The 224,477-nt window shown below is 36.1% G+C and overlaps 6 protein-coding genes and 1 long non-coding RNA gene across 12 annotated transcripts; 4 read left to right on the top strand and 3 right to left on the bottom strand.

Annotated features, from left to right (window-relative positions):
* Positions 1-4,577: 4,577 nt before the first annotated feature.
* On the bottom strand, positions 4,578-5,524 carry LOC116172226. 2 transcript variants are annotated; one of them, XM_031489396.1, is made up of 2 exons: positions 5,288-5,524; positions 4,578-5,241 (listed from the first exon to the last, which is right to left on the bottom strand). In XM_031489396.1, the coding sequence occupies exons 1-2, from the start codon at positions 5,353-5,355 to the stop codon at positions 4,686-4,688; spliced, it is 624 nt and encodes a 207-aa protein (XP_031345256.1). In that variant the 5' UTR covers positions 5,356-5,524; the 3' UTR covers positions 4,578-4,685. The 2 variants fall into 2 exon arrangements, with proteins under 2 accessions (XP_031345256.1, XP_031345255.1); XM_031489395.1 differs by having other exon boundaries at positions 4,578-5,244.
* Positions 5,525-9,530: 4,006 nt separating this feature from the next.
* Positions 9,531-159,900, bottom strand: LOC116172759 (alpha-2 adrenergic receptor-like). The gene is made up of 3 exons (XM_031490022.1): positions 159,007-159,900; positions 10,214-10,283; positions 9,531-9,685 (listed from the first exon to the last, which is right to left on the bottom strand). Exons 1-3 carry the CDS (start codon positions 159,607-159,609, stop codon positions 9,531-9,533), a joined length of 828 nt encoding a protein of 275 aa, XP_031345882.1. The 5' UTR covers positions 159,610-159,900.
* Positions 66,355-67,996, top strand: LOC116170872. Its single transcript, XR_004145336.1, has 3 exons — positions 66,355-66,455; positions 66,819-66,961; positions 67,728-67,996. It is a non-coding gene; the product is annotated as an uncharacterized LOC116170872 (long non-coding RNA).
* On the top strand, positions 103,957-105,169 carry LOC116170871 (ubiquinone biosynthesis O-methyltransferase, mitochondrial-like). 2 transcript variants are annotated; one of them, XM_031487413.1, is made up of 4 exons: positions 103,957-104,064; positions 104,111-104,320; positions 104,365-104,781; positions 104,833-105,169. In XM_031487413.1, exons 1-4 carry the CDS (start codon positions 104,052-104,054, stop codon positions 104,943-104,945), a joined length of 753 nt encoding a protein of 250 aa, XP_031343273.1. In that variant the 5' UTR covers positions 103,957-104,051; the 3' UTR covers positions 104,946-105,169. The 2 variants fall into 2 exon arrangements, with proteins under 2 accessions (XP_031343273.1, XP_031343274.1); XM_031487414.1 differs by having other exon boundaries at positions 103,957-104,061.
* On the top strand, positions 105,526-110,222 carry LOC116170869 (G2/M phase-specific E3 ubiquitin-protein ligase-like). Of its 4 annotated transcripts, none has more exons than XM_031487411.1 (5): positions 105,526-106,847; positions 107,762-108,510; positions 108,559-109,381; positions 109,440-109,700; positions 109,753-110,222. In XM_031487411.1, exons 3-5 carry the CDS (start codon positions 108,901-108,903, stop codon positions 109,998-110,000), a joined length of 990 nt encoding a protein of 329 aa, XP_031343271.1. In that variant the 5' UTR covers positions 105,526-106,847; positions 107,762-108,510; positions 108,559-108,900; the 3' UTR covers positions 110,001-110,222. The 4 variants fall into 4 exon arrangements, with proteins under 4 accessions (XP_031343271.1, XP_031343272.1, XP_031343269.1 ...); XM_031487412.1 differs by having other exon boundaries at positions 108,575-109,381; XM_031487409.1 differs by having other exon boundaries at positions 107,762-109,381.
* LOC116170868 lies at positions 110,184-113,951 on the bottom strand. Its single transcript, XM_031487408.1, has 2 exons — positions 112,940-113,951; positions 110,184-110,517 (listed from the first exon to the last, which is right to left on the bottom strand). The coding sequence occupies exons 1-2, from the start codon at positions 113,759-113,761 to the stop codon at positions 110,188-110,190; spliced, it is 1,152 nt and encodes a 383-aa protein (XP_031343268.1). The 5' UTR covers positions 113,762-113,951; the 3' UTR covers positions 110,184-110,187.
* A 52,570-nt stretch (positions 159,901-212,470) lies between the features above and the next one.
* LOC116172659 (putative nuclease HARBI1) lies at positions 212,471-213,966 on the top strand. Its single transcript, XM_031489907.1, has 2 exons — positions 212,471-212,780; positions 212,842-213,966. The coding sequence occupies exons 1-2, from the start codon at positions 212,728-212,730 to the stop codon at positions 213,899-213,901; spliced, it is 1,113 nt and encodes a 370-aa protein (XP_031345767.1). The 5' UTR covers positions 212,471-212,727; the 3' UTR covers positions 213,902-213,966.
* Positions 213,967-224,477: the final 10,511 nt, after the last annotated feature.

The raw sequence follows: 224,477 nt of genomic DNA on the forward strand, positions 1-224,477 counted from the left end.
AACCCAACATCAGTAGAGTGCCACCTTTAGATCTTTTTACAGCAATCAGGAAAAATATAATGGCGGAATATAATTTCTACATAGAAAACTTAGGGAAAATCAAGGGAGTGCAGTATTTTGAGCTATGTCATTCCAGGAGGGAAGTGCCATGGTTTCAGGACCTTAACATTCCTAGAAAATTAATTACCTTTATAAATCGATGCCGCTCTGGCCATTACAATCTCAAAAAATCACTATTTAAAATAAAAATTCTGAATAGCCCTAACTGTGAGTGCGGCTACATGGAAGAGGAACTGAATCATGTCTTGTGGCAATGTCCTAGATTTGATGAACAGCGAGAACAACTTATTAAACTTCTTCGAGCACATGATAAAAAATCACCTTCCCCCTCCATATAAATTCATTTATAGGTAAACCGAACGTCTTAATAATGTCATACATCCTGAAATTCATGTTAAGTTGTGATCTCAAAATTTAATTCAAATTGTTCTAATAACCACAGCAAGCTGTATGGCCAGTTAGGCTGGATGCTTTAATAAAAAAAAAAAAACATTTTGTTACGATAGACGTACTTAACTCGACCTCTTTGCTAATATTTTAATTACAATGATCTGCTTCATTTACTCGTCGTAACGCAAGATAAATATTTATTTGTTATAATATATAATATATACATCTAAAATAAAATTGCATAATCTAACCGCGAGGATTACTTTAAATTCTCAATTCTCCTTTACTTTTCTTAGAGCTAAATAAAAAGAAACCAACTTGATTTATAAGTATGAAAATGAAATAATTAATTTCCCTTCAATACAAAAACACACATTCGCACACACAAAGTTATCGTTGCATATCTATACAGGGTGTTTTTTTTAAGATGGGCCATAGAAAGCACATACCTAGCATACATCATAACCGTAGGTGTGTGGTGTGTGACAACAGACAATGTAAAGTTTAAAATGAGTCATAGGGAAATTTACATTTCGCCAATTGTTTGTTGTTTATATCTGATTTGAATAAACTTGACTTGACAATTTCTACAGTACTGTGGTAGATGATTCGTGAGAAAGCTATGACTGAAACAATTGATGCAATGTAGGTAAATTTCCCTATGACCCATTTTAAATAACTCAACGCCTTTACATTGTCGTATGGCCCATCTTAAAAAAACACCCTGTATTTAGATCACGCATTTTTTTATGTGATGTTTGTCATATCACATTTCTTTTACTTTATACAGCTGTTATAACTTTATAACAAGCAAATATATTACTATTATCTCAAAGAGTAGGTACAAACTAATTCGATTAAACCGTCTCGATTGTTGTGACGTACGAAAACTCCCATCTACGAAAAGAATAACTAATGAAAGACTGGCGCGTTTCCGCAAAAAATTCCATTAGCTGGGAAGCGCGGTAGTACAATGAATAATTGAAAACTCCGACCGTCTAATGATGAGTAAAAATTAATCAATAAATTAAAAACACCGAGAAAGCGGAAGGCGTCTTGGATACACAGGTAAAAAGAACGGGAATTGAATCATTACTTGCACTTCGTTACTAAATTGTAATTTCCTTCGAAATGAATTGGCTCCGTAAAAATAAAAGGACACGAAGTGAGCACAAAACATCTTTAATAAGCAAAATTGTTTTTCCCAATCAATTTACTGTCGGATTTTCGTTTTGAAGGCAGCGTAAAAAGACAGTGCGAACACAAATTAATAATAAATCAATTTTGCCGCATCCACAATTCCAATTGATGACGTCGGTACGTGCTTTATTACACCTAAACTAAAGCAAGCATATAATTCAAGAGCGAGAGCAATATTAGTGCGGCAATAAAAATTAATAAAATATGTTGAGGGTTAATCGCGTTATTAAATGTGAGATGAAGTATTGCTTTACAACAAAAACAACAATAAATTGGGTAATTATTCGTTTTTCATATCGGTTCCGATCAGATATTTCTTGCTTTGTAATGTTCCTCCCCATCTGAATGATTTATACACCTTTTTCTATATTTTGGTTAGTTTTCGCTTCTCTGAGTTTGTTTAAGTTATCTATATTATCAATATTGTAGTATATCTACTGAAATGAGAAAAGATTTCATGTTACGAGATCAACAACTACGTTAAGGTAATTTTGTCACTTATGCGGTTGACACATGCCTTCTGGGAGAGGTTTTAGGGTTTTAAGTAATTGGCAGTACAGTAGGATAGTTCAGGGTGTTTTGTTATTTGGCATCTGATTGGTGCTTTCTATTTAATTTCTATTTATCATGCGGAACCGTAAGAGACAGCTTGCCCTCTTAGATTTCCCTTCTCTCTCATCTGCAGTATCCGTGCTTAGCATTGGCACGTGTAGGGAATGCAATACCGGGATTGCGGGATCCCGCAGCATTTTTGCGAGATTAATCCCGCACATAAATGGAGCGGGATCCCGCGGGATTTGCGGGACTGAGGAATTTGTCGACCAAGGGGACGACTCTGTTTACTTTGTTAATGAAAATAACAACGGCGAATTATTTTTTAAATAATTGTTAAACTTTTTTCGTTAAAAATGTACTATGATTTTTGAGGCACTTTAGAAGACTTTTTGTGCTTTACAGGTAAGGTTTTTTTGAGTTCTAAGTTAGGCCGAAGGTACTTTTTTGTTAAATATTGTGATAGGTAATTAGCGATTTATTTTAATCCAGAAGTTAACCGCACATAATTGCTTATTTGCTAATTTACTTAAAGTTTTGCGAGATCCCGCAAATTCCGGGATCCCGCGGGATTAACATCTAACAATCCCACAAATACCCGGATTGAGATTTTGCTGCGGGATTGCATTCCCTACTAGAAACCAACTTTTTCGATCAGACTTCTCAATAAAAAGTTATAGACTAGAAAAGAAACCAATTTCGAAAGAAAATTGAAAGGACTGTAACTTTTGAACTAGTAGCCCAATCTTAGAACTGTTTGAAATTATGGATTCTACAGGCCACATTCTATAAGAAACATTTTTTCCGGGTCGATCTGAGACAATTTTTTTTGAGGGCCTCAAAAAAGGGCAGTGTATAACCTTCCTTTTTTACCAAAGATCGACTGCACCAAAATTTCTCGAGAAAACACTTTTTCTTATTAATTTTGGTGCGTAGAATCCAAAACAATTCGTACTTTTTCGATCAGACTTCTCAATCAAAAGTTATAGACTAGAAAAGAAACCAATTTCGAAAGAAAATTCAAAGGGCTGTAACTTTTGAACTAGTAGCCCAATCTTGGAACTGTTTGAAATTATGGATTCTACAGGCCACATTCTATAAGGAACTCCATTATTTATTTCAACTTGATTTATGTCGAAAAAACTTGTCTCATCGGTAAACGACTAGCTTTGTGTTTAATCGAGCTCAAATTACGACCCAGATAAGAGTTCTCATGCCAAATTTCCTTTTGAAGCGTTTTAGGACGTATAAGGCGATTACCTCGATATAACACGTGATCGTCTAATGCATACGGTGATTTTCATGGGACTTGTCGCTTAATATACTATTAGCGATAAATACGTAAAATAGGCAGTAAATCTGTCACAAGAATATTCAAACAGTCTTGGACTGGGAATGTAGTGCATTTACATGCTATACAATTTACTATAGAGTGTCTAATTTCTGTATTAATCATACTTACAATGGTAGGGGTAACTCCTATTAATTTTTAAGATCGCTGAATGCCCACGCAATTTTTTTTCCGCAATAACGATATGAACAAAATGCTGAAGCTGAAGCAGTGTTACAATCAATTATGTGGACAACGTAACTGTCAGTTAATATAAAGAGAACTTTGAAAAAAGGGGATTAAGTTTAACATAATGGCCGTCATTAACAGTATGAATAAAGGAAAATTGGAGTTTTATGGTAATTAGAAATATAATGTATTCCTTTAATGACAAGCAATATTGAGATTCCTTTCATCGCTTATCTTGTCCTTTTTATTCTTTCGAAGGACCTATAAGTTAAGAATCCCTTTAGCTGGCGTTTTCGTCATTTACTGTGGTAACTTAAGTATTACACGAAGGGTTTATATTATTATGTGTTACATATTCACTTCAGGGTACGCAAAAGGAAAGTGGATTCCAGAGTTCATTTTCTGCTATTGATTCTTGATTGTTGTTGGTTCATACTCGGGTTCATACGACTCCGAAAAATTTAATCCCAATTTACAGATATATTAACAATGTTATAAGTAATTGTTTATGATGCATGAAGTCAGTAAAGTGATTATTTATCGATGGGTCTAGCGAACAAAACGAGCGATCCCAGAGGAAATTCCTGTGCTGACATGGTGCATTAATGGGGGTATTCTGTGACAAAATAACACGAGTAGATTTTTTTAATGCAATCTTGGTTATGTAGATACAGTTTACCTGCAGACAAATTACAGGAAAAGAAAGTGTTTACTTCCGCAATTCCGCTGAATTTGTGAAGATAAAGCAATAGTTTTCAGCTAAAAGAAAATATTATCTCCATTAAGGAACCGGTAGTTTTAAATACGCTAATGTTGGAACGACAAGTAGATTGGATATTTAGACGAGTGAAAGAAATAAAGTTATACGCGTTTAATGTATCAGTTATTTTTGAGAAGTATACTGCAAAGTTTTTTTACCACTTGGAGAGTTATTGAGACTTTTATTTCACCGTAATGTAACCTCTCAATATTTATTAATTGCTCCATAATCTTCACAGCTGTCGTCTACTGACGAATCTGAAAATTCATACGCGAGTAAGTAAGCCGATTTCTTCTTGTCTTTCTTTCTTCGCTCGCGACGTGAAGTACCATTACCCGCAAGATCCGCTGTTACACCCACCTCCAATGTCTCTTCGTTTTCCATGGCATTTCCACTAAACCATTTGGGTTGCCATTGCAAATCAGGAGTTTTCTTTAACGCCAGCCTTTTTCGTGTAAACAGCATTGGACCCTTTGTGTCTTCAACATCAGATTTGAATGACATTCGTAAATGGTGTGCTAATGGCAAGTTGACGCGATTTTCTACAAATAAATTCGTCGAACATTCCGGCCAGTTGATTGTTAATGCGCAATCGTCGTGAGGTGGGCGCCTTTCTATTGTCTTCTGAATTTGCTTAAGTTCTAACCAATCATTTTTAAGTTGTCTGCACACAATGTGCTGTTCCAAAGTTAGCGGAGGTTTTCGAATACTGGGGCAAGCACATGGGTGCATTGGAGAAGGACATTGCATACAAATGGTACTGCTGTAATTTTGATTTAAAAACACTGAATTTTATGTGTTAATACCTTGAGAAAGGTGATCGGTCACATGAATGTGACACACCCCAAGGAAAAATCCCGTTTGTGCCGAACATTTTCTGTTACAAGTGCGATCTTCAGTTTAACGTTTCTTGAGCTATTTGACTATTTATTTTGAGTAATTTTGGGTTCCATTTGTTGCCAGAAATGGGTTTTGCTCAGTTGTAAAACGGACACTACATTAATTTCAAAACAGTATTAATGAAATGACTTGGGCCCACTTGATATGGCTTCTATCAGTCAAGACGTATCAAGAAAGGCTGGTAAAAGCGCACTATATAGGTGGAACTGCACTGCAATGGAGCGACTCGACGCTACGAAATATTTATAGGGGTGTTCCCTATTGGGCCATTCTTTAACCCTCTAGGAAAATATCTTTTAAGTAAATTATAGCCTTATTTAATTTTTTCGTCGCCTACCTCTATTCCCTCAATCGGTGAAGCACAAAATGAAATTACTCACATCTACTAGATTTTTACAGTAAATTATTAAGAATTAAATTTGTTTTGAATCAGTTGGCTTAAGGCATGCTTACTTCTTCTTTGGACAGGTTGCGCTCTCATTTTTTTCCTGATATAAGTTAGTTAGTAATGGGCTAATGAATAAAAAATTTTAAATTTAGGAAGGAAATAGTAGTACAGAAGGTTATTTAGAATCAAACGTTTTTTTAATCAGCTTCATTTAAGGTACATCTTTTTGACGCACATTGTACACTCATTGGATTCCCTTATAGACGCGAGTGATCAAGTTTGCGTTGGTTCCATTTTCAAGCTTACACGGCAATATAAGAAAGAGGAAGTTAGAAAACAGGCAGATAGCGTTTAGTTGATCTGTAAGAATTTTAATAGCGAAATTGTTAAGCATTAAAAAGTTAGTGGAAGCGGAGCTACAGTTAATGTGTTGAGAACGCGTAAACAATCTAGTCGCGTTATATATCACGTAGAAACTGCCCATACTAAGAACGCTAACCTGGCCCTAGGGCCCTACAAGAATTTTCCACTGCGAAGGAATCTCTGCTGGAGATCTGCAAGGTATGTTGTTCAGTGATGTTCAGTGGTACTCCGTGCCATTTTTTCAACAAAGTTGTGATAGGTTCACGGGACCAAACAAATCTCGAAATTTTTGGACTGTTTTTATGTCTACTTCTAGCACTATAACAGTTAATCCGACACAAAATTGTTCTCTTATAAAACTAAAAAAATCATTTTCTTTGGCGGAATATGTTCCAGGATACGGAGCTTTGAAGTTGGGATAAAAATCCTAAAATTTATTTTTCTTCGAACGTCAATAATACATGCCATTTCTCAACTAATTCCATGACAGAAAAGTTTGACATTTTAGACGGCAGTGCATTGCAATTGGCAACGTATAAAAAAGTACTAGTTGCCATTGGCAGGGCAAAAATACTCTGAATGGAGTGACAGTAAATATCCACAGCAACTCGAATTAATATATCGGGCATGCGATTTTAACATATTGCACAATTATACATACACCTATTTTTTTGTATTAATTTATACACAGAAGACAAAAATTCTATATATTACTGTATGAAAAGGCATGCGGTCACCACTCACAGAACACCTCTCTCCAGCTAACTCGAGAGCTAACTCAAAACAAAACGACCTTTACATTTAGAACTGCCATTATTTTTCTCCGGCATCCCGTCACAAACAAAAATCTCAATGTTAACTTTTAATTAGTTCTTTGGGAAACTCAGTAACCTCGATTAATTTCCGAAAATTTCAAAGTATCTATTAATTTTCATTAACACCAATTCTTAGACATAAAAGAAAAATCTGGCACGAAAACTCTATCGGGGTCGCACAGTGGATTCAAATAAACACACAATTAATTGATGGACAATGACAAACATTTATTCCGAAACACATAAAACAAATGTAAAGAAACGTACGCACTTTTCCAACCGTCGCGAATTAGCAACAAGCCCCAGCAACCGTTTTTCTGTTAATTTCTCGTATTTAACAAAACACCCCTTTGACAAAAAATAGACCCCTACCTAAAAATCTTTCAAAAATACTGCCAAGTGAAAATACAAATTAACATGACACGATTTTCGCCTTTGAAAGCAGAGTTCGCCCTCATACAGTCCAAATTCCCTTACGTTTAGGTACAGGTATCAATCTAGCTGTCACATTTATTCCTAGAAAGCTCTAATTTTTTAAACAAATAAATTCGCTTGCTAAGGGTTATTGCGAACTTTATGTAGCTTAAAGATAAGAAAATGTAGATAAATATTTGTAATCTAGATCAATAATCTAGCTATCTTTAAAGACACGTGAAAGGTTTCTTTGCTGAGTTGGCACAACAAAGCAGTCAGTTACGTGTTGTAATTGTAACCCATAAATGTAATGCATCTCTGCAATCACTACTTTTGAGGAAGATAAACAAAGAAAAACATTATTTTCACACGCAATGCTTACCAGTATATTGGTAACATCTGCAGGATCTGATACAGGAGTTAAACGTTGGTCAAGATAAATGTCATTACTTTCAACTATCATAGCTAGAACACGCACAAAATCCAGTGGTATAATCCGTGTAAAGCTCTTAATTGAGTTTTATTATTATCTATACTTTAAACCATTACAATAATAATCTCCTTTGCGATAAATTAACAGCTTGCCTTTAGTTTTACTAAGCGCAAACTAATCTTTAAATCCTATCTTTGTTTCTGTGATGAGCATTGTTTTACAATTCCGAAAACAGTTGATAAAGTTGATAACTATTCGGCCGTGTAATGGAGGTGAAAAAAATTTACTTTGTCGTAATCCTTTTATCAATCCGTGTACAGTACGATTAAAGCAGTCGCGAATTTACTTTTTAGGCTCGGATTAAAGTTTCAAACTTTCCTTCTCCGAATTGCGACATTCCACAATTTCCTTCTATACAACCGATTTCCCTTCAAAACTGTTATAGCACTCGTAACTGTCTTACGTAATGTCGTATGAAAAAGTCGACGTACCTAACAACCGAAATGGATTTTGTCGAAATGAAGAGACGTCAAACAAAGCAGTTGTCAGTTACAATATCGTATGACGGCTGGCTTTCAACGTTCTATGAAAGAAATCACATAAAAGCCCTCGTACTTCTTCACTTAAAACTTTCGCAGGTCTTCGAGGGTATTTTTTAATGGAAACTAATAGAAAAGTGGCCATAAAACCTCTCAGTTTCCTATTATGTTCCCTAAAAGTACATGCCACGAACACCTATAACGTTAAAATATTAAAGCACTTACTCTAACACTCTTAGGGTCACCTTCTTAGTTTCCAAGTAAACCAAAGGAGCAATTTTCATGCTATTTCCGCATTTTTTATGTTGGGAAAGCTGCCGAATCTAACACATACTAAACAGTGCCCCTTAAAAGGTAATATCTACAGTTGTTGTTGCGATTAACATTTCACCTTAAAATTTAACACGATTTTTGCATTCTAACCATACATTTTAAAGATGTATAGTATCGTAATCAACCAATTTGACTAATTTTCGATTTATATTGCACCTAGTGCAACCAGACTCAAAGAAGGAATACGCATTGATGACAAAACGTCCTCTTGTGCGTCCAATAATCACACGACTTTCTTTTTATGGCTCTGTATCCCTTTGGAATTTTTGGGAATTACGCAATTCTTGTTGAAATTTGATAGCTTTTGCAAATTGTTTATTTGTATTTGTGTATTCAATTGTAAAAACGTGGAATTGCTCGTTAAAATTTAGGGACATCTTGAGTTGCTGTCGGACGAAATTTAATTAACGCACGTGTTCTTACCGCTGTTAGAAGAGATATGGTCTTTCGAACAATTTCGTGTTATTTCGGCGTAAATGGGGTCGCGTCCTGTTGAATCTGGCGTTATCAAGTCTGATTGTGGTCGGCGATTGGTTTGAAAATTCATTTGATAGTGAAAGTGGCGTTTCCGTAAATACTGGAATCCGCGACGGTAAAGAGCGTGTATTTGTGTTTACGTTAAATGTTATGTCTTATGTCCAAAAACAAGCTGTGCAAGCTTTTCCTTCTTATAGGGATTTTGTTTTAATTGTTTTATGTTTCCGAATAAATTTTTAGTATTGTTAATCCAATAATTGTGTGTTTATTCGAATCGCCGCGATGTGACAGCCTACATCTGGCCGCTGCATCTTCCAGGCGAGCATTGTACCATTGTGAAGGTTGCGTCGGGTTGCAAAAGCTGGACGTTGCAACAAAATTCCACCATTAAGGCGGCGGATACGGAAAAAGCGGCCGATGCCCAAAGGCGGCCCATGTACGATGCGAAAGGTGCTCTTTCTCCTTTCGGGTGTACACGGCGGTCGATACCGGAAAGGTGGTCGATGCGGAAAAGGCGGCCCATGGAAGATGCGGGAGGTCTCCTGTTCCTTCTCGGGTGAACACGGCGCTTGATGCGAAAAAGGCGGCCCGGGGAAAACGCGAGAAGTGCGGGGAGCACCTCGGATGTACAAGGCGGTCTACATCCTCTAGCTAGTACGTTCTCCGTTTCTAAGGCGTTGATGTTTAGATTAAGTGGTTTTATTATAGTGTTGCCACATGGAAGTGTCGCTTATTTCGTGTATATGTCGAAGTAAACCTACAATTCTGTCTTATTATACTACTTTTATTACATTAACTGTTAATATGGCCTAACCTTTTACAAAAAAATTAAGCTGTCACTTGGACTGAAACTCATTAGGTTTTTTAGTTTTGCCAACTTAAACCATTACGAATGAGGAAATATGAAGTAATATAACCGCGCATTTCGATGAAAGTAAGTTTACTAAGAATGTGACAAATTAGGACTTAATTAATGTACCTTCTAACGCTAATCTTTTTTTATCCATCTGATCTTAGCTAGGGAGCGGTGCAACGTCATGTACCCCAAATACGAAACGTTCTGTATATACTTAAATCGTGAAAAGTCTTCGACTTGGCCGTTCTGTGCAGCATCCGGGACGGGTATTTTCGCGACGAATCCTGGAAAAAAATTAGTATCGATGACTCGGCTTCCGAACCACACTTACCGGGCTACGCAATATATATTTTGTTTGTTCAGTTTTGAAAGTGTAGTTACAGGTAGTAATCATTTTATTCTTTCTTGTACTAACCATCAACCATTGAATTTCATGCTACAATTTGTTATTATTTACATTTTGCATAAAAGGCTGATGTTTGTTTATAGAAGCATTGCGTGCTCCAAGTCTGTTTTATGAGTGCGTTACTGAATAATGTTTGTTTGCTATGCTGTACACTGTACAGGTATGTCCTTGTATTGTTTCATTATGTATTTATCTATGTGTTCACATGGAAGTAAATTATCAGTGTAATGTTGCCCTGTAGGTTTGACTAACCGTTTATTCCATGGAGGAAGTGCCCCAACAGTTCCCATTCTTCACTGTAACGTGTTGCTTCCTTATCTCGCGCGTACATCAGCACTTTTATTTTAGCAATACGAGAAAGAAAAGGGACTATAATTAACTTTTCTTCGGTTTAGTATGTTTAATATGAATACTTCCGGCATTTTCACATGTACTTTTCGTGTTAAATTAATTGTGACCGATGCTGGAGTAGGGAGTTTGATGTTTTTTATGTACATGCAATTTATCATTTTACGAATGGCTTTATTTTGCCTAAATTGAACCGTAGATGTGTTTGATGTATTTTTGCACTAAATTAATTTATCTGTCTACCATTTGTATTATTTTTATTATTCCACATGAATTTTGTGTCATTAATTTGTTGAAGTAACTTTTATTGCACGATGTGTTTTGTCCTAGATTTATTTCTTGTATTTGTGTGTGTTGTGCCAGGTTTTTTGTTCAATGAAGGTCGTTTTGACATGAAAATTATATGACTCTGCTTTATATTATGTTAGTATGGGGATTTACGATAATTCAACCGGTTTAACCGGGTTGGTAGAAATCACCATAGAAACAATTGTCTCAATAATTGTAACCATAGCAAAATCTACCAACCCGGTTAAACCGGTTGAATTATCGTAAATCCCCTATAGAGTAAGGCAAAAGGCAGGGTCGGTTCCAGGACCCCTAAGATCGTTACAGCCTTCTATTCCAAAAAGAATCCTCTTCTACATTGTTTTAAAGCTTTTGAGATCTTTATTAGTCTTTAAGAGCCTAACAAATTTTATAACTCGATAGGAGATTTTAGGTTTACGCTATGTTTGTTACGGTTTTTTAGAAACTCAAGATTTCAAGCTTTCAAAAGCTTTCTTCAGTCTTCCGGAATTTGGTGATCATTAAGGACTTATAAGGCCCTTAAGTCATACAAATGTGTCAGTACTTTACGGCCTACAAAGTTTATTTACGCTGAACGCAGTTTGAATGGGATTTGTTAACGACCAAATTTGTGTTTGTTCCGGCCAAACGCTTGTGAGACGAATTGTATTTATCCCAAAAGCACTGAAGAGACTATGTTATCGATTATAAAATATACAAGACACTCGCTAAGCTAAGGTTATCTTTTGTGCTTCAGTTATTGATTACCTAATTCATCAACCTGCTAAGACCCGAAAGCTTCCAAAGGGAGATTAAGGACGCTAAAAGTAAAGAAACATCACAGAATTCGTAAGACCTTAATTCTCTATTTCTGGTTTAATGCCCTACTCCGTGTGGAAGATTAGAAAGATGTAAACACGTCGAGGTAACGAAATAAACGAAAAATGAAACAGGGATTATACGTCAGTCTGTAACAAACCCCCCATCTCCTTCAAACGAGCACGCGCTAGTCAAACGTCAATAAGTAAAAAAGGTGCTAATATTAAATCTGCAATTATGCATAATGCAAATTGGTAGAGAAGTGCATATTTGCGCAGATTGGGTAGAACGTCTTCCGTAATGTTTCTGCATCTGTAATCCACTGAATTTCGGTTCTATTTGATATCGCATTTGGGTAATGTGTAGCATGCCGTGTGCGCGTGTGTCGTTATTGTAATCACGTTTCAGTGTTTGCCAATTACCTCGTGTTTACATCAATCTACCTCAAACACAACGTTATTGGGTATATAAAAAATGACTATACTCACCTACGCTATTTCCCTGTGGATTTGAAACGATATGCTCTTACCTGGAAAAAAATGAAATTAAGAATTTATTGTCGGAACAATGTATTGTAATTGCCTAAGTTAGCATTACATTAGAATTTGCATAATTCAACTTAGTGAAAGGGACAAGTCTACAATTAGAAAGTTAGAGCTAATAGAAATTAATTCGCACAAGTTTCGATGTTCTTTATTGTGAATTAATACAAAACAATATGCGTACTCGCAAGTTTTAACAACTTCGATGGGGCCTTGTACTTAAGTGGGATATGTATATGTATATAATATGTATAAGTTCGTCGCTCAATTCAAAGGAGAGTTTAAAATAGGGGGTATGATTCGGCTGGATAATTAAATATTATTGCTAGCATACGTAAATTCTATGTCCCCCTACAGAAAGTTCGAAACAGACCAAGCGCGGATAGTCCACGCCTTGAACTGCCAATAATACCGTGTTAAATTTCATCATAAGAGTCGTGGATCCTCTGATTGCAACGATAATTGCGAACTGAAGGAGGGAGCACCGATGGCCATAGGATGAGTCGCAGTAGTTAAATCTAAATGCATGTAGATGTTAAATCGTGTGGATAAATATGAATAGGTAATGAGACCATGTTTTCCAAAACGGGATTTACTGATGAAACTTGATGGAACAATGCAGAAAGAGGCTGATAACGAGCCAGCTTGTTGAAGAGAGGAGTTCGACTGGTTAAAACTGACCATTTAATTACAAATTTTTGGAGAGTTCTGCTCAAATCTGCTGGAAATTTTCCCCTGATCGATCTCTGACAAATTCCTTTTCATTCGATTTTATAGGCCTGTTACATGCATTTTGATAAGAAAATTACCTTTAGTTAAGCACGGTAAGCTCACGCAAAGTAGAAGTGGAACGAGGTGGTTAAGGGGTTCTCTTCTACGGCTAGTCAAAAAAGCAAAAATAAATGAGTAAACCGGATGAGCGCCACTGTCTTATAGAAAATCAAACAAGTTAAAAAGTAATCGTAAACGATTTAAACGATTTACATAAAGCGCATTTCCACTTGCATTCATTTCCTATTTGTAAGATGCAACTTTTGTTAAAATTGTAAAAATCCGGCCACAAATATGAAAGATAGCGTTGCACATGGGCAATCCATTTTTGACGTGCTACTTCAATTTCAGTTTATAAGAAGAGTTGCATGCGTAAACCTAAATTTTGAAGTTAACGTTAGATTTTCCTTTGTTCCAAGTGGCTATGTATCGAATTTCATTTAAATACCTACTTTTATAATTAAAAAAGTTTGCAATTCGGTTTATAAATGGTCGAGATGCGAAAACGGCACTGTGAATTTTAAATTGATTCCACTCAACTTTTGACATTGCGTATTATATGGCTAAAGCTATGCCCATATTGAATTTCAAGCAATTCAGTTCATAACTAACGGAGGTGTAGCGATCAGACATTTCTAACCAAAGTTATCGTTCACACGGACAGATAGAGGGACAGACAGACAAACGAACAGACCAACAGGCAGACGACAGACAGCAATGCATTAAAAACGATCTCTAGGATCGTTAATAAACTGCAAAAGTGTAAAATGATGGAACATGTAAAAAACGGTTTTTTATTTTTTTTCCAATAACTTTTTTTGTAAGCGGTACAGAAAAAATTCCTTCCTTGGTGCAAGACTCGACACCATAACGAAGCAAATAGCGAAAAAAGTAGAACAATAGCTCTTAAGATAAAAAACTAGTAGCGTCTCAAAACGAGCGGCCGGACGGACGGACGGATAAAGTGGCCACAATAGCGCATTTTTTTTTATTTTTGTGGAAATGCGCTAAAAAGAGAGAAAATATTTACCGAGGGGAAACAAGGTAGACTAAAATATCCTTGTTCGGTTTTTTGATAACGCTAAAAGGGTAAAGAAAATGAACGGGTTAAATCAGCTGCAATGATAAAACACAACGCAGCAGAGAGGGAGTGATAGCGGGGCATATAAATGCGAGGTAATTATCTATACAAATTTGGTACGTCGGGTAACTCGAACACGAAAAATCGTATGATACAATGGAATAATTCAATTTAAGTTATACAGTAAGTTTTTTTAAGACCATAGGATTTTACATGTTAATCTTTCAACCCCTATTACCTTTTATTTTTGTGAAAATTACAGAGCCTAGCGCTGTTATTTTATTCAATTCTGTGGAGTAATACTCTGTATAAAGCAAAATTTTAAAATGAAAATCACTTCCTTTCCTTGTGAAAGTTTGTTGAATCGTTACAAATGTCCGATCAAAACGACAAATGACAGTCGAAATTTCAACCCACTAGAAATTTGAAATTGAAGCAAGTGGAAGAAAAAATATTTTTTTCTGAAACTACTTTAAAAACAACTTTCGTTTCTAAAAAGGGTGAAGAAAATGTGATTTTCCTCTCTAGTGTGGAAAGTAACAAACTATTGCTGCGTTAATCTTAATAATGACATTTAAAATTGGAACATACCCGTATCTAGATTGCTGTGTGTCAAACTTCATCATCCCATACGATAATTTTACAATTTTGATTGTAGTTTCAGAAAAAATTATGTGTAAAACTTGAGAAAAAAACTCTTCTTTCTTCTCTGGTTGTATAAATAACACTATTGCTAGGTTTTTCCTTACTTATCAGCTCCCACAGCTTTACTACAAAACTGGATTGCATATTCTCCTGAAGATAGAAGTTAACACCCACATGACAAAATTGTGCAACATTAGCGTTTAATAAACGTTTAATGGTGACTTGTAACGTTAGCGTATAAGTACCATTAACTTACTATTAACGTCACCGCGACTGCTAATGTCCGCCTTCAAGAACGTTTCTATGTAACGTCTAAATACCTACGTTTAGCAAACGTTACATCATAATCATCTTTATAACATCAGCATTTAACGTTAATTGAACGTTTAAAACAAACGCCAATGCGATGTAACTCTCTTATGTTGTATAAACGTGGTACAAAAATGTTTATTAAACAATACTAAATTACGTTTATATCATCCTTATACATTGACGGTCGGTATTATTAAAGTCATATTTACTATGTTGTATGCTAACAGTGTTGTTAAGGAATGTCTTAACAACACCGTTAGCTGACAACAAAGTTAAGTCTGGCTTTATAATACCGGCCGTCAATGTACAAGGATGACATAAACGTAATTTAGTATTGTCACAGATTGTGCACTTTAATAAACATTTTTGCATTTTGATGCTAAAGTGCACAATGTAAAAAAATTCAAATTCAAAATAATTCAAATAATTTTTTACCAGAAATTTAATGTATAAAAAATTATTTCATTCACATCAATCACTTCACAAAATTGTTAAAAATGTCCCACCATTATAAAGAATGCACAGTTACACACATATTTTCATATCATCGAAAACTCATTCTAACATTACTGGTGTAATGTTCATTAGTTCCTCTTCAATTGCTTTTTGAAGTTCCTCAGTGATGTGCAGACGATTTCGAAAAATATTGTATTTCAAAATCAGAACAAAAAAATCTAACGGGCTTAGATCTGGAGAACGTGGTGATCCTCTGCTAATTAATCGATCATCGTAAAACTGTTGTTCGGCATCATGGAGTATTTGTAAATGGAAAATACCTTGTAGGAAAACGTTGGATATCAGGAAATTCTTGATAGAATTGCTGGCGACAGGACTGAATGGAATACGTCCATGATGTTCCATTCTGTAGACTTGCACTTCGATAATGTTCCTTTAAGACGAACGCGTCATGTTTTGGTGAAAAAGACATTGTGAAAGATTCTAAAAAAGTAAGGTTATACATCCATAAAATAATTTAGGTCTTTTACTTACTTTTACATACTGCTAACGCCTAGGAGGAGCCCTGGTAGAACTGTTTGATTTAAAATAAAAAGATGAGCGTACAAGGTGGAAAATACAAAGAGAAATTCAACACGTAAAAATCGCCGTAAATGGATAGCTTATTCAGCTTATTTGTTGAAGTCGTTGTCGTTCATCCTTGATGAAAAAAAACCACAATCGCCAATGTCTAACCCAAAAAACTTCACAATTTTTAAGCACTTAACTCAAACTATCCTCCACTTATTTTGAATCACATCACTCAGTTCGCAGAAAACCAACATTCAACAAACATGTTAAACTGCAAATGAAGATAAACTGAATGATGAGTCACCGACCAGCTATTTTTTCGTTGCGCAATTCCCAAAGGCACATTTTTAATGTTACAAGAACGTTACTGTAACTGTGCAATTTAACAGTACCAAAATGTCGTTGTTGTAATGTTAAGCTTTTAAAAGTTGAACTAACGTAGTTATGTATGGTTCCGTCAACATACGCTAATAACATCACATTACTTAACATTATAATGACATCGCAACAAGGTTTTCCATAAAAACGTTGCCAAAGTAATATTGGTATAACGTTAGCCTTCTGATTTAACGTAATAGTGTCCCGTTCCAGCGACGCAAGTCCAAAAGGTTACAATTTTTAACATTACAAAAACGTCGTATCCACGGTTTAGAAAGAAAAGCCATTCAAGTATCGTTGGTATAACGTTGATGATTTGTTTCAAAATGCAACATTCGTTTAACGTACCAAACGTTTTTTTAACATTGCTTGTCAAGTGGGCATGGGGTTGAAAAATTAGCATGTAAAATTCTATGCCGGTCAAACTCAAAATAGCTGTTCCATGTAAAAATAAAATGTGATCCAAGTTCTGTGTATTTATCAAAGGTCGAAATATTCAGGTACAAAGCAAGAAGAATAAAAAAAAAAGAAGAAAGGAAGAAAGGAGGAGAGAGGACAAACCCCTAAAAGAATATACTTGCATGCTAATATAATGCTGTGTCATATCTTCGGCGTAATTCCTTGTAAATATAAATCTGCTAAAGCGCATTGGATGCAGTAAGCCGACCACTACACCAAAAAGAGAGAAAAAATCCAAAGAAAATATTATAATAGCCACAACAAAAAGAAAATATTATAATAGCCACAACAAATCCTTACTCTACATTTGGCTTTAAATTTTTTTCGAAATTTCCTTGTTAAGTTACAATTTTTGAAAATTCTGAGAGTAAAACAGTTTATTATTATAAGAATTCTTTAGGGTGTATTTGGCGAGTAGAATGCTAAGAATAAAGTCCGTGAGCTTTTAGTGGGAGGGAAGATCACATTATTATTCGTTCCAGAAACCGAGAAACTGTTCCATCTTTGTCGATTCACCATTAATTCTGATTTTGAAAATGAGTCTTTTCGATTTCTGTATTGAAGGTTGTGAATGGAAATCTTTTACACGTGGTAAAGGTACGCCATTTGCTAACGCTTCGTTATCTTGGTCCATTTCCTTTCCAGACATCCGATATCTAACTGTTGAGCCGACTTAATTTAATTATTGTTACCTCGTATTCGTAGTGATTGGTTTCTGCGCCCTCTCATTAACTTTGTTAACTGTGTTTGGGATTTTAAGACGAGCATCGTTCCACTGGATATTTCCTGCTGAAGAATACCAGCCCAACTCGAGGGGGTTAAAACTACCAGGGTGTCTCTTTACGAAGGTATTAATGTAATTGGGCGGAATACCTGTGTCAATCTTATCAGACCACCTTTAAGCCATTGTATTGATTGTACCGACCATCTGGGCAATTGTGCCATGAGATAAGCATCCGAAAAATTGGATTTATGAAACTACTTCTGCATATTATAAAGCGTATCATTAAATACCTCTTAGACCCAGTTGCACAATGTCAGTTTAAAGTTCAGTTTAAAGATAAATTTTATTGTAGGTTAAAGGATTTGATCGGCTAATATTTCACAAGTTGGCCAATCGTGTTTCTGAAATCTGTCAGTTAAACTAAACTGAAGTTTAAACTGACATTGTACAACCAGCCTTAAAGGTGTAAATGATGTATCGTAATTGTTAACGTAACTTGGTCAGTAATCCGTACCGATGCATGATCGACTTCTGCGGAAAACGGAAAAATCTGCGGAAACTGCTTAAGAACTACACTAAACTGAGCAATTAGCATGAAAAATAAACATATAAATCATTATTCGAAGTGTAATTTATTATCTTTTGATTTATGGGCTAGGTATACCCCTCCTTCTTTCAGATATGAATTCATAAAAAATGTAGAGTAAATTCAAGAGAAATCGAAAAATGCGTGTCAATGAAAAGGCCTTATTGATTTATTTTCGCTGACCTCATCTCATAATATCAAAACATTAAACGGCAACTATATGGCTTTAACTTTTGTCAGTTACAATCAAAAGAGTCAAAGCTTTCATTCGAAATTGAGATGAAACCTGAGCGGAGGCCACCTGTGAGACATTCAACGACGGAAAACTTGCTAAATCAGCCTTAATTTTGTATTACTTCCGAAACACAATCTTTTATAAATGCATATCGAGTCTCGTGATTTGACTCGGAACTGTTTCATTTTGAACTATACACAGCACAGCGATTGTCCGTGCGTCGGTTAACCGCTGAACGTCTACCTCTAAAAGCCATGTCATTTTTACTACATCGTTACAGTTTTACTGTTTCCTAGCAATAAATTCCTTTCACTAATCCTTTATTGCTCATAATTTATGGTATTATTAGACCTTTGTTATAGTTGCCTTTAGTTCACAACGAAACAAGCCATTACGTGAAATTCATTCTTCCTGAATTTTTAAGGCCATTCGTGCGCCACATTTTTCGTTCATGTCGCCAAATTAGTGCAAACGTATAAATGGCGGTTTTAATACTCCTAATAGTGCAAAACTAGAGAGGGAATTAAATTTACTCTATAACAAATTCATTTTGGCTTTCACGAAGTTGTGAGTCACCTATCGGCTATCGCATTACGATCGATACGTTTTCTGGGATTAAAATTGGAAATTACAAAGCATGATGTGTGTAAGTGTACTTGCTATTGAAATTAGAGTTGTTGGTTAATTACAGCCAATTATTTTATGTACCTATTCTGGATTTATCCTTCACGTCGGCTAGCCCTTTTAGGTTAAAATCTAAAAGTTTAGTATAATTCTGACTTATTAGCCAACAATTCCCTAGCGTAACGACATTTATCCTCTGCTTTCTTAGTCTATGCTTCCTGATTAAGTTTAGGTATAATCGATTCTTTGGGAAAATCATTGTAGGTATACAGCAATTTCTGTGTTCATGCGCCGCTCTTTAATATTATTTTCATGTGAAAGTAGTAAATGAAATAACCGTTGGTTATGTTTATGAATTTCCTAGTGCCAGTATCCTTATATACCTTAGACTTTAATACCTACACTTGATCCATTTCATTAGGTAATAGCATTGTATACAATGGTAATAGTACTGACAAATAGCAGTCTACACTTTTTGACACAATCCTATTGGTCTTTATTGCCATTATCTACTTTGAGATATGAGCTTGTAACGTACTGGTTTAGCGCAAGGCTGAAGAAATTAATCATAAAGCTAATAGTTTTAAAGAACTCGTATAATAATTGATAAATAAAAATAGATTGAAAATAACAATAAATAATACGGTGAATGATGAAGAAGTGTAATGATGTGAATGAGATTTGCTATTTCGTTCGATGACCGTTCAGGTGGATGGTAAGTGCATGGGACGCAATAAAAATATAGCCTGCTCAGTTTCCCGAAGGAAAAGTTATAAATTGGGGAACTTTTGCCTTAAACAGGGATATTTTTCATCAAATTTGTATATTAAGGCTCCTCTGAGTCAATTTGCATTTCAATGTTATTGCAATTGGTTAGACCACCAACAATACACATTTCTACGTATATTCGTGGAGTGCGAAGACGGTATAATTCTATCCTTTTCAGTTTTGCATATTTTCTTCATTTATTGTTAAACACAATAGACCAGGTATAATGATCAAGGACTAATTATGTAAACAAGTTTATTGAAAAGGTCAATATTTGAATGAAGCTACACAAATACCTGTTCCTTTTACTCCATTTGTCTATAATGAGATCTTCTGTAAATTACTTGATTCTAAGGTAATTAGTGGAAAAAATTCGCAATGTTTGCTAACATTTCCGTTTATTTGTTTTAATCAATTTTACTTATCAACTTTGATTTAGACATTTTTATAATTACTAGGTTATTATTTACTTATTTAAAAAAAGTTCTCGTCCAGACGATTCATTCTGCCTCTCCTCCGACAAACTGTATTCGCTCTTATCGTGTTGATCTTACTTACCAATGGATATATTTGTTCCACACGTCCCAATCGCCCTTTGTGAGTACCTCCTCCGGCAATTTGCTATAGAGATAAAAATTCTAACCGATCAAGGTAGAAATGCGGATTCCTTTTGTTGAGACCTTTCATTAGAGTATGGATAATACTAGTCCCTCTCTTCCCCGAACTCCCTATTTTGATAAGGGTAAAAAAGAGGGGGGCCTAATTGAGACTTCTGAAGTATTTTGTAAGGATACTACATAGGAATTGCGGTATTGTGCTTTCTCCTTATGTCGAGGTCATGCGTTTGTCCTGTCCTACCACATTTTTTTAATGTTTTTATGCACGTAGATAAGCAGTTTCGTGGTACAAAATGTTAAAAAAACAAAAAGGAGTCACATTTTTATCTAGATAGAATGAAAAATGTTTTAGAAATAAAAAAGTATTTCTATAAAAAAAATAAACCTTAGCTAATTATATAGTAGTTTATCTAATCCATGTCATTAGGAACGAGGTAACAATGTGCCAGGATAATGCCAGGTAGTTTCTTTTGTTTTCCCTTGCATTGCAAGTAATGAGATATCGCCTTAGGGGTTTTAAGTGCAATTTGAGTTGCCTACCTTTATGTTAACGTTGCGCTCTTTTCTGAAAATCGCGGAACTTATTTTTTAAAATATATGCCTTATCATAATAGATGGAAATAATATCTTTTATTTGTTACTCAGTTGTAAACGTTGATTAACAAGACAAAACGCAAACGGGTAAACGTCATGTTTAAACGCTACTGACTTGTAAAACTGACAGCAGACTTGTAAAACTGGCAGCAGACCTGTAAAAATTTTACAAGTTAGTAATCTAGTAATTTCATTGGCCAGAATTAATGCGAAGTCTCTGTTACATGGATCACATGATATTTTAGACATTTCTTCAAGATCAATTTAAGAACTAATTATTTACGTTTACAAATGAGTAACAAATAAAATATTGTACATTATACGCCAGGTAATAGTTTTTACTGGCTCTAGGAGATGACAGGCTCGCCTAACGGCTCGCCAGTCAACTTCTCCTATCGCCAGTAAAAACCCACTTACCTGGCTAATAATGTAAAATACTATAAGTACTTACCGCCGTAAAAAATTCTGTCGGATTTCCAAATTGGTGCTGTAGGTTTTTCTACTCCCATTACAACGGCTGTTATTTACGAAAAACGATTTTTCTATTCGTCGATTTTCCTAAAAAACTAAGACGGATATTTCAATTTTTTTTAAGTACCGCCGTTCTTTTCATCATTGCAAAGAATATCCACTATCGAGAATTTGTTAGACTTCAACTACAAAAGCAGCATTTCATAAGAAAGTTTAGCTATTTTTCCCTGTATTTTTCCAATATGGCGGATTGACTACAGAGGAGCCTTAAATAACGATCTCGTTGAGTGACACATAAATAAAGCAAATGGAACTTAAAAATCAAAGCAATAAATATACAGGGTGATTCCTATAGTACCTGCCACCGTTTGGGAGCGTATAGGGGGTGCCTAGGGGAGTATTTTGATATAGGACACTTAGGGTCGGAAATCTAAAATAAGGGCGCCAGAACCAAATTTATCTTCTGGAATTTCACGCCTGTATGTAGGCAACCCAACCGACCGACGTTTCGCGCGGAGCGATGCAGAGCGAGTTAGCGCGAGGAAGCGACATGGGAGGGAAGGAGGGAAAACGACAGTCAAAAGCAATAACGTTTACAAGTGTTCAACGTGGCCACCGTTGTTCTCAATGCACTTCCTACATCTAGCCAACTATTATTATACTATTGCCATAGTGTTTATTCACTTGATACGCGTCGTTGCAGACGGGATTTCGTGGGTTTAAACAAAATTCTGATCAAGTGTCAGCCACACATCGCCGCCTGAGATCGCTCCGTGTGCACCGCCGGCCGGTTGGGTTGCCTACCTACAGGCGCGAAATTCCAGAAGGTAAATTTGGCTCTGGCACCCTTATTTTAGATTTCCGACCCCAAGTGTCCTATATCAAAATACTCCCCTACGCACCACCTACACGCTCCCAAACGGTGGCAGGTACTATAGGAATCACCCTGTATATAAATACTAAAAAATATAAATTTGCAAATAGTGCTTTGTTTGAAAGGAATAGCCAAAATCTGGTGTGCATTTAGGAAACGGGATCTCTCGTATTAATCCAACTAGCTGTTGGAAGGCAGATGGTTTCTGCTTAACCAATATCAATCAATGATTCCTTTATTTACGCCATATACTTTCTGTTTTCTCGATTTCCCCTCTCTGTTGCTGCACTTGTACTGTGCGATCAAAAATGAGTTGCTGTCGAGTCACCTTTGGAATTTTTGTTTACATAGGAAATCGAACTTAAACTTTCAAAATCGACTCGGCAGCAACTCATTTTTGATCGCCCGTTAGATTTTTCTGTAGGCAACGTCATGTAGACGTCCAAACGTCAAAAATAATGATGGAACACCCTGTATAAGAGATTGAGTTGATTTGTTTTACTTGAATTTATATTTCCGTATTTGTTTCTCCTCTTACAAATTTTTTAGATGCGTAATTTTTTGTTTTAAACTTTATCGCTTTTGTTATTTATTAAGTAAGACACATATATGATCAAGTTTGCGTATCTTATAAAAGGACTTATTTAGTTGTTTTCCGATAAGGAGTTTTGATCAGGCGAAATTTTATTAACGCACGCGTTTTATCGAGTGAAGGGATGCAGGTGTTTCAAAGAATTGCACGTTTGACATTGGAAATGTGGGAACGCTTGGTGCGTCCTGTTGTGATTCCCGGTGTTTTTGAAAATCCGGAAGAAGGAAATTATTTTACGAGTTATTTTATGGTAGACATGGTGTTTCGTTAAACACTGAAAACAACGAGTAAACGGGAGCTGCTAGTTTCGCGATGATTAAAAAACCTGTACATTTGTTTCTCTTTCTCTTTCTAAAAAGTTTAACATTCATATAGTTAAAAGTTTCATATTTATCAAGCTAGTTCGAGTCATTGAGTTCAGTTTAATAAAGAAAGCCTGTAGCTGTCAGCGACTGTTTTTGTGTCTTTGATAAATTCGCTTCAATATCGGAAGCGACCTATCTGAATTATTAAGAAAAAAAACTGTATGTAATTTTAGGTTTTCTTGTTTTATTGGTCGAACATCTGCGTGCGGAGTAATATGCTCAAACAAGGTTTGTAAGACTTTTCTTTTAGGGATTTTGTTATAATATGTTTTTATGTGTTTCGGAATAAATTTTTGTCATTTTCAATTAATTGTTTATTCGAATTCATTGTGCCAACCGGATAGAGTTTACATGTCAGATTTTTCTTTTCGTGGCCACGGTTTATTTCAGGTGTTAATCAAAATTTGTGTAGTGAATCCTTTGGAATTTTCGAAAGTTGATCGAGGCTACTGAGTCTCCCAAATTATTAATTTGAGTCAATATAGTGTGCACTGTTAGCTGTAAATTTTGGCAAAATTTTTTTCCTGTTTCTTTATGCGCATGTACCTTCAAATTGACACCGGGGGACACGCCGCGAAGTGATTACCGTCATCATATTAGAACTGCTGCCGCCATCTTTGTGTTCTTGTGATCTAAGTACTGCTGAGTGAACAATTAAATTATGTCAATAATTTATAAGAGAAGCTTTGTCTCCTAATGGGTGTAAATCCCTATCAGATGATATTGAAATATATATTAAAAAATGTGGCAAGGTGCTATCGCACTTGGCAGTAGGATATTTTGTCCAGGAGATGATAGAGATAGAAGGAAATGATTATAAGACATGCAGAGCCCTATCTAATCCACATAAAATAAGTCCATCCGAAGTTCACCGCCCTTATAGTCCTTTTTGCAAAAATTATCCTTGAGGCATTCCGAAATTTTTATACCTTTAGATTTAATATTTTAAGAACGAACAAATTATTTAGTCGGGTCTTACACTTTGCTAGTAACTAAGAAACAGTATAATGATCTATTAAAACGTTATAGATAATATTTCCTTGTCGATAATTATTGTATAATTTGATTAGAATTTATTACCACGTATTATTAGTAACGTAAATTCATACAGGGGAACGATCTTTAGAGCGTGCTTCAGTTCGGCTGTCATATGGAATAATCCACTCTTTGTATTCTACCTAATTCTACCTTGCCTTTCAAGCTATATCACACTTATTAGACAGTAGAATGTATTCATTTATTATAACTACATATCGATCACTAAGCTGTAAGTTACGTTTACCACATTTTTGGGGTAACATTTATGCTGCTTTGTAGTAGGATTTTCCAAAGTTTGCACGCACGATGTAAACTGAGTTAGGTATGTTTACATAGTATCTGCAATTGATACAACGGAGTAAGTATGTAAGAAACCATCCTGCATTGTTGTTGGCATACCCATTACACCAACATCAACAATCCTCTACAGTATGCCAACCACAATGCAGCACTATTAGTATGGTTTCCTACATTCCGTTTTATCGATTGTAGATACTATGTAAACATACTTACCTAATTCGGGTCTAATACAGCGATGACATGCGTGCAAACGTAGGAAAATCGTTTTTGCGTCGATTATTTCCTTTTTTTCCAATACCGACCCGTTTTTATTGGATTTAATCCCTAACTTTTGTGCATTAATAGGTAATTTCAATAAATTTGGATTTCTTTTAAACTATTATAAAATGGTATACTTTAATAAAAAATAATTAGCCTAAATTTAATTGTTGAAAATCATAAATAAAAGACATACATTTAGAATCATTAACAATAATCTGAGAATTTTTTTTCAGAATGGAATGGGTCCTTTCAGAAACATGTAATCAAGATTATACAGGGTGTCCCTAAAAGGTATGTACAACGCGCTACCAGGGGTTCTTGGTATCAAAATAGGACGATTTAACCCAACTTACCTCTATCCAAAAGTGCTTCGGTAAGGCGCTATCTACCGCCAAAGATTTTTTAAAAAAATCGTTATTTTTATTTTATCGGAAAATGGTTTTGCCGATTAAAATGAAATTCGGGATGTGAATGTCTAATGTAAAAAGGGTCTTTGTGATATCATCGTTTTGATTGTAGTTGCTATGTAGGTGGTAAAATACTGACCATCCACATCTGAAGAGGTCTAAAACTTTTTAACTACTATTTTGACGGTTCTGAATTTTTAGACACTGATAGACAGTTTACTTCCAAGCATTTTTTGTCTCTTGATGAATATCGCTATCTGTGATGGTTTACGAAAAAAAAATTTAGGCATGATGAATGGCATGCACCATACATGCGATTGTTCCTAAAAAAATCAGAAGATGACTGTGAAACAGAGTGGCGTAACGTTTGTTTGTTGTTTCTTCAACTTTTAACAATTTACATTTTGCTTGAAGACTTAAAATTTCATTGTTAAAATTGTAATATGGCCTTTTAATACAGTAACGCAGAGTTAACTGATATGCTATTAGTGTTTGGATACTGTCGTGGAAATGGTCGCAAAAAAACGTAAATTGTTAAAGTTTAAGAAACAACAAACAAACGTTACGACACTCTAAGGTTTCACAGCCATCTTCTGATTTTTTGAGGAACAATCGCATGTATGGTGCATGCCATTCATCATGCCTAAATTTTTTTTTTTTCGTAAACCATCACAGATAGCGATATTCATCAAGAGACAAAAAATGCTTGCAAGTAAACTGTCTATCAGTGTCTAAAAATTCAGAACCGTCAAAATAGTAGTTAAAAAGTTTTAGACCTCTTCAGATGTGGATGGTCAGTATTTTACCACCTACATAGCAACTACAATCAAAACGATGATATCACAAAGACCCTTTTTACATTAGACATTCAGATCCCGAATTTCATTTTAATCGGCAAAACCATTTTCCGATAAAATAAAAATAACGATTTTTTTTTTAATCTTTGGCGGTAGATAGCGCCTTACCGAAGCACTTTTGGATAGAGGTAAGTTGGGTTAAATCGTCCTATTTTAATACCAAGAACCCCTGGTAGCGCGTTGTACAGACCTTTTAGGGACACCCTGTATAATGTGGTGTTCTCTTGTAATGCATCTTTAAGCATAATTTTGCTAAACGATCCAGCAACTCACACATTTCTTATTCAAAATCTGCGTAGATATCCGGGCATCTTAACTCCTCTACACAATGGGTATAACCTTTGAATTGTATTTTATAATCAAAGGGTATAACATATTATGAATCTACATTGCATTACGGGTATCTCGCCTAATGGAATGAAATGTTCAGACTTGAAAGTGAGTTTAAACTGCCTTCGCATTTAACAAGGATTTGACTTAGTGGATCGTTTTATGAGAGCGGGAACAAGTGATTGGTTTACGAGTGGCTTTCAAATCGGTCTATAAAGATCTAAAAGTCTCCCGCGAATAAAGTACAATGTACGGTGTAACGGTAGCTCTAAATTTGCGCTGAAATTGTTTTTTCGAAATTTTATTGTAAAGTTAAATATGTTGAGATTTCTAAGAGGACAGCATTTTAGCATCCGGACATCATATAGAAATTCTATGGGGTATCGAAATAGAGGACCGATTTCCCAGTTAATTATTTTGTAGGCGAATTGTGAGACTAAATAAACGAGCATTCGGTGGGGTTTTGTATCATATTCAAATATAGGGCTACTTGATTACAACTACGAATTCAACATGAAATTATTCTCTGGATCGTGAGAAGACGAGTGAACGGAATTTCAATGCAAAGGAACAATTTCTGTACAGGGTGGTTCAAATTCGTTTGCAAGAGCGCTAGAAATAATTGAAGAGAGTCGAGAACTAAGTCCTGCCCACCTCCTGTCTGGCGCAGACGTATAACAAGAAGTCTCATATGATTTAGAGAGCATGTCCCGGCGAAGAGGGCTGCTGCTGTCAGGATGATCCTCAGCCTTTCACTTTGAGTGTAGCGCCCGTGTAACATACATACAACACAACTCCCTTCCTGAACTTGTTTTTTAGCTCTTAAGTTGAGTTGCTTTGTGTAAGTATCTTAAGTTGGTTCATACTGCTCAAAAATTTATGATGCAGATGGTTCTGAACCGCGTGCGTGTGTGTGTTGCGGGCACAAAAAAGAACCCAGTTGTGGTTATGGGTACTTTGGTTTTATTGGAACTTAAAATTTAATAAGCAGAAAAAATACGAATTCTTGCGAATTTAAGAAGAAGAATTAACATCGAATAAAACGCTTTCCTTAGAGAAATTAACAGCGGTAAACCGTCAAGGACAAACTATTTAAACGCCCCAGTATATTTTTGTTACGCTGAAAACAGTTATCGGTGCTCATTTACGTAGTAGCTGACGCGATTGCAATGTGTAGCGAGAATCACTGAAATTTGCGTGTGTTAAAACAGTCATGAAAGTAAAGTAGGCAGTCAAAATTTTTCCTTTTAAATTTAAATATTAAAAAGCAAAACTTTAGTACACAAGGAAGCTTCTGAGAGTCACTTCATGTTGTTGTCAATGTCACAGTTTCATTTATTACACTAGGGCGGATTATGGAAAATGGTACGTTTCGCGGAGGGGGATTTTTGACTCCCCACTCCATATGTGATGGTAATGACCCAATCTACAATAAAAAAAATGACGGTCAAACTTTTGCAAGCACGGCAACTCCTAACTACTTTTCATATTTGCCATTCCCTTCTACTATTAATAGGGAAAAGGATTGTATACGATCACGCACCTAGATATCTCGAATAATGGGGTAATAACAGGAACCATAATGCGTATGTGTAAATTTAGCTTCCGCTCCCCCTTTTTTTTTAATCGTCAACATTATGCAGATAAAAAAGTGAGTCTTTGACTAATGCCAACCAAAATTACACAAAGCGTAAAACGGCAAAAGTGTACGAGAGCACGTACATTAATGGATTTTAACAAATTTATGAAAATCGTACATTCAGTCAATTTAACCCAATTTTGCTCATACAATGGGCTACTTTCCGCAATTAGCTTCATTTGGTTATTAAATCATATTCGAGTTGCTAAAATTATGTTACCGCCTAATATATTATGCGCGTTTTAATGCTACTTTTGAATAATGGAGGTGACACCGCGGCAAGCGTGTTGTTAAATAAGTAAGTGTGTCGTTTAAAGGGTATCTGGAGCGGCTTAATTTAATATGTCGCTTAGTCGAATTCCTTTGTTAACGAAATGACCTTTCATTTCGCATGGCGGCTTTGAATTATGGTCTATGTGAGCGGCAGTCAATCTCTGTGTCGCGAAAGCAAAGATACAGGGGAAAAGTTTAATCAGTTACATTGATAAAGAGGTTATAATTACAGGCATACGCTTAATTATTACTGAAATTCCATCCGAGAGCGAATTTGATGTATTAACGACACCAACTTGATTACCATAATACTTTTTGGCTTCGACTATCGATTTGCTAACGTGAAGTTACCAGACAGTCATACATCTTGCATATCTTCTGTACCTATGTGTGTTTGTGACTGAACTCCTAAACAGCTGGACGGATTTTGATGAAATTTTTTTGTGTTTCTGTATGTTCCCGAATGGTTTAGATCACAATTGGGTCCGATCGGATTAGAGAATTTTTTTTCTCGTTGATGTCGCACTTTTCTGTTTCGCGTACCGATCGATACAATATACGCCAAGTTACTTGCGTAGTACCGTGCCGATTTTTTTACATTTTGACATTCTGTACGCTGGGTTTCCGTTTTCATAATATCCTTCAGTATCGAAAGTACAAAGTCGCGAGGGAAAATCTAGTTTTTCGTAAAGTTAGTAATAATGATAGAGCCATAAACATGCATATGAATGGATTAATCTTGTTTAAGGGTGTTCGAACACTAATGACATGAAATCTTGCGATTGATATTACATCTACACATGTCCCTTAAATAGGTCAATGCATTTTCTAGACAGTGGCTTTGTTTCTTATGGAGCAATTTTCAATCTGTGTTCTTTTTCTTAGGTGAATCTAGTGGAAACGTACAAATCCAAATTAGGGGTGTTTAGAAACCAATTATATCAAATGCTGTGCGGGTCATTTTAAATCTACACGTCATACGAAAAAGAAAGACCCTAAGATTTAAGTGACAACATTTGTTTCTCCCTTTCGAGCTTTACGAGCTAGCCAATTAAAAGAAAAAGGTATTACGATGTACCGTTTATGTCTAGCCGGAGGTCAGTTAATTGTGTTGCTAAAGCGTTTTCAAGTTCACTTAGAAAGTCAAAATTTTTTTATTTAAAAAAAATAGATGCCAACCCCTTTTATATGCAAACCCGTTGCAATAGTAATGCCATCCTAAAACGATTATTTCTCTGTGGTTGTAACGAGTTCTTTTTTCCATCACGTAGCACTATTATTGTTTACGGTATTATTACTTGTCGAAGAACCTCTGTAGCATCTAAAACGGTCATATAGGGAGCACCACCTACTATTATACTTAAACTGGGTGGCGCTCAACTAATGGTAAGTTGTGAAACACCCTAAAGTCTAAACGAATCAACCGCTGTGGAAGATATCAATCCTTTAAATTTTACCCCTGAACTAGCTGGGCGTTTATGCACTAAGCTCGTTATGTAGTTTTTTGATCAATTTTATAAAAGTATGTGTAGATTATTTCCGGCCAAATCCGAAATTAAGTAAATTGTTATTAAGCCCAATATGGGGCAAATGGAATTTAACCGTTTGGGTCTTTCTGCAAAATACACGATACGTTTAGTATGAGAACAGTCGCAGGTAACCGCCCTCTCAGCAAAACTTATGTCTTTTTCTTTGCATGGGCTAGATAGAGATGAAAATATGGTAACATAATTTGTGTGCAACTGGCAAGCGACCAGTTTTACAGTGGGCTACCTACGGTGATTGACGTGACTGTTTTTATACTAGAAGACGTCTAAGAAGACTCGGTAAATTTCAACGCCCTTTCCGACTCTTCCAAAAAACAGTATACAACAAACATAGATACAGAGTTCACAGCCAGCCAAAATGTCACAATCCCACACGTCAGGTCTGATTAGCCTTAGAAAAATAAACCATAACCGTTTAACAAGTCAGAAACACAAAAATCGAGTACCGAGCTGTGATCAAATTCTTTACCTGAGAAGGCGTTTCTTCTTGAGACATTAAACATCGGTTGTATGGGGTCTATGGGAAACATTTACCATCTTATTCTTTGATGGGGGAGTGGGCAAATTTCGATTGGACCGAGAATCTTTGGAAGATGACAGTAGAACAGGAAAGACGATGAATGTGATGACCGATGAAAACATCGCGTTTGTTGAGCAGCTCGGTAAAAGAAATATCATAATGACTCAATTGTTGGCCGAATCATCCACGGTCATTTGAAGATGAATAAAATTAGTGCAAGGTGGATCCCCAAACAACTCTCGGCATTCAGCGCCAGCGTCGGATTGAATCTGCTCGATCCTTTTTTGAAGAAAACCTTGTAGAGTTGTTGAAGACAATGCAAATGGTTCTCTGCTGTCCTTTACTGTCCATAGGGGAATCGATGAAATGAAGAAGAAAAGGAGAAGCGCCACTAATAAATAAGATAAGGGTTTTCAGTCGATAAGACAGGTGATGGTTAGGATCTTTTGAGATTGTGAGGGCACCACCACAGTCAACGGAGCCTATTATACAACACTCCTGCACAATTTAAAGCAGAATATTCGGGATAAAAGGCATGGAAAATTGATCGCGACCGCAAACCGCAATTCGTGATTTCGGTTACGTCCCGTATAGCCCAGATATGCCCCCAAGTGACTATTGCCGTTTAGTGAAGGACGCTATTGCCTTTTTTGTGAAATTAGAAAAGGGCCTAAGGGGATGTCATTTCAGTAACGGAGAAGCAGTTGAGGCACATTCCGAAGATAGTATATTCAAAACATATTTTTTAGGTGTATTAAATTGTTATTGAAGCGATATAATTAGTGTTAGCCAGAACTGTATTGAAAAACAAATATTAGGTAGTTGTTGGCCGATGCCATTTCTTTCATTGTCAGACTGCATATTTAGCACTGCTCTTGCATGTCTTTTCGTATAGTTTTCATGACGTAGTTGGAAATTCGCAATATCTGGAGAAGCTTAATGGGCAGCTTCCTTTACACCCTTAATATGAGCATATATAATTTGGTACAATCGTAACTAAAGAACATATTTGGCGAATAAATTTATGAGTATGTCGAAATCTTCGTCCTGAGAATAACTGTTGCTATTGATAAGTGATGGGGAGTCCAGCTTGCATTGTTCCGTAAATCGTAGATAATATGGGCAAATATTTTGGCGAGGGTTGCCATATTCAAGGAACATAAAAGTGTTTATTATACTCGGAAATAAATTCAAAGGTCCGAATAATATTGTGCAAATAAATAAGGATTAGAGTCGTATACCTAAGTAATATTGGCAATCTGATTAATTTCGTTTGCTAATGGAAGAAGGGTATTCATTAATATGCATGCGTTTCTGCTTAAAAGATTGAAACGGTTTATTTCTATTTATGGGGCTGTTTTACACGCAACATTCCCCCATAGTTTATTTAATTGGAATTGTTTAATAAATTCTAGTGGTTACAGGTGACAGGTTATGTAGAGATTTAACGTATGCAGATAGCTTGATAAAACATTGTCACTAACATATAGTAAAGGAGTGCTAATTTTAGGTCATGCTTTACAGTCTACGATTAACATTTATAGTTTCGCAATGGGAACTTTGCACAACGTTTACACATGCACATATTCGCGATCGAGTTACAACCACTTATGAATAATCCACGTTTTAATTATTTTAATGTATATCACCGGCACGTCAAATGCAGAACTCGAAATTACTGCTTAAGGACATATATTAATACGAGCACCGAGTACCTCTAATCCTGAGCTTTATGTAATATTTAGTTCCCCTCTCCTAGGCTAAGGCAAAGTATATTGATTTTACAAACAACGCGAAAACTTCTGAGTTTCTGGTTGTTACTTTATCAGCGACAAAAGCTTCTCGAGATTGTTGCAAAACGAAAAGAGGTATGTAGGCATTTCTATTTTTCTGATACTCAATCTTGACTTTAATTTCCCTGAATTATCGTATTGCATTCCTAGCTGTTATTTTTGATAAATGTTTACGATAAAATTAAAAGCTCTAATTCCTAGTTTTTCCACTTCCCAATAACTTTATTCCCAGAATAAATTCCATGGATACCATTGTTGATCCAATTGTTGTCAAGGAACTTAAGCTGTTGACTGGAGACACAGATAATATTGTCATTCAACGAATTGCCACCCTGGTTACTATTGTTGTTACTGAGAATAACAATGGTAATTATAATGTTGTCACATGTAGAACGTGCGAATCAAATGATATGTCTACATTTTGAAAACCTACGTGATTTGGGATACCACAAAGCCTGTTCATCTTTAAAGGACATTTGATATGAAAGCATATTAAACCTTTAAATGAAAGCGTTGCTTTAGTGGCGTAAATGCCCGGTATAATTTTAAATTAAAACATCCCTTTATTTCAAAAGAAAATTTTAATTGTGCAGCGCCCCAACGTGAAAATAAAATTTCGTGACGGAACATCATTAATATCGTACAAATTATCCTCTTAAACTGATAGGCTTTCGACAAAACTAATATAGAAAGGGTGTTGGATAAATCTGAGGATGGGTTCCATCCGCGATATAAATGAAGTGTCTCCCGAGCGCGTCACTTGCCTGGTCTAGTCAGGATATGCTCCGGAATGTGGATATTAAAATTCCTTGGCAGTCGCGTTGCAGGAGCCGTTGCAGACTTCGAGAGCTAAATGATTTTTAGGTGGAATTGTGAGTTATTACACGATATAAGAACGCTTGTATATTTAATGTATTAGTGGAATAGGAATTATTTGGAAACGGGTGCACAAATAATCTTAGCTGAAAACTAAACATTTGGAAATCTAATTAGGAACCTTTTGTATAATGTGGATATCGATGTTTATTTTATCGATCCGGCGCTACTAGTTAAATTAAACGTACCATTTGCATTGCGCAATGTAAAAACTAATTCGTCGAACTTGATTAAATTAATGCTATAAAATAAACGAGCGTCGTTATTTTGATTGCACTTTCGGGTAGTGCAGCTTTTAAATCGTTTTAAAATAACTACACTACATTTTCTTCCTTCGAGTCGTTTTCTAGCTTAACGCATACTTAACTGTAAACTCAATTATTAACAAAAACGAACGGATTTCATTCCTGAAATAACTCTCGGGAAAGTTTCAGGTACCCTTTTCTTCCCATCGTAATTAAGAACGAATAAATTATGTGTCATTAGGGTTGCAAGTGGGTGTTACACTGCATACTAAGAAGACATCGTATAAAGGTCGATTGGTAGCAATGGACCAATGATTTCTACTCTAGCGATTTAGGAAGTATGTCTAACTTTGGTTTAAAGTACCTTTAAATCCCACAAAACTTAATATAAGCTGCTATTAAATGTAGTATTTTACATTGTTACCATGGTAAAGTGTACTCACTTATAATTCATATTAAACAATTTTCCTTCGCTTTGTGATGCTTAACATACACCTTTGCTATCCAATTCTATCTACTTAATAGTTCTACATTACTTATCTTATCAGCCCATGTCCACATTCCAAAAGCTTCCAACCTTTCCATATCTTTGCAATACAGTTCACATTTCACCACCGTGTCTTAGAACACTCCCTACAACACCTTTTTCCAATCTCTTTTTTCATCTTACGGAAATAAAATCCTCCTCTTACTATTAGATGCTTGCTTTGCCATCCCTATCCTGGTCTTAATTTCTTTTTAGCTTTTCCAACCTTGTATTAATATCTCTGTACCTAAATACTTATATCTTTCCATGTTCTTCATCCTCCCCGCGTCTACCATTACTGTTATATCCTCCTGCACTCCCAAATTCATAACGTTTGTTTTCTTCTTAGTAATCCTTAGGGCATACTCTGTTTTCCTTTCATCTGTCTTGTCTAATAATATCTCAAGTTATTGTTTGCTCTCAGTAAATACAATCATGACATCAGCAAATCGTATACTAAAAATCCTCTTCCCTCCGGTGTTCTTACCATATTTTCCCCTTTTCCAACATATTTCCACCATGTTTTCTACACATAATTTAAACAGTCGGTAATAAACAGCATCCCAGTCTATCTTCTCTTCCAACCAATTGGTCTTCTCACAGCCAACTCTGATTTTTGCTCCTATATTCTGATAATTTCTATGTACCTTTATTTTTAGGCAGAGCCACCATTTCTAAATAGAAAAGGTCCTTTGGCCACAGCCCACTTTTATATTATCCACCCTGCTGCTTTCCCATTCTTCATTTCCTTGTATGTTTGGCATTATTTCCCTTGATGGAATGCCTTCCCTTCTCTACTTCGTCTACGCTGTCAGGGTGTGTTGGTTTGTTCTTTGCTTGATATAACGGCTCCATAATATTCTTTACATCTTCCCATTACTTCACTTTCTTCTGTTAACGACTTCCCATCCTTATTTTCTATTTTTATCCCTGTCATAGTTCCACCTTTTGCTCCCTTTTTAGCGTATTTTTTTTCCTTTTTTATATACCAAATCATGTCCACCTAATCTCTCCAATTCCCTACTCCTTTTCAACCCACGCTGTTCTTGCCGTATTCGTGAGTTCAGTGTTAATTTTTCTGTGCAATATTTTCTCTTCTTCTGTCTTTAAATGCTCAGTTTTCCTCCATCCTATTTATCATTTTTTTTTATATTGAAAGTTTCTTTATTCTTGACACCTGACTGAATCCGATGCACTCTTTGCTAATTTTTATTCTTCCGCCCTTGGCTTTCCGTACCTTGCTTTTATTTCGTTCCATTTTACATCGTATTTCACCCTTGTCTTACACCAATAAATTCCAAATTAGTTCTTAGCATTTCTCTTTTTAGGATTTCTAGTTTTTTGCCTTGAAGGAGGATTCTAAAATTCCACGTCTCAAATTTTATCCTATTCCTGTCTTTCTTCTTGAATGCATACTTCGTAGGCATATTTATCCTCCCAAAAATCCAATTGAGGACATACTTCCGGTATTAACTTTAATATGCAAAGTATCCATTTTCTAATTTTATTCCTTATTTCTGCCACCGTCAACTTGAGATATCAACAGATCTATAACGTAGTGGTTTCCTGTTGCTTTCTGCATCATATTTATTTGTTCATGCGCTTTTTGGAGAGATTTCTCTCTACAAGGACAAGAGGGTGCCGTTATCCCAACAGATCTTCCGTCATAAAGACGTTGGTACTGAAAGTTGATACTTTATCACGGGAGTCATTCGGTTTCATTTACGACAGGTAGGGAAAACCACAGGCCAATTCTTTCCACCGACCTGTAAGTTTTATTGTTTGTTTATGCCATCATATTATTATTGATATTTGCTGAAAATGTAACAGTTCATGATGACAGAATAATAGTAATAATAAGCATATTCCTGTGTAAACAATGTCCGGTTAGACGTTGAGTTTTAGGTCCAGGCACTTGAAGTGAATACGGATCCTTTAATTACTAATCAAGGGCGCATTTCAATTCATTTAATTAATCTCGTGGCATTCCTTACGGTTAAACATAAAAAAATTTTGCGAATCTATCCTGTATCCAACGTGTGTGTTTACTTGTTTCGTTGATAAAGGATTAGTTCCTAAAATTATTAAGGATAGGAAAATTTGTTTTGTTAATTCCTTTGTGACAGTTCAGATTTGATTTATTGGGTTTTGATTTATTTTTATGAAAGATTAATATAATTATTCAGAGATAACGTTGCATTTTAATTGAAAAAAAAGCTGTTTGTTTTTGTAGAAAATATATTTTAGATAAAATAATTCCGCTTAAAGTTTGCGTTGCGTTTATCGAGTTGCCAAGCGTCGATAATTGGATAAGAAATGTTGATTTGTTTAAGAAAGGAAGTCCGTTTAAATATCGGAGTTGGCATTTAGAAGAAACCTCCGAGAAATCTCTTCAGCTCTTCCTTTTATGTCTAAGAGTGTGTGTATCAAACTTGGTTCCGATTGAAACGTCTAAATAGCCGAATTGAATTGCAATTCAATTGTGTGTGTGTGTTAAGTTTGCAAGTTTGCATTTTCGAATCCGTTCCCGTAGTAGGTAATAAGGTAATTTTGGAAGTACATATCTTCTGAAGGGTAATAATTTCAATAGCAAAAAAGGATTACTTAGACGTGACCCGGTAGTCAATCTAATTAATCTATTTGTAACGGTAGTAAGTATAAGTGCATGGAAGGCCAAGCATTCTTTGGTGTTATCAACAATTGGGTATGAACAATTTTGACCCGTAATATTCCGACATCCAGCTGAAATTATTAGCGTTCGCATACCGACGTGTGGTAATAAAGTATTTTTTATTATACCTGAATCACAATCTCCGTTTTAAACACTCAAATGCGTGCGAAAAAGGGCCTTTTTCGTCGACCTCTCGATAACAATATAAATTACTCCTTAGTGACGAGTACAATGATGAAGCTTATTAATCGTTAGCAACCATTAATGGTTAGCAACCAACCATTATACGTTAGCAACCATTAATCGTTAGCAACCATTAATCGTTAGCAACCACTTATACATAACAACCATTTTATTAAAGGGAAATGACAATTATATAACAATTCACTTTCGGCAACAGCTGAGAACTTCCATCCACCTAACCATTTTAATGTCGGTTTTAATATAGTGAGATCAGCAGCCAGTATGGTCGCCAAACGATCTCAGCAAAGCATATCCTGATGTATGTATGTGTAGCTCCTCGGATAAGGTATTGTTAAGGTATTCAGTTGCTTTACCTTCAACATTGAGTACGTCGACCACAGGGATGAACATTTCCATATCTTTCACTGTTAATACACGTACTTTAGTACAGTTGCAAAAGAATTAATTACATTCTAATTTCACATACCTTTTCAAGGTAAAATGTCAACATGACATTTTCGGAAATATCTCCTTTCAAATTCATTGTATTCCATCAATTGCCGAACTGATCGAAATCGTTGCAATAAGTTTCTTTTGATTTGAGTGGATATAATGTTAAAATCGCCTCCGCAACATAATCTTCCACTGCGATTACGAGGACTGACGCACAGAATACGGCCTTCTCAGAATAGAAACAGAATGTTACAAATTTGTATGGCATTTTGGCGGACCCTGGTGGGTGTACTGTGAACTAAAGCATCAAAATCAGAGCAGCGCCATCTGGTGACCAGCCATGAAGTAATTTCCCCAATTCGATCCAATTCATAAATATCGATAAAGAATACACAGTTGTTTAATTAAAGTGTATTTAGATACAATCACATTACATTATTTAACACATCAGAGAACTTAAATTACATGTTTACAAATTACATATAAAACTCAGAAGTGAGTGGAACTTACGCTTTGTAGATGTTAACACTATGCAGAAAGATCCTTACATAACGATTTGTCGTACGAAATATTTGGTTTTAATTGCTGTTTGGACTACATATTTTTGTTAAAAAATATCTTTAGAACTAAATTTTTTGTTCCAAGAGGTAATAAAACCGTTTCAGCAAATTGTCACACAAGTTTTTGACAACAAATGTTAACTTGATCCTGGTGCTTACTTGTTACTTGAGAAGCGAGGGTGGAAGTTGTTGAATTATCTAAAACGTATTTTTTATTCATTATCTAAAAGGAATTACAATATAAGTATCTTAAGTCTACACCCTGGTCTACACCCTTTTGCGCCTATACCGTTGGTAATTTATAAATTCAATACCTTGCATAAATAGGAGAGAAATAACAGCACATTTCAACCCTCTTCGCGTTTCGAGCACAAAACAATCTGTTTCAAAATATGGGAAACGATGCCTTTTTGATATTTTATCGTTACAATCCGCCACACAACACTTTTTACGGTCACATAACTTGTTCCTATCTGTTAAATCTTTCAAAAGTCAAAATTGAATGTGTAAAACCAGTAACTTCCTATTCCATCCACGGAAACAACTTTTCATATTTTTTATAATAGGCTTTACTGGATTTGGATTTTACACCTACCAACGTTTGTTTAGATTTTACAAGCGATTTAATGGACGATGTATTATCTTTTTCAACGGAAATCGTTTTATTTACAAAGATGATGATTAAAAGCAAACGTCAAGTGACATTTCCATGGAAATCGTGAAATTTCGAACACCCAGCCCACTTAATTAAACATGTATTCGAGTATAACGTCAATATGACTTCATTGTATTTCCTATTTTTAAATTATACTGCAGGTATAATAAAAAATACTGTAAGATACACGTGTATAATTGGTCTTTAAAGCACTTGCAACGTTAAAGGCACTCCGCTTTGCGTCGTGCCCATAAACTCGTTGCGTGTGCTTTAAAGACTTGATTATACACTTGTATCTTAATATACTATAAAAACACTGTTCTAGTTGCCAACATTGACCCTTGAAAGTTTCCTAGAGAAGGTCTGAGAATTTTACTTTCCTTTAGTATAATAGTAGTGATATTTACTAACTTTGCTCTTTTAGGTCAAACAATCCTAAATTCAAGTTTGGCTCAATAATATTTTTGTCAAGCTTTGTTAAAATGGGAAAAGTAGGGGTAAGTGCACAGAGGGCTTGGGAGAGAAATCCTCGCTATCATCAGAACTTCGCGCTTTTAATTACGTACCTCGCATTCTCGTGTGTTAAATGGAGCAATTAATGCATGTGATTATAGAGAGTTACAGACTCAGCTTGCAGTATGGAGGTGGAGCAGAGAAACTTCACCTAAAAAATAAGCGATTGCCACTTGTGACGGCGTATAACCCACACTCCCGTTATATTTCCTAAAATAGTCTGGAAAGGAGAATTCGTGCTTCTCATGGAAAGTGCCGAGCGGCTATTATTATACTTAATGATGCAATATTAATTTGATTTACAAATGATTTGAACGAATTTTAAGAGCACATTTCTTAGTTTTTAATGGAACAAAAGGTCGTTAAGAAAACAATTAAAGGCGATAAAAAAAACTCTATCAAGTATACATTCAAAGTTAATGAAGAATGAAGTGAAAGGTAAATAGGATAACTTGTCACAAATTGATTTGAGAATTTGTAGAAAATTTTATGCAGATAACGAATGATGTTTGTTTAACTAAATACACCGAAGAGTATTTCATCGATAAACATTACAGCGTTCGGGTAGGTTGTGTAATAAAAATCAATTTTCTGTGATAAGTGCCCACTCCAACTCGTTTTTATTTACAAATCTGCAATTGGGAATAAAGAACATACCAGTGTTTGTTTATAAAATAATTGTTAATAATTACAGGTTTCCATACAATTTTCCACGCCCATCCATTAGCTTTTTATTGCTTTACAATTTTCTTTTATAATCCTTTTTAATGCCATAGCTACAATTTAGCCCCTATACTACTAAATGCATTTTCTGTTAGGTCAGATCATGGCAAAAATATTGAAATCTCCTCAACTGAGAAACTGATTGTTACATATTGTCCTGCTGAAATGATTTCTGGAACAATACGCTTTTATAACTGACTCGTGTAAGTCGTCTTAAATATATAAAATCATGCAGAAAGTCCCAATTCCGTGGCAGTAAAAGATACAAGTTAGTAAAAATATTCAACACATAGAAAGTGGAAACTAAAACTGCAAATTTAAAATACACCCCCTTAGAAAGGTTGAGAAGGGAACAAGTCATTTAAATGCTTCAACCGGGAGTTCCAAACACACTGATGTAGCTTGACCTGATACGAGATAACGAGACCGTTAGAGATTAATAAATCAATTTAATAGTTTTTCTGATGTCTATTTTTGTGTAAGTCATAGCTAAAAGACGTTAAAAAACCATTATCTGCATCTGCTTCATGCTAATATTACCCATATATTCCTCATGCTTTGTGGGCTCCCTTATCTAGTAGCGACTATTATGACTATCGGGAACGTTCATGAATTTTGAGCGATTGAGTTACGTTATAAAAATAAGAGTTGCGTAAATTGTGTGCTTTTATATAGGGGTTTGAATATCGGCGAATGTAAACGGTTTCGAACAGACGTGGTATAACGTTTTCTGGTGGCAGTACGAAAAAGCCGGACAGATCGCAGTGTCTGGAAAAATTGAGGAGTATATGCCATTGTATGAACGATTGGAGTAGTTTTCGTCGTTTTGCGCTTGCCCCCCGTAACTTACACGCAAGGTAACTGAATACATTCAGATAAAACAGATTTTGTCGCATTAAAACTTCATCAAAGATTCGGCACCCGACAAACACTAGAGACGGAACACACTGTTTCCTGTCAATTTCTCCTTTACAAACGCAAATAAATATTTCTCGTTGTCAACGTAAACGTCGATAGTGTCCTTCTCGTACCTCTTTAAAACGTTTGATTTCGGACATATGCACTGTGAATAAAGATCAAGAAGGGGTGGTAAATGCCGATGAGAGGTGAATATTTTATCTAGAAATGAGCGTTTTTTTTTTTAATTTTTGAAATATATTAAATTAATTTTGTTGTAGACTGCCATAGTGCATCAGCTGTATTTAGAGAAATAAAAAGAGAAACAAATTTTCCTGACAATATTATCGCTAAGCTGACGATAAAGTAGACTATTCAATTCATCTAACATTTGTCACATTTCGACCAGTGAAATGTCGAGATTTCAAATTGTTGAGCCAATGGGAACGAATTATAGTGATAATTTCACGTGTGGTATTTCAGCGACAATTCAATGCGATTATTCAATGACATTTGTCAAACTTCCACCAGTGAAATGACGCGAAATTTTGTCGTATTAACCGGAACATTCTTCTTAGTTTGTTAATCAATTTCGACAACCGACTTATCACCACATCTTTTAATTTAATCACTCATAACGAATTAGCTTGGAGCACAAAAGTTCGAATAGAATCAATAGCAAAATGAAAAACAACTTCCATAATTTATTTTGACATTTATTGTTGTCATGGAAATACATTCGCGTTGGTAATTATGCTTAATTTTTCTTTTGATTCATTGAATAGTCCTCCGAATACCATTCGTAGTCGACGTATTTGTAGATTATTTTTGAGCTGCTGCTCCACTCATGCTAGTTACGCTTTTTAATACCACTCGCGCTCGTGGTATTAATCAGCGTAACTAGCATTCGTGACAGCACCTCAAAAATATTCGACAATACTTCGACTACTTATGGTATTATATATGATAATTTTTGGACGGTAGGGGTTTAGGTAATAATGTTCAATAAATGCAGTGTTCTTCAGGATACTGTATACACGCACCCGCATTTTATCAACTAGAATACAGAGAGAATGTTTCCGTGAGTTTGTGTGTTTTCTTGTTGTTACGTTTTCTAGTTCTGGGTCAATTGATATAATTCAGTGGTTCAAGATTTATGTTTAATTTTTTTATAACTGAATATTGCTAAAGGTGGTCCATCTGAGGCAATTGCCAGAGTGGTTAAACTGTAACAAAAAAAGTTCACACTGAAGTAAAAAAAAAGATGAAATGGCAGCTATCAAAGATAAAAAAATTGAACAGTTGAAAAAAGTGAAAAAAATAAAACCCTTGCAGTTAAATAGTGCTGTGCTTATTTCGCCCGGCAGGATGAAATTTTCACAAAACCTAATTAATATGGACAAAGGCGGACTCCTTTCTGCGTAAGTAACATTTGTAATTAAATTTTATCAATTGTCGTTGCTCTTGTGTTATGCGAGAAAGCTAGATGTGATTTATCGCCTTTTCAGTGTAGTTAAGACAGATGAAATTTAATTTTTCCTAGAATTTAAGTTTTGATTTATCTCTTAATGTCTGATAACAAATTGATTCAGAAAAATAATCTACCTCAATTTTTGTTGGTCTAAGAACGTGCGTTGCTAGGATAGTTTTGTTTCTCTCTCTGTTGCCAATTGTGTATGATTGGTTGTTGTAATTTTTATTATCGGAAGAAGGGATTCGCTTTAAATAAGACGTTAACAATAAAAGGGTCACTTTTAGCCACAGTCTACGCAGAACTACATTTCATTGAAATTTTTAATTCGGTTTTTGCCACGCCAAAGTTTTTTTTATGTCTTACCGGCTGGAGGATTGTCGTAAAGTTTTGGCCATCAAAAGTGCTGCAAGGAGAGGTGTTTGTCGGCGCTTCCTAGGTTTGTTTTCAACGTGACTCACTGTGAAGTTTTATGGTGAACGTTCTTGTTGTTCGCGAAGAGAAGATGCTGCGATTACGCGATGTCGTCAGGGTAGTAAAGTGTCATTTGTGTTAAGTGAAAATTAATATTTGTGAAATGTGGACGGATACCGTTTGATTGGATATTTCAATTCCTGGACAAGTAATGTAAGTAGTAAGCTTCTGGAGAAGGTAAGTTATAAAGGAGTTGGCGAAATTTAACCCTAAGGTCAAAAAAGTGGGTCACAAGCTAGACGCACTACTTCTATTGGAGCTACGTAGATACAAAAACAAAGAACAAAGAGAACGGGTTTAGTTATGAAAACTTTTAAGCGTCCATCAAAATTGAACAACGCCAGGGGAAATACATGGCTTTAAAAGTATAATGACGATTTGCTTTGAATTTACACTCAAGAACTGGAGAAGGTGTTTCATCCAAACGACAAGGTTACCGTCGCGCTAGAACCCGGATGTTTATGCACAATAAAGTGCCAAAATATGTGTGCATCACAAAATGAATCAGTAGGTCTAAATATGCTGCACAAGTTTACATATATTGTATTAACATACTAAAATAGTTATTAACATAAAAGTTGGGAACCTGAGACACTACTGACGAGGAAATATTGAAGTACCGAGTTCTTTAATTTCCGAGTCAAATAGTTTATACTGACGAGTTTTGTATTAAATTTTACCCGAAATCGTATTTTAATACAAAATTTCAATTTTTATGTAGAACTTTTGATTAATGTCAATCTGTCAGTGATGACATTACCAAAGTGACAGGTGCGGCCGTTAAAGTGGCAGGCGGCGGGAGTCTGGTCTGTCTATGTCATGGAAATTAAAATTTCCTGACATACTAGTTATTTACATAAAAATCAGGAAAATGATACATTACTGGCGAGCAAATATTGAAGTGCGAGGCCCCTTTAGGCCCGAGTACTTTAATTTCCCAGTCAGGTAATGACATTTTACTGACGAGTTTTGTATTAAATTTTACCCGAAATCGTCTTTTAATACAAAATTTTAATTTTTATATATAACTTTTGATTAATGTCAATCTGTCAGTAATAACATGAGTCATTATAGACATTTGGAAATGTCAAGAATGCGGCCGGTAAAGTGACAGGTGCGGCCAGTAAAGTGATAAGCGGCAGGAAACGTAGTCGCTCTGCCTCTGTCATGGAAACTAAAATTTCCTGACAGAAAGTCGTCATGAAAATGGAGGTTTCAGGACGATTTTGGATAAAACGAATAATTGACGATTTCTGAACCTTCCCCCAAAACATCGAAATTCTACGTGATAAATAACGTTTCACACGGGAACGAAATATCTGTTTTGGAAATTACAATCAGAGCATCTTATTGATGATTGGTGTAGCAATGCAATTACTAATCTAACATAAAGTGAATTCCGTGTACCTTCGCGCTAGTGGTGTTGATTGTTGGTACGTCAAACTTGCATTATTTCAATTTAATCCAAACAATAAATTATATTGTTGAGTTTGTGGATGTTCTTAAAGCATGCTGTAGGAGTTTGAAGGGCCATTCAGTTTGAAATACGATTAACGACAAGGAATACATTATTGGAGTGCGTCTCAAAAGCTTCGTTTGTTAATTAACGTTTCGTAATTTTGATACAGTCTAATTTTGAACAGAATGTATATAATCTGCGGATAATGTAAGCACCTTCTGATTACGCACAGTACAAATGGACCGACTTTCGTTAAAAGTTGGCACTAATTGGTCTGCTTTTGAACATTGACAAGCTGTAAAGGTTCAATGTCTCTAAGGGGTTTCACAAATATACTTACAGAATGAAGTGAAATTTATACAGAAAGTAAAGAGAAAAGCGTTTCAAAAGAGGAATTGATAACTTTGTAATAATAAGGTGCGCGTACACTTTGTAAGAGGTTTTTAATCTGGAAATTATGAAGCGGATTATATTCTGTAACAGAAAATTATTTGGCAAACATAATTTAATAAAATTGAAGGATTACCGCTCACTTTTCCAATATCACCCCCTGTATTTAATTAAATGGCTTAGTTGGTAAAGAAAGTATGTTTTGGGTTTCTGCACAAGAACAAAGCGGTGTGACAAAACTACATAATGCAAAAATAAAATCATTTTACAACTTTATCTTTTTATTACAGAGAACTTTCTTCCAGGAGCATTAAACTAAAACATTATTTATTTTCTATATTTTAACGACGCCATAATAATTTGTATTGCGAGGGCACAAAAAATTTTAGTTCCTCGCTAGAAGGATGTTAAGTTAAAAATTGAAGGGTTTTGTTTAGTGTTGCGACATTAAATGGAAAGAAATTGCGGTGAGCGTATGTAATAATTGTAATTGATTCCTTCTCTCAAGTTAACGTAAACTCTTTTTATGCTGAACCTTATTTGTAAAGCAATCCACTTTATGGGCCATTAAGGCGGGATCAATACCTGAAGTACTGCTCGCTTCAGTTTCAAATAACATTAACGTGACTGTGTGTATAAGAAACTCCTATTCTTATGGAAATTAAGCTAACTACTTAAATATTATCGAAAAATTTAGCCATACATAACGTAAGGTATAAAAAATTCGCCATAATTTAACTTGCTTGTGCAACTTTTGTAATAAAAATTCAGTTCTGCACACAAAGTAGAACCTAATGTCCATTTTGGATTCATTCCAAGTTCCATGATTTTCAATCGTTTCCAATACCGAGTTTGCAGTGTACATTAACATAATGTATTAGTGCCTTTTGAATTTACTATCATCATTAAGCGCTAAATCTAATTGTTCGCTTATAGGTCTCGTCCCATTTATTGGCTCTAAAGCCCTTAGGTAACAATGTATTCAAGTTGTTACAATTCAGCTGCGCTTTGTCTCACTATAAAAATAAAGAAGCTGTAGACGTAAAGTAATCGTAGTAGTCTTACTGATAAACATTCTAAAATACGATCAGTATCATAAAGGTAACAGCAAACTACACGTATTTTCATGTAATACGTTTTCAATACTATAATAACTTTGTCACACAAAACTGTTTCTCAAACAATCACGAAGAATTCGTTACATATTTCCACTACGACGTCAGTATAATGCTTGGTGGTACCTAGGTATCCGATAACTCGTTCCCGACATTTCAGCAATTCAAACTCCTTTACAGAAAAGTCTATGATATTATTCGAACACTTTTTAAGAAGGATTTGAATATTATAGTGATTTTTATAAATTTTCGCTAGATTTAACTTCCCTTTGTAAATTGTATGCGTAAAAGGATGTAAGCGCTTCTTTCGAAAAATTCCCCTTGTGTTTTGTTTTATTCGTTCGTCTGCCCGTCCGTCTGTGCCTCGTCTAACTCTACGAGTTCAAGGATCAGTGCCATTGAATATGAATCGGATTAAAAGCCGAGTTTCCGAATGCGAGCTAAGTGTCATAAAATCCCCCTATTGAAAGTCGTATTTGATTCCTCGTATCTTGTTATTGGATTCATATTTGACTTTATACAAGACAATAACAGTTTCACTTACAGCAAGTGCACATGTCGATGAAATTTAGACTGTACACTTTTGAATATGTGGAATGCGTGTACGATTGGTTTCTTAGAGTGGGTCCACCTCCTGTCCTATTATTATGTTTGATTTCCATTTTCTCAGTATTGTACATTTATATAGGCTGATTCAAATTCGAGGGTTACCATGGGGATCTCGAGAACTGTAAGAGATAAGTAGGTAGTTTAAATTAGCCAAAGTTGCGTATTTTGATGCTTAACAAAATGCAAACTTAAAAAATTCCGACTACGTTTGGAGCTATTCGGAAAAAAAACGAAATTCTGCAAAATCGTTTTTATTTTTTACTGAAGTTACCTATTTAAAAAAAAATTTTCAAAATAAATAACACATTATTATGGCCACTTTTTTCCTTCTACAAGATGCAAGTTTTAAATCTTAAATCCGACGTTTCGTCTCGGTTAATCATCATCAATCAACTTTGTTTTATCTTATGGAAGTAATTTTTACTTTTTGTGTCATTTGATAGAGAATTTTTTTCTGATTTCAAAAATTTGAACATCACAGTTTTTTAATATTGTTAAAATATCTTCTTTTGCCTAGAAAATTTTATCTTGGGTAGTGTACGTACGTTGCGTTTTGACGAATTAATAGCGCTATTTTTGTTTAAAAGATAATGATGTTTACATTTTTGAAGTCACAAAAAATTCTATGACAAAAAAAGTAAAAATTACCTCCATAAGAAAACACAAAGTTCATATTGGTTGACTGGAGACGAAACGTCAAAATTAAAATTTAACGGTAGGGAAAAAAGTGGTCATATAATGTATTCCTTATTTCGAAATATTTTTTTAAATAACTTCGGTAAAAAATAAAAACGATTTTGCAAAATTTAGTTTTTATCCGGTTATTTCCGAAAGTAATCGGATTTTTTTCAGTTTCAAAACTGCATTTTATTAAGCATCAAAATACCCAACATTGCCTATCTTACAATTCCGTACGATATTTGGATTATTAACATTGGAAAGTAAGTAAGAGTTTATAGAACCTGTTTTGATCGATTGCTTGCATGCGTGGTATTTCTTGCTGTCGCCACGTATTATTACAGAAATTATCAAATAAATTTTGCGATTTTGTATTTTAAGAGTTTCATGTTACTTGGACAGGTGTTTTATGGGTGGCTTAGTGACCGTTTTCCATGGCACATAGCAATATTGTTATGACGACCGAAATAATTCATACCAATATGCAATGCATCAAACAGACTTTGTGGTCCAATGGTAGAGCGTTGGGCTATCAAGTCGGAGGTCGGGTGTTCGAACCTGGACTGAGGTAAGAATTTTTCATCTGTGACAGAGATGGGAATTTCCTTAGACCAGTTACGAGCATTCGGCCGGCTACTCCGAATTAGGTTTTCCTGCAGATCTCCTAATTCGTAAGGTAAATACCGGAGTAAACTTAAGACCTCTTGCAGAGGCACCTCTAAAAAGAATTTTGTCCGAAAGTAATTGGGCGCAAGCCTGTTGTGGGCCCAGAACAAGGGAGGGATAATAAATAAATAAAACAGAAAACGACAACCATTCTCAAAAATTCGGATACTAATTCTTAAAGAGCCCATTAAGGTATTTCAGTAGTCTGAGAATAACACATACGAGGAAATTTGAGGGGACCTTGACAGAAAAATTGGGAAGTACTTTAAAAACGCTGAAGACAGCCTTGTAAATAATGTTATGGATAATTCGGGGGTGGTTTCAGGAGTATAAGATGAACTTGAATTAAAGCAAAAAAAAAAAAAGAAATAAAGAGGTGATTTGTATTTTATGAACATGACTGTAGACGCCCTGTGCTACTGTTGAGTGTGAGCAGGAAATGGTCTTGACACGATGAGTAGAATTAGGAAAATTTGAATGGGCAGTAGTCTAAGAAATAAAGAATGCAGAGGAAGAGGAAAGCTGCCAAAATTCAAATATGAGGAGGCCTGAAGTGGACTCCTAAAGAAGAAGAAAAGATAAATGAAACAAGTAAGTACAAGGACAGTGAGCGATTTTTCAAAATCTTTGCTTTCACTATTTACTTTCTTGAAACACTGCAAATTCTTCCAATTTTTTATATGTATAGAAGCTTTGAGGTTCTTTGGACCCTTCCCTTGTTTGAGTTCTTCGCTTTGTTTGGGGTTCTTCATACTGTAAGTTTAGTACTTACTACTAGTAAATAAATATGTAAATTACTTAAATTCGTATAATTGTTTAAATGTTAAGGTCCTGCAGATACTAAGGTCTCTGGTCCTTAAGATTCTTCACATTCTCATGAGTTATAACTCTTCGAATTCCTCTTCATATCCATCAGATACCTAAATTTAACAAGGCTCTTCTAATATTATATGAACTACTTGGTACTTGGACTTTTTACATATTTCAGTTCTTTTCGGTTCGTTGAATTCTTTGAATGCTTCAAATCCTAAAAAAACTTTAAATTGTTTCGATATTTGTATTCCTCCAATTCTTCAAATTGATCAAAAGTTAAGATTCGCCTGGTTCGTTTGATGCATCAAATCTTTTTTTATTAGGACTATTACAATTTTATTTAAACTCTTCAAAATTCCTATAGGAACTCCCTATGTCTACTTCTACATGAATATCAATGTATATCTCGATTTGGCTAGGCCGGACGTGCTCAGGCATGATGTCACTTTCCGATCTTTTTCGTTGACTAGTTCCTTTTTTGCTGAAAAGCGAACGGATAAGAGGGGACACTCTGGACGTTTGTAACGGTTTATTTTCTCCATTACGTCACATATTATTGTTCACCGTTTCATTGCATGTCGGAGAACTCCCGTAACATCTAAAGCGGTCAGACAGGTGGCTCCACTTTTCGATTCAATTTTTATCCACGCAAATTTGACGCGCGGGGATTGGGAATGTCTATTCTTTCTTCTTCCATTAACTTACTATTCCGCACGCTGATCAAAAGCAGCTAAGGGCGCGTTAATTCCCTTAAGGTGAATTGAATATTAAAGAGCTTTTCTGTCTGACGATTCGCCCATAGTTTTGCGATTTCGAAATTGGGTTTATGTTGAGTTAGACTGATCCCGCTATGAAGATTTGCTTTGGCAAATTAGGTGCTGTACATGTTCGCTCTTATTAGTGAGATAACGGCCATCTTGTGAACCATCCTCGATTTCACCGGGCAGATGGATGGTTGGGGACAGCAATTTAACCAGGAAGGGAATACGTTTTCTTGTGTTTTGTTGGAAACCCCGTATCAGCGACCCTGATTACATATCTGGATGCGAAGTTTTCTCGAGGAATTGTGCCGTGCAGATAATATCTGAGAATTTCTCCTTTCAAACTGAGATTGAACATAAAACAGGACTCGTGGCTTGCAGCTTAATACTATTCTACAGTTGAAGATTCTCTTCCGAATTTGAAGCTCAGGACAACCTAGGCGTTGTTTAAATACTTTTAAAATTTTGCTATTGGATATACAGGCCAAGAAATAACTTGTTTACTGATCTTAAAAATTTTTTAGGTTAGTTATGCCTCTGCCACTGGGGCTAGGGACAGGAAGCTACCTATTCGAGAAAAAAAAACCTACAACCACGAAAATATTTATGCTAAACTAATCAGATACTGGCGACGAAATAGACTACCTACCGACTAGGTCAATGTTCGACCATAACTGTCAATGAATACTCTACAAGGTTAGTCCCGAAACCAAAAAATAGTCCAAATACGCTGTGGGAGTTACCGAACAAGCCTCGTACACATATATTTCATATACCGGTGCCCACGAAGAGTATACTCAAACGCTAGTTTTCGCAGAAACACGTCGTTTGAGCGGTTGTTTCTGAATTATTTTCACTGAATTAAAGATGTAGAATCGTTGATAAGATTGGAATTGTTTTAAATTTAAACAAAGTTTCTTACACTTTTCGCCGTGCCCGTTCTCCTGTAATATTAACAAATTTTTCGGTATTAACTCGAAAATCGTCTTTCAGACAGAGCTGAATTATTTGGCCCTTGGAAGTTTGCCAAATTCCCTAGTGAGACTTGATATGAAGGAACTTGACCGTCAACGAAGGATAAACTGTTTTCCTAGTTACAATCTACATCAGGCTGAAATATAATAAAATACCTACAAGTAAGGAGAGTCTGTTAGTGTTTTAATGTCTGAGGAAAGGGCTTCGAATTTTACAGCAATCACAGCTGTTAGAGCTTTGTAGTAAAAAAAATCGGCTGTAAAGTTACGCAAATCTGCCGAATTTCATTTTATAAAAAAAGCAACGTTAAACTTTGCACTATCAACACCCGTCACTGTTCGAAGTCGAAAATCAGTTTTTATCGAATCTATTACCGGTGTGTAACTATGCGTGGCACATACTTAACGGTAACGGTGCGTGACTTTGGATCCCATATACCCCAATCTACGGTCGAATTATCTGAATGCGCCTCATTCCATCCCTCAAACTGACCCAGTTAAAATTCGCTCGGAAGTAAATCGTTGATATTTCCGTTAATAAAATTATTTTACTACGCTCTAAGTCAGTTTTTGCCGTAGAAAGGAACAATGTAGCAACCACGACTTCGCACCAATGTAGAAAGTTTAATTGAAATTTGTATGTTTAGGTTAGCCGCCGCTTTAATTATTGCATTGTAAATTAAATTATTTAATTCCCGTCCTTCGTACTAGGTACCTATACGCTTAAGATAGGTGACCTCCATTAAATTTATTAGTGGCTATTTTGTTAGGGCGCTGTGGTGAAATTGGATTATTAATTAGATGGTGCAATACCACTAATCGTCGTAGAGAAACAAAAATTACTTTCTCGAAGCACTAAAGCTGTTGTCTGTTAGATGTTAACCGTGGCAACTGATAAGGGTAACAATGACAAAACTTAATTGAATACGTTATCCCTTGATTGAAGCGATATAGTATTTCTGAAATAACCAAATTAAGATTCAAACGATCAACAGCACCTTTAGGATTTATCCCAATTTAAATCCCCCTATACATTTTAACGAAAATTGCGAATTTAAGGTACCTACGTTGTTTATTGTAGACCAGAATCTCCATTTTGTTTAGCTATGTAAGCTGGGGGATTTATACACCTACACCATATAGAATAGAGTGTTGTTTTTCACTTATCAGAACGGTGTTTTTAAAGTACTTAAACGTCACGCTGTACAAAACTACCTTCAATAAGGAAGTTCGCTAATAGCAACTGAAATTAATGGAACCCTCATTTCAATAAATGAAAACTTACCTTTCCCATAATTTTAGTTCTTTATCATTTTATTCTTTTACAGCTCACCGCCGAAAAAGTAAAACTAGATCTCCAATGCTTGTTCTCCAAGTATCCGGTCGGACTCGCAGAGGCTTATTTCCAAGTATTTAATTACATTCTTTCTTACAAAACAAACCTTTAGATTCCGCAAACAAACAGTTTTTTACCCTTACTTTTTTATTCTGTGTTAAAACAAACGGGTTTTAACTTGTAAACGTGCCATGTCCCAATTTCGTCTACTAGTTCATACTTATAAAATTGTATGCAGTCACTACACCACCGACAAGACACCTGTTTAGCTAGCTCAAAACAAATGAAAATTGATACTTAGAAGTTTATAATCTCTCCTAGTGATCATCCGGCCATCCTAATATTGACTTGAAATAAATCATGGTACGAATGGGAAAAAATGTGACATGAAAACCCTATGTGGGTCGCACAATGGATTCGAATAAGCACACAAGTAATTGATTGAGAATGACAAAAATTTATTCCAAAACACAAAGAAACAAAATTAAAACAAAATCCCTGCAAGAAAGAAAAGCTTACTTAGCTTGTCCCCACACGGACGCGGTCGAAAAATAAAATTAGTCTTCAAATTACAAATCATAGATATTCAGAGTATCAAAATTTAGCGGATTTAATTGGTTATTCAAATCAACGATATCTTTGCTGGAAATTCAAAGAACAAAGAAAGAGATTAGTAAGCACGATTTCAATAGGAGGCCCCACCTCTCTTCCTTATGTGCGTTCGTGAATATAACGATTCCAATTGGCGCAATGAAAAAATATGGTGGACTTAATTACAACACGTGACCTCAATAAGAGGAAGTACTTATTACTGCATTTAGAAAAGAGTTAAAAAAAGGGAAACGATCTAAATCGAGTGATGGAGCGGATGATGTTTACGTTCCAACCCTTTTCTACTACATTTGGTTGTTGTTCACAGTCGACCAGGAAGAAACACGAGCACACGACACAGCCGACAACGGAAGTGATACCTAATGAAGAAAAGGGAGAAAATACAAATGCAGAGGTAAGAAATATTTTATTAACTTAATTATATACGTAAATTACGTACAGTAAATAAATAGAATTAAACACGAATTCCCCTTTGATGCAACACCACAGTTTGCGAGTCGGGTCATCCCAACTGGAGAGAGGTTGACAGACGAGATTTTTCGCATTAAATCCAAAATACATGTGGGATAACTGACTGCGACCTAACAGCCACTATTTCACCCAGCATTGTTTTTTTTTCTCACGGAATTGTTCAAAAGAATCATTATAATAATGAATAGAGCCAGTTTCCTTCTTTTTGACGCACCCGTGCCAAGATTCATGAGCAACCTCGGAACAGAAACTGCACGAAAACCTGTCCGGTTCAAATCTGCTACTCAAGGTCAGTAGGTGTGCCTCGAACACGAAGTTTGGTCTGTGATCTGAACCTGAAAGCCACTGATTTCAGTTCTAGAATCCAATCCGGACAGGTCTGCGCCGGATGGCGGCCTGTAGGTGGGTATACACATTGACTTTATACACTAGCCAATGGAATACACCATAAATTCGAATAGTATGGTACTGACGATATCCGAAACCGTGGAGCTGACGACAGTATACACGAACACGAATCCTCTGGTGCTGACGATAGCCTAGATACGTATATTGCTCAGAGTTAGTTCAAAATCCTGAGACATTCAGAGATCTTTCCCCGTTCGTCTATTCCGGTACCAGACAAGGTTTAGTACGGTTACGTATTCGTAATTTAACAATCATTTTCATTTAATTATTCTCTCTGACTATTCTAATGGTTGATAATTTTGTCCAATCGCTCTATTAACAATGTTTTTATTTACCCTTAAAACGTTTATTGTCGCGTTAATCGTCTTACAATCAAATAAACTAACTCTTTACGTAGATAGTAACCGAGCAAACAAGCAGTTTACCTATACAACCTCGAAAAATTAACCAAATGTCTGTCATTATGCCAGTAATCCATTCAACATCTACAAATGTAAGTAAATATTTACAGCAAAATGTAACGAATGAGTGGTCGTTTCATTGACATAGTAAGTTATAGTAAGTATTTGTTATGATATAACAACTGTATGTAAACTTTTCTAGAAAAAGCTCTGACGACAGAAATACGGCGATCTGTCTTTAAATTGTGGTTAAAATTTTGCAAAAATAAACTTAATACCATTTGTACCAACTTACACTCTCCTAACACACTAAATGCGCATTTAGTCACTCCCTCCAAATGAGGGTACATTTAAGGCAGCCAATGGAAAGTTACACTGTGAAACAATTTTCACCTCATTAACTTACTTAGTATCTGATATAGCGAGAGCTTTTAGATTTGGATCGAAATTTTTGAATCTTTTCGCAGAAAATAGAAATTATGAGGTTGTCAGAAATTTACCGAAGTGAAATTATTGTTCCCCTGGTTTAGGTGACATTTGGAAGAACAAATTGGTTGTGAATATAAGACCAGGGTCGAGCGTTTGGTTCGGGGTATTTTTCATTTCTGTAGGGCATTGTCTTTTTAAAATAACTTGCGGTCTAGGTTTCAGATAATGTTTCAACTTCTCAATGGGTATTCTTGGATTACATTATTTGCAAATTCATCGTTAGGTCATCCTGCGACATAAAAAAAGAGTCGCCTTTCCTTGAATTGCGTGGGATTGATAAACGGTCCTAAAACCATCTGGAATTGGTAGTAAAAAGGACATTAACCACTAAATGATTAAAAATGTCCGCCCAGATTAACGATCCGCCATTTTATAGGTAGGCCAATTAACACAGAATAGTGGGAGTTAGTCGGAAGAAGACGATTATTATTATTAGCTTCTAGAATGTGCCTAAACGTCAAGGTATTCAAGAGCGGTTAAAGATTTTCGGTTTCGGGCACATTAGCTGCGACCGATTTAAAGAATTCGTTCCAGCCAATAAGAGACGTTTTCTTTTTAATTTCTTTATAGAGAACCTTTGATGGACATCTTGATGTAATGGAAAAGTATTTCAAAGAGTAATTCAATCAGAATTAACTATCAACCAAAACGAATGCCACTTCAACAAACCTCAGTGCAACAGTATAGCGCATTTGCACTATTCCTTTCCTTTTCCTTTCGACTTCCGCTTGTTGTCGAAACTCAAGCGTGTTAATTACATGAATAGGTTTTTATTTATCAAAAATATCCCACTTCCAAAAATTCGTTGATAGCAGATTTAAATTGAACTTGCTCAGTATTTTATTATAAAGAGCAGATTGTGTAGGAAAATACAATCGTTTTTATTAATTGGTAGCTGTTAATGATGAAAAGATCGCAAATTACCCATGCTGTGCGAAGATTGGATACCTACCCTCAAACGGAATCGGCTTTATACATGTCAGATATACTATCGAATTTGATTTGATCTTATCAGAACGCATTTAATCTCGAAGAAAATTGGATTCCTCCAATTTTAATTGTAATCTTGCGAACGTTCGATATCAACGATGTCTACCTTTCGGAAGGAATTGCAAGAAAAATGTTTTTGCAGTAAATATACCGACCCAGTCTCATATTTCCTTTTGTATACGATTTTTATGTTATCAAATTCAACGTCATTTCCTACTTCCTTAACATGCTCTACCAAAACTTGCGGTTTCCGCAAAATGAGAAAGTCCTGAAACTTTTATAGAACCTAATATAAAATCATTTACTTCATTCGCAAATCTACGCTGTGAGAATTGGATTTGCTGCCTACCTGTAGCAAATCGCTTGCAGATATTAACCTAAACAATTTTTTACATTTTAGTCCGGCAGGTATATAATGATGTCATTTACATACGGAAATAATAAACCGGGGATGCCACTTCCATAGACGTTTATACCTAAGTAAATTGATTATATTATCCAAAGGGTACGTTTAGTGTCATTTATATACAAACTTCTGGCACGTGGCCCAGATATTTTCGATACTAACACATTATACGATAAACATAAACATAAATAATAAGTTACGGAAGCAATCGCTAGTAAACCTATGTGCGCTGACCCGAATTGCTATGCGAAAAAGATAAATAAAGATTTACAGCAATCGTTACATTGTAATCATTGAGGATACGTGCTTTAAAGTTATGGGTGAGCTGAATGCCTCAATAATTCAAGTTTTAGCCAGAGTTTACGAACTGCCTTAGAGGATTCCTTACTGTAGCGGTTTTACTTCCTATATTCGAGGCATAGTCAACACATTCTATGGGGTTTAAACTGAAATCCGTTACGTACAAGCAGGGACTCAACAAATTTAGTGAAACATTAAACGTTCAAAAGACAGCGATATCTGAGGGTTTAATGTGAATTTAATGCCAAATTGCCTCTAATTGGTACACACCCACAGTAAATTCTGTCATAATCTGGGAGACGACGTTACTTACCCGCCCCGTTATAAAGCTCATATTGCGTTGCTTTTTACACTGTACCTATGCGGAAGAGATTTATTGTAAAAAGCTCGAGAAGAGAATATTTTTTTCTGAACTCGTTGCAAGAGTATTTATACTATTCTAAAGACTGACAGGGTATAAATCATGTTTTTGTAAAATGTCTGCTTTGTTCGGCGCCTTCTTATTTGTAGTACAGGCGGAACAAGGCTATCCTTATAAATTTGGGATTTTCGACACTCAAATTTTGCGTTCCTTTCACTCTGGTGTTTATACCGATCTAAAGAAAATAAAGTATTCTTTGAGCCTACTCTAAAAAGAGTAAAATGAGTCTTGTGACATGATCAAAAAGGGACAGATATGAGGAAAATACCGGGAGGATATCAAGTAGGTTATGAACGAAATCCACCCTAATAAAACGGAGGGTGATGTTCATGTGTTTCAAGATATACAGAACAACGTACAAGTTAGGCTAAGATGAACTAGAAATCTCGCGTAAGATCAATCTTGTGTTTACCAGGAATTAAAAAAAGTAGAACCAAGATTCAGGATGTGTTTGCACGTGTGACAGTGTGAAGGGTAATGGTGTCCCTTTAATATTTATTTAAGCAATTCTGCACGACAAGTGTGAAAAGTCAAAAACCTCTAAACCTAGACAACGCCTTACTTCGTTCATATGACGACTGATGTGGCTCATGGTGGTGTATCAGGTGAATTCCTTTGTTTTTGTTAACTACCTCAACCTCTAAAGCGTAGCGTAAAATCCATGGCAACGATTATTGAGACAATGATTGCCATAGATTTTAAGCTACGCTTATGCTAAGCTCCGCTTAAATTTGTCGGTGCAAACGGTCATAAGTCACCCACAAAACACCTGTCCAGTTAGCTCAAAACAAATAAAGTCACTCATAAAAACAATTGACATGAAACACTTAAATTCCAGGATCGCAATTTTGGAGCTCAAACTGATACAAAACTGTTCATTTAAACACAACACAAATGTATTCTATAATTACAGAAATAAAAAGTGGCGACAGTGCCAGCGATAGAAACCACGCATGCAAGCGATCGATCAAATTTGGTTCAATAAAGAACTAATTGACTTGTAATGTCAATCATCTAAGTATCCAGTCTTATACTGCGATGTTCATTAACCGATACACCCACGAACACAAACACTAATCTGACTTTCTTCAGAAACTTCAATTCTTTATTACTTTTTTTCCGAATTCGACTAATCACCTCTAAGTCGTCGCATTTAAATTTCTTATTAAAGTTTTTTTCTATTACACATTATAATCACAAGAACTGACGGTCATCCAAAAACCGAGAAGCCGGAAGCACATCTCCAACACATGGGCCCGACCTCATCATACTGCGAAAGCGTGGAGACGGCAGTGAAAAGGCCACGTGGAAAAGTCACGGTGACGCCAAAATTCACACTCTCTTGTCCCACCTTCGATATTTAATGATAACGAAATTGTTTTTCGGTCAAAGCTCAGTTATTTTCAAAGATTTCATAACGCTATCTTGTAGAGCTCAAACAATGGCAATGAGAAAGTGTTTTTTGTGTCTATTCAAATAACATATAAAAACGAAATCGGCAAATGGCAGAGGCCATTCACATGGCGAATAAATATGTGCATTGTATAATTATCACAAAACTGGAAGAAATAGCCAGTCGTAATCGTGTTACGTTAGTGTGGGTGGCAAACCATTAGGGCATTGCAGGTAACCAAAAAGCCTACTGTGTGGCACCAGCCAGCTCAAAAAAAAACTATCTGCCCTTGGTCTAAGACAATCAAAGAAACTGACCTAGGTGAGGCTGCAATACCACCTCAGCAGATTAGGGAGTTGCAGCCGGAGAGGACTCTCAGATTTTTTAAAAAACTGCCTCTTTTCGAGTAAAATCGGGTCACGCACAATAGATCCAAGGGTCAAAGTGCGTAGGAAGAAAAATAATGTGCAATCAATAAGTATTCTGGTCTTACAAAATACAAAAGATCCTTCAAAATTTTTAAGAAAACTCAACGCCTGTCTCGATCAAAAGGGAATAATGAGAGTGGGCGGCCGCATTTTTTACTCCACGTAAAGTAGGATAATTCATTTCGACTGTGGAACAAGTATTGTAAGCGCTAATCGTCAAATTTTACCATTACTCCGAAAAGCATAGAATTTAGATTTCATCCTCCGGGCTCTCTTCACTTCTCAGGACGAGCTGAAACTGGGGTAGAATAGAATCATCCCCATCATTCTCATTCATGGGGAGTTTTATACATTACTAAATGAGATAGAAGAATTCTTGCCACCAGTAATGACCAAATTGAATTTTCTTAGTCTTCACACCGGGACATCTCCTTACGTTGGAGACGATGGTGAAATGAATATTTACATACCTTGGAACAGCGCGAAAATCTCGCACAATCAATTGGACAAGGTTGTCTGTTTTAAATGACAATGAAAATACTGCAACTTTGCATTGACTTTTAAAGCGCATTGTCAAACTTTGCTTTGGAAAAGGCATCGTAGCTGTCAAAAGGGCTGTAGTTAAGTTATACCCACTACCAATTCCTGACCATTACATTTGGTTAAATAAAAATGTGTGGTGTTCATTCTTATAAAGTTCCATGGCATCGTTGGCTTTGGTAAAAGAGGCAGTTATAGTTTTCCAAACGTGACTCCTGCAGTGATCTGATTAAAAATCTGCACGAACACATTAATTATAACCGATTGTGCAGCAATCGACCTGTTTATGTTTCATGTGTGTTGTTGAAGTGTGACTCGCCCTTTGATGTTACTGCACCTTCTAATGATTAACTTGTTACTTTACTTAAACCTGCACTGGAATTTGTAGCGCCATTATATTATTTTCTTGGTTGACACCACTATGAACAGAGCTTTATCTCCCATTTCGCACTATAACTGCGTCCAACATGTAACCAAACAAACTCTTCTTTATACTTAAAGTTTTCAAGGGATTGAGGGTCATTTACATAAATATGAATTTAGAAAACGTTCCCACTGAGTCCAGGGCGCAGTTAAAAGAAATTGAAAATTTGACTTTCATCTTAGTTGAGCCAGACAACGAGAAAAATCTTTTGAAAAACTCCTCGCCGAATTTTCTAACAAACAGTTATTGTGTAAATCTGATCCAATCTGCACGTTGTGTATATTTCGAACTTCTTTTGACGAAATAATCAAATAAATGTATGCGCCCTTATTTGGTTTCGTGTAGTTGCGAATTCGTATATTCCCCATTTGATTTTCAACTGCGATACGATTCGTGCGTATTTATCTTTACATTTAATTCTCACTACGTGTGGCGTTTTGCCCTACCGATTAAACGTGATGGAATTATTTCACAAAAAGCCAACAAAATTTCCTCTTTTTGATGCAGATGAAGGCTTTCATCATAAATGTTTGGGTATAGCTTTACTTTAAAGCCACAAGGGTCAGTAGCAGTACAATCACTCTATTAACTTAAATGTGAACCCTAGGCATTTTATATTTAAATATACTGTAAAGGATTCCCGTTAGTGTGTTATATAACGTTATTTCTAATATGATCCAGCATCCATTGTGGGCTACCCGGTATAGCTGACGCTTTCTTCTACTCACAAGGGTAATCATTTTTTCACAAATAGCAAATTACTTACCAAAACTTGTACTGTTGATGCATCAGTCAAGCAACCTGTGCGACACTCCAAAAAAAAGCACGGAACGCAAGAAAGAAAAATTGTGTCATCCGCATGAAGAGGTGGAAGTAGTAAACTATAAGGAAAAAACTAAAAGACTTTTACTACTACACGATCGACCATCGCAGTAAAAGGGGTTGGTAATAAAACATCGTAAAGAAAGATGAAGACAAACATAAAATTTACTTAACATTAAATGATTTCCTTAACCGAAACGGTTACAAAAGTAAGCGAGAGAGAATATAATTCGAAGTAAATCTTTTATTATTTCGATTGTAAGAGGTAGGTACGTTACATAAGACGATTGCTGTTTAAAATTAACCACCTATTACACTTCCAAACGAGAAAAAGTTCAGCACACGTTATTTATGGTTTACACGAAAACACGATTTCAGTGATTGCTTATTCTATAGGGAATATGAAGAGAAAACGCGGTCATGCACAATCTCTATTATATGGGATACGTGAACTAACCCCCTAACCAGTTCTCAGTGATTAGTTTTAACTTGAATCCTAAATTAGGGTTCCGTTTTATTTGGCAGAGGAAAAGTCACCAGAATCTGGAACATGGAATTTCTTGGACTACAGTTGAGATATCCTACGCGTAATTTCTATCTTTGACCCTGGCTGTACCTATTATACCAGCTGGCATGGCACGTTCACGAGATCCATGGTAGATTCATTTTCAGACTACTCTTATACCGCAGGATCTTTAAAGTTTGTCGTAGTTTTAATACTCGGTCTCAAGGTACTTGCTCCAAAAAAAACGTTGAAGAATCCTCCAGCATGAAAAAATGATCTTAAGAATACACACCCTTGAAATATCTCCTACGTACCTGATTTTAAAGCTTACTTAATTCCTCTGACAGAATACTGTACTTTATTCAATGTATTTAGTAATCTAAGACTTGTTTTTAAGTAAATGGAGAGTGGAGTCTTTTGTATGCAATAGGTGTGTTCCATGAATAGGAAGAACGAAGGAATCCCCTTCCAAAGCCACATACAACGGTGGACCCCCAAAGAGTGCGGAATGCTGTTATGGAGGTGAGAGGAATGAACTTAAGGGTGGCAACCTTAACGATTGGAAAAACGGTATCAAACGGCATTGTCTTCAGCTTTGGAGAAAACTCTGATAATATGTGGCGACTTGCGCAATGTTTATGAGTGTCTTAATCGCCATTAAATGCGAGTTTCGTAGACTATTTTTTCTACGACTATGATGAGCCATAAAGAGGTGATTCCACGATGGCTCCAAAAGCCAAAATTTGAGATTTTTATTACGTGCAGATGGTGAAGTCGAAGGCGTCGGAGGGTCACTGTCAAACTTAATGACGTCGATTGAAATCTTTCGAATACTTGGGAGAAAACACAAATTCGCTATACCCGGCAGCTGTCAAAACTAATAAATTTTAGATCTGTCATTAGTATGGCAACTTTTTATTTCATAAACTATGCGTCGTTACCGCGTGATGCTGCAATTCTATTGGATTAGTGACCATGCGCATCCCCCGAAATCGATAATCAATATCAATGACCTTGGTGTATGCCCATCGCTAACCATTCAGTAAAAAGAAAGCTGCTTCCCCTTAAATTCAGGGAAAAACTACCATCTAACGTTCAGTAACATTCAGTTCAGGAAGGAATCCATGTCTATGACCTTCAGTGATATTCACTTGGAGCATGATCAGTAATTGGAATGACTCTTGAGAAGGACCTTTAACTTGGCGCATGCGCAGATCTTTAGGTTGGAATGGTCTAGGATCGGTGTTGCTTATCTACTCAGATGAATATGATTTTGCCATAAACCATAAAAATGCTTTATTATTTTGTTATTTACTCCCTTCTAATTACGTCCAATTACTTTTTTAAATTCAAATTGTGTCCCTCTATACACCCAAACGAAAGGTTAAATACTGGATTTATGTAGACAATCACAATTAATTTCCATAAGAGCGCATGGAGGAGTTTTGTGTCAACTAATTCAAATGAAGAGCGACATCAAGGATTTAAGATCCGTTCGTCTAATATTTAATGGATATCAAACCGATTGCCGATGTCTTATAATTTATTTGCAAAAAGTTGACAGTATAAAAAATAAAACCGTTTGCATCCCTTATGTCGTGTTCCTTATCTCTACTTCGAACAAAATGAATGGGTCAATGAAAGTTAATATTGTAACGAGAGCATTTTTGGCGTTATTTTTTTTGCGATTTTTGCTTTGAATTATGCGGAAGAAAAATTTCCAAGTTTAAAAATGGTCAAGGTCTCAGGAACATTCAACCAAATAAATATTACTTATGTTAAGCTCAAGTTTTTATTTTGTCGATTGTAATACGGCGAGCTTTTACTGAAGATTTTATTTTGTAAATTTTTCAGGGTTATTTAGATGAATATCGAAAAATGACGAGTAAAAGTGACACAAATAAGTTACCACAAGGGCATTAACAATTACAAAACACTATAGACAAGAGTAAAAGTTAGATTGTTTCCCATTATTTACGGCAATTTTGTTAGTTAGTGGGTATAAAAAAGGAACAGTGGCGGCGGTGATACAAAACATTTTCATGCAAGTTTAAGATATTTTGAGATTTTGCAAAGCTATTGAAGACAAGATGCCTAGCAAGATGCCGATATCAGAAACCAGCCCTACTCAAGAAGGAATGCATCGAATTACCAGCATGATCGAGATACTAATCCAAGTTCAAGAGACCGCTAGAAGAGAACATCGAGGTCAGAACAAAATGGAGAAGAGGCAGAAGGACGTACAGGAAAGCAACATAAAGTGGAAGGCGCTTCACAAGCAGGCCAAGACAAAATGGAGAGAAAAATTGAAGAAATCCAGGAGACTCGAGGATTTAGAACTATGAATAGAGAAAAACAGGCAAGAAACTTAGTATCAAACTAGAATGCTGTCACCAGATCTGAGGCAAGAGATAAAAGATGATGAGAAAAGATTTGAAGAGCGAGTCCAAATGGATTTGGGAATAAAACTTCCAGAAGCCAATGTTAAAATACCAGCCGTAGAAATAGAATGTAACCGACGAAAAGAAGAAGTTCATAATTGTGGAAGCGAAACTAAACAGAAGCAAAGTTGATGAAATAAAGGAAGGTGTTAAGAGAAATGAAAAGATACTGGACCAACATGACAACGATATTGGAGAAGTAATAACCCAGTGGGAGGAAACCAACCATGGAAACCCCATATCTATTATCTACAAGGCTGGCCATTTGCTGGACCAAAAACCCAAAAAATTCGATGGCTAACATTTAGGACATTCATCACATCAGTTTTGTGGAAATCCTGGAGGAGGGGAGTAAAAGAGGTCAAAAGGGCATTTTAAAAATTTTTATGATACAGTTTTCTGGTTGCAATTTCCCGTTTAATAAAAAACAAAAGAAATTATATCTTATTATATCTTTGTGTAATGAATTTTCCAATGCTATCTTAAATTACATACTGTACTTGAGACTGTAGAAATAAAAACCACTTTCTAATTGACGAACAAAAATTGTTTGCATCCCCCACTTCGATTACATAAACAATCTAAAGTAAAATGAAATAATAATCCTAATGGGAGGACAAGTACTGTAAAACTTTTTAAACGGAGGCCAACTTCCCTCCTGTTCGAACCTATACAAGGTCATTCTTGACGAGGGTCAGTTAGAAAGATATGGAAAACCTTAGAAAATGAAGATAAACTGATAAGTTCTTTAAGGGTTTTGGTACATGATGAATTGAACTAAAATATTTTCAAGATGGCGCCACTTCCGGAAATACCGGAAGTAGCCATCAACTTTGTTATTTTAAATAGAGACCCCCTATTTTTTCTACATTTTCGGATTCTACGTCAAATTTGGAGTACAACGATACCCCATAGTTGACCCTTTGCTCCAAGGGCTTCGTCGATATTCAAGTTTTTATGTCAAAAATTGAATTTGCAGGGGTAATTTTAAAAATTTATTATTCGAAAACGGTGAGAGATATTGCAACACAGTTTTCACTGATTTATTAAAGAAAGATCAAATTTTCTTATGGTAATGTTTAAACATTATCATAATAAAAACAAAAGAATTACATCAAGCGAATTAATTTTTTTATTAATTTGCTACAAGAAGTAACTAAAACATGGAATATCTCGGAAACCGTTTGAAGCAGCTTATGACATTTTGTATCAAATTAAAGGTCTAGGAAAAAGGAAAACAAGGGTGAAGAACAAAATGGGGGTTGCCATTTGAAAAAATGGAGTTATGGATATTTAAATATTTAAAAGTTGAGAGCTTTGAAAAAGTGGCGTAGTCTCACTTTCTTAGAGTGTTACGCATACCATAAGAAAATTCGATCTTTCTTTAATAAATCAGTGAAAACTGTGTTGCAATATCTCTCACCGTTTTCGAATAATAAATTTTACCCCTGCAAATTCAATTTTTCACATAAAAACTTGAATATCGGCGAAGCGCTTGGAGCAAAGGGTCAACTATGGGGTATCGTTGTACTCCAAATTTGACGTAGAATCCGAAAATGTAGAAAAAATAGGGGGTCCCTATTTAAAATAACAAAGTTGATGGCTACTTCCTGTATTTCCGGAAGTGGCGCCATCTTGAAAATATTTTAGTTCAATTCATCATGTGCCAAAACCTTAAAGGACTTATCAGTTTAGTTTCATTTTCAAAGGTTTTCTAACTGACGCTCGTCAAGAATGACCCTGTATAGGCCGGTAGTTGCGGGTGTTATTGCAAAACCCAAACAAAAGGAAAATGTTTGCCAGAATGTATAATCAACCGAAAATAAATTTACATTTTAACGCTAAATCCGTTCGGTTAATAGCTCTTCGTAACTTTGTATGATTCGACTATCGTTCTGCAAGGAATAGTTACAGTCGTGTTTTTTAGAAATATATTGCAGTTTCAATTTTATTCATTGGACATAAAGGGAGGAAACAAATTTCGCGCGTAAAATATATGTGCAAACCATATACAGCGAGATTAAAGTAAAACTGTTATAAATAGTTCCGCCGAGAGTGATTACAAATAAATGTGCATGTTTGAAAAAAGTTCATCCTCATTCCTCACACACGTGCACGCTAGGATTTAGTAATGTAATTTGCATTTTATATGAGGGCATTAAATATTATATATTCCACATCGATTACATGCTTGGTCACGTCCTTCGGGTTTCAAGTTTTGGGGAAATTTGATCCGTGTTCTTAAATACTCAGAAGTCAATTATAACAAAGCTTAAACGTTATTAGTTCTAATTTTAAACTGAATATTAAATTTATGAGCCCCAAGTCGTTTTCGTTATTTAAAAAGTTTTGTTTAACTTTTAATGCCTTCCATCCTTAAAATTACGTTCTGTAGCATTCAATTATTTGCACGTTTTACTAATTGATTTCTACTACTAATGTGCCGACGGAAACTGTAATTCGCTAACTATTGTTAAAATTCTGAAAGTTTCTTTTGATATCAGTTTAATTAAAGTGGAATTTAATTAAGGTTAAAGCTTTACTCTGAAATTTTATTCCTTTTATAATTATGCTTTTATGAAATACTTTCGGTAGACTACGAGTTAAACATTGTCCATCTGTTGCAAAATGAGGGTTTGTACGGGTGTTGTTTTATGGCACCACTTTTTTTTTAGTAACCGACCCTGTGGAGCTTCTCGATACATATATAAAACGAATTCCGTGTGCAGACAATGCATATTTATGTATTGGGATTACATGCCGTGCAGTGGGCGAAATTAGCACGTAAAATTCGCACCGTTTTGTTTATTTTGCATCTTTCGTTATTCCTGCGACTGTCGTGGAGGTAATTACCCGCTCAGCTTTCTTTAAGCCTTGAAAGGGATGTTGTGTTTATTTGTTGTATCATAAAAATCAATTGCATCGTTACTTCCGCGATAAAATAGCATGCAAAGGTTGGGTAACTGAACTCTTGGGAAATTTTCTGTTTTGCTGTATACAGACATAAAAATCACGAGAGAGTTAACGTGTTTACATCTACAACTTGGATTTGCGCGTATTCACTGTACCAAAAATAGTAGAAAATGAGTATAATTCTCCTGAAACAAATTGTGTTGAAATTGCGTATCATATTTTTTAGGACAATGAGAAAATCACAATAGATGTGCCTACTATAGAGTTTAGTTTCTCCTTTGCTGTTTCAATAATGACACCAAATCCCGCACACACTGTTGATTTTAAGAATAATCAAGTAACAAACTTTTCTGTACTATTATAGTATCACGATTCACGTTATATCGGCTGTGCATACTACAATATTATTTAGATATTATTAGCTATCAGTTACAATTCCGAAAATTTAGAATCCCCAAAAGGGAGCCCGCAGGGGAGGGCACGAAGGTGCGTTTCTCAAATATCAAGCATTTAAATATGGAAACTTCCCAAAATCTCAACACCTTGATTTTGAATTGTAGGATCTAGCAACAATGCTTCATTTGATATTGGATGCACATTTGAATTTTCAAATTCACTCATGAATCCATCAATCGCAACGTCAGATTTTCTTGTTATATCAAACTCGAATCACAATTTAAATTTTATGTCAAAAAGCATGTAATGCTAAACCACAAAAAATCTACTTACTTCAAATGTTGGTTTTCTTAAATTTTAAAGTAAATTACCTTGTAAGGTCCCTGACTCCCCTCTAACTTTTATTCACTCGGCGCAACAACCAGTCTTCAGTCTTCATTGCAATCTTTTGGTGCGCTCGGTGTAGACGTAAATATTTTCGATAGAGATTTGAGAACAATGGGAAAAGTTTCAATAAAAATATTAAAAGGAGTAAAAATGATTTATTAGAGCGCTCAAGTAAGTAAAATTGCTATATTATTTATTGTTCTCTTAGGTAACTACCAGAAAAAGTGTCGTATTTTACAGTATCGATTTGCCACAGGATTCATCATTTTCTATTATTTAGTACTTTCAAATGAAGTCTAATACATAGAATATGCAATTATGCATGTTACTTTTTTAGTACAGTTAGCATATGAATGCTGTATTAAAATTTATTCGTTCCGATGCCAAGATTTTGAGCGGATTTCTTTTTTACATGAAATAATAGTCGGCCATCGCGACTTATCAATCGGAATTTTTTGGAACTATTATTGTGTGAATATTTACGCTAGGGGTTCAAGGTTGGCCTATTATCTTATATTTTCGGCTTTATTGCAGGCGCGCCCGACAGCTAGCTTCTCAGATGAGGAATCGATGACGGACTCGGACTCAATTTGGTGGCACCCACTTCTGCAGTTTAGGGTGAATCGCTAATGAGGGCGCGCAAAATATGCTAAGCAACCAATCATCAGCTAATAAAGGTACCTGAGGGTCACTCTGAGGTAGCTGCTCTTTTTTCTGATAAAGAATTTCGTAATACCACTATTCTTATCCTTGCATTTTTAACCTCCCAACGCATCAGCCACCGGAAATTAATCCAGTCATGTGTGGGCGCAAATGCATTGAAACAGGATAATTTTGTAGGCAAATTACAATTCTAGTTAGCGGCATTATAAGCGGAGTATCGATTCCGCTTGATGAGCAAATAACCAAACGGTTCGCAGCTGAAGAGACACGGAAAGAATTGGAAAAGAAGTCTGATCCAGCAAAAGATATTCTCGAATGTCTTCCACGCCCTATCCTTAGATCGGTGTCATAGAATTCTTTTTTGGACAGCGAGGGAAAGAAAATTTTAGATGATTGTCCGATAATTTGGAAAGTATTTTCCGGATCAGTTAAAAAGTTCAAAGGTGGCAGAACGTTTAGGGTTCACCATTAAAAAGAAGGATAAAGTTCCACAATACCTCGAAATTGGTTAAAACCAATCAACCCAAAGTCGGTCCTTCAGGTTTATCAACATATTTAAACTTTTGGCGCTCCCAGCACCGGACTCGTGTGAAAAAGGAGGATGGGAGGCTTTCCATCGTTAAATCTTGTATGAAGATGCTCACAAAAGATCATTGCTAAAAAAAACCAAGCAATAGTAATGGTTCCTTGCTGGAATACCCAGCCATGGTACTCTATCTTTCATGAACTTTTTGTCACAGTTTTTACACCGAATCAAAGTTTAGTTTCTTCTCATTTCAGATCTTCTCATCCGCTTTGGAGAGGCCTTTCCCTGGAGGTTGGAATTTTATCAGGGAGGCTTTTCACAGACGAGGGGACCCAGCAATAGGACTTCAGGCTATAAGGTATTCAATCGGTACATCTACTTTAAAACAGTATACTACCTACTTAAGAACACAATGGGATTTTTGCGACAGAAGGAATATCACCGTTTCCAATATTCATTAAATCTAGTTTTGGTCTTTTTAGGCAGAAAATTTCTTATTCGACGATTAAATAAAACCTTTTAAAAACAGACAAATTCAACTAGATATTTCTTACGTGTAACACCTTATCTCAACTGAAAAGACAAAAAGAAAAACAAACATTGAAATACAAATTCAAGTAAAATGAACCAACTTTGTGGTTATTCGTAGCTATAACCACCAGGTTTATGCTTAAACATTAAAATTATACCACACCCAGGGTGGTCCAGCATTATTGATGGTGCTGACACCAAAATAAGTAGTTTACGCAACAATATTTATACTGTAAATTTAGTTCGGAATACGTCCAAGAATTGAGTGTCATGTTATTTCGGTGACCAGGAGGACATCAACTTCGGTATATGCGCACCAATTTAATTCAAAAACAGTCTCGATGCTATAGAGGTTTTGATACCAATCTGAACAGGATATGAGACAGAATATGCTGAAAACGAAGTTAGGAGAAGCAACATACTATGGGTATGTTCTTTCCTGTAAAAAAAGTTAAAATCGTAGATTGCTAATTGGAAACAATTATAACAGTAGCTATGATAAGACTTCAGTTTGTACTTTCCTTTATATTAATTTAATTTGAATTTTTTCCTAGATTTTTTGTTCCTTTGTTCGTGATATCGTGATAGTTGAGAGTACGAGATAACTTTGCAACGGCTTATGGGATTTCAAAGCTAAGTTTCAAACGTCCACCACCAAAAAGCCACGATTAACGCCTTTCTCTACTACTATGCGATCAAAAATGAGTTGCTGTCGAGTTACCTTTGGAATTTTTGTTTGCATGGGAAATTGTATTTAACTTGAACTCCAAAGGCGACTCGACAGCAATCCATTTTTGATCACCCGTTATTTAAAACAATTTCCCATTCTTAGTTCCGTTCCTCTTTCTCTAGCAAAATACCGCCTGTTCGAAAGAATTAACGTTTGCTTACTCGGCGATAAAACGTGAAACGTGAAATCAAATAACTAACGCAGCTATAAAGAGACTACTTATCTGGGGTGATCTAGAGGGTGATACACTTTTATAAATTTATGCGAACAATTGAATGTCTTAGTTATTTTAGGTGCTGAAGCCAAATAAACTGCACAACAATATGTTATAATTTCGTTGAAAATAGTCCATACTTTCGTAACTAGTTTATGTGTAACAATATGTATCTGAAACCGTCAAGAAAATCTAAATTTCAGGGCTATTTTGACATTAGAAAGTTGATCTTTACCTGACTAGTACTGTAATATTTTTGCCTGACACCCATTACAGTCCTAGTACATGCAAAATAACAATTAGATCGTTCATTGAATAAGTTATTCAATCAACGATTGGATAATTATAATGCAGACTATGTGGATATTTTTAAATATGAATATACCTACACAAAGGATAATGGTTTTTTAATTACTAACAATTAATGATATATGTGTGGAAGTAATTATTCCTTTCGTTTTGCGCCAGTCATTAAAAGGTTTGTACGCCTTTTCGTGCCTCTTTCTTGACTTTGTGGGGAGCGAATATTGCACTACGGCGGCCGCAGCTTCGGCTACATTATAACAACGTCACGCGTAGGTACTCTTCGTCACTGATACCTGCTTTTGTACCTAGTTATAAAGACTGTATAGTTGAAAAGTACAAAGCATAAACTGCATTAAAAATGACACTGATTGTTTTTATTATTTTAAAATCTCTAAGGAAACAATTAAATAAACTGATTTTAGCATGCGTGATTTGATTAGATATCAAAATTTCACACATATGAATAATTTAATTTGGAAAAGTTATGTACATGTAGCGGTTTCAAGTAAAATTTTATACATAATATGTCATGAAAGTGAGTCCACCTGACTTATAGGCATTAAAGAGATACTCGGACGCTGCGCGTCCTCGTACTTTTCAATAAACCTGACTTACTATGTAAATAACAATTACTAGTGACGAATAACTTGTGTATTACAAAATATAGTCAAAGTATCGGCATATACAGACTCCAGGAGAATTACATGCCCGCCAGTAATCTACTCCAAGTCCTAGCAAAAAAAAACTATTTACCATTCTAATACTATTTTTTTCTTGTAGTATCACATCACATTGTGAAATCATGACTGATACGTATACCTACCTGCACACAATAGAACTGCTTATGCAATCTTATTGGTCACAATCTAGTAACTTACAACCTACTTTCCGTCCCTAGTTGCATCGTTATGATATCCGGTGCATGGAAAGAAAATTGCTTTCCTCCTAAAAATGCTTTCCAATCAGCTTTCGAATTCTATCAATTTTAGAATAAAATTACAAGGCTACAGATATTGAATGTACCAGCTGCAGTGTGGCGAAACTTAGAAGTTTAACATTTAAGATGCTCCCGCGATATACACTGTAACGACATTAAATTTCCAGCAGTATAATTTTTTAGCTTATGTCTCGTTAACTGTTGTAATTTAAAATTCAATCAAGAGTCACTATAGATTACAAGAGATGGTTGTTTATGGCGATCAATCCCCATAATTTCTAATGTAAAGCTCACTCTTTGTGTTGATAAATATTAAATTCAAATTAAAAGGGTAATAGAAGCAAGTTTTAAAATAAACCATCTCGCAGTTAAACACTTTTCGCTCCTCTAAAACGCGCATTTTCCATTAAACGTTAATCTATAATTAAAAGGCTTTTTGGTATCTGGTACATCATCTAAATGCACGTGGTATATATCGCAATAAATAGTTATTGACAGGATGTGTATTAATAACGTTCTGTTTTACATAAATCATAGCCAATGCCTATTGACTAAACTGGAACATCCTGCGGCAATAATAAATAGTTGTCAATAAATTTACGTCAAGGATTTAGCAAAATGCTGAAAAATTCATTACACTTATGAACGTTTGTGAACTTGCGAAGTGTACTACTCATTTTCTTTCTGTTACGATTGCTCTTTGAGGTGGACCACCTGGTATTTTTGTTTTACTTTTTGTAAAACTTCAGGTCGTTTTTTAGTGATGCACTTCCATTCAAAATCGCCAAACTTACGTTGGTTTTCGTTTTTTTGTTTACATGGAAAATCGTACTTAAGTTGAACTTCCAAAGGCGACTAGGCAGCTCATTTTTAATCGGGGATTTCACGAGATTAAATTGATATGGGACATATGACTCAATTAGGGGCGAACCCTGGTAGTAATGCGTGTTACTATATTCTACACCATGGTGTCTTCAAATCTGGAGCAGAACACCCAAACATTCATCTAGTTTTCGATGCCCCCCGTCACTGAATGCAACCCAAAATAAGGTAAGTACGAGGATTGTTCAATTGAAACCAATCTTTGGTCAGGTTAGCCTTGGAAACCGCCCTACTGACGTTTTGCAATACCAGTTGTGTTTGTAAACGTCAATTCCTATCATGGATGCAATGGAAAATTGTCCGCCACCAAAGAAGTATAAGGTTTGACTTTCTGCAGACAAGTTCACTGGTTTTCGATCCTAAAGGGCCCTTGTTTCCCCGAGATTGTAGAAGCTGTGTCAAACATGATGGTCAATGCCATCCAGGGCCCAGGGGTTACATGGCGTTATGCGGACCCCGAGCTACGAGCATTAAATTAATAAAAACTGTTAGAGGGCTCCTTAATTCATCGTTTTCAAAAAAAAAATGCGGAAGAAGCCCTAAATTTTCCACAATCTTAATAAAAAGATCAGTTACTTTCATCGAAATGTGAGGTTATGATACTTCATACCATGATTATTTTTATGTTGGTAAGAGTTTACGTATATTTCCTCAGTGCTTTATTTCAATTTCGTGAAGTTATGTTAAGCTACGGATTGTTAATACAGTTTGCTAGTGAAAAGTCGGCGAAATTTTTAGGATAATAATAAGGGTTCCGTTTCTCATAAGTTTCCATTTCTGAAGGAATAACGGTTTCGGTCCGGTCCGGTTTGAAGACATCAAAAATCCTTTGATTTCGCCCCAGGGTCTCCTACCCTCTGTAACGAATGCTTACAAATAAAAGGGTGGTTCGGTAGTTCTTCTGGTAATCTCTTCGTCTTGTTTTATTGCAGTACCTCTGGAACTTACCTTTTCGATACGTTTGCGTCCAGCTAGCCTGGGTAAAACATGGTATAAAATAAGGGAAGAATGCAGTTCATTCCGCTTTCACTACCTATCTCATTAATTTTCAAGTTGCAATCAAAATTTAGAACCATATACTGATCTAAAAATTTATACCCTAAAATGTTTTGGCCTGTATTTTACCAAACTCTTTGACTCTTCCTTGTAGAATACAAATAATTTCAATAAGGATATAACAATTTAAGTATATTATTATTATTAAATATTAAAACAATCCAACTAACCCTAACCTAAACCCTAAACCTAATTAAAGTAAAGATACAACTACTGATCAAAAATAATTTAACCTAATAAACAGATTATCTATTCTTAAATTTTAAAATATTCAAATTTAAACCTAATAAATCAATCAAAATGTACCTCTTTAATTACTGAAATTGAAGCAAGTCCCTGCTTGTCAGGCCGATGGAAATTTTCAACGCTTCGTATCTAATATCTCCAGATCTGCTTCCGGGAAGATTCTGCGTAGCGATTTAGGATCCCGGGATATCTGCACTCGATCTTGACTGGACAGATACTTTGTAGAAATCCTCCAAAAATTTAATACTTTTCGATGAAAAATGGCTGATTAAGACAAGCGCATGCTGGTTAACGAAAAAGCGCTGGCGGGTGGAAACAAAACGCCACCTTTTTTCAGAGATTCCCAAAAGGGGATGCTGAATATTTTTGTCAAAGTAGTTGATAGAATTCTTCTTACGCAAGTTTTGTTAATTCTCACCAAAAGGCAAGTTTTTCACTTCTTTACGTAAATGCGCCTTTTTAATTTACATATCTCTTGCTATTAAAGACCAACAGTTATTAAAATTTACAAATTAGTATGGCTAATTTTTGTTGAAGTTACACGGATAAATTCCATTTCTTTCCATACTTAAATTTTTAATAACCCGCGAATGGACAAGTGGGTTCCTAGTACAATCATTTCATCCTTTTCGGGAGCTTTTTCTGAGACCTCACAGGGAATCCGACAGCCTCCACTAATTGCCTGAATATCACACCACTACAAGGCATTCTACGACAAACCAATGCAAAACATTTCCCCGAGAACCGACAATGCCACGCCGTCCCGAAGCACTCCACGCAGAGCTCCATGTTTACGTAAACCTCCAGGCTAAGTATGATGGTATTTCTGATGAGACAAAGACATTGAGACCTTGGTTGTTGATTTTTTACCTATTTGTCAATTATGTGACTGAATTTAGTAAAGTCTGGAAAATGACGCATTATTTGCGAGGAAATATTGAAGTACGAGGCCACTTTGGGGCCGAATACTTTAATTTTCGAGTCAAGTAGTACCATTTTAATAATGAGTTTTGTATTAAATTCTAAATCGTATTTTAATATAAATTTTCAATTTTCATATAGAACTTTTGATTAATATCAATCTGTCAGTGATGACAGGAGTCAGACATTACCAATGTGCCGGGTGCGGCCGGAAAAGTGATAGGTCGGTAGGAAAAGTAGTCTGGAAAAGTTTTACTGCCTCTGTCATGGAAACTAAAATTTCCTGACATAAAGTAGGGATGAAAATGAAGGTTTCATACCGATTTTGGACAAAATAAATGGATTTAAAACCAAAGTTCAGAATTGAAAAGTCTGTAAGTAATTATGTCATAAACTATTATTATTATTAGTAAAAGATAGCAGAAAGAAAATCGTTGACATACGCGCTTTCCACGTTAGTGGAGACACATCAAACCAAATTCATCAAGTTAAATAAGACATTATATTCTATGGACTAGGATCACACGTTGCGTCTATTGGTTTACATCGCCTTCAGTTTTGCGAGAACTTGAAGGTTACTTCAAAGAAATTGATTAGACGTGCGTAAGACGCCCTTTGTGGAAAATGTGGAACACAAACTAATTTAAGTTATCTGTTCGGTATTGTAACCCATTCGAGCGTTCAGAACGTAAACAACTAATATCGAAGAAAATCCTGGAGGCATTTTGATTTTGTTTTTCTCATTTAGAATACGATTAATTACAAACGTTGGTTCTTTCGAGAGATGAAAATAAAGTCAATACCGTTTGCGTCACCTTGCAAGCATTTTCATCTCGTAAAATATGGACCTCCTTCCTTTAAAAGTAACATCTATAAATTGTAAGCAAGTTAATTCTGGATAAAATTGGTATTTATTTATTCTATTACCTTTTATACTCGAGAGGCGCTAAAACTTTTAAAACGTGATATATTGAACTCAGGAATGTGTGGTAAAAAATGTATTGTATAGTGACCTGACCATTAAAATATATAGTTACTAGAAACTAAAAATGAAAAGATAAGGTTGCGCTCATTCTCATTTAAAATAAAATTTAATGACCATGAATTTTAATTTCTAAACTTCTAGCATTATTATCGCACAAAATTTAATCTTGTGCACTCTTAACAAAAATTATGTTGTGCATTCCTTCTGCAAATTCGGAATATCATTACTTTACCTTCATAACGAAATTGCTCTCCTCGGCGCTAATGAGGCATGAGGGAACGTTCACTTTTATTAAAAAGTACCTACTTGCCAATGGAAAAACTAAAGAGACGGTGTCGTGCGATAGAGTCATTTCTGGACGTGGCGTGATATGATCAGAAGTGGCTATTTTCATTAACGAGAACTGTAATTTTGTAGTAAACGTCCATCACATTCTGAAATGAATTAATAAAGCAGTCTACGTACTTTTATTGATGGAATTGAGAATATACCTAGGTAATAGACGAGAAGCACCCAACGAAATTCTTGAAATGACACCCCTAAATAATAACGTAAACATATATTTGTGCAACATCTTGCCATAGGATCTGCTTTCGAATAGTACCTTGTCAAGCACATAGTGAATGCCCATTATTCGTCAGTCCGGGCTTTGAAGTACGTAATTAATTTTGCAACATCAAATTTATACAGCACCAAACAGTAAAAGCGGTAATGTATTTCTGTTCTCGACAATTTACAATTTTGTTTTGTAATTGAAAATGAAGTTTTATTACACAGGTAGTCGTGTATGGAACAACTAATGGGTCATTTCAATTTGCCTCCAAATGCCAAGTCAGTGATCTAGTGTGTGATTTATTTGCACAAATTTGTTGAAAATTAAAGGAAGTTTCCAACTAAAATTTCCTTTGTACTTTGTGCTTCAAACTTCCGCCTTTAGTTGCAGACTTCCTAGTTTTCAGGTTTCGAGCTTCGTGATATAGAGTTGAGGTTAATACTTCATCTTTGCGACTTGGCAAGAAATTTAATTTAACTGCATGTGCACAGATCATTCTGATTGCGACGAAACTGGGCCTTCAAATAAACAAAAAAGCCAAATACAATTGACAAAATTAGCGTATAGAAACGTACACGCTCTTTTCGCGTCGCGAGACGAACAGACCCGTCTCTTCCTTATTTTTCCTATTTAAAAGAACGTCATTCAAACTCCTACTTCCTCTAATCTCACATGCAACACCAATAAGGAGCGCTTGAGGTGTCCCCTCTTACATAACAAAATTACGCACAAAAGAAATCGTGCACCTGTATCCTTTGTTATCCCGTGCGACTTGAAATCAATTAACTTTCGCGATAATATGCGTTTCGGAAATCGACCATATGTTTCTTACATTCTAACACTCAAATTCACGTTTTACATTTTAAATAAACTTATTTACCCAAAATCGTCCTGAGGCAGAGCAGACCACGTTTACTGTCGCTTTCCCGATCGCACCTGTCACATTGCTAAGTGTCTATAATGACTCATGTCGTCGCTGACATATTGACAAAAGTTCAATACAAAACTCGTCAGTCAAATGACACTAATACTTAACTGGGAAATTAAAGTACCCAAACAGTTGTTGGGCATGGAGATGATGAATATCAGGACTTGTTAAATACCATGTCAGTATTTCACCCCAGCAAGTTACAAAAATTTTTTGGTTTGTTGGGCGTTGAACTGTATTTGCATTTTTGTTTTGTTTTGGTGTTCGGTAGTTAGCCGCATTTGAGTGTATTGTTGCAAGAAAAAAGTCTTGCCAGTTGTAAAGTTCGTGTAGAATAAAGTTAGAATTTATTTAAAGAGTATTCCATTGTTTTTACATGAATTGTTAAGTTTAAACGGGAGCGTTTGTTTGCGTTTACGAAAAACATAGTCGGAGTGTTTACCGCAAAATTAATCCTAGGTTTCCTAGTACCCGTTAAAGGGAGTGTTCCCACCCTCAAAGAGCCAATATTACCTACATCTGTAATTACAACAAACCCAGTATCGTCTAGATATAGGTTCCTGTGTGTACTCTTTATATAGTTAAGTTGAAGAATATTGATGAAACGTCTTTGGATATACGAATTCTGGAAATGAAGCCCGCAAACTCGGTCTGTTATTAAAAAATATTTGATCCGGTTCCTTCTATCGCCCCATTTTTAACTTATATACTTAATATATGTAGTGGATTGAGGGACGAAACTTTTTAGCAGTGTGATTCGTAACCTTTCATTTACAAGTCGTAAAATTTACGAAGAGTAACGTTTTCGAGTTGGTAACCAGTTTTTCAAATAAGAAACAGTATTACATAAGCTGAGTGTCACACTCATTGTGATAAACAAAGATTTAGTAGAAATAATTAGTATGTTTACCAGCAACAAAGACTAGTTAATGATTTGAGTAAAATTAGTATCAACACAGCGGAACATTGGTTCGAGTATTACTCGTATTAGTATTACTTTCGCGAAATTGAAGCCGGTTTACTCAAATTCACAATACGTATTCACTAGTTTTTCATTAATCACTCTCAGTTGTTGTACCATTGAAGCGGTTTGTTTCCATTTTTTTTTAAAGGGGGCAGCATTTTCTATGGAGTGATCAACTTGTAACCTGAAAGGGATCTCATATACGTCAATTAATTATTGTAGGATATTTTAAAATTTCTTGATTTATATAAAGTGGCGACCGGTTGTTCGAATGTGCATAATAATCTTGTTTGAAGTAATTTTAATATTCCTAAAGGAATCGGCTCGTGATAAATATTTGCACTACAAAACGGCCTCTTGTGATCCTTGTCTTCTCAGGTTTCAGGACAAGGTATAATTGCAAAATAATGCTTAATTCCTAAAATTCTAAGATTTTGGTGTAACACCTAAACCTTTTTCTATGACACGACTTCAACTTTAGATTCAATTCGCTGTGACTTTCAGCCTTAGCTTAACCTTGAAGTTCGCGATACAAGCGCTTCACGTTCCAGTTATACTTTCAGGTTTAGAAATTCCCCACTACATATACCTAAATATATATATACATACGAAGATGCAAACATTTTTCAAAGCTGGGAACCACGCGACTTTTTAGAAGGAGAAAGCCGTCCGCCTCATCTCCTGAGCACCAACAGTCACCTTGGTTTGAATTGTCGTCGTTATTTAATGAAGGTAGTAAGTTTGCAATTGTTTATAATTTATTTGTTTTTGAAATTAACATTTTTAATCTAACCTGAATGCTGCATGGCGTGTATAGAAATTGCCGTTAATTTTTATAGTTTGAACTCGTTATTATGTTTGGTGTAAATGTTTGCTCAATTTATTTATTTATTTATTTATTTAACGGAAATACCATTTTTACAAAGAAATACAAAACATAATAACTATAGCAAAATGTAATAACAAGACGAAGTGTGACTATAAATCAAAATTACTGATAAACTTAACAAAAAATATTTCAAATAAAAATCAAGTGCATTATATTGAAAAAAGGAATGGTAAATTTCATTGTTTCTAAAAACCCTTAAGTAAACACCTACGTAAAAAAGAATACAAACCCAAATTATACTGTTAACCGTTGTGTAACATCAGCTTCCTTCGGAATTCGATAAACGTAGTACCAAAAAAGTTAATATTAGTACATAGTTGGTTATGTTTTAATTGCAATATCTTGCCCCGAAGTTTAATTTATATATTTTGTCGTTCGTCTAAATTTGTGGAAATTCTCGAAATGATTGATGTTTGTATGGACTTGTATGTGACAAAGTATGAAATAGCTACCCTTTACGAGCTACAGCAGAATACATCCCGCACTGAAGCCTCAAGCGTGCTACAGTGGGACGCTGACAACCTGAACGCTTGACCCTTAAAGACGCTTAAAACGTGGACCTTGGCATTCCATCAAATCTAGGAGAACCTAATTTTTAAGTCTGAACTGAAAACGTAATTTTGCAATTATGTTTAGGGTGTGTGATTTAACTTTATCATCATTTCATCAATCATTAAATGCAACAAATTAATTATCTTGCTGATATTACTTATTCAAGATTATTAAAATAAATGATCAAAACGCGACGACCACAAGACCTAAAGGGGATCTGACTTTCTATCATGTGCCACTCGTTAATTTAAAATTTAATCGTGGTTCGGTTAGCTTTTGGAGGCAATAGTCATTCCGGTAGCCATTAACAACATTGCTGTGTTACTGTAGTGCGAGGCAGGGGGTTAAGTAAAGGTTTAAGCTTTAAGTTTCACACATCTCGTTTAATATTATGCTTCTAATTTTCTTGAGTTACCTTTCAAGTTTTAGGGCCTTACAATTCTAGTCTCCAGGTTTCGATTTTTGGTATAATCTACTGTTTCAAACCTAATTCTAGGCTTCATACTGTACCTGTGAAAAGCTCTTCACTGTGTAGGCATCAGAATTAATTTGGACGTGCTTTCAATCCTCGACCTACTGGTTATATCTACTCACTAATTTATTTAGCTGTTTCAGCTAGTCCATCAGGTTACCAATAGGTTCAGGAAAATATTGTTGATTATTACTACGACCACTGACAAATTACGAAGAGTCTTAAGCAAGACTCTCTCGAGCTTCGTGGATTTTTTTACCTTACAATTTTTAATAAATTTAAACTAGTGATGAGCCTTTGAAACTTCATTGAGAATGGACTGTGTAAAACTTGGATGATAAATAAAAAAGTTTAATTAATTTATGATAAGGCGGTCTTGGTACAAGCAAATGCACAGCTGCCACGACTAAAGGCTTACTTATTTTGCAAGTTGCAAGTCTCAATTAGGTAATAAAATAATTATTTTCTATCAACAATGATTCGCACCAAACTGTTTGACATTTTTTATGGAAACTTATTAGACTCATCAAATGCTACCAAGAAGTTTAAGTTATAGATATAGAAAAACATCGATGTTTTATTTAAAGTAACACAGCAACTCATCACATACTATTATATGTTCACCACTTTACGTCTTAAGCAAAATATCGTTGTTAGACTTAAAGATAACGAACATTTGAAGATACTTATCTAAGAACTTACGCTACTAATACACAAATGTGCTCATCTTACTGCAAGTAACCGCCTGTCGCAAACAGTAAATCCTCTCACGTGAAAAGAAAAGGACATATGAATAGCTTGCCCTTAACTATGATAGACATGTTAAGTCGCAATGATCTAAAAAAAGAGTATGAAATTGCATTGATAGGTGAATAAAGTTACGAGGGTCGTTTCCATTCCTTAAAACTAGAGTCGGATATTGGGAACGGGAGGCAAACTGCGGTAAGTTTCTGGACATAACTGCAAAGAGAGAAAATCAAGAGAAACTTTCCTTTATGGAAGAGTATACGAAATTACGAACGATTCACTTAGTACGTTTCGTGTTTTGATTGTGACAATTACTGGATGCAGAGCATTCGACAAATTGGATAGTGTTCAATCCTGTGAATACTCTTAAACGAATTGACAAATGTTTGAAAAGGGTGGGCTGCTTCGTTTTAAAATAGTTTTATAGCGAGGGTTTTAGAGTAGAAGCAAAGTTATTCGCAATTAAAAGTTACAACTCCGATTCGCGGATCTCTACGGTCTAAGCTTTGCTTAAGTAGTGTTTTTTTCTATTATCTCCTTAATATCTGTGACATTATTTTTTCTCAATTTGTGCATTAACGAAGATATGGAATGTTTAATCTTGGATTACAGTTTAATGCCTATGTACCAACCATCAAAAGCGCGTCGAAAGATTTGTGTTGAAGAAGCACCAAAACAAACATCTTTACATTTTTCCCATATAGACGGGAGGTGCAATTTTTTAGGGGAAACGGAGCATTTTGGATCCTTCGTCTATTTCGACAAAAATGTTTGTGATTGCATCCGATCCTAGCTAATTTTTTGACATGCTTTAACTGTTATATTCTCTGCGCAACTTGTAAACGAAAAAACAACTGTATATGTTTACGATTATACTTTTAGAGCAGCCACAAATAGAAGACGTATATATTATAAAGTAACGAATTTTCGACATCAAGGCGCCACCAAGTCGATGGAGGATTAGTTACCGACGATAAAGAATGAAAGCGGACGTGACTCATTCTTTGCATGAAATATGATACGCTGATTCGAGACGTGATAAATAACAATGAACTATTTTAAATCAATCTTATTAAAGACCGCTATAAGTTCTCGAATAATTAACTGTTTCACATGACAGAAACGATTATTAATTTAAAAGGTCTGTATTAGTTTGAATAGAAGTATTTCACGAGTTTTGTGCTTTTATTCCAATCGAACCGTGACGTACGACGGGTAGTTTTACGATTATGCCTGAACATTTGGCGACCGTGATAGGACAGGCTTTTTTCTCCTGGAATAATCGTTTTAGAGTATAACGAGGGCGTTGAAAATAGTGATTACCGGACATACTTGAGCGCACGTTTTTTTTAATTTGTTGTTTGCGGTAAAAGCGTGTACAGGTTGTTCAGGTGTGCATTGATAATCATGGATCAACGCAAAAGGCATCGTAAAGTATTCCGTACCACCTGCGAAAGAACTAGAAGACTTTTATTGGGGCCGGGAGGAAAGGCACGTTTAGTTTTTGTAACGCTGAGGAATTTGAAACAAAAATTTGATGATTTAAGGAGAGTTAACAGCGAGATGTACCAGTCCCTATTGGAAAGTGATGGAAGTGAAGCAGAATTGTTGGCAGAGATGGATGGTAGCGGAGTTTACATTAGGAAATTCATCGACTTGACCGCACAAGCTGAAGATGTGCGCGGGACGAACTAGGTACCCTCTGTTGCCTCGGAAACTAATGTAGGCGCCATATCAAGTGAGCGTAAAGTTAAAATACCTATTCTAGAGCTTAAGAAGTGTGACGGGAGTATTAGAAATTGGTTGCCCTTCTGGTCCCAGTTTCAAAAGGCCAACAATGATCCGGATGTAGATTTAAATGACAAAGTGGAATATCTGGTACAAAGTACTTTGGTGGATAGTAGGGCAAGGCAATTAGTAGATAGTTTTCCTGCCACTGAGGACAATTATGGTAAAATGGTAGAATGTTGTAGGTACGTCTTGTCCTGATAATAACAAATAAGTACAACAAAAGAAGAACTGTCTAATTTGATGCAGCCGTTCTGAAGTTATGCGCGTACATGCATTTCGGCGATATACAGTGCTATTCATTTAGAATCATCCTATTACAAATATGCAGTGATATTCGTTTAAAACTAGACATAGGGACAGACTAAAATCCTTCTAAAAGACGCCTAATTTTATGCAATAGAAATAACATGCGCACGCATTTTGCTGTAATTCTAGATTTTAATAAAAACGACAGTAAATAGTATGATATTAGGTTATGGATGAAGACATATTAAATTCGCCCATTTCCCTTAAGTTTCTTATGGGATTCTCTTCCACAAAAGTTAAAACATTCGGTTTCATTCTTCAGAAGAGTTTTTGTAATTTAAAGCTAGACATAGGAAATCCCTATGTCTACTTTTAGATGAATATCACTGTATATTTATAATAGGATGTAATTAAGAAATTCGTGGATGAATTTAAACCAATGATTTAGTAACAAAACGAAAGTTCTAGCCTAAAAGCATTTATACAATGCATCTGCAGTTCATGTGCTGACATCCTATCAAAGAAGGTCTCTAGAATGGACATCTACAAACCAACTTTGTTAGCCGTGTTTTGTTCTCTTTAGTTTTTGCATATTCCATTCTGATTTGATGAAACAGCAGTTCGCTATTGCTGAAATTAGGGGGACAATTTTTGAATATTCATTAATTTATCTCCACGGACCGCTCTGCATAGGTTATTCTTCCTCAACCGAATTTGTCGTGTTAGCCGCAATACATTGGACTGAAAGTAAGTTTAGTTTCTGATGAATATTTATTAAACGGGGGGCGTTTTGTCTAGGGGTGGAAGTATTTAATTTCCTTGAGCACGTAATAAACAAGGTGTTGTCTACTTGTCAGCCAGACTATATAGAATAGTTATGTTTAGTAACTCTGAATATACACAAGGGGCTTTTATCTTGAAACGCAGCAGAGCATTCTGTTCCGCATATGTGGACAGGAACAAGAATGAAAATCGTCGCTAGTCGCGAATGTTTAGGTTAATATATGCGAGGACACGGTCAGCGAATCCACTCGGGATACGATTCGTCCATGAAAAAACAAAGGGGTTCCGCTCTGGTTGGCATAATCGTATTACTCGGAGACTGTTCTATTAACCCGAAGGAGTGTCTTTGCCACCATAACGCGAGAGTTTATACAAATGACTTCTTTAATTCGCGCACTTTACGCGAAAAAAATTCACCCGGATGTACACCGTAAGCGAGCTTCTCTCAAAGTTCTGCGCGGAATATTAAATTCTGAATAAATAAATAAAAGCAACGCTCAGGGACCTATTCTTGTAAATTAAACCATATCCTCAACTCGCGTGTTAACTATCCAAATATTCTCGACGTTTTTGTACGGTTTGGCTTAAATGGGAGCATACTACCTACTTCACTGGTGCTAAAAATGGCTCTTAAAACTAAAGGTGGAGTTAATTTTTGGAAACGTGAATAATAAATTATTCACTGAAGTTGGTGTAACGGAGTTTAGCAGTTCATTGCGAAATTCAATACATTTACGCCCGCAATAAAGTGTCTTGGCTTCTTGTTGGGGGTGGCATGTAAACAGAAAATTACTAATTTTCCATGAAATTATTTGCATAGTTATAATAAAGTTACATTTTGTATACTGATGGTGAATAAGCTCTTTTTTAATGACATAAATATCGATTTGTATGACTTAAGTTGCTATTACATTTAATTGTTAGTTCCAGAAATCCTGCATTCCGTTTGAAAGGAATTGGATTACAGATGCACTAACATGATTCGAAATGAACGGGATAAAAAGGGGCGCAACGAAATTACAAATTAAGTACAAATTGCGCATTAATTATTCATTGAATATTGAAACACCAATTTACGGCGAGTTTCAGGAAATATAAAACAATAAAATTTAATTAATTAAAACCGCCAAGAATACCGAAACGCACAGGTTTAGGCGCATATTTTCGTTTTATACAAACCCGGAAGGTAATTACAAAACCTTATTGTTTGGCAAACGGTAACGTTGAGCGATTATTATAAGCACCGCATCCAGATTACAATCTCGCGATTCGTATAATAGACAAAGAAGTTTTAGTAAGAAATTAGGGATTAGTTGAGTTCCGCCAACCACATTCTTAAGACAAATGTTTTTCATCAGTGTGTCTGCCTTGCTTGAGCTTTTAATGAGAAAGGCATGCTGCGTAAATGAAATTTTGTAAATTAATTCAAGAACATCGCGCCACTGATTTATAAGATTTATAATTTACTAAGCGTACCGTAAACTTAATCGAATAATTATTAATTCAAAACCATTACTCAGTTTAACCTTTTCTTGAATATACTCGAAACGCGTAATAATTTGCATTCTCACTTACTAAATTGATTACAATCTTTGTGCGAAATCGCCGGAGCTTTTACGTCTCAATAAAACGATTGAAAAAAAAGGTGGCGACAATCTAATAGCGTTAAATGTGCACAACGTGTTTTAATAGTTAATGAGATTTCGTCGATTTAAATTAACTAAGTTGCCAGGAGTTTAAATTAGAAAGCGTCATGCCGGTATGATAAGATTGTGTCAAAATTTTAGATGCAAAGTTGTTCGGGATATTGATTGGTCATCCAAATAACCGTCAATCAACTTGTAAAACGGGGTTACCGATTTTTCGAATGCTTCGAGCTAATTACTAAACTTTTAATCAATGTTTCTGTTAATTGAAATTAAAATTTAATTTTGCGGGTAGTGTCAATCGCACTCCGTTTTTTCGTGTTTGTTTTTTAATTAATGATTCATCACAGTTGCACTTTTTATTTATAATCGGTTCCTGGAGGAAATTAAATTTCCCCCAGAAACCGCAGGTAAAACGCAAAGGAAAACTTCTTGAACAATGCACTTGTTGTGTCCATGTGTATATTATAAAACAATAAATTAAACAACTATAGCAAACCAGTTCCTGAATATATACAAGACTTGGGGGTAACAAATAGTAATAGGATACTAATAAATTATAAGGGCGTCACGCCGTTTGTTCACTATAGGAACAACAAAACTGTACAAGATAATTCCAACTGGTACAATTCAGGTAACCGGAAGACACTGACGTAACGCCGACATAACATAAGATATTTATTATTTAATAACAGCTGATGCCGGTACGTAAATAAATATAACAATAATATACTGGCTCAAGATAATACCATTATTGACTTTGTTCGTAAGATGCTTCTTATTCATCCGTCGGCAGCAACTTTTCATATTATTTGTTATAGACTTTACTGAATTTTGTAGGTAGCACTTTCCTTCTGCTTCTACCACTGAACCACTGGTCTATTTAATTTTATTTCTATTATTTTTAAATTATATTGCAGGTATAATAAAATATACTATAACAAACCACTTGCTTTTTCTCTAGCTGAAACGGTTGAAAATGGACAGTGTTAGTCCCTTCTATGGGAATTTTTTTCGGGGAATCTGAATCTGTAATCAGAATTTCTATAACACGCTAGATATAGAAGCTACAGGCTACTTGATTATTTCTTATAAACGCCATATTAGAACTACTTGTGTGTCTAGGTAAATAGGTAAAAATGAATTATATTGTTATAAAAGTTTAGAGATTCGTGAAAACAAACACTTCCTAATAAATAATAGTGAAAGAGGTCATTTAGACCAATCAAAGCTCGTAAACTTTCACTTTCACTTGTAGTTAGTATAAATAGGGCCCTATTTGTATTTTATTGTTCAGTTGTTCGCTGATAATGACAGCCTTAGCTATCAAAACGCGTTCGAGGTTTTAATATATTATTGTGGTTTATTGGTGTTCTTATTTAACTTTTGCGAGTTTATCGTTCCCAGTTTCATGCTCCAATGAAACTGTTTTACCGCAAATCTTAACAATTCAAATTACTCGGGGGCAGGGCTTGCGAGTGGGTGCGCATGCCTTGCATTTCTTCGAGCGAAAAAGAGAACGTGGCGAAGTTTTAGCTGAGGCGGCAGAACGTAGATAGCTTTTGGTGGTATCTGTTTGATTAGCAAATTTAGGTACTTACATGTTTTATTTATCTTTTCCTTTGTAGGAGTAGTTTTTATTTGTTAAATAGAAGTATGTGTTTTTTTCCTGTACGTAGAGGTGAATGCCCTTTCAATTACGTTCATAGAAATTGCGGGTTGTTTTGGGGTGTCTTATAAATTTTTTGCATGAAACCTTTCTACGGCGTGAGCAGCTTTCATTTAAGATTAATATACTGGGTGTTGATCCAATTAAGGGTATCTTGAAGATTTTGTAGGTAGTTACCTAGATTTGTCTAGGTGTAGGTAGATTGTATAAATTTTTCCTCAGGTGTGGTAGTGTACTTGCAGAGAGTTGACTTTAAAAATTTAATTACGATGTTTGTTATCAGCTTGTGCGATGAGTAGGGGTGTTGGTTCTTTTATGTGGACGGCGTAAAATATTTATTGAATTTGTTCTTGAATTCCCAATATGCCTATAATTGGCACTTGATGATGTATTTGTTAAAAAATGGCATAATTGGTTTACGAGGCAAAATAAAGAGGTAAACCTCAGACTTCCTTAGTATGGTTTCCCCTGCAACGAATTCAGAACTGATTCTGATTTGGTAGTACCCGATACAGTGAGTTTCGTGCATGATTTTTCTCAGACCTGGCCACTCTGTTGTTAATTAGCGCTATTTAGTTACACTTCCAGATGCAGCAAGAGATAACTCTATATCGTATCATTATAAGTAAGAATCATAAAATTTGGTACGTGGACTGCTTAAATAAAGCCTAAAATACTCATTTATTTCGGGGGATCTTAAGATTTATTTTTGAAAAAACAATATAAAACAAGCGCTAGTATCAATTAACACCACATAGGGAGGATTATTTACATTAATTAAATTAATTAATTAAAATTAATGAGATTCGTGCCATAGCAACCTAGGCGACTGGTGTAGGTTCATTAAAAAAATTCGTAATTCTTTCGCATTTTGAGCGACGGAAGTATTCAACCGTGTAAATCGCAGTTATATATTTAAAATTCGAGTCTTGTTTTAAAAGAACGAGCATCGGGGAAAGACTAATTTTTCGGATAATATTAGGTCCCGTATTTCTGCCTCTCTGATTTGTAATAGCCAATAGGTAACTTCTTTTCTGAGCCTGAACTCAAAACGCGAGTATGTGTACCTTCAGTACAATAAAATAATGAACTAAGGCAGGGGAATCTTTTAATTGCAACGTGTCTATTTTGAATCCAGAAAATAAAAATCATTCTTTTCGAAAGGATAAAAAGACATTAATTCCCAAAACTATGTTTTGAAGTTAATTTTCAGGAATAAGAATGGAGAAATTTTCAGTAAGTATGTAACCATAAAAAAATGTTTTGGACTAGCTGTAGGTCACTTAATTAATTATTGTTTCTAAAGAACTTTCGATTATATTGCCAGTCACCTAGTATCAATTAACTATTAACGCTAAACAACGAAACTAATACTTTGTTTCTATTGACTGTTAAAGGTATAACGGTCATTAGTTTGCCGCAAGAATGTTAACAGAAGATATTTGCATTAAAGAGAATTTATAAAATGAGCTTAACGTATTTGTATAATAGGGAAACGTGTTAAAAAGTGAAATTACATGGGTATACTTATAAATAATTACGTTTTAATTACTTTCTTTTCTTACAAAGTGAGGGTAGGTAAGTAGCAGAGGAGGTGATTTTTATGAATTTTACCAATCAAAAATTCATTTATTATTAAACAATTATCTTTTTCTTACGAATAAGCCTAAATCGATTCACTTTCACTGTGGTAAGTTTAGAATAATTCTGAATGGAATCAATTTTATGGACGAAAGTCTAAAAGGTGTCCACAAGGACTCATTTTTATGGGAGAAGATGCTCTACCAGGACTCCCATATGAGCGACAAGGAAGTTGATTACTCCATTATCAGATTATTGGGAAATAAATCCTAGGGAATAAAAAAATGAGTTCTAAAGCTGACACTAACTACTGACATAGTCAATAATACGCCACCTCATGCTTTGTACTCACAGGAATCTTGTGATCATAAATGAAACCATGAAATCACCGCAGATACTTGATTACCTACCTATTATTCTAAATCATAATGAAACTGATGATAAACGATGTGACATTACGTTTATTTTGATAAATATACGGCGGTCATTAGTGAGATACTTGAACGAAATGATTGAGAAGGGCGTTGAAAGTACGACATAAAAAATTTACTAAAGTGAATTTCTGAACTTCTGCAATCCAAAAAAGAAAAGAATATCGTCGATCTACCCAATCGATTGAAACTTATTGCTTTCTAGGCCTGACCTAGTTGTTTATAGAAAACATACGACCGCGACGACGAGAAGAGAGCACGCTACAGAGAGCCCGAAAGGTCTCATAGCAAATCTGAAAAACAAGAAATTCAATTCAGTATCACTGGACGTATTATTCTGTAACCTGTTGTTGGCAGCTATAATACACTCCCGTTTGTGGAACAAGTCAAGCAGGAGTAATTGAAATGGAAATTGGCATTGTTTAAGTTCTTGTTTTTAGTTTTTGGATAGGAAATGTAATTTAGAATTGTTTGAACACCATCCTGGATGCCACAAGGTCACTAGGGAAATTTCGGCTTTCAGTGCTTGTAGAATCGTATTTGTAATATCAGCAAGTCGCAAGCAGGGCTGATCTCCCATTCGCATTTTATTAAAGAGAGAATGTCGACATTGCCTGGCTATATAGTATCAATTAACTTCGGCTAAATATATTATCAGCGTTATTATCTGCCACGCCAATTTACTATTACATTCCAACAAAGCAACAGATTCTAAACTGTGTCGGGTTCGACAATTTGGGGAGTCCTTTCCATGCTTGCGCGTGCATTTACTTGTATTAGAATTCGGAGAAAAGGCATAGTTAGGGATGGTGGCGCCATGATGTTTCCTAACAGCACGCCCTTATATTACCATATCCCCTAAGGATTCCTTTGATAAACACCAAACTTTCACAACGTTTCAAAGTTAGAAGAAAAAACCTGAAGTATCTGTAACAGTTTTATAAAAGTTTACTTTATGTTGAGAGATAAAACCTTAACAAATGTATCTTTGTGTTATATCAACCGAAGTTTGTCTTCTTACAACGCAATCGATTAAAAGAAAAAAAAAACGAATACTATATATGAAATGGATATAGAAACGATAAAGTTCTCTGCTGTGTGCAAAATGCCTTAAAACTACACAATCAACGACTTGCGTACAATTAAACCTTTAAACCTTTTGTTCCCAATTTGCCTGGATTACCAAACATCACTTAAAAGTTACGAAACAAAGAGCATCGACGACCCGTACCCATACAACATAATATCCGAATTATACCGCTGTCAAAAACAAGCTACTTAATCTTAATTCTCAAATTGAGCTACTTTCATGAGATTCGTCATATGTAAATTCTCCAGAGTTTTACTGCCGGCAATCAATATTTTATGTATAAGCTTAAAATGTATACGTTTTCTTTTCGACGCCAAGTGTTCACCATCGACTTTTAAGTGCATGAAAGTGTACTGTTTTTTTTATTATTATTGTTATTTTATTGACTACTTGACTTCTAGTAGGCTGATTGATTTGCCAATTTTAGATTGAAGGAGTTAATCAAGCAACTTATGAGTGTAAGTTTCACTCTTTTGAATGAGGTGAGGGTTTGTATTCTGATAATGTATGAAATACAAGGCTCAACGTTGAGTGTTAACCCGTAGTGCTCCTACTGAAGGGTTCTAGATGACTCAGCATGACCACAGGTATTTTAGTATACTGGTATAGTGGGTGGGGGATCTGTACGTCCAGTTATTCTCTATTTGCACAGGTTGATTGTTGAGTAGGCAAGGCAGATATACTAAACAATTTTGGAGAGCTACCTCAAGGTAAGAAAACAAATCAGTCGTTTTCATTTCTTCCATGCATCATGACAACACCATTGCCGATGTGATACAACCTTTGTAGAAAAATAGAAACGAACTACTGAACGTAATTGAAATTGAATTTTTGATGCACCCTGTATAAGTAAATATTTAAAAATAATTATGTTAAATTCTTTAAGTTGGCTAACTTGGCTAACTCCCAAATCCCAACAAGACAAATACCTTTCAATCATCGACGTATACATAGAAGTGGACTGTGCGACGCGCTTGCCAATGCTGAGCGCGAATACTGCAGGTGAGCGCGAGAGACAAGAGCTCTCTCTATCGCGCTTCTGTTGGTCGCGTACAATCGATATCTGCTGTGACAGTGCGACCAACACAATCGTGATGGTAAGAGCGCTTTCCTCTTAGTTTTCTCCTTTCGCTCACGCGCAGTCCATGTCGAAGGTTCCAATTAACAAATAACAAACATCGTGCACAAGCAAGTTTCTATGAAACTCTCAAATTTGATTTATTAATACTTCAAATTTACGTACAGTGCTATTCATTGAGAAGTAGACAGGGATTTCCTATGTCTACGTTTAAATGACAAAAATCCTTGTGAAAGACGCCTGATTTTATGCAACCGAAATAATATGCGGACGCATTTTGTATTGTCATTCTAGATTTTATTAAAAATGACAGTAAATTCTATGGTTTTAGGTTATGATGAAGAGTTATTAAATTCGGTCGTTAATTCCCGCAAGTTGCTTGGGATTATTTTCCACCAACATTAAAACATTCAGTTCCATATCCTCCGTTAAAATTGAGGGGTGTTTACGGTGGATCGCATTTCAATAACCACTAATTTTAAAATGATTTTTAATAATATTATCAATGTAGACTCTGCTCTTGATCAATTTTGTTTAATTTTTTGTGAAAACGTTCCTTTTAAATCTTAGTATAATATAGCAGCAGTCAATTTTTAGAAAAGAGAAAAGTTAAAAATTTTTTGAAATAAATCGTAAAATAAGACAAAAGTGAGGGCAATACTAAACATTTTTTTGGAATTGTGAGAAATTTAGATCTCAATTTACTAAAGTATTTTTTTTGTATACTTCAAAACACCACTGACCACAAAATTAATGTCGCAAGATTAAAAAAATACTTCAAAAACTGCAGAATTATAGGTCTCATTGTATAATTGGTGGTTACATGTCTGCATCTATACGCAATTTTTTATTTCACGGAGGAGAGTTTGTACAATATGCTCTTCTACCTATTGATCTACTGGAAGAAGACAAAAATAAATTATCAAGACTACAGGAGAATTCATTCCTGAAAGTCATCCATCCATCTATCTAAACTATGGGCCTTTGATGAAAAAAGTGCATTTTGGTTTTTAATATATAGGTAGTATGCGATGGTGGCGACAGCAAGACGAATTTGGGGAAGCGTAGGCGAAGATCCAAGAGTGTGTGCGAGTGCGTTGGTTCCCTTTTAAAGAGCAGCGGGAACAGAAATAGATAGGAATGAGGGTTCGCGGTAGGTGGAAAATAGACGCGTGTCGTAAATTTTGTGGCGGTTCCATTTTCAAGCTCGCACGGCATATGAGCATGGAAAAGGAAAGAGACGCGCAACAGTCGCCATAGCTTGCAGGTCGTCCTCTAAGATTGAGATTACGAAAATTATACCGCGAATTTAGTGAAAAAAGACAAAATTGCGGTGTAAGTTCGTGAAGAGGAATTAACATTTATCATCGCGGAGGTATAGTATCTGTTTGTGTTAGTAGAGCTTTGGGAAAGAATGGCATCCCGCTAATTCTTCGAATAGCATCTGGTTTCGTATCGGGAAATATTTAACCAAAAAACTTCAATTGCGGTAAATTAAACCCTTTGGTTACTGTAAGAACAAAGAAAATTGAGACTGTTTGGGTTAAAGGATTGATATAGACAGTTGCAGTATTAGTTAGAATAAAATATCCGTATAAACAAAATCGCGGTACTTTCTCCGAAACAACGCATATATTTATAAACCTAGATCGGCATCGCAAGTACGAACGAGTCTATTGATATCATTGAGCTATACTACACTGGAACGCGCACTGGCGGACTCCTGTCATAGCAACGTAGCGCGCGAGGGTCGTATCTGTCCTTGACCTAGTGGAATGCTGAGATTGCTGGACGCGCGGGTTTTAAACTGCTTAATCTGGGACGAACTACATATCCATTTGTCAACAGATGTTGGGTTTTTTTTCCCCCGTAAATATAGAAGCTACACATACTAACGCACGCTAGCCTTATCCTAGGAGAATTTTCCACTACAAAGGGAATCTTTGGAGATCGACGGCAGTTCTTGTATGAAGAGGTGTATGTGACTTTTGCATTTTGTTGTAAAATATTTAACAAAAAAAAAATGCGCTATTGTTTGCGTTTTATCCGTCAGAGCCCAGTGTGAGTGACTACAGTCATTGATTATATACTACGAACTATAATCAATGCTACAGTTCATACATATGTAGCTTGTGGCATAACTACATTTATAAGTGTAAACTCGGTTTTTCAGACAAACGTAATCCAATATCTGAAACGCATTAACATGAAAATAAATAACAGAACCAAAAAAGAATCTTAACCGCCAGAAGGTGTTTTATTTCATACGATTTTAGTTGGACATAAATAATTAACAAAGTTAAAACACGTGTTCCATGCCTGTTGCAGCCCAAAACCACTCCATTTTTAATTTTCACTTTGTTTATCTTCATTGCGTGTAAAGGAAGTGGAAACGATATCAAATATAAAACAAAGATTGAGTATGATAGAGATACCCTAATGTTTCACAGATATAACCTAATAATTTATGAACTCAAACAAAGCCCTCATTTTGGTCGATATTTTATGAATAAATTTGAGCAAGGGTGATTTGCACGCGAACATTTCGTTGTGTATGTTCTTTATTCACACCTAAATTAATGAGTTTCGTTATTTGCTTGAGAAGCTTTAGTCACAGTATTGCCATAGGAGAGTGCTTTATGTTACAACTTCGGTATTTGAAATGTAACCAATTTCATATTATTTCTTTCGTTTTATTTTTCTCCAATGCTTCGGTGACTTCTTATTTGCCCATTTTATCCACGACTCCTATCTACCTCCTTTAGCTAATCCGCTTAAAGTCGGAGCTGAACTGCTTTATTATGACCCACCGGCAGAAAAGTGCAGTGTGGGGGAACCACAAATGTATACCATTTCTAAATTGTAATACACCGGTACTCATCGATGTTTAATTTCCAAATACATTTGAGTTTTCCTTTTCAAAGTAGGAGAGTGTAACGGTAGCTCTAAATTTGCCATTAAATTTTTTTCCAAATTTCGTTATGGACTTCTAAGCGTAGAGCATTGCGTATCAGGTTGTCGAAATTTCGGGGGTTGTTTTTCGATGGGTGTTACGTGTAGTGGAATTTTCATAATAACATTTTTAACCCGTGTTGAAAAAGAAGCTTGTCCAGCCTGCGTATTTCTGTTCAAGAGAGCATTGTTTTTATGGGATCCGGATGCCGAGGCGACACAATAGCGAGAATTTAGCTTATATTCAGTCGTTCTATTAGATGTATGGCTTAGTTATTACATGTGATATTGGAAAGGGAGTCCTTTGGTAGTAGATTTGGGGGAGATTTTGGGATTCAGGTAATCGAGGTGTAGTCTGAAAACTTCTAGTTTTTAATTAATTTGCGTTTAAACTTTAAGCGAAGATAAATGGAACTGTGAGAGAACTTTGGAGGAGGATAAAACCCTAAAAAAATATGTATCAAGAAAAATGTTGAGTCAAAATTTGTACATGCCTCACACTAATTACTTGCGAACACAAATCCGCAAAGCGCATTCAGTGGAGCACAGCCACAAACACATTAGAAAAAAAGAAACCACTTCAAAAAATATGGTGATAGCCAAAACCATTAAGCCCTTATTCAGGTAGACAGTATGTCAAGTAAAAAGTAATGGTGTAAGATAAATAATTTGCATGTAATCAAGATGAAGGCAAAATCTTCACTGAAGGGTACAGTACAGCGAACGCGTATGCAAAAAAAGAAAATAAGATCACGACCTCTAGCGGTGAAAGTAAAAAAGTTTCAAAATCCACTCGTGGGTGTTGCCGCATAACACAATGTAATAGCCCTACTATTACCGTCTCACGTCTCTGATTGATAAAAAATAAATCTACATAAATAAACCGATTATATTGAAAAAAATAAAATAAATCCAAATTCCACTGCACTCACAATTGATTTCCTTTTTTATATTAAATCTTAATTACTCAATTACTTACATCTATCCTGAATCTGAATAATATTTAAATTTACTTAATATAACACTTAATTAAATACCTACAGCGATGAATATTCTTCTAACTTCTAACTTATATTTATCCTATCTATATAAAACCATTCGGCAAAAACAATTATAAAATGACAAAATAAAAATTTTATATGAATAAATTTCTAGGTAAATAACTTTTCATAAAAATAACTTACAATTTAGACAGTAGTATTCTTCCCCTTTTTAGATGGTGGGTATTGTAGTGGAGCATGATTTAGATTATTCTCAATCTTCGCCTATTAAATCCAATCGCGTAATCCCAATTGAACAACAATTTCTTAGCGCGCTTTTCGTACTTTAGGTATAATTTCTGAACGGAAGTCTTTCAATCGCACGTTAAACTAAACTGCAGTTACTCAATGATTAATATTTTCCGAACAATTCACTATTCCAGAACGACCAACTTGTTCTTGGTTAAAAAATACGATTTTTTAATTAATACGCGCAACAAATTTTATTTGGTTTGGGCCTTTTTACTTAAATGGCCCGTTTCCGCGATGACACTCGCCCGTGCGAATATCTACGAAAAAACTTTATAAGTGGTGGCCGCGTTTTCCGCGGCGGTACCACGCTCCGCGTGAATATCTACGCAAAAAGCTCCCAAATTTCTGATCATTTTGGTTTTTATATCGCGAGTAAACCAACGCCCGTAATTAACGCTCCCATCAAGTTTCCGGAAATAAACAAACTCATAATTTTTTAGCCTCGCTGTTTTATTACATATTTTTCTTAGAATCTATTGCGTCTTTTAACCGGTGACCTTTTTTAAATCACGTACTAATCGTTAACTCGCCCAAAATAGGAAGTCCAAAACCAATAACTCATCTTATATTTCACGATATTTGAAACTTAATTACATCGAAAGAAGAAAAGAAAAAAAAAATGTTTGTTAATTTTAATGAACATTACAACTTCACAGAAATCTGAATCATCGATACGCATTTCTACCCGAATATAATTTTGAAATCCACAAAACCTGCAAAATTTAACAAGCTTCCGTTACAACAACTGTAAATGATGAGTAACGGGAAAATGTAGGCCATAGAAGCTATCAATTAGCGAAAACACGAAGTCTCTCGGTGGCCCAGAGGCCGAAATGTGGATGAAACACACAGACAGACGACAAAAAGTGCCCAAAGAGTCTGACCTACTAGAGCATCTCCAGTAGTTCTCACTAAAGATTAACCGGGCACCCTCTAGAGAATCTACGAGCTTTTTTGCAGAAGCTGTTCAAAGCTCTTCAGAAAGGTTGCAGAGGTCAGGTTTTCTCTGGAAGGTTGTCATATGTAATTTTCAAAGATTGTCAAAGATTTTTTACAAACTCTTCGAGTATATTAACAAGTATCATTTTCAAAGTTTTATTGAAATTTTTTAATGGCACGCGAAACTGTTTTTTGGTCCTTAAAAATTATCAAAAAAAAGTTTACGAGTTAGTAGTTTTAAGAATATTTAAGGATCAAAAAACAATTTAGGGTGCCATTAAAAAACTATTGCGAAATTTTACATAAAAGCCTTACCAATTCAAATTTATGAAACAAACACCTTATTACATCGACAAGCAAGTAATACAATACAACTAATCTACATCCAAAATAAAGGATACATTTACTAGAATCATTCTTACTTGCCGGGAAAACCAAGCCAGAAGAGGGAGCTAGTAGCGTAGCTTGCGTTTTTCTCTTTTAATAAAATGCTTAAAAGCGGAAACAATAACATGCTAGGTATTGCTCATTCGGATGTAAAACCGACACGAGCCACAAGCCCTCAAGGGTTCACGCACGTCGGGTTGCATTTTCAAAAATGATGACTTGATGAAGTTTTGAGCAATCTGCATACATTTTTAACAGTGATAGTTGTTGCATATTATTAGTCAAAGCATAGTTCTTATTTAAGCAAGTCATGAAAGGTTGTCGCACTTGCATCAAAAAAGATAATTTATTTGTAAAGGGACACACATTTGTTATAAATTTAGCAGGAACTAAAATAATTCAAAAACCATTAGTATGTGATGACATCATATTTAGAGAAAATGTAACGTAGATCTAAAAAAAATTAAGACAGTTTACTGTTTAGAGTATTACAATTAAGCTGACCAAGTGGCAATATATTAATTGAAATAGGACCATCTAATATAACCCTTATGTGCAAACTTTTAAATATCTGCTGGCCTTAAGGCTCCTCTGTAGTCAATCCGCCATATTGGAAAAATAGCTAAACTTTCTTATGAAATGCTGCTTTTGTAGTTGAAGTCTAACAAATTCTCGATAGTGGATATTCTTTGCAATGATGAAAAGAACGGAGGTACTTAAAAAAAGTTGAAATATCGGTCTTAGTTTTTTAGGAAGATCGTTGAATAGAAAATTCGTTTTTCGTAAATAACAGCCGTTGTAATGGGAGTAGAAAAACCTACAGCACCAATTTGGAAATCCGACAGTATTTTTTACGGCGGTACTTAAAGATATTATTTCCATCTATTATGATAAGGCATATATTTTAAAAAATAAGTTTCGCGATTTTCAGAAAAGAGCGCAACGTTAACATAAAGGTAGGCAACTCAAATTGCACTTAAAACCCCTAAGGCGATATCTCATTACTTGCAAGGGAAAACAAAAGAAACTACCTGGCATTATCCTGGCACATTGTTACCTCGTTCCTAATGACATGGATTAGATAAGCTACTATATAATTAGCTAATGTTTATTTTTATTTTTATAGAAATACTTTTTTATTTCTAAAACATTTTTCATTCTATCTAGATTCTTCAAGAAATTTGTTAAGGAAGATATCAAATAGTAGCCCCATTTTTTAGCTCAACCCAAGCGGAATACGACCACTTATGTGTTTTAGATACATAGTGAGACGATTATACCAATAATTTGGTGGCTTCTTGTGGCAATTCAGGTGTGGTGTAAAAATGTGACTCCTTTTTGTTTTTTTAACATTTTGTACCATGAAACTGCTTATCTACGTGCATAAAAACATTTAAAAAAAATGTGGTAGGGCAGGACAAACGCATGACCTCGACATAAGGAGAAAGCACAATACCACAATTCCACAAAATACATCAGAAGTTTCAATTAGCATCAATTCAAAAGTAAAGTTTGTGAAGTTAGCAAGACACCACCAAAATGAATATCCGTATCAAAACAAGCGGCATAATTCGTTGGTTTTCCCGGTTATTAGTGGCAGATATAAAAAATTCTCGCACTTTTAACAAATTTCGGACTATTTACTTTTTCCGTTTGAGTACCTACCTATGCCTTTTGATAGAGTCTCGCAATTTTAATTAAGGATTTAAAAAACCGAATTATGATACCGCACAAACGATGCCAATATCGATACTTACAGACCAAAAGGTGTAAATTCGATTGCTTGATGTCCATGTGATATCTCATGCTTTTTGGTGCCGAATATGGTTCTACCCATAAAAATGGAAGATAGGTTGCAATGACAATATGTATAGACACGTGTTATTGTGTTAGTTACATTACAACCAGCAGTTTTGTCTGTTCGTAAAAAACCTTCATGGGCCGTGCATAAATAAAACGAATACGCTAACTGTACAATTATTTTTTGAAAAGATAAGAACTTTTTTTTTAATAAGTAAATAATAACCTATTAATTATAAAAATGTCTAAATCAAAGTTGATCAGTAAAATTGATTAAAACAAATAACAGGAAATAATAATAAGGTGTAATTAACTAATAATCTATTGGGAAATGTTAGCAAACATTGCGAATTTTCTCCACTAATTACCTTAGAATCAAGTAATTTACAGAAGATCTCATTATAGACAAATGGAGTAAAAGGAACAGGTATTTGTGTAGCTTTATTCAAATATTGACTACACCTTTTCAATAAACTTGTTTACATAATTAGTCCTTGATCATTATACCTGGTCTATTGTGTTTAGGTAACAATAAATGAAGAAAATATGCAAAACTGAAAAAGATAGAAATATACCGTTTTCGCACTCCACGAATATACGTAGAAATGTGTATTGTTGGTGGTCTAACCAATTGCAATAACATTGAAATGCAAACTGACTACAGAGGAGCCTTAAATTTCACATAAAATAATGAACCTAGGTCGTCATTGGACACTCTGTACAGACATTATTCTAAGAGAGAGTTTCTTTCGGGATCTAATTTTCCTTGGGGCGGGGTTCTTGGGAGGCGAACATTCAGACAGGGAGACATTCTCCTTGAGGGCGTAAATTATTGGTATTCGTGCGGAATTTCACAATATTTGAGACAAATTTTTAATCGCGAGATTCCTTCGTTGCATTTCAATGTTGTAACGCCTTATAATTAAATGTCCATTTTAAATCATTTTCAGGTGGAGATTACTTCCCCTTAACTGTTCAAATTCCTGAGCTGGATTAAATCAGTGCCTTTCAAGGGTTGGGATAAATACGTATGTATTTGATTTCTTACTTCCACTATAGCAATGTTGAGCATTTATTATTTTCTCTTATACAAGCAACTGCAACAACAAAGCTTCAGCTGGAACACACCGAAAGCGCTCCAAATAAATCAGCAAAAATGTACATTTAACTGTGGAACAAGTAAAAAGGGGACATAGTATTTTGGACACGGAAACCATATCAATCTATGACTCCTTTTTTCGAAATCACATTTTATGAAAACGACGCCGTATGAAATATTATGAGCGACATATTCAGGTAATGATCGTCGCAGTAAAACACTTTATAACGTTAGGGCGTGTTCCTCCCTTCGAACGACCACTTTATACGATATCCTAGCGAATTTTAGTAGTTCATCAAGTCCAGGCTTAATTTTAGCATTAATTAACATTCACATTTTAATACCTACATGAATAATACCATTGTCATAAGACATCTGCATTAATATTTTAGAAATAGGGTTATTAGATTGAAATGACTTCCTCTTTGTAAAGCAATAAAAATAAAGTGTATTGCTCGTGTCCTTTTTTTCCGCCGTATAATAAATCACCGACAGCATTAAGTAAAAAAATTGGTCGTTGTTGTTGTTTTTGTGGATAGATTTTGATGTTGTCAAAAAAGATTAACAATGCTGTATCCTATGTGCCGTCGAGCCATCGATTCGGTTTGATCATTTATCATGGGTTCTCACGTTTCAAATATATGGCGAAAACGTGAGAATTGGCCCCTATGCTATAGCATCGATGCCGAGATGCAATAAATTAACCCTTCGAATATCATTAAAGTGTTCCAAGATTAGAGCCGATCGGTAAACGTTACAACTCGCTAATCACAATTGCCGGCAAACGCTTTTATACCGCCGTAGTATTTTTCCCATTGCTATATTACCCTCGGGAAGAACAAGAGGCCAACCGCTTGAACAATTTTTTTTTCTTTCTTTTAGTATAGTAGTAAAAATCGTTCACATTCTAATTTAAAGCAAAACTGTTGTCTATTAATTTTAGTTAAGGGTGGCTTTGAATTAATTTTTTTATGCAACCATTTGCAATATGATTGTTTACATGTTAAGCTTGCTAAAAAATGTATTTGAATAGGTAGGCGACCTTATGTAGGATCTTGTACTATAAGTGTAAAGAAACTCTCGACGTTTCCCAAATGATGTTGTTTGGTGATTTATTTCAAATGCTTGTCCGTACAGATGGCCGATCACTTCAAACTTTCTTGTATGCAGCGTTTATGTTCGGGAAACTGTAAATTTCCTTGACTGAAATAATTAACTTATCTAAAATGGTGTCCGTTTACCACTACTCGTTGGTTTTTACAGAAAAGCATCTTGTGTTATTGCAAAATTTTACTTCTCTGATGCTTCTTACATTTTTTTGGAAGTTCACGCTTTCACGCTTTCTAAAACAATAAAATTCGCCTTTATTGTTGTTGAAAACGTAATCGCAATCGGCAAATTAGACAACTGTGGGTAATTAAATATATCCGCTTTCAACCGTCAATTCAATAGCCAAGACCGAATCGGAGATGTACGCACTGAATAAACACAGGGTTGACAATTACGTCTGAATAGCATTGAATGTATTTCCGCAGCCACAATGCGCAACTTAACACCACCGGAATCTGTAAACTTACAATTTCGTAACTAATCAGGTTAAGAAAAACCCCTTCGATACATTCATCATAAATTGTTCGGTTTAAGGTATTCAAATCTATTTGATACATTCCGTCGTGAAAGTGCGAGGTAAACATTCTCCCAATTCAAGAGATCCACAACAATTTCTATTATTCCAGCTAAAGTAGAGAACGCTACAACATTATTGTTTGTTTGAAACCGCAAAATTTCAACCTCCTGTCTAATATCAATATCGGTCTGATTTAACAAAATTTTAGTAATAGCTCGGTGACCGCTTTTAGTAAAAGGTTTTTATTACAAATTTCACTAACTAGGATAGTTCTGTTACTTGTAGAAAAAGTGACTAATGGTCTAGCGGGAAACCAGAAGTACTTTATAAAAATTGAAATGAGTAGTAAAAATAGGTAATACATTTAAATTACAGATTACTTTATCCTTCAAGGAAATGATTAATAGCTTTTAAGTGTGCCGTTTTAAAACTCAAACCGATAATTCTTAGTTTTTAGCCGGTTCTTTTGTCACGAACACCTTATTTGCAAACGTAACTTACCCTGAATCAGACCGTAAATGTAAGGTGGTACAATTTTAACCTAGAAGGAAGGTGGGAGAAAAAAGCTCTTGGTTCACCACAAACGAAATTAAACGTCTTAATAACACAAATTGTGAAAAATCACCCCGCATTAAACTCAATCCAACATACTTAACTTTTGTGCAACTAAAGCTAGAATTTAAAATGTAGGCTGCGGGAATAACGTGTTTCGGCGATGTCATCCGTTAAAACTGGAGAGGACACAAATTAAAACAAATTCGTGAATAGGGCTTCGAAACCCAAAGTTGATATCTTACAAATCTTAGGACTTTTACATTTATTAGCTATGTAGTTCATTCATCATCAACAATCTAGACCTTATCTTTGGTTTCTGTATGTCGTACTGTAATTTGGTGCTTTACCGCCATTTACTCCATGTGCAACATCTGTAATCACGTAGCATACTATGTAACGACTTATTTTTCACGGTACTTTTACTTGTCGGAGAACCCCTGTATCATCCAAAGCGTTTTATAGGGGGCGTCCCTTGCTGGTTTATTATATTCGCGCTTTCGATGAGGTGAATTGCAATCGTTTTAGTTAGACGCTTACCTATTTTTGGCGATTCATTCCGTTTGGTGTAACATCGACGCATGGTTGAATTCGAATGACAATTATCTCGTTTATGAGGCTCTTTTTACGCAATTTCCCACGTGGTGAGTAGACTGCCATTTCGATTATCGGCGTTATCTTTTGAGCATTCTGCCAGTTGACGGTTGGACCGCCGTCACCGAGCTCTTTGCTGTAATCGTCTTATTTTCGGATTAACCCTTTCCTTAATTAACTAGAGGTTTGTAGGAGGTTGTGATATACCTACAAAATGTTACATGTGGCTTTTTGAAGAGCGACTTTTTATGTTACGATTCCATCTAAGGTCGAGTTTCAAATCAAGTTACGAACAGCAATCAAACTTATAGCAACCATTCAAAACGTATCGACCTTGACACCTGGAATTAGGTCACGCCTAAAAACCATAATAGTTCAACGAATTATGTATTTGCTCTTGCCTCACAAATCAATGTAATGGTAAGTACCCTGTCGTAACGTTTATCGGTACTTGATCCACTTTGCTCTTGTTAATTTTTTATGCACGTATTCGATATTGAATCGTAGAATACAAGTAGTGATCATATTAGGCATTAATTACTTAATCACTGAGCTTCTCCTTTCTCTTTTCGTCACTGTAGATGATGTTTGCATCGTCTTCGGCTTCACATTTACCCCCAGGTAAGATTGGTTTCTTTCTTATGATAGTACCAGTGTGTTCCCAATCGAAACAATTATTGGACGTTGTCATATTGTGGTGGGAGATGCTTATGTATTCTGCACAGTAATTTTTATGCGATCATTTTTGAATTGAGGGGTTTTGTACCAAATTTTAATCAATAAGTTTTGATATCCGGCATTATTTTTGTATTAGTGGGGAAATAGTGGCCAATAACGATTCAATTTTGAAGTGATTTTACTTGCCATTAAAAAGAAATATACCAGTATTGGTTTGGTTAAGTTTGATAGTTACTTTTCTTGCATTTCCTAGTTTTTATTCAAGGAGAGTTAAGTTTTAAACTGGGTGGCGCTCAACCAATGGTAAGTTATAAAGAAAGATTATTTGCTCAAAACGAATCAACCGCCGTGTAGATCGCAAGGGTTTAAATTTTACAGCCCTGAGCTGGCTGGTCGTTTATGCGGCGGGCTTGAGTTAAAGAAACGCTAGCCTAACCCACTGTCATAACTAAAACAGTATCATTGACCTTTATTACAGTCACCCAATATAAAGTATCCTCTATCTATAGTTTTTTCACCCTTTCTTTTTAGAATCGATTTGGAGTACTTCAGTAATTAGATAATTGTTGCCTGATAAGCCTTTTTGCTAGTAAAAACATTAAAGAAGATCAAATCTAAAAAAATACAATTTGAAATTCAAGAAAGGCCTTCTAAGAGCGTGTGATCTCCTATCGCTTGAAAATGAAGAGATTTGTATTGCCTAAGAATTTGGGGCGACCTTGAGCATGGCGACAAATAGGCGAATATTATATTGGTATAAAGTCTGAAGGTTGAATTTTTCTTTGTAGCAGATGCCGGAAATGTACGAAGAGAAATAAAAATTCAAAGTTTCAATTTTGATTTGTTTAAGCTAGCTGAACAGGTGCTTTGTGGGTAGTGTAGTTGACCGCACACTATTGCACACAGCAATGTCTGCAGAACTCTTCATGTAATTTAATTGCAATTTTCCTTCCAGAAATGGTTCTTGGAAGCCCCGGAAATCGCATAGTCCTCCCCAAAAGTGATTTTGTAAGTTTTCCGAAGAAATTGAGGGAAGTTCACTAGATATTTGTCAGTAATCTTTCTAGTGATTACTTTTCGAAATCTTCGCAGAGTCACGAAGATCACGAATTGTTGTAGAAACGTTATCGGGTCTTAGAAATCCCGTATACCTTAGAAACTTTGAAAACGTTTTTTTGGAAATATGTGTAGGTATAATAGGTACAAATTACGCAGTTTTCCGCATAATTTAATTAGAAATTTAATTAGAAACAGGGAAACTTTGCATATGTGTATGTCAACTACTAGGAGCCCGTAACAAAATATCGAAAATCAACATTTGTGCATGCTGTGATTTTAATTTTTTTGGCAAATTTCATTAACCGTTGGATATACGAAAGATTGTTTCAAAAGTTCAAGAATGTTTTAAAAACGTAAATTAATAATATCAAAACTTAGCGACTCTCCTCGAATAGTAAGAAATTCACCTGGCAGTCATCTTAGAAATGTTCTTGAAAACATCTTATTCTCATTAGAACACTCTTTGCGTCATAGCAAATTTCTTTTGAAGGTTTGTTGCAAAACTCTTAGAAGATTACCAGGAACGATCTTCTCGTGTTTAGCAATCTTTTAGTAGAAACTTTTTGTGTAAACATTTTTAGAGGTCTAAATCTTCTTATAAACCATCTCTAAAATCGCCCTAGGAATTTTAAAAAGCCTTTTTGAAAAGTAGTTGCTGTTCTCACATTTTCGTAGGAAAAGTCATTATAGATTATAGATAGATAGATGTCAATCGTGGGGATCTCGGAAACCATAGAAGATGCTCCAATAAGAGAAAAGTTGCACCATTCAAGAGTAATTAAAATGCTGTATAGAAAACCCAAAAATTCCCATTACTTATTTTTTCTGATGTTATTTGAACAGATACAACAAAATAAAAAACATTTCCCAATTCCACTATTTGAGCTCTACAAGACAGCGTTGAGAGATTTTTCAAACAACGTTTTATTTCGAAGAAATCATCAGTAACTTTATTTTTTTATATGGCCCGATACAAAAGTATATACTGTATTAAGCATCCTTTTTTATTACGGTGGCACACAAAAAATACAAAAGTTGGAAGCTGTTGGTTTCAACAGGATTGTGCAGCCGAAAATGGAAATTTATGCACCACTCTTAAGCGTTTGGAATTGCTCCAGATAGCGAAATATCAAAAACGATTACCTACAAAAAATAATGAGCGGTCAACTTTGCCATTTGAACCTAGACACAACAAAACATTTCAATCTTTAATGCACTGGGTACCAGATATGCAAATTCTTATCTACAATAATTATGATATATGTCACAACCCGGCATAATCTTAGTATTACGCGTACTTTGTACATCAATTGATTAATGTACGAGCTGTAGTAAATCTTATACTTTTATAACGAGAAGTTTGCCTAGGAGATGGGGGAATGTGGTAAATCGAAGAGTTTAATCAAATAATAACTAATCTCCATTTCAAGGTAAATCTCCAACAGTCATCCCCCAGCAGATGCAATGTTTCACGAAACGAAGCGCGACGTGGTGGGATAAAAACTCCGCGACCGGTGTTCTCCATAAATATGGCGAGGTTATGTTTGATCAGATGAAGAAAGTTCTCCAGGAGAAATGGTTCATTTCCGACGCAAGTGTAGCTCTCAAGAATTTCAAGTTGCTGGATGCAGGATGCGGAGGTAGCGTACTGGCAAAGACCTATACACTCAGTGAACAATTTCAGGTGGAATTCTATCAGAGCAATTTGCCAGAACGGGTTGTACTGTTGTTGGTATTGACGTTAACGAGTCTCTGATTAACGTCGCCAAGCAGCATCAAGCTCTCGATTCGTCGCTGGTAAACTTGTCGTACAGTTGGGAGACGATCGAGGATCACGCTGCAAGAAACCCTGGCAAATACGACGTTGTCGTGTTGAACTTCGTACTCTCACATGCAAGGCATCGTGAAACATTGGTCAGGAGTTGCATTCAAGCACTTAGGCCTGGAGGAATCTTTTTCGTCACTGCCGCCAATAAAACAATCGCTGGATGGTTACGAATCGTGCTGCTTGAACAGATAATACATGGAATTTTGCCCAAAAATTCGCACAGTTGGAAGTTGCTGTATTCGCTTAGCAAACTCAGAAGAGTCCTGGCGCAGAGTAAGCAATTGTTAGGGAAGTTTGTGGGGTACCTACAGCCATTATTTACAGATGCGTGTGTAGTAAAGGAGTATAGGGGACTAATGTTCTGTCGAGACACCTCATTGCTTAAATGGGTCGATGACACAGCAGGGTTTTACTTTGTTTATGCAATTAAAGAATGAATTCCACCGAGATATAGACCAATTAGCTTATACTCCTCCTGATACGATTTATTAAAAAATTACCATTCCAATAAATTAATTACGCTTTAAATAGTGTGTGGCAGTACATTACTTTATTTATTATTTTGTAGATTTTGCTTATGGACAAGTGCAGTCGAAAACGAGACGCATACTGTTAACAGTTTCTTTATTTTCTCAAGTAAATATAAATTATTATTGGTTGATTTCCACCGTATTTTTGATTGGGGACCACTGCTATTGCAATTGATTCAGTTAACGAGCTCCGATTGGTGCATCATTTTTATACTCCATTTCTTCATATTTTACATCTAAATTAATAACATTTATACCTAATTTCACTAACGATCATTAAAAATATTAGAATGGGAAACATCGTACCTCATAATCAAAGTTGTATATTTTTAATCATTGATTATCAGTACAACCAATGTGATTAATCGAAGTAGTAGCATTCATCGTGGTTTTTGGGTTAAGTACTTGTTTTCTAAATAACCCTCGGAGAGTTTCAGATCTCGTTTTGGGTTTCAAATACTAGTTTTCTTTTGTTCAATTAATTCCGTTTGCAACTAGTGGGTAATTCCTCTCCCAGGGATTGTACCAACGCTAATTATTTTTAAATGTTGAAAGTAATTAATGAGTATTTAACTTCTGATGCATAATGGAATTAATTTTGGTGGTGTAATGTGAGTGTGCCTTCTCCTTCAGGAATTGCAACAGTCGATCGTGAATCTGAATACAAGTATTTTGGCCCCTCAAGCCATCGTGATTTCAAGAACCGAGTGGATTTTTATAGTGAATTGGTGAATGCGTCGGAACAGAGCTCTCCTTTTGTGCTGAATATTATTTTATTAAACCTTGCCTTTACTTCACCCTTTCCGGTTCCAGATAATTGTCACCAAGGAGCTGACATCTGTCTTTGATCAAGGCGTTATACATACTCGGTAGTTCTATGTGCCTCTCCATAGTACTTGGGGTGGGCTCCCCTATAAGCCCAATGTAGTGCAGGTGACAGTTGACCATCCAGTGCACCGTGAAGACCCAGATGGTCTTCCCAATCTAGCCTTTATTTAGTTTAGAAGCCTAAAAGACTCAAATTTCCCGAGAAGGGGACGCTGAACTCTTTGACCCCAGTTTCTCGATATCACTGAGACTGGAATTGACCTTTTCACCCAGTTTAAATCTTGGTCTTGTTTTTTTTGTAGGGCAGACTAAGGACCCGACGAAAAAACACGCTCTTCGAGTCAACTCCTTGCTCTCTATTCCACAGTGTACTTGAACCCAGATCAAGCTTCCCTATTAAACCCACGTAGTCTTATCTCTTCGTTCTTCACATGTACTCAAGGAACGTAGCCGATCGGAGCAATTCGGATGACAGCGTCCTCAGCACCGCCTGCAGGTGTCCATCTATTTTAGAAATATGAAGACGATAATTGTGAAATTTTGTTCCATGTTAATTTTCGCCGTCGGTCAGATCTTGGTCGATGACCATAATATACCATACCCGTTCCCCTCCCGTTAGGAACTCTTATGTATACCAAACGTCCCATTACAACACAGTCCTGACAGTAAAGCACTTCTTTATAGACTGCCCAAAATTACGAAAGCGTAGAGCTGCCATGCCAATATTGGAAAATATTTTCAGGAAAACTTACACTTTTTCTGTAAATTTACAATTTTTCTGTCAATTTCTACCTTAATAGCCTTGCGAGTAGTTACAGCCAGCCAAACTGTGTTCTACGCCGGTTCAGTTGCACTTGCAGACGACTAGTTCACAGAAGTCTTCATTGTGTTGTGCATCTTTTCGACATGGATGAATTTGTGGACTTTCTGCGTGGTAGGGGAATTCCCGATTTAACCGTTCAACAATTCTTAGACGAAAATGTAAGTTCTATCGCTTTCACTTCTAATACTATTAGACAATAAATTATTGTTACATATTCATAAAAAAGGACCACAATTCGTGAGCCACATAGATACGTGCATTTAGCAATGGCGCACCCAAAGCTAGTACCAAAGAGTATATACCTAATTTTCGTGCGTTGTATTCTTTTTTTAGTGCACTTTCACTTTAAAAAAAATAAAAAGTGCACTTTTGCGCTCTGGAGGTTTGTCTGTCTGTATGTCTGTCTGTCTGTCTGTCTATCTGAGTTACAAAGGCTCCGGAACTACACCACTACAGACATAGTATTGTTGCCATTCGATCAGAAATGAAAAATTATTTGTTGTTTAATTGTATTCTCGTGAAGGCATGAAATTCCATAAGGGCTATTAAAATCGAAAAAACAAATTTGAAAGTGCACTCTTCGCCTCTTGCCCACACTATTTTTTTTTCTTTGTCAGCCCGTATTTATAATGAACTTTGCATTGGAATTAAACGCAGCGTTTGCAAGTGTATGAAAGGTTCACTGGTGAGTAAAAGCGTTTCAAAAGCTATGCAAAACGAATTATTAATTACAAATGTTGTAAATGTATGATCTCCAGTTTCATTGCGCTGGACGCCGACATTAGATATCTCGAATCAGCAAATTGTTGTTCATTACTAGATACGTGTTTAATTGACAAATTAGCGTCTGATCAAGCAGTAAATATACATTATCCCTCAAAATTATTCCGTGGCCGGGGGGGGGGGGGGGGGCAGTTCTTGTTGTCATTCTGGGTTTTTTGTCGAGCGGCTATTCTTGATGAAAAATGGTCCAACGTAGCTTATCCACAAGCTGAAATTTTAAACGTCGAGTTGTGAACACCTTTATTTAAGCAACAGGATTCTTTTATTATGTAGTTTTATTTATCCGTAGATTGATCCGCCGACCATTATGGTTATGTCTGATGATACTTTGAAGATATTGTTACCAAAATTAGGCGATAGGGTTGCCATTAAAGCATACTGCAAAAAAGAGTTGGCACCCAAAAAGCAGAGCTTAATTGATCGACTAAAATTGAAAATGTCAACGCCGGCGGGCAATATCACCGCACACAAAGGAAATTCCCATAAAAAAGTAAAAACAACGAGACTGATTGAAGTGGGTTGGGTTTGTTCAATGGACTGAGAAACCTACACCCAGGTACGTAAGCTGCAAGGTGGTGGCACCCGGCAAATTGAAATTGAAAAGTCTGCAACGGTAGAAACTGTACGTCAACGTGCCTTGGAGCTTTTTTTCCCTGTTGGCAAATCCACCAAAGGGTATCTAACAGATTTTGAAACAAAAATGGTGGATTTTTCGCTGCAACAATTAGATGATCAACTAACTATCGAGGAGTATTTTTCTCGCACCGCTTTGACAAAGTTAAGGTTTTATTTGGCTTCTAAATTTATCAAAAAGGCATCTCCTCCGGCTAAACGGACTAGGATACGCAGGACTGCTTTATCAATTACCGGAAATGGAATTTTGTCAGATGATGAGAATTCATCAGATCAGATTAATGATGTATCTAGATCGCTTCCGAATGAGGTAGATGCCGAATTCATCTGCAATCGGACAATAAATGAAGACTTTACACCGTTTCTGGGCTTAGGGACAAATGATGACTATGCCGTGGATCTAATGTATTTTTCACATTATTTTGTTATTATTGTATCTTCTCATTTTTTCAGTGCCCCGCAACCACAGTTAGGAGCAAAGAGGATAACAGTACGGACCTAAGCGTAAACAGTAATGACTGGAATAATTATCCTTACTGGCATCAATCATATGAAGTTGTAACGCAAACAGTAACATCCGAACAACAAATTCCTAAAGAAGATCTAACTTTATTAGTAAACTCAATCCTTGACTGTTGTGAGACTCAGCCGTTACCAAACATCACCAATACACACATTTGTGAACCTCAAACGATTTCTTCACTTTTGAAGCACTTACAAAAAAACATCAACACGCAGAAAACATCACAGTTCAACATATACAGAGAAGATGTGTTTGGATGTTGCGTCCGAGCAATGAGAAGAACCGGATTTGATCCATTTAGTAAAATTTCAGTCAAGTTTAGTGATGCTGAGGGTACAAGCGAAGGTGCAGTTGATGAAGGAGGTCCTTGCAGAGAAATGTTCAGATTATCTCTGAACTGGCTGAAAGACAGCGGTATGTTCTGTGGTGCCCATAAGAAAAATTTGAATCTTTGTGGGAATGCTTTGCACAAAAACATGTATTTCGAAGCGGGTCGATTAATTGCTTTATCCCTGATTCATGGAGGGCCGGGCCTCATTTTTTTTTCTGAGACACTATTCTCGCTATTATGCGACCAAATTGCAGTCCCAACACTTGATGATATCGATCGAGATGTAAGAGAAACGACTATGCAATTTCAAAATGCCAACGAGTTAGAAGAACTACGAACAATAATAGGAAATAGCGATGTTTTTTCTCTGTCGGGATTCCCAATTATTGGTCAAGCAGAAGAGCAAGAAAAAATTGTCCAAGGTATACAATATGTATATTTAATACTAGAGATAATACCAATAATAATAATTACTTTTAGGGACGCTACGATTTTTTGCTGTGGACAGAATAAGAGAACCACTGCGGCAATTAATTGCAGGGTTGAATACATGCGGTCTATATGACAAGCTTGTGCAATATCCCAGTATATTCAAAGACATATTTTGTTCTGAAATCACACTATCTTCAAAAGTAATTGAAGAACTATTCCTGATTGTCTATACCGAACCTGGAACTAACACCCGTAGTAAAGAAAATCGTGTGATTTCTTATTTTAGGGATTATGTATTGGATTTGGAATGTATGTGGTATAACAAAATGTATTATTTTTTCTTTAATATGTAGGTTTTTAGGCGACCCGACAAATATTGTCACTCTTCCCGATCTTTTAGTCTTTGCAACAGGGTCTGATTGCCTTCCGCCTTTAGGATTTCCTTTAAGGCCAGAGATCATGTTTTTGCATGAAAAGAATTCGCGATTTCCGATAGCAAATACTTGCAGTCTTCAATTAAAACTGCCAGTGGTACATACCAGTTATGAGGACTTCAAAACCGATATGGATTTTGCCATGGGTAATGCTAAAGAATTCGGGTTCGCGTAATAAGTACTTGTTTTATTTTACGTTAATCTTATTGAATTTGGATAATATAATATTTGTTTTGTTAAAGTTTATGTATAAAGAGTACTCTATTTTGTTATACAGTTACCGTTAAACTACCAATATTCGTAACTTTTATGTAACTATTTAATATCAAATACAACTTTTTATGCACATTTTCATTTTCATTTTATACTAGAATAACATTGAAAAACTTCTGTCTCAAATTTTTGTATAATTCTATAGCTGCTTCTACGTTGTTGGTCTTGACCCATCCTTCCTCCTCCATAATTATCGCAGCTAACTGGTACACGTCATAATCTGAAGTGTTTCTAGGCTTGGGTATTGTTTCCAACCAAAGATCTCTCATCTCTGTGCTTACAGGATGTAAGTAGTCGATGGACATGAAATCTTGAGGTCTATTATACATCATGAATGGTCGTCCATAAGGTGCAATGCTATTTCTAGAACGCGTTATTCTAAGTGTATTCCATTCCAGGGCAACCAAATCAAGTTCCTCCTAGACAGAAAAGTATGAGATTTATTGTGGTTTGTGGTGTGGTTGGTTCTCTCTGTGGTTTCCTCGATCTGATCTTTGACAGTCGCTGATTAGCATTACAAAATCATTAGATCTATCAGCTTTGTCACATGTAAAGTGGAAACCACAAAGTGAATGAATTATAGCAATTGGCGAAAGTGTTTTAAAATATTTCATAAAAACTATTCTTTATACAAATTTTGACCCCACTTTTCGAGTAATAATAAAAAGTCTCTTAGTTGTATTTACGTATTTGAAGCCCAATTGAGTATTTTTGTCTAAGGGCAACTATACAGGGTGTTTTTTTGGGAGCTTTAGTTAAAAGTTTCTGGGAAAGTAAAATAGGTAGGTTTTTGAAAATTTGTACTTAGGAGTTACTCTGAAGGCTGAATCGATGTAAAATATTTTCAAAATGGCCGCACTTCCGGAAACACCGGAAGTAGATAGTAACTTCGTTATTTTAAATGGCAACCCCTATTTTTTATTGCATTTTTCGATTCTATGTGAAATTTCAGTTCTTTTGATTCCCATATGTCGATATCTGCCATTTATGGTTTTTAAGTTATTTTGACTTTAAGAAAAAAAATGGCGGATGCAGATGGTACTTTGATAATTGATTACTTGAAAACGGTTGTAGTCATGGCAACCTATTTTTATCAGTGCATAGAGAATGAATAGGGCTTTCTTTTAGTGCACTTAAAAAAAAGTTAAGTTGCGTACTACCGCCCCTATGAATATCCAAATTTATGAAACTTCAAAGACTAAAAACTCAGTTTTTTTTAATGGAATGACCATGTTCTTACTATTCCATGAGATAGAGAATCGAAATTGGCATATTTTGACAATACATGTTCCTATAGCTATCTTTAACAGTTTCTGACTTATTCCCATTTTATTGAATTGACACTATTTTTTTCGGATTTTCTTTTTAGTAGTCGGCTATGATTTTATAACAATCGAATTTTAAACAAATCTAGTGACACTAATCCATCACCCACTGTTATAGGTTAACATAAGTTTTTCAAAAATCGAAAAATGACTCGCAGTGGTTTCACCTATTTTGGAATTTAATTGTTATTTATGGTGAAATGGGCAGAATCGCGGCGCGTGCTTTCCTTACATTCATTTGAAAACTGGAACGAAATTGTATGAATTTTGGAAATTTTGTACCCCTAATGCACTACAAACCGTTGAAGCACAAGTGATACAAAGCTCTACAACAGAATATTTAAGAAAATGAATTGAATTGCAAATGCAAGATTAACATATTAAATTCAATGCAAAATATAAAAAACTTCGTTGAAACATTTTTGGTATGGAATTGTTGCTAGAACAGATATCACATTACCTCTCTTAATTTCCAGACTTGTTTAAGAAATTCAGTTGAACGACTCTGTTTAGATTTTTCAAAAATTTTCCGTCCTATATCCTTAATAAATGAAAAAATTAATGAATTATTTAGACTAGAACTAGAATCAATGGTATTAAAGAATCCATTCCTTGATTTGTTTAAAATTCGATTGTTATAAAATCATGGCCAACTACTAAAAAGAAAATGCGAAAAAAATGGCATCAATTCCGAGATCAATTCAATGGAATGGGAATAAATCAGAAACTGTTAAAGATAGCTATAGGAACATGTATAGTCAAAATATGCCAATTTCGATTCTCTATCTCATGCAATATTAAGAACATGGTCATTCCATTTAAAAAAACTGAGTTTATAGACTTTGAAGTTTCTTAAATTTGGATCTCCATAGGTGCGGTTGTATGCAACTTAACTTTGTTTTAAGTGCACTAAAAGAAAGCCCTATTCATTCTCTATTCACTGATAAAATTAGGTTGCCATGACTACAACCGTTTTCAAGTAATCAATTATCAAGGTACCATCTGCATCCGCCATTTTTTTTCTTAAAGTCAAAATAACTTAAAAACCATAAATGGCAGATATCGACATATGGGTATCAAAAGAACTGAAATTTCACGTAGAATCCAAAAATGCAATAAAAAATAGGGGTTGCCATTTAAAATAACGAAGTTACTATCTACTTCCGGTGTTTCCGGAAGTGCGGCAATTTTGAAAATATTTTACATCGATTCAGCCTTCAGAGTAACTCCTAAGTACAAATTTTCAAAAACCTACCTATTTTACTTTCCCAGAAACTTTTAACTAAAGCTCCCAAAAAAACACCCTGTATTGAATGCTATGTAAAATATTTCACAGAAATTATTCTTATACCTACACTGACCACACTGCACGCACTTAATGGTGCCAAGTCCTTTTGGATACTAGCAAACATTGATTCTCAGATCGGATTAAGCGAAACCCTCGACAGAACCTGATGTTATTACTACTATTACTTATTGAATAATTATTGTTTATCCGAACAAAAACAGTTATTACCTTTATAATGTCCAAGAAGCAAAATTGTATGAGTGATTTATCCAATAAACTTCCTGAAAATGAGCCCTCATCTTTCAAAGTATGAAAAACATTCATCCAAAATTGGGAGTGATGTTTCCGTAAGGTTGACCACCACGCTTCTATGCGTTGATTTGCATGACTAGTTCCATATAAAAATCCCGGAAGGTGTGATAGCGCATCCGGTCCATCCAGTTTTAGATTGGTCTGTATTCGTTCAATGATGACATTTTCAGTACCCAAATCGGCGCGCAAAGTCTGCGGACATCCACTTCTAGTTGTAACTGCTTGCATAAAATGATAAGCAATTACCGAGGGGTCGTTGGTATTTGGGCCAACTTCCAACCAAATAATATAACGAGAAAATCCGTCTATGCAGCCTGTTATACAAATTCCAAATGGTTTCAATTTGTCATAACAATCGGTATGCCAGAGAAAATTTGGCCCTTTATTGTAGTATTGTCTCCTTCGTAGCCGACGACGCTGACGTAGTGTAACTCCATCGGGATCCAAAGTGCGTAGCAGTTCTCTGACTGTATTTTGAGTTACAACAAATCCGTGCTGAAGGCACTTAAGGTGCATCCACCGGTAGCCGTGCAGCTGGCCGTGTGTCGATATTTGTGTTTCCAGAAATTCTACTAGAATATTAATGTCCGTGTAAATCTTTTTTCTAAATAAACGAAGTCGTCTTAGATGCCTTCGCAAATGACGTAAACTTAGAATGTAACCGTCTTCTAGAAGACATGCCAAGATTTCTTTGTGACTTAATCCTATTTGAAAGTAAGTTTTAATATAGTCGTCCATAATATTTGATGAATATCTGTACTTTGTCGGCACAATTTCAACCTTACCGGTCGTCTCTCACTACCGAATATCGAATACCTATACTTCCACTAATTCATCCATGCGGAAAAGATGCACAACACAATGAAGACTTCTGTGAACTAGTCGTCTGCAAGTGTAACTGACTCGGCGTAGAACACAGTTTGACTGACTGTAACTACTCGCAAAGCTATGAATGTAGACATTGACAGAAAAATTGTAAATTTACAGAAAAAGTGTAAATTTACAGAAAAAGTGTAAATTTACAGAAAAAGTGTAAATTTACAGAAAAATTGTAAATTGACAGAAAAAGTGTAAGTTTTCCTGAAAATATTTTCCAATATTGGCATGGCAGCTCTACGCTTTCGTACAATGGCCTATGGTTGTCGAGGCACTCAAACCAAATAAAAAAAATAGCATGGTTAGGTGCTGTCGTTTTCATAGACACAGCATTCTCATATGTTCTGCACGTCATTTTATATCATACTCCGCGGGTTTTAGAGGAGCTCAGAAGCAAAGTGTTTTGAAGAGAGCCATATGAAATGTACCGTCACTTGCAATTTACTTCATTAGTTTTTTATCTTTTTATTCAAAAGTTATTAAAAATGTATATAGGAAAGGGGCTTTTTGACCATCCAGTAGCTTTAATCAAAGGACCTACCTACAGTGCTGCTGTTTATGAAATATAAAGAATTCTCCACAATTTTCTTCAATCTCTGACGTTGAGAATTGCTAGACAAGTTAATCTCAATAATAATTGCTGGCAATCTTTAAGACCCTTTAGTATTTCCTAGACATCAAAGCCGATTTTGTGACGGGACTACATAAACAGCTACGTCCCTACGTAAGTCACTAGTCGAGATAAATTAAACTAATAAAGTAAAAAACTTCGAAGACCTCTAAGCTAAAGAACGTAATCCAATTTTTGTAAAGCTCTCGTACGTTCCAAAGCACACGATATGTTTGCATTTGTATTCCAGGAGCGCCGGCGATTTCTCATTTAAAATATTTTTATTACTATTTGGGATATACCGAAGAATTTATAATCAGGGGAATTGAAAGACGTAAACTTTCAACCATTAAAAACATCTGAGCCTACCAATAGGAGGACTGTTTCACTCTCGAATGCGTTTTTTAAGCAAGTATGGCACTTGAAACAATTGAAATTGGGTCGAATTTTAATTACTTAAAAGTACCTTAACGTTCGCGAGCGACAAGAGATTTTTCGTGTCCATATTTCTAAGGAAAACGAAAACTTCGCCTTTGTAAGACGAACGAACAACCCCTTCGCGTAATTTTAAAATTAGTTTCGAGAAAGCGGTTCGTTATTCCATTATCGCGTCTCCCTCGCCTCCGAGGGAGGAGATACATTTAATTCCTCATTTGACGAATTAATAATTCAGTAAAAGACAACATTGCGAAGTACGGAAAGATTGGAATATTTTAGTACTTGAGGGTTTCGTTTCAGGTAAGTATATATACCTACGATGTATATCAAAAGAAACCGTTTATATTGAAGTGAGCCGCTTTCAAATGTGCCTTTCCCGACCTACTTTGAATTTCCAAACCACTAACTGATATTGTCAAGCGAGTCTACTTGCTAATATACCGTTTGTGGAAGCGATTCTGTTTTAAATTGCATATTACGTTCGTGTGATGTTACAACGCACTTTAAGCACCTGTGACCGTTAGCCACAACCCACTATTTTGAAAAACTGTGTTTCCGGCTCAACTGCAGAACACCCTCAGTTTCATAATAAGCGCTACTGAAGCCAAATAGGTCAGGTTGTTTTAACAATTGCAACATCGTTTATGGGTGTGTTATCGCCGCAAAAGTAAAACAAAAAAACCATCAAACCACAATAATGCATTAAAATATCGAACGCGTTTCAATGACACGGCTATTATCATTAGCGAAGAACTAAAACGTGTTGCAAGAACGAAACAGTTGACTGCATGCTCATGTGACAATTACGGTGGGTTAATAGAATCATTATCATTAGTTCACTATCATTAGATCATGAAGAAATAGCCAATAAAGACAAAGGTTTATTGTACGTCGTTAATCAACGAAACCATACCTTGTTTTTATTGGATATTTCTTAATGATCTAATGATAGTGAACTAATGATTGTATAAACGCATCATTATATATTCATTAGGTACATGAAACAACCCGACGAGGTTTCCATGGAATGCGGCTATTTATTTTAGTAGGTACCCCAAAATACAACAAAATTTGCACGGAATTAACGGAATGGATTTAGTTCCAGCAGAAATTCGTGAAGCAACCAAAAAGGCTAGTATGCGCTCGCTGTCTTTGAAATCCAAGAGTGCATACGAGAAGGAACTGCTGCCTTTTGAAAGTGTGAATGACGTCACGGAGGAAGTTTCGATGCGCGATCCACATTGAAGATCCACAAGATTTTACAAAATATGGATAGAAACAGGATGGAGAGGTTTTTAAAAGACGCTCCAGAGAAAGAATGTTTGATGGCGAAAGTATGCTATGCTAATTTTTGATTAATCTGAAAATTGGTGATCTTTTTCAACCTAATTAATTCGAAAGTCAGTGATTTTTATAAAGAAACTTCAAGCGATATTTCAATGGCAGTCATGTAATTTCGAATAAACATGTATTCGAGTATAATGTCGATACGGTTTTATTTTATTTCTTTTATTTGTAAATTACACTGCAGGTATAATAAATTTTTATAAGAAACGGGTTTATAGTTGATCTTTAAAGCACTTGCAACGTATAAACTCGTTGCGTGTGCTTTAAAGACTTGATTATACACTTGTTTCTTATAATATACTATTATTATCTCCAATACACATTAAGGCGCCCAAAGTTCAATGGTATTAGCGTGTTATGAACTGAGATTTTTTCGGTGCTAAACTGCTAACAATCTAACAAAATATTTCCATAGTGCCAACGAGTTCGAATAAATCTTTCAGCAACAACAAAACATCTTTATTTGTTGTGATTTTTAATATTACATTCAAGGTTTATTATTTAATTTTTTTTATTGTGGTTTAAAGATGGAGGTGGTCATATTATTTTGTAACGAGATCTTCCCATATATAACGTGAGGTTAGTTCGGCGCTGTAAAACTCAAACCCCGCCGCATAAACGGCCAGCTAGCTCAGATTCTTAATTAAAAGAAGGGCTCGAGATGAGAATCTTCCACAGCGGTAAAGAAGGGCTCGAGATGAGAATCTTCCACAGCGGTTTGTTCGTTTGGGCATATAACATAAGTTTTTGATCTTTGGTAGTCACTAGAAATGATTAGTTGAGCGCCACCCAATTTTGCACAAATTCTGACCTCTCCTGTATAGAAATTGGGAAAACACAAGAGAGCCAAATAATAAATTCACTACGAGCAATTCTGATTTATTAATCCTGACAAAACGGTGCAGGATCGGCAAATAAAATGTATCTTCAATACGACAATAACAAATACTTTAAATGACAAAAATAATCCCCAAATAAATTCCTGAACACTTCCCTAATAATTACGTTACCAGCCCCCTACAACAATGATCGAGCAAAAATGTAGTTAAGATTTCAATGGATTCAAAGATTGAATTAAGTTAACCCGAATAACAACTCATATAGGCAACACTGGGTACAAGTAAATTAAAAATCTTACCTTGAATAACACATACGCTGTCTTCTCCGAAAAAGAGCTCTCCTTCGAAGTTCCAGTTCTGTAACACAAAAACAAACCCCAAGCTACAACGCTCGGAACGATTATATGAGCCGGAAGGGCCAAAAAAATAGCTTACTCGTAGCCGGCTCGTTTACCCATACGTTAAATACAGGTGCGTTGCTCTTGAAGAGAGTCACGACCTCAAACACTTGATGCGAACAAAATACAAAGCTCCGATCATAAATCGTCGGAAGGTTACACTAGATTAACGGTATTGAAGCAAATAAAAAAAGGTTGTGTAAAAGATCGTATCTTCCGAAAATTCCACCATCAGCTGGTCGCTCCCGGTATCGTTTAGGTGTTAGCGCTTATCTACTCGGTGGTACGCCGGATAGCTGCCGGCAATCAACAGGTGTTCGTACTCCGGAATATTCGCAAGATGCAAATTCATTTACATACAAGAATTCATCTACTACATGGATTGACCGGTACAAGAATTCGTCTACTACATGGACCCCCTAAAAGTAATGAAGATGTAACACTCCCTTAACGAGATTTTTAATAACATACCTGAAATCGTCAGGAGGGTAATGAAAAATACTTAAATCAATGAAATATGGAAATTATCCAAGAGGTTGTGAATATGTAGGTAGGGCGATGAACTTCCACCAGATATAGCCTCACAACGGAGAAAACGGCTTCTGAGTTACTCTACTCGACAACGCCAATAAACAGGTAAAATTGCCAGAGATTTTACGTGAATGATGGCAAATATTACCCACTGGTTTTAGAAGAATTCACAATGCCACGCTCTACAAGTACAACCTCGTTGGCTTTAAAACGGAAATGAAGTGAAAAAATTACGCGATTCTGCGCGAGGAAAGAAGCACGCGTACAAGTGACGCCATCTCACCTATATCCTGCCTAACGTAGCAAGCGGTAATTTTGAAATTTGAATATAAATAAACTAAACTGTTACACCCCCCCTCTCCTTCGACAGGAGGGAAACTACAAGTTTTCCGACGATCGAAAAACCCAGCACACACACTCGAAAAGGAAGCAAACAAATTGAAAACCCGAAAACCCACCCCAGTGTAAAAAAAACTCCCCCCCAAAGAATTTCACCTTCAAAGAATTTTCCCAGGTTCTCCAGCAGCGGAAAAGGTATGCAAAATCGGGTATTGACATGCCCTCGCGTAAAGATGGAATCTCGCGCCGTCGGGTATCATGACAATAGCAACCCCTTTCCCACAACCCAATCCAACTACTAGTCACCCCCAAGAAAACCAAATCCAGTGCCCACCCAGAAGAAAGAAACCCTACAGTTTCAAGTGATGCAGCACCAAAATCCCCAAAATAAAGAAACCCCCCTCCCTGACTAAAAACGACACAAAAGCCCAAATTTTGACCCCCTTGCCGAAAAAGTGTAGAAGGAAACCCCCAAAAAGAAGGTACCTTTCCAACCCAACTCCACCATGCACTAGCGCAATGAAATGAAGAAGGTGCTATGGATAGAAGACAGTAAGAGAGAAAGAAGAAATCACATTTGCGGAGAAAAAAAACTCATTCATGCCGATTCCAGGGGTCCCATGGTCACCGAGGCTCGCACAGGGAAGGCGCACCCACCCCCTTCCTCTTGTGTGTCAACTACCCATCCATTCAAACATTCATTCATTCTATGGAACGGAAATGGAAGAAAGAAGAGTAGAAAAAGATAGAATATAGGAAAGCGAAAAGAAAAGGGCAACCTCTCCCAAATTTCCCCTGAGGAAATTAGAAGAAGAAAAGTGTTTGAGGTGCAGATAGAAAAAGAAAGAAGGAGGATAATGGATCGGGACGAATCCCCTAGCAGGTGTTGTTGCTACGATCCGAGAGTCCATCCCCTGTGCCCAACCAAACCACCCAAAGAGTAAGAAGAAGAAGAAATATGGAACATATAACATATAAATACATATATCAAAGTCAAATCCAAGAATAAGAATACGTCAAAATTAGTGGTTCAAAATCGTCAACAAACAAGCAATCCGGCGACAATAAATGTCTAACCATGATCATCGGGTTCAATATAAGGTTTGAGATCCTGGACGTGCCACGTTCCAGAAGATTTACCATTAGAATCTTTCAACTCATAGGTCAAATACCCCATTTTACGGCTAACCGTAAATGGTCCTAAAAATCTGGGAGCTAACTTCGCTGAATAATCTTTAGTGGCATCAGACAAAGTCTTATTTTTACGCCAAACCAAATCTCCTATCTCATAGTTAACATGCCTACGTCGTAAGTCATAATGTTGCTTGTTGCGGTCATGACTGTCTTTAATGCGTGCAATAATTTTGTCGTACAGTCCTTGCTGTTGCGCTAACCGTTGTTCTACGTCAATCGGCTCATTGTCCGTCATGTCAGTGTCGAAGCTGTCCCCTCGAATACGAAATTCTTTCCCAAAATTAGCACGATAGGGAGTCACACCTATGGTTTCGTGCTTAGAAGTTCGAAGAGCACAAGCTATCGAAGCTAAATGAACGTCCCAATGTTTGTGATTGTTCTTAACGTAAGTGGCTATCAATTGCTTTACCACACGATTCACCCTCTCCGCAGGATCAGCCTGTGGATGATAAAAAGGAGTAAACCGAACCTTTACACGGTAGCTTTCACACAGATCTAAGAAAAGTCTACTGCGCATCTGCACGCCATTGTCACAAATAAGGAATTGTGGAGCTCCATACACAAGAAATACAGAATCTTCAATACATTTGACAAGAGTTTTGGCATTCGCCGTCCTTATGGGAAAAAGAAGTACAAATTTACTCATATAGTCACTAACAACTAATAAATGAGTTCGCCCTTGAGTGGATCGAGGTAAAGGACCAATAAAATCTAAGCTGATCATCTGCCACGGTTCATAAATTTGAGGATGTGAACCCATAAGCCCTGCAGGTCGAAGTTGTTCAGGTTTATGTTGTGCACAGGTGGTACAGCGAGAAATATAACGCTTAATATCGCACTTCATTCTCGGCCAATAATATCGGTGATGAATGCGCCAAAAGGTCTTATAAACACCAAGGTGTCCTGAAGTAACATTATTGTGGTTCTCTTGTATAAGAGATTGTCTAAAATCAGAAGGAACAACAAGTTTCCATTTTTCATAATCATGAGATTGTAAAGCGGACTTGATATATTTATACAACAACGAATCTTTCACTCGCCAATCGGGATATTTATGAGGACTTCGCTCTAATCTTTCAAACATACCAAGGTACCAAGGGTCTTTAGAAGTTTTGAAATCGTTCGGATCCACCGTAACATCTGAAGAATGTACAGCTTCGATCACAGGTACAGTACGTGACAAAAGATCGGGAACAATATTGTCCTTGCCTTTACGATGGACAAGAGTAAAGGTATACGGCTGTAAACGAAGAGCCCAGCGTGCTAAACGTCCTTGGGGGTCTTTCAAAGAATGCAACCACAAAAGAGAATGGTGGTCAGTAATGACTGTAAAAGAAACTCCCTCGAGGTAATGTCGAAGTTGCTCTACCGCCCAAATGACTGCTAAGCACTCACGTTCAGTCGTGCTGTAATTTTGTTCCGCTCGGGATAATGATCGGGATAAATAACATACCACTCGCTCCCCATCCGGAAAAGTTTGAGTCAAGACAGCTCCTAGCCCATAAGCAGAAGCATCGGTCTGAAGGACAAAAGGTTTGGTAAAATCCGGGCAATTGAGCACAGGTGCAGTTGCCAAAAGTTCTTTTAATTTGAGAAAAGATTCCTCACATTCAGACGTCCATTCAAATTTAACATTTTTCCGAAGAAGTCTGGTTAAAGGAGCAAGAACGGTTGAAAAATCAGGAATGAACCTACGGTACCAACCGCAAGTTCCTAAGAAACGTCGTATATCATTCACCGTAGTGGGTGTTGGAATATCTAAAATCGCCTTGACTTTGTCAGGATCTGGGTGTAAGCCAAAGGAATCCACAACATACCCTAAATACTTAAGTTCTGAACGGCAGAAGTGACATTTGTTTTTATTCAGAGTGAAGCCAGCAGCAATTAATTTGTCAAAAACGGTGTTCAAAATTTTTAAATGTGAGTCAAAGTCTTGTGATATAATAACCACATCGTCCAAATAAACCAAAACGTTGGGTTGCAATTCAGGTCCCAAAATGGTATCGATAATGCGCTGAAAAGTCGCAGGGGCATTAGTCAAGCCGAAGGGCATCCTTCGAAATTGGAAAAGACCACGACCAGGCACAGTAAAAGCTGTGAAAGGGCGCGAATTCTCAGCAACCTCTATTTGCCAATAAGCTGACTTAATGTCCAGGGAACTAAGATATTTAGCGTCACGTAATTGGTCTAAGATGGTATTGATATAGGGCAAAGGAAAAGCGTCGCGCTCAGTTAAAGAGTTAAGTTTCCTATAGTCCACACAAAATCTATAGGTTTTGTCTTTCTTGGGAATCAGACAGACAGGTGAAGCCCATCCGCTGTTCGATGGTTCGATGACTCTGTCCCTAAGCATCTCATCAATGGTGTCGTTAATGATTTTCTGTTTAATCGGATTTACTGGATAGTACCGCTGTTTAATAGGAATAGCGCCCTCTACCAGGCGTATCTCGTGTCTACCTACTGGGGTTAATCCTAACTTGTCTCCCATGAGCGAAAATTTCAGATCTAAGAGGGTTTGTAAAGAATGGTGTTGTTCATCAGTGAGACGAGACTGTTCCACTATGGCCACACTAGGTTGAGTTGGCGTGCAAGAAGTAAAATGCCAACAGTCATCGCTAATATTCGGAATGATACCCATCCTATCCCAAAAATCTACTCCCAGGATTAAATTAGTAACCAAATCAGGCATCACCAACAAATCTAACAGCACAGTACGATCCTTTAAGGTAATTGGCACAGTGATGTAACCAATCGAATGTGCATCGGAGCTATTTGCTACCGTACAAGAAATAACTTTCGGTACAAAATTGAAATTGAGTATTTGCAATTGAATTAAAGTATCGGAATTGATAAAAGAACGTGAAGCGCCAGAATCTAATAATCCCAAAAAAGGAATGTCTAAAATTTTAATTTGGACATAAGGTCTCAAGTCATTTCCCACATGCTGTAATAAAAAGTCAAGTTTAGGTTTGGAAGAAATTTTCAAAATTTTTGTCGCCTGTACTAAAGAAACGTCACGACGACTTAATGAGCGTTTCTCGGAGCGTTTCCCGAACAAAAAGAACAACTGCGCACCGTAACGCCTTGTGCGCCACATTTCCAGCAAAATAATTGCCTTGGTTCAGGACAATCAACACGATGATGACCTAATTTTTGGCAATTAAAGCAAGGAGAATTTGGAGTTTCCATTGCATAAATAGGTGGACGTGGTGACATTTGTCGACTACTGGTGGGACAGCTAAACCCAGGTTCGAGTAATGGTAATGATGTTCGGTTGCGTAAGGCATGGTGTCTGTCTAAATCATGTTTGATATCGTCAAAACGTCTGCATTCAATTAAAAGTTCATCTAATGTCTGAGGAACATTAGGACCTAATTTAGTCAAATAAAATGGTGATAAATTGCGTTTAATTAAACGGACTTGTTCATATTCTGGAGGTGGTAATTTTAGTCGTGAAAATAAACCCTGCATTACTGCAAAATAAATGTCTACTTTTTCATTCTGACCCTGTAAACGAGCTTTAATTTCGTCGAGCAAATCTTCCTCATAGTGTGGTGGTAGAAATGCATCTCGTAGTAATTGCACTAAGTGCTCCCATGAAGTAGCTTTATGAGAATTAATGTTGTACCAGGTGTTCGCAGTACCTTCAAATAAATCGTAGGCGGTCTCAAATAAAGTTGGATGATCTACTCCACGAGCACGAGCCATTCGCTCAACTCGGTCGATAAATGAATTCAAAGTTTCACCTCTACTATCCCCGGAAAATTTTAATCCCCATTTATGTACAGGAGTACTCGGTACGGATAATCTTGGTTGTAGTTCTGCAGTACGTCTAGTAGGTGTAGAAGAAACTACAGCAGTTGCTGAAGGCATAATTGAGTCGTTAAAATGAAAAGCTTTGTTATCGAGTGAAGCTCTTAATTGTCGAAATAAACCAACTAATTCCCCAAGTTTACTTAATTGTTCAGCAGAAGGCTGCAATAATGTGCGAGTCCTATGTAAACGTCTGTCGGCATGAGCTAGCATGGTAACAATTGACAAATATGAACCTCCCCCAAAAGCATCATCAAAATTGTCAATCTTATTCTGAAGGATCACTGTCAATTCAGTAAGAGCAGCTAAATCCTGAGCAAAGGTAAAAGGGTACTCTGGAGCAACATAACCAGGTGCTTTCTCTAACTCTAACAATTTTCTGAGAATTAAACGACTTTCGTTCATATTACTCCCCATTTGTCCCGCTCTAATCTCAATTTCATATTGGAGTTCAGTCTCTCTTAATCGGTTAATTTCCATAGCCATGATCACACAATAAATTCAAAATACAAATATAAAAAGATAACACAATATAGGTACCTGTTAAATACCAAGAAATACACAAATATCAGTAATAACCACAAATAAAAAATAAGTTGCAAGTACGAAGTTCAATTTAGAAGAGATAATTTAAAAATAAGGCCAAAAACTTAAATTTAAACAAATTATGCCCAGGCCACACGTTGAAGGGTGTCACTTTATAACGTGAGGTTAGTTCGGCGCTGTAAAACTCAAACCCCGCCGCATAAACGGCCAGCTAGCTCAGATTCTTAATTAAAAGAAGGGCTCGAGATGAGAATCTTCCACAGCGGTTTGTTCGTTTGGGCATATAACATAAGTTTTTGATCTTTGGTAGTCACTAGAAATGATTAGTTGAGCGCCACCCAATTTTGCACAAATTCTGACCTCTCCTGTATAGAAATTGGGAAAACACAAGAGAGCCAAATAATAAATTCACTACGAGCAATTCTGATTTATTAATCCTGACAAAACGGTGCAGGATCGGCAAATAAAATGTATCTTCAATACGACAATAACAAATACTTTAAATGACAAAAATAATCCCCAAATAAATTCATGAACACTTCCCTAATAATTACGTTACCAGCCCCCTACAACAATGATCGAGCAAAAATGTAGTTAAGATTTCAATGGATTCAAAGATTGAATTAAGTTAACCCGAATAACAACTCATATAGGCAACACTGGGTACAAGTAAATTAAAAATCTTACCTTGAATAACACATACGCTGTCTTCTCCGAAAAAGAGCTCTCCTTCGAAGTTCCAGTTCTGTAACACAAAAACAAACCCCAAGCTACAACGCTCGGAACGATTATATGAGCCGGAAGGGCCAAAAATAGCTTACTCGTAGCCGGCTCGTTTACCCATACGTTAAATACAGGTGCGTTGCTCTTGAAGAGAGCCACGACCTCAAACACTAGATGCGAACAAAATACAAAGCTCCAATCATAAATCGTCGGAAGGTTACACTAGATTAACGGTATTGAAGCAAATAAAAAAAAGGTTGTGTAAAAGATCGTATCTTCCGAAAATTCCACAATCAGCTGGTCGCTCCCGGTATCGTTTAGGTGTTAGCGCTTATCTACTCGGTGGTACGCCGGATAGCTGCCGGCAATCAACAGGTGTTCGTACTCCGGAATATTCGCAAGATGCAAATTCATTTACATACAAGGATTCGTACTCGGTACAAGAATTCATCTACTACATGGATTGACCGGTACAAGAATTCATCTACTACATGGACCCCCTAAAAGTAATGAAGATGTACAACTCCCTTAACGAGATTTTTAATAACATACCTGAAATCGTCAGGAGGGTAATGAAAAATACTTAAATCAATGAAATAGGGAAATTATCCAAGAGGTTGTGAATATGTAGGTAGGGCGATGAACTTCCACCAGATATAGCCTCACAACGGAGAAAACGGCTTCTGAGTTACTCTACTCGACAACGCCAATAAACAGGTAAAATTGCCAGAGATTTTACGTGAATGATGGCAAATATTACCCACTGGTTTTAGAAGAATTCACAATGCCACGCTCTACAAGTACAACCTCGTTGGCTTTAAAACGGAAATGAAGTGAAAAAATTACGCGATTCTGCGCGAGGAAAGAAGCACGCGTACAAGTGACGCCATCTCACCTATATCCTGCCTAACGTAGCAAGCGGTAATTTTGAAATTTGAATATAAATAAACTAAACTGTTACACATAATTTATGAGTTTAAAAATAGAAGGAAAATGAGGGATTTAGATCATGTGCATACGAAGGCGACGAAGGAGACTCTTGAAAATGTTTGGCAATGTGATAGAAGAAAAATTTTGGGAAGTGAAGGAGTGCTTGGATGACCAAGAGGTTTTTGAAAGATACAAGTGGTAAAAAAATTAGTGTATAAAGTAAGGTTGTTGAGGTGGTTCAGTGTGCGTTAAAAGACAATATTGCATCTCTTATGGATAAAAAGTGATTTGTTAATCAAGAAACTTATTTTTACTATTTAAATAATTGGCAATGGGGCGTAAAAGAAGCTTGTTAAAGAAACTTATTGTTCCTTGACCTTGTATGTTCAACGTAATTGTGATTTTAATTTAGAGGCTTTGACATGAACGTTTAATTTTAAAACTGAAAAGCTCCACAAATTTTATCCTTTTCTGTGAACTGTGAAATAGCTAGTAGTGTTTTTATTTTTATTCCCTTTTAAGACATTATTGCTGCACTTAGCGAACAGTAAAATGAATGTATGATGTTGAGCATTGAAACGTGATGCTGCACTTATATACGCAATAATGGATCTATATATTTCGAGTTTGGCGAAAATACGTTCGAGATCGACAGAATTTCCAGATCAGTTAGCGATACTGCCCTCATTGTAATGGAGCAGTAGTCACCAAGCACTTGTTGGCATCCTACAAGAAAAATCGGAAATATAAAGCTACCAAAAAAGCGTCACCTGAATCACATGCACGCAACGTAATTGGATAAGAGGGCCGGGAACGACCCGATCTGGCGAGGATGAAATCTCATTTACAGGACCACATTTCCAATAGGAGAACATAGTAAACAAACCATTAAAATTAGATCCGTAAATACTTTAAAATTCATGGAATTGAAAACAAATATTTATTTAAACCGAGACTACGTTAAATAATATTTATTTAGTGTTGCCCAATAACGCACTACAATAAAAAACCGTTTGCGAAGGATCGCTACAGATCCTCTGATCGCGATGGATTAAAAATATTTGACTAGCGTTAATTATATAACGATCTAATGTTAAACACAATTTTGCACGAAATGAAGTTGTAAATTTTAATAGGCGATGCACAAAGTCATGATCTTTGACCGTTAATTTGTTTGCTTAGGTTTCCTTCATAAATTTGCTATTAGCTGACGGTAACCGAGTGTAATGAAATTGATAGAACTACATTTAGCATTAATTAAATGAGGCTGTAAATAAAAAGTTTGTTGATTTAAGTTGTTTGCTTTAGTATCGGTTCGTTATTGACATTTTAACATTATTTCAAAGCATAAAATCGGAGGTTTCATCTAGATAGGTTATGTTTCTGTGCATTTACCTTTTTGGAGTTTGACGTAAAATGTTGAGCAACATCAGCGAAGATGTCTGTTAGTAGGTAAACTTGGAACAAGTCTTGCAAAACTACTTATCTCATTACATAAAGCTGCCACGTCCCAAGATTTTACGTTGAAAACAGAAATTCTGCAAATAATGAAGGTAATTACGACCCCATAGAACTTGTAATAAAATTGTGACGCTTATAGGTACGTGTAGGTTTATATAAATGCACAAGTTAGGGGTTAAACAGCACCACGTAATAATAACTCAACAAATATAGCATTGGTAGAAGTAAAGCATGTTATCAAAGCGGCATAATTTTGAATTATACGTGAACTTCTATTTAGAATTTCCTTTTGTTTATATCCCCGTGCGTATGTACTAAACTGCGTATGAAAAGCTTCAAATACATTACTCTTTTGGCTGAATCGATTTCTACCTTTGTAAGGCAGCAAACATCTGGTCCTGAGCAAGCTGTTTATGAATAAAACCTCAATTTAGTAATAAACCAACATGTAATTAGTTACTTTTCTCAAAGATCCAAGAAAGCATTTCGACTTTTGTGCAGGATTGTTTTAAGTGAAACTGCCTAATTCTGTGACGAAAAGTGAATAAAAATTGCAACGGTTATTGGATGGACAGATGTATAAAGTTGCCGGAACGATAATGGTAGTATTTGAATTAATTAAATTGTCATTTGCAATCTACCATTGATCAGAGCGAGAAGCGACAAATTGATATAATAGAAGAGAACGCATCACAATGGCCGATTTATTTTGTGTAAACCGATGCGTACGAATTAAATTTCGAATACGGAACCTTTTCGTGGACGCTTAAGTAATTGAAAAAGAAATGACGACAATAACGCTGAATTCTATTAAAAATGGTACGCGTTTGATTCGCAGTAATTAGAATTGCGAAGGCCCAATGCATACGTGGCCCCCTTCTCTCGTTCATACCTTAGTTTCCAAAAAAAATTGTGTTGCGGAACCTTCTTTTTTTATATCGTCGTTCCACAATAACCAGCTGAGTGCCTATGGCAAAATATCAAAGATAATTTGATTTTAATTACTATACAAATGTCTAAAAATCGAGATTTATGTTTTACTTTATGCTACCCTAATCATACGATTACTTCAAACGTCTTGATACTTGTAACGCACCCATACATGAAGTCTCCTCCAGTTTCCTCCAGTCAAACCTATTTCTAATTTCCCTCAAGGGAACTTACATCACGTTCTATTTACGTCTCCTTCGCACTCCATTCTGGCGCTCACACCTTTGCCTCAAGGTTCCTTCACGCCTGTTATTATTTTCACAATTCTCATAAAAGCACAAAAACAATCGCAAATGAGTAAAGGCTCACATGTGATCCTTTAACATGGTACATGCCACATGGTTGACAGTATACACAATTTATCGGGGAGAAGCTTTCGGTACCAATTTACCGTACACGACTTATCTTACTGTAACCAAACACAGTGGCGGGTCGTGAGTTCTGAAGGAGGGTGTGCACTAGCAAAATCTTGCGTACTTTTTTCTTCTTCTCTTTTTGAAGTCGGAAAAGACGTTAATAACTCAAAATTCCGGTTAGACTCGCTGAACTTCTTTTCCATTGGTTATAAAATGTAAATGTACGTGAAATGAAAATGCATTCTAATTTATTTCCCCCGTTTATTTTGGAGATCGAGTGGAGACGTGCCCTTGTGCCCTTTAGGACCGGCACCTGTTTCCAGCTTTGAAGTTTAACCGCTTTATTATGGCCACTCTATATATAGACGAATAGTTGGGCGCTTCGTTACTAGGAAACCGTAGTTTCCGAATTCACTTATTCGGAAGTGAGCTTTGTGTGTTTGCATTTTGTTCAATTGTTTGTCTTACCGCCGAAGAAGATGTTCTTGCCATGTAACGTGTGTGATTCTGAACGTGTTTGATTTATCGGGACATATGAGCGCATAAATAACGCGATACTCGCCACAAGGTCGCAATTTTTTCTCGCTCTTGAGCACTATGTGAAGAGGTGATGCTCACGGACTCTTCAAAGGTCGAGCGAGGCCTAATCCAATCATAGCGTGAAATTCCTTTCTGGCCGCTTTAAACCGATCAGGAGCTAATCTTCGTGGTTTGCTGGCCACAGGTGGGCCGGGGGTCATTACTATGTGATGTTTAGTGCTGTGTGCAGAGGCGGTAGGGCAAGTGCCCTGGGTTAATACCACCACTAAAAGTGTATCTGCCGTTTAGGGGATTTTTAGAAAGAAAACATTGTCCTTATCTGATTGTTTAGTCCGTCTGTCCCCTAGTTCCCCGTCTAACTAGAGAACCAAAAGAGACAGCAACGTCAAACTTTCGCCAATCGATTTCTACGAGTTCAAGGATCAGTGCTATTAAATATGAGCCGGATTTTAATTAGGTTTAAGCACAAACATTCCCCTACTAAAAATCGTATGCGAGTATCTTGTTTTAAATGAAGGTAATTTGCGAAGGGGCGCAATTTTAATGCTTGACCTAGGCGCTATGCCACTGCCTGTGTGATATGTTCGCAATACAGCCTTGTGGACGCGTTATTTGGGTAAATTCTCGGCGAAGTTCGTGATATTGTGTTACACCATCAATAGTCCGGATGCTGTGGATTTGGACCTCACTCACGAAGCCCTTAGCCGCAAGGTGTGTTGCTGAATCTAACAGCCGGCCACGTTCTATGTTGACGAGAAACCCAAAACGACGATGATAGGTTTTGCGACGTCATCTACAACAAATGTTCAGGTAAACACACGACGAAGTCCAAGGTTTAACGTCAGCACTATCGTCCCAAAAGTTTTTATGGCACTACTGTTTCTTCGCACGTAGACCGAATGTGTTTTTCAAAAATTTCAAATGCGTTTTTTTAGTTACAAAAAGGGGAAACTTTGACTCTATTTAGCCTACACTGTACCCGTCACCGTTACGGGGATCCCAATGGTGATCCACGAATTTGAACCACCCTATAGGTACATGCAAACACATATTGATTACCATTTTTTTCTGCTTGTAGCGTGTTTGACAAAAAAAATGGATAACCAGGTTCTTATTTTTTCTGGTTTGTCCATTAGGAAGCCCTTGGTGCAAAAACCGGGTAAGTTACAATTTTAAAAGTGATGGGAAAGTGAGCAAACTGAATAAGTTAGAACTTCTTTGCATAATCGAAATAATATTTCGGATCTAGCTTGGTATTAGTACTACAGATGACATAAAAAGAGAATATTGATTTTTTCGAAAAATAGGACCGTTGTGATTTTTTGAAAATTTGGACCTGCTTGATTCTTGCTCCAAATGTAAATAAAAATGAACAACTTATATCAAATTTTTTATTAAAAACTAAATAGTTACATGGTCTGATTACATATATTGAATTTGGAGAAACCCATAGAAAATGGAAACTGAATATCTACAGAAATGAGGAATCTGATTCAGAATATGTACTGCCATCTTCATGATGATCATCATCACCGTGGTTTTCTTCTTCAGGTGCTTCCTCGTCTGGTTCTCCAATGATTTGTCTATAATAGTACGGATCCACAGCAGGTACATACTTTTGTGCTAGGAGCTTTATGTCATTGATCTTCAGTTCTTTTATTGGTAAAGGGTATGGTTGAATCATCTTAGATGTAGGAAGCAATAAAATGGAGTGTGCTTTTTAAAGCGTGAATTTAGTGAAGAACACATTGCATTGTATAATTATATTAGTCGCCTTTCTGGTATTGAAAAATCAGGAACGTTGATATGGCAAATTTTTCTTTGTCAGTACCAACGAAGCTTGTTTTAAATGGAGGCCTCAGATGACCAGCAACATCCATGATCATATCTTATTGGTTCACATCTACAACATAAACTTTTCGATGTGTTCCGCACTAATGTCTTCCACACTTCCAGTAGGTGTACACGTGCTTTCTTCCTATTTTGTTTTTCAATCAGACCAAAAGAGAGGTCGCACGGTAGGAAACTGTGACCTGCTTCAGGATACTGATGGATCACCTTCTTTATGCTTTTGAGATTGCTATTGACCATAGTGTATAGATACTTTACCATAGTCTGATCTTTGTTTTAGGCAAAAGCATTATCGGAGAATAGGTTCAGGATTGTCACAGAATTAGACAAAAATGTTTCGAGATAATGGTGTAAAAAACTTACGATCTCATTAGTTATATTGCCATAACTGTCGCTTATAGAATACATCTCCTGATTCTGCTTCTTGCAACAGCTGGGACACTCATTAGGCTACCTAAATAGATCGCTAAATATCTTGTTTCTCTTTATCGCCCAAAACATTAAACTGCTGCAGTACTTGATTCATTTGCTGAGCTGTCATCTTCGTGAAACATTTACGACTACATGCACAATCTTCACCTATACTTCTTTTAGGTAGGTACCACTTTCTTATTTTGGGTTAAGTATTCTTCTCCTTTTGCTTTCTGTAATTTTTTACATTTCGTTACCAGGTTTCTGGACCCCGTACTCTTTTATTCCCTTTTTTTCGGGGCACAAGGACTGTCTAAACTTAGGGTTTTCACTGATTTAGATTTGTTATCTTGCCCACTGCACCACTGGTAGTCGGCCGATCATTTCTGGTTTGCACACTTTCACTTCTCGATTCGTATGGTTCAACTTCAACACTACGAAACTTTCTAAGTAAGCGACTGGTGGTAGGTTGATCATCTATGACTAGCACATACTCACTTCCCGATGACAGATAGGGTTCATTTCCCTCCGAAGTCAATTAGAATCATAATACCTAATCCACGCGTACCCTTACTCACTAACAGAAGTATATTGAACATCTGGCGGAATCTCGAAACACGTTCAGCATGGTAGTCTTCCAATAGTTATTAGATAGAATGTACAGATATTGTATTCAGCACAACGTGTATCGCTTGATGCAAATAACACTGGGTTGATATAGCAATTCTACAAAAATTAAAACCAGCAACTTTCAATGTAAAAAAGAAGGAGTGTTGGTAAGATGAAGAGTGATCAAATTCATTTTAATTTAAGATTTCGAAAGCTGAAAAATTAAAAAAAGTTCTTTCAACTAAGTCATTAAAAACGAGTGTACTTAAAGCGAACTTTGAAGGTGGTAAATATTGTATGTCCTTTATATTATTATCTCTCATTTTATTACGGGAAAAGAAGGTGGATATTTAGAAAGGAAAGTTAATGCCTAGTGCAAACTTTTGTCACGTACCTTACACGAGAGGAAACGTAAGTGCATTTACGGATTATGCCACCTAAACGCAATTTTCTCGTCCCAGATTTTTATGTGTACTGTAATATCGGGTTATGGAACTTGTTTCGATCTTTTCTGGCGTGAACCTACTCTTTGCGTAAAAAAACATTGAATAATTCTTCCCGAAATTACATTTCGTATAGGTACAAATTAACCCCAATTCTCATAGAAGCGATCCTGCACGCGATATTATTTATCAAGAACTCCGGGGATTTAATTAAATTAGAAATTAAAAATAACCTCCAAACATTACAATTTATAGGGCTTGCACACTTCGCTAACTGTAATTTGACGAGCACGCATTCTATGTCAAGCAACATAAACATTAATTTATGGTTTCAATTTGTCAAATGCCGGTCATATTTGTATGTACATGTAGATGTCATCTGTAAGAGCCTAACATTTACTTGTCTTATTGACGGGGGCGTTATTATTTGCGTGTGAATATTATGAGTGAACCAAATGAATTAGCCTTTTAGGTTATTTTATCGTCCCGTGAATAACTAAGCTATAGCTTCCGGATTCAACATAGTTTGCATGTTGGCAAATGCATATTGCATGCGATAATTTAAGACAGACATGAACTCGGCCGGGTAATGTTTTAATAAGTTTTGCAATGTCATGGCAGCGGTCCCGAGTGTATACTATAAAGATCTCTCTCAAAGGTAGGTAATCGATTTAGAGAGGCTACACCTTATATCTGTGATGAATTATTGAGTAATTCATGAAAGTATGAACCGTCAAAGTTGCTTTTTAGTTCAGTGTTAATAAAGAAAGTATTTTACAATATTGCCTTATCCTGTTGAAATTTCGTGTTCCATCGCTATTTTTGGGGCACATTCCCTTGGATTATAGCGTTACGAAGTTTACCTCAATAAATTTATCAACTTTCTCTTAGTGATGATGTTCGAGCTAATCAGCGCGATACAATATAATAAATATATACTTGAATAGAAAACTTTTACTAATTGATATTGACAGGACTGTGCTACTTTACAAAACTTGCAGTAGTTCTTAATTCTTCTTAATTAATTTTGGGGTGCGGATTGTGCATATAAGCGGTTCAACATCAATCTTTGTTGGAATATTCGTGAAACCAAAAATTGCTAAAAGTAGGTAGACCTTTTGGAAAGATCAACGATCGGTTGGAATTAGGAAGTCTCCTGGATTAACTTTGTGTTTTTATACCATAAGTGCAAAAAAATCACACAGCCGTTCCTGTGGGGGTGTCAAATTTCTAACGCGCAATCAGGAACCCACTTCCAACGTCCCGTTCACACGCAATTCGGATTTGAAATTTGTAGTTTTTATAAATAAATCTATAAAGTACGCTAACATTGAATGCTAAATCGTGTGGCAGTGGTAACGGGAAAACGAGACTGCCAGTTTCGCACCGGTTAAGAGCGTGTAAATTGGTTTGGGCAGTCAGCCCTATTGTTTTGTTCAAGATGCAGTAAGTCATTTGTATAATAAATTTGTGCAGAAGTTAAGTTAAACAAAGTTGCGTGAGAAGTTGAACGCGTGTTGTCCGATTACGAAAAAGTCGAGATGAAAAATCAATCACTTTTAGTATAGCGATCATATTAAAAGTTAAAAGTTTCTACCGTACGAACAGCCACCAAAAATTTATTCATTTTGTTCATCAAGCTAGTTTTGATTGTCCCCTAATTCTGTGGTGTAAAGCAAAGTGAAGTTTAGAAGCTATCATTATCAATCAATTATATAATTGTGTGTTAATTCTAGTCCATTGTGCGACCCGGATAGCTTCGAGTCAAGCTTTTCTTTTCATGACCAAGAATTACGTCAGGTGTTAATGAAAAATTTGTGTGGAATTTTCAGAAATTGATTTGCAACTGCCGATCCTCTCAAATCATTAATTTTAAGTCAACATTGAAATTTTTCTTTGCGACAGAAACCGGACATCTACGAGGAAAATAACTACAATTCTAAATTTAAAGGTTGTTTTGTTTTGAGCTAGCTGGGCAGGTGTTTTGTAAGTGGCGTAGTCACCGCATGCCATTGCACACCGAAATAGCTATATGAGAATAAGAAAATCGCAAAAGGCCGACAAAAGGCGCTTTCTGAAGTGGTTTCTAACAAAGGTGCAAGAAAAGCGTAAGCAGATTCCTAGGCATTTTGTGGAAAACTTCTAAGAGGCTTTGGTCACTGCTTACTATGCTGGCAGTGTAGCCACAAAAGTGGCGACAACCTAGTACTTAGATTAATCCTCACTTATATAACCACCTACTTTGAACTAATAGTGTAGAAATTAACTCCATATACAAGAACATACAAAAATTGGTTAGTTTCAACAGGGTGGTGCACCCACACACAATGTCGTATCGTACAAATTTCCTGGAAAATGGAAAATATGCCCCATATTCTCGCCCGTTTATCGCGATGTGTGTGGGTGCACCATCCTGTTGAAACCAACAGTTTCCAACTATTGTTTTTTTGTGTGCCGTATATATCATTGTATAAAAAATACTGCTCAATATAGTATGTACTTTCTTATACGGGCTATATAAAAAAATAATGATTACTTCCGAGAAACAAAGCGTTGTATTGTATAGCTCAGAAAGTGGCAATGAGAAAGTGTTATTTAATTTGTTTTTTGTATCTGTTTAAATTAAATCTAAAAAGTAAATTTCGGTTTTTCTAGCATATCTTCGGGAGTAACCGGAATTTTCTGGTTTTCTTTACAGCATGATAATAACTCTTTAATTGCGCATCTTTTCTCCAATTTGACCATCGCTTGTCTATGGTTTGGGATATCCCGATGATAGACGTCCTTTTAAAAACCGTATCCTCAAAAAGCTCGTGCTGTGTCACTAAACAACCAATTGAGTATTTTGCAGAAAGTTGCAGTTATCACTGGTAGCGGTTTAAAAACAAACTATTGATCCCTTTTTCTCAAAACATTCACTATATTCGGAAAAAATTCCAAATATGTCAACTGTAATTCGAGAAATTCAAACTGTCTCCAAATGCTATATATTCCAACTTTCCTATAGATTCTGATTCAAGAACATACCTTAAGGAGTACTGGCCATGACAGATTATTGATTATTTTGCTTTGATAATTGACAAACTCTGACATGATCAAAAGTTCTGCTATAAAATCATACTGCTCACTTAGGACCTTGAAATCGATCACTGAGCGCCTTGGACGCTGGTGCGCAGACGCCCTAAAGGTAACCATAAATCATTTCATTGTGTTTTTGTCCCGCGTCGCGTTGTTCTCTCTCTGAGAGAAAAGTGTCACTTTAGTCCCTTAAATTATTCACAACGTTGATTTAGTCCATGGAGTACTAAAACGTAATTGTATACTGTATCGCGCTAACAAGGGAAATTCCGACGACGAGACCGTAGCAAGAGTTTTTTTAACTGTTGGTTTAGGTACTTATTTTCGAATGTTCTGGAGTGAACTAATACCTTTCCTTGTGGAAAAGTAATAAACACACAAAGAATTTCTAAAAGTATGGTGTTAAGTTAAAAATCTCTCACGTTATAATTGATGAAACTTTAGACAAGCCTCTCCAAAATGTAAAATTCCCAATTTCTCTACTTTTTTTTGTACTTCAAGAGATGTAAAAGTGTAATTTGGATGAATGAATTTTGTTGGATTGTAGAACCAAAGAACATTTTAATGTCACGATACGAGCTCCTTGGTATGGCTTTAGCTTGGCATTGAGTATTATATGGTGAAAGCTACGCTCATTTTGAATTTCATGAAATTCGGTTCATAACTATCTGAGATGTCAAAAGGGCCTTTCTTATTTTTTGACCTTCATTGCCAATTCAATATAAATAAACGCAATTACTGAATGTATCCTTTATTACATCTGTAACATCTGTAACATCTGTAACATCTGTAACATCTGTAACATCTGTAACATCTGTAACATCTGTAACATCTGTAACATCTGTAACATCTGTAACGTCTGTAACATCCCTAAGAACATTTATTTTAAGTTTGATAATAAAGAAATAGACAAAGCGAGAAGAGGGGCCGACAAAATTGCACCTATACGATGTGTCGCTGAGATGTTTATACGAAATTGTCAAAAATATTACAATTAGGTCCGACAGGACTGATACTCACGCCAAAGAGGAAGATGCCATACGTGTTTGTTAGGATCATTTAAGCTTAGTTCGGTCGTATCTTGAACAAATTCCAGAGAGCTGGGACAGGACTCAATAGCCGCCTACTTACTCCAGAAATAAACTCCAGGTACTCATTTTATGGAAACTGATAGTCGGTTCGTTGGTAGCGAAACGTCATGTTGGCGGTGCTCGTAATTTACTACCCTACCACTAGACCACAGATCATGGAGTGAGAGAATAAGAACATATTAATTTATACGGAAAACTTCAGTTTACACATACGAAGAGTGGAAACCACATACAATGCCCGTGTACTGTGCACCTAAATATTTTACAAGCATTTCTCACACAACAACATTCCAAGAGGCTACAGTAATTAAAAATATAAAAATGGCAATTAAAAATTTCAAGTTAAAGCCTTCAACCTGCGGAACGATTAAAAGTATAACATGCTTTACACGCACCAAAAAATTTTAACATTAGCAGACGCGTCCATTAACAGTCCTAAACTAATTTCTACTTTTCTTTGTTACGATTAATTAATTTTGCAGGGCAGAGGGTTTTGTGTTTTCGTAAGGCCGAAATTTTTAATTCACCCGAAACTATGGCGGATGAAGTGTATTTTCTTAATTTGAATTTTATATGAAATAACCCGAAGTGGATTATGAATAAATGATGGTGTTGCTTTTTCTGCGGGACTTTTCGTTTGTTATTTGTCACCATTTAAGGGCTTTCAACGTCGTAGGTGTTGAAAATAAGGTTCTGACGCAAACGGATTATGCTGTGGCGATTTAATGAGGGAAATTACTTGTGAAAGTGAAGAATACCGTAACACAAACAAACCCTATAATGAGAAGTCGTTAATACTTTCACCAATAAAAGGTCCCTATACGAGTGGGTGTTTAAATGGGGCTATTCCTTTTATATAAGCATAACCCCCACGCTTCGTTAAAGACAAACTTGTGGACCCCTTAGCTTATAATTTGCGCTAGTTTAACAAGAGCAAATATTTTAAATACGTTTTGATTCAGTAAAATAGCGATAAAAAGTAAACATTCGTTGACAAGTGCGTGTCACAAGTACCATAAAGACACTTAACAGCGCCATAACTGGAAACCGTTTTAAAGATATATGGCAGTTCATATTTGTACGCATACATTGTACACTTTTATGGGCAAACATTCGTGAATAACACTTTTTTATGCAATATCTTTTTACTATATGCTTATTCTAAAGTCGGAAATAGCATACGATGTAATAGAATATTTAATCGGTCTAAACAATAAGTAATCGTGCCCTGCCCTGGATATTGTAGCTCTGTGGAAGTTAACAAAATTATAGAAATCATCCGGCCGTAAGGGTAAAGAAATTAAACGGTACAAACTGGTATGGCCTAGACATGTGAATCAATTTTTTTATGCAACCGGCATGTATTTTAATGCTTTGCACTACACGAAAATGTAATCGTATAAGATTACGAATTTTTGGTTTGAAATTGAAAACCAGCGCTATTAAATTGTAATGAACGGTACACACGATATCATACACTAATAATACAAAAGGATATAAGCTAAGTTTTTCAGGCAATAAAAACTTAGATTGCTGGCAGTTTTATTAAACTTTTGCAATAAACGTGTTTATTATCACACATTTATATCAATTTTAGTTATACCGAAGAGGAAATAATTTTGTACCGCCCTTTCCTGTATGTGACATTTTATGTTTATTTGCGAAAATTGAACGTGTGACATGCGGTCGGAGTAAGAGGATAAAGTGAGAGCATTTGTCGCTAAATTTTCGTGTTCATCGTTTCTGATTGCACTACTAGATGGATATTAAATGAAGACGTTTTACGGAATAATATACATATGTAGATTCTAGAAATAAGAGCCAACTATAACACCGCCACTCTATGCCAGAAAACTATCGCTGTCGGAATAAGACCGCAACATAAACGAACAAATGAAAATCTAATGGTCTAGAAAGTCATGGTCCATTTCAAAATGTCGGGCAGTACATCTTTAGTCTTATCGTACACAATTACAAAAGATGAGAGAAAGTTCTATCGCACGCGATTTTCACGGACGCGTATACTTTGTAGTTAAAGCGCGGTTGATAATAAATGTAATTGTCGGTTTCACCTGAATTATTGCAATTTGCCAACCTTGAGTTGAATGGTTTTAGAGTTCTCTTTTTTTAAATGATTTTTCTATAAAGCCAATTGGTTGGATTAGATTAGATATGTTTTGGAACGAAAGCATTTAGGTTTGGATTAAAATTTTTGAATTTGCCCCATAAATAAGTAAAGCGGAATTCTTTTTTAGTTAAAAAAATTATCCCAGTTTTAATACGTATCCCAGATGAATATTGGTTTTGGGTAACAGTTGGAACACGTGTTAGATCTTAAAGACATTCAAAAGACTGTAATACGCCTCTAGAAAACCCTTGGAATCACTTAAATATTCTTCAAAACCTTTAGAGACTGATAGGGACACATAAATGATCCTTAACTTTCGGCGTTAAAACTTTTGCCTTTGCCACTCATACACACGCGATTTTTGAAGGATCCTAAAAACCATTAAATAATAGATGCTTTAAAATCTTAAAGTACTCGCAAAAGGTTTATCCAAAGAGCGTTATTTAAACGGTTGTTAAGGCGCTTAAAGACTATAGAAATGAATAAAGTACATCAAAACTTCTAGAAGAATCTTGAGGAAGTTGGAAACATTTGCTCTTAAAACCTCAAAAATACTTCGAAGGGGAAATTTTTGCAGAATCTTGGAATCTTTATTGAAGTCCTTAGAAAGTGACCATTGAAAGCCCTTAAGGACTTTTAAAGATTCATAAACACTGCTGTGTGCAATGGTATGCGGTCAGCTACACAAAACAACTGCCCAGCTAGCTCAAATTAATCATAATTGAACACACATATTTATCTCTCCTCGTGTAGTTCCGGCATCTGCCACAAATAAAAATCCCAATATTGACTTAAATTAATGATTTGGGAGACTTATTGCTCTCAATCAACCGAAAATTCCAAAGAATTTATTACAAAAATATTGATCAACTCCTGAAATCTTGGATACGAAAAGGTAAATCTGACCTGAGAAACTCAATGCGGGTCCCACAATGCGTTCGAATAAACACACAAAGGTTATAAAGCTTGTTTGGGCAAATTACCCCGCATACAGGCGGTCGACAAATAAAATTTAAATTACTTACAGTTTTTTAACATTGGAAATAGTTATTCACGGATAGTTCGCTAAATATCAGTCTACATTTACAATGTATCCGTTATATTAACTTAACCAATATGAACCATTTTTTTCAGAATTGTCTTGATCAAAGTAGAAAAACCGGTGACGTTGAATCTCGGGTATTATACCCGTAGAAAATAAGCTTTTCAGACCACCCTAGACGTTTTTACATACGTTAAAGAAAAATGCTTAACACGTAGAGAGTGTTGTTATGTATAGCAAACATCACGTTAAGAGCTGATAGCTGAAACAGTTTATTATTATTAGGTTTTCTTAGAGAAATTTATGGAATTAAAGATTGCATAAATTGATTGAAAGCCATTACAGCCTGTATTGATCCTCAACGACGAAAAGTTTGTTTCTAAATTTATAGACAACAAAAGGCGTGTAGGGGCCAATTCAATGGGAAGTTATGATAAAGGACGCTTCCTTCAAAATAGCTGAATCTGTTTCCAAATGCATTAAAAATGCTTTTTATGAACTGGTAACACAAAGGAAACTCCCTTGTCATATTATATTCACACCTGCTGCTTTTATCCAGCATCATGTCGTAACTGACACGAGTACAACTAAGTCGTAATTTGTTACAAATCTGCGTTACGAAATGAAAATCCCATCGGACCGTTTTTAAAGCTAAACATCAGTACTCGCTTTTTCAACATAAAACAGACACGAAATTACGATCGATTTAAGACTTAAGACCATACGTTACTGATTATAACCTGCTGTTATGGTCCACTACTAGAAAAATATATATGAGAAGCTCGAAATGGATATTTCTATTTTTAAGTCAATAGCGTATCTAAGTGTTCATAAATTATTTATACATAGCCTATGCAAACGACAGTTGCAGTGAGAATGCAGGCACATGATTTCTCAACTATTATTAAATTATTTCTTGCGAGACTAAACAGTCTCCCGAAATTAAACAAAAAGAGGTGACTTTCAAAAAACTCTTCTGTTTAGTATTACAAAAGCCATAAGGATTATATCGAAACAGACAGACAAGACAACAATCCATCAAAATTTAATTAAAATGCAGACCTTCATATTCTTGTTGTTCGTTTAATAACTTTTAATAGGTGGCGGCGAGCGGCTGGAATTCGCTATTATTCTTTAGTAGTTTTGGAGAGCTAGTTTACAAAATGTGCAAGCTGCTACACTATTCTTTAGCGTCAATTGAACTTATGGGTCCATGCTTACAAGTATAAATGGAATGGAGAGATATTATCCTAAAGAGCATAACCTCGTGATTGTGCGTTGGCCTACCAGCATTTAAAGTCAAAACAATTTTTGCTCATTGACGAAAATTTACAATAAAATTAATCTCTCACGTTTTGACCTACATGGCTTTAAACACACATTCCCGGTCCACCGCCGCCAACTACAAATATGAAATAATCCAACGGGAACGTGATAAACGTTGTTCACTCGCGAGTTTGATGAAAAAAGGCTCCCTTTTGTTAACTGTAATTTATTTAAAAACGTAAGCCTTGAATTCACACTCCAATCTTAAACAGAATACAAATTCGTTTTACTCTCATTATTTCTAAATCTTAAAAGTAACGCTCCTAGATTTGGTAGAAGGCCAAAATGTAATTTGATTGGATTTTCTAAAATTACTACGATTTACATTCTGTCACTTGTAATTTTCATTTCATCCCTTCTTTAGGACTGTATAAAGGACGTGCGTCTTTATCTCGAACTGCAACATATTTTCATTTGCGAATTTAAAGTGACTGTTGTGTGAGACGCAAAAAAGGGGCCAAACGGGAGCAATAAAATTAATTCTAATGAATGCGATTGTGTTAGATATCTTGCATATATTTCCTGAAATTAATTTGTAACGGGGGTTTAAGACTGTTTTAGGGTGGATGTCTGTTCGATTAAGCAACTTGTTAGGTTTCCGATGAATTATTGTAGCAGGCTTAGTCTGGAACAAGACTTATTAACACGGAGCATGTGATTGAAGGACGCCACAATACGCTTCGTCTCCAATGCTTGGCTCAACTAGACAATTATATATGACGCGTCAAATATGTTCTGGATAGCCTGTTAGCGATGTTCTATGCATTGTCCATTCTCAACAGCAGTTATGTAAGGACATCGCTGTAGGGTGTGCGGTTTGATTGATTATTCTCGAAATTCTCATTGCACGATTCAATCAGTATCCGTCGTCAATTCTGAATGACGTGTAAATTGTAACGAATGGGCGGTTTAGGACTTGGGATACTGCATACGCTCTATTGATTTCTTCTCATTGCGCACGTAAGTGTTGCAGTGTGTATTTGCCAAACTGTTTTCACGAAATTGTCGCATTTACTTTGAGTTCGAAGCAAACTCAGTGGTATGATTGATTTACCAGTTCAGATGTAAAATTTACAAAGAATTCACTTGATATATAGACGTAATCAATCCGTACGGGCCAATTCTATTGACGTATACATACAACCGAGCTGAATATTTTTTTCCGGAACCATTGGAGGAAACTGTATTAACTAACCACCAGGAGTGAGAATGAGCACTAATAACATTTCAGATTAAACCATTTAAAATACGCTGAACTACTTTAGGTTGTCCAAAATAGATTTATTAATAAGACAGCCGTGAACTAGTATCCACACGTATCAAGCTTTAATTCCGCTTAAAAATCGATATCTCATGGGGTTTTGCGTCTATAAGTTAGTTTAAGAAAAATAGTCCTGTAGCAAAACGAACTTTATTCCGTTCTAATATTAATCAAATACAGCTACCAGTTCTGCAAGTTTAATATTTGTTTTCTTAGTTATTTGAATTATTATACAAGTTTCGACGAAGTAGTGGTTGTAGATATTAAGTTTTACCGATTGCATATATACTCATTTCGTCGTTTTGTTTTGCGGACTTGTAAGCAAAAAGTATAATTGACTTGAACACGTCATTTACCAGTGTGGTGTTGTTTTGTACTTCTTGCGTCGGTATTTGCGGGGTGATTTTCTCATTATCTTGCATCTACAAACATGGTTTTGTGAATATATACACAATAAACTAAGTTTTGGTTGTATTGTTATTCCTAACATACCGGTATTAAAGTTTAACTTTATTATTCTAATTGGTCTGTTCCACTCGATTTATATTGTGCTCAATGTACTTTTTAAATTAAATCATCCACATCCGATCCAGAGCTTTGTATGCCGGGGTCAACTCCATCAACAGTCTTTTGATAAGTTAATTGCCAAGAACCTACAGTTTCGAAAGAGTGAAAAAACGCCCGGTAGTAAAAAAACAATATAACCACCAACATAATGCGACAAGTGCTCGGAAATAATCATTTATTTCACAGTTTCATGTTTTCTGGAAAGGCAATTTACCAAATAAGACATAAACAATTTATTTCACTTTCCACAAACATTAATTCTGCAAATAAGTCACAACCTCTGAAGTGCGAGTTCCTTGTGAAGAAGTAAAGGTTAAGATCACGTTTACGATCACCCTAAATACCTTCAGCTTTAAACTTTCCAACTTCTTTTTTTCGATGTAGCCAACTGCGTTATTAGTTAATGAAAAAAGTATGTAAAAGTATTCTCCCTCGACTCACAACAACGTTCCTTACCTCGAAGTATTTAAGTTTGCTTATTAGGTTACCCTAAAACAGTGCCCCAGTAACATGAGGGACGTCGACGGGGAGTTAAGTGTGCAATTTTTGTAGGAATGTTATCAGAATGTCGCGAATAATGACATCAAAAACTATGGTGATCATTCCTCTTCTCACAATGTTTTAAATCAACGTAAGGCAACATGTTTAATTTGATCCGGTACATTTCCATTATACGAGAATGCGTTGCAATAAAATAGAAGATCCTTTGTTTATGGTCTCGATTTTCATTAACTACTATCAACAACATGAACGGCCAATAAGGTCTGTGACGTTTATATTTATGCAGTCTGTTTCAAATTAAATCGGCACTACTGTCAACTTTCTTAGTTAAGGGTTAGAAAGGCGTTTAAATTATCCAAATTGTGTATTTTTGTCTAATGAATACTAATTAAAAAAACAAAACGGCATCGCATTTAATAGAATAAGATAACCAAAATTTCACTTTTTATATGGAACACCCTGTATATTATTATACCCTACGACAGCTTATTAAATTAAATGACACTACTTGACTTGAAAATTAAAGTACTCGGCCCCAAAGGGAACTTCTTGTCAATCTTGTCATTTTCCATTTATATACACCACTGTTAAATATTCAGTGCGTAACACAGTAAGTGTACCGCCTGTCGTGTAATTTGACACTCAATCGAATGCTGCCGATAACCAATACCTAACTGTAGACGTACTATGCGAACGAATAGGCATCGTATACGAATAGGTCAAGTGACGTCACATGCTCAAACGAAATTATTTTTCCAAACGAAAATGTTTCATTTGGGAAGCATTTGAAATTTTTGAAAAATCTTTGAAAATAACCGGGATAACATTCAAAACCATTCGAAATAAGTTAATGGGTTGCTACTCTGATGGAAAAGATCCAGAACAAGATTGTATTTGTCAGCAAAAAGTATGAGTAGAACAAATACAGCGACTGTAGCAAAAAGATACAGAAGCAGAAAAAGGAGCAAGAGCTGGAGTAGCCGAAGGAAGGTGAAAATGAACAGAAGCCAGACCCGGAAACGGATACGGAAGTAGAAATGAGAGTAGAACAGGAACGCAGAAACAGGGGTATAAAATGTACATGAAAAATATCAAGATATACAGGGTGTTTATAAATATGATGTAAATACGACAGAGGATAATTCTTTGGCTTATTTTGTGACTAAAAGTTCATATATAATCATAGGTCTGCAACGCTTAGTTACCGATCCACAGGCTGTTATAATTTCAAGGTTTTTTAAAGTTTTTTCTTTATATCTCGTACAGTTTTTGAGATATTACGCTCTAATTTGAAATATAGGGACATATATAACTGGTCATGCCAATAGTAGTGAGAATCTACAGGGCGTTATTTTTTCAGGTTCCATTTTATATACCAGAACTGTCTAAATAATTTAATTTTGTGATTTGTTTAGAAAAAAAAATAAAAATTCATTTTTTGTAGGCCGCTAAATAAAGTATAATTTTTAAAATGGTCTAGTGGGCCCTGCCTTTATTTGGAAAATATCTTGTTCGTATTAGTTTTGAGCTGTATCTTGTGTTTGCGTATGTTTATAAATTAAATGTTTAAATTGTAAGGTGTACGGTAGAACTATAACACCCCGTAGATCGGTCACGAAGCGTTTGCGTACTTATGTTTATATGAACTTTTAGTAATAACATAAGCCAAAGAACTAGCCCCTTCCGTATTTACATTAAATTTAAAGAGGAAACCAACACCGAAACATAAAGTGAACCAGGAGGCGAAAAGCATGAGCACCATCAGGTCAAGGAGTAGGATAAAATACCTGCAACGTTCCGTTGTTGCGTTGAATGTACTCTTAGTTTGAGTGACTGCCTGAATGCGATTTTAGTACGTTAGAAGAGTGCAAGTTGGTACGAATGGGGTTTTTGCCGTTGTCGTTGAATGAAAGGTACCTACTTTGCAGAATATGTTGAAATAAGAAGTGGAATATCCAAAGCCATCTAGTTAAAATTGTCGAATTATATATCTATATGTATTTACGTGAATTGTGAGTTTTTGATATCTTGCAGAGGTGAATTTGTGTTCATAGGATTCCTTATTTGGTTAACCACGTTTCTTTTTAGGTTATACTATATGTACTAATTGAACTATCTTACTTTTACTTATATTGCAATCCGAAACCCATTTATTAAAGGGGTAGGTACGTAAGTTTGAATCAATTTGATTTTAGTCTGCTGTTGGTATTGTAGTTTTTTTGGATGCATCTTTTAGTGTACGTACAGAGCATTGGGGCGATCTTATTAAAGAAGTACTGTTATTCTAGATGAAATTACATCAAAAATTAGATTCGCATTTAAGACAAGAATATTACCCGTCAGTGCTTGAGGATCTACAAATTTGTATTTTTTAGTGTGGTTTGTCCATACCAGGCGCCCAACATTATATAAGCTTTGTTGAACCTCCGTGGTTATTTCACTGGAAGATACGCTTCCCTTGGCTTGACGTGGCAAATTCCATTTTCCTTCGAGAGGTTCAGTGCAGACCGCAACAGCATAACTAATAGAAAGATCAAAAGTTAAATTAGAAACAGAAACAAAACAGAAGAGGAAACGGTAATTGTGGATAGGGAGCTTCAATAGACAGTTACATTTCAAAATAGAAATCAGAAAACCCTGGTTCGAATCGGGGGTTAACATAGAAATCGCTAAGAATACACCTCTCACTTCTATTATAATATACAGTATATATTTTTTGAGTTTGTAAAAGATTTAAAAAAACTTAGGCTTAGGTTCAAAAAGGACATTTGCATGACACAATTCCATCACAGTTTATGAGTGCACCCTTTAAATCATTACTGGCAGTTAGTTCAGATTACAGACCGAATTTTCAAATCATGAATAGCATGACTGTCGTACCATTCTTTTTAAAGGGGCAGTCGCAGAAGCAAATCGGAAGATATCAGGTCAACTTTGGTTCCTCTTCATTAAAAGTTTTAAATTGTGGGCCTTGTATAAGTACCGCAAACCAGAGGTTACATAGAAATTTTTTATAATTAACGGTGTCAGTATGACCCCTGATTGCTTGTGTAAGAACAAGAAAAACTTTGTTTTTTGTTCTGAAAGAAAAGGGAAATACAAAAAGTTCTGCGCTACGTCGAACTCATGAGTCAACTGACACAATTTTCAAATTCCATTTTGGTTTACTGTCACGAAAACCTTTCAGATGCTTCCATCAGGTGTACTCTCAATTACGGCTCGAGACATTTCCCATGTAAAAGAAATTTCTTTTCCTGCTTATAATCGAGGTGAAAGAAAAATACAATTGTATAACTCCCCGAAATGCTTCTTTTGAATTTACACCCTACAGTGAGATCGTAGTATTTATTTCCTTTTCATCGTGGCGACAACTAACATTGGTAAACACTCTCAGGTACAAACTTGAATCGGCGATATGATCACGTTTATAGAATATTTCAAGCGAATAATTGCGAAAGGGGTAACACATCGATGGTTTGGCAATTTTGTTTCCACGCCCTACGCTTTACTAGTATAAGAGTACACAAAAACGTAAAATGTTCCCTTTGTTTTGTCTATAAAATTTAGTGGCGGCTTTGTTCGGCGCGTATATCTTTTTTTGCGAAAACAAGTTTAGTGGATTACGAATGAATAAATTACGTTGTTATGTCAATATAAGTATAATTTACTAATGATACCCTTTCCTTGGGGTACGAATGAGATTTTTATTCCATTCAAAATGGTTGTTGTGAAATAAATTTGAATGGTGGAACAAAAGTTGTGTCAACTGCGTAATAACGGTTATGTTTGCTTTTCTCCACTTAGTTTAGTGTTGACACAATTCTAAAAACGGGTCTTTAAATATTGAAACGCAAAGAAACAGAAAGGCGTTTCGGCGTTTCCCGAACCTAACCCGGCGGATATAATAAACTTATTAATACGTTGCGGATCGGGCGGCTATTGCTAAATTAAAGAGCGAGACGTAAAACGGAAATTCTGCATTATGTATGTACCATGGCGGAGAAAACGGCGGAAGTTGCGTTGTAAATTTCAAAGAGGGCTGCAACCGCGTGGGAGTGATTTTCAGGTGATCTGAAAACGTAGGAGTGCAATTAGTAGAACGAGGAAAAGGAAACATAGTTAAAGCTCCATGGCACGGCAACAAAATTTATGTGGTCAATAATGCAGAGATACGGATAATTCTATTATCATTAGTTTTGCTTCATGAACGCAAGTTTCCAATCTTTCTTTGAAGTTTTATTAGGATTGTAAATTAATAGGCCAATAAAATATTCAACACGACATGATACCAACAGTTATTAATTTATTTTGTAATATTTATTCAATGATTCTCAGTATTTATTAAATATACATTTGTTTATTTGCAAAGCTTTCCAATCAATCCAGATTTTATTAGTTCTGTTGGTTTTGCTATATACAAAAGATTTGTTTTCGGAATTCTGATAGCTGAAACGATGATATACCTTTACTGACGGTCCCAACAGTACGTATATAAAGCTCCTCCGTATTCTTTAGCGTACTTTATCAGCAAGACTTCCGTTGTTTCAATGAAATTTTACTTGTTCAAATGTACGTTTATTACATGGATAGAAACTGGTTCGCGCATGGATAAAACAACGCCAATAAAAACTTTTGCAGAGGCTGTTAGCAGAAACATGGCCATATCATCAAATATTGGTGTTATGTATGTTTGCCTTAACCAATCGCGCGATGCGGCGGCTTTATCGCATACAGATTTTTCTTCTATTACTTAATGTCAATAACTATAGAACCTGGCGATCTTACCCCGATTAAGAAGGTAACAAATTTGTCAATATTTCATAAACTCCCCCACACCAATTTGTACAAAGTCTCTGGACAGGCAAAAAATTTTTATATTATTATTATTACCATGCGAGAATATACCAATTGCACCATTGCGGTCAGTCAAGTGAAACTGAGCGTTCCTCTGTTACGCTTCCGAAGCTGCTATACCTACCGAAGTAATTAAATGATTTTACTAAGGCTGAAAATGTTATACAAATAGTGTATCCTAATATATTAAACAAAGTTGTGTACCTACTTTACCCACTTATATAACTCAAAAACGGCTGGACCGATTTTCGTGATATTTAATTAGTTAGTCTTCGACCCAAATGGCAGAATTACTATTAAAATATCGAAAGAAACACGAAAAAATATAAAGAAAACGATTATGATAAAAGTAAATACGACAACTAACAACAACAAACACCAAATCACATGTTTTCAATCTGACCAACCGTTAGACTGAAAACTATCAAATTAAAAAGTGATTTCGTGATTTCGATTAACAGTAAATCACGTCGTGTGTAATAATGACCAACAAACGCTTGCGGCTTGTAATCAGCAATATTTCAAATGATTTAAGGTGTAGGTATATATTGCAGTTTTGCAACAAATCTTCAACTTTTTCGGAAAAGATATAACACACAAGTCTTCAAAGGATTTAAAATGTGCACAGTGCGATTATACTATCTTCTAGTCACGTTTTCGATATTATGGTCAGGAAAGGAAGATGTCAAGATGGCATTTTTTAAATACTTACTTAGTTTTCATTAGTTATTATTTATTCATTCTTTCTTCCAGTGACTTTTGTATGAGTAAAGCTAATTAACAATTAATGTTTCATGCAATGTCTTTTTGCTATTAATTAATTGAGAGTGACTAGGTATGGGTCATCGATTTGTTGAATATATTTATAACCCAATGCTAAATTGCTTTTTAGGGGAACTTTTCAAAAGAAACTCCTCTCATACGATCTTGTCCGTCCGTCTGTCAGCCTGCTCCTCGTCTAACTCGAGAACGAAAAGAGACAGCGATGTTAAACCCTCGTCAATCGAGTTCTACAAGTTCAGCAAGGATCAGTGCTATTGAATATGAGCCGGGTTAAAATTCGTGGACTGGATCGTGAGAAAGTTTTATGATCGTCTAATTTCGCCACTTGGCTCGTGGTGCAAGGTCTAATTTTTAGCAGTTAGCGCGGAGTGTAAGATCAAACTTTGGCAGCTGACCCGGGGTTCGGGCTATATTTCTGCAGTTGACCGGGGGTGCGATATTTCGGTAGTTGACTCGGAGTCCTCTATTTCGGCAGGTGGCCCACAATCTTGGATGCCATTTTAGCCTCACCATCTTGGATTTGGGACCCGCGGCATCTGAACTTTTTTTTATTGGTAGTTGGGCTTCGAATCCACGGTACCTGAAATAGAAGGCTAGCGCGTAACGACTTGAGCTGAGAAAGCGCTAAAAAATTTTTAGTTACAGAGATTCAATAAAAAAACAGACGGCGACAATTTTGCGCGAGCTTGGTTAATGGTTCAATATTAATTGCCATTGATATAATGACTTTGGAGAGTTATGTACTTTAAACTTTACTCTTTTGTAATCTTGACCAACTTTTATTGATGTCTATAATTTGTAGTTTAGTCTTTTTGTTTATACATTTATGCAAAAGATCATTAACCTTTCAATAACTACCCTTCAAATAATGACCTTGGAAAGTTATGTAGTTTGCACTTTGACCTTTAGTCATTTTTGCAAAATAACTATGGGGTGAAATTCTGGGGCCGTCAAAATTATCTCGCTCTCCTCCTGATGAACGAGGTTACTCACAGTTCAAAGTCTAAAAGCTGGCGCCGTTCGAAATCCAAGGTTTGTTCGCCATTCAAAGTCCAAAGGTTGGTGTAAATTTCAAAGGTTGCTCGCAGTTTAAAGTGAAAAAGTTGGTAGCGATTCATAGTGCAAAAAGTTCAGGTGTGAGATCATGGTGAACTTAAGTTTTTCACCATTTCTTTCGGGATGAGCATGATAGCTGGTGAACAGTCACGGAAAAAAAATAGCGACCCTCATTCAGGTTAATTGTAACGCAGGTGAGAAAATTACCTGTACTCATAAAATTGCTTTGATTTCAAATGTGATTACTTGACGTAAGAGCAGGGCCGGCTTTAGGCGTAAGCGGTGTAACCCTCCGCTTACGCCGCAGACACGAAGGGGCGCAAAATTACTCAAATTTAATGACAGCCGATTGACGGCCGACGGCGTTTTCTATTTTTAATATCATACGTTCGCGATACAACATAAATAGAAAAAATTCCTAATATACCAAGAAATTATGTAGCGAATATTCCAGAAATCCCGATAGATATCGAGGCGCCATGAAAGATTAGTAATCAGCGATAAGGAACAAAGGCGGATGTAATGTCATCCTTCCGGGAAATATGATGTGTTTTGTTCTAGGATGTTCAAGACCATTCGGGTCACTCGAGATTACTCGAGTTGGCTATATAAGCAAATCGAATTGCATTTCAGGAAAGTTCCAGTTTCAACACCGAAGTAATAAATAGTTCTCACTGTTATAAATTGTGTTAATGTGAGTGATAAATAATATTTGGGTGTTATAAATAAATTCATTGCAACATTGTTATAAATGTATTGTTAATTAATTGTAAATAAATAAATCACGTAATTAAATTTACGTTACAATATGGTTTAAGTATGATCTCTATATTTTTAAACATAAAAAGCACCAAAAACAATGTTTTATTTACCCCCTTCACACCGGAGAAAGGGAATTTTGTGGAAAGCAGTTATCATATTTTTCAGGCATCGTCTTATTTTGGAAGGCCTTCTCATAAAGACGGGTGCGGATCCAGATGCCTAACCTGAACACAAACTCAACGGAAAGAAGTCTACCAAACGGGTCTATTTCTAATAAACAAACCTGTTTCTGATAAACAGACCTATTTTTGAGGAACACCCCTGTTTCCATTGAACAAACCTGTTTCTGATGGATAGACCTATTTCAGTTGAATTTCGTGTTCAGGTTAGGGATCTGGCTCCGCATTCAAAGAGGTTAATGACAGTTAAACTAACTGTCGAAAGTATGACCGAGACCCGGACCAACTGCCAAAATTAGGTGGTGGGCCATTCAGACTTTTGTAATTAAATGAAATAAATAAAACATTACGTAATTAAAAGCTTCAAAACGAACGTGATTGTCGTACTGCGTTTATTTAAGATTGGGTTTTGGTGTATCAACCACGTAATATCAAATTTCATGTTAAGATTCAGCTTTCTACTTTCTTGGTTCGTTATCAATACTCTCCATTCACTTTTTAGAGTTTCCTATTAGAGAGAATTTATTGTTTTTTTCTTGAGATTTTTCATAATCAGGGCGTTTCTGTCGCAGTAAGTGTTTTTTACCTTAGCAGCAGAAAACTTAGGGCACGTATTCGTGCTGTATAAAGGTTAGCAGCACAGAATTGTAATGAAAACGTAAAGAAAATATTCATTACGTACAGTGATGAAACTTCAACAAAGCCGCGTTCCCAGTTTGCAATGTTTTCTTTTTCTCAGTGCTCAGTTAACTATTTTCAGATAGAATGTGTCCTTCCCTATGGATTTGATCCGTTACCTAAATGTTATATGTTTTAAATATGAAACCGTAAGTACTTTTATGATGCAACGCTTATTTTTACACAATTAAACAGGAGTGCCAATATAAAATGAACTGAGAAAATCGATTTCCTGGTTTCCACTTGTCCCTCCTTGAGTACGTCATTACATCCTCGTATATGCAGTACTTCAACAAAACCAATATTAATATTTGCGTTTGCAGATTGATTACAAATTCTAGAGTAATTTCTACGTTACATCAGCATTGATGGAGTGCCGTTTACGGTCCTCGGATATAAAATTGTGTCTTTTAAGTATTCTTCACGTCAAAATCGAGTTGGTAATTATCTTTATAGTATAAGTATACTTAGTAGGTATACTAACTTTGATCCAATAAATTGCACGATGGAAAATCTTTTAGGATCATACTAATCAGTACCTACCTGTCCAGTTATTTTCCCTACCAGCATGGACCGAAAACTGACAGAAATGCATGTTTGTTGCCTTGCACATATAATGAGAATAAATATTTAAATGCGCATAAGAAACCCGCCGTAAATTGTGCCGCTAGTTACTCATTCTAGATGAATTACTCAGATAGCGTCGTTTTTTCCTTTGCGGGTCATTTTAGCTGATTAATGAACAGTTGTTTTCGGAGTACGCTGCGTAGGAAAAAAAACGTTTTCATGTAACCAAAGCAACTATATACTCGTTCATTAAAGAAAACCGTCTAAAAGGGAAGCGATAAATTCCTAATCCCCAAAAAGTTTCAAGAAAAAGTGACTGGGGAGTATTGATAACGTAACAAGAAAAATAGAAGTCTGAATTGGATCGCTTTAATGCAAAATAAACATGAAATTCGATATTCGGAGATTCAATTTTCGGTACACCGAAACATACTTTTGCGTAAAGGGGCACGCTTGGAGCGTTTGACATAGTGTATGCTGGTGATTAACTATTTTAATTATTTAATTAAGCCGGAAGGTTACGATTACGATCATCGATCTGAAGGCTTATTATTTCGCAACAACGTCGCAATTCTTAAACAAACATTCCCTTAGAACACATTTTCTTCCGATGATGTGCTCGACTTAATCCCATATTGCGAATGCTGAACGCGTACAAAACAACCTAAATTGCTGATATTATTTTAGTCAAACAATTAATTATGTTCAGTTTCAGATCTTAAACCCCTAGAAGCGTGAAATGGGCGTTATAATATGGAAATATCGGTACCGTAGGCCATACATGATGGCCTAAGATGGGTACCCAAAACCATACCGACGCCACATTTTGTGCAAGTTAATTCCTACCGTGACTCGTGCAGTCATATCGAACATTAAAATCGCAAACCAACGGCTGGTTACGATTTTTTAACATATTGTTAGGTCTACCACCCGTGGTGAATATTCAAGTTTGCAGCTTCGAAAGACCTGGGCTAACTATTCAGCACTTGACAAACCGTAAAATTTTGCACTTCTTTTGGTTTTTTCAATATAAATTCTAAACTATGCGGTTTGTTAAAAAATATGTTCTACGCGTTATTAAAGCAGGCTAAAATTAGACACGAAAATCACCCCATTGCAGATCAGAAGTTTATAAGATGATTTGAATCAAACTTCTTGTATAAGTATGTACCAAAGCTATTTTTCAAGGAAGAAACGAAAGAAATTGACCTAAGTAAGTGAGCAAATCCCACACATTTCTCTCTGCATGCATTAGTCCTATCTATCCCCTTGACGTCCAGCAGCTTTTAGGTTCTGTCTCCCTCGCTCCCAGATTTCCAACTGTGTAGACAACATTAGAGACACGGGCAGTTTTTTTTAAGCTCGAGAAATTCTTCAGTGATTTCGTCTCCACCAAGAAAACAAATATTAGGTAGGTCGTGAACACTGATTTCATCCAACCCCTGTAGAAATCGTTTACTCTGCAGTAGACCACGTTTCTCAGTCACTCGAATTTAAGAAGAAATTCCGCGCTTTTTCATAACTACAACGTTCTGACCGAAAATATTGGTGAGGGGAATGGGAGGGAACACCGGTCGGGGGAAAGTGATAAGGGCGCAGATTCCCTTAATTTTACATCTTCCTTTACGATTTTTCACGTAAACTGAGGAAAATCCTCGAAATCGGAGTCGAAAATTGACCAAATCATAAAATTTCATTTTTTGGGAAAAAATGTGCATTTTGAACCTACTGAGCTGGTTCTGATCTCGAATTGTGGTAATTGTAGCCCCTCTGTTGATTGATATTCTTCAAGATTGGAAAGTGCGGCAGTGAATTATGTTGTAAAATTTTCCAGTATTTCCGTTGTAGAGGAATAAACTTTAATAACTAACGGAAACGGATTAAACGAAAGAAGAATGCCTTTGAATACTGACAAACTAAAAGGGACAAGGTAAAAAATCGAATCAATAAACGAACCTCCAATATTTAATGCAACTGGGGTTACAATAAAGGGTAGATCACCCATAATCGTATTAACTTTTACTGCAAAATTATACTACTTTCAGTAATTTAACCGACGGCTACGTCTCTTTAAAACTTTTTGTTACTCTGCACTCAGTCAAATTGGACTTCTTTTCGTTTCCAACTTGAAATTAAAACAAAAACTGATCCCTTCCGCCGTCTACCACCTTAATGCCAAATAATTACACAACATCAAAATACAGCCATACATTACAATTTTGATCATTTGTCGATTTCAAGCATCGTCTACAGCCGGCAAGCAAATAAAACTTAGATTCATTGAAACAGATCCAGTTTCCAAAATTTTTGGAAACCATGCGTGTGCTCTTGTATTAACATCAACAATACCCTTAATTGGCAAACCATTTGAACACGGAAGTAGAACATCAGTTTCCTCTGTACACAACAAGCGACAATCTATAATAGTTTACATATTTGACTCCGTTAGAAAACTTGCGTTATTTAACATTGAACTGAAAAATTGAAAAACTGGACTAACTTCTCCTAACCGAGTCCGTACACGAATATTATTTATAATAGAAAAATGTTGTCTCTATAATATCAAATAGATATAAAATAATTAGATCGAATCATTCAGAAATATCGCTAATTTTTTGGTACAAACAACTGAAAAATTCACTAATCAACACTCTTGAAGCATACGATCTGTATTGAAAATACATATTAACTTATTTATAAGACATCTAAACTACTGTCTAGTCGTCCAACCTTGAAAATACTGATTTGCCTTCTACTTAGGTTCGAAGAGAGAGAAATTGGTTCATTTAAATTGAAGCCGAGCTCTCTTACTGAAAGTACGGGTTTGCGTAATCCAATGATATAAGTTGATTGGGAGAGTATTAATTGTACACCGAAGGGATCTAAGCGTATGTTTAAAAGCATAATCTCTTGAACAAAATAGTACTTCTTTACTGAGTAACTGGAACTGGCTTAGATATCCACGTTCGATTTTTTCGGTTAACAGAATTGTGAAGATTCGTACGGCTTGAAACTGAATTTATTTGAACGATAACAGTTTTTCGTTTTTTACCTGAGCTCTCTCACGGCCCACAACCGAATGCTCTTTTCTCTGGATCCGCCTTTGCTCATTTTCACTTAGAGCACTCACAACATGACGCTAATTAGTAAAAGCGACCATCTTTAGTCATAAACGAATCGGATCAGTTTAACCCGACCAATCATCTGCGCCTGAGGTCCATTTATTAAATCCACGGCTTATTAATTTTGCAAATGCATAGACTCGAAGTAAGACTATTCGTCGTAATTCTGACTTGCCTTGGCCACACATACCCCGTTAAGCTAGTCCACTCTCCACGTCTGACAGACTGCCGCCATTAACTTCTTTAAGCCATTAAACGATCATCGTGCACACGTTAACTATTGAGCCATAAAATAAAGATCCCCAATTTTTTAAAAACCTACGACTAATTAATACAATTTGGTTCGAAATTGACCATTTAATGGAAACACCCTGTATACTCCCCAATACTCAATACTTGAAAGTGCTCAGCGGACATTCAAAAAATTCAATCCCATTAAATGGCTCCCGTTACATCAGGATTGACGAACGCATTTTGCACCACTCAGTAATTTATCATGAAATATGTTTATTTCACTGGCGATGAGCATGTAGATTTTCCCACAGAAATAACATTCAAGCATAAACACTAAGTAATGCGTAAGGGTGCAGTTCAAAACAGACACAACATGCGTTTCGAGTTGTGGCCTTCTTAAACTCAATACCACGTGATATGGTTATTTTTACAAGTCCCATAACGCGATAGTCCCTTTATGGGTGTGGAAGATTTATCGGTTCAATGAGCGTCTTCCACCTTTGACCCTAGAAGTTATACAGCATACACACAACATGTAGAGAATAAATAATAAATAGTAAACTCAGGCAAGTTCTCAATTTTCTATGCTCCATATATAAGTTTACGTAATTTTCCTAATATGAAAAGACGATTATTTTTCCTTTGGGTTTTTTATAGATTTTTTTATTTTTTTTATTATATTATTTTTTTTTATTTGGACTATCGATGACATAATGTCGAAATCGATAGCTCAAAAGAAAAATACAAAAAAATTTCTTTAAACATGCACCGATTTTGATGATATTTTTACGAGCGTTCCTTTAAACGATTTCGCATCGATACTGAGAAATCTATACCTACATCAAAAATGTCACGGAGCGGCTGTGGAGCATCGTCGGCGAGGTGGGCGACCGCGGTTAAAAATTCGCCGCTTCCATACGGTTCAAGGTTTGGCGTTGCCGTCCGGCTCAGGGGGGTTCCGATAATTGGTCCAAGGTTTGACGAGGTTGAAAAATTCTTCCGGACATCTTCAGAGTATCTGCCGTAAGAAGCTACAAAATCAAAAATTTTGGAAAAAATTTGTAGCTCAAAAACGGTACCGGAAGTGCGATTAAAAGTGACACTCCGGTCTGGAAACCGCGCGCCCTGAACGCCCCTAGCCAAATTGAGGTTTTTCGCAGTTTCCAACTTTTGAAGCCTTCTACAGTCTAAACCGTTATAGATAGAGCAAAACGTAAAATTGCGCAATTGTATAGATCTCGACGAAATCTACAAATTGAGTTGAGGGGCCACGGTTGAATCTCCCCCCCCCCCCTCCGGTAGTGAGTGGGAGGGGAAAAAGGCGCGTTTTGGAATGGCACCGACGGGGGAAAAGATTGGAGGATGGTACCGTTGTACGTACCTGCGGGGGAGTTTTTACTTTCCTTTCAGTTACATTCTATATAAACTGAGTGCATACTACAGGTTAAGGATAAGAACGTGAGGCGCCCGTCGCTGATTCCATTTAGGAAATCATATAGGAACTAAATATCCCGAGTCAGGCGCTTTTAAAACTTCAGGAGTAAATTTAAGTAGTAAGGCCGTAAGGTTAAGTTAGGTAGGTACCTAAAGAATCACTAAATTTTATAGCATCGGAAAATTGATATTTGATAGAAAAGAGATAATTGGTTGCTCAAGCAATCGTGCTCTTTTGTAGTTACGAGCCATGCATAGAAATTCTGAATGCACGTATTTATCTCACAGTAGCCTGTTGTAGTAAGCAACAAGGCCCACATAAAATATGCAAGAGGAAATAATGTTACACAGTGGTTTTGGGCGCTTTAGTACTAAAGTCAGGTAGGCATAAAATAAAGATCGGTGCTTGGGGTGCAAAAATATACCATGACTTATTCTGTTCAGAGCTTTATATGTATTAAATCACTGAAGGTATAAATCAGTACAAACCAATTCGAAAAGTAAATTTTATAAATTAAATGTTTTCACTTCAAACAATATACTACTAAAACAATTGCGTGTTTCAATAAGATACAGCCTGCGAATGAGAAATGGGATAGAGAGAGCTTTCTACGCCCGAATGAACGGATTGTATGTGATTGGACGTCAGTGTCGGATATCATTTTTGGATGAGTGAACTGTGAGTGTGGCTGAAAGTTGATAGAACGTAGGTTTGCATTCCTCCGACAGTTAATTACACCAAGAGGGCGCAAAGCGGCGGCGACGGATCACTGAAAACAATAATGAAGCCAGAAATAAAATTGATCATTCGGAAGTATTCCGTCTACCTATAACTCGATAACTCCACTCAACTATTGACGCCCATTCAGTTTTATTCGCGGTAATGGAAAAATCGTTTCGTCGATGTGGTATTTACTAAAATTTCTCATTTAGGTATCGCCGAGGGGAAAGGGAAATTTGCATAGTTATTCAGCTGCAATTATTTCTGCATAAATTAGAATCAAAGGCAACCTCTATTAATTCGTTCCGCGTTGCAACCTGTAAATTATTCCATTATCTTCTCTGCGGATTATCTATATAATTATGTTTTTACGTGTGAGAAGCTCGTCAGAATATGAGAGCAAATTCCCCCTCATCGCAATTCCCGTCACGAGCTAACGGATCTTTGTTATTTGCTCAATTTTAAAACTAAAATTAGTTAACCTCTCGGCGAGCAGGTGACGCCTGTCTAAAGTCGTTACCAACATAGTAGGAAAGAAAGTTAGTGTCACCAATATCGAGAGAAAAAAAGTAATATAACAGTATATATGACAAATCAAATAAGCTTTTGCCTGCAAATCAATACGAAGACGGTGAAAGGGATCGTTGTATTTTGTACGGTGAATTGTCGTCCCTATAGCCGTATCGAATGGATATCGGGCACCATCCATCATCAGCCTGAATAGCTTGCGGGTTTGTAATATACGAGAGCGAGTGTATCACACCTGATGCTCTATCGACCGGGCTTAATTCATCAAGTCTTTCTGCATTGGTCTTCTCTTTATCTGTATCCAAAAAAAATCTTAGTGTAGGGTGTAAACCGGAACCATAATTCAACATCCACCGGAATTAGCAGACTCATCTGGAGCAATATAGTATCTTTTTACAGTCGAATTCGATACTTCGAACCACGAAGCTTTTTCCGCGAGCATTGAGTTAGCTGTGTAATTTATGGGCTCAGCTTCAGTAGCTTCGGCTCTCGACTGAGGTTAGGCTGCTGCAAATTAAAGAGGATTTTTCAACGAACCGATTGAATCTACTCGTCAACTTGATTTATAATACCCCGCCGAGGTAAGATACCGTTACTATTGAAGTGGCACCGTGATTTGGTCTCCGCTGCCATTTTTGAGATTGAATTTATGGGATTTTCTCACATGCACGTTCATCTTTAATTGCGACAAAGCATAAGATTCGCGTTTTTATTGTCGCAACTTGAGAAGTTAGTTTTATCGGAAATGCATGGGAAAAACAACTCGAAGAATTTATACTCTCGCGGTCATTGAAAATACCGAAATCAATAGCGTTTTAAAACTCACCTGGCACTTGGGGTATTGCTCGTCTGGAGGTCGTTCCACCTTCCAACCAAGTAAGGGTGGAATACAAATAAGGGCTGATACAACCCACACAATGGCGATCATCATCACAGCACGTCCTGGAGTTCGTTTTTTCAAATATTCGACGGCTTGAGTAATACTCCAATATCGGTCGAGCGAGATGAGGCATAAGTTCATTATGGATGCCGTACTCAGAAGCACGTCCATAGCCGAATGCACGTCGCACCACCAAGATCCAAAAATCCAATAACCCATTAGCTCGTTGGCTAACGAGAACGGCATAATCACAAGGCCTAAGAAAAAGTCGGCCACCGCCAACGACGCAATAAACCAATTTTGAATGTTTTTTAACGCCTTTTCCGTCGTAATCGCAATAATAACAAGCATGTTTCCTACCACTACCACAATCATAAGAACAGTGACTACAATAGACGCCACCACTATCTGCGGCAGGGTGTACCCGCTCGGATAGTGCGGTAAATTAACACTGCCATTTAGAAAACTACCGTTTCCGGTGACATTTTCCTGCAAGAGTAACTCCTCGACGGTAACGGCCGTGCGTGCTGTTATGTTGGTCAGAGCCATCGCCGCCAAAGAAGGGTGAATAATGGAAGAATCGTCGATTAGAATACGTTATTTGTGATTGGTCCCTAGTCACACTATTTACAGTACCCGTTTTAATCCGAAGCAGCCCGTATCGGCGATTAATGAGAAACGTAAAGTACCAAAGAATCAAGCTATTTTACACTAGCTAGTTTAGAATATTATTAAAGAAACGCGCCACCGCGGTGGCCACTTTGGGCAGCGGCGTCTTCGTCGTCGTCCTCGGCGGCGCTTTCCACTCGAAGCTCGCTGGGCATGTTACCGCCTCGCTCCACAACCGCACACTGTATGAACCTCTCCTACTGACGGGCATGCGTCGCGACGCTCTCTCGCGCTTCTGTTTGGCCTCCTTATAATTACAACCGTCTATTTTGAAAAATTACACAGAAGAATAGTAATCGTCGTTCTTATTTCGCCTCGTAGCTGAAACCCTCCCACCCCCAACTCGCATTTTAATTAAGAATTTCACAAGAACCTCCCCGTCATCACACCGTCGATAACGAATAAAAAATTCTCGACTTTATTGCCCGTTAGTTTTTAAAGTGGATTTAATCTACTGAAGTACCGATGTGAGCATTATAAGCGTCAAGAAGGGAGCGCTCCGTGCGGCGCTTGCGACGACCTATCCCAATGACGTCGATACGCGTCTCTGACGTCAGATTACCTCAGATCACAGTTGCAGCTTCAAAATAGGGCACTAAGTCAACGACGCACCGCTTTTTCCTAACTGTATTTTTGTTGGTGTCAAAGTGGTTACGGTATTTAATGGAAGTACTCCTAATGGGGTGTAATTACGGCGAGCACATTCATGTTATTGTATTCAAAGGACCCCAAATTTGACTGAACCGCACATGTATTCTGCGTCCACAACAAAAACGGCCGCTGTAGAATAAAACGATTATAATTAGCGAAATTGCACAAATTTGCCATACGTAAATTGTGTGTAGAATACGTATAAAGTCAGACGTAAACATAACTTATCTTTAGATCGTCTTTTATTGAACAGCTTTTAAGCTGTCAATCCTCGGATGCTTGTTGATGTGAAGGATGCGATTATAGAATATTGGAAAGGATTTGTTTTATTGGGGTTGAGCGAGCTTTTTTTCGCCGAAACATTGTACGTTGTTGCATTCGATGTACCTATACATTTATCATTATTTGTTGTATCGAATCCGAAACGTCATCTGCCACGCGAGCTGTTTACAAACGTACCACTGAGCTTCCAGATGACATAAAAGGAATGTAGACGCTATACTTTTACCTTTTCTATAGCACTACGTTCACGTCCGTACCATTAACCAAAGCATCCTTCTAGTGGTGGGTAGGTGCGTGAACGGCACCGTAGGGGAAAAAGCGTGATGATTATTCAAATGTTTGTTTCGTGGAAAGCGTGGTTTAATTGTATCGACGGGAACGAAATGAAGTCATGCATTGTATGGAATTTAATTTCACTTTTTTTAGGAATGAATGCGGTTGTGGGCGTACCAAACCCTTTATATCTTTAATCTACAACGAAACGATCTATGTATACAATTATAGCAAAATAACATATACATTTTATAACTCCCTGCTTCCAAATACGAATCGTTTCCACATTTTCACGCGATACTATTGGCTCGGCTGTGATCAAGACGCAAATTTTTAATCTCTCGGGCTGCGACGTTTCGTCCGAATTTAATTCCAAATCGGCTAATGTTGTGCAAAGTTCTAACTCCGCGGACTTCAACGCGAATAAATCTTTTTCCGATTTTTTTTTCAGAAATCATTTCCTAGCCTTATTTGCACTTTTGAACACCCGTATGTAACATTCCGTTGATATCAGAACATAATATTGGAAAAGGCCAAAATACTTAGGGAAGCAGTTAGAAAATGTTGAAGGTGTAGATCCTTTGTGGTGATCGGTGCAGGTATCCAGTTTACAAAAAAACAGAACTACATTGGGAAGTAAGTGCATCGACTAATTTGATTCTTGTCACTCCCTAATTCTCACCTTTAGACAGAGGAGCTACCCGGAAGTCAACTTTTATGTCTTTACTTAACATCCTAGGAGTTCAATCATACGTTGGTTTTCTGTTACCAGCTGGCTTCTAGGCTAATATATGAAGGGAAAGGTATCGCCACATTAGAAATTTGTGTGTAGAGTGCAAATATGTTCTCAATTAAGTGTAAATCAGGGTGTAAATATAATGTGAATCAAAAATTCTTCCTCAGTTCGCATCTGGTCGTCTATTGAGAACGAATCGGTTAGACTCTGACGATCTTTCCGCCCTTTGAGAGTACTCTTCTCCGACACTCCGTTCTGCAGATATATTTGCAATGAAAGTTTTGACCTCACTAATAGGTTGTAAGGCCCTTGTCCTTGAATTGCTTCGGAACAAAAGTGGTCAGTAACTGTTCCCGTTTGTTCACAGAGGAAATGCCAGGGTTCGCTGTTTAGTCAGAATTCCAAATGATTATACCACAGATGGATTTATTAAAAAAAACTATAAAAACAAAAGTATTTGATTTCTTAAAAATTAATTAAATAAATTAAAACGTCTTCTCTTGAACGCGACCCAACGAAGGTGGTCGCGTCTATTCTGTGGTAACTCGTAACTAACGCCGGCGTGGTAGTTGACCCTGGATTTGACATAAATTTGTGAGTACCCTCCTCCGACAATCTGTTCCTGAGATGTAATATCCGGTCACGGTAAGGGGTCAAGGAGGAGGGGGACTATGGTTGGTATAAATTAATTCCTTTCGTTCAGACCTTTCATTAGTGACCCATGAAGGATAAAACCAGCCCCCCCCCCCTCCTCTCAAACCCCCGATTTTGATCCAAGATTTGAAAAAAAAACCGTAGTTGGTAGAGAACAATTCCTTTTATTGAGACCTTTAATTAGAATACAATGAGAGATCAAATTAATTTCTGCACCCCTCCTTCCGCCACCTACTCATCTCGAAAAAAAATCTCGCGGAAAATTTAAACCGCTAACGGCATGTGTATGCAAAATCCGAAACCAACTGTTTGTCGCATGTAAAAGTTATGCACCTTCCGCTTTCAAAAACAGCATCTCAGGAAATAATTCATGGGGAGTGGAGGGGGGCTCTACAGACAGTGGAATTTGGTGAGGGGTCATTTTTTATCCCTTTACTAACCTGCGGCTGGCGAAGACTAGGGCAAAAAATTGACCAACCGGCAGACGAACGGATGGTTTCATAGCTAGCTTGGTCCTCTTCTAGCGGCTGCCGAGGTCGTGGCGTGTCTAATAGTTTAGTGAGCCGTAAACACCATTCCTGGCGCTTTTAGCGAGTCTTTTACCCACCGACTAAGTGTTTGTTTTAAAACTGTTTGATGTGGTTTCCTGAAGGTGATCCAAAGCGCTTCGGAACCTGAAGGGCGAAGCGGTTCAGTGAGTTCCGCATATATTGCTTGACCAAGGAAGCCACACAAAGATTTGGCCTAGGCGCAAAAAAAATGTTCAGCTCAAACAAGGTTGACCTCTAATCGGTACTGAGATCTTAACCTTACCTGGAAGAAGAATGGTCAAGTCGGTCTCGCTCGTTTGATGACCGATAAATTGTGAATTCTTTGGCCTATAGCCAAGGCTGGAAGAGTAACTACTTTTCTCGATATTCTGTTCAAAGTAGAGCCGTTTGGTTGGTAAGTACTTTCTGAGACTTATAAATCGCGTCGTATTAGGATCGTCGACAGAATATTCCCTTAAAAAACTGCTTTTGGATCTTTCCCGATGTCAAATGGAGATATTAGCGAAAGAGCGGCGCGGTGTGAGTTGAAGCTGCTATAATGGTTGCCTCTAAAGGATTTTGAAAGAAATTTAGGATGTCTGGCACTGATACTTCATATGATAACAAAATGTTTTCCTGCAAAGGTCCACCACTGTTTGTTGTGTGGTACTCTGATAACCGTGCTGCTACCAAGGCAAGCTCATGGCACAGGGAATGTCTTCTGTCGCTGTAAGGACAAAGAAAGGGATTAATATTTAAACCCAAACATAAAGGTTGCCCTAGTACACCTCCAAAGAAGCACTACGACAATATTTGAAACCTGGTCAGTAACAATTTTCTGCAGTGTTCGTGGAATTAGGGCAAATGGCGGAAAAGTAAAGTTTTTTTCAGTTTTAGGAGAATTCGGGGGAGAATGCATCCACCACCTCCGTTCCTGGGTCTTTAGGTAAACCAGAAAATACACCGATCACATTTTGAGTTATAACCAGACGGAAACAGATAAATTTAATATGTAAGGACCATTCGCACCTCCATATACAGTATGGGGCCTTATGGACTAAATGCATCGCTTACTAATTTGCGTTATTCTCCGATAACTCTTTGTGCCTCACCGCAAAGATGCTAAACTGACATATGGTTGAATTGAATTAAAACACAACATAATCTCCTTCACATTGTCACGTTTGTTAATAAGTTCGGCAACCATGTACTGTGTGTCCATAAGCACCATACATCTGGAGGTGCGAACGCCCTATAGTTAAATTATTTATATTTAACGTTAGATGCTGAATGCTACCCATCTTATTTACGTAAGCTAAAGCGGTGATATTGTCCGCCCTAACTAAAAGATATTATTATGTCTCTTTAGTAATCGGATGTTTCAATATATTGTGCAACTTATTCGTGCAGTAACAGAAACATCAACAGATTATGTTGCACTGTATTATAAACGTGTCGTATGGCGATAATATGCAAAGTTCATTAAGTAAGCCTGTTGTGGTTTTAATTCATTTTTAACCCGGCTTCTTCTTTTTAAAAGTAAATCGTTAAAACAGCTTTGAAAATCATGATGACCCAATGATGTCGTGATATGATGAGTCCTTGAAGTATCATTTCATTAGGATTTTTTGAAAGAAATTTGTGGCGCTTCCATTGTTCTCCAGTTTTCGTGTCTAAACAATATAAATTTTGGTAAAAAAGAAGAACCCAACTCGCGAAGCATGCCAGTCATTTTCAAATAAATATTCGCTATCAAAATCTTATTAGAAGTTCCATTAGAGGTAGGTATATCTGGCGATACGTGTTACGCTACCGTAGTTGCAACCTAGTTATTGGTCTATTGAGTTATGCGAATACACCTCATTCAATTACAAGAACTTCAAAGGTCTTCTAGAGTTTTAATTGCTGCAATCGCACCTGATAGGGCGGATGAGATTAGTCAAATTACTTGTTTGCAACATCACTTTTTTGGCGTCAGCGCAGTTACTAATTAAAATTGATCACTGTAAAAAAATGAAGAATTTTGAATTGTGAGAAGTAATCATTCCACACAGTACCTGATAAGAAAATGAAATTATTCCTAAATCCTATTGCAATTTAGAAACCCCATTATAGATTGGAGAATTTCTATTTCCCTTTTCAGGCCTCTTTGTAATGGATTACGTTACTCGTCTGATTATACCGTGTAACATTAGTGTAATATATTGCCGATCGTGTAAATCATACCTACCCTTCAGAGGCGCAGGATTTCGAGATATAATTTTTAGAAACTATAATTCAATTGTATCGCCTACATTTGCTATTTCGAAATTGTTTTAACAATTCTTTCACTTTCGAAACACAGAAATTGCTGTTAAAACACTAAATGGAAAGTTTGGTCGTACAGGTGGGAGTTAGTAAAACTTTAAAGAGGCGAAACTTTCTCTTAAAAAACACTAAAAGGTGTACACTTGTCGATAACATCTAAATCGCGCGATATTGTTTACGTTATTTTTAGGTATGTAACATAAAAGCATTGTCACCTAAAAGACCTTTAAAAGCATAAGCGCTCACCCACTCAGGACTCGTACTTTAATATTGATTAAAATAAAAAAGCAACGCAATGAACTTCAAAGTTTATAATCAGTTCTGATTAATAAAACCTAAGGGTTGGGGAACTACTCCGCTTATTAAGTTAACAAGGCTAATGAAAACCCAATTTAATGTAATTAATTATTTAAAAGTAACGAAATAAATTTTCTAGCAGTTCTATTTTTTAGGAAACTCGCAAGATTAAATCTTCTCGAACTTTTCGCGCATTATTGTTTAACTCTACCTAATTTCTCAATAATTATTTCACGTTGTTTCTACAAAGCTGACGAATCCTTAAAATATTTTCGTTTCTAAAACCAAACGTAGAAATTTGTAAGAGAGTTATACTTGTTCCCTTCATTAGTGAAGTTGATAGATCAAAATTCACGGAGCGTGCAAGCTTTCGCATAGTATAAGAAGTTTCTTCTACATAATACACTTACTTTTCGAAGTTTACTGAGATATCAAAGTCTGTTCACTTTCATCGATTCTTGAGGCATAATAAACCGTATAATGACGAATATGCGATTAGGTATGAAAACATTTAGCTAAACTGAAAGGTTCCGAACTATTTCACAAACGTTGTGTGTTAAATAAATGGATTCAGTACTGATTTTCAACAGTTCTCTTCGCACGCATAAACTGTCAACGCTTTCCCGTTAAAACACTTTTCCTTTAACTTAAGGAATTCTACCCTCGGTGAAAGATATTTGGTGTACGGAATTTACAATTTACTAAGTTTACGTTTGCATCCTCACGTTTTCGCACCTCATTTCTATCAAGGAAGTTTCTTTGCCGAAATTTACAACTTGAAGCTCATATAACTTGTAAATAATAATGCCACGTGCAAATATTCCACTACGGAAAAGTGGAAAGCATCATATGCTTTTCTTGTAATTGCCATTTCTTGCATGCATTCGTGTTGATTGAGCTTATGGTACCTACATATCTTTTAAAGGTAAAAGCATTATTTTCTCAATCGATGGAATTGAGGGACAATAAATAAATAATAATACAAATGTATACGGGGTACCTATTTACTGTACTTAAAGAAAGGTAAGTTGTAACGCGTTACAGGGATAAATTGATGCTTATTATTCTAAAAATTGTAAATGTCAATGCCAAGTTTAAATTCACTTTCTGAAGATAACTTCTGATGAAGAAAGAAGGGTTTCGTCGTCCACACCGCTTTTTGAATTTAAAGATGCTTTCTGTCTATATGATAACAATTAATTTAAGTGCAGATATCAACCAAATAAGGTCACATTTATGGAACTGCTTAATCTTGTTGGTAACGTCCTGGAACCAGCCACCAACGAAATCGTGCTATTAGTGAGGTCCCACAAGTCAGCAGAGCCATTTTAGAAAAATGAAGGACGAAATACATCAGAATTATAGGCTGATTATAGGCCCTTTTCAGGCGGCATCCTTTAAAGAAAAAAACTATGGCTCTGCTGGCTAAAGACGAAGCACCCTGCCTTGGGTGTATTGTAAAAAAAATGTATGTATGAAGATCTCGAGGATTGTTTGGTATTCAGTTGTATCGGATTTTTGAAATATAAGTTAGAGTTTAAATAAATATATTAATTGGGCGAAAGCCCGTTGAGGGCCTAGAACAAGAGAGGGACAATAAATAGACAATAAATAAATAATTTTTATTTATCCACTACATCTCCGAGAGGGGCAAAATCAAACTGATCTGGATGATAGTTTTTTTTTGTTTAAAGGATGCCGCCTGAAAATTTGTGGTAGTGTCTAAAAAAAGCCTGTAAATAGCCTATAATTTTGTGATCTGAATTTTTCGTCTTCGAAGCAAATCGCAAATGTGATCAGCTAGCTTCTTCTTTAGCCAGCAAAATCATAGTTTTTTGTTTAAAGGATGCCGCCTGAAAATTTGTTGTAGTGTCTAGAAAAAATCTATAAATAGCCTATAATTTTGTGATCTGAATTTTTCGCCTTCGAAGCAAATCTCACAAGTGGTCAGCTAGCTTCGTCTTTAGCCAGCAGAGCCATAGCTTTTTTCTTTAAAGGATGCCGCCTGAAAATTTGTTCAAGTGTCCAAAAAGGGCCTATAATCAGCCTATAATTCTGATGTATTTCGTACTTCATTTTTCTAAAATGGCTCTACTGGCTTGTGGGACCTCTATTAGTGCCCAGTTACAGCTCCTAATAAAATTTCGATTCTTGGCGACTGAAATTCTTCAGCAGTTTGTTGGTGACGATATTCTTATGGAAGTCATTTTTAGTTTTTGTATCATATGAGAGCATTTTTTTCTGATTTCAAAAATGTAAACATCAGTATTTTTAAATATTGTTATCTTTATCTTCTTGTTTGCTTACACAATATTTTAATACTTAGTGTTTTTCTCGGAAACGAAAAGTGTTGGAATCGTAATCTTTGAACGCAAAACAGCAGAAACGATCGTATGTGTTTCTTAAAAAAACAGTCATGGGTGGGGTCAAATTCCCAAGATATTAGTTTTTTTCGTTTTTCTTGGAAACATGAAATGCTGGAATCGCAATTTCCGAGCACCAAACAGCACTAACGTAGATTCATCTAATTAAAAATGTTCGTCTGTCATTTAACGGCACTAATACCGTGTGTGTTCTATATTTCGATAAATAAGTTGTTTTTTATTTTTCTCATGTAGCACCACTAACGATAAGTTTCGAGCAACTGTCGACACATTTTTGTCAAATTATTTTTTGTGGGCGAAACCACCTTCACATGGGTATGTTTGGCTACGACCTACTAAATCTCCATTCGTCCCCTGCGTTATTTATTAAAAAGGGCAGCGCGATAGAAGGTTTGTATTTACTCGTTTCATAGTTAAGTTAGCGCTCTTATGCCCGGTTTCACAAACGATGATTAACGTTAATCAAAATATTAGAATGGGAAACAAATGAGCGTATAATCAAAGGTGACTAACATTCTAATATTTATAATCATTGATTAACCTTAATCATCGTTTCTGAAACTGGTCATTAATTTCTTAATACATTGACAGCTTAGTTTAACTCTTCCAGAGGGCAATTATCTTGATGGGGTTAGTATTAACTATTAAATTAATGTGGTTGAATATCATCTATAATGTGTACGCCCTTAAAAAATTAAAAAACTTTTTTATTGGAAACGTTTGACGAAATTAAAGGATATCTACCAATACGAATATATGCTAAATAAAAAGTCAACCAACACATCATAATATAAAGAAACCGTTCGAAAGAAAAGCGCCGAAGGTATTTTTATCTTATTCTGTTCGCCTCCAATTTTCGCTCAGAAGACGATCATTCATTACTTGAGGGGAATTTTCAGAATGTAGCTTATTTCGTGTAAGATCTCGATGTTCGTTTCTTTTATCTTGTATTAACTGAAAGGCCTTCGGCAGACATAAATTGGTTTATTGGTGTGATCGGCGGTTATGTGGTTGTAAGTCGTACACCTGCTGCCCTAAATGAATTTTGGCAGTTTCGTTCATCGGCTTAGGGATAACGTGGATTAATGAGTTGCAGTGTGAGTGTTTATAAATTAAACTTGCGACTACAATAAATCCATTTCAGTTTACAAAGCAATTTTAGTATCAGTGTAAGGTCACACTAAATGCTGCAGTGATGAAGTAGATGAAAATCTCTATGCAAATTTATACATTCGCAGTTGTATCACATTTACAATTGGATTTTATCCAAACGATTTTAATACCTTAAAAGCAAATATGTAAATACACTACTTTTATTTATTCACGATTTTTATAAAGCTCTACCGATTTAAAAAGAGAATTTCGGTGATTAATGTTCGTTCAGATATACAGGGTGGCTTAATGAATCTGGAAAGAGGTTTAACAAACCACTGGGTCACACCATCTGTGATTTTGGGAGAATCAATTATCCTATCAGTGGAAATTGATGTGGTGATATTTCAATCACAATATTGTTGCCAGTTAAAAGTCATAATATCATATTTAATACGTTCTTTTTTCCTAGCGCACCCATTGTTTGTTCTCTAAAATAGAAATAAAATGTTACGGAGTACACAAAAACGCAAAATGCAAATGATATTGGATAATATTAAAATGCAGAGCGTGTTTAGATCTAGAGAAAGATATTTAGCTAAAATTGGTAGCGTACACATAGCTGGAGACAATTTAAGAATTTTCTGCATCTTTAACTAACGGTTTTTTTCTTTTCTCTTTCCTCAGTTATCCCCATTTTCTGTTTTTAATAATAGTATTACGCCCGCCTCGTGTTACACATTTTCAGTATTTCGTTACGTTAAGTAAAGCAACCCTCGTCTAGGTTCTAATTTTTTCCGAATATGTAAATCTATTTAGCATACATCTGCATTTATTAATTAAAGGTTTAATGTTTATCGTAATAAAAGGATTATGAACGATGGCGTTATCGTGCTTGAGTTATTAAGAAAGTAAATTATTGCGGTCGAGCGACCATTGTGAGATAGAGTGAGTAGGCATTTATCAAAATGTAGACCTCAATACGAGGAACCCATCGGGGGTGGAATACGTATTTGACGTGTTACGTGATACGCGCAATTAGGTATTGCTCATAACAATGGCACGATTATGTATAGGTAGCTATATTGTTCCCCTAAAACACGCAACTTATCTGAATTCGAAATTAATTCCTTGTTCAATTACGTGTTTTATTAGAAAAAATTAAGGAAAAGCGTTTGTCACCTTCCGTGTTTCATGTTTTCGGCGTAATCCCAGACCAATTACCTGGCAAAAATTGTCAATTCGATCCTGGCGTGTAAAAAATAATTATTTATGAAGACTTCCATTTCTGTTTTAAATACCTAATAATCATTGGTGCCTCCGTCATGAACCTGCGAGTAACTTTCCCGCATTTTGAATAGACTACTAGCTTTGGTAGTGGGAGAATGGCCAGCTAAATTTAAAACAGTAGTCCCGAGTGCGTTGATCACGAACTTTTTAGACGTGTGTTAGGTTGGTTTCCCAGACAGAAGAACTGAAAAGTTTAACAAATTCATTTGGGCTTAATTTGAGCGCATCTTTTGTGCGTCTGTCAGTGTCAACAGTAATATGGAATTTTTAATCTGGGATTATAACATAATGCCTATGTACGAAAATTTCCAATGAAGTTCAATTTTACATCGTGAGTATCAATATTAACGGTTGGTTTTTTTCATTTTACCCAAAATCGTCATGCTTATTTTATGTCAGGAAAGTTTAGTTTCCATGCCAGCGGCAGATCAGACTGCTTTTCCTGCCGCCTGTCACTTTACCGGCCGCACCTGTCACTTTACCGGCCGTATCTGTCACTTTTCCGGCGGCACCTGTCACTTTTCCGGCGGCACCTGTCACATTGCTAAATGCCTATAATGACTCCTGTCATCACTGATAGACTCAGCTGCGAGCACCCGGACCTATTGCAGTTATTGCAATCTATCAAGGACCCGCAACAACAGCCGCACTACAGGATACCGCCAAATACTAGAGGCAGCTCCGACAAGAAAAGGATCCGTAATCAAAGACCACATGGCTGCGTTCACCTGACAACGAGGGATGGGGCACACCGAAAATGAAGAGTCCGCACGTACCTCAAAGACAAGAACCTCAGAGCCTGAGCAATCGCACTGCACAAAAAGAGGAACGCCGCAAGTGTTCGCCTAGGCCACGCATTGCGAGGGCCCACCCGGATCAGAAGCTTGAGATCAACCACCTCCACCCTCTGGAGAAACTTGAAAAGCGATACAAACTGCCGCAGCAAGCAAGTCTGATCGTTTACACAAGCGGGCCAGATGCCACAGAAGGGCTCACTTTATAAAGAAACCACTTGAGTTCGGTAAGCCTACCTTCTCTTCGCAAGCTTCTGAGGCTGATTCGAAATCGTTCGGTCGTTAGATGATGCTAGTGGCTTTGGTCTCTAATGTCTACTGAGTAAGGATAACAACAGTGAGGATTCTATATTCGGTACGTGCGGAGTGCAGCTGAAGGGAGGACAATTTTATTTGAATTGAAAGCTGTGGCCAGAACACAAACAATAAAGGTATTTATGAACAATTGTTCTATCGCGCTGTAGTACTACCGCTTTCCGACGTGTTACCATGTGTTGTTGTTGGCTTGGTTATATATTTAAACTATCCTCGTAGAGGCTTGATTTAGTTACAATCTTCTTGAAGAGAATTTTTATACTCAAGCGCTATTTAACTTTGTGTACGTATGTAAAAACGAATTAATCATCTACTTACAATTTGCCTGGGAAATAATGAAATAAAAAGGAAAGAACTTCTAGGTTTCTACTTGGTGGTGTAATAATGCTTAGTATGGAATGTGGTCATGGTTTCTGGTCGGTAAGAAGTAAAGAAATTAATCTCTGGTTCTTAACATCGCACTTTTATTATAGGGACAATGACGAGCACAAACAGGTGGGAAAGTGAGAAGGGATTTAATTTCAAATATGGAGACTACAATAGGCGATATCTAACGGAGGAATTTTATAGCACATACTACAGGATGTTTTTAAATAACATTTCTACGTTACCGTTTTGTATTTTCTTACAGGGCCGTTACAAACACTATGCGCTATTTTCGCATATGAAGTGTATAGCATGTTTTATGTCCGTTTTATTGGTATTAAAAAGTCTATAGTAAACGAATAATATACTTCGCCTGGTAGATTCTCAACATTGATATAGGATACACGGTTTATATGAATTTACTGAATACGTTTCAACTTCCTACGAAGACTGGAGTTTGGCAACCGAATTATGCTAATTTGTGCAGTTTTACTATTAAATGTAAATGTCACCCCTAATGATTGTATGCATAGATTTCAGAGGAACGTTTCTAATAGGTCGTGAGTTTACACCTAATAATGAGCTGTGACCAACAATTAGTCCCAAAATAATTAGCTACTTCCTCATTAAAAATACCACGCCTCCGTACACACATTCACAATTATTTATTTAACCCTCAACCTAAATGAATTGTGCATTTGTCATAGAGGCACACAATTTAGATAAAAGGGCAACTAAATTACCAATTACTATTACAAATAATGCTGAAACACTGAAATAAGCACAGAAAAAGGCTCCGCAATAAATAATACATTTAACTTTCTTTTGATAGTGCATTGAAAGAATACAAGCGAAAAGTAATTAATGTTCCTTACAGTGACCAAGCAACTGGTTTTCCAGCTATTGATACGTTACAACTGAAAGAATATGTTTTGGTGTGGGTATTCTATTGGATCTCAAAAACTTAATTTTTTCCTACACGGGATTTCTGGTGGACGAATCTGTATTTATTTTTCTAGCGATCATTATGCAATTGATTCCCATATCCAAGTAGCAAGAGAGTATCATTAGCGGTTCTAAAAAACATAATTCTATGCACTTTTTCATAATTTAAAAATGTAAAACTGGCCACAGTTTCTTGTTATAAAAGCACTTTTCGCTATCAATTAGATTTTAAACTGTACATCCCTCGAGTATACTCGTACCTATATACATATTATATTATAATAAATTGTAGATCCGAAACTGTAATATTTTATGTAGCAAAGAAACAATCCGTGATTTGCACCAGATGTATTTCGCGTACATACATTCCATGGAAAACGTCGATGATGCATAGGCTTCTGCATTTTATGTATGCATTAGAATGTACGCTCAAGCATAGTTGTTTGATTACGTGAGATGTGTTTCAAGAACCGTATACTGGAGTTCATAAAGTGTAAACTAGAACGTACACGTTAGAACGATTTAAGCACCCGCAACAAAAGGTTTTCTTCAAAAGTAACCGCATTGATCTTAGTTACATAAAGTCATTTTGTGGTAAAATAAAAAACGCAAGGAGAATAAGCACATTCGAGACAATATGTCTTGCAATAGCTCTAACTCTAATCGCGTTTCGTTGTCGCGCCTCGGGATGGGACAATTCAACTCCGATTATAGTTCTTAGGAAAAATAATCTAGAAACATTTCCTTATCCCCGCTAACTGATTCTCCCGCTGTCGTCTGTCGAAATTATACACAGCCGAATTTTGCAAAATTGCTTCGTGACCGACCTACACAATACATCAGAATCAGAGAAAATGGGCCACACGTAATTTCGAACGTATATATTTTTGCCTCGTTTAATTTTCAGAAATGTGATTTATGATATATTTAGTTACAGTTTCGTTTGACTGAACAATCCAATTCCAGAAATGCTATGTGGTACATCAAACTAACGCCACATTTCTATAGCTAACTACGTTATAGTAAGCAAAGCAGGCGAACCAAATATCCAGCAGACATCGCATTGTCAGCTACATTTATTGTTTTTTTTACAGCGTACTTTTTCATAACAATGAACGTCGTCTAGCGTGTAGAAATAGAGTTAAAACTTTTATAATCAAACTCTCAAGATAACGAAAAAAAAACTTTCGGTGAAACTTTCCACCTCTTTATCTATGTATAACAAGTCCGTATTCAAAAAAATCGAGCGGTGTAAAGTTTACTAATCCATCATTCTTTTCAGTTTTAAGTATTTGGCATCTGACAATAAAGTGGATGAGGTTTCAGAAATTCTCTTAGAAATTAAATCTCTCCGTGATACCCACACCAATAAACAGGTTGTAATTCGAAAATTGGAAACATTAAATGCTGGTATGGACCTCAAAGGGTGTCCACTCTAAAAATCTTGGTGGTCTTTTTATTAATACAAAGTAAGATGATGAATGCCGTTTTACTTTATTTTGACATTCAGCTTTCAGACATCCATCAAAAATACAATGGCTCTGGATAAAAGCTTGCAGGAAGAATCGGCGGAATGAAATGATAGGTTTGTCTCAATTAGGGAAACTAAACCCGCGGCGTCAGTGAGCTCGACCTTACAGCTTACTCTATTTCACAATAAAGGGTCAAGGTAATATCTAAAAGAGCGAGATATTAAGTACCATAATATGGGTCATCAACCATAAATAACACGGTTAGACAGGTTTACTATGAATACTATGATTCAGAGATTTCTGTTCTTTATTAACGTACTCAATCGTGGATCGGGATAGAAGTAGTTTGGCTCTTGTAGCATTCGTCATGTTAATTACCGAGTAGGCTTGCTCGGGTTTACTCAGATGAAGAAAAGCGGGGGAAGATGAGCTGGGCACGACGCCCTATTGTGCAAGAGTACCTATCCATATCGGACATATTTCCTGAAACATAGAAAAGAAAATAGATTAGAGCGTCGTGCGCAGGTGCACCATCCTGTTGAAACCAACAGTTTCCAACGTACATCGTTGTATTCGCAATAAAAAATGCCGCTTAATATGTATGCACTTGTTTTACGAGCTATATAAAAAAATCAAATTGATGGTTTCTCCGAAACGAACCGTTGTATTGAAAATCTTGTAACGCCACCTTGTAGAGCTCAAAAAGTGGCAATGAGAAAGTGTTTTTTTGTATCTATTCAAATAGCAAAAAAAACCTAATCGGCTAATTTCGGTTTTTCTAGCATATCTTCGGAAGTAATCGGAACTTTCTAATTATATTTAACGCACGATCATACCTGGTTAATTGCTCATCTTTTCTCTAATTTAACCATCGCCGAATCTTCAGCATAGTTTCGGAGATCCCCATCATAAATAAATAAATAAACAAGAAAAATAATTGATGAGAAAGTCATTGTGTTTCATTCCTCGGATTTCCTAGACTACAGAAACGCCGGAGGCGGGCTTCTCAGGCTTTCCAGAGCCTCTTCAAGTCTTCAACCAAAGAATGGGAATGTAAGGATAGGTAAGGTTAGGGATGGAAACGGAAAAATCGGAATTGGGATGCTAGAATGCTAGCATTATGTGCAGTTACATATGTCTGAGGAAAAGTCGATAGCGGGATTCGAACCCACAACCTCCCGAATCGCAGTCAGTGCAACTGCGCCATCCGCATCGGTTCTGAAAACTAATTAAAATTAAAGTTCAAAATGTAATCGTAAACCATTTACAATAAGCGCATTTCCACATTAACAGTCTTAACAAAAAAATCCGTCCACAAGAAAGTAGCACTGCGCATGTACAACCTATTCTTTGACGGACAGACGGACGGACAAAGTAGCCACAATAGCGAATTTTTTTTAAAGTTTTAATTCGCTAAAAATGGGATTGCATATCATGAGCAAGACAAATTTTTTGAATAGGCATTAATTTCAAAATTTCATTTAATTATACTGACAAATTAAAAAAATTATATTCCGCATGCGTGAACCCAATTTTTTAATGGGCATTAGTTTTACTTTTTTCGAGGAGCGTACATACAAAATTCCTTTACAATTGAAAAAATTGGATTGCGCATACGCAAAACAAATTTTTTAAATAAGCATCAATTTTACTTTTAACCAGGCTTTTAACTACGAAAATGTGTATCAAATTTCAAAGCGATCGGACATTTCTAAGCAAAGTTACCGTTCACACGGCCAGATAGATGGACAGACACACAAAGGAATAGACGGACAGATTATCAGACAGACTACAGACAGGAATGCAAAATTATAACCGATCTCTAGGATCCTTAATAAAAAGCAAACGTATAAAATTATGTAACATGTAAATGGTTTTTGGTTTTTTTACAATAACTTTTTTAGCAATAAACGCAGAAAAAATTCCTTCCTTGGTGCAAACCTCTACACCATAACGAACCAAATGGCGAAAAAAGTAGAACAATAGCTCTTAAGATAAAGAACTAGTAGCGTCCAGACGAACAGACGGACGGACGGACAAGGTGGCCACAATAGCGCATTTTTTTAATTTTTTGTGGAAATGCGCTAAAAAGGTATCGATTTCCGGTCTAAGCAGAAGTGCGGCCATCTTTTGTTTATTATTGTACAAATCCAGGGGTGGTAGCATCTGACTGTATCTAGACAACATAGTTTTATCATTTTGTACCAAAAATGATAATTAACTATAGTTACCAAATTCCTACATAAGTTTAGATTTTCGTATCTTCAGGAATGTGACAGGGGTCTTCAGTTTCGCAAGGAAAGTCTTTATGAGTAAATGTTTAATATATGATTATATAGTGGTCTTATTTATATGCGTCTCCTATAGTCCATAGAGTTATAATTCTCTCCAGGAATGTTTGAGTATACATCTTCGATTTGTCAAACAATTTTAGACCAGTTCTCTATACAGGAGAACACACAGTATAAAACTTGTCTTGAAATTAATTCACAAAGCGATGGTCTAGTTATACGCAACACTCCTAGTGAAAATTTTATTTTTGTCGGCGAGTAAACTATGCGCCTCCAGATGCAATATGAGGTCTTATGGACTAAATGCCTTTCTTACTACTTAATTTGCGTCATTTGAGGGCATACTGGATTGTCATCTCATTATGCCCTCAAACGTCCTGTCAAATATATTAATATATTACATTTGTATATTGGAAATACATTATTTGGAATTATGAAAAATAAAATTTTGTATGCACCTCAGGCATTACTCGATATTTAACCCTCGGGCGACTTATAATCCCTTCGGCCGGAGGCCTTCGGACTCTGTCGCCCTTGTCATAAAAATCACCTTAATGCACTTGATACATAAATAACAATTTTAAGCTGCGGTCCATCTTTATGTTCACAGTCAATTACTACATTGGACATTGTAAAAGTGGGAGAGTTTGAGCACCAATAGCAAAATCTAAATTAACTCGTCGATAAATTAATACTTAAGTAATAATAATGGCGCCGGAAATTGCATTTAACCCGTGTTATAGATAGATAAAATCGGGTCGAAATCAGTAAAGGAAAAATGAATTGGATTCTTTCCTGTTGTAACCATTACAATCTGAGCTAGCCTGGGAAATAAAACGGATGGCAGATCCAAACCTACAACTAACCATGAAGGAAGAGAAATAGAATTTTAGAAGAAAAACTTAGTAACCCGAAGTTTTTATCAACAATTGTAATAGTGTAAATTAAACCCGGTAGGCAGTTGTCGTTCCCTACAGCTTTAGTACGGATATACTTTCTTCGAATCGCCATTAAACCTGGTACTAATGTAATAACTATAAAAATACAACCATTAAATGCACCATTTTAATTCATAACAGAAAATACAGAGTAACATGTTATTTTTGATTTACGAGCACTTACTATGTATCCTATTTTGTCCTTTTTTTTGGGAAAAATCGGAGAGTATCTGGATACATTCAAATAAAGTGAAAATCTCCAAAAATATCCAATATTGATCATGCATTACCTTGAAAAATAAGGTCGCAATAAATTTAGTTCATAAGGCGAATTGCTTTCCGCAATCTCCACTAGTTTCCAAAGATCCCAACGTAGTCACATTTGGCGTGTTTAATACGTTCACAGTACATGTTATGCTACCCTTCAATAACGGTTACAATATCTTAAGTCATAAGCTATAAGATTATGTAAATTCATTCCGTCATTTTTGTGATACACGAAATCACTTTTTGTTTGAATAACCATCAAAATCCATTTGGTTGGAATGTATGGATCAGTAATATACATAAAAATATTGGGAATCGTTTTAGAAAATAAGGGTACTGTGTATTTAGGATCGCAAGAAGGTTGCAGCAATATTTAAAAACAATTTGATAGAATTTTTCGGAAGTTGCGTGTGAGAGATAAAAGTGGAATGGAGGGCGAAAACTGATTAAATGTAAACTGTCGCTGGTTAGACCTTTTTATAAATGCGTTATTTTATTTAATATTCCGTTAATAATGCGAAACGGAATAATGTCATTAAATTAGTTTAGTGAAAGAATTCGGCTAGAGCTTTGTTGGTGCTGCAAAGTAGTATATTTTAGACTAGCAAAGCTCACAAAGCTTCAAAGTTACTTGGGAACAATGGATATTAAATTCTGAGCTAAAACATTTTGAAGCAGAATTTTATTGTTTATTTATAACGAGTTGAAGTTAAATTGCGAACTATTTAGTGAAAAGAGTCGACATAAAATGCTTTGTTAATTTTAAAGTTGCATCTATACCAGCTGAAGTGTGAAACAACGAAGGTTCTTTTGTTATCTGACCTAAAACGATAACGTCATCGGCATTGCTTTCATTTTGCCTCGCCGACTGTATCTTGTCGGAAGCTTTTGTTTTCAAATACAATTTTTAAACGTTCGAACTTTTCGGATTTATACCTACACTGTTATTCGTTATGAATTTATGTAGCCTTTCCTACGGGTCTAAACTAAAAGTCATCTCACTTTTGCAGTGTAGATGCATTATTAATCTGCAATTTTCGTTGAAAAGCCAGGCACATCAAAAGAACTGCGACTTCCATGTAGCTACGAAATCTTAGAAACCTCTCACAATATGCACAATGTGTTTCATTCTTCAGTTAAAAGTACATGGAAAAATATAATTATCCTAATAATCGTAATTCCTTATAAAACATGGCAGGAGAAGTTGTGACAGTTACACGCGTTGGATATTTCAATTTAAGACGGACGATTATTCACGTTCCAAGCATTAATCATGTTTATATGGGACCGACATTGATTTAAGCAAGGGCAAACTTTGCAGAAATTTTAAAAGTTGTCAAAAACTTACTGAACAGACCACTCTAAGGACTTGCTCTAGAATGCTAGTTTAAATCGTTCTTATTGGAAGAAGAAATTTGTTTCAAAAAAACTTTAATACCTTAGGCTTAGCTAAAAAGTAGGTGTTAGATCGATCATGCATTTTCGACTTAAAATAAGCATGTAAATACTTAGGCGCAGTGAAGTTTTTATTGCAAAGGAATACACCCCTAACCTTTGGAAGGAAGGTTAAGGAAATTAGAGAGTATATTGCTAATGTTGCCGGTACTTTAGGTACATTTGCCAAGAGAGAGAGAGAGAAAAGAAAGTCGTTTAAATCATGTTACTCGTCGTATTGGTAGATTAGAGCCCGCTAATAATGATAAAATAAGGACTAAATTAATAACGATGTCTTAGCAGGCCCGTAACCTATTGCCGATGGGTCACCTCACTATTTTCAAGGAATAGTTCAGATTCCCATAAAATTTTATAACTGAAGGGTTTAATAAAATGTTATTTTATTCCTGCTACTCGTATTACTCAAGCAATTATTTCGTCTGTAGAAAAATGTTAGCGCTTTAAGATTAAAATCGATTATTGTAATACAGCTCCGAGTAATCTTTCTCCTGTTAATAATGCTGAAATGAATACCATCCAGGATTACATCCAACTTTCTTCAATCAAACAAGATGCTCTCTCAAAAATAACTACTAAGTTTAATGAACTAGCTACCCCCAAGTTAGGCCGAACCGATTGGCTTGAACATCATATTTCGTGTGAGGCAATTTCCCTTATCTCCCACTCTGCAACAGCACCTTTATAAAGAAATGAATCAAATGATGGATTTAGGTGTCGTACCTAGGAAAAGTTTATTCGAATGTGTTACCATGCCCTTTGGGCTCGATGATTATCAATGCAAGTTTTTCCGATTGCGTATTTACCTATCTAGACGACCATATTAGTGCCACTCCCACTTCAATTGGAAGTGTTAGACAAAGTTTATCAGAAATTAAAATTTGCTGGATTAGCTTGTAAATGTGACTTTTGTAGACTCTCCCTTAAGTTACTTGGATTTGGCATGTTAGTCCCTTCCATTGGTGCCTTACTCGTAAAGGATCTTATCCCTGACGAATGGCACACAAGTATGCGTGACAAAATTAAACCCTGTAAATTATTCTGATTTCAAACTTTCCGATAGTATTCTCTATAAGCATACCGAAAAACCTTGGCTTGTTATGAGCAATTTGATGGCTGATGTGGAAGTCTTGTCTATGATCTGCGCAAATGACCGTTAACTTTCAATGTTGGTGGTCGTACTTACCTGGAAGAGGAATTATACCTTATCTAATGCCGCCGTTTATTATTCTTTAAACTAGCTCTAAATACATTCCTTGTATCGTTACTAAGCTGATTTCTAATTTAGTTTATCAGTTGCGAGATAATGACAATTATATAATTAATTAAAATAATAATTTGGGTGCGTGGCACGTCAGATCTCAAAGTCGACTTGTGTTCATATGATGAGGAGAAAGTAGTTCAGTAATTAGAAAAAAAATAATACAAAGTTTTTTACAGGAGATTGGGTTGTGTGTAAAGTCCCGTGTTTCGTTAAGTGTACTCTTGCTTTGGGCGACTGACTGAATGCGCTCTTAGTATGTTATAAGTAGTTGGTACCTTTGGGATTGAGAAACTATCACTTTTGCTTTTGTTCTTGAAATGACAAGTTTTTAATCTGAAGTGGAAGACTCCAGTCATCAAACTAAAATTGTTTAAATTATTTATTAAGCGTATTTACGTGAATAGGCCACGGTTGTACCTTGTTGAGGTTATGCCATATGTTTTACTTTAATTATCTGTCTTTCTTTTACCTATATCGTAATCCGAAACACATTTATTAATGGGATACGTTAGTCTGAATTAATTGGATTTTTGTACGTTACGATCATCGGGGTGGTTGTGTTAAAGAAGTAGGTACCGTGTTCTGGATGAAATGCCAACATTCACTTTCGAATTGAAGATTGCTACATGTCGGTTAGCTGGAACTGATCTAATACATTGTATTTAAGATCGAAGAACTGTTACGCAAATGTTTATCTCAAATACCGAGCATTGCAAACGCCCAAGTAACCTGTAATTGTACTTGTCGTTAGTCTATTTTGCCGTTGATCTTTGCGATTATCGTGACGAGTTGCTTTCCAATTGATATCCGGAATACAGAAGTAGAGGAAGTATATGTAGCTGTAAGGTTTCTTCTCATTTATCTTTGCATCTATGCATGCAAGAACAATTTTCTCATGACAATTTGAAACGTTTTTTTCGTGGCATAATTTCTTGAAAAAATAGTATGTAGCCCCGTATCTAATTTTTAGCGCATTTCCACAAATAAAAAAAATGCGCTATTGTGGCCACTTTGTCCGTCCGTCCGTCCGTCCGTCCGTCCGCTACTTATGCGACGCTACTAGTTCTTTATCTTAAGAGCTATTGTTCTACTTTTTTCGCTATTTGGTTCGTTATGGTGTCGAGTCTTGTACCAAGGAAGGAATTTTTTCTGCGTTCATTGCTAAAAAAGTTATTGTAAAAAAACCAACAAACCGTTTTTTAGATATTCCATAATTTTACACTTTTGCCGTTCATTAACCATCCTAGAGATCATTTATAATTTTGTATTGTTGTCTGTCGTCTGTCTGTTGGTCTGTCCGTCTGTTCCTGTGCCTGTCTGTCCCTCTATCTGTCCGTGTGAACGATAATTTTGTTTAGAAATGTCCGATCGCTTTTACATCTCCGTTAGTTATGAACTGAATTGCATGAAATTCAATATGGGCATAGCTTTAGCCATATAATACGCAATGCCAAAAGTTGATCGAATCGATTCAAAATTCACAGTGCCCTTTTCGCATCTCGACCATTTATAAACCGAATTGCAAACTTTTTTACTTATAAAAGTATTTGAATGAAATTTGATACATAGGCACTTGGAATAAAGGAAAATCAAACGCCAATTTCAAAATTTGGTTTTGCGCATGCGCAGTGCCAACTTTTTTATTTATGGAAGAATTTAAACGAAATTTGATACATAGGCACTTGGGATAAAGGAAAATCAAACGCCAATTTCAAAATTTGGTTTTTGCGCATGCGCAGTGCCAACTTTTTTATTTATGGAAGAATTTAAACGAAATTTGATACATAGGCACTTGGAATAAAGGAAAATCAAACGCCAGTTTCAAAATTTGGTTTTGCGCATGCGCAGTGCCAACTTTTTTATTTATGGAAGAATTTAAATGAAATTTGATACTTAGGCGCTTGGGAAAATCTAACATTAGTTTCAAAATTTAGGTTTGTGTATGCGCAGTTCCAACTTTCTTATTTAGAAAAGCATTGAAATGAAATACTTCTTATAAACTGAAATTGAAATAGCATGTCAAAAATGGATTGCTCATGTGCAACGTTATCTTTCATATTTGTGGACGGATTTTTACGATTTTAACAGAAGTTGCATCTTACAAATGGGAAATGAATGTGGAAATGCGCTTTATGTAAATCGTTTACGATTACTTTTTAACTTGTTTATTCTTGTTGGATTATTGCATTACATCCCCAACTTTGAAGTATTTTTCAATATCGTTACTCTCACTTTCTGATAAGGAAGAAATTAAATTATTGTGTTCGACATGATTTCTTAGCAATCGCGTTTCCGTGACTTTCATTTGGAATTAATTTTTTCTGGCATACCTACCCACTGATTGTCCTCGATCGTGCAAATGATATTGTAAGCAAGGCGGGTGGTAAGTTCTTCCATAAGTCTTGGGCAATTGGAAGACTCCGACAACTCTCGTTTCTCAACCTTCCCCTCGACCTAGTAAACTTCACTTACCACCGTTGTAGCTTGTAGCTTTTACTTATTTAATCTATATCGATTGCTTGTTGCGTGGTATGTGTTATTCTGGTTTTCTTTCAGCTTATTCGATGGCTTTATGTCGAATAAATTTGTACATCCGTTTTGTGATTAATCAAACCCAAATTACGACCGACATTGGAGTTCCCAAGTTACATTTTCCTATTTCGTACCCAGAATTGCATCAGGTGACAACTGAAAATTTGTTAATTTACGACGTCAAAAAGGCTGGACGTGCCTTAGAAGAATCATAATTATTTCTCTTAAAGATTTTGTTAGTACATGGACTTAATTGGGCTTGTGGGTGGTTTAGTGACCGTTTGCCATTGCTTATACTAATAAATTCATTCTTTTTTGGGTAATTGATACTTAATTAGCGGGTAAGTGATTACAGCTTAAGTTAAAATCTGTGATTCATATCCTCAACATAAATAAAGTAATGGCGCTACGAAAGTTCACTCTTTATCTTGTGTATTTCGTAACTTTATTATTGTATTCTTTACCAGACAAAGCTTTTACGTGATAAGGTCAAAAAGCTTTTTCATAGTGCTCTACACAAAGCGAGCTCATTTTTATAGCGGTCCTTAATCTCTACAGTACGTTAAAATCTAGAGAATATTAATCACAATCAAGTGCACAAGAAGCGTCAGACGTCAGTCAGAATCGTGGATGGAGATGAATTTCCGGGAGCGTGCGTGAATGATGAAAAACGAGCCATCTTGTTGGCGGCGGTGTTAATGAGAGCAAACTTGCTGGAAGAAGATGAATATGGTGAATACATCATCATCAAATAGTTCCCGCCGAGCCGCAGAGCCAAAGTACGCTTTTACTTTACTGTTTCGTGTCCATTGTTCATTATTGTTGGTAGTAAAACTCGGTTTCCATTCCGGGAAATGAGTTTACATTACCACTCGACGCGTTTGCTGCTTTTAGATACTAGAAATCATATCGAACGCTGATTGCAGGCTTTTACGGTTCTGTTTCGTTGAAATCGCATCTGTCATAATTACCACGACTCTAGGAAGTTGTTTCGCGTAAAACGGTCGGTTAGGAACGTGCATGCGAATTAATTTAAGTGCACGCGAAGACACACATCACTCAACTAGTCATTGAGACAAATTACGGTACCGCGTCGTGCGACAATGCCATACAATGTGACTCTTACATTTCCATTTTTAAGTTGAAACTACGATCGTATTGCAAATAGGACCGTAATCAACAATTTATGTCGTCGAAGATTCAGGATTAAACAAACTTTTGGTACATCGTACATCCCTGCATATTTAATCATTTGAATTTGTAATCGCATCAACCAATATTAAGGGCGACTGTTCGAAATGCATATCGAACCTACGCAAATGACATGAGGTCCAGAATATATTTGTCACGTCGCGTCGTAGAATAAAGTACGTAATCAAGTGATAAAGTTATTGGTGCAGTCTTGCAAGTTTTTTTTTTTTTATCTTTATTGCAAATTTACAATCTACTTCATTTAGAGTATTAAGTAAATGTGATATATGACTTTGACTTGGAAGGGGAAGTGTCTACTGACAATTCACCTTATAGTTCACTATCACTTAGTGTTACGGGGGTAGGTCAGCAGGCCAGGTTTTGTTTAATCTTCTGATGGGTGGTCCATCCCTGTAGAGGATTTCTATGAGGACGTTTGGATTACCTGTAATTCGTTGTTGGTACGCGGCAGAGAGTGGTGATTACGTCCGTGACATATGGAATTTGGAGGTCTTGATGGAGTATGAAGTTGCTAACGTACCATGGAGCGTTAACGATTGCTCGGAGTGTTTTGTTTTGGAACGCTTGGATTGGTTTTAAACGAGTGGGTTTGGCACAGCCCCAAAGCTGGATACCGTAAGACCAGATGGGTTTCACCATGGTTTTGTACAGCAGGAGTTTATTTCTGAGAGAATGTTTAGATTTACGTCCCATGAGCCAGTACATTTGTTTGATTTTGTGATCCAACTGCTTCCTTTTCGTTTGGATGTGTTTCTGCCACGTCAGTCGTTGGTCTAAATGGAGTCCTAAGTATTTTACTACAGTGTTTACAGGTATGGGAGAACCGTTGATTGATACGGCCGGACAGATTTCTCTGCGTTGGGTAAAAGTGACTTGAACTGATTTGGCTTGATTAATCTTGATTCGCCATTTGGAATACCATTCACTGAGCATGTCGAGTTGGGATTGCATGTTTACGGAGGAGGTAACCGGATCGTGGTCAGAGGAGAGAATAGCAACGTCATCCGCAAATGCCGCAACGGTTATGTTATGCAAGACGGGTAGGTCGGCAGTATATAATAGGTAAAGGAGCGGGCCGAGCACACTTCCCTGAGGGACCCCAGAATGTATAGGATAGTGGGGAGAAACAGAGCCATTGAGTTTAACAGAGAAGTTCCTATCAGTGAGGTAAGATTTCAGGAGAAGGTAATAGTTGCTACTAACCACATTTTTGAGCTTGTAGAGAAGACCTATGTGCCAAACTTTATCAAATGCTTGAGAGACATCCAAAAAGACCCCATTGCAGTATAGTTTTTCTTCTAAACTCTTGGATATCTGATTCACTATGCGGTGGACTTGGTGGAGTGTTGACATACTTTCTCGAAAACCAAACTGATAATCAGGCAGTAAGGTTGTTAGGTCTTGGTCTGATTGAATTCGTTTAAGTATTAGTTTCTCAATTAGCTTAGACGGGATAGGCAGCAGGCTAATAGGTCTGAATGAAGATGTTTCATGTGGAGGTTTACCGGGTTTGTGCACCATGATGATTTCAGCGTATTTCCATGCAGTAGGAAAGTAGCAGAGGCTTAGTATTCGATTGAAGATAGTCGTTAGGAGGACAAGAGCTTTGTGTGGTAGCTTTTTTAAGATTTGGCTGGTGATTAGATCGTATCCCGGGGCTTTATGATGTTTTAGTTTCGATATTTCTGTTTTAACTTCAGAAAGGTTGATTGGTTTTATTGGCAGCGACAACTGGCATGGGATGTCAATGAATGCTTCAATATCGTCATTTACGGCACCGGGAGGTGGTTCTGGTTCTTGAAATACGTGGGATAGATGGATTGCAAAAGCGTCCACCTTTTCTTGGTCAGAGCGGGCCCATTCATCGGCGCGAATTCTTATCGGGGACTTAGGTGGAGTGGGCCTTTTAAATTTTTTAGTGGCTTTCCATAAGCTATGTTCATCAGAGGATAGTTTTTGAATGTATGCCTCAAAGGTGGAGTTTTGAGTTTCTTTTAGTGCTGCAGTAAGTTGTCTAGATAACCTCCTGTAATAGTGCAAGTCTTCCAAGTGGCGTGATCTCTGCTATAGTCGTCTGGCTCTTCTTTTTTCGCTAATTAGTTGTCGGATGTGAAGCGGGATGTCTTTGGAACTGGCCTCTAGGGGTTCGACACGGGGAGTCGATTGCCACGCAGCTTTTTGCAGCAGAGTCGTGAAGTCGTACAGCTTCGTCTAGATCTACTGAGTCTTTGATTCTTATGTTAAGATTAATGTGTTGAGTAATGTATTCAGCGAATTGTGCCCAATCGGTCTGTTTTGTAGTCAGCGTTGGGTTCGTAGGTTTATTTATGATGGTGGTGCATAGGCTGAGGATAACAGGGGTGTGGTCGGATGACAGGTCGAAGTTCGATGTAGTTAAACAGTTTTGCGTTGGTATACCTCTGGTTATGTAGAAATCTAGGAGGTCTGGGAGTTTCCTTGTATCCGACGGCCAGTACGTGGGCTCTCCGCTGGAAAGGTGAGTATAGTTGTTAGCAGTTATGGCTCTGAGGTTGCGACCCTTAGTGGTAACGATCCGGGAGCCCCAGTGGGTGTGCTTTGCGTTCCAGTCTCCTCCTGAGATAAAACGATTACCAAGAGTGTGAAAGTCTTGCAAGTGAGGAACGTATATTACAGTTACTGTGTGCTTGTGCGTGAGGTCAAAATGGAATGTTGCATACAACTGTCCTCCTCGAAATTGTATATATTTTGAGATAGCCTGAACTAAATAAAACTAAACTCTAAAATTTTTTAATAATCATTTTGGTTACGTCGCCGAAAACCCCCTTCACCGTGGGTACAACCTTGCACCATGTAATGGATGGTCACCATGCCATTTTTGAATTTGTATTTTGTTAAACAAGAGTGTACCGCTTCATAGCACACATGAGCAAAAGTATGTCTGGCGATAACAAGCGATAGGTCCCGTTTCCGAAATTTTAAAAGGCGAGATTTAAATAACGAAAGAAGTGGGCATTCTCATCTGATTTTCTCGAACGGCCACGTGTTAGGTGAGGTACGCTGAGATTGAATTCTTAGGGCCGGTTTTACAATTACACCTATTCGCAGAATAAGATATTCTTGGAATAATTGCCATAGTAACAAGTATCCCATTGGTTGACGTAATGGTAACCAACGCAACCGTCGACGTTTATTCGAGGTATAGCTTATTCTCAGTATATACCTGCATTGTAGAATATTATTGGTTTATTTTGCGTAAATACAAAAGGTCTTCGTTTAACTTCAGGAGCACCCACGTATAAAAAAATGGATCCGACGTTGATATTTTTTGTGCTGCGTTGTGAGAAATATCCTCGCGTATATGTAGAAAAACATTTATAAATTCGAATTTAAGACAAATTGCAATTTACCCGCAATTTTATATGTACGAATAAACGAATTGCAGTAAATTCTGGGCCGAAAAAATACTTTAGCAGCTGATTCGTAGTAAGTCCTCTTATTTACGGGTGCTGAAATATACGAGAAGGAACATTTTCGAATCAGGGAACCGATAAAAACCGGATTTAATAAACTGACGTTTAATTTTTTCGATGAAGAGCTCCATGAAGTTTGAGTGATGTTGGGATGAATTAAAATTATACAAGGTGAGTTTTTTTTCGTTTTCACTATGTAAATTCAATGTACTACGAAGAAGTTGTTTTCAAGCAAGTGATATTGTTGGTTATTTTATGAATATTTAAGAATAGAGATAAAATTTACTACTGTCCTTTTTCAAAACTTTGCAGAACTAAAAGATATAAGGAACGCCGACATTTACTTTAAAGTAAGCCTGCCATAAGCCAGGGTTGGTGCCAAAAACGACAACATGCCACTTGGAAGGGTAAGAAATATACAAAATATAATATACAACACATTTGATTCAATCAAATGTTTTATGTATGGTAAGCACAGAAAAGTTTCAAAACGGCAGCCGCTTAAAACAGGATTATTACTCTTGTAGAGCGATGAATTTTGGAAATTTTCGCAAATAACGCATCAAAAGATGTTGAATTTTTACAAAGAAACAAGCTTTTTCCAAAACCTCTTAAGTGTCGAAAGCTGAATTTTTTTCCTAAGAGCGATACCTTTTGGAGAGTCTCCGTAGACACAGTGCTCAAAAGGTTTTTAAAAACCATAATCACCTTCAAAGCCTTTCTGTGAATTTTACTTTCTTTCCTGTCAAGGAATCTTTTTAAAATTATGCTCAAGAGCCTCTTTAGATCCGTACGTAGTAAATGTATTCGTAATTTTCTTGTAGGAGCTATATAATAAAGATCATTTGACGTCTACCTAGCAGATTCATTCACTGAAGTGGAAACCTTAGAAGGTTTTTTAGAAATTTTCTTAGATTCCTTTGGAAATCGTGGTAAAACGTTGAAAAAACGTACAAGCGACTTTATTAAACTTCTTAGTAATCCTTTGGAAGTTCACTGAACTGGTTTATTTTATTAACATGTTCTTGCAAATTTCCGATGCGCATTCGACTAATCCATTAGAACAAGGATTTCGAGGTCTAAATGTAATAAAATCAATTTCTCAGTTGTAACGTTACGTTACTTTCCAATATGGTCCCACATTTTGTACATAATATATTGGGCAAGTGATCTAAGTACTGTCCTGACTGTTTAGTTGCGCCTTGAAAGGTTAAGGCGCCGTACAGTCGTGAGATACAACGTGATTATCAAGGTTGCAGGACAATTTCTGTTTGCGCCACCATCGTTATCTAATTTTTTGCATTACGATTACAAATTCTGCCGAATAGATGGAAAAGTAGTCAACGAGGAGACTCCTGTGCCGATAGGTGGCGGAAGAGTAGAATACCCCCTAAATTTTAAGCATACAAATAAGTCTTTTGCGAATGAGTAGAAAGTTTTTGAAATTGTATGGGAAAAAGGAAAGAAGGAAATGTTTACACGTAAATCGATAACGATACAACCTACAAATCGAAATTAAAAGTTGATGTTGTTTATCCAAAGAGCGACACTCCTTAATTTGATACCTTCACAATGATAGGGTGACCTAAAATGCATGAGATCGAAGCGATTCATAGGAAATCAGATTTGTATGCTTTGATATTGACAATTTGAGGTGTTTAGTATCTCTACTATTACAGATATTAAAGAAACACTTTTTAAAATCCGAACTAATAATACATATTTACGCTCTTATATGCATCACGGCGTTTTGAAAACTGGTGGTACGAACGAAGATTGTATGGTAGAGGAGGTAGTATTTCGAAATCAATCCCACAGTAATCCGAAATAATTTATTATACTTATCCTGCACTTAACGATAGATTGACAAATAACTCAATTTTAATGGGTTTCCTACAAGACAGCAATTAAGTCGACAAGTCTTTAAATTAATATAGCGTCTGATAAACTTTTAGTTAACAGAATTTTTAAAGTCAATATGTCCCAGTTGAAGACAAAGTGGCTTATTGGAAATCGCATTTTCCTTTTAAGTAATACTAAACTTTGGGGTCAAACAATAACTGAGAAAAATGCATTCCGTTATTTTCTTCGCCAACTACTTTATCCAAGATAATTGATTTACTGTCTCTAACCTAAACTTGCTATTTATTCTACCTTGTCAGTGTTAGAAATTTCCCCAATAATGGGACGGCCTTTCGCATTTTGACATTTATAAATGACGTCTTTACGGTAAGTGGCGAAAGAAATAAAATTACAATTACTCTTTGAATTATTTATAAAATTGGATTAGAAATTGGAAGCTTTGGTGTACACAAATTTTCCGTCCATTTTGATTGAATACCTGAAAGTGTGTATCCATTTTGCTTATGTTTTTCTTTCATTTTCATGAAATATGCGCGTGCTAACCGAAAACTACATTAACTTCTTTATTGTAAGCTTAAAAAAATGATGTTTTCCAATTATAATATTGAAGCATAATACACCAATTAGCGTAGGTGGAACGTGAATTGCAGATAGAGCTAATTCATTTATTACTTCGTATTGTATTGGCGTACGAGATAAATGAATATATGTGATTGTTGCGTATAGATGCTTCGCCAATTATCTGGAATAATCGGATATAGCAGAGGGATACTAAACATAAATATTTCGTTATCTCCACTAAAAGCGAGAATTCGGTTCGTATTTGGTGTAACATCCCTGCAAATAGTTAACGTTCCATAACTTTCGCGTATTGTTAATAGGGTAAATATTAACCGACCAATCGAATTCCATCAATTCTAATTTGCGCGCGGCCAGTACTTGCCGCCGGAATGAAACAAAAGATGAGACGCGTACAACACGCACGAGTGTAAATCACCTCAAAGGAAGCAATTCCGTTAATTTTTTATCAACTTTACGAGCGAAAGCCGAGATAAATTTTCTTTACGCCGACATCGTTTCGTTTTTCGAAATTTCTAAACGTCCGAACCTATTGTGCTATACGAGAATGCTTATTTAATGGGATCAATAAGCGCCGCTCTTTTGAATGAATCTATTCGGTGAATCGATCTTAATTAGTTGGTCAAGCTGACCGAACGAACGCGGGAACAATTGAGGTGTTAGACAAATATCAGATTGAACCGCGTTAATACCAATTTATTGACCAGATTAAGGGATTGGGACCGTTTTAGTTTATAAGCGCGTGTTTCACGGTAAACAACAATATTTAACTCCCTTTGTTGTACTTCTATTTGTTCGAAGTTTAGGGCGAACGTGTGAATGAGCCTCGCAAATTAAATTAAACGATTGCAGATGCAACACGTAATTAGATGCAGAGGCCATTACTTTAATTAAAATTGTAATTTTAAGTGTATACGTAGTTAAGCTTTTAACGGTTCTACATAACATTCTCTTTTAAAAGCCAGAGCATTTTTAACTAATTGCATTGAATTGAAAAAGGTAACATGGCCAGGCCAGCTCAAGAATTTTCTATGTAGGTACTACAGAGAATGGCTTGCGGTTTTAACATCTTATTAAAAATTTACTTATAAGTTCGTTTTGGATCAGTACCTAAGCTAAAACTCAGAGGTTTCCCAAAGGGTTTCTAAAATGCGAATTCAACCATGCTGGTAGTAACGTCTAAGTGATTTCATTCGAACACAATTGTCAATTATCAATTATCCTTGATTGTACTATTAAATAGGCTCAAAAACGCAAATGTTCTAATATGCATGCGTTATGCTATCATTCAAGATAATGCATTTATGTACAATGTTAAACTTTGGACTGGAGTAAGTGCCTCTTCAATATTTATTTGCAAAAGACGGCGTAAAACAGTGGACCGTCGGCAGGAAACTTCGAGCGCCACCAGAAGTCTCCGGTTTCTCTTGCTACTGGTGAATGCTAAAACAAAAGCAAAGCGCACAGCAATTTCTCTGAGCGGGAACAGTAAATAATCGGATTCGGTGGCGGTTTCTACGGGAAGGCAAATGCTGGAAAGCGAAACAGTATGAACCCCCTCATAATTAATGAAACGGAAAATAACTAAAAGCTTACCTTGTAATTAACATTTAACGGAGCGACAGGAATTACTGTGCAAGAAAAAGCAAAAAGCAAAAAAGCTTAATGTAAAACAAAAATGAGACGATCTGAAAGCAAAATTAATTTAACGGTACTTACGTAACTGCTGGAAGTGCAAAATACGGTTAAAATACCAAAAGCAACAGATTTTACGTGTCGGTTAACTACCAAATGCAAAAGATTGTAAGGCCCCTTTGTTCCTGAATTACTTCGGAACAAAAGTGGTCCTTAACTGTTCAGGTTTGCACATAGAGGAAATTTCAGGGTTCGTTGTTCTGTCAGAATAGGTTCCCACCATCCTGAACTATTTCCACCCTCAAACTTACAGATCTGGTTAAATTGTGGGTAGTTTTAAAACCAGCCGGTTTCCACCAACCAATTTTAAAACCGCTAAACTTCTGCCGAGCCTGTTCCAAAATAGAAGTGACGTTTTAAGGACAAGGTTCGTAATTCGAATCCAAACAAATCGCACCGAAAATGTATCTCACGAATAATTCGAACCCGACAAAATTGTCTCCTAGCTAAAATTGCACCCCAAAAATTCGCTCCCGGACATTTCGCCACCCGTATATTACGTACCCTAGCTCTGGATATTTCGCACACGGATAACTCGGGAACGTGTGCATTTTCGAGATAAACCGCTCGCGAGGCTAGATTGTAAAGGGGTTTGGTTTAGCAACATTCGCTGATGTGTGATTAGGGGGTGACTGTAGGATAGTTTCCATTAATTGGCTGAAATTCAATTGATTATTTACAACGGGGTACAGGCAGCTATTCTATAGGAATATAAAAATTCCGAAAATGTTTCTCCTAATTTTAACTGTCAGGTTTAATGAACCCCGGGACCAGGCCACACAATAGGAATTTTAATTTTCTGTAAATGAATGGGACCTGTGCCTGTTTGGGTTTCCAAATACGGCGCGACACACCCCTTTACGAACGGCCTTTAAAATGGAAACTTACAAACAATTCCAACGACCCCTTATCTAATCCAGTTGTATTATCGGCACCCACGGAGGATACACGATAAGCGTGTTCCAGTCAGACCTAGCGATCGAGGAAACCTGATAAATAACTGCAATGTTATCAGGTTTTATTTAAACTACGCCTTAATAAACTCCAAATTTGGTATGTTTTGAAGCTCAGTTTCATACAACTATTAGGCACGTCTCTTGAAAGTTGTAAATTCAAAGCCAACACCTCATTGACGTAAGTTGGGTATAGGACACGACGCATTAAAAATTTACATTATTCCGGGAAATATATTGCATAAAAACGCGAATAAAAAAAAACAATGTAACGAGAGTAATTTTTCTTCCAGTTTTTTAATACGAGGTCCGGCATATATCATTGTCACACGTTGTTAATTTATGCGTATGTGTGAGTAGTTATCTGCAGGATGACACCCGCGCTGTTGGTTTAGAAGAGTAGCGAAACATAAATATTTATACGCCTCAAAAAGGTGTTGCATAAAACACTGAAAACATTAAATTAACGTGTATTTACCGCATTATGCGCAAAAGAGATATTGCCTTTGAGCTGGATTTCTAAATAACAGATCATATTATCTGACTGCCTTTGTATTCATTAAACAATTGTTTCAGATTGAAAAGTCCGTACTAAACAGATTGTCTAGGGAGAAATATTCGGAAACGTAACGTTCCCAAAGATTAAATAGGCTTAGGGTTTGAAATATCTTGGGATGAAAGATGAAATGTCCAGAAACGAGAACATTCGACTTAAATTACTGGTAGTTTCTCATCCGCTCTCTATTCTTGCTCTAGCCATCCACAATTTCAATTTAAAATGAAAGCTTCGGGGCTTAAATGTTCTCAATATTTTCAATATGGCGCATTTATCGGTTATTGTCTTGAGGAATTTCAAACTCGTCAGATCTTTTTGCACATGAACTCGTATTATAAAAGTATCTGCTTGTGTACTCCATCCTCATCTTAGTTTTTGATGAAACAAACATTTAATCAATTCAAGAGTAAACGGCAAGGATTTATTTCACGTGTCTTTGATTTCACAGGCGCTCCTAGTATAACATTAATTTTAGTTACCGCCTTGCCGCCATTGAAATAACCATCTTTGGGATATTTAAAGACGAAAGTGATAAAATTACTATGCCAGATCTCAAAAAATGAAAAAGCAATTGTTTGAATCTTACCACTGAATTTGGTCTTCTAGGCATGAAGGTTTATTGCGACCTAGGCTGTAAACAAGGATACTTTTCACCTACTCAACGTGATTGCATTTAAAGTTAAAGTTTGTTATTAGTAGCAGCCTTTAATGTTTTAACTAATAAATCCAAACAGTTGCCCAAATGTTCAGATAGTGAAATTTGTGACGTCAGGTGCCACTGGGCCATCCTCAAAGCCTCTCAACCAAGAGTTTACGCACTCCAACGTGGATTGGAGAATGCTCAGATATAAGGACGGAGACGTCTTGTTCTTTTGTGAGTTGTTAACACATGTTGTGGAGAAAAAAGTGTGAAAATAACACTCTGGTCTTGACAACTACGGAAAGAAGGGTTGTTCACACTTAGAAATTTCGCAATTACACTTTAAGCTTCAACACATTGCTTGCGACCACTTATTTTCAGACTAATTTTAATGTAAGTGCTTTTATGGATTTTCGAAAAAAAATCTACAATTTAAGAAATAAAGGTTGTCTCAGGTCGGGGGTTTTCCACCACCAAGTTTACAGGCATAGATCTTTTTCACAAAATTTGCACGAATTACACAGCACCCAGCAGCCCTCATAATCGGAACCACTTGAAACCTATGTCATAGTTTTGTGTCGTTCAATCATAAATGAACCACCTTGTAGTTGTGTATATGTTCCAATCAAAACCATTTCGTACATTATTTGCTATTAAGAATACGCAGGGGGTTACCTTTGGTTTCTTTTAGGGTTCAAGTTCCATACACGTTTTACGTTACATACCACGGTTATCGACGCCCTTAGCTTATCTCCACATCTGCTCATAGCAAGCGGCCATTTAACACCACTTCCTTCTAAAGGAAGTGGCCAATTAAGTATCGTACCCGGTATAGAGGCAGAATACGAATAGAGCGAGGCATTAATCAACTAATTATATACCGATCCCTGCGGTCTGCGAATCTTCTTTGATTGTTTTCAGGATTGGTCACTTCTTGGCGTCAACTGCTAGCTTTATTCAAGATAAGAGTTGCGAATAATAGTTTCGTATGTAAAATAAAATGTCAACATAGATTGGGCAGTCCATGCGCAACTCCCTACTAGATTCATTAACTATCATTATCATTCTGTGTTGTATTACTGGGGCGAGCATTAGTATTTTTGACATTCGGTCCGACTTTTCAGTGGAGTATAGCGTTACTGATACATACCGTACAAATGTACAATTTTACAACGCATGTCACACACATATCCCTATGTCGAGCATAGGTAAGCACGACATCGAATTAGAGAATGCCTTTGTTGTTTAGCGAGTATGAATTCAGGAATAGCGTAATAGACAAAATCGAATAATAATCCAATGCACCTTCAAAAGAAAACCGCAGGTCGTATCATTGTAGAGCACCCCCATTTCGTATGAAATTCTAATTGTTTACCCTTTCTATAATGACGCTTATTAATGACTTGACGATTTTGATACCCTCTCGTGTTTCCATCACAATGAAATTTTCGTATACTGTTTACCAAGCTGAACTGAAATGTAGTTTAATTAAAGGAATTTTCGAGTTAATATTCACCCATTCCTAATATCCTTTACGGAAACTTTCATAAACTAAAGATGTAATTTCAAAAGAACACATAAAGTACCACTTTCGTATTATTTTGTCCCTACGTAGCCCTAATTGAGCACAATTCTGTTAGATAAAGACGAAACTTTACAATGTTTGAGTTATATTATTGGCTTTGTTTTGAACTTGCTTTGGTGAACGCTTAGTTTAGAATACAAATTTCCCTTTATATTACTATTTTACGCGAAATTTTGATGAAGTACGAACCCCATTTTTTCGACATATTTTTTATACGCTTTCAAAGAAAATAGGAAAGTATTTTAATTAAATTATAATTCCCGCGGCTTTCGAGCATAATTCGTATTTAAATAAGGCTTGCAAATACTTTAAGTGGTTGTAAGTAGTTTAAATGCTGACACCCGCATGATGTTGCATTTTATATCCGGACTAGTTGTTAGCACAGGCAAATTCACCCAACCGTATGCAATGCTCACTGCATCGTTCTCTTAGTCCCAAAAAGAATACGTGTAGACAGTAGAGTAGATATTATTTAAAATTCAAAGCCTCATGAAAGCGTTAATGCACTTTGCCACTTCATATAATCACATTTTAGTAAATCCGAGTGTCTCTAAAACCATTTGCGATGCACAGATGCAACGGGTCCCTCTTCGATCGAAGTAACTACATATTCCGGTGCTGTCTGTTGGCGTAGATGGTTTCCAAATGGAAAAATTTCAAATTTTGCTTGCTTATTTAAAATTCTTTATACATATATATGTTCAAGGAGGGCATCTTATAACGGAAACTGTCGATACAGATATGTAGCTGATATTACCGCCTGTGACAAATGAAATGCTTGAAAGTCGAACGTGTCCCTATGGCGATTTTATTTTAAATCAAGCGTCACGCAATTTGAGGTTTAGATCTCGATTTGTTATATATTTGTTTCGTTGGTTTTTATAGCGCAATTCTTGCCATCTTAGTTCAACTTATAGTATAAGCTCAACTTTTGCCTCTCCAGAATCTTTTAATCAATCAACCAAACAACACACATGCAGAACTGTCCAAAATTCCAAATATGTAAGAGAAGATACGGTTCCTTTGGGAGTTGCTTGCAATGACTACCAACCAAAGAGTATGCACAGTAAGAATCTTTGACACCTTCAAAATATAATTGCCATAAATTCCATGGTTTCCATGTTTTTTTCATTCTATGTGCTACACGTACCTAATGTCAATTGAGTTAGCCTGCATTTATGTCGATATAATAATTGAGTTTTGTCTGATGGCTGATTTCTGTTTCAGGGATATCGTAGTCTAAGACTCAGAAGAGACTCCACTTGCCAGGGACCTGGACAGGCCGGCTGAGTTGATAGAGTATTGTCGAAATGGTGGGCTCCCTCTTGTGGTTGGCTGTGATGCAAACGCACACTATGTTGCGTGGAGCAGCACGGACACGAACTCGAGGGGCTACCACCTTCTGTAGTACTTGCAAACAACTGATTTTAGTGTTTTAAATCAGGGAGCAGCTCCCACCTTCGTAACAGCGCGGAGGCAGGTTATCGATCTAGCGTTGGGCTCCTTTTCAATAGCTCACATGATCACAAAGTTGAGCCCTCACTTTCGGACCATGGGCCAACTAAACCTGACTTCCTACTGCGAGCAATGTAGGTTTCGGAATCCTCGATCCACTGACTTGCACTGGTGTGTGATGAAACTGTCAGAGTGGTTGGATAGGCCACGTTTGCTCTGTCGGGAAGCAGGGCGGGTGGAAGAGGCGGCCTCATTAGTAAGCGACGCCATAACAGCGTTATATTAGGACAGCTGTAAACTGCGGATCCGTCGAAGGACGAAGAGGGAACATCTTGGTGGAGCTCGGACCTTGAAAGGGTTCGTAAAGAGGTTCGCCGTGTGAACTAAAAGCTGCCTGCAACCGGCAAAATCTCAAGATCGCTCACCGTAAGAACCATAGAAGAAGGTCTAAACGAAGACCATGGATGATGACCTTCTGTAGTAATATAGAGGGTCTTTCTGCAGTCCACAGTCTTCGTAAGAGCCTTTAGAAAGATCCGGAGACAATGAAGCTACACAGCCTTATGGTCAGGCTAGAGAGGGGAGTGTCCGAGATATGGAGGGTGCGATTAACAACAGCCGTTTTTGCATTTCCTAGGTAGCGAAAAGCAGGTATTTGCTGAGGCTAAAAAAGGGTCAGTTTAGGCATACGGTAACTCGTCGACGTCAAATTTAGGTCAGATGTCAAAAATGAACTGTTTGTTTGGCGCTTGAGGGTTTTTACATTTCAATTTCTGGCAACAATTCCATATCAAAAATCGTTCAACTAAGTTTTTTATATTTTACATTGAACTTACTTTGTTAGTATATATATATAATCATGAAACCTTTCTACCCTTAGGTGTAAAGGTATTATAGTACAGCTTCACATTTAACTTAAACAATTTCATTGTGATTACATTAAAAATGAAAAAAAAAGTAAATTCTCATAAAAAAAAAGTAGTATTTATGTGTGTACAAATTTCGCCCACTCTTTCTTATTCTTGGCCAGGGTTTTTGCTGCTCTCCATGTGGTATTTCTCGCCTCTAGTATCTTCCTTATGTTCTCGTCCCATGTTATCTTCGGTCTGCCCCTTTTTCTTTTGTGTTGGCTCCTGGATTCCCATACCTGCTTCACTTGTCTTACGTTGTCCATTCTTTGAAGGTGCCCCCACCACGCTAATTGTCTGTTTTCAATGAATTTTAGTATTGGTTGTACGTCCAGTTCGTTTCGTATGTGGTCATTACGTAGTCTGTCCATTCTTGTTACACCTTTTGTTCGTCTAAGATATTTCATCTCCACAGCCGTTAATTTACTTTTAAGTTTTTGTGTTAACACCCACGTTTCACACCCGTATGTCAAAATAGGTCTGTACACTGCCTTATACACATTTATTTTAGTTTGTTTTGAGACTTCTTTTTTACTTATGAAACTTTTGTTAATCGCGAAATAAAGTTTTAAGGAGTTGTTAATTCTTGCGTTGATTTCTGCATCTTCATTACCTGTTTCGTCTATCATTACCCCGAGATACTTAAATTGTTTAACATGTTCTATGGTTTCCTCGCGTAATGTGATTTTTGGATTCAGTTCTTCTGCTCCTATTGCCATGACCTTAGTTTTCGTGGTATTTATGCTCATGCCATTGCTTCTTAATTCCTCGTCCCACACCTTCAAATTGTTCTGCAAATCCTGTTCCGTGTTTGTAATAATAACTATATCATCCGCAAAAGCACATTCCGATACTAATACCCTATTCATCTGCCTATATCCTATAAAAGCCTTCTGTGTGTTAGCGTTGCAACTTTTAATAACATCATCCATAAAAATATTAAACAGTGTCGGACTTAGCCCTCCACCTTGTCGCAATCCTTGTGTTGTAGCAAAGAATCCTGATTTCATGTTTTTCCATATCACATAGTTAAGAGTGCTTTTATATAAACTTTTAATTACTCTAACCAACTTATTATCAACGTTTCTTTTCAGTAGACTCTCCCAAACTTTATCTCTGGGGATAGAGTCAAAAGCCTTCACTAAATCAATAAATGCAAAATATACTTTTCCTCCTAATTTCTTCTTTTCTATCATTTGTTTGATTGTGAATATGTGATCCTGCACTGATCTTCCTTTCCTGAATCCGCTTTGTGTATCTGTAAGGGTTTGTTCTGTGCTTACTGTCAGTTTCTTATTTAGTATTTGCTCATAAATTTTCATCACAGTACTTATTAGTGTTATTCCTCTGTAATTATTACAATCCTTGTTATCGCCTTTTTTATGGACGGGCACGATTACACCTATCTCCCAATCTTGAGGGACCCTTTCTTCCTCCCATGCTTTGGTATATATCGCTCTTAGCAACTCTTTTCCGGAAAAGCCCATGTTTTTTATCATTTCTCCGGTAATTTTGTCATGTCCGGGTGCTTTATTGTTTTTTATTTCCTTCAATGTTTCTTCGATGTCTTCCCCTGTTATCATTCCTGTAACATTTTCATTTGTGTTTCTTGTTCTTCTCCTAATACTTCTTTCGTGTGTTGTAGGACTTGTATTGTTTTCACCGTCAAGCAGTTTCTCGAAGTATTCTTGCCATCTCACCATTATTTGCTCCTCATTTTTAATTTTCTCGCCATACTTGTCTTTAATTTCCATAGGTATGTTAGTCTTTCCCTCCTTGAGGGTTTTCAGCACCTTGTAAAATAACTTTTGATGGTTTTTACTATCTCTCTGCAGCTTCTCTCCAAATTTGATCCAAGCAGTTTGTTTAGCTTTTATAATAGTATCCTTGACCAATCTTCTTTGTTCTTTGTAAAAATTATAGTTTTCGTCATTTCTGTTTGCTAGGTATTTTTTCCAGCTGTTTTTTTTCCTTCCACTTTCTCCCTAATATCGTTTGTCCACCATGATGTTTGTTTACGTTTGTTCGAATGCTTGCATATTCCGCATATCTCTCGAGCTGTCTCTATCGTTATGTTCTTGAATTTTATCCATAGCTGCTGTAATGACATGTTTCCTATGCTGCCAGCTGTTTCTGTCATTTTTCGATGTGTTGTCTCTTTATACTTCTTCGCAATGTCCATGTTTATACGTTTTTATTGTTTCAAATTCCATTTTCTTACAACTCAGCTCCTTTTCCTTGTGATTTTCCACGTTTTTTATTCTTGCTACCAATAGATAGTGATCACTGCCGATTTCAGAGCCTCGTCTTACCCTAACATCTAATATGTCGCTTTTAAGGTTTTCCGGTACCAGTATGTAGTCGATTATTGATTTTTCATCTCTGCCAGGTTCTACTCTGGTATATTTATGGATGTCTTTATGTTTATAAAATGTATTCGTTACTATAAGGTTATGCATTTGGCAAAAGTCCAATAAGCGTCTTCCATTTTCGCTCCTTGCTTGTTCTCCGTATCTACCAATAACTGATCCATATATCGCATCTTTCCACCCGACCCTCCCGTTAAAATCTCCTAGGACGTATATCTCCCCTGTACATCCTTCCATCACCTCATTTAGTTCATCCCAAAAAAGTTCTTTCGTGTCCGCTTTATCATTTTCATTTGGTCCATATGCGATGATGATAAATCTATGTTGTTTGTCTGCTTTTTCGAGTTCTATGAGAAGTATTCTTTCTGTTCTTGCTTCCCATCGATGAATTTTATCCGTTAGTTTGTTGTGTATTAAACATCCAACACCTGCCGCTGCTCTATCTTGTATTTTCACCCCGCTGTAGATAAGGACATGACCGTTCGGCAAATACTCACACCCTTGCTTCTTCTTTTTTGTTTCAGTTATCGCGAGTATATCTAGCTTGGCGTTTTCGAATTCTTCAGTTAGTTCAGTTTCTTTCCCATTAATGCTCCTGATGTTCCAAGTTGCAAGTTTCCAGAATAAATTTTTGGTTTTCCTTATGTCATTACCTTTTCCATTGCAATTTTTCGTTACCATGTGACTGTCGAGATATGTGTTGGTTAGTTTTTTGGTGTTGATGTGCGCGTTACTTTCCTTGATTGTTCCATATAGGAATCCCCTGTCGGTGATCTCTCGCTTACTGTACGTTTGGCAAAATTCATTCTTTCTCCACCTTCCGTTATGTGACTGCTACTTAGCTCTTCAATACCGTACATTTCTCCATTAATGATTAGTTTGTTATACTTCATTTGTGTTTTGTATCCTTTTTGCTTCGCTTCTTTCATGTGTGGAATTAACATCTTCCTTTCTTCCAAAATTTCTCTCGAGTAATCCTCATCGATCCATATGTTGCTACCTTTCAAGTTTTTAGAGCTATGTAGGATTTGTGTTTTCTTCATACCTGATGTTAATTTAATAATTATTGGTCTTTTATACTGGTTTTTAAATTTCCCTATTCTTCTGATTTCATCTATATCATTTTTTTCATCCATTTCAACCCCTATATCTTGCATTAACTTTGTTACTTTATCTCGCGTGTCTTCAGCTCTTTCGTTTATAATATCCTCAACTCCTTTGATTATGATGTTTTTCCTCCTTATTTCTCTTTCCAATGAGTCTATTTTTCTGTCTTGGTGTAGTATTTTTTCTTTCATTAATCGATTTTGTTCCTTCATTGCAGTGTTTTCATTTATTAGTCTTTCAAATTTATCATCCATTCCTGTTAATTTGTTTGCTATTTCGGCGAACATGTTTTCTATTTTTTCCATGTTACTTTCCTCCATGCTGTATTTTATTACCGTAAATGCGCTGTAATTTTTGTTTGGCGCGCTCGAATTTTGTTAACGTTTACGCGCTATAATTTTTATTTACCGCGTTCAAGGGCGCCCGCTATCTATTTGTTTATTTAGAATGTCAATTGAAATTATACTTACAGTAGATTATTAGCCGTTTTCCACTTTTTAAGCCCGATTTTACGTACACTGGTTCAAACTGTGAAGCTGTAAAATGTGTTAACACTAGTTATTTTTCAATAAAGTTTACTTATTATACGAATATCGAATTATTTGTCTGCACAACGCGGTGAGCCGTACATACGGTTTTCACTCCGCGAATCGAAATCCACTTTGTTAGTGTTGCATTTAATCGTTGAGTGAAGGATCTAGGTAGAGAGGCAATGCTTATGTTAAAAGTATAGTGAACGTGGGGTTTGAGATATAGGCGGCCAAGAGTGATCTCAGATCCCGACGGCAACAACCAAGTCGGCGATCCAGATCCGGATTGCATTATTTTATTTTCATATTTTCGCTACCACAATATTAACCTTACAATTACATTATCGCTTTATTAAATTTGCGAGGGCAACAGGCGAAATATACGGTTACGGTAGGTCCGTATCAGAGGCTGCATGTGGCCCTTGTAAAATTAATTTGTGATCGATGATCGAAACAGTATGTTTACGGTGACCGAAACATATTATTTAAAAGTATTATAATGCACATTTTATATCTAGGTATATTCTATATAAAACAAACGGCCGCATCAAAAGCAAGCCTTTAATCATGATAGCAGAATAGCTAGATAAAGTTACCAGCAGATTCGCCAATTAAACAAGTTGTCTTTGACCTTCCCGGTTATGATAAAGAGAAACACATAAAATAAATGGTACACAGGTACTTATCATTATAAAATTCAGTAGGTACCGTCTTTTTTTCAAATTGTCACGTTAATTGCGAGAGAGTACCTATACCTAGCGTTATCGGTTTAAAATAAGTCGGTAGTGTGCTAAAATTGTAGGATGAGTGTTGCAAATCATATTTGCGTTTATGCAAATTGCTACATCAGCAATAAACATAGTGATGGGATAAGTTTCTTTAAATTTCTAAATAATACCTACTTTACTCGCACAATCGCAAAATACATAAACATAAATGATATGAGATACTTTTCTTTGTGATTAGGTAGGTATACTTTTTTGAATTTCGTCCGTACGTACCTGCTGCTTTTAGAACTGCTCTTAATTAGGTATCTGATCCAATAATTATGATAAGGGACTGATATTTTGCAGGTATACAATTGCATGAAAATAGAATGACTCATTTTGTTTACGTGTGTTACAACGGTTTTCGATAGTTGCAATAATTGGAGTTACGCTAAAGAGTAAAGACTGATTTCGTTGGAGAGGGCGGCTGGGCGAAAATACTGAATACTTGTAAATTGTAAAGAAGGAAAGCGCCGTCGAAATTGTCGGTGGCGTTAGCTGTCGGTGTTGCAAAACGTGGACTCGGAGGGGCAGAGACGCGATGTGCAATAGAGAAGGGACTACCTTAGTAAAAGATCGGAAAGGATGACCGCTTTTCATATAGGCATTACCACTCTACCTAGATCCTTCACTCAACGATTTAATTGTTATAATCTAGTTAAATACATTTTTTATTACAAAAAAATTTCTGCAAAAGATTACCTATAGCATAGCACTTTTATAATGGGAAATTTTTAGGAGTGGAAGATTATGTTGATAGTATTTGAATGTTTATACGCCATTATAACTAAGATCGGATTCTAGGTTTTTCGTATTTTATGAAAAGGGTTCAATAAAGAAGGGGGGGGGGGGATTCAATAATTTCAGGATAACTTATGAAAACAATTCTTTATAGTGTCAGAAATAATTACCTATACTTGGAATGAAGGTGAATAACGAAAGGGTTTGTACGTCAAAATAGGTACTTACACCGTATAGGCATTCGCATCAAATCCCATTCGGCATAACTCGAGCAAAGTTCATCATGGAATGTATCCAACGTATTGCTTTCCAAGATGGTCAGAACTGAGGTGAGAGATTCGGTAACGGTAAGCGTGTAGCAATTTGAATAGAATTTAGTAGTGCCATAAGTATATATTAGTAATTAATTAAATGCCATACTAATGGTAAGGTTTAGACTGTTTGTATAACAAGCTCAACAAGTATAGAGAAACAAGACGTTTATTAAAATTTCCGTATACTAATTACGCAAACCATCAACTAGAAAGTAATCAACAAATTGCCTTCACCTTAACTCAAAATATTGAAGGATTAAGCATACTTGATTGGTTTGTGTACGTTATAAATCACCATTAAAGGCTCAAATTAATCATCGTGTCAGTATTGTAAGCTTATTGCGCATATATTTTTTCTGTACGCGACGGGTAAACGATAAAAGTAATCAATACAAATTACTTTTGGCATTACTTATTCAATAAAACCAGATGCGACCTTATAAAAACTGCTTAGTGGGAAATTCTCGTAAATTGGCCCACGAAAGCTGTATTTCAAAGCACATTTTTGATCAATTTTATGTGGTTTCGTGCGAAGAAAACTACTAATCTGTTAATGATTGAAATCGTAAGATTATTAAAACTGATATGACGATACACAAGTAGTTGCGTTTCTATTATGTTTTAGTTTTGATTAATTCATCAAGTCTAACCCCCATAATAATAAATAAATAAATAAACAAGTAGTTATCGAATAAGTAATGCAACGTGGTGGGTAAAAGGTGTGATACTGATGTACATTCTCATTCCCATTAGCTCTGGTTTTTGGGTTGTGCTTGTTTAAGGTTTTTAATGGATATTTCATTGACTATATAGGTATATTTCAAGTAGGTACCACAGATGCAGCATACACTTACCTTCAGGAAACATATAAATTTCGATGGGAAATACATGCAATATTCTATTTAGTGCTAAATAATTGGATACGACTTACCTGAATCAAGAAATGTTTAAAGCCCTTGTGTTCTAAAACAAAGTTTATATTCAGCGATACTGCACAATGTGATATACAGTAATACTCATTAATAAGTAGACATAGGGATTTACGTGTATTGTTTTTCTCTAGGTCTACTTTCAAATGACAAAATTCTTCTGAAGGGTACCTACACATCCAAAATAACTTCTTAAAACCAATAAAGATCTGGCTCTCAATATTTACGCTTACGCTCCTTAAACTGTCACAGACACTATACTAATTGCCAGTATCAACTCAAAAATACGAAAGCCAAAGCAAATTCTTTTTGAAGGATTTCAGCTTGTCAAGGGACAATTCGTAATTCGGTCTCTTTTATCGTTCCGTTTACTTTGTGATTTACCGCCACGTGAGTTCTCATCACGGATATGGATGGGATGAAATTATCAAATAATAAAAGGTAATTATCCGCTTTAGTTAGGGATAAAACATCCGCATAAGGTTCTAAGTAACGTATGGGACATAAATTTGGAGAAAAAATTTGCCCTGAAATTGATATCTGATTTTGGTTCAATTCAATTCAAAATGTCGTGCAAACTTGAAATTCACAAGAATATCTACATCAGCTTAATTGGACAGATACCCAAAAGTGAAATTGTGAACTTCTTCGGAGATCCAAAATGTTACCAGGCAATATTATTATAGGGAAATAAGAGAATGTAAAGAAGGTATACATACCTTGCATTTCACATCTTCGATATTGAAAATTATGAAGTAAAATTTAAACCAACGGCGAGATTCGCTGACAAAATTCTGGTCTGGTCATCTAGTGGACGATTTCGCTAAGGAGAAATTGCTTAATTATATCATCCATGGTGAGAACGGCGTTATATTATAACGGACCATAAGCTCGGCCAATGGAAGAATTTTGGTTACTATTGTGTTGAAAAGTTTAGACAACTAATAGGAAACCCTTAGAAAAATTCGAGAAGTGGACGGAACATTGTCCAATGGAAGATAAGACAAGTCCTAACCAAATTGCGTGTGTGATCATGATCATGGTCAGCTATCAATTTTGTAGATTTGTTTTCGTATTGTCAAATGATGCCTGACTTTTTTTGGAAATCGGTAGGTTTTATGATCAAGAACAGACATTTAGAAATCTCAAAAAACCCGTCGTGCGCTAAAAACAAAATCTTAAAATAACGTGGCCCGCACCTTAAAACTCTTAAAAATTAACTATTATTTTAATTCTTGGAACAATTATGTTTTTTTGTATTTTTTACAGCAATTTAAACCTAATAATTACAAAAAATTATATTTTCATATTGATATCACCAATGAATCAATCTTTATTAGACGCCAGCTTTTGCCAAACTTGCTACAAGAAAAACTAATTTCGTCGAAATCAGAATTTTTTCTTGCACTCCCATTTAGGGGTGCGCCCTTTCGTCGTAGTAATTTTGAAACATTTTTTGCAAAATCGAAAAGGGCATACCCGAAAATCTATTCAAAGTTGTGCCACCAGTCTTTCTAACTCTTATGGTTGCTTTTTTGAGGGTGGCTCCCAAACGAAACACGTTGGACCCTCGGTTTGTTTGGAAAAAATCTTGTTTTGATCCCCTCTACTACCCATTTTTTTACATACTTAAATGTAACACCCTGTATACATATTTCTGAACGCCATCTGTGGTATTTGACCCGGATCGATATCCTGAGAAACAGAAAATAAACTATTTTTATTAAAATAGTAGTGGGTTAAATACTTTGGTAACTGGTAGATACAAGAATGTGTGTTTTTAACAATTTCTTATTTAGTCCATAGCAGTCTAAACTTGCTTTGATTTTTTAGCTTATTTGTACATTTATAGTTTCTCATCTCTTAAAAGGAAATTTCTTTGAAACTTAACTTAGGTATAATTATTTTAGCATGCATAAAAGACAGAATTAAAAAAGAACATGGGCTACGCCTTAACAGAAATGATGTGTTTAAGCACTTACCATGAGATTAAAGTTTGCAAAATGAAATAATTATTAGTTCCTTGTACACCCTCCGCTTATATGAAAACAACAACGTGTTTCTTTCTAACCATTAATTTAATTATAAAAGTGGGGAAAGTGTTTGAGTTTAAATTTGTAGACCGCACTTAGCAATTAATAGCAATTCATTCGCATGAAAAGATTTTTAATTAAAAATCTGATTAATTCTATCGGCAACAAACTGAATTGTGAGTAGGGGTATCATAACAAAAACATTTTTCTTCTCGTTAAATTTAGACGAGTTGGCATTTTCAGTTTACCTACCTCCACAATTATTTACTGAAGTCTCATGAGGGAAAGTACCTTCCACGATTTCTTTATTCGTCTGTTATTCTTATGCTCAGCTTAGGTAATTTACTTATTGTTCCTCAATTATGTAGATTAGGTTACATAAAAAGGGAAGCTTTCAAAATTAATAAACACATGAAATATATTATATCCATGCTAGAAATTTTGATGGCGACACTTCAGTGGTACGTACTCAGCCGCTCAAACTTGTTACGAAAGTTCGGAAAATAGGAATGACAGACTGCTTCTTTCATTAAATCAGTTAAAAGAAAATTCAGAAGTTTCAACGAGAAAAGAAATACTGCTATTTCACAGTAAATAAAAGAGTACTGTTTCAATTAAAGATCAACCGAACTTAAATGGGTTTTTGAATTCCAAATAACGTGCTCACAAGTAGCGAAGAAAAACTTAACAGTAGTAAATTCGCTAGATGATGTTAACCTGTGGGCTGTGGGTATGCAATGTCTTAACGAAAAGATTAATACTTGAAAGGAGGAGAAAGTCTATTACCGGGAAGTTAGTTCCTCATAGACACTCCTAAATATTTCTCTGGAAATTATAGCGGCCTTAAAATGCAAATACAATTACAACTTAATTACAGCAAGTACCTGCTACTAGCGACGGTGGGAATGAAGAATACCACGCTGAATGCGTGCAGAAGTCTAATGTGATATATTGTTAAACGTTGAACCGACTTCTCAGTCATCGCTCGCATCTTACCTTACCACTAAATTTATTTCCGTACAATTTTGTGTTTCCCCTACTTTGCCCAGGAAAATTAGCCCAAAAAAACCGCGCAAATATGCACAATAATTTTCATCGACAATAGGCATCTAAAATAAGTGTTAAATCAGTTTGAGACGGATTCTAATTAGACTTCTTTTAGGTTTGCGGTTATAACTCGAAAACGAAGCATCTCACATAAAATTTTCTCATTAAAATTAAAGTGCATCAGATCGCCCGCATCCGATGATTAAAAGTAAAAATCGATTTAGCGATTTAGGTAATCAAAATCGATCGGCAAAGATCAGAAATCTCAACAAAGCGTACAGCAGGCGTTATGCACCAAATTGAGGAATTCTGTGGTCTATCGTTTACCTCAACTGATTAACACGTTGATACCACAGATTCCTGGATAAAAAGGGACAACATTGATGTGGAAAAATTTACTGGTTTAGTGCCCTCAAGCACCATCCATCATGTGCATTAGTACTGGAGTGTTAAGGGGTGATATCAACTACCAAGAGGCTCATGAAAAAGGAAAAAAACTTAGGAAGAACCTCGGGAAGAACCGAGTGGTGCTCTTACGAGCTGTGAAGTTTACAGTCAAAATGAATGGTGAACCAGTCAGTTTTGATACAACGTTCTATCGAATCCCTTTCCATATGAAGTCACCACAACAGTTCGGGACACATTTCGCTTTAGTTTAGAAGAGTTTAACTGCGTTGGTTGACCCAATTTACCAGTTCATGTACCGGTTGACAGCCATTACATGTACTAACAGCTTTCGTGAAAAAGCCAGTATTTAAATGAAATATGAAAATTTAAATGAATTAGGATACTGTAGCAACGAGATACAATTCAAGGCTCGGGATTGGTTCGCAGCAAATCAGGTGCTTCTAAACATAGATAAAACACATCGTATGATTTTCACATTAAAACAAACCCAAGAAGAGGAAAATACAAAATCGGTATCTTTTTTAGGGGTCACCTTAGACAAAAAACTAAACTGGATAGAACACACGAACCAGCTAGCAGCAAAACTAACTACTAATATCTTCATGCTAAGAAACCTAAAACTATCCGTTTCGCCTCATGTTTTGCGCGTAGTATACTTTTCCACTTTCCACTCCATTATGTCGTATGCGGCTCTCAATTGGGGACATTCAGCTGGGCGACATAGAATTTTCCGATTGCAGAGGAAAGCTATAAGAACAATTGCCAACATAGGGTATCGCGAAGAATGCAGACAGTTTTATAAAATTAAGAATTCTGACATTACCTTGTCAATTTACTTACCAATGTCTAATACATATAAAAAAAAACATAGCTCAGTATACAAAACATAAAGATCTACACCATTATGAAACAAGAGACAACAATAACCTCATAACAGATCATTTTAGGTTAAAGTTATCACAAAATGGCCCAAACTATTTGTCTCACAAATTTTATAATAAACTGCCCCCAAAAATACGGTCTTTACCACTACACCAATTTAAGTCATCAAGCAACTGTTGATATCTCACTCCTTTTATTCTTACGATGAGTTTTTAAATTGTAAACTTTAATGTGAATTGTAACCTGTTTTAACTTCACTCCAGTACAACTAGTACTAGCGGTATAACGGAAATTCTTGAAAGATGCTGCATTTTTTTATACCAAGGTGCGACTTGGTACAGTTGTTCCTTAGACCCATTTAAACGATTTGACCCGAAGAACACTTGACATTTTCCGTGTGGGTAGATTTTAGAGGGGGTGGGGGTGATTTATTGTAACATTTTTTTAAAAACTAAATATGGCCTAGAGACGAGATCTGGGTGTCGATTTGGTATGATTTTAACCCGAGGAATCCAATTGTAGCGCGAGAAATGTAATCCGGATACGGAAGTCCGTGAAAAGCCGCCATTTTTAGAAAATGACAGACTTTTGATCGAATTATATTTTTAAGGCGCACCGGGTCGTGTAAGGTGTCTAGAGTTATGTTTTTGGGGTCAGGGAATTCATTTATGATAACAAAAATAACCTACTGGCATCGGAACTGCATGAGAGGCTTCCCTATACTGCACTTTGGAATATCTTGGGTTTCACCGCGTGCGACGTCTTCAAAAAGTGCAGTAGGGAAGCCTTTCATGCAGTTCCGATGCCAGTAGGTTAGTAGGGAGTGGATAAGTTGTCTCAAAAAGAAAGAGGGAGTCATAGTGCGACCAGGGACAGACGTAGTGCACCGCGCCCAGGCGGTGAACGAATCGGGCGAAATTTCGCCGAAGTGGAGATGCATATTTATATAAGAGAACCAGAAGAAGGAAGTGAGGAGAGCCCCTACGAACAGATAGGGGTACTGCAAGCGGATACCAACAAAGAACAATTTAAAAAGTGTGGAACTCTCGGAGGATCTCCTTTTCCGGAAGAATTTTAGTAATTGCAACACTCATATTGACATCCACGTCTTAAAGTGGGCCTTTGAGACAACAACTAAGCAAACGGGGGAGGGCACAATTACAATGAAGGCAGGAAGCGGTATCAGCTGTAGTGCAATGCTACGAACGTTAAAAAAAAGGGGTGAGAAAGAACGACACTCTTAGGGATCAAATCCACGTAAAACGTAAAATGGAAACCTCCGTATTAGTACTAAAACGACTAACAACAGGGACAACAGGGAACGGAGGGTTGCAAGATGGCAAAAATATGGAAGGAGAACATTTGCAAAGGCAAATGGACCAAGAGGGTAATCGCTAACATCCGCGAATGGACTCAGCGGATGCACGGAGACATCACGTACTATATCAACTAATTACTAATCGGGCATGGAACTTTTAATTCATATTTGCACGTAATAAAAAAGCGGAAACCCCAAACTGCAGGTTTTGCTACCAGAAGCTGGACAACGTCGAGCACGCAATTACACATTAAATAAAATATTTCAAGTAACAGTTTAAAGAAGTTTAAAACTTTACAGTTCATTTATTGATGATGTCTTGTATTTTTTCATTAATTGATCCTTAATTGTATTTTCTTTTGCGCATACACATAGCAATATATTAATTTTAAAATTTTGTTAAATTTCTCACAACCTTCATGAGTAATATTTTTCATTTGGAGTAGCCGCTTTTAAGGTACAGGCGCTCAACTTTAAGCTTAATGCATTTTTTCACTATGTTGGTATAGATTTCTGATCTTTGGCGATTGATTGTAACTAAATCGCCGAGCCGATTTTAATTTAGATCATTTGACGCGGAATTGTGTGCTCTTTAATGTTAATGAGAATACATTTTTATGCGAAATGCTTCGTTTTCGAGTTATAAACGCATACCTAAAAAAAGTCTAAAAATTTCGTGGTTTTTCGCTACCTATACTCAAAGATTTGGCAGAAACCGTCACATACTCATTTTACAATTACAATTGGATGCCTATTGTGGACTGCCAACAAATATAAACGCATATCTGCCCGATTACTGGAAGAGAAAGTAAACGAGTTTTGTGATTGATGGTAGGATAAGCTGCTTGTCAGGCCAGTTCGTATGTTAACTGATTACTTACCTGAATCTATATTTCTCTCATTAGTACGTTTCTCGAACTTGGTAAAGGGAACCCTGTAAATTCAGCAAAATACGTTAAACGTGAATTTATTAAATTTTGAAAGATCTATAAGCTAATTATTTTATAAGCTCAATGCCTAACGTGCGCCGCAAGTCTTCTTAGAACGTCCAAACTAATAACAAACGAATGACAGTCATATGCGGTATTTCTCGCCATTCAGTATGGAATTTTAAAAATAAAACATAATCCCATAATCCAATTGAATGATATTAGGATTTCATTGGCCATTGACGGTAACTATTTAAGCTAATCGTCTCACTTAAATTGAGTTATCATAAATCAGAATAGTGTTACCTCGCTACAGGATGCACATCCCACAATTGTGGCAAACTCAAATGCAGATTCATAATCAAAGGGAATGTAGGATGACATATATAGGTATTATGTCACTTACAAATATAATACTACATCAAAGTGAAGACGTACCACGCTCAGATCTAATTACACACAAAGAGTAATTCGAAATATACCACGCGGGTAGGTGAATTCATTGTGAACAGCAAACCCATCATGTACGGATCTCGTGAAATTCGAAAGCCTTTACTGACAAATTTGCCAGTATCATGTTTGAAGTTTTTAGTATCGCATTTACATTTCGCCCATCTAATAACAGACGCTACATTTATGTTGAACACATTTATCTTTCGTTTTTGTTGTAAATCGCCAATATTTCCCCTAACGAGTAGAATGATATCCTTGCTTGTCCAATTTTCCTTCGACGTCAATTCTTTAGATCGGTTGTATTCTGCAGATAACAGAAAATTCTTTGTGCCCGCTTTCGTCTCTAGTACAATGTTCATATAACATTACATCAGTCAAACGTATTTAATTAGAATATATTGCATTGTAGATATGTACCTATCTTGCATTATTTGACGACCCTCCAACAATAAATCACTTTGTCGACCGATGCGCGAAAAACTCTCCCATTTTCAAAGTGCCTCTGATATACTGCACACTTTCTGCATACTACGTGCTTTTATGCTCTGTTTCAACGTTTGAAAAATATTAAATTTTACCATGGAGCGAGACGAATTAGAGTCATACGTATTTTATCTTAATCGTCACAGCCAGTAACCTACTTTGGTGATTGTGTCGAGATTTGCGAGTTGCTGAACGCTCTCAAGGGTTTACAATAAGCAACGTTTAAACTAAGCACCGTTGCACACCATTAAGGAAGCGCCTTCAGATCTACCCTTGAGATTACATTTGCATTCGTTATTGCATTTTACTTGAAGTACTCTAATATTTCTTCGAACTTGAAGCAGTACGCGTTTGTTGATTTACTGTTTCCATTACATTGTTATTCAAGCGACCATTGTTATTCTTACCAACTTGTAATGTAAACAAGCCTTGTAATTTGCGCAAGTCTTGTTAACATTCAGCAATTCAGATGACCATACAAGCAACAAGACTTGTTTTAACTCTTGTAAAATGTACTTGTTAACTAACGCGGTTGCAATTGCTGGCGTTAAGTCCAACAAGAGTGGTTGAGAAATCTATTTTAATAAGATCGTTCTATATGTTCAGTTGGATTTCAACATAGTTTTTGCGAATTCGACATTTATTCTGAAAAAAAGAGATGGACCAGGACTATTTACTGCTTTTGCACATGTTACAACAAGCAGATGAGAGGTAAGTCTCAAAATTAATTAATTTTTTAAATGTCAAATTGGATTATCATTAATCATTTTAGATACCAAGTTAATTTACGAAGACGGACACTCCGTGATGCAAGTAACCCCATGACGATGCCGGAAAGTACGTTCATGTCAGTGTTCAGACTATCTAGGGAATTGGCTCAGGATGTTATAGATGAACTTAGCCCTCATCTTCGGCAGGAAAGAGGACCAACACCAATACCAATTTACCTTAGGATTCTTGTGGCGCTGCACTTTTATGGACAGGGTAGTTACCAAAAAGGTGTTGGTAAGGACTACCACCTAGCCATGTCGCAGTCATCAGTCAGCAGGTGCATCGCAGAAGTCACTGATGCAATAAACGAGGTAATGGTAGACAGGGTGAACTTCCCAACAACATTTCAACAAAAAAATGCTGAAAAACTGAAGTTTGCCCAAATTTTACATGGATTTCCGGGGATAATAGGAGCCATAGATTGTACGCATGTTGCAATTCAGTCGCCACCTGTTCATCATCCAGAATACCCAGCAATTGTATTCTACAACCGGAAGGGTTACTATAGTATCAACACACAAATAATTTGTAGTGCCGATTTAAAAATTTTGAATGTTAATGCACGGTTTCCCGGGTCTGTGCATGATTCGGCCATTTGGACAACTTCAGCCATATATCAACATTTAAGAGACGCATACAATAATGGAGATACAGGATCGTGGTTGATAGGTGACTCTGGCTATCCCTTACAACCGTGGCTCATGACCCCATTAGGTGGACAGGGTTTAACACCTCAAGAGCAACGGTACAACGTAATACACAAAAGGTGCCGTAATGTTATAGAAAGGCTAAATGGTGTGTTAAAAGGAAGGTTTAGATGCCTACTGCGACACCGTACACTCCATTATTCCCCTCTACGAGCTGCAAAAATTATCAACGCTTGTTGTATTTTACATAACTTATGTATTGAAAGACGGCTAGAAAATAATGAGGAATGGCCTAACGAAGAGGACGAAATTGTTGAAGATAATTTCAATAACATACCACAACAGGAACAAGGCAATGTTCTTCATATAGGAAGAATAACTCGAAGGCGAATTATTGATAATTATATAAATTAATAATCATGTACATAATACGTTGTAAAACCTTTATTCTTGAAAATTACATTTAATAGTCGTTTCAATTCTATATTTACATTTTTCAAAGCGTTTGTAATCTCAGTGGTGTTTTTAATTAGGGCAAGCTGTCCTTTTTGTAAAATGTGAAAACATGTACGGTGGAGTTTTCTCATTCGAATCCCTTAAATAATTTGTTTGAATGGTTGTAAGTATAAAAAAGAAAAATACTTACTGCTTCTGGTAGACTTTTGGTTGTTTATTAGACCAGATCTAATTACCAAACCTTTTGTCAACCCCAACTCTTTAATTGGCATTCCCGTAACTACAATTTTAGTTAACACAGATATTAATTGTAGCTCTAAATCTGTTAATACAATTGGTATTGGAAGTCCACCGCCAGTTTGGAGTTGAGCCAAATATATGTTGCGTGCCTTTTTTTTAACATTGTTTGTCCAATCAGCAAACACCTGTAAAATGTTGATAGAGAAATTTCTATTGGTGGACTAATCTCATACCTTCTTCCATTCGCTCATTTTTCTAGCTGTCCTCTGTAAACTATTTAATTGGTCCACTAGCTTATGCCATTCTTCTTCGGCTTCCTTCTTCTCTCTCAAAAACTGAAGATAGTAACTATATTGCTCCACTGTAGTTTTAGTAGATCTCTTTTCTATAATTGAGAAATGTAAAATAAATAAATATAGCAATCAGTATACACATTTTATTATCGAATAAACACGATAACAAACACTATTTATTTTCAATCGCAGTTGCAACACTGCGAATTGCATCTGCAATGTCGTGCAATGCATTTGAAACCAGTGTCAATGAAGACTGATGTGCTGCCTGTGATGAATGAAATTCTTTTAACAAGGAGCCAGCATCATTCGCTTTAGATCGGCGTAATTCTGTTAACGATATAATTACACAAATTAAATGTATGATTCATAACTTACTAGGGGTTTTATCCACTTTCTTAGGGGTATCTTTCTCGGAAGACACAGTTTCCCAGTTAGATGTTGCTCCTTTGGGCGAAGGTGTGTTTTTTTGGGGGGGTGGTGTTCGAGACGGTGTACCTTCCCATGTCATAATAGATGTTGGATCATCGGATTGTGCTATTTCCAATTCTAACACAACGTTATCACCTTCGAGATTGATTTCTTTTTCCTAAAATGTCATGAGATTGACATTACAATTAATACAAAGCCAACCAATTGAAAATATTGGTGTAGGTACTCGAAATAATTTCAATCATGGCCGTTTGCACCGACAAATTTAAGCAGAGCTTAGCTTAAAATCCATGGCAACGATCATTGAGACAACGGTTTCCATGGATTTTAAGCTAAGCTCGCCCATCAGATTTATACCTGCACTAAAATATCCTGTGCCCCCAATTCTGTGATCGAAGAAACACCTACAATCACTACAGGCTTCATCACATTGATTAGTTGCCTTTCTAATTCTTTCAGAGGTTTTTTCTCCCTGGCTTTTTTCTTCGTGGTGGATTTCCATTCGTTAAACGCCTGAAATATACAAATTCGAATTACGACCCAAATACATAATAAACATAGGTATAAACCACTTTTATTTGTTGAATACAAACCTTCCTCCAATTGTCAACAGTTCGTGAAGGTCCTGTCCCAACGTTGTTTAATTGCACAACCATTTCGTCCCACAATTCTTTAATGACGTTAGGTGACATCCCCGGTGATAATTTACCCGTTATTAAGACATCGTGTTTTCGTATGTACTCCAAATATATTTCATATTGTTCACAACTCGTTTTAGGACCTCTCTTCGTAGTCATTACTAGCAAAATATAAAATTATAACTTATAAATTAACATTTTAATACTAAAATATAAAGCATTTGTACTTACCTAAAGTACAGCAAGCCTACTCAGAAATAAATAATCAGAAAATTTACAACACTAGGTACATAAAAATTGTCAAAACATTACACCTAACCTATAACTGGAACACAAATAATGACCGGTTACCACATTTTTGTTATCAGCGGCAACTTCATGCTTGTCACACTAACAAGATTGTAATTTTTCAAATTGTAGGATAACAAGTGATCATCTGAATATGAAAAGTTAACAATGTTGTTAAGGCAATTGGTAGCGCTCTTGTAATCTTTACAAGACTGGTTAAAATAACAATGGTTACCAGAATAACACCGATTATTGTTTAAACTTCCCTGATCCCGACATCTTCCTTCTTTAGTTTTAGTAACAAGTGAGGGCAAGTTGGCGGTCAAGGACATGAAAGTTTTTAATGTTGCAGTTAAGATGTTCCCCCTACAACTCCTCACCCCATTATTTTGGTGCTAAGTTTTTGTTTGCCTCAAACTTCTTGTGCTTTATGTTAACCGGAACAATGTGGGATTTCAAATCTGGGGGTTGCCAACTAGCATGGGAATTTTTTTTCGATATTCGCATAGTATCGATAGTTTACGAATTTCGAATAACATAAGGTTACAGCTATAAAAAAATCGATATATCGATACCATGCGATATGTCGATAATATCTGATATATCGATAGTTCCGATAAATAATTGCAGTATTCGATATGTCGATAACTATTGATATATCGATATGTCGATAACTTTTGATATATCGATATGTCGATAACTATTGATATATCGATATGTCGATAACTATTGATATATCGATATGTCGATAACTATTGGTACGATAAAATTATGTTATTGTTGAGATTTCAACGAGCGCTACTATTTTTATTAATAAAATCCATTTTCGGGTTTACTCTCGTGTAAATTTACTATTTTTAGTTGCTCGACGTTTCGGAAACTTAACTTTGCTCCCTTTCTCAAGAGAAGCGCTACGTCACATCATCATCCATGCCAAATAAACGCAGTAATAAAATCTTTAGAAAATAGATCTTTTCGTCTTACTGACGATTGCTAAAAAAAAGAAGCACTTCAAAAACTTGAACAAAATGTTGCATCAAAATGGCTACTCTTTAGATAAAATAAAGAAGACAATCAAAGGGTGCAATCATGGCCTATGTATCGGTATCTGATTGATAGTTACAGAGGACCAGTCACAAAAAAACAGAAAAAGCTAAGAACACTTCAAATTTAGATATACAGTTTCAATTGATTGACATTTACGAAATCTAACAAAAAAACTCTTGATAAAGGTAGCAAAGAAACGTCGAGTAACTATTAATAGTCACTTTACACCAGAATAAACCGGAAAATGGATTTTATTAATAAAACTCGATAAGATAACTATCCCTGTCGATAACTATCGATAGGTCGAATATTTCTCTCAAATGAGGCGTGCAATTACCGCTTAATTACAGCGGTAATTGCATTGTAGAAAGCTAAAGAGCACTGCGATAATTGCACAGTTAATATGGTAACTCCATTAAAGTTGCAAGAACTGCATTCGGTTATTTTCATATTTTGTTAAAAGAGCCCTCTTGTCTTGTCGGGCTCTTTCGCCAAAATATAAAAGTAAACTCATGCAGTTTTTAGACACGCTTTCAAAAAAATTATCGGTAATATTATATCGATACCTATATATTAAAAACTATCGCCATAAAAACTATCGATATACCGATACTTATCGATATAGCGACAGTTATCGATCTTTCGATAGTTATCGGTGTATCGATAACCATCGATATTTCGATAATTATCGGCATATCGATAAGTAAAATATATCGATAGGTAAGTACCCGACACTTATCGATAGATGAAAACAGTTATCGCCCATCCCTAGTTGCAACAATTCCAACACACCATTAATACCTAGTGAAGTGTGCTCTTTTTGTGCCGATTTGTACGCTACTTCCACATTTTGTGAGACAAAATTAACGGGATTCGAATGTTTTGACCGAAATTACAACTTGTACTAAGACCGAAGTGCTTGGGTCGCAACTAAATTGTCCATCTAATTGTGCTCGTTTCGTTCCTCGTTTTGTAAGTTAATGTTAAATGAGATGCTGAATTGTTTGTCTGGGGTTTACATCTTTATGCTAAAAATGAGGATTTGCGTTTGGAGGAAAATCGCCAATGGAAATGTTTTACCGCGAATCTTATCAATTCAAATTGCACAAGGACCAAGATTGTGCGTAAAAGAGAGAGAGATGGCTTGTTGTTTCCTCCAAGCAAGAGTGAACTGGCCGCGATTGAAACTTTTTGTCCACAGTTTACTACTAAGTTAGCAATGGTGTAAGTGTGCTTGTTTGAAGCCAGGTAATTCTTTTTTTCATTGTACCATAAGTAGAGTGCAGTTAATTGCTTTGGTTTATTTGCTGTTGATTCAATAGACGCTTGTTATCATAAATTTGAATTGGAAGGGTCAAAATTACGCACTAATTGTGAATGAATTTACTTTAGGGGCGGATTTGTTATAAAATATGGGTACATACGTATTATTTGCGGTTGTACGTAGAAGTTTCATTGCGAATGTCGCTTTACTTACGTTTTAAAAAGTATGAACTATGTTGCAATTGTTTTTGGGGAATTTCCAATTAGCTTAGCTAATGTTAGCGCATATTATTTGTTAAGGGAAAGTGTTATACAAGTTACGGCATGTTGTAGTTGTTGGTGCTTAGTAGATAGGGTGGAATTTTCCGCAAGTGTATGTATGTTATGTTTTAACAACTTGCAAGAAGTTGACTAAGGACTTGAGGGATGGATCGGAGGGTGTCTGTTTGTTTTGTGTGGGTATGTATGAATGTTTTCCACAGACACATATTTTAGGGCTGTTACAATTTGATGTGGAATGTCCAAATCTGTGGCAGTTGAAACACCTCATTAGAACTGGTATGTATGGTCTCACGGTAAGGTAATACACTGCCACTCTTATTGCTTGAGGGATAATATCTCTTTAGAAAGTCAAAATATGGTTAGCTGTATCTGTCCACATTCCATCCCTTTTACATTTAATTCGTCCGATTTCTGAATCAAATTCATGTTCAAGCCCCTCTTGGATTTCTTGCAATGTGCAATTCAAAAAATCTGGACAGTACACGACTCCTTTATAGTGATTCAACGTAGTGTGAGGTGTCACTTCTACTTCCATATATCATTCTCTTTATATTGAGTAGTCTATTAGATTGAGCTTTTGATTTACATTCCACTAATAAAGATCCTCTTACTTTTCTTTCATTTTTATCACCAAGAACCGGTCCCGAGGAACCTCTTTCCTACCTTATTTGACTGCGTCAGTGATCTTTTCATGCGCCGAAGCCTGGCCACCTACCATCGGCGCCGAGCAGTCGCTTGATAAAGGTCGGGTGAGACCTGTCCGCTCCGCCTCGCTCTCGACCGGTACTGGAGACAATCCAAACCCCTGCACCGTAAAACGTGGGCACCCTGAAGAGCTTGAAAAACGTTCCATTATTGATAAATGTAAGTCGTGTCCATTCGTATTTTACCGCTATTGCTAGTGCGCCGTGGCCTTTTTTTGTGATTTTTTTTCATGGGGGCTGTGCGGATATAAGGTACCTGGGAAAAAGGGTAGTTGAGTAGGGAGAGGTAAGTAAGTACTAAAGGCGGTTGATCCCGTCGCCTTTAGTGCCCATTGATCGCCTTTTACGATTTTTAGAAGTAAACAATGCGTTTAATGCCCATCAAAAAATAAATTGCGCATGCGCGAATTCTACTTTTTTATTTGTAGGCCAATTTTTTTGAAATTTTAACAAAGATGCTTCTCATAAAATAATATTGAAAACTACATCAGAAAAACGATTGCGCGTACGAAAATAGTATTGCTGAAAAAATGGAAATATAAGGATTTTGCTTAGAAGGCTGAAAACGAATTCGGCTGGGGTAGGTAAGTTTTTCGGACAAAGACTGTTAAAATATGTATTTGTTTTACCACTCAATTTTTTGTACATTTCATTAAAACACTCTAAATTTCTTACATGTTTTAATAAATATTTTACGTCAATAGCTTAATTAAGTAGCTCTGCTCGCTATAGAATTTTAAATTTGCCCTCATCAACTGAATTCATTAATTTCGTATTGAGTATTCATTCCTTGTCGCGTTATATTGAACACAACCGCGTCCTATAATTAAGTTGCGCACTTTTATTCATCAGTCGATAATGAAAAAAACCATTCGGTATAGAACTTCCAAACAAAAATATGAAATTGATCGTGCCGTTCCGCAAAGTTTTTCGTTTCAATAAAACTTTCAGTTAATTGTTATAAGGAAAATAAAAGGCACTCTTCTGGCGACACAGACGACCGCTACTATCGACGTTTCAGGTGATGGGAATAGTTCAAGCTTCAAGCATCTCTTGCGGCATGCATTTCTCGCCACCGCCGGTGTCAGTAACAACTTTAATCGATGTCATTTGACCTAAGGGGAGGGTGGGATGTTTTTATTTTGGTTCCATTTATTTTTCCAAAAACTTTTCCAACTGAAATTGTGTTGTATTTTTATTTTCAATCAATATTACGTTTAGCTTTGAAACGTAATTCGTACTTTTACAACAAAAAAACAGTTGCATGGGAAAAGTTCTCGACGGAAAGAAAACTTTAGGATTTTGTCCAATTCCTCAGGCATTAGCATTTTGATTTTATGTTACTTTTCCAATAAACCACTACCATTAAAATTGTATTAGAACGCAACTATTTTTCGAAATAGTGCCAATACATACAAATTTAGGTTTGGCCAGTATACCGTTCCGTAGGTTTTGCAAACGCTTCACTTGGCTATATAATATTTGCATTCTGAGTAAAGATTGGAAAGGGGTGGAATATTCCTATGAAAGCATCAGTTAAAGGCTGCTAGAATTACAGTGGTTAAAAAGGCAAAAAAAACACTATTTTGTTGTGATTGAGTGCCTGACGTTTTAATATTGCTACTTTTCCTTTGGGTTTACTTTACTGTACTTTTATATTTCGTCTTTCATATTTTCAATGTGCATGAATTCTTACCAATAAAGCTTTTAACTATAATCAGGCCAATAAATCGCACGCTGGAATGATTAACATCATCGAATAATACGAAATTAGCAATTGAAAAGCTTTGTTCCTCTTAATATGTTATAAGAATCTAGCTATCAGACTGTGTATTTCCGAATTATTGTGCTAAATAAAACAAATCCCTGTTTTTAAATTAAAAATTAGAATTCTTCTCTTACTAATTAGATATACCTAGTTATTCGCTGCTTCAATTACAATTTCTTTTTTTCATTAACTTATACCGCTATATCTGACGGACAAGTCCTAGTCTAAGTTTGTTGTTGTTTTATTGAATTTTCACATTTATTTCCAGAGATTCATTAAAATTATTCTATCATACAATTTAAAACAATTTTAATTAACCAGTTTATCGAAGCCAATATTTTACAAATTTTGTTTTTTTGTTTGTGTTCCGTATATTCTTGTATTCGTAATAAAATGCTACTCAATGTAGTATGTACTTTTTTACGGGCCATATAAAAAAAAGGTGATGATTTCTCCGAAACGAAACGTTATATTGAAATTTTTTCAACGGCGTCTTATCGATTTCAAAAAGTGGCAAAAAAAGTGTGTACTATCTTGTTGTATATGTTCAAATAACATCAGAAAGAAAAAATCGACAAATTTCAATTTTTCTGGCATATCTTCGGAAGTAATCGGAATTTTCCGGTTTTCTTTAAAGCATGATCATAACTCTTTTATTGCGCAACTTTTCCCTAATTTGACCATCTTCGTATCGTCTATAGTTTCGGATATCTCCATGATAGATATCCTTATCTTGGACACAGTGTAGGTATGCGGTATATTCTTATAAAAATAAACCAGATTAAACCCTATAGTATCAAAAAAATCCGGTTTAAAGGGACTATCACTTTATGCTAAAAAATAATGGGGGGTGCTTGACAATGACGTCACAGGTCTGGCAAATCTGGCTCAAAGGTATTCAAGCCACTGTTACAAAATAACAATTTTTATACCTATACCAATCGACCTGTTTTTACATGTGAACATAGACCGATGTTGCTGCTCTTCTGTTTAGCCACTTCGATTGATTCTACCATACCAACACGTGCAAAAAAATACTTGGGTTTGAGCTTTTTTAATAAGTAATACGTAATTACTATTGGTACTACGTTCATATGAACTTACTGCATCGCAGCATCGCAGTAGTTAATGTATTGTGTTCCTTCCGTATTAATACACAAGTCAACTTATTGAATATTAACAAATTTGGCACACGTAGAAATTCAATTACAGCATAACTACGCACGTGTGTGCTGTGAAGCGGTTGAAACCTTGGAAGCGATTTAATTAGGCTACGTTATTAATGTACACTCGTTAGGTACGTATTTAATATTTGAAAGGCTCAATCACCATTCCCAATTTGACTTTTCCAAAGGGATAAATGAATTGCCACCTTTGTCGGTGTTATATCGAGTATTTTCGCAACCATACAGGATTTTGAGTGAAGCAAATATGATGATGATCCTATTTTTTTTTGTATATCTTACAGTTTGCTGCATTAAAAAGTTAACTCGTTAAAAGTAAAAGTAATAAAAGTCAAATCCTCTGCGAAACTTATAAGTGCAAAACGCATGACTTTTCCCGTCCGCGACTTTTAATACCTAATATACTCGTAAAAATATATTTTCATGTTCCAAGTGCCTTCGCGAAGTTGGATTGGAGACTGCTAAAAATTGTAAAAGATACCTCAGGGAACCGCAGGAACAAAGGCGTTGGGTATCCATGTCGGTGGAAAAACTTTATTTCGACGTTAGCGCCTAGCAGCATCAATGGTGAATGTTTCGTCTTGGAAAGTGGCAACATACTTGCCGCTATTGCAAAACGAACTTAAGAAAGTTATAGCTGGATATGTCTAATGTAATCTTCTTCCGTTTACGAGATGCGGAGTAAGTTTGAAAGGTTCTAGTATCTCTAACGCAATTGCGAGAGCTAAATTGTCATCTTTTCTCGAAAATAAAGTACGCTTTCAAGTCAACTTTTCAAAAATTAGATTTATTTTGTCCTATTTCATGTTAGTGTATAATACGTGCACCTAAAACAATGTCAAACAAAGTTTCTACCTAATGAAGACAACTGCTATGTAACATAATACGAAGGGTCTTCAAGTAGTGTGTTAATTGAATTTTTTCTCCTGTCCTTCGTTAAAAGAACAAATATTTTCTACTTCCGGCAATAATCTTGCAGAAAAGTTTAGCCTAATTCATGAGTTTTGATATTCTCGTAGAATAGAGAAGAGCATATTGTTATATATCTGACAGTTGAAATATTTTTTTTCCTTTTAGCCGGATTAAGAAGTACAAAACAACGTTGTTATAAATCACAGAAGCAAGACTTTTTTACTTTTTTCGATGATTTATTTATCAAATAAGAAAGTTCCTTATTTAAGCTTTGTAATGAACAGAAGATGGATGCCACCTTATTGTATAGGAATGGTCAAGCGGTTCGAAGGATTCCATAAAAATAAAGCTGAACAAACTACAAAAAAGAACGGTGCTACATTCAAGTTAAATTGGACAGACCAACAAAACTACAAAATTATATTATTAAAGACAAATAAACTGTAATTAATTGAAGTATTGATATTAGTTGTGCTGATAACAATGCGTTGCCTATCGATTTTACTATAAATATGATTTCTCTATAATTAATGATGCGTTTGTTGTGTAACTATGAAAATGGTGAACTGACTTTTCTAAAAGCGCCCTCCATTTTTTCGGGTTTTCCTGTGCTATACCTAACTACAAAATTTGAAAGAAGTGGACTCGAAAACCTCATGAATTTATAGAAGAATCCATTACAGAGACTCTTTAACCTTTTTCAGGAACTTTTTAAAGTACTTTTTGCAGAATCATTCGCAAATTACCAACAAGAATATCTCAATGTCTCTTCTGACTCTCTTAATGAATATTTGCAAGTTTTTCGCGTAACTTTTTGTGTCTATGTAAAAATGTTAAAAGCTCCAGTTAATCTATGTATGTATATTGAAATATTTTATTAATCAACTCAGAATTTCGAAGAATCTACTAAAGAAACTTCTGGAGTAAGAATCTCTGGTGAATTTTCTTCTTGAATAATTTTTTAAGCGAATGTCAAAAATCTGTAAAAGAGTTTGGAAGATCTCTTAGAGTATAAAAGATCATATTGAAAAGAATCTACTACAATATATATTGAAGAGACTATTTGGGATCATCTGAAGAACCTTCTTGGCTACTCTGAAATCCTTTGAAAACTTGATCCACGAAGTTTGCATTACATCTCAAAGAACATAAAAGGAAGTAAATATATTCAAAGAGATCTGTTAATAAATCCCTTAAGTCGCTTGAATAATCCGAAACTTAGAGAATCTTATAAGGCTTTCTTGAAGAAGCAATGGAAGAATCCTATTGATCTTTTAAAGAATGGACTAAAGTGTATTTTGAAGAACATACTGCATAAAATTTACAAAGATCATATATCTTTTGCATACCGTAAAGTCCACAATCCAATGCATCTTTCTCATTCTAAAACAAATGTACAACAACTACCATCTTCCACAATTAGAACTGTATTAACGACTCGATTAACATTTTTAATAGGGAATTGCATGTAACAATTTATTTT

The sequence above is a fragment of the Photinus pyralis genome, unplaced genomic scaffold (assembly GCF_008802855.1).
Source record: "Photinus pyralis isolate 1611_PpyrPB1 unplaced genomic scaffold, Ppyr1.3 Ppyr1.4_LG5, whole genome shotgun sequence".
Taxonomy (NCBI): Eukaryota; Metazoa; Arthropoda; class Insecta; order Coleoptera; family Lampyridae; genus Photinus; species Photinus pyralis.

Excerpts from the sequence above, each read along its gene's own strand:
- LOC116172226 (XM_031489395.1), bottom strand. The coding sequence starts at position 5,355 with ATGTTCGGCACAAACGGGATTTTTCCTTGGGGTGTGTCACATTCATGT. Across the intron at positions 5,245-5,287 it reads GACCGATCACCTTTCTCAAG|CAGTACCATTTGTATGCAAT; the intron begins GTATTAACACAT and ends TCAAAATTACAG.
- LOC116170871 (XM_031487413.1), top strand. Across the intron at positions 104,321-104,364 it reads GCTGGATGCAGGATGCGGAG|GTGGAATTCTATCAGAGCAA; the intron begins GTAGCGTACTGG and ends GAACAATTTCAG. Across the intron at positions 104,782-104,832 it reads CAGAAGAGTCCTGGCGCAGA|ATGCGTGTGTAGTAAAGGAG; the intron begins GTAAGCAATTGT and ends CATTATTTACAG.
- LOC116170869 (XM_031487409.1), top strand. The coding sequence starts at position 108,901 with ATGAGAAGAACCGGATTTGATCCATTTAGTAAAATTTCAGTCAAGTTT. Across the intron at positions 109,382-109,439 it reads GCAAGAAAAAATTGTCCAAG|GGACGCTACGATTTTTTGCT; the intron begins GTATACAATATG and ends AATTACTTTTAG. Across the intron at positions 109,701-109,752 it reads TTATGTATTGGATTTGGAAT|GCGACCCGACAAATATTGTC; the intron begins GTATGTGGTATA and ends GTAGGTTTTTAG.
- LOC116170868 (XM_031487408.1), bottom strand. The coding sequence starts at position 113,761 with ATGGACGACTATATTAAAACTTACTTTCAAATAGGATTAAGTCACAAA. Across the intron at positions 110,518-112,939 it reads GCTTCTTGGACATTATAAAG|GAGGAACTTGATTTGGTTGC; the intron begins GTAATAACTGTT and ends TTTTCTGTCTAG.
- LOC116172759 (XM_031490022.1), bottom strand. The coding sequence starts at position 159,609 with ATGGCTCTGACCAACATAACAGCACGCACGGCCGTTACCGTCGAGGAG. Across the intron at positions 10,284-159,006 it reads AGCAATACCCCAAGTGCCAG|GATTCGTCGCGAAAATACCC; the intron begins GTGAGTTTTAAA and ends ATTTTTTTCCAG. Across the intron at positions 9,686-10,213 it reads GAAGACTTTTCACGATTTAA|GAGACCTCCCGCATCTTCCA; the intron begins GTATATACAGAA and ends GAGAAGGAACAG.
- LOC116172659 (XM_031489907.1), top strand. The coding sequence starts at position 212,728 with ATGGACCAGGACTATTTACTGCTTTTGCACATGTTACAACAAGCAGAT. Across the intron at positions 212,781-212,841 it reads TTACAACAAGCAGATGAGAG|ATACCAAGTTAATTTACGAA; the intron begins GTAAGTCTCAAA and ends TAATCATTTTAG.